Source organism: Moschus berezovskii, chromosome 10 (assembly GCF_049115385.1).
Source record: "Moschus berezovskii isolate FMDL1 chromosome 10, NW_MosBer_1.0, whole genome shotgun sequence".
In the NCBI taxonomy this organism is placed as follows: Eukaryota; Metazoa; Chordata; class Mammalia; order Artiodactyla; family Moschidae; genus Moschus; species Moschus berezovskii.
Genome location: NC_142469.1, coordinates 12,667,727 through 12,956,084, shown reverse-complemented (window position 1 = coordinate 12,956,084; position 288,358 = coordinate 12,667,727). Strand labels below are relative to the sequence as shown.

The 288,358-nt window shown below is 41.1% G+C and overlaps 1 protein-coding gene across 1 annotated transcript; it reads left to right on the top strand.

Moving 5' to 3' along the window:
- Positions 1 to 135,332: 135,332 nt before the first annotated feature.
- On the top strand, positions 135,333 to 286,785 carry LMBRD1 (LMBR1 domain containing 1). The gene is made up of 16 exons (XM_055433898.2): positions 135,333 to 135,577; positions 145,654 to 145,830; positions 166,217 to 166,277; positions 194,417 to 194,514; positions 197,228 to 197,295; positions 216,118 to 216,206; positions 219,779 to 219,852; positions 231,689 to 231,814; positions 241,075 to 241,227; positions 254,037 to 254,101; positions 254,436 to 254,538; positions 255,072 to 255,176; positions 257,266 to 257,415; positions 258,853 to 258,931; positions 286,100 to 286,191; positions 286,323 to 286,785. Exons 1-16 carry the CDS (start codon positions 135,506 to 135,508, stop codon positions 286,437 to 286,439), a joined length of 1,629 nt encoding a protein of 542 aa, XP_055289873.1. The 5' UTR covers positions 135,333 to 135,505; the 3' UTR covers positions 286,440 to 286,785.
- Positions 286,786 to 288,358: the final 1,573 nt, after the last annotated feature.

Genomic DNA, 288,358 nt, shown 5'->3' with positions numbered 1-288,358 from the left:
AAAGGTTTTTATGCATCTATTGAAATGATCATATGGTCTTTAACTTCAATCTATTAATGTGGTATATCACACTAACTGATTTACAGATATTGAAAAATTCTTGCATCCCTAGGATAAATCCTATTTGATCATGGTATATGATAAATTTAGTGTATTGTTGGATTTGGTTTTCTAATATTTCTTGAGGATTTTTATATCTATGTTCATCAGTGATACTGGCCTGTAATGTTGTCTTTTTGATATATCTTTGTCTGGGTTAGGTATCAAGCTGATGGTGGCTTTACAGGATGAGTTTGGGAGTGCTCCTTCCTCTGCAACTTTTTGCTATAAGTTCAGAAGGATAGTTGGAGAAGGAAACAGCCATGCACTCCAGTATTCTTGCCTGGAAAATCACATGGAGGGAGGAGTCTGGTAGGCTACAGTCCATGGGGTCGCGAAGAGTTGGACACGACTGAGCGACTTCACTTTCAATTTTCATTCGCATGCATTGGAGAAGGAAATGGCAACCCATTCTAGTGTTCTTGCCTGGAGAATCCCAGGGACAGAGGAGCCTGGTGGGCTGCTGTCTATGGGGTCACACAGAGTCGGACACGACTGCAGCAACTTAGCAGCAGCAGAAGGATATGTGTTAACTCTTTTCTAAATGTTCAATAGAATTCACCTGTGAAACCATCTGGTCCTGGACTTTTGTTTGTTGGAATTTTGTTAATTACAGTTTCAATTTCAGTATGTGTGATTTGTCTGTTCATATTTTCTATTTCTTCCTGGTTCTTAGAAGATAGTAGCTTTCTAAGAATTTGCCCATTTCTTCTAGGTTGTCAATCATATTGGCATATAGTTTCTTCTTTTTCATTTCTAATTTCATTGGTATGAGCTCTTTCCCCTTTACCAACTAGGGGTTTTGTTTGTTATTTCTCTAGTTGCTTTTTGTATAAGGTTAGATTTTTTATTCGATATTTCTCTTATTTTTTGAGGTAATATTGTATTGTTATAAACTTCCCTCTGAGAATAGCTTGCTGTATCCCAAAGGTTTTTGGATCATTGTGTTTTCATTTTCATTTGTCTATAGATTTTTTTTCTTTTTTCTTTCCTCAGTGATCCATTGGTTGGGTGATAGCATATTTTTTTAGCCTCCACATGTTTGTTTTTTTATAGATTTTTTCCCTGTATTTCTAATTTCATAGTGTTGTCAAAAGATGCTTGATAAGATTTTAATTTTCTTAAATTTACCGAGATTTACTTTGTGGCAAAGCTTGCAATCTATCCTGAAGAATGTTGCATTTGCACTTGAGAAGAATGTGTATTCTGCTGCTTTCAGATGGAATGTGCTATAGTAGTGTTAGTTGCTCAGTCATGTCTGACTCTTTGTGATCCCATGAACTGTAGCCCACCAGACTCCTTTGTCCATGGGATTTTCCAGCCAAGAATACTGGAGTGTGTTGCCACTTTCCTCTCCAGAGGACCTTCCTGACCCAAGGATTGAAACTTGGCCTCCTGCATTGCAGGCAGATTCTTTACCATATGAGCTACAAGTGTCAATTAAGTACATCTGCTTTAGTGTGTCATCTAGGGCCTGTCTTCCCTTATTGATTTTCTATCTGGATAGTCTGTTCATTAATGTAAGTGTGGTGTTAAAATCTCCCCCTATTGTTTTACTGTCTATTTCTTTTTTATTGCTCTTACCATTTGTCTTATATGTTGAGGTTGCCCCTATTTTGGGTATATACATATTTATAATTATCATCGTTATATCTTTCCTTGGACCTACCCCTTGATTGTTATGTAATATCCTTCTTTGTTTCTTGTAACAGTCTTTATTTTAAAGTCTATTTTGTCTGATATAAGTATTGCTCCTTCAACTTTCTTTTGATTTTCATTTTCACTGAGTACCTTTTCCCATCATCTCTCTTTCAGTCTGTATGTGTTCCTAGGTCTGATGTGAGACTCATGCAGACAGCAAATATATAGGTCTTGTTTTTGTATCCGTTCAGTCAGTCTGTGACTTTTGGTTGTAGCATTTAATGCATTTATGTTTAAAGTAATTCTAAATATGTATGTTCTTACTGACATTTTGTTGATTGTTTAGGATATGTTTTTGTAGGTCTTTTTTCTTCCCTTCCTCTCATTCTCTTGTGATTTGATAACTATCTTTAGAGTAGTGTTTGGATTGCTTTTTCATTGTGTGTGTGTATATATATCTATTTCATTAATAGATTTTTGACTTGCAGTTACCATGAAGCTTTGGCTTAGCAGTCTGTCTTTATATATAAGGTTGTTTTAAACTACTAGTCTTTTAATTTCAAATACATCTCCAGTGTCCTGCATTTGTACCCTCCTTTTCTCACTTTTACTATATGTGTGCATTTACTACTGAGCTTTCCCATTTTTAATTTTCTTGTTTCTAGTTGTGACCTTCTCTTTTCTGCCTAGAGAAGTTCCTTTAGCATTTATTACAAAGCAGGTTTGGTGATGATGAGTTCTTTTAGCATTGGCTTGTCTCTAAAGCTTTTGACTTTTCCACCAAAGCTGAATGAGAGCCATTCTGGGTAGATCATTATTCTTTTCTCTTTATTCTGTTCTGCAGCAGTTATTTCCACCAATCTCTCTTCCAGCTCACTTATTCATTCTTCTGCTTCATTTGTTCTGCTAATGATTCTAGTATATTTTTCACTTTAGTTATTGTACTGTTCATCTCTGTTCTTTAAATTTTCTAGTTCTTCAATAAACAATGTTTGCTTCATCTCAGTCTGCGTCTCCATTCTTTTTCCAAGTTCTTGGATCATGTTTATGATCATTACTCTGAAGTTTTTCAGGCAGATTGCCTATCTCCACCTCACTTAGTTGTTCTGGGTTTTATCTTATTTCTTCATTTGGAACATGTTTCTCTGTCATCTCACTTTGTCTAACTTTCTGTGTGGCCACTGTTTCTCAGGCTGCAGACTTGTAGATTCTCTTGCTTCTGGTGTCTGCCCTCTGGTAGATGAGGTTGTTCCAGGAGCTTGTGCAGGCTTCCTGCTGGAAGGGACTGGTGCTGCCCACTTGTGCGTGGGAATGGTTCTCATCCCTCTGATAGGCAGGGCCATGTCAAGGGTGTGTTTAGAGGCAGCTGCACAGGAGCCTGGTAGGCTGCGGTCCGTGGGGTCGCTAAGGGTCGGAAACGACTGAGTGACTTCACTTTCACTTTTCACTTTCACATTGGAGAAGGAAATGGCAACCCACTCCAGTGTTCTTGCCTGGAAAATCCCAGGGACGGGGGAGCCTGGTGGGCTTCCATCTATGGGGTCACACAGAGTCAGACACGACTGAAGTGACTTAGCAGCAGCAGCAGCAGCACACTCAAGATGACTTTATGCAGCATATGTGCTAATAAGTGGGGCTGTGTTCCCACCCTGTTCATGGTGGTTTAGTCTAAGGTGTTCCAGCACTAGAGCCTGCCGGCTATTAGGTGGGGCAATGTGTGAAAATTAGGTGTGAAAATGAGGACACTCAGGAGAGCTCATGCAGATATTTCCACCACCAGTGTCCTTGCTTCCACAGTAAGCCAAAACTCGCCCCCATCTTCTCAGGAGACTTTCCACGACCTACAGGTATGTATGGCCCAGACTCCTATGGACTACTGCTTTGCCCTGTGGCCCAATGCATGTGAAACCCTGTGCGTGCCATCCAAGAGTGGAGTCTTTGTTTCCCAACTATTGTGGAGCTCCTGTGATGAAACCCACTGGTCTTCAAAGCCAAATTCTCTGGGGGCTCCTCTCCCCATGCCAGCACCCCCAGATTGGGAAGCCTGATGTGGAACACAGAACTCTCACTCTTCTGGGGGAATGTTTGCAATATAATTAGTGGATTGCCCACCCAGGGGATATGAAATATGATTATATTACCAATGTATCCCTCCTACCAGCTCACTGTGACTTCTTAGTATGTATGTAGAATAACTTTTTTGGTAGGTTCATCTTTTTTGTCGATGGTTATTCAGTGTAGGTAAAGCTATGGCTTTCCTATTCAGTATAGACAAAGTACAGATGTGAGAGTTGGACCTAAAGAAGACTGAGTACTGAAGAATTCATGCCTTCAAATTGTGGTGCTAAAGAATACTCTTGAGGGTCTCTTGGACAGCAAGGAGATAAAACCAGTCAATCTCAAAGAAAATCAACCCTCAATATTCACTGGGAGGACTGATGCTAAAGCTGAAGTTCCAATACTGTGGCCACCTGATGCGAGGAGTGATTCATTGAAAAAGACCCTGATGTTGGGAAAGATTGAAGGCAGGCAGAGAAGGGGACGACAGGGAATGAGATGGTTGGATGGCATCACTGACTCAATGGACATAATTTTGAGAAAACTCCAAGACATAGTGAAGGACAGGGAAGCCTGGAGTACTGCAGTCCATGGAGTCGCAAAGAAATCAGACATGACTTAGTGACTGAACAACAGCATTCACAGTTGTGATTTTGGTGTTTTTGTGAGAAGAGGTGAGCTCAAGTCCTTCTTTTCTACCATCTTATCTCCTCTCTAGATTGTCTTAATTTCATAATTCAATATCAGCTTTCAAGTTGAACTGACTGTGCAGATGCACGATAAAGGCTAGAGACAGAACTTCCCTGTTAATGTCCAGATCCATGAGCCTCAGAGGCACCAAGTTTGGCCTTGCCAACCACCTCTGAGAAGCCTTCCACCACTTATTTATCAGTTGGCTAGTTCCACTTTCAGCTCTATCCCATCCTTTTTAGTTTATTGCACACAAACTAATTTGAGAGCAAAGATGATTTATTTACTTTGTGTTCCCAATATTTTGTATTCTCAAGTCTATTTTAATATTTGTCAAAGGAATGAATAGGTACATTGAAAGGTAAACAAAAAATGTAGAGTCCCAGTTTCCACTCTTGCCTCTGTCACTTACATGTCACCAACATTGGATAAAGCATCTCAACTCCCTGGGTCTCAGTTTCCTAAATGGGAAAGTGATAGGGAGTTGAACTAGATAATATCTGAGCTTTTCCTGACCTAAAGGTCTATGAATCTCCAAGAGAGCTACAGTGTAAACATTTTGAGGGGCAAACAATCTTAAATTCATACCCTATTCTAATATCTCATAGCTATGCTGAAGAATCGGAGAAGGCAATGGCAAGCCACTCCAGTACTCTTGCCTAGAAAATCCCATGGATGGAGGAGCCTGGTAGGCTGCAGTCCGTGGGGTCGCTAAGGGTCGGACACGACTGAGCGACTTCACTTTCACTTTTCACTTTTCACTTTCACACATTGGAGAAGGAAATGGCAACCCACTCCAGTGTTCTTGCCTGGAGAATCCCAGGGACAGGGGAGCCTGGTGGGCTTCCATCTATGGGGTCACACAGAGTCGGACACGACTGAAGTGACTTAGCAGCAGGAGCAGCAGCATGCTGAAGAATTGATGCTTTTGAACTGTGGTGCTGGAGAAGACTCTTGAGAGTCCCTTGGACTGCAAGGAGATCCAACCAGTCCATTCCAAAGGAGATCAATCCTGGGTGTTCATTGGAAGGACTGATGCTAAAGCTGAAACTCCAATACTTTGGCCACCTCATGCATCAAGTTGACTCACTGGAAAAGAGTCTGATGCTAGGAAGAATTGGGGGTGGGAGGAGACGGGGACGACAGAGAATGAGATGGCTGGATGGCATCACCGACTCGATGGACATGAGTTTGAGTGAACTCCGGGAGTTGGTGATAGACAGGGAGGCCTGGCGTGCTGTGATTCATGGGGTTGCAAGGAGTCGGACACTACTGAGCGACTGAACTGAACTGAACTGAACCGATATGTGAATAAAACTTTCTGAACTTAATATCTTTTCTATCCTGTTTATCTGTATCTGTTTTCCAAATCTGTCTGATGCCAATAATAAATAAATTTAATATGATTTTGAGCTCTGGGAATGGGCTTCCCAGGTGTCTCAGTGGTAAAGAATCTGCCTGCAAGGCAAAACACGTGGGTTCAATCCTTGAGTCAGGAAGAACACCTTGATAAGGAAATGGTAAGCCACTCCAGTATTCTTGCCTGGAAAATTCCATGGACAGAGGAGCCTGGCAGACTACAGTCTATGGGGTCACAAAGACTCAGATATGACTTAGTGACAAAACAACAAAAACGAGCTCTAGGACAGCAGATCTCATTCAGATTTTTATATCTTCCCTAGTGATTGCAGATGGGCTTCCCTGGTTGCAATGCTGCTGCTGCTGCTAAGTCGCTTCAGTCATGTTTGACTCTGTGTGACCCCATAGACAGCAGCCCTCCAGGCTTCCCAGTCTCTAGGATTCTCCAGGTAAGAATTTGGTAAAGAACTCACCTGCTAATGCAGGAGACGTAAGAGACTCGGGTTCGATCCCTGGATCAGGAAGATCCCCTGGAGGAGGAAATGGCAGCACACTCCAGTAATTCTTGCCTGAAGAATCCTATATACAGAGGAGCCTGGTAGGCTGCAGTCCATGAGGTCCCTAAGACCTAGAATGAAGTGACTTAGCATGCACGCACAGTGATTGCAGGTGATATGGATTCAACACCTGTTTCTAAGTTATTAAAGAATGATCAGTGTTAACCTTTTTTCTTATTACTCAGCAGTTAAAAAGAATATGTTTGAATCAGTTCTAATGAGGTGGATGAAACTGGAGCCTATTATACAGAGTGAAGTAAGCCAGAAAGAGAAACACCAATACAGTATACTAACTCATATATATGGAATTTAGAAAGATGGTAATGATAACCCTGTATACGAGACAGCAAAAGAGACACAGATGTATAGAGCAGTCTTTTGGACTCTGTGGGAGAGGGCGAGGGTGGGATGATTTGGGAGAATGGCTTATTTTATAATTTTTTAACCTTTTTAATTTTTCATTTTCCATTGATATTGCTAATTCCAACTATTCAAGGATCCTACACACTGAATCCATATCTCTGTCAGTAATATAAAATTTTTAAATTTAAATGCAGATAAATACTGACTCATGAGCCTTGAAAATAATCATTATCTACTTGCCTAAATCAAATATAACAACATAGGGTGACATAATTCTATTTTGGTACCTAATTCTTGCTTTAGCATAACTAAGCCTAAACACATCTGCTACTCACAGATGAAAATATAGAAAATGATTATAAATGAGTGAGGGAAGCAAGAAAAAAATGTGAGAAGAAATTCAAGTGAGAGAATTAAGACAACATTGTCAATTTTATTCTAAGATTGAAAGACACAAAAAGACACATATAGTAAAGAGAGAAACATACTACAGAAAAAAATTGACTCTGAGAAAGAATATGAAAAACATTTCTCAGGTCCAACCTTAGAAATCTAAGCAAATATTTCTATTGGAAATAATTGCCTTATCTCATATTTTTTTCATATGTTTTTTCATGTATAAAAGAAATCAGAAGATGTGAAAATATTTTGGGTTCATTAGTAGCCAGTGATTCTGAAATATCTCTGAACACTGGTTCTTAATTAAATTGGGGAAAAAAAAAACTTATGAGGATGTCCTGCTAATGGAGCTACTGACTAATTGAGAAAAGAGTGGTGAGAAGACTAAGAGAAATAGGAACTTTCAGGGTATGTGGAGAAGTTCAAAGTACATGACCTCAAAGTCAGGGATGTGCAAGGATAAGAATGCTTTCAACGTATTTAAAAACTGAGTTTGGAAATGAGGTAGTTCTGTGAATAGCAGGTTGAAATGTAAGTAATTCAGAGCTTGGCTGTTGCAAAAGGGAGAGAGAGAGAGAGAGAGAGAAAAAGGCAGATTGAATGTGGCAGTCTGCTTATATTACGGAAATAGAACAAACAAACAGAAGAAACAGGAAAGAATTCATCCTAGTAAAAAGAGGTGGAAACGCAGTAGAGTTTTAGAGCACGGTGTCACCAAAATGACCTTGTGGAAAGATCTTAGGTCTCATGCGAATTCAGAGGGCCTGGTTTTGAAGTCTCAGCCCCAGACTGAAATAGCTGAGTGACCACATGCATGCATGAGTGCTAAGTCAACAGGCAAGTCATTTGCTGTTGAGGATCATTCAGTGATATACACTTCACCTTGCATTGATTCAGTTCTGAGCCAGGCACGACCGAGACGGGGAAGGCATGGTATGAGTGAGGTCCAACTTTGCCCTCAGCTTCTAGTGGTGGTGGTTTAGTTGCTAAGTCGTGTCTGACTCTTACGACCCTGTGGATTGTAGCCCACCAGGCTTCTCTGTCCATGGAATTTCCCAGGCAAAAATACTGGAGTGGGTTCCAGGTCCTAGAGGAATAGACAAATGTGACAAAGGTTTTCTGGTTCAATACAGAAAGATATGTTGACTAACACACTGTGAGTCTTCAAAAAAGAAATGCTTAATTATCCCATTGGAGAGCATTAGGAAAAAATGTTTTAAACTGCCTTAAAATACAGCATAAGCAAAGGCTGAGAGGGAACAAAGAGCGTCATTTTTCCATGGGCTTGTGAGCAGACTGACTTCAACTGGAGTGTGGGTTGTGGTGCAGATGAGTCTGGAAAGTTGTCAGAGGTCGGGCCTTGCAAGAATTGTCATGTTTTATTCTTTTGGCAACTGATTGCAACTACAATTTTTTTGCAACATGTGTAATCTGATCTAACCTTTAATCTCAAAAATATTTTTCAAAATTCGATTTCAACACCTAAATGTGTATCGTCGCACAGAGTCGGACACGACTGAAGTGACTTAGCAGCAGCAGCAGCTATTTCAAAGGCCATTTGTTAATTGTTAGGCCATTTGAAAATTCAATGGTAATAGAGCACATTGTTTAAGGACAAACACCAGGGTTAGACACTTGGGTTCACATCTCATCTGTCACTTACTAGCTGTAGGAATTGGGTGTGTTACTGAATCCTTCTGTGCCTCAGTTTCTTCACCTATGAAACACATGTGCATGGCAGTCATTCCACATGCATAGGCTGCATGAAAGGAAAAACAGTGACCATCACAACGATTATGAAAGAGAAAAAGAATAAATAATGAGGATCACGCACATGTGAAAAAACTCACTGGGACTAACCAATGAATCCAGTAACGTTGAATGATTTAAAATCAACATAGAAGTTGTGTTTCTATACACCAACAATGAAATACAAAAAATATTTCTTAAAAAATCTCATTCACAAAAGCTTCAAAAATAATAAAATACTTAGGGACAAGTTAACTAAGGAACTGAAAGATTTGTACAATGAAAACCGGAAGACATTAGTGAAATAAAAGAAGACATACACAAATGGAAAGATATCCCGTTTATGAATTGGAAGAAGTAATATTGTTAAAATGTTCATCTACCCAAAGCCATTTCTAGATTCAGTTCAATTCCTATCAAAATCCAAATGGCATTTTTCACAGAAATAGAAAAAAGTCCTAAAATGTATATGGAACCACAGAAGACTTTGATTAACCAAAGTAATTCTGAGAAAGAAGAATAAAGTCAGAGGCGTCACATTTCCTGATTTCAAAGTACAGCCTTATATCAATTAAAGCAGTACAATACAGCATAAAAATAGACATATAGATCATGGAGCAGAATAAAAGGCCCAGAAATAAAAAATAGTAAAGAAGGAAATAAAGAATAAATAATAAATAAAGGCCCATACATATATGGTCAACAAATACTTGACAAGTAAGCCAAGGACACTCAGTGGGGAAAAGATGTTCTCTCCAACAAATGGTGTTGGGAAAACTGGTTAACCACATGCATAAAAATGAAATTGGACCTCTGTCTTATATCATTCACAAAAATTAACTTGAATTCGACTACAAACTTAAGACCTGATACTGCAAAACTTCTAGAAGAAAATCTAAAGAATTTTCTTGATATTGGTCCTTACAATAATTTTTTGAGATACGGCACCAAAAACACAAGCAACAAAAGCAGAAATCAATAAGTTAGGCTACATCAAACTGAAAAGCTATAGCAAAATAAATAACAAAATTAAAAGGTAACCAGTAGAATGGGAGGAAATATTTGCAAACCATATAGCCAATGAGTTTAGTTGTTCAGTCGTGTCCGACTCTTTGCTACCCCAAGGACTGCAGCACGCCAGGCTTCCCTGTCCATCACCAACTCCTGAAGCTTGTTCAAACTCATGTCCATCACGTTGGTGATACCATCCAGCCATCTCATCCTCTGTCATCCCCTTCTCCTCCTGCCTTCAATCTTTCCCAGCATCAAGGTCTTTTCCAAGGAGTCAGTTTTTCGTATCAGGTGGCCAAAGTACTGCAGTTTCAGCTGCAGCATCAGTCCTCCCAGTGACTATTCAGGACTGATTCCCTTTAAGATTGACTTGTTTGATCTCCTTTCAGTCCAAGGGACTCTCAAGAGTCTTCAACACCACAATTCAAAAGCATCAATTCTTTGGCACTCAGCTTTCTTTACAGCCCAATTCCCACATCCATACATGACTACTGGAAAAACCACAGCTTTGACTAGACAGACCTCTGTCGGCAAAGTAATGTCTGCTTTTTAATAGGTGATTAATATTTAATGTATATAAAGAACTCACACAACTCAATAACCAAAACAAACAAGCAAACAAACATTTTAAAAAACAGAGAGGGGAACTGTACACACATCTTTCCAAAGAAAAAGGACTGCAGGTCTAAATGGCCAACAAATACATGAAAAGATGGTCTGTATCACTAATCATTGGAAAAATGCAAATAAAAACTACAATGAGATAGCCTTATTAATTGTTTTTTATCATTTTTAACATGATTTCTCATCAAGAAAAGCAAAATATCAAGAACATATATAATATATATTTATAATTCATATATATATAACTTACATATATATGTGTATATATATATTTTGATCAAGGGCAAGCAGGTACATAAAGAGCCCCCTTTTCATGTATGAAAGCAGTGATTCTTGAAGTGTGTTCCCCAAGGCAGCAGTGATAATACCTTCTGGGCCTCATTAGAGATGCAAATTCTCCTGTCCGACCTCAGACTTACCAAGTCAGATGCCCTGGGGTATGGGTTCAATGCTAGGTGCTTTATCAAACTCTTTGGGTGACTCTGATGCACACTAGCATTTGAAAACCACTGAGAGCTACGGTTTTGTTCTAACTTGTCAGCAGTCTCTAGATGTACTCAGAGAGAGAATCCCTGCCCCCTCACTGCAAAAGTTTATGTAACCCAGCATAATTGGAGTAGGCAGAACTTAATGATTTGAGAACCATTTGAGAATACACCTTTTGTCCCAGTGAGGAGACACCTTGCAACCTGGGGGTTATGTCAAGTGTATTTACATATCACCTTCCCTGGGAGATAGGGCAATTTTTTTCAAATGTGACTATACTTTTGATCATGTGTGTTCTTTTTAAGCTCTCAGTTAAGTTCTTTCGAAGCTCTCAGCTAAGTTCTTTTTAAGTTCTCAGCTAAGTTACTTAGTGTGCCAAAGGGGGCTTGAGATTTGTGCTGGGGATGAGAAAATGTTAATGCAAAATAAATCCATAATGAAGATAAACAAAAAGAAATATTAAATGACCTTGATAGGGAAAAAAACTCTAAAAGTCAGCAAAATAAACCAACTTAAAAAAACTCTCCTGCCTTTTACATCTTAAGACACACGTGGAATTTATTAGCTAGAAGATACTGGAGCAAATAGTCTTGTGAGAGTGAAAAAATGGTAATACAGTTATATAGCTAAGAATAGAAATATCAGTTACAGTTACAAGGACTATAGATAAAGTTACAAGGACTGTAAATCTTTATCCTTAGGGTATATGCCTCAGATTAGGAAGAAAATCTACTTATGATTTATACTTTTTAATAGTCCTAGATTTCTAAGGATCTTTTCTTTTTACTCCTTGTATCTAGCTTGCCCAACCTTCCTACAGCATTTGCAGGATAAATTCTATGGTGGAAATACACCATATAAGCATGATACATGGTCAGTGTCTTGGTAACAACTCAGTTCAGTTCAGTTCAGTCACTCAGTCGTGTCCGACTCTCCGCGACCCCATGAATCACAGCACGCCAGGCCTCCCTGTCCATCACCAACTCCCGGAGTACACTCAAACTCATGTCCACAGAGTCGGTGATGCCATCCAGCCATCTCATTCTCTGTCGTCCCCTTCTCCTCCCGCCCCCAACCTTTCCCAGTATCAGAGTCTTTTCCAGTGAGTCAACTCGTCGCATGAGGTGGCCAAAGTATTGCAGTTTCAGCTTCAGCACCAGTCCTTCCAATGAACACCCAGGATTGATCTCCTTTAGAATGGACTGGTTGGATCTCCTTGCAGTATAAGGGACTCTCAAGAGTCTTCTCCAACACCACAGTTCAAAAGCATCGATTCTTCGGCGATCAGCTTTCTTCTCAGTCCAACTCTCAAATCCATACATGACCACGGGAAAAACCATAGCCTTGACTAGACGGACCTTGGTTGGCAAAGTAATGTCTCTGCTTTTTAATATACTATCTAGGCTGGTCATAACTTTCCTTCCAAGGAGTAAGCGTCTTTTCATTTCATGGCTGCAATCAGCATCTGCAGTGATTTTGGAGCCCAAAAAAACAAAGTCTGACACTGTTTCCACTGTTTTTCCATCTATTTCCCATGAAGTGATGGGACCAGATGCCATGATCTTTGTTTTCTGAATGTTGAGCTTCAAGCCAACCTTTTCACTCTCCTCTTTCATTTTCATCAAGAGGCTTTTGAGTTCCTCTTCACTTTCTACCATAAGGGTAGTGTCATCTGCATATCTGATGTTATTGATATTTCTCCCAGCAATCTTGATTCCAGCTTGTGCTTCTTCCAGCCCAGTGTTCCTCATGATGTACTCTGCATATAAGTTAAATAAGCAAAGTGACAATATATATGGTACAACTAAATCCTATTAAATTCCTATTGTCAAGATACAGCCCTAAGTATTTCAGGGCAAATAGCATCAGGAGGTTGAAGAAAATGCGGTCAGCTATGATTTTGGACTGGAGGGTTTCACCAGCCTGGTGAGACTTGGTGGGTTCTGTGAAGTGTTCCTAAACACGATAGCCAAGCAACATCTGTGTCGGCAGGTTATATGTATATATATAGGCAGCACAGCAGTACTTCAAGAATACAGTGAGGAAGAGAGACACTTTCTCTGAAGAAAGTGAAAGTCTCTCAGTCATGCCTGACTCTTTGCGACCCCATGGACTGTATAGTATTCTATAGAATAGCATAGTATTCTCCAGGCCAGAATACTGGAGTGGGTAGACTTTCCCTTCTCCAGGGGACTTTCCCAACCCAGGGATGGAACCCAGGTCTCCTGCATTGCAGGCCGATTCTTTACCAGCTGAGCCACCAGGGAAGCCCACTTTCTCTGTGGTCATTTATTAAGAGCCATGAAGCTCCATCAACAGAGAACCGCAGGGCTGAAGAGACGAGGATCTGGAAAGACTGAGCAATAAAATTTTAATTTTTAAAAATTACTTCAGCCTTTCTTATCTCCTTTGGTTGTTTCTATTGACCAGATTCACTGGGTAATCACCCAGTTACCCAGGCAGCTTTGAGTCATAAATGCACAGAAGCTGTTCACCCAGGGCAAAGAAAAGTGAGTTTTCCACTGGGGAACCCACCTGGGAACTGAGAATGGAGTTAATCAGAATGAAATATCTTAAAAAACTTGATGTAAAAGTACAGTCAAAAGTTGTCGTGACACCCAAGTGGAGATGATGCCAAAAACATTTAACACAAAGAGAAAAATGAATCTCTTGGCAAAATTTTGTGGAATCTGAATGGAAAAATTTTTTTAAGTTTCACTATAAGCCTCTTGAATTTCCAAGTAGGCCATTTATAAAGCCAGTCTTGATAAGAAGGTGATAATTCAAAACCAAAGCCAAGGGCAGAATAAACTGATAATAATATGAAGTAGACCTATGATCTACAACTAGATTATGTTTCCTGACCTTAACTTTTTGATCTTGATTTCTTAACCACTCAGAGGAAATTCCAAATATGAAGGCGGTAAAATAAGGGAAAGCTACTGACAACACATATTCTGACTCTGTCAAACACACAACCACATACACGCACCTTTACCTGGCTGGAACATACTTCACCAATGTAACAGAAGCACACTTCCTTCCTAACCCCGATTTCTTACACCCATGATATATTTTATTCTATTAAATCCTAACACCTCTGTGAGATGTCAAAGTGGTCATCAAGCCTACTGTGTCCTACACAGATAGTCAGCAGAGAAGAGTTCAGCACACATTTGCAGCCAGGTCCTGCCACTTAGTGACTGTGGGAATTTGAGAAGTCACTTACCCTCTCTGTGCCTCAGTTTATTGATCTGTGAAATGGAGAAAAAGATAGTACCTCCCTCAAAGGATTGTTGTGAGGTTCAAGTTAGTTAATACATGTAAAGTACTTAGAGTCCTGCCTGGCATAATATGTGCCAAGAAGTATGAGCTCATTGTATTCAATTTAGAGTCAGGGATAATTCTGAATACCAGTTCCATGGGACCTACTGGCCATGTGCCTGGGAAAAGTCCATTCATCCATTTGATTTTTGGTTTCCTCATGTATTATTTAGAGGCTAAAAAAATAAAATAAAATCTCACAGAAGGATAATTGTTTTACAGAATTTTGATTGAAAAATAAAAATCTCACAGAGGTGTCCTGAAGATTTTGGGGGGATAAAATGCATCATCTGTAAGAATAAAAACTGACTGGGATAGCTGAGGAGTTTTGGTGTCAGAAATCAAATGTCCACACGCGATGCTAACCGACCTAGAGAGCCTGCTCGCCCACTGTGACTCTGGGAGTACAGTCCAGATGGGCCCAGTAAGACACGAATGTAAAACCGATCCATATCCATCAGGTTAACAAAGTTGCACATCCCACAGACAATCAAAATATTAAACATTTCATTTCTCACACAATAACCATAGCTTTTCATTTCAGTATGAGCATCATTCCCACTTGTGTGATAAGACGATAATCAAATGTTGAGAAAACCTAGTGGAATACTACAAAATGTCAACCGGAAAATTAATTTTAGTGAGTCAAATTTGACAAGTAAGAAAGGGAAGTTGCTTGGAAGTAAGTTCGTCCTGATAATTAACCATTTGAAAGGTCTCATTGGGCATAACTGAGGTGACATGGAGGTTAGCTGCTAAACTTCTGAATAATCAGAAAGTGAAGAGTATTCATAAATCACTGGAGAAAGTAAAGACTTTCAACTCTGCAACATAAACCACAAAAGTCTACACTTAGATGATAAACACTTTCTTCAAGTCTCCAAATATATGCAATCATGACATGCCATGCAGACATGGCTGATAGCTTGAGGAAAGAAGGAAAACACAGCTTGACATCTAGAAAGGGGCAATTTAAAGGGACTCTTAAAATTGCCCTTTCCAAATATGGGTTTCTTCTAAGCCAGGCAGGCAGTGAAAGTCTTATCCCAAGGCCAGTGGCATTTCTCCCACCTGGAAAGTGACTTCCCCAGGACTGTGTTCAGAGAAATGCATCCATGGCTGGATGTGGTCGTACCTGGAGGGGCCTGTCCTACAGTCCTCTTGGCCAAGGGCTCTGACCACCTGCAGTACCTATCTTGGATGCAACCATCAGTAAATAAACGTGTAATTAATAAATCTTTGTATATGCTTTACCCAGTAATTTAAAGAACATATAGGAAGAATTCATGTCTTCTATTTCTTTATACCTTTTACAGTGCATAACCAGTCAGTCCTGAAGGAAATCAACCCTGAATATTCATTGGAAGGACTGATGCTGAAACTGAAGCTCCAATCTTTGGCCACCTGATGCGAAGAACTGACTCATTTGAAAAGACCCTGATGCTGGGAAAGATTGAAGGTGGGAGGAGAAGGGGATGACAAAAGATGAGGTGGTTGGATGGCATCATCAACTCAATGGACGTGAGTTTGAGCAAGGTCTGGGAGATGGTTAAGGACAAGGATGCCTGGTGTGCTACAGTCCACGGGATCTCAAAGAGTGGGACAAAACTGAGTGACTGAACAACAATAGACATAATTGTAAAAATTTGTTAAAATTTGATTGAAGATAAACAAGGGCCTACTGTATAGTACAGGGAACTATACTCATTACTAATGACATATATAGTATATTACTGATAATATATATCAGTAATATATAATGCTTTTGTAATAACTTATAAGGAAATGGAATCTGAATAAGAATATATGTATGTGTGTAACTGACTCACTGTGCTATACACTTGAAATTGATGCAACATTGTAAAGAAACTCCAATACTTTGGCCAACTGATGTGAAGAACTGACTCATTTGAAAAGACCCTGATGCTGGGAAAGATTGAAGACAGGAGGAGAAGGGGATGACAGAGGATGAGGTGGTTGAATGGCATCACTGACTCAGTGGACATGAGTTTGAGTAAACTCCAGGAGTTGGTGATGGACAGAGAGGCCTGGCGTGCTGCATTCCATGGGTTCGCAAAGAGTTAGACACGACTGAGTGACTGAACTGAAGTGAAATCAATTATACTTCAATAAAAAAGATAAAGATTAATGAAGAGTTCTATTTGTATGCCTAAGAAATTATTTTATGGCCACAAAAGATTACTGATTGCTCATTGACTGGTGAAACTGTGAAACAAGATAGTTTATGAAGCAATTATAATAAATAAGACAAACAGCAAAGACATGATTTGACCATTTTCATGTGCTTTAATTTTATCTTAAAGCAGAAATTAATTTTTAAGGGACTTGTATTCTTACCTGGCCTTACCACTGATGGACAATCTGAGCTTCGAGATTTCACTGTCTATTCATAGCCCCAATATACTTGGCTATTATGCTGAGTTATCTAATAGTTAGGATTGTACAGTGTACAGTATTGACCTGGAATTATGGCATACTGACTATAGACAAGACTCTAGGAAAGAGACAGAGGTCAGTCTTCTTGATGGCTTATTTACAGTGGTAGAAAAACCCGTTGATAATCCTTGACATGCCATTTACTGGCCTTGGGGAGTTGTTCCCCCGAGTACCAGATTTCTGAGAGCTCACTCATCCACATCTCCTTTCATTACTATAAAAAATAAGTAAGGAAACACACGTCAAGTGCTCAGCTTTTGCCTGGCACACAGAAAACGCTTCTCTGTGAGCTCTTTCTAGTCCTTTCCTCCTGCTCTTCCTCCGCTCTTTCTACAACAGGACAGGGGACCCTGACGTTATTCACAGAAAGGAGCCAAAACCACCATGATGATGCAGGAACAGCAACAGCCGGGTCTCATCTGCGTTGTCTAATTTCTTCCCATAAACGAATTCAGTACTTGTCCGGGAAGTGGCTAGTCTTGAGAGGACAACGACAAGAACATTAATTCTAGCCAAGAGTTTGGCTAGCTGTGTAAAGTGGATGTTTCCTTGAAATATTACTGCAGGGCTTAATTTCTTTATCAATACTAATACGTCTGATAATTTTACAGGTGTTAAGACTCAGAAGTGGGGCAAAGAATAACTAAGGCAGTAGCTGGGGGTAAAGTATGCCTCTTATTCCCCAAGTAAGACTGATAGAGGGACCTATACTCAATATTTTCTACAACCTATAAGGGGAAAGAATCTGAAAACAAAGATATATATGCATAACTGAATCACTTTGCTGAACACCCGAAACTAACACATCATAAATCAGCAACACTTCGATTAAAAAAATTAAAGTTTAAAAAATCCCAGAAGAAGGAAAGGAGAGAGTCAAATCTGAAACTCATCCTGAAACTCTGACAGTAAACCTCTGGAGATTGATCTGAAGCACTGATAATTGTAGAGCGCCATCTAGTATTGGCCACTAGAACTGCAACTGAGTTTTCAGATTCCTTAAGGCTGTGTGAAATAAATTCTCTGGTGGGTTGTTGTTCAGTGGCTCAATCATGCCTGACTGAGACCCCATAAACTGCAGAATGGCAGGCTTCCCTGTCCTTCACTACCCCTGGGTTTGCTCAACCTCATGTCCATCGAGCCCCCTTCTCCTCTTGCCCTCATTCTTTCCCAACATCAGGGTCTTTTCCAATGAGTAGGCTCTTCACATCAGGTGGCCAAAGTATTGGAGTTTCAGCTTCAGCATCAGTCCTTCCAATGAATATTCAGGGCTGATTTTCTTTAGGATTGACTAATTTTATCTCCTTGCTGTCCAAGGGACTCTCAACAGTCTTCTCTCTGGCGGGGCGGTGGGGGGGCGGGGGGCGGCGCACAAAGAAACTTACATTTTAGTGTTTTGAATTTTTTAATTATTAAAATTCTAAATTATAGCCTTCAATTCCCTATTGCCTCAGAAAAATAAACATGTCTTGCTGTAGCTCTTAATTGATGTACTAAAAAATAAATAATTTCTAACAAAAAACTAAATAGATCCAAAATATGAGATACAAAACAGATCATAATATCAAAGATTGACATATGTTTTAGACAATGTCAGTGCTTCCAGTATGAACTGTTTTTTTTCCAGAGCTAATGGATCAGCTGCTTTAATTTACAGTGAGTGTAGTTTATAATGAACTTAAGCATATTTTAGAAAAAAAATCAAGTTTTTAATAAAATCAAGATTTTATTAAAAGAAAAAGATTTCACTTAACAGTTTTGATTTCAAAAGTTTGTTTTAATCTTGAATGGAAAATTAAGTTGAACCTCTGAAAATATTTTGAAACAGAATGCTGTGTCTTCATTTTTCTGTGGCTTAGATATTACATTATTCATTTCAGCTGATAATATATACTACCCTTTAAGGTCAACTTAAATACTCCTCCAGTTAGGTTTATTGTGCATATTTAAATAGTTGGAAATAATTTAAAGAAATTCAATGACATTTTTATAAAGAAGGAGAACGCAGATTGATTTGGTGAAGATGAATTCCATTTATAAAAATATGCCCTTTCTGTTGACAACTCACCGTAATATCCATGTTATATTTCTACATAAGCTCTAAAACTATTCATTAGCTACAATGAGGAAAATCATTTGCAATCTGACAAAAATCTTTCAAAAACAAAGATTGACGTAAGAAAAACGTAGCAATCAGTGCTTCGAAATCATAACATTTTGAATTCATATAGCATTGTGGTATCTTGAAGCAATGTTTAATAAATCACTCATCAAAGAAAACGGATTGATTTTCTGACAAAATAATTTATTTTACATGAGAGACCACTTTAAACTTTATCTTTTCTATTCTTCAGTTATTCTACCCATAATTAATAAAACTCTGCTGCTGCTGCTGCTGCTGCTGCTAAGTCGCTTCAGTCGTGTCCGACTCTGTGTGACCCCATAGATGGAAGCCCACCAGGCTCCTCCGTCCCTGGGATTCTCCAGGCAAGAACACTGGAGTGGGTTGCCAGTTCCTTCTCCAATGTGTGAAAGTGAAAAGTGAAAGTGAAGTCGATCAGTCGTGTCCGACCCTTAGCGACCCCACGGACTGCAGCCTACCAGGCTCCTCCATCCGTGGGATTTTCTAGGCAAGAGTACTGGAGTGGCTTGCCATTGCCTTCTCCGTAATAAAATTCTAGACATCAGTTTTTGTTATTGTAGTTAAAAGCGTGTTTGTTTTGCCAGGAAAGTATATAGCTATCTGACACTAGGATTCAGTGGACATTGGGAGAAATGGAGCCCCAGTATTCAAGCTATGCAGTTTTGAAGCGTCTCAGAAGCTGAAACTGGTTCTGATGAGAGGTAAGTAGCTTCTACAGCATCAATGAATTGGTTTCACGCCTCCTGAGCCAACTGTGCTTTGTTCTAAAGAGGATACAACACTCGGTCAGTTTTTCTTAAATCAGTTCAGTTCAGTTCATTTCAGTCGCTCAGTCGTGTCCGACTCTCCGCGACCCCATGAATTACAGCACACCAGGCCTCCCTGTCCATCTCCAACTCCCGGAGTACACTCAAACTCATGTCCACAGAGTCGGTGATGCCATCCAGCCATCTTATTCTCCGTAGTCCCCTTCTCCTCCTGCCCTCAACCTTTCCCAGTATCAGAGTCTTTTCCAGTGAGTCAACTCGTCGCATGAGGTGGCCACAGTATTGGAGTTTCAGCTTTAGCATCAGTCGCTCCAATGAACATCCAGGATTGATCTCCTTTAGAATGGACAGGTTGGATCTCCTTGCAGTATAAGGGACTCTCAAGAGTCTTCTCCAACACCACAGTTCAAAAGCATTCTTCGCCGATCAGCTTTCTTCACAGTCCAACTCTCACATCCATACATGACCATGGGAAAAACCATAGCCTTGACTAGACGGACCTTGGTTGGCAAAGTAATGTCTCTGCTTTTTAATATACTATCAAGGTTGGTCATAACTTTCCTTCCAAGGAGCAAGCGTCTTTTAATTTCATGGCTGCAATCAGCATCTGCAGTGATTTTGGAGCCCCCAAAAAATAAAGCCTGACACTGTTTCCACTGTTTTTCCATCTATTTCCCATGAAGTGATGGGACCAGATGCCATGATCTTTGTTTTCTGAATGTTGAGCTTCAAGCCAACCTTTTCACTCTCCTCTTTCACTTTCATCAAGAGGCTTTTGAGTTCCTCTTCACTTTCTGCCATAAGGGTGGTGTCATCTGCATATCTGATGTTATTGATATTTCTCCCAGCAATCTTGATTCCACCCTGTGCTTCTTCCAGCCCAGCGTTCCTCATGATGTACTCTGCATATAAGTTAAATAAGCAAGGTGACAATATACAGCCTTGACATACACCTTTTCCTGGAGCGGCTGTGAAGAGATTTTCCACAACCAAGGTAAGAGAAACCCAAATAAGACGGTAGGTATTGCTAGGGGGCATCAGAGGGCAGACACACTGAAATCATAATCACAGGAAACTAGTCGATCTGATCACATGGACCACAGCTGAATGTGGTCCACTGGAGAAGGGAATGGCAAACCACTTCCGTATACTTGCCTTGAGAACCCCATGAACAGTAACAAAGGGCAAAATGATAGGATACTGAATGAGGAATTCCCCAGGTCGGTAGGTGCCCAGTATGCTACTGGAGCTCAGTGGAGAAGTAACTCTAGAAGGAATAAAGGGATCGAGCAAAAGCAAAACCAATACCCTGCTGTGGATGTGACCAGTGATAGAAGCAAGGTCCGGTGCTGTAAAGAGCAATATTGCAAAGGAACCTAGAATGTTAGGTCCATGAATCAAGGCAAATTGGAAGTGGTCAAACGGGAGATGGCAAGAGTGAACGTCGACATTCTAGGAACCAGTGAATTAAAATGGACTGGAATGGGTGAATTTAACTCGGATGACCATTATATCTACTACTGTGGGCAGGAAACCCTTAGAAGAAATGGAGTAGCCATCATGGTCAACAAAAGAGTCCGAAATGCAGTACTTGGATCCAATCTTAAAAATGACAGAATGATTTCTGTTCGTTTCCAAGGCAAACCATTCAATATTACAGTAATCCAGGCCTATGCCCCAACCAGTAATGCTGAAGAAGCTGAAGTTAATCGGTTCTATGAAGTTAATCCTTTTAGAACTAACACCCAAAAAGATGTCCTTTTCATTATAGGGGACTGGAATGCAAAAGTAGGAAGTCAAGAAACACCTGGAGTAACTGGCAAATTTGGCCTTGGAGCACGGAATGAAGCAGGGAAAAGGCTAATAGAGTTTTGTCAAGAGAATGCACTGGTCATAGCAAACACCCTCTTCCAACAACACAAGAGAAGACTCTACACATGGACATCACCAGATGGTCATCACCGAAATAAGATTGATTATATTCTTTGCAACCAAAGATGGAGAAGCTGTATACAGTTAGCAAAAACAAGACCAGGAGCTGATTGTGGCTCAGATCATGAACTCCCTATTGTGAAATTCAGACTTAAATTGAAGAAAGTAGGGAAAACCACTAGACCATTCAGATATGACCTCAATCAAATCCCTTATGATTATACAGTGGAAGTGAGAAATAGATTTAAGGGACTAGATCTGATTGATAGAGTGCCTGATGAACTCTGGATGGAGGTTTCGTGACATTGTGCAGGAGACAGGGACCAAGACCATCACCATGGAAAAGAAATGCAAAAGAGTGAAATGGCTGTCTGAGGAGGCCTTACAAATAGCTGTGAAAAGAAGAGAGGCGAAAAGCAAAGGAGAAAAGGAAAGATATAAGCATCTGAATGCAGAGTTCCAAAGAATAGCAAGGAGAGATAAGAAAGCCTTCCTCAGTGATCAATGCAAAGAAATAGAGGAAAACAACAGAATAGGAAAAACAAGAGACCTCTTCAAGAAAATTAGAGATTCCAAGGGAATATTTCATGCAAAGATGGGCTCGATAAAGGACAGAAATGGTATGGACTTAACAGAAGCCGAAGATATTAAGAAGAGGTGGCAGGAATACACAGAAGAACTGTACAAAAAAGATCTTCACGACCAAGATAGTCACGATAATGTGATCACTGACCTAGAGCCAGACATCTTGGAATGTGAAGTCAAGTGGGCCTTAGAAAGCATCACCACTAACAAAGCTAGTGGAGGTGATGGAATTCCAGTTTAGCTATTTCAAGTCTTGAAAGATGATGCTGTGAAAGTGCTGCACTCAATATGCCAGCAGATTTGGAAAACTCAGCGCTGGCCACAGGACTGGAAGAGGTCAGTCTTCATTCCAATCCCAAAGAAAGGAAATGCCAAAGAATGCTCAAACTACCGCACAATTTCACTCATCTCACACGCTAGTAAAGTCATGCTCAAAATTCTCCAAGCCAGGCTTCAGCAGTATGTAAACCGTGAACTCCCAGATGTTCAAGCAGGTTTTAGAAAAGGCAGAGTCACCAGGGATCAAATTGCCAACATCCGCTGGATCATGGAGAAAGCAAGAGAGTTCCAGAAAAACATCTATTTCTGCTTCATTGATTATGCCAAAGGCTTTGACTGTGTGGATCACAATAAACTGTGGAACATTCTGAAAGAGATGGGAATCCCAGACCACCTGACCTGCCTCTTGAGAAACCTGTATGCAGGTCAGGAAGCAACAGTTAGAACTGTACATGGAACAACAGACTGGTTCCAAATAGGAAAAGGTGTACGTCAAGGCTGTATATTTTCTTAAATAACCACCTTTAATTAAGTGTCAACCCATCAAGATCAAATCATATTTTTAGTTTTCATGGAAAAAAATATTTCCAATTTTCTCCCAAATATTGTTTGGGATTCCAAAGCAAGTATTACTGAGACAGTTTAGGGTAAAAAAAATTATACTTATCAGATGAGCAGGAAGTAAATTCAAGGGGAAAATAAGAAGAAAATGACCAAATCACTGGTTTTCTTAATAAGACAAAAACGCTAGTTTATTAAGGGACAAAATGTGGAATCATCAGGTTTGTCAAAATAAAACCAGAATGTTTTGGATCTCTGAATGAAGTTTGCAGATAGTTACATTTTTATTTTCAAATTAGCTTTTGATACTCGGCACAAATATTTGAAATGTCAAGAACTAAAAGTATTTTTAACCACTTATTAATGCTACCACAGACATATAGCTTACTTTGCAAAGAATTAACCAATTTTTGAAAATAACATTTAATTTGCAAATTTTTTTCTCCAAAATAGAATTGCTCTCATCTTATGTTTTTCTGCAGTTCAGAAACTGTCACTGAACATCAAGTTGCCTAAAATTATTAATTAAAAATTTTATTCATATAGATAGAAATTTCAAAAATAATGCATGAATTGTACTATAGTGTATCTGTGTAATGAGTGCTCCAAAAGGGTATGTTTCTCAGAATCTGCAGAAATATGATTTTTTTTTTAGTCTTATATAAGAAATTTGGGAAAAATTCTCATCTTTATGGAAGGACTACAGCAGTCGGTAATAAAACAGTAATGATCCATCAATTGAACCAAATGCACAAAGGCACAGATTTTGGTTAGTTTCCCAAGACTGTTTCTCTTGGGCCATGATGCATAAGCTTATATCATCTGACCAGAAAGAATCCTGAACCAAGGTTTATGTTTCAGGAATTTCTTCCTTTTGCTTTGTATTTTGTAAGTTGGATCATATCCCTGGTTATTGTTGTAAGGAGTCTTTCTCTAATTCAGAATTTCTCCTGGGATAGCAATAATCTGTTAGTTCAGTTCAGCTCAGTCGCTCAGTCATGTCCGACTCTTTGCGACCCCATGAGTCACAGCACGCCAGGCCTCTCTGTCCATCACCAACTCCTGGAGTTCACTCAAACTAACCTCCATTGAGTCGGTGATGCCATCTAGCCATCTCATTCTCTGTTGTCCCCTTCTCCTCCCGCCCCCAGTCCCTCCCAGCATCAGAGTCTTTTCCAGTGAGTCAACTCTTCGCATGAGGTGGCCAAAGTATTGGAGCTTCAGCTTTAGCATCAGTCCTTCCAATGAACACCCAGGATTGATCTCCTTTAGAATGGACAGGTTGGATCTCCTTGCAGTCCAAGGGACTCTCAAGAGTCTTCTCCAACACCACAGTTCAAAAGCATCAATTCTTCGGCACTCAGCTTTCTTCACAGTCCAACTCTCACATCCATACATGACCACTGGGAAAACCATAGCCTTGACTAGATGGACCTTGGTTGGCAAAGTAATGTTTCTGCTTTTTAATATGCTATCTAGGTTGGTCATAATTTTCCTTCCAAGGAGGAAGTGTCTTTTAATTTCATGGCTGCAATCAGCATCTGCAGTGATTTTGGAGCCCCCAAAAATAAAATCTGACACTGTTTCCACTGTTTCCCCATCTATTTTCCATGAAGTGATGGGAACAGATGCCATGATCTTCATTTTCTGAATGTTGAGCTTGAAGCCAAACTTTTCACTCTCCTCTTTCACTTTCATCAGGAGGCTTATTAGTTCCTCTTCACTTTCTGCCATAAGGGTGGTGTCATCTGCATATCTGAGGTTATTGATATTTCTCCCGGCAATCTGGATTCCAGCTTGTGCTTCTTCCAGCCCAGCGTTTCTCATGATGTACTCTGCATATAAGTTAAATAAGCAATTTTATTTTTTAAATAAAATTGTCAATTAATTAATAGTGACACCATGAAACGAAGGGTGTTACATAATAAAAGTATGAATTTTATAATTATATCACCAATCAAGTCTTTAATTATATGGAATCTTGTCATTTAGTGTTGATTTGATATCAAAAGGTGACCAGACATTGAGAAGAGGAAGAGGTAAAATTGGGAAGAAAGAAATAGCTAATATAGAATTGTTTGTGATACAGGGGCCAACCTGAGCAACAGGACAGAGCTGACAGAATGGATAAAGTGCTGGCTCGGCAGGCTGCAGCTCACCTCTCACATCTCTTGAGAAGTACAATAGCCCTGTAGTTGTAGTATTAGTTTCCTATTGGCTTTATTTTTTTCTCTTCACCTGGAATTGTTGTTGTTTAGTCACTCAGTTGTGTGCGACTTTTTTGCAACACTATGGACTGTAACCTGCCAGGCTCCTCTGTTCAGAGGATTTTCCAAGCAAAAATATTGCAGCAGGTTGCCATTTTCTTCTCAGGGGATCTTCCCAACCCAGGGATTGAACCTGCATTTCCTGCACTGCAGGTGGATTCTTTACCGCTGAGACACTAGGAAAGAATAGAGCTGTAGTATTTCATCAAACACTTTCCCTATGATATTTGTCATAAAAATCAGCTCAATCAAGCATAAAATTAATCCAAAAACACTGAGGTTAATGGATAAAGTCAAATCTATCAAGTGAAATATAATCCTTCATTGGTTTATATTCCTCTTGCAACTATTGGAATGCTCAGTGGTTCCAGAATTTAGGCTGACCTAACAATGACAAAGAGATCAAGCTAATCCCCACATTGTCTCTATAGTATTTTTGATCCATTCCTCTATCATTTAAAACTAGAGACCACAGTTTCTCATTTTGTTCTGTTATAAATGTATACAACAGATAGCGCTTCCCATTAATTACTGAATCAGATATGTCATTCAAAATTAATATGTGCATGAATGTATACTTTTGTTGCCCAATTACAGTTTCTTTTATCTGCCACAGTACAAACTGTAGATAGTGTCCTGGACATTTTTATTCTCTTTGGCCATCCGACACATGAATGCCTTTTCCATGTTTGGGGAATTCCCACGATAGGAGGCTAAAGCCTCTTCCCACTGTGAAAGCTGAAAATATGAGCTAGTCTCTCCCATCTAGGTGCACAATGAGGGTATTTTTACCAGACTTTTTTGTGGTGTGATTTGGTCATTGTTCCTTGTTGTAAAGCCTTGAGGAAGCTGGTTATTACTGACCCAGTATCTATATAACAAGGGAATTTTCTGCTTCCATCAAGCTAAGTTAGTTTCCTTTGCTGAATGATTGATTGAGTGAATGAGGAGGCATGTTTGAAGAACATAATCTAAGAGTTGGGAGTTGAGAGCAGTGAAAATCTATCTTAGATTAATTTATGGAATTTCAGGAACTCAGAGCGTCAAATTATTTACTAGGTTATTGTGATAAAATACCCACCAAAGACAAGGCTTTGGGAAATTAAATGGTCAACCTCCTGGAGCGGAATGAAGAGCTTAAAGAATTAAAGGGCTGTGGGAAGGGACAGTTATTTCTAATGGCACCATAAAGTTTTTACATAAAGAGAATGACAAGGTCAAAGCAGATAGCCAAGGATAACTCTGTTCCACATTTATGGAGCAAGTTTATGCATTTGTGTAACTTTGTCCCCTGGACATGTATTTCTGTCAAGGAAATTCACAGTGGGATGTGGGATAAAGCATTAATATTCACCTAAGTCAACTCCTTTCACAAAGCCTTTAACTTGAATTTTGCATTATTTTCTTCTTATATTGAAAAGTTAAATGATACCTTTAAATGATAATTCACTCAAACGTAGGTGAACTTTCAGTTCAGTTCAGTCGCTCAGTCGTGTAATGATGTTTATATATCCAGGCCGAGACAAGTGAATTAAGTTATTTGTTAGGCAGGTTTCAATCCCTGAAAATGCAGGGAGGAACAGAGCAGTTAGGAGCAGGGAGTGAGTAGGAAGCCGAATTTGAGTATTCAGAATTTGAACACTGGAGGAAGCCAACCTAACCAACATAAGCCCCGGTGAGAGGAAGAAGTGTTCAGAATTGGCACCAGCAAGACACCCGACAATTTAACTTCAGATGCAGGGTTAAGTAGCAAGGACTCTGATTATTCATATTTGTCCAATTCAGAAGTGAGCAGAATCCCCACCCCCTAACGTTCCTTAGGGTAGGAAGGCTTAACAGTAATTAGCTGTGTTCAAGCTGATGTCTCAAGAGACCGTATTATTTAAGAAAACAAAAGAACTGAAATAATTAAGGGCTAATATACAAGAAAAGAAGGCTGGGACACAGCCTGGTAATCTAGACCTGTACAAAAGCTGAGCAGGGAATATAAAGATTTAATATTACCATAGGTAACTGATGGCACAGTCACAGAATAGCACAGGAGTCATGGCGGTGCAATCAGACACGTGATAAAGAAAACAAAGCTATTTGCAGAGTCCCCAATGACAGAATTCACTGCCTCAGTGCTTGAAAAACTACCTCAGAGATAAAGCCTGGAGAGTTCGTCATCATATTTTAGAGAAGAGAAGAAACAGAGATGAGTAAATATTGTCTCAATTTCCAAAAAAAAATAGATAAGTTACTTAAATTTTTTAAATTAGATTTTTTCGTTCCAATTTTAGTATATGTGCTGCTGAAGCGAGCACTAAAGTAGATTTAAAACAAGTACCAGAGGGATGGGATGGGGAGGGAGGTGGGAGGGGCGTTCAAGATGGGGAACACATGTATACCCGGGGCAGATTCATGTCAGTGCATGGCAAAACCAATACAATAATGTAAAGTAATTAGCCTCCAATTAAAATAAATAAATTTAAAATAAATAAATAAAACAGAAGTATCAGGAGAATGGAAAGACAGGCCGCATACTGTGAGAAAAATATTTGTAAAAGACGTATCTCGTAAAGAATTGTTACTGAAAATATAGAAAGAGCTCTTAAAGTTCTACAAGAAGAAAAAAACAAACCTCAATTTAAAATGGCCAAAGTCCTCAACAGATATCTCACCAAAGAAGATATACAAAAGACAAATAAGCATATCGAAATATGCTTCACATCATATGTCATCAAGGAAATAAAAATTCAAACAACCATGCATCAGTTCAGTTCAGTTCAGTCGCTCAGTCGTGTCTGACTCTTTGCAACCCCATGAATCACAGCATGCCAGGCCTCCCTGTCCATCACCAACTCCCAGAGTTCACTCAAACTCATTACTGAACTCTAGGAAAAACCAAATTAATGGAACTCTAAGTAATTCAATATACCCTTTTCCTGCTTCTGTCAGAAGCAACAGGAGATGCTGTTACTGAGTCTAAGCTCATACTGCTCACTGCACAACACGCCAGTAATCAAGAGACAATGTGTTGGGTCGAGAAACTGGCTTTATTCAATAAAATGACTTTATTCAAAAAGCCAGCAAACCAAGAAGATGGTGGGCTTGTGCCCCAAAGACCAATCGTGCTTGAGTTAGAATTCAGGTTCCTTTTATACTAAAAGGAGAGGGAGTAAAGTCAAACACGTCCTGGTTCCCATCAGCCTCTGGAAAGTGTGAAAGTCTCTCAGTCACGTCCAGCTCTTTGCGACACCATGAACTGTAGTCCCCACTACACATAGATTAGAATAAGTTCAGTTCAGTCGCTCAGTCGTGTCTGACTCTTTGCGAGCCCATTAACTACAGCACACCAGGCCTCCCTGTCCATCACCAGCTCCCGGAGTTTACTCAAACTCATGTCCATTGAGTCGGTGATGCCATCCAGCCATCTCATTCTCTGTCGTCCCTGTCTCCTCCCACCCCCAATCCCTCCCAGCGTCAGAGTCTTTTCCAGTGAGTCAACTCTTTGCGTGAGGTGGCCAAAGGATTGGAGTTTCAGCTTTAGCATCAGTCCTTCCAATGAACACCCAGGATTGATCTCCCTTAGAATGGACTGGTTGGATCTCCTTGCAGTCCAAGGGACTCTCAAGAGTCTTCTCCAACACCACAGTTCAAAAGCATCAATTCTTCGGCATACTAAATCTCAGAATATTAATAACACCAAATGCTGACAAGGACATTTGGCAACAGAAACTTTTATTCCTTCCTGATAGGAATGCAAATGGTACAATCACTTAGGAAGACATTTTGGCAATGTCTTACAAAACTTACAAATATACTCTTACCATACACTACCCAGCAATTGTGCCCCCTTGGTATTTGCTCAAAGCAGTTGAAAATTTTGTCCACACAAAAACCTGCTTTATCAAACAAGATGTTCCTCAGAAGGTGAATGGATAAACGGTGGTACATCAAGATAATGTACCAGCTGAAAGGAAATGAGCATCAAGTCATGAACAGACATGGAGGAACCTTAAATACATATGATGAAATGACAGAAACCAATCTCAAAAAGCTAACAGCTGTATGATTCCAATTATCTGATATTTTGGAAGAGACAAAACTATAGAGATAGTAAAAAGATCATGAACTAGGGAGTTGGGGGAGAGATGAATAGGCAAACACAGAGGACTTTCAGGGCAGTGGAAATTCTCTACATGATACCATAGAAATGTGTACATGTCACTGCAGCTTTGTCCAAATATATAGGATGTAGAACACCAAACGTGAACTCGGAGGTGAACTGTGGACTTTGAGTGATAATAGTGTATCACTATAGGTTCTTCACTCTAAAATTGTAAAAATGTATCACCTGATGGTAGATGTTGATAATGGGAGAGGCTATACATGTTGGGAAGGACAGTTGATGAGAAATCTCTGTACTTTCCCCTCAATTTTGCTGTGAACTGCTCAAAAAACAAGTTGTAATAATAGAGATATTTAAAGTAAATCTTGGAAGAAAATAGAGGTAGACCTTGCTGCCAGGGGGAAAAAATGTTCATTAGATAGAAGAATTTTGAACTTTGGGTAAATTGTGTAGTAAATACTAAATGAGTTAGTGAGTCAGTTAGATAAGACATGCCAAGACAATACATTTTCTTAAAAAAAAAAATACTGTATCTAGGCTGGTGGCAGATAGATTTAAAACCAAACGTATAGTGCACGTGGAATTGAGCCGAAGTGTTTGATTCAAGCCTTTCTTGATAGGCCCTTAAAGAAAACATAATGAAATGATATTTGACATAAAAGGGTAGATATTAACAGTATAACTTGTTTGGAAAGAGGTTACACATTGAATATGAAATTGAAACTTTTTTCTGATTATAAAGTGTCCTTAACTATTAAGGATACTAATTTTAAAAATTATAATGGAAATATAACTTAGATCAGGTGGCCTAAGATGGAGTTAATGGTATGAATTTTAAAGTATATATAATCATTAAATACCTTCATATTTTTCCATTTCTTCATCTTTACTTCTTCATCACAGTTAGTTCTGTCAATAGGCTTTGATGGTGGAGAATCAAATACAGTTGAGATTTTTATCTTGCCTTGGCCTGCATTTTATGGCACCCTATGTTCTTCTTGTTAGATGTGACATAATGGATAACACTTTTTCCAACATCCTGAAATTCCTCTTCTGAAAACAGGACCACCTGGGGACATCTGCTTTCTCTTTTTACAGGTTCTGATAAGAATGAACTTTGATGGCACCTTCTCTGTTTCTGTGGATGGTTTGTGACCCAGCTGCTTCTCCTGCTTTGATGTCTGGGCATTCATCTTGAGAAGTACATCTGGGATACAGAATTTTTGGTGCATGGGGCTTTCCTAAATTTTTGTTACTCTTGCTTTCCAATCTCCTAAAAGGTGGACCTGCCCCAGGGAACTGCCCTTTGCTCTCATTTTCCCTACTGGCCAATCCTCTGCTTTGATGGTTTTGTCTAATCTCATGTCTCCCACCATCTCCTCTGTGAGAGTGAATCTCTTCTCCCTTTTCTAGCCCGACCTCTTCTAATCTCCAAATTTACAGTTTGAATTGCCTGGTCAGCTTTACAGAACATCCAACTTAACACTTCCGAAAATTATTCTTTGCTCCCATGCTCTCACTTCTCAGAAATAAAAAAGAAAGAAATTTTGCTTTCACAGTTAAAAAAAGAAATGTTAGAAGTACCATAACTAATACTCTATTCCCATTCGTTAATCATGAAAGCTCAGCTCTTTTTTCTTTACTTCCTATTCTTAAATCATAGGGGTAATCAAGTTGCTTTCCTACTGGTAACTCTGAATGTCTTCTCAGTTTACAAATTCAGAATAAAATCTTGTCTGACTTCTTGACAGCCCCTTTTGGCCTACTGTTTAAAATTTCTTTTTTAATTTTTTATACAAGTTTTACAAGTTACTTTCCCTTTATAGTTTGTATAAAATATTTGCTATATTCCCATGAACAATATATCCTTGTTCACTGACTAGTTTGTACCTCTTGCTGTCCTGACCCTATTTGACCCCTAACCCGTCCCCACTGGTAAACACTAGTTTGTTCTCTATATCTGTAAGTCCGTTTTGTTTTTATTACATTCACTTGTTTTTGTAGTTTTTTTCAATTCCACATATAAGTGAGATCATACAATATTTGTGTTTCTCTGCCTGACTTATTTCACTTAGCGTAATAACCTCCAAGTCTATCCATGTTGCTGCAAATAGCAAACTTTCATGACTTTCTATTGCTGTGGAATATTCCATTGAGTACATACCATGTTTTCTTTATCCATTCTTCTCAGTGGACTCTAAGATTGCTTCCATGTCTTGGCTGTTGTAAATAGTGCTACAGTGAACACTGGGGTGCATGTATCTTTTCAAATTAATGCTTTGTTTTTGGGGGACCCCTTCCTCTTGCCTCTTGACCTCATCCTCCACTGTTCAGTCCAAAGATTAATGGGGATGTCCCTGCAGTACTTGTGCACAACCAGATCCCTGCATGTTTTGTCAAAATTTGTATTTCCGGGGCCCAGTCTATTTACTGAACCTAAAACTCTAGGATTACAGGCTTGGAGTCTTCAGGTTTAAAAATCTTATAACTAAAATCTTAGTTCTAAACTTCAGACTAAATGGACTGTTTGTATTGACAGTGCATCTGTGCCTCTTGCCCTCTGTCCGTGCTCCTCACCCTTTCTGAATGCCCCCGTCCTTCCAAACTCTACATGCTAAATCCTACCCATTCTTTGAGAAGCACGCATACCACATGCCAGGTTCAGGATAGGGGAGTCGGTTGATGATACACTTACTGCTGCTGCTAAGCTGTTGCTGCTGCTAAGTCACTCCAGTCGTGTCCGACTCTGTGCGACCCCATAGACGGAAGCCCACAAGGCTCCCCCATCCCTGGGATTCTCCAGGCAAGAGCACTGGAGTGGGTTGCCATTTCCTTCTCCAATGTGTGAAAGTGAAGTCGTTCAGTCGTGTCCGACCCTTAGCGACCCCACGGACTGCAGCCTACCAGGCCCCTCCATCCATGGGATTTTCTAGGCAAGAGTACTGGAGTGGCTTGCCAATGTCTTCTCCGGATACACTTACTAGAGGTCAACAAATACATGATTTTCTTTCTTGGCAAGTTCCTTGACTTCTCTAAGTCACAATTTCTTCAAAGGCAAGAAGAAAATGTTGAAGAAAATGACCCCAAAAGTAACGATAACCATTTAAATGATGATTCTTATTTTTACACTTCTACTGATTCTTGTCACAATCTGTAATAATATTTGTATACTTCTCTTTTCACCTTTATACCCTAAGGGTCTTAAAGAATAAAATCTACCTCTGTTCCTATCTATGCCCTGCACTGCTTTGCAATATCCTTCCACATAGGTGACATTCAAAAAGTAACAAATTCATTGCATTGCATTTCAAGGAGGTAAACAGATATTTAAACTTTTGCTTTGCTTTTGCATTCTGGGTTTTCCTGCCTTGACTATAATAATTTAGGCGTATATGTTGATTTACATAAAAAATGAATCTGAAATTATTTACTATTTATTAAACATTACAGTGTTAAAGGCCTTCATTGTTGTATTAACATAAAAGACTGTTAAGTGTGAGACATGGAAATCAATATTCCATTAGAAGAAATGACATTTTCAAGTTCTCTTCAGAAGTGTTTTGATAGTTCAGTGTGTTTATGATTCTAGTGGTTCCTTAATATACATAATGATCAACAGCAATGCAATGTTAGAAAAGAAAAAGCTTTATTTGAAAGAAATTTACACATATTAAGTTAATTACATTGAGTTCTGAAGTGCAAAGATGCCAAAAGAAATTCTTATCTTATATTAAAGTATTTTGGGAAATGTGTCTGAAATTTAGCCTGCAGATAGAACGCTATCAAGGGATTTGACTATTTCTGGAGAGACGCAGATATATCCTCTGATAATGAGTAAAGATTTCCACTGGAGTAATTCAGGAAACAATTAAATAAACTGCAGCAGAAAGAATGATGGGCAGATGTGAGGAACTTGAGAGCATTCTGAAGGCTAATTTATAAAGTCTGAGCAACAAAATTGGAAAAAGAAAGCGTATAGGTTCTTCATAAAAGATGGAAAAATTGCTGTCTTTTCCATACGGTTTATGAAAAGGGATCACGAACATACACCAACCAAACCATGTGCGCAGACATAAAACTGGGCTTGTTAGGGGGAAATGTGGTGATAAAGACATAGTGGAGGGCCCAGACCACTGCGCTCCTTATCCCAGCACTTGTATCAGTGCAGCCTGCAGGCACCAGGCCTACCAGTCCAGAGGAGATTCTCCTCTCTGCTGGCGTTCAGAGCTGCAGGGCAGGCGGGCAGCGGACCTTTCCATGAGAATGTAAGAGTGGAGGCCCCTGTCTGAGTGGGTGTCCTTGGAAGAACAAGGTCACCTTGGAACCCAGGCCTTGGTATCAACTGTGCTAACTCTCCTTGCTGGCTGATGAGTCACTTAAGGGGGAGGTGATCAGCCTGCAGGGCCAGTCAGGGTGGCTCCTCCCTAGCCACTGCCCTGGCTCTTGGCTCTTGGGTGTCATTGTATCTGCACCCTCTCCTCCGCTCCCAAAGGTGCTGGGTGTGGTGTTTGCACAGTGGCCTTGGGAGTGTGGGTTCTTCAGCACAGTCTGTAGGACAGGTGTCATTGCAGAGTCTGTGCCAGGTGCCTGCCACCCAGATGGAGCCACCACACTCACTCTCATGGATTAGAGCCAGACGTTGGACAAAATTAATTAAAGAGGCCAACTGATTACTGAACAGCAAGCAGCTTGGAGAAGACAGGAAAAGAGAAGAGTGTCTGGAGCGGTGGGGCAAGTTTTCTGTTTTCTTTTTCCTCTCTTCCTTTCTTTCCTTCTTTTTTTCCTTCCTTCTTTCTTTCCCCCTTTCTTTCTTTCCTCTTTTATCTCCTGGTTTTTGATCTAGGAATGGGCAGAATCAAGTGGAAACCAAACCAAAAACTTTAAGAGAAACTGTCCTTCCACCCACAGGGCCGGCAAACTGGTGAGCCCAGAGGACGGGGAAATCTCTATTTATTTTCCCTCTCTTCTTTACCTCCCGCCCTCCTGAGACCACCCTTGTTGCAGAACTGAATTGCCATTACTAAGGAATCTGTGACCATGAAGACCTTCCTGTCACTGTGCAGTTCATACCTGTGGTGACAGCGGGCACCCACATCCTAAGAATCTGGATAAAGGGTCTGGGAGAAGGGCAGGAAGGGTGCCTGTTGTACAAAGAATAGAGGGTGGACATCTTGGTTAATTTTTTGCCTCTGTTCTCTTGAAACCTCACACCAAGGCTACACACAGATTGCACAACAGCATGGGGGACTAAAACTCTGAGAGAATCCAAATTTTTTGGCCAGAAAAACCAGGTATCCCTGTGAGCCAGAGAACAAGGGACAAATTCCAAAGAGTAGAGTGCTGATGTCATTTGCAGGCTCCCTCCCAAACTGAGCATGACAGAACACAGCCAGAGCAGCAAGAGCTTGGAGAGCTCAATTAGAAGCTAAGCCACCACTCACATCCCAGACTAGCCTCTGAGTGACTCAGACCTGGGGACAGAGCTTTGCAACTGGACAGACATCACATTCATGTTGGTTCACAAACTTGGGAGCTTCCTGGTGACATCTGAAACTGACCCCTGTACACAGAGGGCAAAGAGAGACCAAAGGAAACAGGTAGGACAACCCAGATGGGTAGGTAGTAGGTTTACTGAGCAAAGAAACTTACTTCCAATGCTTCTCCTGGACACTGCAAGACCAGTAGACCTCTGCACCTGCCAGCCAGCATCATAGAAGTTTATATAGAGACCTTAATTTATACCATACAGGGAGTCTCAACACCACATTTCTATCCCAAGACTGCATCCTTGAACTGACTTCTAATATGGAATGGTGAGTGGAACACACACTCTAAGGACCCGGGAGAGGTGAGGAGCCTCTGATCGCCTGGGCCCAACTCAAGAGTCAACCACGGATCACACCCTCTCAGTGTCCTCCAGAAATAACACAGACGATGAGCCAAAACTGATCACCTGTGAAAACAACAAACAAAATCAACAGTCTTCAGAGATTTGTAGCAGGATCCAGAGTTTCATACATAATGTTCAAAACGTTCAGGATAGAGTGCAAAATTACTTGACATACCAAAAATATGATGCCTTTTCAAGGGAAAGTCCTGGTGCCCCAAGTGGTATTCACTCAGTCATATCTGACTCTTTGTGACCCATGGACTGTAGCCTGTCAGGCTCTTCTGTCCATGGAATTCTCCAGGCAAGAATACTGGAGTGAGTTGCCATTTTATTCTTCAAGGAATCTTCCTGACCCGGGGATCAAACCCAGGTCTTTCACATTGCAGGCAGATTCTTTACCCTCTGAGCCACAAGGGAAAAGACAGTTGACAGACGGAAACTCCAAGATGCTCTAAATGTTGGAACTATCATGCAAAGCTTTACGGTAGCATTTATAACCCCCTTCAGTGAGGTAAAGCTGAACACATCTTGAGATGAATGGAAAGCTAGAAGTTCCAGAAGACACAATTTTGTGAATGTTTCATATGTGTTTAGAAAAAAACAATACAATAATGTAATTAGCCTCCAATTAAAATTAATAAATTTTAAAAAAGAACTAAACAAACAAACAAAAAAGACACATATTTTGTGGTTGTTGTTCATCATGTTCTGTTTGTGTCCATTTGGTTAACTGTGTTTGCTATATTCTTGAAAATTCTGTGTCCTCGTTAATTTCTTTGCTTGCATTTTAAAACAATTGCTTAGAGAGATCTGATGATTTTACAGTTTATAGCTTCTTGTGAATCTACCAGTTCTTATAAATTTTAAATTCTATTAAGTAGATACCCATTTAATTGGATCAGTTGGTAAAGAATTTGTCTGCAATGCAGGAGACACAGGTTCAATCCCTATCGGGAAGATCCCCTAGAGAAGGGAGTGGCAACCCACTCTAGTAGTCTTGCCTGGAGAATCCCATGAACAGAGGAACCTGACAAACTACAGTCCATAGGGTTGCAAAGAATTGGACATAACTGAGCAACTAAGCCCATACATACACACAGACATTTAATATTTGATATCGTGTTTATAAAGTAAACATTTATCACTATGAAATTAGTCTCCTTTCCTTAGTAAATAATTTAGAATTAGTCTTTTATATTAATATACAGTATCAATTATACTAAATAAATATAAATATATATTTTGCATATTAAATCTATAACCTAACTATCTTTCCTTAAAAAATGTGTCTGTTGATGAATTTTTTCCTTCATTTTTCACTTTAAACCTATCTGTAACTTTAGTTTTTATGTATATCTATTGTAAAGAGAATTTAACTAGAATTTTTAAAATTCAATCTGGGAATTCCCTGGTGGTTAGGATGCAGCACCTTCATTTCTGTGGTCCTAGGATCATTCCATGGTCAGAGAACTAAAAACCTGCAAATGACACAGCATGCAAAAAAAAAAAAAATCCAACCTGACAATATTTATCTTTCACTGAAGCATTTGACCAATGTACCAAAAAGAATAATTGGGCTTTAGTCTTCCATCTTATTTTCTGCTTTTTTTGCTTTCTGTTCCGTGTTTCTTTTCTCTTGCTATTTTCAATTATTTTTAGCATTCCTTTTTTTTCTTACTGCTAGTTTGAAAATTGTATACTGTTTTTGCCTTTTCAAAATTCTACTAGATATTCCAATTGTATATTACTTCTCTAAGTGTTACGAGAATATTTCTAATTTTCTTCACAAATAATACCAAGATTTATGACACTTTAATTACAGTTATCTGACAAATGACATTCCCTCTAACATAACTGGTAATGTCACTGACAGTTCAGGTTGTTGTTTGCATTACTTCAATAGACACTGTATTTTTTAAACTACCTTATAATTATGAAATATATCAGACATAGGTGAGTCTGTGTAATGCCTGAGTGCATTTGAAAGAGTGCTAACAGAATGAGCACTCAAACATCACTGAGACTATGAAACAGAGGTTTAAAAATCTGTTGAAGCTTCCTGTGTGCGATCCACTCACAACACTTGTGTTTTTCCACAGCAGAGGAAACCATTACTTTTGCATTTACCAATCCTCATCTTTCTTGGTAACTTTACTATGTTTGTAACCTTGAAAATATATATTGCATAATTTTATTCATTTTAAACTATTAAGAGAATGAACCTGTATGTATTTTCTGATAACTTGCTTTTTTGCTCAACATTAATTTCTGAGATCTTATCAAAGTAGTGTGTAACAGTAGTTTATTTTCATCACCATGTGTACTATTTCACTGTGTAAATGCTCTACTATTTATCTGTTAGAGGGAAGAAACATATGGGTTGTTTCCATCATTTTTGTTATTATTAAATATTGCTGCTACAACATTCTGATATGTGCCTTCTGGTGAACACATGCAGGGATTTCTCTTAGGTATAAACTAAAAGTTAAAATATCAGTTGTATGATATGTGTGGGTTTAACTTTACATGGAGCTTCCCAGGTGGTGCTAGTGGTAAAGAACTTGCCTGCCAATGCTGGAGACATAAGAGACGCAGGTTCAATCCCTGGGTTGGGAAGATCCCATACAAGTTTCAATGCCATTCTCCCAGATCATCTCACCCTCACCCTCTCCCACAGAGTCCCAAAGACTGTTCTATACACCTATGTCTCTTTTGCTGTCTCGTATACAGGGTTAAGGTTACCATCTTTCTAAATTCCCTATATATGCGTTAGTATACTTTAAAATGTCTTCCCATTGGCTGGTGTGAGTTGTTTCTCAATTATTGGTTAATTTGTATTTGCCTCATTACTAAAGATTCAGAGCATCCTTTCATATGTTATTGCCCATATATACTATGTGGCTTGTATATTAAGGTCAAAAATAGGCAAGATTAATCTGTGGTGACAGAGGCCAGATTAATAATTACCATAGTGATGTGGAAGTGAATGGTTGTTGATTGGCAGAGGCTGTAGGAAGCATTTTGAGGTAACATATATATTCTTCAGCCTAATCTGCGTGATGGTTACAAGGAGTATTCAAATGAAAAATCAACATAAGAACTTAAAATTTGGGCACTGTATTATAGATGATAGACGTCAAGAAAAATGAAAAACTCTCCAGTGAAAGGTGAAATGTACATATATAATTGCAGAATTTCTAAAACAACAATAAAAAACACTGTATAAAATAATTTTTAGGGTATAATCGAAACAGCAGTTTGAGGCAAAAATTATAATCTTCATATATATTATAGAAAAATAAAAATATAAAAGCTGAAATTAATGAAATGGAAAAACAAAACAAATAAATCAGAATATTGGTTCAAAACTCAACAAAATAAATATCAAGAACACAAAATAAAAATAACCAGGAGACATTAACCACTGAAAGAAAGGCTATTTCTTTTAAATTAGGCTACTTTACACAAAACTTTGGCAAACAACTTTTGTTCGCAGTAGTATAATATGCATATCAGTTTTCATAATCAATAGCCAGACAAAAAAACAAAAGATAATTACAATTGCAAGCCATAATTGGAACATGATTAATTTAGGAACATAAGTAATTAAATACTATTGAATGATGTGGTGAATAGGAGAGTATACAAACACATGTCAAAGACAGACTGTGTCTTTCAGTCGGTTCATTTAATCCATTTACATTTAAGGTAATATGTACGATCCCATTACCATTTTCTTGATTGTTTAGGGTTTATTTTTTGTAGGTCTTTTCCTTCGCTTCCATTTCCTCCCTAGAGAAATTCCTTTAGCGTTTGTTGTAAAGTTGGTTTGGTGCTGCTGAATTCTATCAACTTCTACTTGTCTGGAAAGCTTTTGATTTCTCCATCAAATCTGAAGGAGAGTCTTGCTGGGTCAAGTATTCTTGGTTGCAGATTGTTCCCTTTCATCATTTTGAATATATAGTGCCATTCCCTTCTAACTTGTAGAGTTTCTGTTGAGAAATCAGCTGAGATGGTCTGATGGGAGTTTCCTTGTATGTTATTTGTCATTATCCCCTTCTTGTTTTTAATATTTTACCTTTGTCTTTAATTTTTGTCAGTTTGATTATGTGTCAGCTTGATTTTGTGTCTCTGTGTGCTCCTCCTTGGGTTTATCCTGCCTGAACACTCTGTGCTTCCTGCACGTGGCTGACTATTTCCTTTCCCATGTTCAGGAAGTTTTCAGCTATTATCTCTCTAAACAAATTTTCAGGTCCTTTCTCTTTCTCTTCTCCTTCTGGGACCCCAATAATGCAAATGTTGGTGCATTTAATGTCGTCACAGAGGGCTCTCAGGCTGTCTTCATTTCTTTCATTCTTTTTTCTACATTCTGTTCTGTGGCAGTGATTTCCACTGTTCTGTCCTCTGGGTCATTTACCCTTTCTTCTGCTTCAGTTTTTTGCTATTGATTCCTTCCAGTGTATTAGTCATCTCTGTTTGTTCTTCAGTTCTCCTAGGTCTTTGGCAAACATGTCTTGCATCTTCTTCATTGTTTTCCCGAGATCATGGAATGTCTTCATTATCATTATTCTGAATTCTTTTTCTGAAAGGTTGCCTATGTCCTCTTCATTTAGTTGTTTTGGTTCAGTCTCCTCTGGGGTCACTACTGCTTTCCCTGGGTCTTGGTGCATGCAAGATTTTGTTTGTGCCCTCTAAGATTGGAGTCTTTGTTTCCCCCAGTCCTGTGGAAGTCCTATAATCAAATCCTGCTGGCCTTCAAGGCCAGATTCCCTGGGGATTCCTAGTCCCTTTGTCAGGTCCCCAGGCTGGGAGGCCTGATGGGGGTTCAGAACCTTTACAACAGTGGGAGAACTTCTTTGGTATTATTGTTTTCCAGTTTGTTGGTCATCCACTCGGTGGTTGTTGGATTTGATTTAATTATGATCGCACTGTTCCTACCATCTCACTTTGCCTTTTGAAGAGGGGCGTCACTTCTTGCTGTGTTCCATCATCCTCCTGTCAATAGTTGTTCAACAGCTAGTTGCAATTTTCTTGCTCTCACAGGAGATGAGCACATGTCCTTCTATTCTGCCATCTTGAACCAGAAGCCAAATAATTTTTGAAGTATGAATTACTTAATTTTATTTAATTTTCTAGGAAATGAAAATGACCAGCATTGAAAGTAGCTTATACATAAAACTTTAACATGCTATTTTCCATGGCTTAGAAAAGTTGTTTTAGGAGTCTCTACTACCTAGACATGCATGTACCTTGAAATCAAGTTTTTGTAAAAAAAAAAAAAAAATCTGCCACAAAAAAATATAGGTTTTTTTTCAACAAGGGAATTTTATAAAATCTTTGAAATTAATAATTGAGGGATACTTATTTTAGAACTTAGAAAATATAGAAAAAACTTTCAAATTATTTATATGAGACAGGTATAATATTAACAAGTAGCCTTAAAATTCACACACAGTAATCAGTTAGAATATACAAGGTAAGAGAAAACCCAAACTGCAATCAAGACAAAAGGATAAAAATAGAAGGAAACTCAACAAGAAATAGGCAAAACTCTATGTAAGAAAATTTAAACATTCCCAGAATATCAAGTAGATTTGAAACTTAAACACACAGAACCATCATACTTCTATATAATTACCAACAAGTTTTATTTTCTGAAGTCAATTTTAAGTTCTCAATTTTTAAGTTTATACAGAAAGTTAGATATTAAAGAATATCTAGAATAATCCTGCAGAAGGAGGGCAGTGGGGGCTGAATTCATTTGCTAGAACTGCTGTAACAAAGTAGCACAAAATGGGTGGCTCACAAAATAAAAATGCACTGTCTCAGTTCTGGAGGCTGAAGTCCAGACTCGGTGTCAGCAGGATGCGTGGTGTCAGCAGGATGCGTGGTGTCAGCAGGATGCGTTCTTTCTGAGGCTGCAAGAGAGGATTTGTTGCAGGCCTGTCTCCTTGTGCTATAGACGGCTGTCTTCTCCTGTGTCTCTTCTCATTGTCTTTTCTCTGTGCATGCCTCTGTGGCCAAATTTCCTGTTTCTATAAAGACACCATTATGTTGGATTGAGACTCAGCTAATGACTTCGTTTTAACTTGATGCTCTGTAAAGTCCCTATATCACTTTAAGGTCACACTCTGAGACCCTGGGGATTAGGGCTGCAAAAAACAAATTTGGGGAAGACAAAATTCAATGTGTAACAAGTGGGAACTACCACTGTTGCTACCATGGCATGTTATACACATTACATGCGTGATGATCTGACCTATATGACAGAGTAGTAAGTACAGAAATAGACCCAGGTACATAAAAAATTTGGTATGTGATAAAAGGTGACATCTCAAGTCACCAAGGAAACAATGGTTTTTTAATAATTGATATTGGATAACTGATAGCTATTTGGAAAAAGATAAAATTGAACTTATATCTCACATCACATATCGCAATAATCTACAAAGGGATCTGAGATATAAATGAAAAAGCCAAATCTATACAAATACTAGGGGAAAATATGGGGGAATATTTTTATAACTAGAGTGTGGTGATACCCTTATAATTCTGACTTTAAAAAAAAGAAGTCATTAATTCAACTACATAAAATTTTGTGAAACTTACTTGGCCAAAAAAATCACAATAAGCAAGGTCAAATAAAACAGATTGAGAAGAGAAAAGGTAAGCCTGTGGGCTTCCCTGGTGGCTCAGCTGGTAAGAGTCCGCTTGCAGTGTGGGTGGCCTGGCTTCCACCCCTGGGTTGGGAAGATCCCCTGGAGGAGGACATGGCAACCCACTCCAGTATTCTTGCCTGGAGAACCCCCATGGACAGAGGAGCTTGGGGGATGACAGTCCACAGGGTCATAAACAGTTGGACACGACTGAGCAACTAAGCACAGCACAAGGAAGATAAAAGTGTTACATCTTCTACAGTTTGGCCAGTATCTTAAATACCAAGTCATTATACTATACACCAAAAATTAATATGTTATATGTAAATTATATCTCAATTTAAAAAATCAATGGAGGGAAAAAAGACCAAAACCAATAGAAAATAGTTACCAAGCAAAACAAACCCAAATAGATCTCAGAGAAATTAAAATGGCTTTCAACATATAAAAAGAAGGCTCAATCTCAATCATAATAAGAGAAATGCTAGTGAAAATTGTATTGATATATTTCTCACTTAGATTTGTAAGTATTCAAAAAAGCTTGAACACATTCTGTTGAGAAAGCACTCATTCATTGCTAATGGGTGATACATTCCCTCTGGAGGGAAACTTGTTATTATTTAAGGAAAACTGAATATGGATTTTTTACCCCCAAATTCCTATTTGGAGAATTTACTGCAAAATTAACTCCTACAGAATTATACCAGAGTATGCACAAGGTTCAGAGAAGGCAATGGCAAGCCACTCCAGTACTCTTGCCTAGAAAATCCCATGGATGGTGGAGCCTGGTAGGCTGCAGTCTGTGGGGTCGCTAAGGGTCGGACACGACTGAGCGACTTCACTTTCACTTTTCACCTTCACACATTGGAGAAGGAAATGGCAACACACTCCAGTGTTCTTGTCTGGAGAATCCCAGGGACAGGGGAGCCTGGTGGGCTGCCGTCTATGGGGTCACACAGAATCGGACACGACTGAAGTGACTTAGCAGCAGCATGCACAAGGTTATTCACCATAGCATCTTTTGTGAATGAATGAATAGTAAGTAACTCAATAGATTAAGGGGCAGATTCTGAGAGAAAATTATGAATTCAGATTCAAATATGCAACCTTGAGATGGAGATATTCCAGACAGAATATCCACAGTATGTTTCTAGAACATCATATAAACTCTCGAGATTGGTGCCAGTTGCCACAGAGCTCGGTGCCCTACACGGAATTTTAGAGTATGACAAGTACAGTAGCTATTGCACTTCCACCCTCCAAATCTCATGTAAACTGTCTTATGTGCCTGATGCTAGCTGAAACTCTGGAAGTTATGGGATACTGCTGCTAAGTCACTTCAGTCGTGTCCAACTCTGTGTGACCCCATAGACAGCAGCCCATCAAGCTCCTCTGTCCCTGGGTTTCTCCAGGCAAGAATACTGGAGTGGGTTGAAGGATACTAGAAGATGTAATTCCTGTCTAACAAAGGCAACACTATACAAGACCACAAAAAATAAACTGAGCCTCTGAAGATTTTAGTTTTATATGCAAGGGCCAACCGCAAGTGGGCTTTATGTTATTTGATTCTAAAACTGGTGTAGTTTCTGCTGTGTTATATTCAAATTTTTACCCAGGACTGCTATACATGAGTAGGGCAAGGGGAAGCCCTGAAAATGGAGACACTTTCTATGTGTATTCATACACACACATGGAGGAATGCATACATTGCTTCTCTGTGTCGATATGCAGCAAAATAGATGAGATGTGGTTGGAAATGCTACTGGTGAAGATGCTGGAGAGCCAGTGGCTTGTTGCTCACACAGGACAAACACCTGTGCCATCTCTGCTCTTTTTTTCTGGAAAGCATTAATTGCTCAGTTAAATCTTTGGATTTTTTTCCACTTTTACAGAGAAATAGTTGCATACAACATGATGGTTCGATTTATATATATATATATTTTGAAATGATAATTGAAATAGGTTCAGCTGATATCCATTATCTCATATAGATACAGCAAGGAGAAAAGAAAAAAGAATAAAAATGTTTTCCCTGTGGTGAGAACTCCTAGGATTTAGTCTCTTAACTTACCTATGGATTATATAGCATCATTAACTACAGTCATCATATTATACATTATAATCTTAGCTCATAATTGTCTTATAACTGGAAATTTGTGCCTTTTTACAACCTCCCTTCAGCTCTCCCTCCCTCACCCTCTGCTTCTGGAAATATGTCTGATTGCTTCTTCTTTATTTCTTCAAGATTCCACATATAAGTGAAATCATACCATATTTGTCTTTTTCTGTCTTATTTCACTTTGCATGATGCCTTCAAGGTCCATCCATGTTGTTACAAATTATAGAATTTCCTCATTTTATGGCTGAATACTATTTCATTTTTCCATTTGTGTGTGTGTGTGTGTGTGTGTGTGTGTATAATCTCACAACTTCTTTGTCCAGTCATCTATCAATGGACACTCAGATTGATCCGTGTCTTGTGTGTGATAGTTGCTCAGTTGTGTCTGACTTTTGGCAACCCCATGGACTGTAGCCCACCTGTCTATGGAATTCTTCAGGCAAGAATACTAGAGTGGGTTGCCATTCCCTTGTGCAGGGAATCTTCCTGACTGAAGGACCGGACACAGGTCTCCTGCACTGGCAGGTGGATTCTTACCATCTTCAGTTCAGTTCAGTTCAGTCGCTCAGTCGTGTCCGACTCTTTGCGACCCCATGAATCACAGCACACCAGGCCTCCCTGTCCATCACCAACTGCCGGAGTTCACTCAAACTCATGTCCATCGAGTCAGTGATGCCATCCAGCCATCTCATTCTCTGTCGTCACCTTCTCCTCCCACCCCCCAATTCTTCCTAGCATCAGACTCTTTTCCAGTGAGTCAACTCGATGCATGAGGTGGCCAAAGTATTGCAGTTTCAGCTTTAGCATCAGTCCTTCCAATGAACACCCAGGATTGATCTCCTTTAGAATGGACTGGTTGGATCTCCTTGCAGTCCAAGGGACTCTCAAGAGTCTTCTCCAGCACCACAGTTCAAAAGCATCAATTCTTCGGCGCTCAGCTTTCTTCACAGTCCAACTCTCACATCCATACATGACCACGGGAAAAACCATAGCCTTGACTAGACGGACCTTTGTTGGCAAAGTAATGTCTCTGCTTTTTAATATGTAATCTAGGCTGGTCATAACTTTTCTTCCAAGGAGTAAGCATCTTTTAATTTCCTGGCTGCAATCAGCATCTGCAGTGATTTTGGAGCCCAAAAAAATAAAGTCTGACACTGTTTCCACTGTTTCCCCATCTACTTCCCATGAAGTGATGGGACCAGATGCCATGATCTTTGTCTTCTGAATGTTGAGCTTCAAGCCAACTGTTTCACTCTCCTCTTTCACTTTCATCAAGAGGCTTTTTAGTTCCTCTTCACTTTCTTCCATAAGGGTGGTGTCATCTGCGTATCTGAGGTTATTGATATTTCTCCCGGCAATCTTGATTCCAGCTTGTGCTTCTTCCAGCCCAGCGTTCCTCATGATGTACTCTGCATATAAGTTAAATAAGCAGGGTGACAATATACAACCTTGATGTACTCCTTTTCCTATTTGGAACCAGTCTGTTGTTCCATGTCCAGTTCTAACTGTTGCTTCCTGACCTGCATACAGGTTTCTCAAGAGGCAGGTCAGGTGGTCTGGTATTCCCATCTCTTTCAGAATTGTCCACAGTTTATTGTGATCCACACAGTCAAAGGCTTTGGCATAGTCAATGAAGCAGAAATAGATGTTTTTCTGGAACTCTCTTGCTTTCTCCTTAGCTACTGTGAATAAGGCTGCTATGAACATGAGGGTGCAGGTGTCTCTTTGAGTTGGTATTCTTTCCTTTTAATATATTCCCAGAAGTGGAACTGCTGGGTTATATGGTACTAAGAACCATTTTCTGAGGATCCTCTGCACTATATCCCTTAGTGGCTGCACCACTTTATAATCTCACCAATAGTGCTCAGGGGTTCTTTCTGTGGGATCACTTTCATAAGATCACGCATTCCATTCTAGAGGGCTCCATCATCAGGACTTAATCACCTCCCAAAGGCAACCTCCTCCTAACTCTATCACAGTGCGCATTAAGTTTTCAATATGTGCACGGTGCAGAGACACAGCTCTTCAGACCATAACTGGCAGAAAGTGGGATGATTCCCAAGTGCTGCTGGCACAGGGAAACCATCATGGACAAGTCCTTGAACTTCTGTTTGGATGGACAGGATCCCAGAGAACTACAATATATTTTATCTGTTAATCGTCTTTGATATAGAGAGACTTGTAATTTCTGCCAGGCAGATAAACGGACAAGCAAAATGCTACTGAAGTATATACTCAGGGTCAGCTTCATGGGAATGTAATCATATGGATGAACTCATGCTTGGTTTAAAGATCTGATGTCATTATTTTGAAATTATTCACAATACTTTCCATTTGTTTGAAGTTCAACTCAAAAACTGTATTTTTGAATTTTTAAAATAACATTCAATGGGGAAATAAAAGCATATGAATTAGGAGAGAAGTGGAAGAAACAAAAAAATTTTCACATTTTGGTATCTTTAACTGTACTTTTATCCTGCTTTTAGAACAAGGAATCCTTTAATTTTTCCCTGGGTCCTGAAAACTATGCAACCAGTCCAAAGTATAATGGTAATAAGGTACTTGCTAAGTCACTTCAGTCGTGTCCGACTCTGTGTGACCCCATAGACGGAAGCCCACCAGACTCCCCCGTCCCTGGGATTCTCCAAGCAAGAACACTGGAGTGGGTTGCCATTTCCTTCTCCAATGCATGAAAGTGAAAAGTGAAAGTGAAGTCTCTCAGTCATGTCTGACTCTTAGTGACCCCATGGACTGCAGCCCACCAGGCCCCTCGGTCCATGGGATTTTCTAGGCAAGAGTACCAGAGTGGCCCATCCCCAGGTTGGGGAACCGCAAATAGGAGGAATATCACAAATGCAGAGGGTTCTCCTCAAAGAGGGGGAGGTCCGAGCTCCATATCACTCTCCCCAGTCCAAGGTCCTGATTGGGAGATGAACTGCTTGAACATCTGGCTTTGAAAACCAGCAGAGCTTATGTTTAGGAGAGTCAGAGGGCTGTAGGAAACAGAGATTCCACTTTTAAAGGTCTCATGCAAAATCTCACAAGCTCCAAGTCCCAGTGCAGACCCAGTAGTTTGAAAGGAGCCTAGGTCAGATCCACTTGCTCAGAGAGCCTCCTGAAGAGTCACGAGACAGCTGGAACTCCCTCTGGGGACAGAGAACTGGCAGCAACCACTGTTGGGAGCTTAGTCTACCACAATAATAGCAGCTCTGGCAAGCATTAGTTTGGAATTCTCACTCTAAACTAAAAGCAGCAGGGCCTACCCTCCCCATTACTGGGGCAGCACCAGTCCATTGAGGAAGCTGCATGGAGACGAGGTCCCAACCACCTAAAGGCAGGCAAGACCTGCCCACAGCCCACGCAACCAGCCGAGCTGGGATTGAGTCCCACACTCTAGCAAGCCCAAGGTCATGGAATGTGGCACACCCTTGTAGTAACCAAGTCGGACACAACTGAGCAACTGAACTGAACTAAACTGAACCAAGCCAGAGGCCAGCCCCACCTACCACCTGCCATCTACAGTAGTCAGCACTGCCATAACATAAGGGGAGACACAGTCCATGTAGGGGCACTCCTAGAACTTATACAGCTTGTATAAGTTCTAGGAAGTGAGTGTGCTGACTGGGCCCCATGGGACCTCTCCTACATAAGGCCCATTTCTCCAAGATGGGAAAAGTAGCAGATCTTACCTAGTACATAGAAATAAACACAGAGAATTAGACAAAATGAGAAGACAGATGTATATGTTCCAAATGAAGGAACAAGAATAAAACCTCAGAAAACAAACAAACAAAGAAAGTGGAGATAAGCAATCTACCTGATACAGAGTTCAAGGTAATGACCACTAGGAGTCCCCTGGTGGTCCAGTGGTTAAGACTTGGCACTTTCATTGACAGCGTCCTGGGTTCAAATCCTGGTCAGGAAACTAAGATCCCACAAGCTGTGTGGCATAGGAAAAAAATATGTCATGACCAAGAAAATGATGAGCAAACATGTGAGAAGAATGAATTAACATAGTGAGAATTTCAACAAAGAGAAAATATTAAGAGCCAAACAGAGCTGAAAAACATAATAACTAAAATAAAAAGTGCACCATGAGGAACTGAGAGTAAATTAGATAATAACAGAGGAACTGATCAATGAAGCAGAAGACAGAGTAGTGGAAAGCACCCAACTTGAGCAGAAAAAAAGAAAAGAAGAAAAGGAAATGAGTATAATTTACAAATCACTTTCTTTTTGGGGGGCTCCAAAATCACTGCAGATGGTGACTGCAGCTGTGAAATTAAAAGATGCTTACTCCTTGGAAGAAAAGCTATGACCAACCTAGACAGCATATTAAAAAGCAGAGACATTACTTGAACAACAAAGGTGCATCTAGTCAAAGCTATGGTTTTTCCAGTATTCATGTATGGATGTGAGATTTGTGCTATAAAGAAAGCTGAGCACCGAGGAACTGCTGCTTTTGAACTGTGGTGTTGGAGAAGACTCTTGAGAGTCCCTTTGGACAGCAAGGAGTCACAGCCAGTCCATCCTAAAGGAGATCAGTCCTGAATGTTCATTGGAAAAATTGATGCTGAAGCTGAAACTCCAGTACTTTGGCCACCTGATGCGAAGAACTGACTCACTAGAAAAGACCCTGATGCTGGGAAAGATTGAAGACAGGAGGAGAAGGGGATGACAGAGGACGAGACGGTTGGATTGCATCACCAACTTGATGAACATGAGTTTGATCAAGCTCTGGGAGTTGGTAATGGACAGGGAAACCTGGCATGCTGCAGTCTATGGGATCACAAAGAGTCAGACATGACTGAGTGACTGAACTGAACTGACTGAACCCAGGAAAGGAGAAAACGATTACATCTAGGAAGCACAAAGAGTTTCAAAAAAGATGAACTCAAAGAGGTCCACACCAAGACACATCATAACTAATGGCAAAAATTAAAAACTTTAAAAGTAGGAAGAGAAAAGGAACTAGTTATGTATAAGGGAATTCCCACAAAACTAGTGGATGATTTTCAGCAGAAATCTTTCAGTACAGAAGGAAGTGATATATTCAAAGTGATAAAAGGAAAACAGCTACAACTAAGAATATTTATTTATTAAAATATTTTAAGGAAAGAGAGTTTTACAGAAAAGTAAAACTAAAAGAATTCAATACCACTAAACCAGTTTTACACAAAATGTTAAAGGGACTTCTCTAAGCAAAATGAAAAGGCCATAAAAATTATGAGAGAAAAAAAACTCACTGGTAAGGGAAAACAGTAAAGATTAATAAAATAAGTATAAAGCTATAAGTATAAGTATAAAGGTTGAAAGACAGAAATACTTAAATCATCTATAACCACAATAAAGAATTAAGGATATATAAAACAAATATATGTAAAATAGATAGCCAAAATATTAAACTTTGAAGAAGGATTAAAGTGAAGAATTTCTAGAATGCTTTCAAACTTCAGAGATCATCAACTTAAAATAATCACATGGATATATCTGTCCCTAGGTACCATGAGGGTATAGGTTCCGGGACCCACTGTATTACCAAGATCCACAAATAATCAAGTTATTTACAATTGGTCCTCAGTAACCACAGGTTCTGCATCTGCAAATACAGAAAGTCGACTGTATGTTTATTGCAAAAAAATTAAAAACTCTAGGTATATGTGGACCTGTGCAATTCAAACCAATGTTGTTCAAGGCTCAACCACTGATAGGTTGCCATATAAGAATATCATGATAGTTTCAAATCAAAAACCTATAATAGATACACACACAAAAAGAAGAACCCAAACCTACCATTAAAAATAGTCACCCAATTACAATCAAAGAAAGCAAAAGAAGAAAGAAACAAAAAATATATATAGATCAATATCACTGGTGACCTTAGATACAAATATCTTCTGCAAAATATTAGCAAATCAAATTCTATAATACATTAAAAGAACCATACTCCTTAATCAAGTGGCACTTATCCAAGGATGCAGGGGTTGTTCAATATCTGCAAATCAGTGTAATATACCAGATTAATAAATTAAAGAATGAAGATCATATGATTATCTCAACAGATACAGGAAAAAGTTTTTAAAAATTCAACATTCATATTTTAAAAACTCTCATCAAATTGCCTGTAGTGAGAAAAAAACTCAACATAATAAAGGCCATATATGACAAACCCTAGTCACGTCATACTCAATGGTGAAAGCTGAGAACATTTCCTCTAAAATCAGGAGCAAGACATGAGGCCCACTCTTATCACTTTCATTCAACATAATTTTGGAAGTTCTAGCCCCAGTGATCAGAGAAGAAAAAGAAGTAAAAGGAATCCATATCATAAAGGAAGAAGTAAAATTGTTAGTGCTTACAGATGACAGGACTCTATACATAGAAAATCTTAAATATGCCACCAAAAAACTATTAGAACTAGTAAATGAATTCAGTAAAATTGTAGGATGGTAAATTAGTATACAGAAATCTGTTGAATTTCTATACACTAATAATGAACTCTCTAAAAGAGAAATTAAGGAAATAATCCCATTTATAATTTCATCAAAAAGACTAAAATACCTCAGAATAATCTACCCAAGGAGATAAAAGACTTGTACTCTGAAAACTATAAGACATTGGTGAAAGAAACTGAATATGACCCAAATAAATGGGGGTTTCCCTGGTGGCTCAGAAAGTAAACAATATGCCTGCAATGCAGAAGACCTGGGTTTGATCCATGGGTCAGGAAGATCTGCTGGAGAAGGAAATGGCTACCACTCCAGTATTCTTGCCTGAAGAATTCCATGGACAGAGAGCCTGATGGGCTACAGTCCATGGTGTCACAAAGTGTCGGTCATGACTGAGCCACTAACTCTTTCACTTTCACTTCAAATAAATGGAAAGATACACTGTGCTCATGGATTGGAAGAACTAATACTGTTAAACTGATCATACTACCCAAGGCAATGTACATTCAATGCTATTCCTATCAAAATACCTATGACATTTTCTAAAGAGCTAGCAAAAATAATTCTACAATTCATATGGAAACACAAAAGGCCCTAAATAATGAAAGCCATCTTAATAGAGAAGAAGAAAGCTGAAGGATTCATACTCTGTGATTTCAAATTGTATTACAAAGCTACAGTAAACAAAACAGTATTGTACTGGCACAAAAACAGACAAATAGGTCAGTGGAACAAAATAGAGAGCCCAGAAGTAAACCCACCTTTACATGGTCAATTAGTCTATGACAAAAGAAGCAAGAATGTACAATGCAGAAAAGAGAGCCTCTTCAAAAAATGGGGCTGGGAAAACTGCACAGTTATTATGGAAAAGAATCAAACTGGACTACATTCATACACTATCTACAAAAATAAACTTATAAAAAGTTTAGAAACCTGAAACCTAAAACTCTTAGAAAAAAACATCAGCAATGTGATTTGACATGTGTCCTAGAAAAATTTTTTTTGGATATGTCTCCTAAGGCAAGGGAAACAAACTACAATAAAGTAAAAAATCTTTTGCACAGTGAAATAATAAACAACAAAATGAAAATGCAACCTAATGAGTGGGAGAAGATATTTGCAAATAATATATCCAAAAGGAGTTAATATCTAAAATATTACAAAAACCCCAAACAACCCAATTTAAAAAATGGTCAAAGAACCCAAATAGACATTTTCCAAAGTAGACATACAGATGGTCAGTAGACATATCAAAAAATGCTCAACATCACTAATCATCAGGGAAATGCAAAACAAAGCCACAATGATAAACTACCTCATGCCCATCAGAATGACTATTGTAAAAAAGATAAGAAAAATTAGGTGTTGGCAATCATGTGGAGAAAAGGGAACCCATGTGCACTGTTAGTCCTGCTGCCACAACTTGGTGCAGCCAGTAGGTAAAACAGTATGAAGGTCCCTCAAGAAATGAAAAATAGGAGGAGGAACAAGATGGCAGAGGAATAGGATGGCGAGACCACTCTCTCCCCCACAAATTCATCAAAAGAACATTTGAACGTGGAGTAAAGTCCACAAAACAACTACTGAATGCTGGCAGAGGACGTCAGGCACCCAGAAAAGCAGCCCATTGTCTTCGAAAGGAGGTAGGAAAAAACATAAAAGATAAAAAGCGAGACAAAAGAAGTAAGGACGGAGCTCCGTCCCGGGAAGGGAGGCTTTAAAAAGAGAGAAGTTTCCAAACACCAGGAAACACTCTCACTGGCGAATCTGTGGCGAGCCTTGGAAGATCAGAGGGCCACATAACCCTCTTTTTTTTTTAAGATTTTTTTAAAACCCACAGACTACCCGCCAAATGGTAATTCCCAGCGGAGAAGCAGCGCAGACGCCTGCATACACCATTAGCAAGCGGGGGCTGGGCAGGGAGGAGCCGGCTGAACTGCTTAGAGAGAGGACTGGGCTTGAATGCCGCGAGAACAATTTGAGAGAACTGGGGAGAGCAAAGCAGACTGTGGGATAGCTTCCCCACGAAAAGGCGGAAAGCTCTAACCTAAGACTCGGCCAGCCCCACTCACAGAATAAAGGACTGAGCAGAGTGAGCCGGCTGCGGTCGGCCCATCCCCCATCCCCCGCCGAGACAGGCAGGGAGTGCAGCCAGAGCCGGAGCGGGCAACCGCGGCCCCAGAAAGGCATCTGATACAAACTGCAGACTGGCTTGTTGCTAATCAGGACTTCTTGGGCTTGGGCCGGTCGATATCCCTCTGAGAAGGTGCGCCGGTTGTACACCCAGAAAACTGAGTGGCGGGGACTGGGGAGGCGATAAGTCGCAGAGACGGTGCTCGCCAAACAACTGGTCCCCTGAACTGCTTGGACAAGGGAAGGCACAAAACGCAGGCCCAACCAAGTCTGCGCCTTTGTGGAGTACCTGAGAACCTGAACTTGAGCCGCTCAGACCTGGGAAGTGCATACAACCCAGTGCCGGCCTCGGACAGTTCCCGGCAGAACAACCTAGAGCCTGTGCAGTATAGACTGGGACAGCATACGTGCTGTGAGCGGGGGCAAATCCAGTGTGGCCGAGACGCTGCGAGCACTCCCCACAGGCGCCAGAGATATTCGTCTGCAGCGTTCCTCCCTTCCCAGAACAGGACTGAACAACTGAGCCTTAAAAAGTGTCCACCCACCCCCTAGTATCAGGGAGGAAATTAGACACTGAAGAGACCAGCAAACAGAAGCTAAAACAGAGGGAACCACCTTGGAAATGACAGATAGAGACGTCTAGAGGCTACTCCAAGAATAAGACCAAAAACCAGAGGCAAGAGGCTTAAGCCCGAATCCTGAGAACACCAGAGAACTCCTGACTCCAGGGAACATTAATCGATAGGAGCTCATCATACGTCTCCATACCTACACTAAAACCAAGCACCACCCAAGGGTCAACAAGTTCCAGAGCAAGACATACCACGCAAATTCAGCAGTAACACAGGAAACTAGCCCTGAGATTCAATATACAGGCTGCCCAAAGTCACTCCAAACCCACTGACATCTCATAACTCATTACTGGACACTTCATTGCACTCCAGAGAGAACAAATCCAGCTCCACCCACCAGAACACCGACACAAGCTTCCGTAACCAGGGAACCTTGACAAGTCACCTGTCCAACCCCACACACAACGAGGAAACTACATAATAAAGAGAACTCCACAAACAGCCAGAAGAGGGAAAGGCCACCCCAAGCAAAGCATTATAAGCAAGATGAAGAGGCAGAGAAATACCCAGCAAGTAAAGGAACAAGATAAATGCCCATCAACACAAACAAAAGAGGAAGATATAGGGAATCTACCTGATAAAGAATTTTGAATTTTGATGTGAAAATGATTCAAAATCTTGAAAGCAAAATGGAGTTAGAGATAAATAACCTGGAGAAAAAGATTGAGAAGATGGAAGAAAGGTTTAATAAGGACTTAGAGGAAATAAAAAAGAGTCAATATACAATGAATAATGCAATAGATGAGATCAGAAACACTCTGGAAGGGACAAACAGTAGAATAACAGAGGCAGAAGACAGGATAAGCGAGTTAGAAGATAGAATTGTAGAAATAAATGAAACAGAGAGGAAAAAAGAAAAACAAATTAAAAGAAATGAGAACAATGTTAGAGACCTCTGGGACAATGTTAAACGCTCCAACATTCGAATCATAGGAGTCCCAGAAGAAGAAGACAAAAAGAAAGACCATGAAAGAATACTTGAGGAGATAATAGTTGAAAACTTCCCTAAAATAGGGAAAGAAATAATCACCCAAATCCAAGAAACCCAGAGAGTCCTCAACAGGATAAACCCAAGGCGAAATACTCCAAGACACATATTAATCAAATTAACAAAGATCAAACACAAAGAACAAATATTAAAAGCAGCAAGGAAAAAACAGCAAATAACACACAAGGGGATTCCCATAAGGATAACAGCTGATCTTTCAACAGAAACTCTTCAGGCCAGGAGGGAATGGCAAGACATACTTAAAGTGATGAAAGAAAATAACCTACAGCCCAGACTACTGTACCCAGCAAGGATCTCATTCAAATATGAAGGAGAAATCAAAAGATTTACAGACAAGCAAAAGCTGAGAGAATTCAGCATTACCAAACCAGCTCTCCAACAAATGCTAAAGGATTTTTTCTAGACAGGAAACACAGAAAGGGTGTATAAACTCGAACCCAAAGCAATAAAGAAAATGGCTACGGGATCGTACTTATCAGTAATTACCTTAAACGTAAATGGGTTGAATGCCCCAACCAAAAGACAAAGGCTGGCTGAATGGATACAAAAGCAAGACCCCCATATATGTTGTCTGCAAGAGACCCACCTCAAAACGAGGGACACACACAGACTGAAAGTGAAGGGCTGGAAAAAGATATTCCATGCAAATAGAAACCAAAAGAAAGCAGGAGTAGCAATACTCATATCAGATAAAATAGACTTTAAAACAAAGGCTGTGAAAAGAGACAAAGAAGGAAACTACATAATGATCAAAGGATCAATCCAAGATGAAGATATAACAATTATAAATATTTATGCACCCAACATAGGAGCACCGCAATATGTAAGACAATTACTAACAAGTATGAAAGGGGAAATTAACAATAATGCAATAATAGTGGGAGATTTTAATACCCCACTTACATCTATGTATAGATCAACTAAACAGAAAATTAACAAGGAAACACAAACTTTAAATGATACAATAGACCAGTTAGACCTAATAGATACCTACAGGACATTTCACCCCAAAACAATGAATTTCACCTTTTTCTCAAGCGCTCACGGAACCTTTTCCAGGATAGATCACATCCTGGGCCATAAATCTAGCCTTGGAAAATTCAAAAAAGTTGAAATCATTCCATGCATCTTTTCTGACCACAATGCAGTAAGATTAGATCTCAATTACAGTAGAAAAACTATTAAAAATGCCAACATACGGAGGCTGAACAACACGCTGCTGAATAATGAACAAATCATAGAAGAAATCAAAAGAGAAATCAAAATATGCATAGAAATGAATTAAAATGAAAACACAACAACCCAAAACCTCTGGGACACTGCAAAAGCAGTGCTAAGGGGGAAGTTCATAGCAATACAGGCACACATCAAGAAACAAGAAAAAAAGTCAACTAAATAACCTAACTCTACATCTAAAGCAACTAGAAAGGGAAGAAATGAAGAACCCCAGGGTGAGTAGAAGGAAAGAAATTGTAAAAATTAGGGCAGAGATAAATGCAAAAGATACAAAAGACACCATAGCAAAAATCAACAAAGCCAAAAGCTGGTTCTTTGAGAAGGTAAATAAAATTGACAAACCACTAGCCAGACTCATCAAGAAACAAAGGGAGAAGAACCAAATCAATAAAATTAGAAATGAAAATGGAGAGATCACAACTGACAACACAGAAATACAAAGGATTATTAGAGAATACTATCAGCAATTATATGGCAATAAAATGAATAACCTGGAAGAAATGGACAAATTCCTAGAAAAGTACAACTTTCTAAAACTGAACCAGGAAGAAATAGAAAATCTGAACAGACCCATCACAAGCACGGAACTAGAGGCTGTAATCAGGAATCTTCCAGCAAACAAAAGCCCAGGTCCAGAAGGCTTCACAGCCAAATTCTACCAAAAATTTAGAGAAGAGCTAACACCTATTCTACTCAAACTCTTCCAGAAAATTGCTGAGGAAGGGTAACTTCCAAACTCATTCTATGAGGCCACCATCACCCTAATCCCAAAACCTGGTAAAGACCCCACAAAAAAAGAAAACTACAGGCCAATATCACTGATGAACATAGATGCAAAAATCCTTAACAAAATTCTAGCAATCAGAATCCAACAACAGATTAAGAAGATCATACATCATGACCAAGTGGGCTTTATCCCAGGAATGCAAGGATTCTTCAATATCCTCAAATCAATCAACGTAATATACCACATTAACAAACTGAAAAATAAAAATCATATGATTATCTCAATAGATGCAGAGAAAGCCTTTGACAAAATTCAACATCCATTTATGATCAAAACTCTCCAGAAAGTGGGAATAGAAGGGACATACCTCAACATAATAAAAGCTATATATGACAAACCCACAGCAAACATTATCCTCAATGGTGAAAAACTGAAAGCATTTCCCTTAAAGTCAGGAACAAGACAAAGGTGCCCACTCTCACCACTACTATTCAACATAGTTCTGGAAGTTTTGGCCACAGCAATCAGAGCAGATAAAGACATAAAAGGAATCCAAATTGGAAAAGAAGAAGTAAAACTTTCACTGTTCGCTGATGACATGATCCTCTACACAGAAAACCCTAGAGATTCTACCAGAAAACTACTAGAGCTAATCAATGATTAGAGTAACGTTGCAGGATATAAAATCAACACACAGAAATACCTTGCATTCCTATACACTAATAATGAGAAAATAGAAAGAGAAATTAAGGAAACTGTTGCAACGAAAAGAATTAAATACTTAGGAATATATCTACCTAAGGAAACAAAAGACTTATACATAGAAAACTATAAAACACTACTGAAAGCAATCAAAGAGGACACTAATAGATGGAGAAATATACCATGCTCATGGATTGGAAGAATAAATATTGGAAAAATGAGTATACTACCCAAAGTAATTTATACATTCAATGCAATCCCTATCAAGATACCAACGATCTTTTTTACAGAACTAGAACAAATAATATCACAATTTGTATGGAAATACAAAAAACCTCGAATAGCCAAAGCAATCTTGAGAAAGAAAAATGGAACTGGGGGAATTAACCTGCCGGACTTCAGGCTCTACTACAAAGCCACAGTCATCAAGACAGTATGGTACTGGCATAAAGACAGAAATATAGATCAATGGAACAAAGTAGAAAGCCCAAAGATAAATCCACGCACCTATGGACACCTCATCTTTGACAAAGGAGGCAAGAATATAAAATGGAGAAAAGACAGTCTCTTTAACAAGTGGTGCTGGGAAAACTGGTCAGCCACTTGTAAAAGAATGAAACTAGAACACTTCCTAACACCATACACCAACATAAACTCAAAATGGATTAGAGAGTTAAATGTAAGACCAGAAACTATAAAACTCCTAGAGGAGAACGTAGGCAAAACACTCTCCGACATAAATCACAGAAGGATCCTCCATGACCCACCTCCCAGAATATTGGAAATAAAAGCAAAAATAAACAAATGGGACCTAATTAAAATCAAAAGCTTCTGCACAGCAAAGGAAACTATAAGCAAGGTGAAAAGACAGCCTTCAGAATGGGAGAAAATAATAGCAAATGAAGCAACTGATAAAGGATTAATCTCCAAAATATACAAGCAGCTCCTGCAGCTCAATTCCAGAAAATGACCCAATCAAAAAATGGGCCAAAGAACTAAACAGACATTTCTCCAAAGAAGACATACAGATGGCTAACAAACACATGAAAAAATGCTCAACATCCCTCATAATCAGAGAAATGCAAATCAAAACCACAATGAGATACCATTTCACACCTGTCAGAATGGCTGTTATCCAAAAGTCTACATGCAGTAAATGCTGGAGAGGATGTGGAGAGAAAGGAACCCTCTTACACTGTTGGTGGGAATCCAAACTAGTACAGCCACTATGGAGAACAGTGTGGAGATTCCTCAAAAAACTGGAAATAGAACTGCCATATGATCCATCAATCGCACTCCTGGGCATACACACCGAGGAAACCAGAATTGAAAGAGACACATGTACTCCAATGTTCATTGCAGCACTGTTTATAATAGCCAGGACATGGAAGCAACCTAGATGTCCATCTGCAGATGAATGGATAAGAAAGCTTTGGTACATATACACAATGGAGTATTATTCAGCCATTAAAAAGAATACATTTGAATCAGTTCTAATGAGGTGGATGAAACTGGAGCCTATTATACAGAGTGAAGTAAGCCAGAAAGAAAAACACCAATACAGCATACTAACGCATATATATGGAATTTAGAAAGATGCAAATGGTAACCCTGTATACGAGACAGCAAAAGAGACACAGATGTATAGGACAGTCTTTGGGACTCTGTGGGAGAGGGTGAGGGTGGGATGATTTGGGAGAATGTCATTGAAACACGTATGTTGTCATATGTGAAATGAATCACTAGTTCAGGGTCAATGCATGTTATAGGATGCTCGGGGCTGGCATGCGGGGATGACCCAGAGGGAGGGTAAAGGGAGGAGGGAGGTGGGAGGGGGGTTCAGGAGGGGGAACTTATGTAAACCCGGGGCGAATTCATGTCAATGTATGGCAAAACCAACCAATATAATATTGTAAAATAATTTGCCTCCAATAAAAAATAAATTTATTACAAAAAAAAAAGAAATGAAAAATAAAACTGGTATATGAGCCAATGATTTCACTTCTGGGTATTTTACCTGAAGTAAAGAAAAATACTAATTTGAGAAGATATAATCATAGCAGCATCATTTAGAATAGCCAAAATGTGTAACATCCTAAGTGTCCACTATAAGACGAATGGATAAAGAAATGTGGTATATATACAGATAGACAGATATAGATATGTGGAACATTACTCAGTCATAAAAAATGAAATCTTGCAATTTGCAACAACATGAATGAACCTAGAGGGTATTTTTCTAAGTGACATAGGTTTGACAGAGTAAGAAAAGTACCATATATCTCCTTATATGTGGAATCTAAAAACCAAAATGAACAAAACAAAATAAAAACAGACTCATAAACACACAAAACAAGTGGGTGCTTTCCAGAGGGTAAGGAAGTGAGCATTGTGTGAAGGCAGATTAAGAGGTACAAACTTCCAATTAAGCCATGGGGATATAACATACAGCATAAGGAATATGGTCAATTATATTGTAATTACTTTACATGGGGCAGGTGGTTACTAGACTTGTGATAATTTAATAATATATGCAAATGAAATCAAGGTCAGATTACTATGCTTTCAGACCATGCTTTTTTAGAGATATATTCCCAGGAGTGGGATTGCAGGATCATATGGCAACTCTATTTTTAATTGTTTTTTACAAGCTTTTTTTTTTATAGTAGCATTGTTTTATTTTTTATTTTTATTTTTTTTAATTTTTATTTTTATTGGAGGTTAATTGCTCAAAATTCTCCAAGCCAGGCTTCATCAATATGTGAACCGTGAACTCTCAGATGTTCAAGCAGGTTTTAGAAAAGGCAGAGGAACCAGAGATCAAATTGCCAACATCCACTGGATCATGGAGAAAGCAAGAGAGTTCCAGAAAAACATCTATTTCTGCTTCATTGACTATGCCAAAGCCTTTGACTGTGTGGATCACAATAAACGGTAGAAAATTCTGAAAGAGATGGGAATACCAGACCACCTGACCTGTCTCTTGAGAAACCTGCATGCAGGTCAGGAAGCAACAGTCAGAACTGGACATGGAACAACAGACTGGTTCCAGATAGGAAAAGGAGTATGTCAAGGCTGTATATTGTCACCTTGCTTATTTAACTTCTATGCAGAGTACATCATGAGGAATGCTGTGCTTGAAGAAGCACAAGCTGGAATCAAGATTGCCGGGAGAAATATCAATAACCTCAGATACGCAGATGACATCACCCTTATGGAAGAAAGTGAAGAGGAACTCAAAAGCCTCTTGATGAAAGTGAAAGAGGAGAGTGAAAAGGTTGGCTTGAAGCTCAACATTCAGAAAACAAAGATCATGGCATCTGGTCCCATCACTTCATGGGAAATAGATGGAAAAACAGTGGAAACAGTGTCAGACTTTATTTTGGGGGGCTCCAAAATCACTGCAGATGCTGATTGCAGCCAGGAAATTAAGAGACGCTTACTCCTTGGAAGGAAAGTTATCACCAACCTAGATAGTATATTAAAAAGCAGAGACATCACTTTGTCAACGAAGGTCCATCTAGTCAAGGCTATGGTTTTTCACGTGGTCATGTATGGATGTGAGAGTTAGACTGTGAAGAAAGCTGATTGCCAAAGAATTGATGCTTTTGAACTGTGGTGTTGGAGAAGACTCTTGAGAGTCCCTTGGACTGCAAGGAGATCCAACCAGTCCATTCTAAAGGAGATCAGTCCTGGGTGTTCATTGGAAGGACTGATGCTAAAGCTGAAGCTGCAATACTTTGGCCACCTCATGCGACGAGTTGACTCACTGGAAAAGACTCTGATTCTAGGAAAGGTTGGGGGTGGGAGGAGAAGGGGACGACAGAGAATGAGATGGCTGGATGGCATCACCGACTCTGTGGACATGAGTTTGAGTGAACTCCGGGAGTTGGTGATGGACAGGGAGGCCTCGCGTGCTGTGATTCATGGGGTCGCGGAGAGTCGGACATGACTGAGCGACTGAACTGAACTGAACTGAATTATTTTACAATATTATATTGGTTGGTTTTGCCATACATTGACATGAATCCACCCCGGGTGTACATGAGTTCCCCCTCCCGAACCCCCCTCCCACCTCCCTCCTCCCCTTATCCTCCCTCTGGGTCATCCCCGCATACCAGCTCTGAGTATCCTGTAACATGCATCAACCCTGAACTGGCGATTCATTTCACATATGATAATATACATGTTTCAATGCCATTCTCCCAAACCATCCCACCCTCACCCTCTCCCACAGAGTCCCAAAGACTGTCCTATACATCTGTGTCTCTTTTGCTGTCTCGTATACAGGGTTATCATTTCCATCTTTCTAAATTCCATATATATGCATTAGTATGCTGTATTGGTGTTTTTCTTTCTGACTTACTTCACTCTGTATAATAGGCTCCAGTTTCATCCACCTCATTAGAACTGATTCAAATGTATTCTTTTTAATGGCTGAATAATACTCCATTGTGTATATGTACCAAAGCTTTCTTATCCATTCGTCTGCAGATGGACATCTAGGTTGCTTCCATGTCCTGGCTATTATAAACAGTGCTGCAATGAACATTGGAGTACATGTGTCTCTTTCAATTCTGGTTTCCTCGGTGTGTATGCCCAGGAGTGCGATTGATGGATCATATGGCAGTTCTATTTCCAGTTTTTTGAGGAATCTCCACACTGTTCTCCATAGTGGCTATACTAGTTTGCATTCCCACCAACAGTATAACAGGGTGTGGAGAGAAGGGAACCCTCTTACACTGTTTTTTACAAGTGTTTTAAAGACCCAGTTTTATTTTTTAAACTTTTTGGCCCCATGACTTTTTGGTCAGGATGTTAGAAATCTGCATCCCTGCATTGGAAGTGAGAAGTCTTAATCACTGAGCCACCAGGGAATTCCCTATTTAGTTTTTTAAGGAAGCTTCATACCATTCTCCACAGTGGCTGTCCGATTTACATTCCCACCAACAGTCTAGGAGGGTTCCCTTCTCTCCATACCCTCTCCAACATTTACAGTTAGTGAATTTTTTGATGATAGCCATTCTGACTGGTGTGAGGTGAAAGCTCATTGTAGTTTTGATTTGCATTTTTGTAATAATTAGCGATGCTGATCATCTTTTCATGCACCCTAATGTTCATTTCAGCACTATTTAAAATAGCCAAGGCATATCTAAATGTCCATTGACAGAGAAATGGATAAAGAAGATGTTGTACATATATACAATGGAATATTACTCAGCCATTAAAAACAATGAAACAATGTCGATTGCAGCAACATGGATGGACCTTGAGATCATCATACTGAGTGAAGTAAGTTAGACAAAGAAAAATATAATTCCAGTATCGCTTACATGTTGAATCTTACATGTGACAAATTGAAAGAGTAGCATTGGCATATATACACTGTCTGTTCAGTCGTGTCCAAATCGTTTACCAGGCATAAAATAGATAGCTGGTGGGAAGCTTCTGTGTAACACAGGGAGTTCAGCTCGGTGTTCTATGATGACCTAGAGAGCTGGAATGGAAGGGTAGGGAATGGGATGGAGGTTCAAGAGGGAAAAGATGTATGATATGTACGGCTGATTCCTAGGCAGCGCTAGTGGTAAAGAACCTGCCTGACAATGCAGGAAGCATAAGAGATGAGAGTTCTATCACCGGGTCAGGAAGATCCCCTGGAGGAGGGCATGGCAACCCACTCCAGTTTTCTTGCCTGGAGAATCCCATGGACAGAGAGGCCTGGGGGGCTATAGTCCATCTGGTTGCAAAGAGTCCAACTCGACTGAAGTGACTTAGCATGCATGTTTTGGAAAAGGGAATGGTTACCCATTCCAGTATTCTCTTGTCTGGAGAACTCCATGGACAGAGGGGCCTGGCGGCCTACAGTCCATGGGGTCCAAAGAGTCGGACCCGGCAGAGCAACTAACATGACTGAGCAAATAACACTTTTCTGGGCTTCCCAGGTGGTGCTAGTGGTAAAGAATCCACCTGCCAATGCAGGAGATGTAAGAGACAAGGTTTGATCCCTGGGTTGGGTCGATCCCCTGGAGGGCATGGCAACCCACGCCAGTATTCTTGCCTGGAAGATCCCATGGACAGAGGAGCCTGGCGGGGGTGGGGGTGCTACAGTCCATAGGGTTGCACAGAGTCCAGGACAACTGAGCCACTGAGTATTCACACATGCACAGCAGAAACTAACACAAAGCTATAAAACAATTATATTCCAATAAATTTTTTTAAATGATACAGTTAATTTCAGTTCAGTCGCTCAGTCATGTCCTACTCTTTGCGACCCCATGAACCGCAGCACGCCAGGCTTCCCTGTCCATCACAACTCCCAGAGTCCACCCAAACCCATGACCATCGAGTTGGTGATGCCATCCAACCAATCTCACCCTCTGTTGTTCCCTTCTCCTTCTGCCCTCAATCTTTCCCAGCATCAGGGTCTTTTCAAATGGGTCAGCTCTTCTCATGAGGTGTACAAAATATTGGAGTTTCAGCTTCAACATCAGTCCTTCCAATGAACACTCAAGACTGATCTCCCTTAGGATGGGCTGGTTGGATCCCCTTGCAGTCCAAGGGACTCTCAAGAGTCTTCTCCAACACCACACTTCAAAAGTATCAATTCTTCAGTGATCAGCTTTCTTCACAGTCCAACTCTCACATCCATACATGACCACTGGAAAAAACATAGCCTTGACTAGACGGACCTTGGTTGGCAAAGTAATGTCTCTGCTTTTTAATATGCTGTCTAGGTTGGTCATAACTTTCCTTCCAAGGAGTAAGCGTCTTTTAATTTCATGGCTGCAATCAGCATCTGCAGTGATTTTGGAGCCCAAAAAAACAAAGTCTGACACTGTTTCCACTGTTTCCCCATCTATTTCCCATGAAGTTATGGGACCAGATGCCATGATCTTTGTTTTCTGCATGTTGAGCTTTAAGCCAGCTTTTTCACTCTCCTCTTTCACTTTCATCAAAAGGCTCTTTAGTTCTTCTTCACTTTTTGCCATAAGGGTGGTGTCGTCTGCATATCCGAGGTTATTGATATTTTTCCCGGCAATCTTGATTCCAGTTTGTGCTTCCTCCGGCCCAGCATTTCTCATGATGTACTCTACATAGAAGTTAAATAAGCAGGGTGACAATATACAGCCTTGACATACTCCTTTTCTTATTTGGAACCAGTCTGTTGTTCCATGTCCAGTTCTAACTGTTGCTTCCTGACCTGCATACAGGTTTCTCAAAAGGCAGGTCAGGTGGTCTGGTATTCCCATCTCTTTCAGAATTAATGATACAAATGAACTTATTTACAAAAAAGAAATAGACTCATAGACTTAGAGGACTAACTTCTTATTACTAGAGGGGAAGGATTAGGAGGAGGAATAGTTAGGGAGTTTTGGATTGACATGTTCACACTGCTGTATTTAAAATGGATAACCAACAGGGACCTACTGTATAGCATAGGAACTCTACTCAATATTATGTAACAACCTAAACGGGGAAAGAATTTGAAAAAAAATAGACACATGTATATGTATAACTGAATCACTTTGTTGTACACTTGAAACTAACACAAGATTGTTCATCAGCTATACTCCAATACAAAATAAAAAGTTTTTAAAAATTAAATTACTGTGTAATCCACTTGAAACTAATGTAATAGTGTATGTCAATGGTATTTCGATGAAAACAGTTGTTGAAGAGATCATGCACTTCCTGTCATGAAGCAGGAAGTGTCTTTAATTCATAAAAGAGGCTATTGAACTACAAAATAATATTTTTAATTACTATCTATTTAATCTCTGAAATGTAGTGTTAAATCCAATGTTAAGGTTACTTGGTAATAGTAAATCTCTCCTGTGGCAAAAAACACACAGCACTAGAGAGTGTCATTACATATTACTAAGGAAAACCTGAATATTTGATATGAAGCAGCTGCTTTTGGACATGTTTGGAAGCAAACATCTCTTGTGCCATGCTCTGAAGTAGAATGATTTGATAAAATATCCAAATAAAAGGCAATGATTTTAATGCCTTGGTGTTTGGAATCTGGACGCTCCCAGCCTGTTCCTTAGGGTCACTGGATAAAATCATGGAGGTCGGGCAAATGTGCCTGAAAGTTATGACTCCAAACATATGGCTCAGAGAATTAAAAAAAAAAAAAAAAAGTGGCAGCTGGGGTATTCCCAGAAAAGGCAAAACGGAGCAGATGGGCGTGTGACTGAAGAAGGATGTGCAGTGGGAACGTCAGCACTCAGCAGGTGGGCCCCGCCCAGGCTGCGTGGGCTGGATGAGCTGGCCCTGAGCCATCAAGAGAGACAGCACTCTCTTCCGCAAATAGGTTCCGAAACAAAAGAGCAGAAGCAAAAGAGACTGTGGGGGAAATAAAGGACCAATGTGTTCATAAATAGACAAAAACCGTACAAAGAAATAAATCACGCCCTTCACAAAATTGGGGTACAATATAGTCACGTTTCTTTTATTGTTAAAATGAATAACTAAATCTCTAGAGGACTAGCAGGAGGTCTAGTCTCACCCGCTGAGGCGTTCCCCATTCACCCCCACCCCACTCACTGTCATCCAGTACCCGTTGGGGAAGACTCGTTGTGAGAGGGTTCAGTAGGAACACTTGTGACCTGGCACCTCAGGCGCAGGATTGGGGTGGTCCATGACCATGTGACTTACCCCTGTTGGGCGGTGCTGACCTTGGACTCTGATTTGGTGCTGATCCTGAGTCCTGCCAGATGCCTCAAGGATGCTTTTCTGGTCCAAGTTTGTGCATAGGGCCACAGTGATGCTTGCATGGGGAACCACGGTGGCTGCTGCTTTTCATTAACTTTCCCTTGATCAGCCTTTATTCTCCAAAGGCCACCTACTGCAGCAGAATCAGGAGATACCTTTCCCATCTAGTCAACGTAAATCCTCACATATAGCTTGGGGACCTACTTAGGTTACGTTATTTCAGGGGCCAAATTTTCCCAAAATGGTTTTACTTCAAAAGTTTCTTGCTTTTCCTGGAACCCCCAGATCTAATGGAAACCACAGTTGAGTTTCCCAGCATCATGTCTCAGCAGGCAAGTGTGGGGTTGATTTGCTTGCCTTCTAGAAGGCTTTGGGTTCTTTTCCCCAATAACCAAGATTTCAGGGACGGGCAATACTGAAGAAATGATATAAGTTTCCAGGGCAGCTTTCCCATGGCCCATCACTAGTGAGTCTGTCATCCCTGTTGTATACATGAGGGAGATGCTCAGTTACTCTTTGTCCTCAGTGACTCTCATGGGACAAACATCTGCTTTCTGCCCTGACTTTCAGAAGTTGCCAGACAGCACTACTCCTCTTATTAAAATGTGTGTGTATATATGCATGTGTCATGTAGCTGCCATACCAGCCACTGTATTTTGCACAAATAAAAGGGACAATACATAGAGGTGATTAAAGACTAGTTTATGTGTTTGTCGTTGAGAGTGGCTGTTTCATTCACTCATTTGCTAAGAATTTATGGATGACTTTCTACGTGCCAACACTGAGCATGTTGATTACAAGGCTCCAGGTCTAGAGACTCAAGTGGGGGAAACTGATAAATAAATAGATCATTTTAAGTAAGTAACTGCATATGTGGTTAATGAGTACAGTGTTATGCAATTATAAAAAGGTTGCATTCATTAGGCATCTTTGTTGTTGGAAAGACAGAAGTTTCCTCAGAATGTCTTATGCCATGTGGAATTTATTAAAAGACTCCATGTGGAAAAAAGAAATAGAGAAATCTCCATCGTGTGTCCTGATCTCCTGGGAATCCAGGAAGTGCTGCAAACCAGGCCTCACAGGAAGAACTGAAATCTTCCTTGGTAGGGCTGGATTTCATGGACTTCAGGAGTATAGATAGATTCAGTATGTAGCCAGTTCCTAGCATCAGTTCCCCTGCTATGGAAGTTTTTGATCCTTTATCTTACTTGCCACTGCTGATAATGAATTTTCTCTTATCTCCTTTCTGAGATATAGGCTGTGTTTCTACCTTCTCCTGAATTTTAGTAATTCATTGCTTCTGTCTTGTAACTTATATTGCCAGGTAATGGCTCCTGCTTTCTTTCCATGTGCCTTTTTCCTCCTGCTCCCTGCTAACTGGCCAGCTCTCTGATTTCAAAACTTTCTAAGTTTACATTCACTTTATCCCTCTGTCATCGTTGGGCATTTACCCAGTCCACCTCTCTTATTTTCTTCTCTCCAGTTTACAGACAGATTCGCTGTCTCCCTCTTCTCCAGTATCATCAACTGACCACAGAACCAGCATCACACAGCACATGGCACAGACGCTAACGTATTCTGATCTTCCCTGTGGGTAGGACTTGTGGCCATAATGGGTACTTTGAGGCTAGATTTGCACAAAACAGAGATCAATTTCAATATTTATAAGAATTTATGAACTATTTATACAACATTCAAATTACCAATCACAAAATCCTGTGGAATTATAATTTTTACAAGGGTGTCAAGATACCCTTAGAAAATAATGCCTAAAAAGCTTTGAGACTTCTATGTTTCAGATTCCAAGACTTTGACTTGAAGCCACAGATTTCTTTGTGATTCCAGAGTTATAATTTTTGGTTGATCAGACACTCTCATCTGCCTTATGGTTTTATGTACAGACCACACATTCATAAATATATGAATAATTGTCTGGAGATCCTATAAGATAGTTAAGTGTAGCTGTCATAACAGACTAAAGTGAGTCATAATTTTAGTAATAAACCTTTAAAATATTTGAATAATTATTTTATTAGTAAAACAAAATACCATCCTGTCACCAGCAGATTGGTGATTTCCTCAGTTCTTGCTCTTCTCAAGGGAAAGAATTCAGCCAAGAGGCATAGAGCAGCTTACAGTAGCCAGAGTTTTATTTAGGAAAGTAAAAGTACACTCCTGACAAAGGATGGAAACCAGAAACAGCCCCACAGTGTGGTAGGATTGGGTTTTTACAGTGGTGGAAAGTGCCCCCCTGCATCCTGAATCATTTAACAAGTTGACTGACCGCTTTAGGTTACAAAATTTTTCTCTTTGTGTGCAGGTGCTTACTCACAAGCACCCAAGTGAAACCATTAGGGGCCAAAAATCCAAATGCTGATTTATTGCAAATGCAGCATAGTGAACCCCAAGTTACTCTGAGTCACCTTTTAGGTCTTCGTGTACCTGCGCCCACCTGTTTTGGCAGTTTTATCTTGTTTGGTCCTGATGTGGCTGGAAACCTAGTAGTGGTTCTTGACAACAAGAGGGAGGCTCTCTGGGCAGGTTTTGGTCACCAGTATCCAGCTAGGTATTGTTGTTGAAAGTATTAGTCACTCAGTCATGCGGGACTCTTTGTGACCCCATCGACTGCAGCCTGCCAGGCTCCTCTGTCCATGGAATTCTCCAGGCAAGAATACTGGAGTGTGTGGCCATTGTTTGCTCCAGGGGATCTTCCCAACCCAGGGATCGATCCCAGGTCTCCTGAACTGAAGTAGGAGAGGGGAAGACAAACCATTCAGAATGGGGTGGTACCCATTCATGCCAGACTAGCTACCTAACAATCCAAATCACTTGAAGCCCCTGATAACTGAATACTGTTTTGCAGTTTATGTTTACTGCCCCATGTGTACCCAGTGAAGCTCCGATGACAAATGAAACTGAATGTAGTAACGTGGTTCATTGGTTGGAATAAGAATGTGGTGATAGGAGTAGAAGATGGTAGAGAAGTAAGATGGAGAGAACAACCCTGCCCACAAACACATCAAAAACTCATCAAGATATGGAACATGGAAGATGTTTCAAGATATGAAACAACACCTACAAAGCAACCCCTGGTGACAGCAGAAGACCCCAGGCCTCCAGGGGTACAGGCTAAGCTCCCTAAAATGAGGTAGGAGAGAATATGGAAACATAAAAAGGGAAAAGACGGAGAACTTCTGGACAGGAGCTTATGCCCCAAGGGAGGGAGGGAGTCCTGAAGCAGGAGTTTCCCGTGTGCAGAGAAGCTGCCTCACAGCGGGGCCTAAAGAGGAGCTGCAGAATCTCAGAAAGCAGGGCAAAGCAGGGACTCAGAGGGCAGAAAACAAACAAAGCTGTACTTCTCAGCCATGGTCTGTGACTCTGACCAGACAGTGGGCTCGGGGAACAGAAAGAAGCCCATAGAAGCCCCACAGCTCAGAGGGCAGGCCCGGGGTGTCAAGAGAGGAGAGGCATACAAGCCTCTCCAGATCACACAACCCTGTGGCCCAGAGATCAGGCCTGGGGAGCCAATGAGGAGAGGCATAGAAGCCTCTCCAGAGGACACAAACCACGGGGCACAGAGGAGCTGGGGAGCCAGAAAAAGAACACACAAGCCCCATGACACAGAGGGTGAGCCCAGGGGGCTGAGGGAAACCCACACAAGTCTCCATGACACAGAAGGCAGGGTTGAGAAGCCAAGAAAAGATCCAAACAACCACCTACCTAGCACCCTTTGGCCTTCAATGCAGGGGGTGACTGGGGAACAGAAGCACCAGCAAAGATTCCAGGGACAGGTAGGGGTCTAGTGGCAGTGAAGATATGCTGAGAGGTGCACTTTGAAGCAACTGAGGAAATAGACGTGTCTAACATTGCCAAAGCCAGAAGGACTGACCAAAGACACACCAAACCCACAGACACCCCAAGACTTACTACTGGACACACCACTGCCCTTCAGACAGATGAGATCCAGCTTCATCAACCAGAGCACAGGCACAAGCTCCCTCAACCAGGAAAACATCACAGGATGCCAAGCCAATACCATCCATAGGGGCAGACTCCACAACCAAGAGCTATGACCTTGAGAACCTTTTTTTTCTTCTTATAAATCACACTGTCTACTCCCCCTACATATTTCTACTTTCACATTAGCCTTGTGTGGTGCTATACTGTTTTCCTCTTTGTTTTTCTTGTCCAAAAAAAAAGAAAATTCCTTAAAAAATTTTTTTTTTCATTCTTTTCACCCTTTTTTAGGATGATTTTGTTTTTGGTATATTCAACTGCTTTTCTTATAGTTCTTGACTAGCTATATCTATTCCTGAATATATATGTCTTTTCACATACATCTATTTATCTTTGCTTTTCTATTTTTTTCTTTTCTCTCTTTCACTTTTTTTACCCTCTTTTCCAGCCCGTCTTTTTCTCTTTTCCCTCCCTTCTCCTCTTTATTTTTTAGTTTTTTTCTTCCTTTTTTCCAGTTTTCCAGACTTAGCATTAGCTAGATCTGTTTTTAACTGGTCAATGTCACTTATGATATCCCTTGTTCAAAATTAATTTTTTATATTCTTTTCAATACTTTGGTTATAATTGTGGGTGTGGAAGTGTGTGCATATCTCCAATTATTTCTGTAATTATCTGCTTTAATCTCCTCCCACTAGAACACATGCACAAGTCACCCTTAGCAGGGAGTCAACACAAACCACTCAACCAACATTTCCCTCCAAGGGCAAAAACTAAAATGAAGAAAGAATACAACCTTAAAACCTGGGAAAAGGAGACCTCAAGTGGAGCAAATGAAAAGACAGAGATGTACAGCACAAATGAAAGAACAAGACTGAAACTCACAAGACTAAACCAAAAGCAAATGAGTAATCTACGTGAAAGAGAATTCAGAATAATGATAGTAAAGTTGCTCCAAAGACTTGAAAATAGAATGGAGAAAATGCAAGAAACATCTAACACAGTTAATATAATCACCAAGGACATAGAAGAAATAAAGAATAAGTAAACAGAGATTATAGAGCAGGAAATGGCAACCGACTCCAATATTCTTGCCTGGAGAATTTCATGGACAGAGGAGCCTGGCAGGGTACAGTCCATGGGGTCACAAAAAGTTGGACACGACTGAGTGATTAATACTACTACACTAAACAGACATGAATAACACAATTACTGAAATTAAAAAGCAACCAATAGCAGAATAACTGAGGCAGAAGAATGGATAGGTGAGCTTGAAGAAAGAATAGTGTAAATAACTGCTGAAGAGCAGAATAAAGGGAAATGAATGAAAAAAATTGAGGATCGCCTCAGAGACCTCTGGGACAATATGAAATGCACCAACATTTGCATTATAGGTGTCTGAGAGAAAGAAGAAAAAAAGAAAGGCACAGACAAAATTTTTGAAGAAAATATAGTTGAAAGCTTCCCCAACATGTGAAAGGAAATAGTCAATCGAGTTCAAGAAGCACAGAGTCCCTTACAGGATAAACCCAAGGAGAATCACATCAAGATGTATATTAATCAAGTTGACAGTGATTAAGCACAAAGAAAAAATATTAAAAGCAGCAAGGAAAAACAACAAGTAACATACAAGAGAAAACCCATACAATTAACAGCTGATCTTTCAGCTGAAACCCTGCAGGCCAGAAGGGAATCTACAACCAAGATTACTATACTCTGAAAAGATTATATTCAAAATTGATGGAGAAATAAAAAACTTTACAGACAAGCAAAAGTTAAGGGAATTTAGCATCACCGAACCGGCCTTACAACAAACATTAAAGGGACTTATGTAGCCAATAAACACAAGAGAAAGGAAAGACCTACAAAAATAAACCCAAAACAATTAAGAAAATGCCAATACAAACATATATCTAAATAATTACCTTAAACGTAAAAGGATTAAATGCACCAACCAAAAGATACAGACTGACACAGACTGACTGAATGGATACAAAAACAAGGCCCATATATACGCTGCCTGAAAGAGACCCACTTCGGACCCAAAGACTCATAAGGACTGAAAGTAAAAGGATAGAAAAAGATATTCCATGCAAAATAAAGCCAGAGTGCAAGACTTATTTCAGACAAGATAGACTTTAAAATAAAGAATATTAAAAGAGACAAAGAAGGACACTATATAATGATCAAGGGATCAATCCAAGAAGAAAATATAACAATTGTAAATATTTATGCACCCAGCATAGGATACATAAGGCAAACACTAACAGGCATAAGAGGGGAAATCTACAGTAACACAATAACCATAGGGGATTTTAACTTCACTTACACCAATAGACAGATCATCAATTCAGAGAATCAATAAGGAAACACAAATCGTAAATGAAACATTAGACCAAATGGACCTAATTGATATCTTCAGGACCTTCCATCCAAATACAGAAGAATGCACTATCTTCTCAGGTGCACGTGGAACACTCTTCAGGATAGACCACATCTTGGGTCACAAATCAAGACTGAATAAATTTAAGAAAACTGAAATCATATCAAGTATCTTCTCTGACTACAATGCTACAAGACCAGATATCGCCTACAGGAGAAGAACTGCAAAAGACGCAATGCATGGAGATTAAATAATACAAAATAACAGACGTTACTGAAGAAATAAGAAGGAAAATCAAAATACACCTACAAACAAATGACAATGAAAACATGACAACCAAAAACCTATGGGATTCAGCAAAAGCAGTTCTAAGAGAGAAATGTATAGCAATGCAATCCAACATCAAGAAACAAGAAAGGCATCGAATAGACAATCTAACACTACATCTAAAGCAGCTGGAAAAAGAAGAACAAAAAGCCCCAAAGTCAACAGAAGGAAAGAAATCATAAAGCTCAGAGCAGAAATAAGTGAAAAGCAAATGAAGGAAACAATAGTTAGGGTTAATGAAACTAAAAGCTGGTTCTTTAAGAAGATAAACAAAATTGACAAACCACTAGCCAGACTCATCAAGAAAAAAGGGGACAAAATCAAATCAACAAAATTAGAAATGAAAAGGGACAGCTTACAACAGACAACACAGAAATACAAAGGATCACAAGAGAATATTATGAACAACTATATGGCAATAAAATGGACAACCTAGAGGAAATGGACAGATTCTTAGAAAAGTTCAACCTCCCAAGACTGAACCAGGAAAAAATAAAAATTATGAACAAGACAATTACAAATACTGAAATCGAAACTGTGATAAAAAATCTCCCCAAAAAACAAAAGCCCAGGAATAGATGACTTCACAGGGGAATTCTATCAAACATTTAGAGAACAGCTAATGCATATTTTTCTGAAACTCTTCCAAAAAGTTGCAGAGGAAGGAACACTTCCAAACTCATTTTACAAGGCCTTAATCACCCTGATACCAAAACCGGGTAAGGACAAAAAAAGAAAAAGAAAATTATAGGCCAGTATCACTGACTAACATAGGTGCAAAAATCCTCAACAAAATTCTAGCAAACACAATTCAACAACATATTAATAAGCTTATACACCATGAGCAAGTCGGGTTTATTCCAAGGAGGCAAAGATTCTTCAATATAAGCAAATGAATCAATGTGTTACACCTTATTAACAAACTGAAAGATAAAAATCATATGGTAATCTCAATAGATGCAGAAAAAAAACTATGACAAAATTCAGCACCCATTGATTATAAAAATTCTTTAAAAAAGAAGGAACTTACCTCAACATTGTAAAAGCCATGTATGATAAGCCCACAGCAAACTTTATTCTAAATGTTGAAAAACTAAAAGCGTTCCCTCTAAGATCAGGAACAAGACAAGGAGGTCCACTCTCACTACTATTATTAAACATAGTTTTGGAAGTCCTAGCTATGGCCATTAGAGATGGATAAGAAATAAAAGGAATCCAGATAAGAAAATGTGATAGGGATCACATTGAATCTGTAGACTGCATTTGGTAGTGAAATATCAGAAACAGAAAATAAGTAATCTATCCCATTCACCACTGCAACAAAAAGAATAAAATATCTAGGAATAAATCTATCTAGGGAGAAAAAAGAACTGTATATGGAAAATTGTAAGACACTGATGAAAGAAATCAAAGATGACATAAACAGATGGAGAGATATCCCATGTTCCTGGGTAGGAAGAATCAATATTGTGAAAATGACTGTACTACCAAATGCAGTCTATAGATTCAATGTGATCCCTATCAAATTACCAATGGCATTTTTCACAGAAATAGAAAATAATTTTTCACAATTCATATAGTAACACATAAGACCCTGAATAGCCAAAACAGTCTTAAGAAAGCAGAATGGAGCTGAATGTACTACAAAGCTACAATACAATACAAGACAGTATTGTACTGGCTCAAAAACAGAAATATAGATCAATGGAAGAAGATAGAGAGCCCAGAGATAAACCCATGCACTTATGGGTACTTTATTTTTGGTAAAGGCACAAGAATATACAATGGGCCAAAGATAGGCTCTTCAATAAGTGTTGCTGGGAAAACTGGACAGCTATGTGCAACAGAATGAAATTAGAACACTTCCTAACCTCACACACAAAGATAAACTCAAAATGGGTTAAAGACATAAGTATAAGACCAGAAACGATTAAACTCTCAGAGGAAAACATAGGCAGAACACTCGGTGACATAAATCAAAGCAAGATGACCCACCTCCTAGAATAAAGGAAAGGAAAACAACAACAGAAAAGAAAATAAAATAAGTGGGACCTAAATAAACTTAAAAGCTTGGCACAGCAAAGGAAATTACAAGCAAGGCAAAAAGACAACCCTCAGAATGGGAGAAAATGATAGCAAAGGAAACAACTGACAAAGGATTAGTTTCCAAAATATACAAGCAGCTCATACAACTCAATACCAGAAAAAGAAACAATCCAATCAAAAAGTGGGGGAAAGACCTAACAGACATTTCTCCAAAGGAGACACACAGATGGCTAACAACACATGAAAAGATGCTCAACATCACTCATTATTAGAGAAATGAAAATCAAAACCACAATGAGGTACCATCTCGCACCCATCAGAGTGGTCATCATCAAAAACTCTACAGGCAATAAATGCTGGAGAGAGTGTGAAGAAAACGGAACACTCTTGCTGGTGGGAATGTCACCTGATACATGTCACTATGGAAGATAATATGGAGATTTCTGTAAAAACTAGGAATAAAACCAGCACGTGAACCGGCAGTCCCACTAGTAGGCATATACTCTGAGGAAACCAAAACTGAAGCTCCAATACTTTGGCCACCTGTTGTGAAAAGCTGACTCATTAGTAAAGACCCTGATGCTGGGAAAGATTGAAGGCAGGGGGAGAAGGGAATGATAGAGGATGAGACAGTTGATTGGCAAAACCAACTCAATGGACATGAGTTTGAGTGAGCTCTGGGAGTTTGCAATGGACAGGGAAGCCTGGCGTGCTGCAGTCCATGAGGTGGCCAAGAGTTGGATATGACTGAGAGATTGAAGTGAACTGAAAGTTTTCTATTCCCAATTTTTGTGATTGTATTACAAAACCATTTAATGTGTACTTCATTGGTCCCCAAACTCGAGTTATTTGCAAGTGAAGAAGAAAATTCATCCAATTATCAAGTGACTTAACTCTAAATTGCTCACTAGCAGGGATTTTAGCTAAGCATGAAGCCAGATTATATTCAATTAGCAAGCAAAGACTTAAATTAATACCATTAATACGATTCTGTACTAAATAGCTCTGGATATAGACATTTTCTAGATTTGAATACTGAAATCAAAATACAAAAATAGGTTAATTGCATACATCAGACTGCATTTTCTTACAATTAATCTCAGTACTAGGTGATTTTGTTTCAGGAAAACACTATCAATTCTCACATAAATACACTATTAACATGGATTTCATTTTCTTCATAAGTTTTGCTTGATTTTTATTTCTAGATTTGTTTTAAAAGCTATATACATTCTATAAGTTCAAGCATTTATATATAGTTCTATATTTTTACTTATTAAATAGCATCATGAAAATAACTTGTTGACATCACATCTCCCTAAGAAGTTTCCCATTTAAAAAGGGATCTATCCATTTATTATTCAAGTTTGGAAAACATGGCTTAATCATGTAAAAGATGGGTCATTGTATTTACATTTAATTTCTTTTTTTTCCATTTTTAATTTATTTAATTTTTTTATTGGAGGCTAATTATTTTACAATATTATGTTGGTTGGTTTTCCCATACATTGACATGAATCCGCCCAGGGTGTACATGAGTTCCCATTTCTGAACCCCCCTCCCACCTCCCTCCTCCCCTTATCCTCCTTCTGGGTCATCCCGGTGCACTAGCCCCGAGCATCCTGTATCATGCATTGAACCTGGACGGGTGATTTGTTTCACATACGATAATATACAAGTTTCAATGCCATTCTCCCGAATCATGCCACCCTCGTCCTCTCCCACAGATTCCAAAAGACTGTTCTATATACCTGTGTCTCTTTTGCTGTCTAGTATACAGGGTTATCATTATCATCTTTCTAAATTCCATATATATGAGTTAGTATACTCTATTGGTGTTTTTCTTTCTGGCTTACTTCACTCTGTATAATAGGCTCCAATTTCATCCACCTCATTAGAACTGATTCAAATGCATTCTTTTTAATGGGTGAGTAATACTCCATTGTGTATATGTACCAAAGCTTTCTTATCCATTCGTCTGCAGATGGACATCTAGGTTGCTTCCATGTCCTCGCTATTATAAACAGTGCTGTGATGAACATTGAAGTACATGTGTCTCTTCAATTCCGGTTTCCTCGGTGTGTATGCACAGGAGTGCAATTGCTGGATCATATGGCAGTTCTATTTCCAGTTTTTTGAGGAATCTCCACACTGTTCTCCATAGTGGCTGTACTAGTTTGCATTCCCACCAACAGTGTAAGAGGATTCCCTTCTCTCCACACCCTCTCCAGCATTTATTGCATGTAGGCTTTTGGATAGCAGCCATTCTGACTGTGTGAAATGGTATCTCATTGTGGTTTTGATTTGCATTTCTCTGATTATGAGGGATGTTGAGCATTTTTTCATGTGTTTGTGAGCCATCTTTATGTCTTCTTTGGAGAAATGTCTGTTTAGTTCTTTGGCCCATTTTTTGACTGGGTCGATTATTTTTCTGGAATTGAGCTGCAGGAGCTGCTTGTATATTTTGGAGATTAATTATTTGTCAGTTGTTTCATTTGCTATTATTTTCTCCCATTCTGAATGCTGTCTTTTCACTTTGCTTATAGTTTCCCTTGCTGTGCAGAAGCTTTTAATCTTAATTAGGTCCCATTTGTTTATTTTTGCTTTTATTTCCAATATTATGGGAGGAGGGTCATAGAGGATCGTGCTGTGATTTATGTCGGAGAGTGTTTTGCCTACCTTCTCCTCTAAGAGTTTTATAGTTTCTGGTCTTACATTTAGATCATTAATCCATTTTGAGTTTATTTTGGTGTATGATGTTAGGAAGTGTTCTAGTTTCATTCTTTTACAAGTGGCTGACCAGTTTTCCCAGCACCACTTGTTAAAGAGACTGTCTTTTCTCCATTTTATATTCTTGCCTCCTTTGTCAAAGATAAGGTGTCCATAAGTGCATGGATTTATCTCTGGGCTTTCTATTTTGTTCCATTGATCTATATTTCTGTCTTTATGCCAGAACCATACTGTCTTGATGACTATGGCTTTGTAGTAGAACCTGAAGTCTGGCAGGGTGATTCCCCCAGTTCCATTCTTCTTCCTCAAGATTGCTTTGGCTATTCGAGGTTTTTTGTATTTCCATACAAATTGTGAGATTATTTGTTCTAGCTCTGTGAAAAATATCGTTAGTAGCTTGATAGGGATTGCATTGAATGTATAAATTACTTTGGGTAGTATACTCATTTTCACAATATTTATTCTTCCAATCCACGAACACGGTATATTTCTCCATCTATTAGTGTTCTCTTTGATTAATTTCACTAGAGTTTTATAGTTTTCTATGTACAGGTCTTTTGTTTCTTTAGGTAGATATATTCCTAAGTATTTAATTCTTTTCATTGCAACAGTGAATGGAATAGTTTCCTTAATTTTTCTTTCTATTTTCTCATTATTAGTGTATAGGAATGCAAGGGATTTCTGTGTGTTGATTTTATATCCTGTAACTTTACTGTATTCATTGATTAGCTCTAGTAGTTTTCTGGTAGAGTCTTTAGGGTTTCTGTGTAGAGGATCATGTCATCAGCGAACAGTGAAAGTTTTATTTCTTCTTTTCCAAATTGGATTCCTTTTATGTCTTTTTCTGCTCTGATTGCTGAAGCCAAAACTTCCAGAACTATGTTGAATAGTAGTGGTGAGAGTGGGCACGCTTGTCTTGTTCCAGACTTTAGGGGAAATGCTTTCAGTTTTTCACTATTGAGGATAATGTTTGCTGTGGGTTTGTCATATATAGCTTTTATTATGTTGAGGTATGTTCCTTCTATTCCCACTTTCTGGAGGGTTTTGATCATAAATGGATGTTGAATTTTGTCAAAGGCTTTCTCTGCATCTATTGAGATAATCATACGATTTTTATTTTTCAGTTTGTTAATGTGGTGTATTACGTTGATTGATTCACGGATATTGAAGACTACTTGCATTCCTGGGATAAAACCCACTTGGTCATGATGTATGATCTTCTTAATGTGTTGTTGGATTCTGATTGCTAGAATTTTGTTAAGGATTTTTGCATCTATATTCATCAGTGATATTGGCCTGTAGTTTTCTTTTTTTGTAGGATCTTTACCAGGTTTTGGGATTAGGGTGATGGTGGCCTCATAGAATGAGTTTGGAAGTTACCCTTCCTCAGCAATTTTCTGGAAGAGTTTGAGTAGAATAGGTGTTAGCTCTTCTCTAAATTTTTGGTAGAATTCAGCTATGAAGCCGTCTGGACCTGGGCTTTTGTTTGCTCGAAGATTTTGGATTACAGCTTCTATTTACTTGCTTGTGATGGGTCTGTTCTGATTTTCTATTTCTTCCTGGTTCAGTTTCGGAAAGTTGTACTTTTCTAAGAATTTGTCCATTTCTTCCAAGTTGTCCATTTTATTGCCATATAATTGCTGATGGTATTCTCTAATGATTCTTTGTATTTCTGTGTTTTTGGTTGCTATCTCTCCATTTTCATTTCTAATTTTATTGATTTGGTTCATCTCCCTTTGTTTCTTGATGAGTCTGGCTAGTGTTTTGTCAATTTTATTTACCCTTTCAAAGAACCAGCTTTTGGCTTTGTTGATTTTTGCTATGGTTTCTTTTGTTTCTTTTGCATTTATTTCTGCCCTAATTTTTAAGATTTCTTTCCTTCTACTAACCATGGGGTTCTTCATTTCTTCCTTTTCTAGTTTCTTTAGGTGTAGAGTTAGGTTATTTAGTTTACCTTTTTCTTGTTTCTTGAGGTGTGCCTGTATTACTATGAACCTTCCCCTTAGCACTGCTTTTACAGTGTCCCAGAGGTTTTGGGTTGTCGTGTTTTCATTTTCATTCATTTCTATGGATATTTTAATTTCTCTTTTTATTTCTTCTATGATTTATTTGTTATTCAGCAGCGTGTTGTTCAGCCTCCATATATTGGCATTTTTAATAGTTTTTCTACTGTAATTGAGATCTAATCTTACTGCATTGTGGTCAGAAAAGATGCTTGGAATGATTTCAATTTTTTTGAATTTACTAAGGCTAGATTTATGGCCCAAGATGTGATCTATCCTGGAAAATGTTCCTTGTGTGCTTGAGAAAAAGGTGAAATTCATTGTCAGATGTCCTATAGACATCTATTAGGTCTAACTGGTCTATTGTATCATTTAAAGTTTGTGCTTCCTTGTTAATTTTCTGTTTAGTTGATCTGTCCATAGGTGTGAGTGGGGTATTAAAGTCTCCCACTATTATTGCGTTGTTGTTAATTTCCCCTTTCATACTTGCTAGTAATTGTCTTACATATTGTGGTGCTCCTATGTTGAGTGCATAAATATTTATAATTGTTATATCTTCTTCTTGGATTGAGCCTTTGATCACTATGTAGTTTCCTTCTTTGTCTCTTTCCACAACCTTTGTTTTAAAGTCTATTTTATCTGATATGAGTATTGCCACTCCTGCTTTCTTTTGGTCTCTATTTGCATGAAATATCTTTTTCCAGCCCTTCACTTTCAGTCTGTATGTGTCCCTCGTTTTGAAGTGGGTCTCTTGCAGACAACATATATGGGGGTCTTGTTTTTGTATCCATTCAGCCAGCCTTTGTCTTTTGGTTGGGACATTCAACCCATTTACGTTTAAGGTGATTATTGATAAGTATGATCCCGTAGCCATTATCTTTATTGCTTTGGGTTCGAGTTTATACACCCTTTCTGTGTTTCCTGTCTAGAGAAGATCCTTTAGCATTTGTTGGAGAGCTGGTTTGGTGATGCTGAATTCTCTCAGTTTTTCTTGTCTGTAAAGCTTTTGATTTCTCCTTCATATTTGAGTGAGATCCTTGCTGGGTATGGTAATCTGTGCTGTAGGTTATTTTCTTTCATCACTTTAAGTATGTCTTGCCATTCCCTCCTGGCCTGAAGAGTTTCTGTTGAAAGATCAGCTGTTATCCTTATGGGAATCCCCTTATGTGTTATTTGCTGCTTTTCCCTTGTTGTTTTTAATATTTGTTCTTTGTGTTTGATCTTTGTTAATTTGATTAATATGTGTCTTGGAGTAATTCGCCTTGGGTTTATCCTATTGGGGACTCTCTGGTTTTCTTGGACTTGTAGGTGACTATTTCTTTCCCTATTTTAGGGAAAATTTCAACTATTATCTCCTCAAGTATTCTCTCAAGGTCTCTTTTTGTCTTCTTCTTCTGGGACTCCTATGATTTGAATGTTGGGGCATTTAACATTGTCCCAGAGGTCTCTGATATTGTCCTCATTTCTTTTAATTCGTTTTCCTTTTTTCCTGTCTGTTTCATTTATTTCTACAATTCTATCTTCTAGCTCGCTTATCCTCTCTTCTGCCTCTGTTATTCTACTGTTTGTTCCCTCCAGAGTGTTTCTGATCTCATCTATTGCATTATTCATTGTATATTGACTCTTTTTTTATTTCCTTTAAATCCTTATTAAACCTTTCTTGCATCTTCTCAATACTTTTCTCCAGTTTATTTATCTGTAACTCCATTTGCTTTCAAGATTTTGAATCATTTTCACCATCAAAATTCAAAATTCTTTATCAGGTAGATTCCCTATAGCTTCCTCTTTTGTTTGTGTTGGTGGGCATTTATCTTGTTCCTTTACTTGCTGGGTATTTCTCTGCTCTTCATCTTGCTTATATTGCTGTGCTTGGGGTGGCTTTTCTGTCTTCTGGCAGTTTGTGGAGTTCTCTTTATTATGTAGTTTCCTCACTGTGTGTGGGGCTGGATGGGTGGCTTGTCCAGGTTCCCTGTTTAGGGAAGTTTGTGTCGGTGTTCTGGTGGGTGGAGCTGGATTTCTTTTCTTTGGAGTGCAATGAAGTGTCCAGTAATGAGTTATGAGATGTCAGTGGGTTTGGAGTGACTTTGGGCAGCCTGTATATTGAAGTTCAGGTCTATTTTCCTGTGTTGCTGGAGAATTTGCATGGTATGTCTTGCTCTGGAACTTGTTGACCCTTGGGTGGTGCTTGGTTTCAGTGTAGGTATGGAGGCGTTTGATGAGCTCCTATCGATTAATGTTCCCTGGAGTCAGGAGTTCTTTGGTGTTCTCAGGATTTGGGCTTAAGCCTCTTGCCTCTGGTTTTTGGTCTTATTCTTGGAGTAGCCTCTAGACGTCTCTATCTGTCATTTCCAAGGTGGTTCCCTCTGTTTTAGCTTCTGTTTGCTGGTCTCTTCAGTGTCTAATTTCTACCCTGACACTGAGTGGGTGGGTGGTGGACACTTTTTAAGGCTCACTTGTTCAGTCCTGTTCTGGGAAGGGAGGAACACTGCAGACAAATATCTCTGGCGTCTGTGGAGAGTGCTCACAATGTCTCGGCCACACTGGGTTTGCCCCCGCTCACAGCGCATGTGCTGTCCCAGTCTACACTGCACAGGCTCTAGGTTGCTCTGCCAGGAGCTGTCCCCAGCCAGCGCTGGGTTGCATGCTCTTCCCAGGTCTGAGCAGCTCAGGTTCAGGTTCTCAGGTGCTCCACAAAGGCGCAGACTCGGTTGGGCCTGCGTTTTGTGCCTTCCCCGGTCCGTGCAGTTCAGGTGACCAGGCGTTTGGAGAGCACGGTCACTGCGACTTATAGCCTCCCCGGTCCCTCCCACTCAGTTTTCTGGGTGTACAGCCAGTGCACCTTCTCAGGTGGATGTTGACCGGCCAGAAACCCAAGAAGTCTTGGTTAGAAACGAAGCCTGCCTGCAGCTCGTATTGGAAGCCTCTCCAGGGCCACGGTTGCCCCCTTCCGGCTCTGGCTGCCCTCCCCTGCCTGTCTTGGTGAGGGATGGGCCGTCCACAGCCGGCTAGCTCTGCTCAGTCCTTTGTTCTGTGAGCGGGACTGGCAGAGTCTTAGGTTAGGGCTTTTCACCTTTTCGGGGGGTAGCGATCCTGCAGTCTACTTTGCTATCTCCAGTCAGCTCTCCCAGACTGCCCTCGCGGCATTCAGGCCCAGTCCTCTCTCTAAGCAGTTCAGCCGGCTCCTCTCTGCCCAGCCCCTGCTTGCTAATGGCGGATGCGGGTGTCTGCGCTGCTTCTCCGCTGGGAGTTACCCTTTGGCGGGTAATCTGTGGGTTTTAATTATTTCTTTCTTTTTCCTGCTGGTTATATGGCTCTCTGAGCTTCCAAGGCTCACCACAGACTCGCCAGTGAGAGTGTTTCCTGGTGTTTGGAAACTTTTCTTTTTTTTAAGCCTCCCTTCCTGGGACGGAGCTCCATCCCTACCTCTTTTGTCTCTCTTTTTATCTTTTATGTTTTTTTCTACCTCCTTTCGAAGACAATGGGCTGTTTTTCTGGATGCCTGAACACAACTGCTGGCATTCAGAAGTTGTTTTGTGGAACTTACTCAGCGTTCAAATGTTCTTTTGATGAATTTGTGGGGGAGAAAATGGTCTTGCCATCCTATTCCTCCACCATCTTGCTCCCTCCTACATTTAATTTCAAAGCAGACATCTACTTCTCAAGAAAAGAGCATGCAGAAGAGGGGAGCGGAGAACAAACCCAGACATTTAGCAGTTTAGTGAAGTGGAACCAGTGCACATAGAAATACAGTCTGGAGAAGGGAGATGTGGGGGCGAGGCACCATGAAAGAGGGGGTGGAACTTAGCACAGAAAGCCAGCCAGTATGGGAGTCAGGTAAGTTTTCTGGGGAGGAGACAGAGAGAGAGGCAGAGAGTGAAACTGAGAGTGACCCTGTGGGGCTCCTGGGCATGGAAGCCTTTCTGTGTCCCCTGTTCCTTGTTTGTAGGGAACAGATTTCAGCCTTCTCTTTCCTGAGCCCCAAAAGGCAGGTTCAAACAGTTGCTAATCAGGGAAGGGAGGGATGCAGAGACACGGGAGACACAGCCAAGAAACAATAATGCAGCCTTGGGGCAGGGTCCAGGTCTGCCTCAAGAGATGCACAGGACAATAGAGTTAAAACCCAGAAAATGGAAGATGTCAGCATTCTTCATACCAGAGAAGACCACCTGAAGTCAGACTAAAGGAACCAGAGAAACACATCAGGATAAACTGAGGTGAGATTAAAGGCTGTGGGGTGGTGCGTGTGTGTATGTGTGTAAGTCGCATAGTTGTGTCCAACTGTTTGCAACCCTATGGACTCCCACCAGGCTCCTCTATCCATGGGGCTCTCCAAGCAAGAATACTAGAATAGGTCCTCCAGGGGAATCTTCCTGACCCAGGGACCAAATGTGTATCTCGTATATCTCCTGCATTGGCAGGTGGGTTCTTTACCACTAGCACCACCTGGGAAGCCCATTAAAGTCTCTGCACATAATCTAATCTTATAAGCAACTCCACCCTTAAACCATTGCTATAAAACACCTCATGAAATCCTGCTGGGTTGGGAACACAATTTTGAGAGGCACAAGCCCACTATGTCTCTCTTTGCCTGGCAAAGCAATAAAGCTATTTTCTTCTACTTCACTCAAAATTCTGTCTCCAAGATTTGATTTGACCCCAGTGTACAGAGACTGACCTTTTGGAATCCAGAGGAAAAATCTTTTCTTACCTGCAAGGCAGATCCAGGAAGTTGAAACTTTGAACTCTGGAGGAGAGGGTCCTTTTAAAGAATACAAAAATTTGATTACAAACTTAGACTTGCCAAGGAGGAAGGAATTTTTCTCTACCGTTCTAGGTTCTTCTGACTGGTCTAAAAATTAAATTGACATTAGACAGATTATCAGTAGAAAATCAAACAATAGACTAATACCATGGGAGTTCCCTGGTGGTCTTCAGTTCAGTTGTGTTCAGTCACACAGTTGTGCCTGACTCTGCGACCCCATGGACTGCAGCACGCCAGTCCTCCCTGGCCATCATCAGCTCCTGGAGTTTACTCAAACTCATGTCCATTGAGTCGGTGATGCCATCCAACCATCTCATCCTCTGTCATCCCCTTCTCCTCCCATCTTCAATCTTTCCCAGCATCAGGGTCTTTTCTAATGAGTCAGTTCTTCCAATCAGGTTGCCAAAGTATTGGAGTTTCAGCTTCAGCATCAGTCCTTTCAATGAATATTCAGGACTAATTTCCTTTAGGATGGGCTGGTTGAATCTGTTTGATGTCCAAGTGACTCTCAAGAGTGTTCTCCAACACCACAGTTCAAAAGCATCAATTCTTCAACACTCAGCTTTATTTATAGTCCAGGTCACATCCATACATGGTTACTGGAAAAACCATAGTTTTGATTAGATGGACCTTTGTTGGCAAAGTAATGTCTTTGCTTTTTAATGTGTTGTCTATGTTGGTCAAAGCTTTTCTTCCAGGGAGCAAGGGTCTTCTAATTTCATGGCTGCAGTCACCATCTGCAGTGATTTTGGAGTCCAAAAAAATAAAGTCTGTCACTGTTTCCATTGTTTCTCCATCTATTTGCCATAAAGTGATGAAACCGGTATTCTTGCCTGGAGAATCCCAGGGATGGGGGAGCCTGGTGGGCTTCTGTCTATGGGGTCACCCAGAGTCGGTCACAACTGAAGTGACTTAGCAGCTTAGCAGATGAAACCAGATGCCATGATCTTAGTTTTCTGAATATTGTTTTAAGCCAACATTTTCACTCTCCTTTTTCACTTTCATCAAGAGGCTCTTTAGTTCTTCTTTGCTTTCTGCAATAAGGGTGATTTCATTTGCATATCTGAGGTTATTGATATTTCTCCTGGCAATCTTGATTCCAGCTTGTACTTTATCCAGCCCAGCATTTCTCATGATGTACTCTGCATATGAGTTAAATAAGCAGGGTGACAATATTCAGCCTTGAAATACTCCTTTGCCGATTTGGAACTAGTCTGTTGTTCCATGATCAGTTCTAACTGTTGCTTCCTGACCTGCATACAGGTTTCTCAAGAGGCAGGTCAGGTGGTCTGGTATTCCCATCTTTTTCAGAATTTTCCACAGTATTGTGATCCACACAGTCAAAGGCTTTGGCATAGTCAATAAAGCAGAAGTCGATGTTTTTCTGGAACTCACTTGCTTCTTCCATGATCCAATGGATATTGGCAATTTGCTCTTTGGTTCCTCTGCCTTTCCTCCATTCATCTTGAACATCTAGAATTTCACAGATCACATACTGTTGAAGCCTGGCTTGGAGAATTTTGAGCATTACTTTGCTAGCATGTGAGATGAGTGCAACTGTGTGGTAGTTTAAACATTCTTTGGCATTGTCTTTCTTAGGGATTGGAATGAAAACTGACCTTTTCCAGTCCTGTGGCCACTGCTGAGTTTTCCAAATTTGTTGGCATATTGAGTGCAGCACTTTCACAACATCATCTTTTAGGCTTTGAAATAGCTCAACTGGATTTCCGTCACCTCCACTAGCTTTGTTTCAAGTGATGCTTCCTAAGGCCCACTTGACTTTGCATTCCAGGATGTCTGACACTAGGTGAGTGATCACACCATTGTGGTTATCTGAGTCATGAAGATCTTTTTTGTATAGTTCTGTGGATTCTTGCCACATCTTAATGTCTTCTGCTTCTGTTAGGTCCATATCATTTCTGTCCTTTATTGTTCCCATCTTTGTATGAAATGTTCCCTTGGTATTTCTAATTTTCTTGAAAATATCTCTAGTCTTTCCCATTCTGTTATTTTCCTCTATTTCTTTGCATTGATCACTGAAGAAGGCTTTCTGATCTCTCCTTCCTATTCTTTGGAACTCTGCATTCAAGTGGGTATATGTTTCCTTTTCTCCTTTGACTTTTGCTTCTCTTCTTCCCTCAGCTATTTGTAAGGCCTCCTCAGACAACCATTTTGCCTTTTTGCATTTCTTTTTCTTGGGGATGTTGTTGATCACTGCCTCCTGTACAATGTCACAAACCTCCATCCACAGTTCTTCAGGCACTCTGTCTATCAGACCTAATCCCTTGAATCTATTTGTTGCTTCCACTGTATAATTGCAAGGAATTTGATTTAGGTCATCCCTCTGTGGTCTAGTGGTTTTCCCTACTTTCTTCAATTTAAGTCTGAATTTGGCAATAAGGAGTTCATGATCTGAGCCACAATCAGCTCCCAGTCTTCTTTTTGCTCACTGTATAGAGCTTCTCCATCTTTGCTGAAAAAATATAATCTATTTGATTTCAGTATTGAGAATCTTGTCATGTCCATGTGTAGAGTCTTCTCTTGTGTTGTTGGAAGAGAGTGTTTGGTATGACCAATGCATTCTCTTGGGAAAACTCTGTTAGCCTTTGCCCTGCTTAATTCTGTATGCCCAGGCCAAATTTGCCTGTTACTCCAGGTGTTTCTTGGGCTTCCCTGGTGGCTCAAAGGTTAAAGCATCTGCCCGCAATGCAGGAGATCTGGGTTCAACCCCTGGGTCGGGAAGATCCCCTGGAGAAGGAAATGGCAACCCACCCAGTATTCTTGCCTGGAAAATCCTATGGACAGAGGAGCCTGGTAGGCTACAGTCCACGGGGTCGCAAAGAGTTCGAGATGACTGAGCAACTTCACTTTCACTTTCCAGGTGTTTCTTGACTTCTTTCTTTTACATTCCAGTCCTTTATGAGGAAAAGGACATCTTTTTTGAGTGTTCATTCTAGAAGGTCATGTAGGTCTTCATAGAACTGTTCAACTTCAGCTTCTTCACCATTAGTGGTTGGGGCATAGACTTGGATTACTATGATATTGAATGGTTTGTCTTGGAAACGAACAGAGATGATTCCTTCATTTTGAGATTGCTTCTAAGTACTGCATTTCAGACTCTTTTGTTGATTATGATGGCTATTCCATTTCTTCTAAGGGATTCTTGCCCACAGTAGTATATATAATGGTCATCTAAATTAAATTGGCTCAGTTCAGTTCAGTTCAGTCGCTCAGTCATGTCCGACTCTTTGCGACCCCATGAATCACAGCACACCAGGCCTCCCTGTCCATCACCAGCTCCCGGAGTTCACTCAAACTGATGTCCATGGAGTTGGTGATGCCATCCAGCCATCTCATTCTCTGTTGTCCCCTTCTCCTCCCGCCCCCAATCCCTCCCAGCATCAGACTCTTTTCCAGTGAGTCAACTCATCACATGAGGTGGCCAAAGTATTGGAGTTTCAGCTTTAGCATCAGTCCTTCCAATGAACACCCAGGATTGATCTCCTCTAGAATGGACTGGTTGGATCTCCTTGCAGTCCAAGGGACTCTCAAGAGTCTTCTCCAACACCACAGTTCAAAAGCATCAATTCTTTGGCGATCAGCTTTCTTCACAGTCCAACTCTCGCATCCATACATGACCACGGGAAAAACCATAGCCTTGACTAGATGGACCTTGGTTGGCAAAGTAATGTCTCTGCTTTTTAATATGCTATCTAGGTTGGTCATAACTTTCATTCCCATCCATTTTAGTTCACTGATTCCTAAAATGTTGATGTTCACTCTTGCCATCTCCTGTTTGACCACTTGCAATTTGCCTTGATTCATGGACCTAACATTCCTGGTTACTATGCTTTACAGCATCAGACTTTACTTGGCTGCTTTCATTCCCATGGTCCTGGTTCAGTCCCTGGTTGAGGAAGTGAGATCTAGCAAGCTGCATGGAACAACCAAAAAAAGGAAAAGCTTAGTAACACAAAAATATAGGAGAGACCCAGGGAAACTAAGTTTATGAAATGGCTTTAGATTTTTTTATATTATTTTATTAAGTAATCTATTTATTTATTTTTGGCTGTGCTAAGTCTTTGTGTGTGGGCTTTCTCTAGTTGCAGTAAGTGGGGACCACTTTCCAATTGTAAACTGACTTCTCATTGCAGTGGCTTATCTTGTTGCAGAGTATGGGCTTTAGGGCTCTTGGGCTTCAGTCGTTGCAATACAGAGGCTCAGCAACTGTGGATCTCAGGCTTCAGAGCACAGGCTCAGTGGTTGTGGCACACGGGCTTAGTTGCTCCCCAGAATGTGGGATCCTCCTGGACCAGGGGTTGAACCTGAGTCTCCTGCATTAGCAGGTGGGGTTTTTACTGAGCCACCAGTGAGGCCCTTGAGACCCTTTTCTTAAACACCATATTCAGTTAAATATAAAAGAGGATGTTGCAGGGCATGGGAGTTCACTTTGGGACTTCAAAGGAGAAGAATGCGATTCTCACATGCAGATAGGAAAGCACATGTTTAGTAAATAAGTGCTTTTTCTGAGCCACCATGGACAATGGGTAACAGAGTGGACTCTGGTCTTGGAGTCCAGCCCATAGTTTTTGCAGAGATCTCTGGTGACAGCTCTACTTAAGAACAGGCCTTCTGTCCAAATTCTTTTAGGCCATTAGGGGGAAGGTCACAGATTCCTCCTGAATATTTTGAGCCTGGATTGTTTTCAACTCTGCTTGCCAAAGAGATAGATTTTGGGGTGGCAAATTTTGCTCCCTAAAAACTCAAATATTAATTTTCATTAAAATGAGGGGGAAAATGAAAAGAAAATTTAATAGCTGACAAATGTCACAGTTCAGTAAATCCCAAAACAAAGAAACAAACACATCCCAGACTTAATTCTGGCTTCATACTTTCGAAACTGTCTCCCCTACCACTCACAAACTTCTGATGCTAGGCAGAAGCTTTTTCCTATTGCAACACAGAGCTCTGGTCTTTGCCTTTGTGTGTTTGTGTCATTAAGTTGTGTGGTACTTACTAACACCTGCAATCAGCTCTCCAATCCTCCTGACTCCAATGGGGTGTCCAACAATTCAGTTCAACTTTGACACCATCTACCTGGAATTGGCATCAGATCTCATCAATTAAGGGACTCAGTCAATGCCAATGGGCCACCTGTACTTCTAAGTGACTGACTCTAAGTCTGGGTTTCTGACAACTCCTTTGATAATTTGCTAGGCTCCATAATTTGCTAGAATGGCTCATGGAACTCAGACTAGCACTTGACTTATGTTTGCCAGTTGATAATAATGAACACTACTCAGCAACAGCTGAATGAAAGAGATGCATGGGGTAGGTGAGTTCATGGTGCTTCCACACCCTCTTTGGGCACAGCACCCTCCCAGCACCTGGATGTGTTCACCAACCAGGAAGCTCACAAATATGGTTTAAGAACTTTTTTCAGAATTTAATTTCCAATCCCGTCTGACCTTCCAGAAATCTATAAGTGGGGCTGAAAGTTCTAACCCTCCAGTCTCAGGGTCTTTCTGTGACCAATCCCATTCTGGGGCTATCTAGGAACTCTACCCAAAGTTACTTCATAAGTATCAACTTAGGAGTGAAGAAAAGGAACTCATTATGAAAAACAAAAGACAGTCCTATTACTCAGAAAATTCCAACGGTTTTTAAAAGGAGCACTGTACCAGAAATCAGGTACAAAAAAAAATGTATTTCTTATCATATCACAATTGGAATAGTGTGCAATGAGAAGGTTCCTGGAAGCCATTGCTACAGTTGTATGCCCAGCTATAATTTGATGATGTGCAAGGATAACTATGAACCACACAAATACATTCTGTTAAACCCAAACTAAATAGAACCCTAACCCCACTCATCCAGAACTGGATCCACAGAAAGTCTTTGGCCAGCACTCATGTAAGGTGAGTGTGACGGAGAGAAAGACTAGATGGAAAGAGACAGTGGTATTAAAAGATGACAATGAAAACACATTATTTTTAAAAAATTTTACTGAAAAACCAAAATCATATGAACCATTACCAAGGCTTCTTTCAGGGACTGTGGGACATGCCTATGCAAGTGGGTCATTGAAGTTTAAGCTTCATTAGCACTGCTGTAACTCTCTCCCTGCTGACATGTGATTGAAAATGAGAGTAAAATCTAAAGAGAACATTAAAGAATTAGCATTATTCTAATTATCCTTTGGTGATTTGCCAAGGGACTGAGTAAAGATTTCACTTGCTTCTAATTAGACTTTTATGCCCAACTGGTAATTCTTTAAAGGTGAGTCCATAAGACTGGATTATGAATATCCCTGGAATCACAGATGTTATAATGCCAAAAACTCGGCCTCTGTCCACTGGTGCTGAATTGAAAGAATAACTTTATTGTTTTGCCAGGCAAAGGGGGACATAGTGGGCTCATGCCCCTCAAAACTGTGTGTCCCAACCAGGGAGAATTTGGTGAGGAGTTTTACAGCAATGGTTCAAGGGTGGGGTTGCTGTAAGGATCTGGATGTCTGTAGGGCCTGCAATCATATAACCTGTCCTCAGGTGGTCTCCTGATAAGCTTCTTGAAGTTATCAAACTGTGATCTTCTCTGGAATGAAGAATGCTGACACCTTCTGTTTGTTGGGGGGTATAGCTCTGCAAAAGAGCTCAAAGATTTTATTATGTATATCCTCTGAGGACCCTGCCCCAAACATGCACTATTGTTTCTTGGTCTTCTTCCCTTGTCTCCACATCCACTCTCTTTCCTGATTAGTAACGATTCAAATCTGCCCTTCAGAACTCAGGGAAATTCATGGAGGATGGAATCTGTTCTCTACAAAAAAGAAATAAGGGAGGGAATACAGAAAGACTTTCATGCCTAGGAGTCCCACAGGGTCCTGTTCAGTTTCAGTTACAAGATAATTAGATAAGAATAAACAGACTTGGGTAGATAAAAAAAAAAAAAAAGGTAAAGACTCAATGATTCTCAAAAAAAGTTGTGAAAATTTGAATTTGCAATCTTACTTGAGGAAAAAATTAGCTGTAAATGGGAAATGTGACAATTCCTTTTATTCTACAAGCCTCCATATTCCCTTCAAAACTAAGCATATTCTTGAATTGGCCAGATGTTAGTTGGTTTTTAAGGCTTAGCAAAGAAAAAGTAGTGGGATTTTTGTTTTTTTAAGTTTTGTTAGGTAGTTAGAACAGGAAAAAGGAGTCCAAAATGGTGGTGGCTAAAAGACAAAGAAAGGGGAAAGCCTACAAAAATGGAAAAAAAGAAAATCCTTGGACCAGAGGGAGAACTTCGGGTGAAACAAACATTCCCCTTCTTGGCTAGCCCAATTTGCATAGGGCAGGCTCAGGGGAGAGGAGACAAAATGAATAAAAAGAGGAAGCCAAGATGGACTGAGGCCTTTCCTTTGGGGTCAGCCTGCCCTCACGCCTCAAGGGTTTACTTTCCTTTGCTTGGCCAAATAAAACTCTGAGCTGTAACTGAGCTGTAACTCTGGTACGCCATTTCAAATCTTTGCTATGGCGAGACAGAACCAAGGAAATTACACACTTCACCAACATATCTGGTGCCATGATCCAGATGTAACCTGGATGAAGCAACATCAGCTCAGCCCCAGAGAGGCGGAAACCAAGCACAACAGAAGCCAAACTTGGTGAAAGCTCACACTGTGGAAGCTGAACACAAAGGAAACCCAGCACAGTGGAAGTGACAAGAAGACTAGCATGCTGGAAACTGGGATAGCAAAAACAAACTCAGCAGAAAGCTCACACGGCTCAGTCACAGATTCCATAAGACCTCTGGTTAAGGCAGGAGGCCCTCACCCCAATGGCTGGAAGGACATATGACTAACAAAATCTTAATTCCTTTACAATCTCTCATTTCTTGTTTCCTTGAAGCCCCCATGAACAGGCAAGTGGCAGTGGGTGCAACTAGGGGACTCTGGCAGGGGCCACTCCCCAGTGTATCTCAAAGGCTCCAATACCCTCTGGGCCTTAGTAACTGTTGACCAAGTGGTTGAGGGTTCTGTCCTTAGCCTCCTTTGTGCCAAGGATTAGGCCAATGAAAATTGTGGACACAGGTCAGGTATTTAGCAGATTTTCTGGCAAGTTACGAAAGGGGTTCCTTGACACACACTTCCCACTGCTTTTTCCTCCCATCCTTCGGCTCCTCTCTCCATCTATGCCACTGTTTACAAAGTATGGGGCAGGTCATCATTCCATTTCTAAAAGTTGTGTTTGAAACTGTTTACCTAAGATTGGGACTCACACCCATGTGACTTAGTTACTCAGTCATGTCTGGCAGGGAACCAAACCCAGCCAAAATCCATGGTGCCTGGTTTCAAGACTTCATTAAGCTCAGGTTCTTGATGTTTCATTGAAGAAAGAATTCAGTGAGAGACACAGTGATAGGTAAGAGGTAGATTTGTTTAGATTCAGGGAAAAGCACACTCCAAGAGTGTGGGCCATAGCGCATAAAATGGGCAGCCATGAAATGTGTGGGTAGTATTTTTGGGCTGGGCAATTTCATATGCTAATGAGTGGGAGGATCATTCCAACAATTGGGGAATCACCGACTCCTTGGTCTTTTGATAGTGCCTTGAAACTGTCATGGCGCCTCTAGGTGTGCCATTTAGCTTGCAGATTGAGGATCAAGGTTTAGTTGAATCTGATTGTCTGCCATCTTGGATCCATTTGATTTTAATTGGCTTATGTTATGCCCTCGGGCTACGTCATTCTTTCAAAAGTTGTGCCCTGCTCCCTTCCCTCCTATTTCATGCTCTTTTCCTGATCCCCTTTCAGACCCACAATGTTGCATCTACAATGTTCTGGAGGGACAAAGAGAAAATAGCGACCTTCGGGAGGTAAATACTGTATAATATCCAATCCCTCTAGAAATTCAGGCCTACATCTTCCATGTTTCCACAACATGTGTGACAACAGAACCTCTCATTGGACCTGCTAGAGTGGGTGACAGGCACACAATGATTTCTAGAAGTCCATCTGTTGGTGGCATCCCTTCAAGGGCACCTGGGCTTCCAGGGACAATGTTTGACAATGTTTGGAAATTAGCCCTGCAGGCCATTTGGACCAAAGCCTTTACCACCCTTATCCTAAAGCTACAAACATATCCTTGGATCAAACCTCCACTCCAATTTTATGGAACATCTGGTCTGTTGCCTCTTATCATTTTTCCCTTAAGCCACTTACTAACTCCTACAACCTACAACCCTACCCCTCTGTAGGCAACAATGCTCCACCCAGCTTATTATTAAAAGACACTTAACAGGACCAGATAACCCACTCTTTTGTCATTACTTCTGTTATTACCTAGAGTCTTTGACAATGAAATGTTTACCATTGGAAATACCCTAAACTGCTCTTATGGAGGACTAGGGGAGGAACTCAGTGACTTATATTACCTCAAGAGGATAAGCCTTAAGGGTTTTTGCCAGGTTCCCAGTCTCAGGGCAATGGTTTGGATTGCTTTACAACATAGTATCTATTCCCATATGTGGTGGACAAACCAGCAATGAGTTAAGATTAAAACCCCTTAATCCTACCCAGAACTAGTCATGCTGGAGACCTTGGGTATACCCAACTCCAGCCTGGGGATCCCAGAAGGTCGACCTGCCTAGGGATCTGTTTCTCAGGAGGTTGTCACTCCTCAACCTGCTCAGGGATCCGCCAGTCCAGGGGTCCCAGGAGGTCGACATGACTCAACCTGCCCAGGGATTCGATCTCTAGGAGGCTGTCACGCCTCAACCTGCCTGGAGATTTGCACCCTGACCCAGGGACACCGAGCTGTCAGGTTGCAACAGTACTTGGTAGGATAAGCTTCAGAAAGACTCACCCCTAAGGAAGACCACCCATGGAAATAGAAGGAAATCTATTATTGTGGGACTGTGCCCGGTCTCAGCAATAACCCGGGAGCCCAATGAGAACCACATTGCCTTTCTGGAAAGGCTAAAAGAGGCCCTCCAAAAGTAAACCAATCTGGATTTAGACTCTTATGAGGGACAGGTGACTTTAAAGGACAAATTCCTGTCCCAATGTGCATCAGACATCAGGATAAAATTACAACAGCTACAGTAGCAGGACCCTGTTGCCTCTTTAGATGAGATGGTCCAGACAGCCACCAATATCTTTTATAAAAGAGAATAGGAGATGGAGGCCAAGGTACAGAAAAGGGTGAGAAAGAAAGAGACAAGGCATACCCAGATGAAGGCCACCCTCCAGGAAGCCCTGTGGCAAACGCTGAGTCCTTGGACAAGGCACGAGGCAAATGCCTAACCTGTAGACAGGTGGGATATTGGGCCAGAGAGTTTCCAAACTGGCAAGTCTCCTAAAACAGCTTGCTGCAAATGCCATCATTTGGGACACTGGTCAGCACTCTGCCCTGGGGACCCAAGAGCCTCAAGGTCAAGCGCCAAGCCTTCCCTTATTTTGGTTCAACAGGACTGAAGAGGCCCACTTCATCCAGCCCACCTGTCACAGATAACCATCATGGGGCTGGAGCCAAGGATGCAACTGGATGTGGCAGGTAGGTCCGAGAATTTCTTGGTTGACACAGGGGCTATATACTCTGTCCTGACCTCCTACTCTGACCTACCAAACCTGCACCATTTTGGGTGCTACAGGAAAAACAATTACAAAAATATTCACCCAAGCACTTCTTTGTTGCTGGGATGGACAAATATTTTTCCACAAGTTTCTGGTGGTCCCTGAGTTCCCTATTCCTTTATTGGGAAGAGATCTTTCACTGCCTTCGAAATCTTGCAGCTATTGTAGTCCTGATAGAAGATGATTTAAAATTCTATCTTGGGGGCAAACTAACTATTTTTACAAGCCACCAAGTGAAAAAACTCCTGAATGTGAGATGCTGTTTATGGATATCTGATCAAAGAATACTCAGATATCAAGCAGTGCTGATGGAAAACCCAGACGTGACTATATTCCCTTGTGACTTTCTTAACCCAGCTACCCTCCTGCCTACCCCTGAGGGCTCTCTCCCCTTTCACTCTTGCCTAGAAACTTTGGATCATTGGATAAAATCCCGAGAGGGTAGTCAGAAGATCTTCTGACCAATCCTGAGGAAATTTGGTACACTGATGGAAACAGCTTTGGCTTAGATGGAAAAAGAAGAGCTGGATATACCATAGTCTCCAATTTCGAGACCATTGAGGCTAGGTGTTTGCCACCAGGTACTTCAGCCCAATTGGCTGAGCTCATAGCCCTGACTTGAGCTTTAGAGCTGGGAAAAGGAAAAAGAGTATCCATTTACACTGACTCCCAGTTTGCCTTTCTGGTGCTACATGCGCATGCTGCTATTTGGAATGAAAGAGGCCACTTGACCACCCGAGGGTCCCCAATAAAGTACGGTGATCAAATCCTTAGGCTTTTGGAGGCTGTTCATCTGCCCCCTGAGGTTTCAGTCTCCCACTGTAAAGGACACCAAAAAGGGAGCACAGAAGTGGCACGAAGGAACCAAGCAGCTGATCAGGCAGCTAAGAGAGCAGCATTACAGAACAATGACTTAATGGGGGTGGCCACCTTAGTTCCACAGACTAATTTGCCAGAAACTTCTTCATATACTGAAGGTGAGACTCTTAAAGCTAAGAGTGAGGGCTTTCAAGAAGATCATATGGGGTGGTTCCAAAAGAAGGGACTCCTTTTTCTGCCTGGGAACCTCCAGTGGAAGTTGGTTAACTCCTTATATGCCACCACTCATTTAGGGGAGAAGGCCCTCCAAAGATGACTAGAAAGGTCCTTCGGAGGAATGGGCCTCCAGACAACTATAAGGAAAGTGGTCTACTCTTGTCCCTCTTGGCAATTAAACAGCCCCCAAGGCTCTCGAAGACCCCAGCTCACCCAGTCTATCCAACGGTATGGGACCTACCCAGGAGAGGACTGGCAGATGAACTTCACCCAGATGCCAGTTTCTCAAGTCATGATAGATACATTCACAGGATGGATTGAAGGTTTTCCCACCCAGACTGAGATAGGAGGTGGTTAAAAAAAAAAAAAAAATGCTCCATGAAATCATTCTGAGATTTGGCCTGCCCAGGTCATTACAAAGTGATAATGGGATATCATTTATTTCTAAGGTCACCCAAAGGGTCTCTAAAGCATTGAAAGAAAGTGAAAGTGAAGTTTGCTCAGTTGTGTCTGACTCTTTCCAACCCCATGGACTATACAGTCCATGGAATTTGCCAGAATACAGGAGTGGGTAGCCTTTCCCTTCTCCAGGGGACTTTCCCAAGCTAGGGATCAAACCTAGGTATCTCGCACTGCAGGCGTTGGGCATTACTTATTACCTCCATTGAGCCTGGAGGCCTCAGTCTTTAGGAAAAGTAGGAAGAGTCAACCAATTCTTAAAATCAGCAATAAAAAAGATAAGCCAGGAGACCTCCCTGGGATGAAAGGAGGCTTTACCAATAGCTGTCCTCCACACCCATATTGCCCCTAAGGAACAGGTTGGTCTTAGTCTTTATAAGATGCTATATGTGACACCTTTTGCTTATGTCAACGACCTCTTCCTAGATCCAGAGGCCCAGACCCTTCGGTCTTATACATGGCTGTTGGGCAGTTCCAACAAGAAATATGCTTGTGGGGTGTCAACCAGACCCAAAAGTTTCTAAAGAGACACCACTATATGCCTCAGGGACTCAAGTCCACATTAAAGTCTGGAAAGATGGGTCCCCAAAAGCTCAACTCCAGCCGACATGGAAGGGACCCTACCCTGTAATACTTTCTACCTGCACAGCAGTCAAGGTACCAGGGCATGATTCCTGGATTCACTACTCATGAGTCAAGACCTGGAAGAAAACAGAAGAGGACACTCAATACACCTGTGAGCCCTGGGAGATCTCAGATACCTAGCCAGGACTTCAAATGAGTGCCATTCTAATGAACACCCCCAAAATTAAGTTTTTGGGGATAAGATGTCTCAGGACAGCTCTAAAGAGCCAACACAGCTTGGCAGAGGTTATACTCCAAAATAGACAGGAGATAGATCTCCTGATCCCTGAAAAAGGAGGGACTTGAGCCATCTTGAATGAGATGTGTTGTTTCTGGGTAAATACCTCCAGCTAAGTTCCAGATGTTCAAGCTGGTTTTAGAAAAGGCAGAGGAACCAGAGATCAAATTGCCAACATCCGCTGGATCATGGAAAAATCAAGAGAGTTCGAGAAAAACATCTATTTCTGCTTCATTGACTATGCCAAAGCCTTTGACTGTGTGGATCACAAGAAACCATGGAACATTCTGAAAGAGATGGGAATACCAGATCACCTGACCTGCCTCTTGAGAAACCTATATGCAGGTCAGGAAGCAACAGTTAGAACTGGACATGGAACAACAGACTGGTTCCAAATAGGAAAAGAAGTACATCAAAACTGTATACTGTCACCCTGCTTGTTTAACTTCTATGCAGAGTACATCACGAGGAACGCTGGGCTGGAAGAAGCACAAGCTGGAATCAAGATTGCCAGGAGAAATATCAATAACCTCAGATATGCAGATGACACCACACTTACGGCAGAAAGTGAAGAGGAAGTGAAAAATCTCTTGATGAAACTGAAAGAGGACAGTGAAAAAGTTGGCTTGAAGCTCAACATTCAGAAAACAAAGATCATGGCATCTGGTCCCATCACTTCATGGGAAATAGATGGAAAAACAGTGGAAACAGTGTCAGACTTTATGGTTTTGGGCTCCAAAATCACTGCAGATGCTGACTGCAGCCATGAAATTAAAAGATGCTTACTCCTTGGAAGGAAAGTTGTGACCATCCTAGATAGCATATTAAAAAGCAGAGACATCACTTTGCCAACAAAGGTCCATCTAGTCAAGGCTATGGTTTTTCCAGTGGTCATGTATGGATGTGAGAGCTGGACTGTGAAGAAAGCTGAGCGCTGAAGAACTGATGCTTTTGAACTGTGGTGTTGGAGAAGACTCTTGAGAGTCCCTTGGACTGAAAGGAGATGCAACCAGCCCATTCTAAAGGAGATCAGTCCTGGGTGTTCATTGGAAGGACTGATGTTGAAGCTGAAACTCCAATATTTTGGACACCTGATGCGAAGAGCTGACTCATTTGAAAAGACCGTGATGTTGAGAAAGATTGAAGGCAGGAGGAGAAGGGGACGACAGAGGATGAGATGGTTAGATGGCATCACCTACTCAATGGACATGAGTTTGTGTAAACTCTGGGATTTGGTGATAGACAGGGAGGCCTGGCATGCTGTGGTTCATGGGGTTGCAAAGAAATCAGACATGACTGAGCAGCTGAACTGAACTGATCTGATAAAATCCTTAAATTGTCTGCTAGCCAAAGTTGTCTATAATGATACTAAAAATGAAATAGATATGGAATCAACATTATTGAAGTCACTTGGTCTGCAAGACCTCAGTCAGTTCAGTTCAGTCGCTCAGTCGTGTCCGACTCTCCGGGACCCCATGAATCACAGCACACCAGGCCTCCCTGTCCATCACCAACTCCCGGAGTACACTCAAACTCATGTCCACAGAGTCGGTGATGCCATCCAGCCATCTCATTCTCCGTCGTCCCCTTCTCCTCCCGCCCCCAACCTTTCCCAGCATCAGAGTCTTTTCCAGTGAGTCAACTCGTCGCATGAGGTGGCCAAAGTATTGGAGTTTCAGCTTTAGCATCAGTCCCTCCAATGAACATCCAGGATTGATCTCCTTTAGAATGGACTGGTTGGATCTCCTTGCAGTATAAGGGACTCTCAAGAGTCTTCTCCAACACCACAGTTCAAAAGCATCGATTCTTCGGCGATCAGCCTTCTTCACAGTCCAACTCTCACATCCATACATGACCACGGGAAAAACCATTGCCTTGACTAGACGGACCTTGGTTGGCAAAGTAATGTCTGCTTTTTAATATACTATCAAGGTTGGTCATAACTTTCCTTCCAAGGAGCAAGCATCTTTTAATTTCATGGCTGCAATCAGCATCTGCAGTGATTTTGGAGCCCAAAAAAACAAAGTCTGACACTGTTTCCACTGTTTTTCCATCTATTTCCCATGAAGTGATGGGACTAGATGCCATGATCTTTGTTTTCTGAATGTTGAGCTTCAAACCAACCTTTTCACTCTCCTCTTTCACTTTCATCAAGAGGCTTTTGAGTTCCTCTTCACTTTCTGCCATAAGGGTAGTGTCATCTGCTATCTGAGGTTATTGATATTTCTCCCAGCAATCTTGATTCCAGCTTGTGCTTCTTCCAGCCCAGCGTTCCTCATGATGTACTCTGCATATAAGTTAAATAAGCAAGGTGACAATATACAACCTTGACGTACACCTTTTCCTATTTGGAACCAGTCTGCAAGACCTACAGGAAGTTTTAACACTGAATATTTTTTCAGGGCTAAATCTAACTAGTTTCAGTAATTTTTTAAAACATAAATTTGTTCAGATTTTTGAAAGGGGAAGCATCCTCTTAATGGAAAGTTGTATTTTAATATAAAGATAAAACATTATGTCAGTAATTTACTTCTGCAGCAAAGAATTAGAATCTTTTTAAAACCATATGTTATTCGTTTTCATTAGATACAATACCACATGAGCAACAGAATTGAATTAAGACAAGAATATTGGGCCTGATACAAACTGATACAAATATCAGTTTCTCATTAACTAGGCAAAAATTAGAATAGCACTTTTTTGTCACTTCTGCTGGAATACATCACAGAATCTCTTTGTCTTCATGGGGAGTAACATTGTCCCAGGTTGTCTCCCATTCAGAAACAGCTCTCTTCTGCTGAGTACCTTCCATTTGCTCCATGAAATCCACTCATCACCCTTCTCCACTCTTCTCTGTGCTCCAGGAGGCTGATTACTATGCTTTTCATCAAATAGACCATCCCCTGTCATCCTGCTAAATTCATTCAAAAGGAGGCCCGGTGAGAGGTAAGAGGGCAGAAGGAGGGAAGGTCAGAGAATTCACACGCACAGCTCTCTCCCTAGGGAACGGTGGCATCTGTCTGTCTCTCTCTCCCCAAAGCTTACTGTTCTTTCCAGATTCCAGTAACTTCTTGTCCTTGTTCTTTGAGGAGTCACTGATTCTGCCAACCTTAGATTTAGTTTCCCTGTATCCTGCTCACATCTTTGTAACTAGTCTAGTCATTAAACTGTTGAATCACCTCGCCTGGGTGAGCTCTGCCTAATTAACTGGTTTCTTCCCTTTCACCTGGAGAGCACACTTTGTTAGAGTTCAAGCTGTTGATCAAATGATCTGATAACCAACCTTAGCTTGATGTGCTAGCCAAGGCCCACATCCACAGGTTAAAGTCTGAGTCACTTCCAAGGAAACCACCTTTGACCTTGTCCCCTCCACTTAGTTTCTTTATCAGTCCATTCCTCCTTAGCTAAGTTTCCTTAAAGAATGCTGAGTTTCTCGGCATTATCAAACTGACCTAATTTGAAATGAAGAATGCTAACACCTTCCATTTGTTTGGAATTTTATTTCCATAAAACAGCTCAAAGATATTGCTGTGCCTATCCCTTGAGGCACTATTGTATCCCCAGTGCTTGTACTACTGTTTCCAGTCTGCTCCTTCCTTGTCTCTGAAACCTCTCCATTTCCTGATTAGCAACTGTTGCTACAGCATCCTGATCAGCTGCAGCATCTGTGACCCCTGCCATCCTACTTCTTTCTGATTCCTCAATCCAGTGCACCTGACTTCCTTCCCCCCACCCCACTGAAGTCATACTGGAAGTCATTAGTTACATGCTCAGTGGGTACTTACTGGTCCTCTCATTACATTTGACACTGATCATCTTTGCCCTATGTTTCATGTTGTCTGTTCCCTCTGCTTCTTTGATTTTCCCTTCCTTTTCCTCTAATTTCCTTCCCTTTGTTCCTCCCTTAAGGTTGGGTGTTCTTTAGGATTGACTGTTCCACTAACTATTCTCACTCTACCTGCTTTCCCTAAGGATTTTATCCATTTCCATTGCTTCAACATTCAGTTGAATATAGTGAAGTGAAGTCGCTCAGTCGTGTCCGACTCTTTGTGACCCTGTGGACTGGAACCCACCAGGCTCCTCCGTCTATGGGATTCTCACCATTTCCTTCTCCAGAGGATCTTCCCAACCCAGGGATCGAACCCAGGTCACCCGCATTGCGGGCAGACTCGTTAACCTCTGAGCCACCAGGGAAGTTGAATATAGGTGACTTTAAAAACTTTATCGCCAAGGCAAGACTCCTACCTGAGTTACAGTGAGTTTTCAACCTATATGATCCATGAACTAGCACTATCCATGTGCCTCAGGCATCTCAAATAAAAGAAACCAAACCAAACCAATGTGGTGTTTCCTTTAATATAAGGCGAGAGAGTCTATATAAGGTGTGAGAGAGTCTATTCTTAGGCAGGTTGATAGGAAACCTGAGTTCCCTGAGAAGGGAAAAGGAGCCTGTGACTCTCAAGGAGGAGATCAGTTCAGTCAGTCAGTTCAGTCGCTCAGTCGTATCGGACTCTTTGTGACCCCATGAATCGCAGCACGCCAGGCCTCCCTGTCCATCATCAACTCCCGGAGTTCACTCAGACTCACGTCCATCGAGTCAGTGATGCCATCCAGCCATCTCATTCTCTGTCTTGCCCTTCTCCTCCCGCCCCCAATCCCTCCCAGCATCAGACTCTTTTGCAGTGACTCAACTCTTCGCATGAGGTGGCCAAAGTATTGGAGTTTCAGCTTTAGCATCAGTCCTTCCAATGAACACCCAGGGCTGATCTCCTTTAGGATGAACTGGTTGGATCTCCTTGCAGTCCAAAGGACTCTCAAGAGTCTTCTCCAACACCACAGTTCAAAAGCATCAATTCTTCAGCAATCAGCTTTCTTCACAGTCCAACTCTCACATCCATACATGACCACTGGAAAAACAATAGCCTTGACTAGACGGACCTTGGTTGGCAAATGTCTCTGCTTTTTAATATGCTATCTAGGTTGGTCATAACTTTCCTTCCAAGGAGTAACCGTCTTTTAATTTCATGGCTGCAATTAGCATCTGCAGTGATTTTGGAGCCTAAAAATATAAAGTCTGACACTGTTTCCACTGTTTTCCCATCTATTTCCCATGAAGTGATGGGACCAGATGCCATGATCTTTGTTTTCTGAATGTTGAGCTTCAAGCCAACTTTTTCACTCTCCTCTTTCACTTTCATCAAGAGGCTCTTTAGTTCCTCTTCACTTTCTGCCATAAGGGTGGTGTCATCTGCATATCTGAGGTTATTGATATTTCTCCCGGCAATCTTGATTCCAGCTTGTGCTTCTTCCAGCCCAGCGTTCCTCATGATGTACTCTGCATAGAAGTTAAATAAGCAGGGTAACAATATACAGCCTTGACGTACTCCTTTTCCTATTTGGAATCAGTCTGTTATTCCATGTCCAGTTCTAACTGTTGCTTGCTGACCTGCATACAGGTTTCTCAAGAGGCAGGTCAGGTGGTCTGGTATTCCCATATCTTTCAGCATGTTCCACAGTTTATTGTGATCCACACAGTCAAAGGCTTTGGCATAGTCAATGAAACAGAAATAGATGTTTTTCTGGAACTCTCTTGCTTTTTCCATGATCCGGTGGATGTTGGCAATTTGATCTCTGGTTCCTCTGCCTTTTCTGAAACCAACTTGAACATCTGGAAGTTCACGGTTCATATATTGCTAAAGCCTGGCTTGGAGAATTTTGAGCATGAGTTTACTAGCCTGTGAAATGAGTGCAATTGTGCGGTAGTTTGAGCATTATTTGGCATTGGAATGAAAACTAACTTTTCCAGTCCTGTGGCCACTGCTGAGTTTTCCAAATTTGCTGGCATACTGAGTGTAGCACTTTCACAGCATCGTCTTTCAGGATTTGAAATAGCTCTACTGGAATTCCATCGTCTCCACTAGCTTTGTTCATAGTGATGTTTTCTAAGGCCCACTTGACTTCACGTTCCAAGATGTCAGGCTGTAGGTGAGTGATCACACCATCATGATTATCTTGGTCATGAAGATCTTTTCTGTACAGTTCTTCTGTGTAGTCTTGCCACCTCTTCTTAATATCTTCTGCTTCTGTTAAGTCCATACAATTTCTGTCCTTTATCGAGACCATCTTCACATGAAATATTCCCTTGATAGCCCAAACTTTCTTGAAGAGATCTCTCGTTTTTGCTATTCTGTTGTTTTCCTCTATTTCTTTGCATTGGTCACTGAGGAAGGCTTTCTTATCTCTCCTTGCTATTCTTTGGAACTCTGCATTCAGATGCTTATCTCTTTCCTTTTCTGCTTTACTTTTCGCTTTTCTTCTTTTCACAGCTATTTGTAAGGCCTCCCCAGAGAGCCATTTTGCTTTTCTGCATTTCTTTTCCATGGGGATGTTCTTGGTCCCTGTCTCCTGTACAATGTCATGAACCTCCGTCCAGAGTTCATCAGGCACTCTATCTATCAGATCTACTCCCTTAAATCTATTTCTCACTTCCACTGCATAATCATAAAGAATTTAATTTAGGTCATACCTGAATGGTCTAATGGTTTTCCCTACTTTCTTCAATTTAAGTCTGAATTTGGCAATAAGGAGTTCATGATCTGAGCCACAGTCAGCTCCTGGTCTTGTTTTTCCTGACTGTATAGAGCTTCTCCATCTTTGGCTGCAAAGAATATAATCAATCTGATTTCGGTGTTGACCATATGGTGATGTCTATGTGTAGAGTGTTGTTGGAAGAGGGTGTTTGCTATGACCAGTGCATTCTCTTGGCAGAACTCTATTAGCCTTTGCCCTGCTTCATTCCGTGCTCCAAGGCAAAATTTACCTGTTACTCCAGGTGTTTCTTGACTTCCTACTTTTGCATTCCAGTCCGTTATAATGAAAAGGACATCTTTTTTGGGTGTTAGTTCTAAAAGGACTTGTCGGTTTTTATAGAACTGTTCAACTTCGGTTTCTTCAGCGTTACTGGTTGGGACATAGGGTTGGATTACTGTAATATTGAATGGTTTGCCTTGGAAATGAACAGAGAACATTTTGTTGTTTTTGAGATTGCATCCAAATAGTGCTTTTCAGACTCTCTTGTTGACCATGATGGCTACTCCATTTCTTCTAAGGGATTCCTGCCCACAGTAGTAGATATAATGGTCATCTGAGTTAAATTCACTCATCCAGTCCATTTCAGTCCACTGATTCCTAAAATGTTAATGTTCACTCTTGCCATCTCCTGTTTGACCACTTCCAATTTGCCTTGATTCATGAACCTAACATTCCAGGTTCCTATGCAATATTGCTCTTTACAGCATCAGACCTTGCTTCTATCACCGGTCACATCCACAGCTGGGTATTGTTTTTGCTTTAGCTCCATCCCTTCATTCTTTCTGTAGTTATTTCTTCACTGATCTCCAGTAGCATACTGGGCACCTACCGACCTGGGGAGTTCCTCATTCAGTATCCTATCATTTTGCCTTTTCATACTTTTCATGGGGTTCTCAAGGCAAGAATACTGAAGTGGTTTGCCATTCCCTTCTCCAGTTGACCACATTCTGTCAGACATCTCCACCATGATCCGCCCGTCTTGGGTCGCCCCACACAGCATGGCTTAGTTTCATTGATTTAGACAGGGCTGTGGTCCGCGTGATCAGATTAACTAGTTTTCTGTGATTATGATTTCAGTGTGTCTGCCCTCTGATGCCCTCTCAAAATACCTACCGTCTTACTTAGGTTTCTCTTACCTTGGTTGTGGGGTATCTCTTCACGGCTGCTCCAGCAAAGCACAGCTGTTGCTCCTTACCTTGGATGAGGGGTATCTTGTCACTGACGCCTCTCCTGACCTTGAACGTGCAGTAGCTCCTCTCGGCCCTCCTGCGCCCACGTAGCCGCTGCTACTTGGACATGGGGTTGCTCCTCCACTGCCGCCCTGACTTCGGGTGTGGAGATAGGGGTCTGTAATTCTCAAAGAGGAGGAAAGGACAAACCTTTTTTCTACATTCCTTAGTCTTAGCCACATAAAAGGCTTTTCTCTTTAAGCCTGGAGCTGATGATTACACAACAAAACAACTCAGTTTAAACTCCATACTAAGGATTATAGAACAATAATGCATCCTGCTTGAGAACAGTTTCTCCTTCTGGAAAACCTTCTGACTAATCCAGCTATCTTAAAATGTATATTATGGGAGTGGGCCTGGTAAGAGTTTTCTATTGTTAGTTCTAATCCTGTTATCTTAAAATGTAAATTGTGGGAGTGGGTCTAGTAATAATCTTTACAACCTTGAGACATTCTTTTTAAAAATTAATTTATTTTTTATTGAAGAATTGCTGCTTTACAGAATTTTGCTGTTTTCTGTCACACCTCGACTTTCTTTTGATTTACTGTGACAACCAATTAAAAAAGTGTATAACTCACTTGCTAAAACTAGCTATCAACCATAAGCTATCAACTGTAGAACACAACATCATATTATAAATTATAAGAAAAAAGACAATTATAGCGGTAAAAGTTCATCAGTTATGAAACGTATCCTAATTTCAGAAACATTAAAATGTAAAGAAGAAAAAGTGCATCTTAGAATCTATGAAACACTGTCAATTTTCCTATCATTGTTATTTACAGTGGGTTCTTCCTCATGTGTTCTGTATCTCAATTATTGTCACAGCCACCCTCCACATCTTTTAACTCAGAATTCTAAAAAAAAAAAAAGGATATATAATGCTCAGTTTTATAAGTCAACTTATTTAGGCTAGAGTCCTTAATTATTCAATCAAATACTAACTAGATGTTGCTGGGGAGGCATTCTGTATTTGTGATTAATATCTACAATCAGTTGACTAAGTAGAGGAGATTATTTTCTATAATCTGGATAGGTCTGGTCCAGTCAGCTAAAAGGCCCTAATGTAAGCAGATAAATTGGGGGACCCCTGGAGAAGAAGAATCAGGAATGATTTTCTTGACAAAGAGAAGTCATTTTGGCCTAAACCGTTTTGTGATCTAAGCCAGGCCACAGTGCTTACCTTTGAACAGGTCTCAGTCATTTAATGACCTTAGGGAATATAGGAATAACAAAGGAATACAGGAACAGAGAAAAGGAAGAGTACAGTCATAAAGCAGAGTCCTAGTTCCTCCTCAAGGAATATAGTACATAATAATATATCTTTGACTTCTGCAGGAGCTAAGACTCCCATCCAGGTGGAGGATGGGAGGATGATATTGAGCTTGCTGACTTCAGTCAAGTCAAGCTTGGACTCTGTCAGTCTTTGCCACAATCCTATGCTGAATTCTCTTTTTGCTCAAGCCCCTTTATTAATATGCATGTATCCTTCACTTAAAACACCCCCAATTTTGCAGTTCCAGGAGACACTGCTTTGGGAAAGATCTTCAGTGTTCTCCTTACTTGGTGCAAGTAATAAACCTTTCCTTCTCCCGATCATTGGGTTGATTGTGTCTGTTAGCTCAGAACCCAACAAGAGGTGAAACCAGTTTTTGGGTTACACTAGGAACAGAATTGAGGTTTCCCTGAGAAAGAAGAAATTCTCCCTGTAGATTGTCAATGTCAGTTCCTGCCTGAGAGTTTCCAGTCTGCCTTTTGAAGGCCTGCTCTATGGCATTTCAGACTTGCCTGGCCAGCTCTCACAATTGCATAAACCAATGCCTTGCAATAAATCCCCTTTCCTGCTCACTCTACACCCTCTACACTTAGACACCACATTTGAAAATGAATCTTTACTCATAATTTAACTCCTCCTTTCAAGTTGACAGCCTTAGTTAGCTTTCATCATCTCTTGCTTTGACTGTAGCAACAGCATCTTAACAGAAATAAGTCCCTGCTTCAAGGTTTCCCCCTCCAACCCAAGCATTCAGTTTGTCCTAAAGGGAACTTTTTAAAATGCAAGATTTATTCTATTTCTCTTCTTGTGATACTTCACTGTTCTCACCAGGAACAGGATGAAGCCCAAGCTTCCCAGTAGGAAACATATATCCACTCAAGACTGAGTCTCTAAATAAGGTAATTCCTCTCACTCCCAACCCCATTGCTTAAGCAACCCGAGCAGGGTACCTCATGCTCACGCCTTTATGCGTTCCGTTCCCTTGATGGAAAGTTTGCTCACTCTTCTTGTAAGCTGTTTGAAAAATTCTATTTCATTCTTTAAATCCTAGCCTAGAGGACAAGATGGCAGAGGAGTAGGTGGATGTGGAGTGCACCTCTCTCCATGGATACATAGGAATACACCTTCTGACACAGAAGTCCAGACAGAATGTTGTAGCCACATGTTCTGGGAAACAAACTCACTCAGAAGGACGATGCAGATAGTGGAGTGCAGTTTATTACACCCGCGGGCCAAAGGCAGAGTCTCCTCTTAGCCAAGGACCCTGACCAGTTTTTCTGAAAACCTTATATACCCTAAGTGTACGTGCCCAAACCCACCTCCTCAAATGCCCTGAAACTAGTCTGAACAAAGGAAGAGAAAGATACAATCAAAGTTAACCCGTGATTCATATGCCTTAAGCCTAGGGAGTTAACAGTGGACAATTATCAATAGGCCTGTGGTCATACCCCAATAAGCATAATAGAATTTATGATTCTATTCGGTTTCACAGATAATTAGGGTATTCTTTTAGGCAACAGAGAGTCTAGGTACGAGCCCTGGGGCTCTTCCATTCAGGAGGCCTGGTTTTCCAGTTGGTATGTTGTTTCCATAGATACTGGGCATATAACTCAAAGTCTACAGTCCAGCCCAAGATGAAGTCCTGCTTTCAAGATGGAGTCTGTTCTGTCTGTTTCCTCCTTCATTCCCCTCTCCTGATGCTCTTAACTCATAGTATGAGCATCATTCATAGGGATATATTGCACCCTGACTCTCTGACCTCCAATTCGGGAGAATGACATCAACCTTTGGGTTACAAAGTTCATAATACATTCTAAAATAAAGGGTCCACAAAGCAGAACTATCAAGGCAACTATAACAATGGTAAAAATAGTTTTCCACCAATCACCCTTCACCCAAGATAGGACTGAAGTCCAAAAAGGAAGATTATCATCAGACATAACTTTTACCTGACCTTTCATGTCATCTAGGGTGGCTGATATATAGCCAGATAAATCAGAAATATATACACAGCATTCAACTTTAATTACAGCACAGGTCCCTCTTTGTACTGAAACTATGGTTAGTCTCAAGATGATACCAGCAAGTCCTTGTAGCAGCAGTTGCTTGTAGAGCTTCATCTCTTTTTCTTCTTTAAGATGATCTTGGTTCCACAGGGATCAGAGGGGTCCTTTTGTGTAGTCCACTCAGCGTCCTCCAGTCTGTGTGGTATGCTCTCTTCAGCCTCATGTGGAGGATCCAGGGAGTGACACCTGCAACTTTAGCTGCAGCAGGAGTGGTTAGAACAGCAGTATACAGACCCTTCCAATATGGGGCCAAGGAGTCTTGTTTCCATGCCTTGACCACACCTGATCCCCGGGCACAAATTCGTGAATCTGTTCCCCAAGGGGGAATTACACCCTTTCTTGTACAAACTTAGTTACCTGATTTATTACCTTACCCAGTTGTTCTATCTGCTGTGAAATCTCATCTCCTCTTACCTGAGGCAAACTTGTTGACACCTGCTTTATTATGGGAGGGGGCCTCCCGTACACAATTTTGTACAGAGAAGACCCATGGGACTGTGAGGTCATCCTGAGTCTGAGCAGAGCCATCAGAAACAAGTCCACCCAGGAGCAGTCATTCACTAAGATCCACTTGGAGAGTGTCTCTTTAAGTGTCCGGTTGTTTCCTTCCACCATCCCAGAACTCTGGGGCCTATAATGCTGTATGTAATTTCCACTTGATGTTTAAAGTTTTGCTTACTTGTTATACTAAATCAGCTACGAAAGCCGGGCCATTGTCCGATCCAATGCTGGTAGGAAATCCAAATCTGGGAACTATCTCCCTAAGGAGACCAGGGACCAGGCTGCTTTTGATGCTCTTTCAGTCTGGGCAGGAAAAGCTTCTACCCATCCAGAGAACATATATACAATGACCAGCAGGTGATGGTAGTGTAGGTAAGGTTTCACTTCAGTGAAGTCCACTTCCAGGTGTTCAAAGGACAGCGTGCCTTTTACCTGAATCCCTGGAGGTTTCTGTCTGTGCCGAGAGGCATCATTGACCTGTAAGCAGGCAGTGCAGTTCTGAGATTTTGTCCTGCATAAGGAAGAGAGGTGGGGAACCAAGAAATATTTTCAAATTAGCTCTTCCAGTTTATCATGGTCTAGATGGGTCACTTGGTGTGCTTGGCTTACCAGAGTGGGTGCCAACTCCTCCAGTACCAATGATTTGCCACTTGGCAATTCCCTCCATCCTTTTTCAGTCTTGATGGGCCCTTCTGCTTTGGCTGGTTGGTTTTGGGCTTCAGTGTATTTTGGAGAGTCTAGCGTTAGCTCAGTAGCTCCGACAATATGAGAGCTTTAATAGGGGCTTCACTTGTCACCCCCAAGCCCTCAGCTGCTTGTTTAGCAGTCTTATTTGCCAGTCTGTTCCCTGAGCCCAGGGGGTATCCTCTTTTTGACGTCCTCAGCAGTGTATGACTGCAACCCTTTCTGATTCCCAGGCAGCATCTAATAGGGTCTTAATTTCTTCCTTATTTTTAATATCTTTTTCACTAGCTGTCAAAGGCCTCTCTCCTTATTCAGAGCCCTGTAGGGTGGCAAAAGCTTATCTGGAGTCTGTGTAAATGTTTGTCTTCTTACCTTTTGACAGCTGGAAGGCCTGGATAAGAGCATATAGTTTGGCCTGTTGAGCGGACCTGTGTGATGGCAGAAAGCCTCAACGATGGTTTCTCCCATGACTACTGCATATCCCGACAGTCATGGTCCTTGTTTCACCAGGCTGGTGCCTTTGGTGTACAGGACCAAATCTGGATCCGGGATTGGGTGGTCTCTCAAGTCAGGTCTGCTGGCATATTTCCTTGCAATTATGTGAGGGCCCACCTTCTCCCACAAGAAAGAGAGTGGCTAGATTCAGGGCCTGACAAGGCTCAGTAGTAACATGGGGGTTCTCACATCACTGTCCCTGGTATTGAGTAATCTGGGATGTTGACAGCCATTTATGGGGGTCCCCTCGCAGGACAGTGTTGACCTCCTGTGGGACTTTTATGAACAAATCTTGGCCCAAAGTCAGCTTGGTTGCCTCCTGGACCAGTAAGGCAACTGCAGCAACTGCCCATAAGCATCCCAGCCACCCAGTGGCAACGTTGTCCAGCTGATTAGAGATAAGTCACCGGTCTGTCCCGTATCCCCATAGCCTGGGACAACACTCCCATAGCCATCTTGTCCTTTCCAGTCATGAAAAGAGTAAATGACTTAGCAAGGTCTGGCAGGCCCAAGGCGGGTGCTGATATCATTGTACCAGGTTTGAGTTCTATTACCAGTGGGACTTGTTTTGCAAGTCTTGGGTAGGGCGCAGGGGGGTTGTCTTCTGCCCAGACCTCAGGGAATTGTTGAGTTATCTCTGTCTCTTAACTGTTTAGCCCATCCGGTTTCCTTGCTGGGAGATTGTGCAACCTCCATTCATCTTGAGGGCTTACTGAGAGGAAGAGTAAATAGGTGGTTGAGCCCACTCGAACAGTGGGTCTTTCATGGGGGGAATGGTCACTTGTGCCCCCAATTTAGACACCAAGTCTCTTCCCAACAAAGGTACTGGGCATTCAGGGATGTATAAAAATTCATGAGTCACTAGGTGTCCCCCCATCTGACATTTTCAGGGTAGACTAGAGACACAAAGGCTGCATTTATCACCATCTGAGACCCAGCAGCCTCTGGCTGGGTCTATTGGCGTATAAAGTCTATAGGCCTCGCACAGTCTTTTGCAGAACTCAGAGGGTGATTTCCTTTCCCTTTGAATCACTTCAGAGGGGTTTTGCGATACTCAGAGATTTTCGGGCCCCTCTCTTGAGGCCTTGTAAAATAGCTGCCCGATATCTCACCAGGTGGCCCCTCCCTTCCTCTGTGTTACAGTCCCAACTGGGCCTCTTATCAGGGGTGACTAGTTTTGCCCACCACTGCAGGTTTGCAGTACCCTCAGGTGCCATTTCTCTTAACCATTTTCTGGCCTCAGTTAGGCTCATGTGTCTTTCCTCAGTGCTGAAAAGGGAGACTAGTAATTGGATTATGTCATCCTATGCAGGGCGGTGGGTTCAAAAAATAGTCTCCATTAGCCTAATCATGGCTTGTGGCTCCCCCGAGTATGGTGGAGCGTGTCTCTGCCAGTTTAATATATCCGTAGAGGAAAATGACTGGTAATAATAGGCTACAGGGGGCGGATGGTAGTGCCCCATGTGTCCTGAACTAGAGGCTGTTGTAGCTCTCAGAGGGGCATCTGTAGTGGTGTTCTTCCCCCCTGTTCCTTGGCGGAGAGCAGCCTCTGTCTAACTCGTGTGTTTTCTTCCCCCTTCCCATCAGTACTCACCGGGAGAGGAGGATACAATCTAGGAGGTCCAGTTAAGGTGGAATTCTGGGACATTGACCAGATGTCTCCATTGCTGGGATTGGAGTCTGCCGAAACAGTGGCTCTACGATCTCTGGAAGAACTGGTGGAAGAGCAGTGGCCTCTTCACCTGGCCCCAGATTGCGCATTAAGGCAGCCTCTGGTCCTGGTGGAGCACTGGGAGGCAGAGGCGACCTTATCCAGTATGGGGGAGGGGTCAAGTCATTCCAGTCCAAATCCTGTAGAATTTCCTTTTCTATCATCAGTGAATTTTTATGCCATTAATATTCTTCCCTATCCCTTCTGGATACAGAACCTTGTCCAAGTAGGAGGGTCTTGAGCTAACCCTAGCCATGAGTCAATATATGTATATTGATCCAGGTGTCCTGGCTCTCCTGTGACTACTGTATAGACTGCTTCCACTATTTTTAAGTTCATGATCTTCTCTGGTGGCCATCCTACTCCCATAGGGGGCCATTCGTCCTCACAGAGTATGTGGAGGTGGTTAGACTTCATCTTCACCCCATCAGTTCAGTTCAGTCGCTCAGTCGTGTCTGACTCTTTGTGACCCCATGAATCACAGCACGCCAGGCCTCCCTCTCCATCACCATCTCCCGGAGTTCACTCAAACTTATGTCCATCGAGTTGGTGATGCCATCCAGCCATCTCATTCTCTGCCGTCCCCGTCTCCTCCCGCCCCCAATCCCTCCCAGCATCAGAGTCTTTTCCAGTGAGTCAGCTCTTCGCATGAGGTGGCCAAAGTATTGCAGTTTCAGCTTTTGCATCAGTCCTTCCAGTGAACACCCAAGACTGATCTCCTTTAGAATGGACTGGTTGGATCTCCTTGCAGTTCAAGGGACTCTCAAGAGTCTTTCCAACACCACAGTTCAAAAGCATCAATTCTTCGGCGATCAGCTTTCTTCACAGTCCAACTCTCACATCCATACATGACCACGGGAAAAACTATAGCCTTGACTAGATGGACCTTTGTTGGCAAAGTAATGTCTCTGCTTTTCAATATATTATCAAGGTTGGTCATAACTTTCCTTCCATGGAGTAAGTGTCTTTTAATTTCACGGCTGCAATCAGCATCCACAGTGATTTTGGAGCCCCCCAAAAATAAAGTCTGACACTGTTTCCACTGTTTCCTCATCTATTTCCCATGAAGTGATGGGACCTGATGCCATGATCTTGGTTTTCTGAATGTTGAGCTTCAAGCCAACTTTTTCACTCTCCTCTTTCACTTTCATCAAGAGGCTCTTTAGTTTCTCTTCACTTTCTGCCATAAGGGTAGTGTCATCTGCATATCTGAGGTTACTGATATTTCTCCCAGCAATCTTGATTCCAGCTTGTGCTTCTTCCAGCCCAGCTTTCCTCATGGTGTACTCTGCATACAAGTTAAATAAGCAAGGTGACAATATACAACCTTGATGTACTCCTTTTCCTATTTGGAACCAGTCTGTTGTTCCATGTCCAGTTCTAACTCTTGCTTCCTGACCTGCATTCAGGTTTCTCAAGAGGCAGGTCAGGTGGTCTGGCACTCCCATCTCTTTCAGAATTGTCCACAGTTTATTGTGATCCACACAGTCAAAGGCTTTGGCATAGTCAATGAAGTAGAAATAGATGTTTTTCTGGAACTCTCTTGCTTTTTCCATGATCCAGCGGATGTTGGCAATTTGATCTCTGGTTCCTCTGCCTTTTCTAAAACCAGCTTGAACATCTGGAAGTTCATGGTTCATGTATTGCTGAAGCCTGGCTTGGAGAATTTTGAGCATGACTTTACTAGCGTGTGAGATGAGTGTAATTGTGTGGTAGTTTGAGCATTCTTTGGCATTGCCTTTCTTTGGGATTGGGATGAAGACTGACCTTTTCCACTCCTGTGGCCACTGCTGAGTTTTCCAAATATTCTGGCATATTGAGTGCAGCACTTTCACAGCAGCATCTTTCAGGATTTGTAATAGCTCAAGTGGAATTCCATCACCTCCACTAGCTTTGTTCGTAGTGGTGCTTTCTAAGGCCCACTTGACTTCACATTCCAAGATGTCTGGCTCTAGGTCAGTGATCACATCATTGTGATTATCTGGGTCGTGAAGGTCTTTTTTGTACAGTTCTGTGTATTCTTGCAGTACCTGATGAACTATGTACAGGAGACAAGAGATCTCTTCAAGAAAATTAGAGATACCAAGGGAACTTTTCATCTTCACCCCATAGTCTCCTTCATATCTCTTCTTTAAAATTTTAATCATGCACTCCAATACAGTTGCCTTAGATTCAGTTTCCCCCATCTTGCTTACCTTCTCGGACCTTCTACTTTTCCTTTTTGTTCTGTCTACGAAGTTCTCAGTACCCTATGTATTTCTGATATTTCCACTCAATGACACTTAAATTGCCATTCTGCCTCCTTCCTAATTGGGGTGAAAAGAGCCTTACCTGCCAGATCCCAGAAGGAGAAGGGGGATTGGCGTGTCTTCACCTGCCGATTAGCACAGCCAAACCAGAACACTACGTGATCCAAGGCTGTTTCTCCCTTAAGTTTTTAAAGTCTGTTCTGCCTTGGTGGGCTTGATCTGGTGCAGATGAAAATACAGATGGGTTAAATATCCCATGTCCCAGGCCATCTCCAGAAAAGCCAATTCGTACTCACTTATGTATCCCCCTCCTTCTAGCCTGACAATTCCAAGGGGGTCAAGAATTTCATAGCAGATGGGACACCTCCTTGGGGAGGGCAGAATAGGAGCACACAAAAACCAAAATCCTAAAAATTTCTCCTAAAAATCCCCTGGCAATTGCTTGGTAATAATTTTCCTCAAGACGGCATGGACACAACCACCTAAATGACCTTCACAGTTTTCCTTCCTAAGCCCTAACACGCTCGTCAACCTGTGTACCAAGCAATTGTTGCCACGTGCCTATTCCAGGCTCCTGTGGGTCTGTGCCCCTTCTAATCCCTCCCAGGGGGTTGATCAGGCCCCCTCTTCCACCCTACTGGGTGGGTTCCTCCTCACCTGAGTGCTCAGTTCCCCTGCTGCCTACCTGCTAACAAGAAAGGTCCGGGCATTGAGAAGCAGAATCCTTCCAGAAGGGTGAGGCGCCTTCTCCCCTCTAGAAGATTAGAGCCACAAGGCCTCAGAGTAGTCCCAAATTGGACTTGTCTCTTCAAAGTGAGGAGTTTCCTGGCCAATGCACCAAATGTTGTAGCCACGCATTCTGGGAAACAAACTCACTCAGAAGGACGATGCAGATAGTGGAGTACAGTTTATTACACCGGTAGGCCCAAGGCAGAGTCTCCTCTTAGCCAAGGACCCTGACCAGTTTTTCTGAAAACCTTATATACCCTAAGTGTATGTGCCCAAACCCACCTCCCCAAATTCCCTGAAACTATTCTGAACAAAGGGAAAGAAAGATACAATCAAAGTTAACCCGTGATTCATATGCCTTAAGCCTAGGTAGTTAACAGTGGACAATTATCAGTAGGCTTGTGGTCATACCCCAATAAGCATAATAGAATTTATGATTCTATTAGGTTTCACAGATAATTAGGGTATTCTTATAGGCATCAGAGAGTCTAGGCATGAGCCCTGGGGCTCTTCCATTCAGGAGGCCTGGTTTTCCAGTTGGTATGTTGTTTCCATAGATACTGGGCATATAGTTCAAAGTCCACAGTCCGGCCCAAGATGGAGTCCTGCTTTCAAGATGGAGCCTGTTCTGTCTGTTTCCTCCTTGAAGAACACCAGCTGAGAGCAGACAGGAGTACCTGACCAACAAAAAAGAATACATAGAACCACACAAAACTTGAGACCAAACCCTGAGTCTTTGGAGTGGGGGCACTGACTCCATGACCCTAGACCACCAGAGAACTAAACCTAGGGAGTTTCAAATAGTGAGAACTCCCACATAAGAAGCCATTTGAATACAAGACCTGGCATCACCCAACCACCAGTAGCACCCTGTGCAGGAAGCCTCATCAAAACATCAAAGAAAACAAAAATACAAACCCAATCATTAGCAGACAGGATTACCAGCTCACTCAGACTTGCCCATCAGAGAAAAAACAAACAAAAAGCTCAGCATAAATCTCACCCTATACAAAGCTCACACAAACTATTGCACCAAGCTTAGGAGGGCAGAAACCAAAAAGAAGAAAGAATACAACCCTGAGGCCTGGGAAAAGGAGATCTCAAAACACAATAAGTTAAAAAATAATAATGAAAAGCAGAGAAATACTGCACAAATGAAGGAACAAACTAGAAACACAGAAGTCAGAATAAACGAAGAGAAAATAGGCAAACTACCTGAAAAAGAATTGAGAAAAATAATAGTAAAGATGACCAAAAATCTTGATAACAGAATGGAAAAAATGCAAGAATCAATTAACAAAGACCTAGGAAAATTAAAGAATAAACATACAGAAATAAACAACACAATTACTGAAATTTAAAATACTCTAGAAGGAATCAATAGCAGAATATCTGAAGCAGAAGAATCAATCAGTGAGCTGGAAGGTAAAATGGTGGAAATAACTGCTGAAGAGCAGAATGAAGTAAAAAGAATGAAAAGGACTGAGGATAATCTCAGAGGCATCTGGGACAAGACTCAATGCAACAACATTCAAATTATAGGGATCCTGGAAGAAGAGAAAAAGAAAGGGTATGAGAAAATTTTTGAAGAGATTATTGTCAAAAATTTCCTCAATATGGAAAAGGAAATGGTCAATCAAGTCCAAGAGGCAGAAAGAGTTCCATACAGTATAAAGCCAAGGAGAAACACACCAAGACACAGACTAATCAAACTAACAAAGATTAAACACAGAGAAAAAATATTAAAAGCATCAAGGGAAAAGAAACAAGTAACATACAAGGGAAACCCCATACATTTAATAGCTGATCTTTCAGCAGAAACTCTGCAGGCCAGAAAGGAATGGCAGGATGTATTTAAAGTATTAAAAGGGAAAAATCTACAACCAAGATACTCTACCCAGCAAGGATCTCATTCAAAACCGATGGAGAGATCAAAAGCTTTACAGACAAGCAAAAGTTAAGAGAATTCAGTACCACCAAACCAGCTTTACAACAAATGTGAAGGGACTTATAAAGGTAGAAAGAATCAATATTGTGAAAATGACTATGCTACCAAATGCAATCTACAGATTCAATGTGATCCCTATTAAATTACCAATGGCAATTTTCACAAAACTAGAACAACAAATTTCACAATTGATATGGAAACACAAAAGACTCCGAATAGCCAAAGCAGTCTTGAGAAAGAAGAATGAAGCTGGAGGAATCAACTTTCTTGACTTCAGATTATACTACAAAGCTACAGTCCTCAGGACAGTATGGTACTGGCACACAAACAGAAATGTAGATTAATGGAACAAGATAGAAAGCCCAGAAATAAACCCCCGCACCTATGGGTACCTTATTTTTGACAAAGGAGGCAAGAATATACAATGGGGCAAAATTATCCTTCAATTAAAAATTTAATTAATTAAAAAATGCTAACCCAACATCACCACCTTCTGGAATACTTTTCTTTAAAAAAAAACTATTTATTTTTTAATTGAAGGACAATTGCTTTATAGAATTCTGTTGTTTTCAGTGAAACCTAAATGTGAATCAGCCATAGACATACATATGTCCCCTGTGTCTTGAAACTCCCTCTCATCTCTGTCCCCATCCACCCCTCTAGGTTGATACAGAGCCCCTCTTTGAGTTCCATGAGACATAGCAAATTCCCATTGGCTATCTATTTTACATACAGTACTATAAGTTTCCTTGTTACTCACTCCATACAGTTCACCCTCTCCTCCCCTCTCCCCATGTCCATAAGTAATTTCTCTATGTCTATTTCTCCATTGCTGCCCTGCAAATAAATTCTTCAGTACCATTTTTCTAGATTCTGTATATGTGTGTAGGAATATGATATTTATCTTTCTCTTTCTGACTCACTTCACTCTGTATAATAGGCTCTAGGTTCACCCACCTCATTAGAACTGACTCAAATGCATTCCTTTTTATGGCTGAGTAGTACTCCATTGTATACATGTACCACGGTTTCTTTATCCATTCATTTGTCAGTGGACATCGGGTTGCTTCCATGTTCTAGCTATTGTAAATAATGCTGCAATGAACAATGGAGTACATGTGTCTTTTTCAATTTTGCTTTGCTCAGGGCATACGCTTAGGAATGGGATTGCTGGGTCATACAGTGGTTTTATTCTTAGTTTTATATGGAATCTCTGTACCATCTTCCATAGTGGCTGTATCAATTTACATTCCCACAACAGCGCAAGAGCATTCCCTTTTCTCCACACCCTCTGCACCATTTATTGTTTGTAGACATTTTGATGATGGCCATTCTGACCGGTACATACTTCCTTGTAGCTCAAATGGTAAAGAATCTGCCTGCAATGCAGGAGATCAGGGTTCAATCCCTGGGTTGGGAAGTTCCTCTGGAGAAGGGAATGGCAATTCACTCCAGTATTCTTGCCTGGAGAATTCCATGGACAGAGAAGTCTGGTGGCCTACAATCTGTGGGGTCGGAAAGAGCTGGATACGACTGAGCGACTAACACACACATAACACATTCTGACCCATGTGAGGTGATATCTCATGTAGTTTTAATTTGCGTTTCTCTAACAATGAGTCGGAGAAGGGAATGCCAACCCACTCCAATACTCTTGCCTGGAAAATCCCATGGACGAAGGAGCCTGGAGGGCTGCAGTCCATGGGGTCTCGAAGAGTTGGACACGACTGAGCGACTTCACTTTCACTTTTCACTCTCATGCATTGGAGAAGGAAATGGCAACCCACTCCAGTGTTCTTGCCTAGAGAATCCCAGGGACGGAGGAGCCTGGTGGGCTGCCGTCTATGGGGTCGCACAGAGTCGGACACGACTGAAGCAACTTAGCAGCAGCAGCAGCATCAATGAGTAATGTTCAGCATATTTTCACGTGTTTGTTAGCCATCTGTGTCTTCTTTGGAGAAATGTCTGCTTAGGTGTTCTTCCTACTTTTTGATTTGGTTTATTGTTTTTGTGGTTGAGTTGTATGAACTGCTTGTATATTTTGGAAATTAATCTTTTGTCAGTTGTTTCCTTTGCTATTATTTCCTCCCATTCTGAGGGTTGTCTTTTCACCTTGCTTATAGTTTCCATTGCTGTGCAAAAGATTTTAAGTTTAATCAAGTCCCACTTGTTTATTTTTGCTTTTATTTTCATTACTCTAGGAGATGGGCCATAGAGGATCTTGCTTTCATTAATGTCACCAAGTGTTCTGTCTAAGTTTTCCTCTATGAGTTTTATAGTTTCCAGACTTATATTTAGGTCGTTAATCCATTTGGAGTTTATATTTGTGAGTAATGTTAGGAAGTGTTCTAATGTCATTCTTTTACATGTAACCGTCCAGTTTTCCCAGCACCACTTATCGAAGAGGATGTCTTTGCCCCATTGTATGTTGTTGCCTCCTTTGTCAAAAATAAGGTACCCATAGGTGCGGGGGTTTATCTCTAGGCTGTCTATCTTGTTCCATTAGTCTATATTTCTGTTTATGTGCCACCTCCATACTGTCTTGAGGACTGTAGCTTTGTAGTATAATCTGAAGTCAAGAAGGTTGATTCCTCCAGCTCCATTCTTCTTTCTCAAGACTGCTTTGGCTATTTGGGGTCTTTTTGTTTCCATAATATTGTGAAATTTGTTGTTCTAATTCTGTGAAAAATGCCATTGGTAATTTGGAAGGGATCACATTGAATCTGTAGATTTCATTTGGTAGTACATTCATTTTCACAATATTGATTTTTTCCTACCCAGGAACATGGAATATCTCTCCATCTGTTTAAGTCGCCTTTGATTTCTTTCATCAGTGTCTTATAATTTTCTGTATACAGTTCTTTTGTCTCCTTAGGTAGGTTTATTCCTAGATATTTTATTCTTTTTATTACAATGGCGAATTGAATTGATTCCTTAATTTCTCTTTCTGATTTTTCATTGTTATTATAAAGGAATTCAAGTGATTTCTGTGTATTGATTTTATATCCTGTGACTTTGCTAAATTCACTTATTAGCTCTAGTAGTCTTCTCAGAATATCTTTAGGGTTTTCTATGTATAGTAATATGTCATCTGCAGACATTGAGATCTTTACATCTTCTTTTCCAATCTGAATTCCTTTTATAACTTTTTCTTCTCTAATTGCCATAGCTGCTGCTGCTGCTGCTAAGTTGCTTCAGTCATGTCCGACTCTGTGTGACCCCATAGATGGCAGCCCACCAGGCTCCCCTGTCCCTGGAATTCTTCAGGCAAGAACACTGGAGTGCGTTGCCATTTCCTTTTCCAATGCATGAAAGTGAAAAGTGAAAGTGAAGTCGCTCAGTTGTGTCTGACTCTTCGCGACCCCATGGACTGCAGCCCACCAGGCTCCTCTGCCCATGGGATCTTCCAGGCAGGAGTACTGGAGTGGGTTGCCATTGTCTTCTCCAATTGCCATAGCTAGGATTTCCAAAACTATGTTGAATAATAGAAGTGAGAGTGGACACCCTTGTCTTGTTCCTGATCTTACGGGGAATGCTTTCAGTTTTTCACCATTGAGAATAATGTTTGTTTTGTTCTTATTATATATGGCCTTTTTAATGTTTAATTAGGCTCTTTCTATGCCATTTTTTTGAAGAGTTTTGATCATCAATGAGTGCTGAATTTTGTCAAAGCCTTTTTCTTCATCTATTGAGATTATCATATGGTTTTATCATTCAATTTGTTAATCTGGTGTATCACATTGATTGATTTGCATATATTGAAGAATCCTTGCATCCTTGGAATAAACCCACGTTGATCACAGTGTATGAGCTTTCTAATGTGTTGTTGAATTCTGTTACTAGAATTTTGTTGAGGATTTTTTTTCATTTCTAATTTTGTTGATTTGATTCTCTCCCCGCCATCTTTTTTTTTTATTTGATGAGTCTGGCTAAAGGCTTGTCAATTTTGTTTATCTTCTCAAAGAACCAGCTTTTAGTTTTATTTATCTTTACTATTATTTCTTTCATTTCTTTTTCATTTATTTCTGCTCTGATGTATATGATTTATTTCCTTCTGCCAATTTTAGGGGTTTTTTTGTTCTTCTTTTTCCAGGTGTTTTAGGTGTAAATTTACATTGTCTATTTTGTGTTCTTCTTGTTTCTTGAGGTAGGATTGTACTGCTATAAACTACCCGCTTATATTTCTGTTTCTCTTAGACCTGCTTTTGTGGCAATCCATAGGTTTTGAGTTGTTGTGTTTTCATTGTCATTTGTTTCTAGGAATTTTTTTATTTCTTCAGTAACCTGTTGGTTATTTAGAAATGTATTGTTTAATCTCCCTGTGTGTTTGTATTCTTCACAGTTTTTTTTCTTGTAATTTATAGAAAAGATGCTTGATATGATTTTGATTTTCTTAAATTTACTTAGGTTTGATTTGTGACCCAACCTGTGGCCTATCCCGGAGAATGTTGCATGTGCGCTTGAGAAGAAGCCGTATTCTTCTGCATTTCATGGAATGTCTTGAAGATATCAATGAGATCCATCTCATCTAATGTGTCATTTAAGATTCGTGCTTCCTTATGAATTTTCTGTTTTGATGATGTGTCCATTGGTGTGAGTGGGGTGTTAAAGTCTCCTACTATTATTGTGTTACTGTCAGTCTCTCCTTTTATGTCTGTTAGTGTCTGTCTTATGTATTGAAGTGCTCCCATGTTGGGTGCATAGATATTTACAATTGTTCTGTCTTCCTCTTGGATTGACCCCTTGATCATTATGTAATGTCCTTCTTTATCTCTTGTAATGTTCTTTAAGGTCTATTTTGTCTGATATGAGGATTGATACTCCAGCTTTCTTTTGCTTTTCATTTGCATGTGATATATATTTCCACCCTCTCACTTTCAGTCGATGTGTGTCTTTATGTCTGAAGTGGGTTTCTTGTAGACAGCATACATATGGGTCTTGCTTTTGTATCCCTTCAGCCAGTCTGTGTCTTTTGGTTGGAGCAATTAATCCATTTACATTTAAAGTAATTATTGAGATATATATATATATATATTCCTATTTCCATTTTCGTAATTGTTTGGGTTTATTTTTGTAGATCTTTTTCTTCTGTTGTATTTCCTGACTGTATAATTCACTTTAACATTTGTTGTAAAGCTGGTTTGGTGGTACTGAATTCTCTTAACTTTTGCTTGTCTGTAAAACTTTTGATATTTCCATCAATTTTGAATGAGATCCTTGCTGTGTAATATAATCTTGGTTGCAGATTTTTCCTTTTCAGTACTTTAAATATATCCTGCCATTCCCTTCTGGCCTACAGAGTTTCTGCTGAAAGATCAGCTAGTAAACCTATGAGGTTTCCCTTGTATGTTACTTGTTTCTTTTCCCTTGCTACTTTTAATAGTCTTTGTGTTTAATCTTTGTTAGCTTGATTAGTCTGTGTCTTGGTGTGTTTCTCCTTGGGTTTATCCTGTATGGAACTCTTTGTGTCTTTTGGACTTGATTGACCAATTCCTTTTCCATATTGGGGAAATTTTCAACTATAATCTCTTCAAAAATTTTCTCATACCCTTTATTTTTCTCATCTTCTTCTGGGACCCCTGTTCCTTTTGGTTTCTGCCCTTGTAATATTGGTCTAGTGCTTTGTGTAATCTTCGTGTAGGGTGAGATTTGTGCTTGTGCTCTAATGGGAGGAGTTGAGGTTGTTGTTGTTTTCTTTTCTTCTGATGGGCAAGGCTGAGTGAGGTGGTAATCCTGTCTGCTGATGACTGAGTTTGTACTTTGTCTTTTTGTTGTTTGGATGAGGCATCCTGCACAGGGTGCTACTGGTGGTTGGGTGATGCTGTATCTTGAGTACTAGTGGTTGCCTTTGTGGGAGTTCTCACTATTTGGCTACTCCCAGGGGTTAGGAGTTCTCTGATAGTCTAGGGTCTTGGAGTCAGCACTCCTACTTCCTAGGCTCAGGGCTTGATCTCTGGCCAGGAAAGAGATACCACAGGTGGTTTGTTATGGGATTAAAACAAATACCCCAAAATGGGAAACCAAAGACAAAGCCAAGACAAATGGCAGACAAAATCAGGCAAATAATAATTAAAATAATGGAATATACACATGTACACCCATAAGCATAATCAAAATAGTCCAACAAAAATAAAGTACAATAGACTGACCCAGCAAACAAAGGAAACCAAAAATGATATCCACCAGTTAAGAACAAAACTAACAAAAGCACAAAGTGGAAAGCAAAACTAAAGCAAGGTGCCAAGTGGGGAATAAAGCAAGAAAAACAAAACTAACAAATATTGTGAGAAAAAGGAAGGAAAGAAAAAAAAGAAAGAATGGAATTGCAAAGTTAAATAGAGGTAGATGAAGATTTATATATAATAGAGATATAACTGCAAGGGGGAAAGAAAAGTAGGAAAGGAAACAAAGGAATAAATGTAGTAAAAGTAATAGTAAGTTAGAAAAAATTTTAAACTAAAATTAAAAAAGAGGGGGGAAACAAAGGAAAACTCTACAGACATGCAAAAGGCATGAGGCTTATAATCGCCATAAAATGTGTGTTTGAGAAAAAAATCTCAAAATTTTAAATAGATTTCATAATAAAATAGATTACTGATAAAATAAAATAAATAATAAAAAATAGATTACTGCTAATAAAATAATTACTGCAACAGAGGGTAGAGGGTAGAAAAAAAGGAGAAAAAGAAAAAAGAAAAATATCCAAAAGAAACTGCAGAAGAAGTCAAAACATAAGAGTAATAAATGTTTTTTCTTGAGACTCTGCTGTCAGTGTCTTTCCCTCACTAGAAATCACAGTCCACCTTGCCTCCCTAGAATGCCCTTCAACCCTGTGCAGGTCTCTGGATCTGCTGTGGGGGCAGCTCAGATTCTAATCTGGTCCTACTCCTGTGTGTTCCTGCCTTCATTGTCCACAGCTGTCAGAACTAGTGCGTTTTCTTTTGTGGGAGCTCTCAATGATGTTTTATATATTTCATAGACACAGAGTCTGACTAGCTGATCATGTGGCTTTAAGCTGCAGCTTGTATGGCTGGTGGGAAGGTTTTGGATCTTCTTCCTTAGCCACACTGTCCCTGGGTTTCAACTGTGGTTTTATCTCCACCTCTGCATGTGTGTCATCCACTGGGGTTTGCTCCTGAGGCTGCCCTGGAGGACTTGGGTCTGCCCCAGTGAAGGCCACGTGTAGAGGTGGTGCAGTTGCTTGGGTTGCAGGGGCCCTGTCAGCACCAGGTACTCAGGGGGGTTGGCAGCTAGGGCAGCAGGAAGTATAGTGCTCTAGAAGAGTATGGAAATCTATTCCAGTATTCTTGCCTGGAAAACCCCACTGACAGGCCACAGTCCACAGGGTTGCAAACAAGCAATCCCACGTGCATAGATACAAGACCTTTTTATTGCCTTGGCAGCTCTGCCCCAGTGAGGGTTGAGAGTGAAGGTGGTGCAGCTGCTTGGGTCATGGGGACATGAACTGCCTCTGCCACAGGAGTTAGGCCCTATCAGATTCTTTTTTTGAGCCTCTGGCAGCTGGTGATCAGAAGGCCTCTTTGGCTTGTCTTTCTCTGTTATTCCACCTGGTCAGGCATTCAGAGGGTTCCCTTGGCTAGGGTCCTTCTCTGTTTTTCAGGAATATCAGGCACATAAAGGTGCTCCCCTGTCTGGGGTCCTACTCTGTTTTTCAGTGTGTCAGGTACTTATGGGGCACCCTGGGTGGGGTCCTACTCTGCTGTTCTGAGCATCAGGTGCTTGTTGGACCAGACTATTGTTCAGCTGCCGATGCTGGCTTGTGGGGAAAGAGAGGCTATGGTGATGGCTTCACCCCCTACACAAGACTCAGCAGTATGGCCTTGCTTCCATGGCTGCCTGGCATTTTCCGCAGGCATTTCCCACCACAGTCTCCTCCCTCCCGTTCCCTTGGTCCATCTCTCTGCCATCAACAGCAGCCCTCGTCCTGGGATTGCTCCACAAACCCTACACTCCAGCTCCCAGATGCTGTGTCTTCTACAGGACCTGCATCCCTGTCAGGAGTATGTATGGCTGCAGCAAGGACTGTCTGATTTTCATTCCATTTAGGCTGTCAAAGGTCAGTTGCTTCACTTTCAGCCTCAGATGTTTCTCCTCTGACCCAGACAATTGTCCCAACGTGGCAATCGGACCCCTGCTTCAGTTCCCCCACCCAGCGAGTTCAGGACCAGTCCTACTAACTTTCCTGCTTTCCCCCTAGTTCCTTTGTCCTACCGAGTTTTGCCTGGTTCTATATATTCTGTTTCTGGTGGTCAGGTACTCCTGTCCACTTTGTGTCTCCAGCTACCCCTACTTCTGTGTCTGAAGGTGTATTCCTGATGTATCTGTGGAGAGAGATGTCCTCCATGTCCACCTAATCCTCCACCATCTTGTCCCCCTTTCTTAATTTTAATCACAATATTTTTAAAAGGAGAATTTTGTTATAATAGTTGAAACTCTCTATATCATTAAAAAGACAATAGAAAAGATATAATATATATCTGGAAACAAATGAAAATATAAAGATAAATCTCTTTAGTCTATTAATTGTTTAAAAACTTAAAGATCAATTTTAAATTGTTTCACATTATATTTCAGGTGACCTTCCCAGATGGCTCAGCCGTAAAGAATTTGCCTGAAATGCAGGAGACGTGGGTTCAATCCCTATCAAGAAGATCCCCTGGAGAAGGGAACTGCAACCCACTCCAGTATTCTTGCCTGGAGAATCCCATGAATAGAAGAGTCAAGTGGGCTACAGTCCATAAAGTCGTAAAGAGTTGGACACAACTTAAGCAACTGAGCACACATGCAGACTTCAGGTACCGTTAGATCTAGATCTGCTTTATGATCTAGATCTATGGTAGATCTGGGCTATGTTAGCCCCATAAACACTACGAGGACCAATTGGCCTTACAAAATCTTATAACCAATAAATCATTGATATGTTGGAATTAAACACTAACAGTTATACTTTGGTTTCAAATATAATCTGAGACCCTCTGCTCAGAAATGAAGCAAATGGACTCCAATGATGAAAAAAAATAGCTACTGGAGTCAGGAAAGGAGTCCTATTGTTAGCAAAACGAGAAATACATATGTTACAAATGAAAAAAAATGCTTCCTTTGTTAAAGTTATTGAGAGTGTTCTGGATCATTTTTAAATATCATACATTTAAAATCAGTTTTTATTGTAATTTCTACTCATAAAGTGACTTTATGTTTAAGTTGTATAATCACATTTATTTTTTATACCTTGAAGTACATAAACACCAGATTTAGTAACTGACACAATGAAAAACACTTGAAGGTTTTAAATGATAATTTAACATGTCTAGACTATGAATACATCATTTCTTGCATAGCCAGAAGAAAAAGCTTAAGAAGAAAACTAACGTGTCACCAGCTCATGTGGGAAATTTGTTCCATTAGGAGAATTATATAAACAGTATCCATTAAGAGTTTATAATTGCAAGAATATGGAAATGCAAATTTTACAATTCACATGATGATACTGTGTACAGTTTAATTTTAGGATGAGAAATTGGAAAGTTCCTTCTGTGTCTGCAAGTCAAAAACACTCAGATATTAACATTTCAGTGTCATTTTATTGTCAAGTTTTCTACACAACAAAATAGGTGAACTACATTTTTTAATATAACTTATATTTTGGGACTCAGATAAAAGCTATTTTGATTTTAAATGAAAAAACGGAGTGCTCAGACATTTAGTTTCTCATGGATTGGCTCTTGTGCAAAATCTTCTGGCCTCTCCACTGAGTTACATACAAATGAGCAAACATGCTAGCAGAACCAAATGGGCTCTCAACCATACATGCCAATTACCTTATAAACACATTGTAAGCTCTTCCACAAAGAGAAGAACTTCTTTGGGTTGTTCAGTTCAGTTCAGTTCAGTTGCTTGTGGAGACCCATTAAGTTGGTTGACAGTGGAAGGATTGGTGCGTGTGTGGGGGCGGAAGTGGGAGTGAGGTGTGGGGTGATGATGTAGATTTCAGAAGAAAAGGCTTGCTCAAACTTCCTCAGGCACAAGGTATTGTTCACCACGGATCATTGTTAAATCCTCTGGACAGAAGATTAAGTGTAAGCAGAACGCACAGCACCACACACAGAGAAATTCTAAACCAACACAGAAAGGAGCAGGACAGACCCTAGGATCTGAGGCCAACAAGGCTTAACTGTAACCTGACTGAAGGTATTAAAATGGCTAAAGAAGAATTTGTAAACCTGAAGGAGGATTATCAGTTGGCGAGGGAAGCACAAACAAAATGACAGAAAGACAAATTTTGAGGCTTTTCAAGTGTCTTATTTTGGGGCTTCCCAGTGGCCCAGTGGTAATGAATCTGCCTGCCAATACAGGAGATGCAAGAGACACAGGTTCGATCCCTGGGTTGGGAAGAGCCCCTGTTGTAGGAAATGATTAATCCACTCTGGTTTTCTTGCCTGGAAAACTCCATGGACAAAACAGCCTGGCAGGCTACAGTCCAAAGGGTCGCACAGAGTCGGACACAACTGAGCACATAGAAAGGACCTTATTTGGAAGGCAATCTGATATTTTAAATTTCTGTCAAGGTAAAAAAAAAATAAGTGATGTATAAAAGTCAGCTATTTCTGAAACATAATATGCTAAAATCCAGTGGTATAATACATTCAGTTAATCTGGATCAATAATTAGATTTTGCTATTATCTAAATGTAATTTCAGGGTGCAAGCCATAGCAACCTGTGCAATTACCATTTTACAGGTCGATTGACTGTTTTCTGGGCCTCATTTCTGAAGTTATTGCTATGGGGTTCTTTTAGATGGCTGACCCCTCCATGGCCCTGACCCTCACCTGTTTCTGACTCATCCACCTTCTGCTCTCCAGCTCTAGGCCCACTTAACCCTCTATATCCTACTTCTTTTGTTATGTATCATTGACATAAATTTTTCTTCTAGCTTGTTCTTTCCTTTTAATCAAAACTTTCAATTTTCTTTTTCCTTTCTATCAGTTCCTGTGTAAGACTATTTTTGTAAATTTTACATCACAGTACTTGTTTCTGTTTGTTTTTACCATTAATTTTTTTTAAATTGAAATATGGGTTTCCTAGGTGACTCTACTGGTAAAGAATCTGCCTGCCAATGCAGAAGACACAGAGATGTAGGTTCGATCCCTGGGGGGATTCCCTGGGGAAGAAAATGGCAACCCACTCCAGTAGTCTTGTCTGGGAAATTCCATGGACAGAGCAACCTGGTGGGCTATAGTCCAAAGGGTCACAAACAGTCGGATACGACTGAGCAACTGAGCATGCACAAAGTGCCTTATTTGGAAGGGCTTGTTTTTGTTTTGTTCTTACCATTAAAATTTTTATAAATTTAAATATAGTAGATTTACAATGCAGTGTTAGTTTCTGGTGTACATCAAAGTGATTCATTTTTACGTACATATATATATTTATATGCAGATTCTTTTATTATGGTTTATTATACAACATTTTGCCTTTTTATACTGTTCATGGGGTTCTCAAGGCAAGTATACTGAAGTGGTTTGCCATTCCCTTCTCCAGTGGACCACATCCTTGGAAGGAAAGTTATGACCAACCTAGATAGTATATTAAAAAGCGGAGACATTACTTTGCCAACAAAGGTCTGTCTAGTCAAGGCTATGGTTTTTCCAGTGGTCACGTATGGATGTGAGAGTTGGACTGTGAAGAAAGCTGAGCGCCAAAGAATTGATGCTTTTGAACTGTGGTGCTGGAGAAGACTCTTGAGAGTCCCTTGGACTGTAAGGAGATCCAACCAGTCCATTCTAAAGGAGATCAGTCTTGGGTGTTCACTGGAAGGACTGATGCTAAAGCTGAAACTCCAACACTTTGGCCACCTCATACGACGAGTTGACTTACTGGAAAAGACTCATGCTGGGAAGGATTGGGGGCGGGAGGAGAAGGGGACGACAGAGAATGAGATGGCTGGATGGTATCACTGACTCGATGGACGTGAGTCTGAGTGAACTCCAGGAGTTGGTGATGGACAGGGAGGCCTGGTGTGCTATAGTTAATAGGCTCGCAAAGAGTCAGACATGACTGAGCGACTGAACTGAACTGATTATACAACATTGACTATCATTTCCTGTGCTGTACAGTAGGACCTTGTTGTTCACAGTACTTGTCACTTGACCCTAATCCCACCTTTGGTTTTCTGAAAGGACTTCATAAGGGGAATGAATGAGAAACCATTCTTATGTCCCCCGTTTCACAAACCTCCCCTCCCCTCCCTCACCATCACCAGCTCCTGGAGGGGTGCCTCTTGAGTGCTGTTGGGATTTGCAGAGAGGATTGATAGTCTTTGCTTCATGAACTCTTTTGCTGGGAGTTTTGGTATCTGTAGTCACTGTACTTTTCTTCTTTCGTTCTTTTTCTGGTTTTGCTGTCAAGATTACCTTTCTATAGGTCATCACTGCCACTCTGGTTTCTCACTTGGACCACAGCCCAAATTCTCACTGTTCACATGTTCCTGGTCCAGCCAAGAGAATTCCATGGAAGGCCTCCTCCAAGGGAGGTTATTGCATCTCTCTTCAGCCTTTCACAGATATAAGCACATGGAAAGGGTAGATCTCAAGCGCATCCACTAGAACCTTCAGGGTGAGTTTAATGAACTAGTGTGTGGGAGTGGGGGTGGGAAGGGAGGAGCTAAATCATGCTCTTTCTGCACTGAGATAGTCCTTCAGTTCAGCTCAGTTCAGTCGCTCAGTCGTGTCCGACTCTCCGCGACCCCATGAATCACAGAACGCCAGGCCTCCCAGTCCATCACCAACTTCCGGAGTTCACTCAAACTCATGTCCACAGAGTCGGTGATGCCATCCAGCCATCTCATCCTCTGTCGTCCCCGTCTCCTCCCGCCCCCAACCTTTGCCAGCATCAGAGTCTTTTCCAGTGAGTCAACTCGTCGCATGAGGTGGCCAAAGTATTACAGTTTCAGCTTTAGCATCAGTCCTTCCAATGAACACCCAGGATTGATCTCCCTTAGAATGGACTGGTTGGATCTCCTTGCAGTCCAAGGGACTCTCAAGAGTCTTCTCCAACACCACAGTTCAAAAGCATCAATTTTTCGGCGATCAGCTTTCTTCACAGTCCAACTCTCACATCCATACATGACCACGGGAAAAACCATAGCCTTGACTAGACGGACCTTGGTTGGCAAAGTAATGTCTCTGCTTTTTAATATACTATCAAGGTTGGTCATAACTTTCCTTCCAAGGAGTAAGCGTCTTTTAATTTCATGGCTGCAATCAGCATCTGCAGTGATTTTGGAGCCCCCAAAAATAAAGTCTGACACTGTTTCCACTGTTTTTCCATCTATTTCCCATGAAGTGATGGGACCAGATGCCATGATCTTTGTTTTCTGAATGTTGAGCCAGCCTTTTCACTCTCCTCTTTCACTTTCATCAAGAGGCTTTTTTTAGTGAGCCTTTTTGCCAGCTCAGCACCAGACATTCTGTGAATCAGCCACCCTCCACACCTGCAGCCGTGCTGGGCGTTTCCCCAAATTTAGGTCACACCCTCCAACCTGATGGGTGACTCTCTTGTGTAACCTCCTCCCATTGGCTCCCCCATCCCTGAGATTCTCCAGGCAAGAACACTGGAGTGGGTTGCCATTTCCTTCTCCAATGCATGAAAGTGAAAGGTGAAAGTGAAGTTGCTCAGTTGTGTCTGACTCTTAGCGACCCCATTGACTGCAGCCCACCAGGCTCCTCCATCCATGGGATTTTCCAGGTAAGAGTACCGGAGTGGGTTGCCATTGCTTCTCCACCCATTGGCTTTAGGGTAAGACTACTCAAAAGCTGAGAGACAGAGGAATGAGGGGAAGAGAGTTGCTCCCTTACACACACTCCCTTCCTCCAAAGGCCTCTGCCCCTCTTCATTTAGTCAAAAGGAACCGGGTTTGGATAGGCCTACAGTTTTCTGCAACAACTGAGTGGTCTGTACATGGCCATTTTGTTGACCTCAAAATGAAAGAGTCCACTGAAATCCTGGTTCCTTCTCATGACTTGCAGGATGTCATGTAAGGCAAGGGCTTCTATGGTAACTCCAGGTGTCTTAGTCCGTTTGGCCTGCTTTAACAAAAATACCGTATAACAGGTGGTTCAGAGACAGCAGAATTTTTTCTCACAGTACCGGAGGCTGGATAGTCCAAGATCAAAGAGCTGACAGACCCAATGTCTGACTAGACACTCATGAATATGTTCTCATTGAACTTCATGAAGCAGACGGGGATTAAGAGCTCTCTGGCATCGGGCATTAACCATCTTGAGGTCTCAGCCCTTATCACCGGAGCACCTCTCAGAAGCCCTACTTCCAAATGCCATCACCTTGGGCTTTAGAATTTAATATATGGAATTGGGAACACACATCAAATATTCAATCTATAGCCTCAGTAAAGGACTATCTACTGGGTTTTTACATCCTCATGGAATATATTAGAATGAGCACACAAAAGCCTTTAAACTCTTAAAGACAAGAATCTTGGGTTGATGAAGATTGTGTTCATTTATGAGGAGATTTTCAGTTTCTAAGTCATTCATGTGTGGAAATTTATTAATGAGCATGTATTCCTTCTGTGTGCCTGCATGCTAAGTCGCTTCAGTCGTGTCCAGCTCTTTGCAACCCTGTGGACTGTAGCCTGCCAGGAAGGGCTGATATTTTTAGTAGTAGAACTAGGACAATGCAGCTACACTGGGAATGGCTTGAGTTCTCAAAGGTTATTGGTGCAAGTCATGTGTAGAGGGGATGTGCGTTGTGTGGTGAAACCATTTGGTGTTGTTTCAAGGGCTCCAAAGAGCTCTGGTACCACAGTCCTTTATGTCTCAGTGCAGAAAAGAATTCAGTAAGGGGCAAACTGATAGACAAGAAATGATTCAATAGGACGGTTGTGAGGCTTACACACAGGTGGGTGAGAAATGCCACGCCCCCAAAACTTACTGGGCTACAGTGTTACAATCAAAGGAAAAGTAGGGAGGGGAGAAGAATATTTTGGTCTCTTCAGTAGATGTCATGCTTCCATCATCAGCTCCTCCTCCAAGTTGGGCAGGGGAATTTTCTTGCCCTTACATGGTCAAGGTAGGTCCACAAACCACATTTTTTTAATGTGTGCAGACAGCATGTCCTAAGGACCATTAACTTACTGATCATTAACCCACTGAGCAAAATACAGGTCTCATGTTACCACTGTTTTTTTGTTTTGTTTTGTTTTGGGGCATGTCTTAGGCTTTTGTTGCATAATTTTGTTGCTAAGCAAACCTGCTTTCTTGAGCAACCATTAACTTACAGTGTTCAGAGCTCAGATGCTTCAGTCATGCCAACTCTTTGTGACCCCATGGACTAGAGTCCACCAGGCTCCTCTGTCCATGGGATTCTCCAGGCAAGAAAACTGGCATGAGTTGCCATGCCCTCCTCCAGGGGATCTTCCTGACCCAGTGATAGAACTCTCATCTCTTATGCTTCCTGCATTGTCAAAAAGGTTCTTTACCACTAGCGCTGCCTAGGAATCAGCTGTACATATCATACATCTTCTCCCTCTTGAACCTGAATCCCATGCACACCCTCCCATTCCAGCTCACTAGGTCATCATAGAGTACTGAGTTGAACTCCCTGTGCTACACAGCAGCTCCCCACCAGCTGTCTATTTTATGCCTGGTAAAAGAGTTGGACACCACTGAACACACAGTGTGTATATGCCAATGCTACTCTCTCAATTTGTCACATGTAAGATTCCACATGTAAGTGATACCAGAATGATACTTTTCTTTCTCTGCCTTACTTCATTTAGTATGACAAGGTCCATCCATATTGCTGCAACTGGCATTGTTTCATTGTTTTTAATGGCTGTGTAATATTTCATTGTATATATGTACTACATCTTCTTTATCCATTTCTCTGTCAATGGACATTTAGGTATGCCTTGGCTAGTCGGATACAACTGAGCGACTGAACTGAACTGGCTATTTTAAATAATACTGAAATGAACACATGAAAAGATGATCAACATCACTAACTATTAGAAAAATAATTGTAGCAAATCAAAACTACAATGAGCTATCACCTCACACCAGTCAGAATAGCCATCATCAAAAAATTCACAAACTTTAAATGTTGGAGAGGGTATGGAGAGAAAGGAACCCTCCTAGACTGTTGGTGGGAACGTAAATTGGACAGCCACTGTGGAGAACAGTATGGAGCTTCCTTAAAAAACTCATTTTTAAATGCATTTCTCATGATGTATTCTGCACATAAGTTAAATAGCAGGGTAACAATATACAGCCTTGATGTACTCCTTTTCTGATTTGGAACCAGTCTGTTGTTCCATGTCCAGTTCTACCTGTTGCTTACTGACCTGCATACAGATTTCTCAAGAGGCAGGTCAGGTGGTCTGGTATTCCCATCTCCTTCAGAATTTTCCAGTTTACTGTGATCCACACAGTCAAACAAAGGCTTTGGCATAGTCAATAAAGCAGAAGTAGATGTTTTTCTGAAACTCTTTTGCTTTTTTGATGATCCAACGGATGTTGGCAATTTGATCTCTGATATCTCTGCCTTTTCTAAATCCAATCTGAACATCTGGAAGTTCACAGTTCACATACTGTTGATACCTGGCTTGGAGAATTTTAAGCATTATGTTGGTAGTGTGTGAAATGGGTGCAATTGTGTGGTAGTTTGAACAGTCTTTGGTCTTTCTTTGGGATTGGAATGAAAACTGACCTTTTCCAGTCCTGTGGCCACTGCTTAGTGTTCCAAATTTGCTGGCATATTGAGTGCAGCACTTTCACAGCATCATCTTTTATGATTTAAAAGAGCTCAACTGGAATTCCATCACTTCCAATAGCTTTGTTCGTAATGATGCTTCCTAAGGCCCACTTGACCTCACATTCCAGGATGTCTGGCTCTAGGTGAGTGATCACGCCATCGTGGTTATCTGGGTCATGAAGATCTTTTTGTATAGTTCTTCTGTGTATTCTTGCCACCTCTTCTTAATATCTTCGGCTTCTGTTAGGTCCATACCATTTCTGTCCTTTATTGTGCCCATCTTTGCATGAAATATTCCCTTGGTATCTCTAATTTTCTTGATGAGATCTGGCCTGGCATTGTCTTAAATCTCTCCTCCAAGCTAGTGGGCCTTTAGTAGAGTAATAGGAGAGCTTAGCAGGGAGTGGCAGTATTTAAGTGACCATAGTGTTTCCTGCAGCTGGTGGGGGGATTTCCAAGTGGCCTCCTAGAGTAGAGATGTCTCTACAGTTCACTTTTAGGAAACCATGAGGGCGGTCTCTGGAAAAGTGAATGGCCCGCAGGGGAGTCACATTCAAACATGGGCAAGTTCACAGAGCAGGAAGCCACCTTTGATGTTACTTGTCACAGTAAAACTATCTTCTCTGTTTTCTTCTTCCCTCATATCTTCCGTGAAGGGAGACACTGCACTCCTTCCATTCAGCAGAATTTCAGCCCAAAACAGATCTTGGGTAGGGGATAACATCACCACATAATGCATTGTAAAGAGATGTGAGATTCATACATAAAGTTGTGGTTAATTACAAGTACGTTTTTCTCATTTCACTCGTTAACAATGTACCCACACTCCAGTGGACCCAGGCAGGCCATCTCAGGACCATTCCCTGTGCTTCACTTTGGGTCTGTGTGGATTACCTTGTTCACTTACAAACATCACTAGAAGCTGTGATTTCATATAATATGCTCAGAAAGTCAAGTACCATCATTGTATAAAGTTATCACGGAAATTCACAGGCATGTAGAGATTTAAGTGTGCTTAGTCACTCAGTCCGGAGAAGGCAATGGCAAGCCACTCCAGTACTCTTGCCTAGAAAATGCCATGGATGGAGGAGCCTGGTAGGCTTAAGTCCCTGGGGTCGCTAAGGGTCGGACAGGACTGAGCGACTTCACTTTCCCTTTTCACTTTCACACATTGGAGAAGGAAATGGCAACCCACTCCAGTGTTCTTGCCTGGAGAATCCCAGGGACGGGGGAGCCTGGTGGGCTTCCGTCTATGGGGTCACACAGAGTCGGACACGACTGAAGTGACTTAGCAGCAGCAGCAGCAGTCACTCAGTCATCTGACTCTTTGCGGACCCCATGGACTGTATAGCCTGCCAGGTTTCTCTGTGAATTGGATTATCCAGGTAAGAACACTGGAGTGGGTTGCCATGATTTCCTCCAGGGGATCTTCCCAACCCAGGGATGGAACCCAGATCTTCCAAATTGCAGACAGATTCTTCACCGTTTGAGCCACCATACAAAGGCCATAACATCCCATGATAAGGCAGCGTCCACCTCAGCAGCCACTTAGGCTGGGCCCAGGTGCCAGCAAGTCAGAAAGTCATTTGGGCAGCTGGGAAAGTCTGCCATTCCTACAACCTGGCGAGGCCTTCTGCTAATTGAGCGGCTCTTCTGCCAAGGAGACTAGGGAGCTTCTTCCCTTACAATACCAGCATAAGCCCCTGAGGCTGCTGCTGCTGCTGCTGCTAAGTCACTTCAGTCGTGTCCGACTCTATGTGACCCCACAGACGGCAGCCAACCAGGCTCCCCCGTCCCCGGGATTCTCCAGGCAAGAACACTGGAGTGGGTTGCCATTTCCTTCTCCAATGTGTGAAAGTGAAGTCGCTCAGTCGTGTCAGACTAGTAGCGACCCCATGGACTGCAGCCCACCAGGCTCCCCTGTCCATGCGATTTTCTAGGCAAGAGTACTGGAGTGGCTTGCCATTGCCTTCTCCACCCCTGAGGCTACTTGCCTCTATTGACACACAGGCTGCTTAGCGCAAGGGCGCATGGGGGTTTCCGGTCAGCAGCCAGTTACGTGACGTCGCCGGGAGACTACGCCCTTCAGAGCCCAGCACCGCCCCGCTGCCGGCCGTGCGTGACGTCACGGCGCCCGGACGCGCCCCGCCCCCGGCCGCTGTCGCCAGGGCCCGCTCCCAGCGGGTCTCCTAGGCAACCAGCGCTCCGCCCCTCCGCCCCTTTAACCTTTAGGGTGCGCGAGCGCCGCGTCCTGCGCCGGTTCCTCCGTCCCGTCTCCTGTCCCCCGTTCACCGGGGCTGTCCCGGCCGGAAGCGAAGATGGCGGCGGCGGCGGGCGCGGCATCCGCCGAGCTGGTGATCGGCTGGTGCATCTTCGGCCTCCTCCTCCTGGTAGGGGAGGCGCTTGGCGTGACCCGGGGCCTGGCCGGGGGACGGGGGCGGCCCTGCCGCTGGCCGCCGGGGCCCCGACTTCCCCGTCCCGCCCCTCCGGCTTCGGCGGCCGCCGCGGAGGCGCCGGGTGGGGGCGGGCCGCGGGAGGGGCGCGCCGGCCGCCGGCTGCGGGCGCGGGGTGGTCCCCGGGGCGCAGCCAGTGTCCCGGGCCCGGACGGCGGCCCCTGCGCACTGGGGAGCGGGGCGCCGAGAGCACGGGCCCCGGGCGCAGGCAGCTCCCCACTGCGGGCGTCCCGCGGGCGCCGCGTCGTCGGCCGGCGGCTCTGCGCTCGGAGTGGCTCCACCGTGTCCCGCCTGTGGGGTCCGCAGCCTTCTCTCCCCCATTGTACGGTGCAGCCTTGGTGACGTGCGTTCTGACGCCGGCTTTCGCCTTCCTTCCTGGTCTTTGATGGCTGAGACACCTGTGCCGCGGAGCGGGGACCCGGGTTACTTCCAGGGTCAGGGTCTCTGTGCCCACCTGTCTGACCTCAGGGTGCCTCCATCCCAGCCGCCTGACTCCTGCTTATCCAGGCTGCAAAACGTGGGCCAGGTGGCCTAGCTTTTATTTCCCTAACCCATGTTAAAACCCTTTTAATTGGGACTTCAGTTTATTTGTCTTCGTTCCCCTCCCCAGTCTCACTCTTCCCGGTAGTCTTCAACCCAACCTGTTGTTTCTTCAGTGTCCCGAAGTATGAATGCCACTTGACAGTAGGAAAACAACAAAATCAAACCAAAAAGAAAGAAAAAAAAAAATCCAGTTTACTTGTTGAAATCAAAATTTGCCTCATTTTACTTCACTTTCTAGATTCTGTATAGTATAGACACGGTAGTGTCTGCAATCTGTGTAGTATGTTTTTTCTTGTAGATGTTGAAACAGAATCTACCTCCTTCCTGTAGTGTGTGGAAACTTGAAAAGGCTTCTTTTGTAACCTTTACCACCTGTCCAGAAAGTAATAATGCCTTTACCTTGGAACATGCTTTTTGCTGCTTGGAGAAAGGGAAAGACCTGAAGGTTAGCTTTGGTTTCCACAACCTGTACTTGGGCTTTTCCAGACTATTGTATTCACTTGACTTTGTAAGGGGACAACATTTGGCACCCCAAAATGTCTCTCTGGCATGGGGATTAGTTTAGACTGGTTATTTGTAAGAAATGGAAGACTCAGGAAATGTTTCATTTTACATCTGCCTTAGCTGCTGGAAAAATTTAGATCAGGGGCCTGTCTCCAAAATAAGTTGTATCACCGGAGATACCTGCAAAGAATGTGGGCTAAGTGTGGTGGTCCTAGAGCTCAGAGAGTCCCTCTGTGTCCTTTTGTCCCTGCCTGGTCCAGCAAAATTTGTTTACCAAACTTTAGCTTTCTACTTGCATGTGAAGTGTCTTCCTCTCAGTTCAGGTCCCAAGCCATCACTTCCAGCATCCTCTGTCTATAGCTGAAGGTGGTATTTAAGTGAGGGCTTTGGCCATTCTGTTTTTTCTTGGGTATCTCTCCCGTACAGTCTTAGTTCAGTTCAGTGGCTCAGTCGTGTCTGACTCTTTGCGACCCCATGAATCACAGCACGCCAGGCCTCCCTGTCCATCACCAACTCCTGGAGTTCACCCAAACTCATGTGCATTGAGTTGGTGATGCCATCCAGCCATCTCATCCTCTGTCATCCCCTTCTCATCCTGCCTCCAATCCCTCGCAGCATCAGGCTCTTTTCCAATGAGTCAACTCTTTGCATCAGGTAGCCAAAGTATTGGGAGTTTTAGCCTCAGCATCAGTCCTTCCAATGAACACCCAGGATCGATCTCCTTTAGAATGTTGGATCTCCTTGCAGTCCAAGGGACTCTCAAGAGTCTTCTCCAACACCACAGTTCAAAAGCATCAATTCCTCGGCGCTCAGCTTTCTTCACAGTCCAACTCTCACATCCATACATCACCACTGGAAAAACCATAGCTTTGACTGGACGGACCTTGGTTGGCAAAATAATGTCTCTGCTTTTTAATATGCTATATAGGTTGATCATAACTTTCCTTCTAAGGAGTAAGTGTGTTTTAATTTCATGGCTGCAATCACCATCTGCAGTGATTTTGGACCCCCCAAAAATAAAGTCAGCCACTGTTTCCATTGTTTCCCTATCTATTTCCCATGAAGTGATGGGACCAGATGCCAGGATCTTAGTTTTCTGAATGTTGAACATTAAGCCAGCTTTTTCACTCTCCTCTTTCACTTTCATCAAGAGGCTTTTGAGTTCCTTTTCACTTTCTGCCATAAGGGTGGTGTCATCTGCATAGGCAATCTTGATTCCAGCTGGTGCTTCTTCCAGCCCAGAGTTTCTCATGATGTACTCTGCATAGAAGTTAAATAAGCAGGGTGACAATATACAGCCTTGACGTACTCCTTTTCCTATTTGGAATCAGTCTGTTGTTCCATGTCCAGTTTGAACTGTTGCTTCCTGACCTGCATATAGGTTTCTCAAGAGGCAGGTCAGGTGGTCTGGTATTCCCATCTCTTTCAGAATTTTCCACAGTTTGTTGTGATCCACAGTCAAAGGCTTTGACATAGTCAATACAGCAGAAGTAGGTGTTTTTTGGAACTCGCTTGCTTTTTTGATGATCCAGCGGATGTTGGCAATTTGATCTCTGGTTCCTATGCCTTTCCTAAAACCAGCTTGAACATCTGGAATTTCATGGTTCACGTATTGTTGAAGCCTGTCCTGTACAGTATCAGTTCAGTTCAGTCACTCAGTTGTGTCCAGCTCTCCGCGACCCCATGAATCACAGCACGCCAGGCCTCCCTGTCCATCACCAACTCCCGGAGTTCACTCAAACTCATGTCCACAGAGTTGGTGATGCCATCCAGCCATCTCATTCTCGGTCGTCCCCTTTTCCTCCTGCCCCCAACCTTTCCCAGTATCAGAGTCTTTTCCAGTGAGTCAACTCGTCGCATGAGGTAGCCAAAGTATTGCAGTTTCAGCTTTAGCATCAGTCCTTCCAATGAACACCCAGGATCGATCTCCCTTAGAATGGACTGGTTGGATCTCCTTGCGGTACAAGGGACTCTCAAGAGTCTTCTCCAACACCACAGTTCAAAAACATCAATTCTTCGGCGCTCAGCTTTCTTCACAGTCCAACTCTCACATCCATACATGACCACGGGAAAAACCATAGCCTTGACTAGACGGACCTTTGTTGGCAAAGTAATGTCTCTGCTTTTTAATATATTATCAAGGTTGGTCATAACTTTCCTTCCAAGGAGCAAGCGTCTTTTAATTTCATGGCTGCAATCAGCATCTGCAGTGATTTTGGAGCCCCCCAAAATAAAGTCTGACACTGTTTCCACTGTTTTTCCATCTATTTCCCATGAAGTGATGGGACCAGATGCCATGATCTTTGTTTTCTGAATGTTGAGCTTCAAGCCAACCTTTTCACTCTCCTCTTTCACTTTCATCAAGAGGCTTTTGAGTTCCTCTTCACTTTCTGCCATAAGGGTAGTGTCATCTGCATATCTGAGGTTATTGATATTTCTCCCAGCAATCTTGATTCCAGCTGGTGCTTCTTCCAGCCCAGCGTTCCTCATGATGTACTCTGCATAGAAGTTAAATAAGCAAGGTGACAATATACAGCCTTGATGCACTCCTTTTCCTATTTGGAACCAGTCTGTTGTTCCATGTCCAGTTCTAACTGTTGCTTCCTGACCTGCATACAGGTTTCTCAAGAGGCAGGTCAGGTGGTCTGGTATTCCCATTCTTTCAGAATGTTCCACAGTTTATTGTGATCCACACAGTCAAAGGCTTTGGCATAGTCAATGAAGCAGAAATAGATGCTCTTCTGGAACTCTCTTGCTTTCTCCATGATCCTGAACAGTATACATGTTATTAAATACTTTTTTCCTGTTGATCTAACTCATGTGAACTTAATTGTTAGACCAGGCAAAAGAACTTAAAGAAGGAAAAGTAAATTTCTTTCTTCCTGACAGTTTAGAGGAAAACAAAGGAGCACATAACCTGTATCAAAGTCCGGGGAGAATAACTTGGCAATTATCAACGAATAAACATTTCAGATACAGCAGTTATGCTATAAATTGCAGGAGGATGCAAATAAAGCAAAATGTGGCCTTTAAGAGGGTCTGAAGGTAGGTGGGAAAATTAGAATTCTTGAAACAGGTCTATAAGTACTGAAAACCAAAGTATGATTTTATAAATTAAAGAGGACTTGAGAGAATAAAGAACAATTAAGAGTCTGACAGGACTGAGTGACTTTTCCCACCATAGCTTATGCATCACAAGTGCAAATATCAATGTGGAAAGGGCAAATGGCACTTTAGTAGTATTGTGAGAACAGTTTTCAATTTGCAGATCCCCAGAAAGAGTGTGGGACTGCTGGGGGTCTGGGGACTTAACACTTTGAGAACTGCTGCTAATCACCTGTTAAAGATTCAGAACACTGAAATGGACAGCTTTTGTAATCTTGGGCAAACAGGATGGGCTTCATTTTCTTCTAGCACATAAGGAAAGGTTAGACTTGGCTTCTCCAAGCCTATAATTTAACCGTCCACATTTACTATATCAAATCTGAGCCCTTCATCCTAGTCCCCACCCCCACAGAATTGTCAATAGTTTGGCTTACACCATCTCTCAAATTGCATTTCCCGTTACTGTATAAGGTTGAGTCTCTGTTTCTGTAAAGCAAGTTTACTTTTGTTCCTCCAAGTGAGGGGATCATCTGGGAACTTGTTAGAAATACAAATATGGGACCCCAGCCCTGCAAAATCAGAATCTGCAGTTTGACAAGATCTCAGACGGTATGTGTTCCTTGATTCTCACTCCTGCCTCTGACCAGGTACTTCTCCACCGTGACTGCTCATTACAGAAACCTGGGGAGTATTAAAAGCCCTAATACCCAATGGCAAGCCACTCCAGTACTATTGCCTAGAAAATCCCATGGATGGAGGAGCCTGGTGGGCTGCAGTCCATGGGGTCGCTGAGGGTTGGACACGACTGAGCGACTTCACTTTCACTTTTCACTTTCCACTTTCACACGTTGGAGAAGGAAATGGCAACCCACTCCAGTGTTCTTGCCTGGAGAATCCCAGGGACGGGGGAGCCTGGTGGGCTTCCGTCTGTGGGGTCACACAGAGTCGGACACGACTGAAGTGACTTAGCAGCAGCAGCAATGCCCAAACCAGTTAAGTCAGAATCACCTGGGAAGGGTTGGGGACTGCTCTAAGTCTTTCCTTATGACTGTTAGTGAATTACGTACTAGTTTCTTTTATGAAATCCTCTAAAATGTTATTTCATATGGTATTTAATAATAATTTCTGCTCTTTGTTGAGCAATTACTAGCCCAGGCACTGTGCTAAACTCTTTACATTCAATTCTTATAACCTGTTATGAAAGAAATATTCTTATCTTACAGATGAGGACAGTTGGTTTATTTTATAATGTAGTAACTATTGATAGATTTAACCTGAAAACAAAAAGCTCTGGTGTCTCTTTTAGTAAAGTTTCCCCAAACCCCTAAAAGTTGGGAACTTCTGGCTGAACTGTTTGCCCAGGTTGCCCTTTTCCTACTTGTGTGCCTATTATTGGCAAGCTCCTTCCTCTGCAGTAATACCTGCTGCTTCAAACTTTGTATAAGTGCAGATCTTCTTCAGGTCCAACAAAAAGTTTATTTAGTTTTTTGTCTTCGCTGCAGCTAAGGATAGAAAGGCTCATCTTCCAGTGACTTCCAAAATAATTTTGGGAAAGCTGTATTTGTCAATTTGGAAACAAACCCATTAAACATTAATATAAGTAACATTTTATAAAAGAATATTTTTCAAAACAAAATGAAATTAGTAAATTGTTAAGCCAATTGTTAAGAATTTGAATAAAGGTCTTTTTCCTTCCTTTTTTCCTCCTTCCCTCCCTGAATTTCCTTTTATTTCTTTCTCTCCAACATCCATGTTCCGAAGTGCACATTTTTCTTTTCACTTTATTTTTTCTTGCTGTTCTGACACCAACTGAAACGTTAGTAATGTAAAGAAATTACATGCAGTAACTTGGATGATTTCAAATTCATTATGTTAAGTAAAAGAAGGCAGACTCAGAAGACATACTGTACATGTACACTGACTTCCTAGCAGAAGCAGCAGCTGTGGGCGCAGATAGTTGACAGTGGTCGTCACGTGCTGGGGAGTGGTGCACTTCATCACTCATTCACGTCTGACTCTTTGTCACTCCATGGACTGTAGCCACCAGGCTCCTCTGCCCCAGGGGCTTCCCCAAGCAGGAATACTGGAATGGGTCACCATGGCCTCCTTCAGGGAATCTTCCCAACCCAGGGATCGAACCCACATCTTCTGCATTGCAGGCAGATTCTTTACCAACTCAGCCACCAGGGAAGTGGAGAGAGGGGTTAATTATGGAGGGGCAAAGGAGGTTTTTCTGCAGTAATGAAACTGTTCTTTTCTCTTGATTGTGGTAGGAGAATTTGGAATCTGTAACTTGTTAGGTGGTGTTCTTAGTTCATTTCTGGCTCTTGAAGTATGATACCCAAAAGGGAAATAATGTTACATGGAACACTAGGTTTGCCTATTGATGAGTGTTGAGCCAGCAGACACAACCAAGCCAGAGATCAGGAGAAGGGAGAACACTGGGGGTCTTTCCTAAGCTAGTCCTCATCCGCAGCATTGGGGAAATTTAAAGCTAAGGGTCATACATATTCAGGAAGGGGCTTGGGTGATAGAATCCAAGGAGGGTCAGAAAAGATCAGCATTATCCCTCAGGTTCTAGTTGATCTCGTAGTTGAACACTTCAGGACAATCTTTAAAACAGACCTGGGAGTGTTTACAACTGATGTACTACCTTTGCTATAGTTACTTCTCTTGCCTGATAGAGTCATTTGTTTCTGCATCATTTTATTCCCTCTAGATCTTTATTTACTGAGATCTGTCCAAGGGCAAGCATTGTGGCCAGGCTTAGATCACAAAGTAGCTTACCCCAAAAATGGCTTCTCATATGTCAAGAAAGCTATGCCTGATTCTGTTTCTCTAGGGAACCCGTACCTTGTCTACACCAAAAGTAAAATCTTTGAAAAGCATGAAAAGACAGAACAAAGCTTGTGTCCCAGAGCTTTTATAGAGCTTACTTAAAACCTTGGTTCTCAAGTTTGCCTCAGATCCTCAGTGCTGATGCCTGGAGAAGCCTCAGTCTCTCATGAAAGTGATTTGGGGGAGGCCGTAAAGGAATTTTAAGTTTTTACCCAGGGGATTCTAACACAGCCAAGGTTGAGTAAAGCAGAGATTCTCAAAGTGTAGTCTCTGGACCAGCATCAGCCTTCCTGGGAACTTGTTACAAATACAGGTTTTCTGGACCCTCTCCAGACCTATTGACTTTGAAACTGTAGGGCTAAAAAAATAAAAAAAATAAATAAATAAATAAAAAATAAAAGAAACTGTCGGGCTGTAGTGGCCCTCGAGAGAATTCTGATGCTAGAATTACAAGAGTGACCCTGTGTTAATTTCTAGAAAGACGTTGGTGACTGTTAAGAAGACCTGATGGATTACAGATATCAACCTCAGTACCTCTGAGTGTACTTTTTCCCTGGAAATTTCCTTGTAATGCACATGCATCCATTTTCAGTGTTCATTCTTTGTGTGTGTTAGTTGCTTAGTCGTGTCCCACTCTTTGCAACTCCATAGATGGCAGCGCACCAGGCCTGTCCGTCCATGGGATTCTCCAGGCAAGAACACTGGAGTGGCTTGCCATTTCCTTCTCCAACAGGAACTATAGAAAGAAAGAAAGTGAAATCGCTCAGTCATGTCTGACTCTTTGTGACCCCATGGATGGCAGCCCGCCAAGCTTCTCCATCCATGGGATTTTCCAGGCGAGAGTACTGGAGTGGGGTGCCATTGCCTTCTCTGTCTTCTTTGTTTAATACACTTTAAAATGTGAATTACAGTATAATATGTTGATTGCATGGTGATTGTTGACAGTTAATCTTCAGCTGAATGATACTCTTGAACTGTCTCAAAGGGACAGAAGTTAATTTCAGTTTGGGTGGTGTTTTGTGATGCTTCTGTAGTAAGAACAGGATCAGTTCAGTTCAGTCGCTCAGTCGTGTCCGACTCTTTGCGACCCCATGAATCACAGCACGCCAGGCCTCCCTGTCCATCACCAACTCCCGGAGTTCACTCAAACTCATGTCCACAGAGTCGGTGATGCCATCTCATTCTCTGTCGTCCCCATCTCCTCCCGCCCCCAATCCCTCCCAGCATCAGAGTCTTTTTCCAGTGAGTCAACTTGTCACATGAGGTGGCCAAAGTATTGGAGTTTCAGCTTTAGCATCAGTCCTTCCAATGAACACCCAGGATTGATCTCCTCTAGAATTTACTGGTTGGATCTCTTTGCAGTCCAAGGGACTCTCAAGAGTCTTCTCCAGCACCACAGTTCAAAAGCATCAATTCTTTGGCGATCAGCTTTCTTCACAGTCCAACTCTCACATCCATACATGACCACAGGAAAAACCATAGCCTTGACTAGACAGTCCTTGGTTGGCGAAGTAATGGCTCTGCTTTTTAATATGCTATCTAGGTTGTTCATAACTTTCCTTCCAAGGAGTAAGCGTCTTTTAATTTCCTGGCTGCAATCAGCATCTGCAGTGATTTTGGAGCCCCCCAAAATAACTGACACTGCTTCCACTGTTTCCTCATCTGTTTCCCATGAAGTGATGGGACCAGATGCCATGATCTTTGTTTTCTGAATGTTGAGCTTCAAGCCAACCTTTTCACTCTCCTCTTTCACTTTCATTAAGAGGCTTTTGAGTTCCTCTTCACTTTCTGCCTTAAGGGTGATGTCATCTGCATATCTGAGGTTATTGATATTTCTCCCGGCAATCTTGATTCCAGCTTGTGCTTCTTCCAGCCCAGCGTTCCTCATGATGTACTCTGCATAGAAGTTAAAGAAGCAGGGTGACAATATACAACCTTGATGTACTCCTTTTCCTATTTGGAACCAGTCTGTTGTTCCATGTCCAGTTCTAACTGTTGCTTCCTGTCCTACATACAGGTTTCTCAAGAGGCAAGTCAGGTGGTCTGCCTTTTTTTAAAATTAATTAATTATTTTTATTGAAGGATAATTGCTTTACAGATTTTGTTGTTTTCTGTCAAACCTCAACATGATTCAGCCATAGGTGTATATATATCTCCTCTCTTTTGGACCTCCCCCCACCTCCCTCCTCATTCCACCCCACTAGGTTGATACAGAGCCCCTGTTTAAGTTTCTTAGCCATATAGCAAGTTCCCATTGACAATCTATATGGTAATGTAAGTTTCCATGTTACTCTTTCCATACGTCTCACCCTCTCCTCCCCTCTCCTTATGTCCACAATCTGTTCTCTATGGCTGTTTCTCCATTGCTGCCCTGTAAGTAAATTCTTCAGTACCATTTTTCTAGATTCCGTGTATATGTGTTAGAATATGATCTTTATCTTTCTCTTTCTGACTTACTTCACTCTGTATAATAGGTTCTAGGTTCATCCACTTCATTAGAACTGACTCAAAAGCATTCCTTTTATGGCTGAGTAATATTCCATTGTGTATATGGACAACAGCTTCTTTATCCATTCATCATTTGATGGACATCTATGTTACTTCCATGTTCTGGCTATTGTAAATAGTGCTGCAGGGAAAAATGGGAAACAACTTTTAGTTACATCTTCTTTAGCTTGGAAAATATATAGGGAAAAGTATTCAGAGCTAGTTATAACTTTAATGTGTCAGCCACTAATGGTCATACTGTGTTTGCGAGGAAATATGTAACTGAGCACTCTTATCAACAACCTTTGCTTTTTTTATGGTGTCTTGGCACCCCAGTGATGATGTACTGCTTTAATGAACTTGGCTATGAAAATGGTAAATCCTGACTAAGTTTATAAGGGGTAGGGGACTTCTCCACGCACATCCAAAAGCATCTTGACATAAAGTTTCCCACTGGGAACTTTAAAACACATTCTAAGATCAGTATTAGAGCACAGATAGGGCAGTAACAAAACATTTCTTTTTGTCTGTTTCAGGCTATTTTGGCGTTCTGCTGGATATATGTTCGCAAATATCAGAGTCAGCGGGAAAGTGAAGTTGTCTCCACCATAACCGCCATTTTTTCTCTGGCCATTGCACTGATCACATCAGCACTTCTTCCAGTGGATATATTTTTGGTTTCTTACATGAAAAATCAAAATGGTACATTTAAGGTAATTATTTTGTTCTTTCATATTCTTGTCAATTAAGTATTTAATTAAATGTGTAGCAGTGCAGTGTGTGTTGTGTTTTTTTGTTGTCTCTGGGAGTAAGTGAGAATGTAAATGCACACAGAGGCTGAAGATGTGACAACTGATGTGGAACAGACTTTTCACTGATTTACAACCACCCAAGAAGTCCTTTTGTTAATCAAAAAATTTGCCAAGTGATCACAATAGGTTTTATTTTTGTGCCTTTAGTAGCTCCCTTGAAGTCTGACTTGATTTCTGTTATCTAATTAAGATAATTTAGAAGGATCTTTGTTAGTAGCAGATTATGGTCTTCATCTCTATGTCATATTGAAGACCCTGAGTCACTGCGATGCAGGCTGCAGACAATCAGACCTGAGTTCTAGTCTTGGCTTCTCACTACCTAGTTTGTGTCTTTGGCCAAACTGAACTTTTCTGGACTTCATGTTCCTTATGTTTAAAATGCATGGTGTTAGTTTGGAAGGCTTCTGAGTTCATTTTCAATTATGCAGATTACTTTTACATTTCTTATTAGTGTAAGCTCTATGAGATAGGAAGTGTGTCTTGTTTGTTTCTAGGTGTCCAGTGTCTGACACATAGTAGGTACTTAAATATTTGAATGAAATGTTATTTTAATTATCTCAGTAATGCATAGTTCCAAAATAACCTGAATTAGACCAATTGGACTTAAATAATTTGGTAATTTTTTTGAGTTTGGCTAGATTAACTAGGTTTGGCTAGATTCCAATTGCTGTGAAAACTGCATTTCTTTTCTATAGGTTAGTCATTCATTTAGCAAGTATTAATTGAGCTCTTAGTATGTTCTGAATGCTGTAGAGAGATTGTAACTAGTGTCCATAGAGTACTTAGTGTGTGTCAGACCCTCTCCTAAATGGTTTATATATCTTAAGTCCCAACAACCCAGTGAGGTAGATAGTGTTATCTCTGTTTTCATAGAGATGGGCAGGAAGCAAGGTTCAGAGAGGTGACATAACCCATCTCAGGTCTGGGGTTTGAATATGCTGTTACTGGGATTTCCAATGTGCAGTGTATAATTATTGTTTGAGCAAGAGAGTTTTTTTAATTTTTAAATTTGGAATATTTGGTTTGTTTAGATTTTGTGGAATTACATTTTCACCTGGAAATTTCTAAAGTATTTTAAAGAAATTATGAGCTTTCCCTTAGATCACGTAGTTTTTCTGGGACCATATTTAGTTTAGTAATCACTTTTTGGATACTAGTTTTTTGTTTTATTTATTTACTTTTAATTTGTGAGATTACATTATATTTGTTTAAATAAGACTTTAGGAATTCACCCGCCTAAAGAAACAAAAGTATTTCCCATTAAGACTTATGACATTTATTCTATTAAATGATCCGTTAGAGAAGAAAATGTATAGCTGTAGTTAGTGTGCTTATGTTTGTTAAATCTACTTGTCTCCTGAGAAACCTGCATGCAGGTCAAGAAACAACAGTTAAGAACAGATGGGAACAACGGACTGGTTCAGAATTGGGAAAGGAGTATGACAAGGTCGTACATATATTGTCACCCTGCTTATTTAACTTCTGTGCAGAACACATCGTGTGAAATGCTGGGCTGGATGAACCACAAGCTGGAATAAAGATTGCCAGGAGAAATATCAATAGCCTTAGGTAGTGCAGATGATACCACTCTAATGGCAGAAAGTGAAGAGGAACTAAAGAGCCTCTTATGAGGGTGAAAGAATAAAGTGAACAAAATGGCTTAAAACTCAACATTCAAAAAACAAAGATCATGGCATCCAGTCCCATCACTTCTTGGCAAATAGATGGGGAAAAAGTGAAAATAGTGACAGATTTTATTTTCTTGGGCTCCAAAATCAATTTGGATGATGACTGCAGCCATGAAATTAAAACACGCTTGCTCCTTGGAAGGACAAAGCTAGACAGTATATTAAAAAGCGAGATATCACTGTTGACAAAGATCTATAGTCAGAGCTATGGTTTTTCCAGTAGTCATGTACAGATGTGAGAGTTGGACCATGAAGAAATCTGAGCACTAAATAAGTGATAGTTTCGAATTGTGGTGCAGGAGAAGACTGTTTGAGAGTCCCTTGGACAACAGGGAGATCAAACTAGTCCATCCTAAAGGAATTAACCCTGAATATTCATTGGAAGGACTGATGATGCTGATACTGAAGCTCCACTACTTTGGCCACTTGATATGAAGAGTCACCTCATTGGAAGAGACCCTGATAATGGAAAAGACTGAAGGCAAAAGAAGAGGGTAATAGAAGATGAGATGGTTAGACAGCATCATTGACCTCAATGGACATGAGTTTGAGCAAACTCTGGGAGAGAGTAAAGGACAGGGAAGCCAGTGCTGCAGTTCATGGAGTTGCAAAGAGTCAGACATGACTTAGTGACCAAACAACAACAAAAATTTAAATGTGGCACCAATAATTAGAAGAAAGAAATTCCATGTTAAGGTTTTCCTCTCCTTTTTAAAAACTTTTTCATTATTGAGGGATTCATTCATCAATTGTATGGCCTTTGTGATAGCTTACGGTGAACAGTGTTGGATTCGTGACCTCCAAAGAAGATTTAACTTCGGGACCAGGAACCAGGCTTGATCACTCAAGAGCTGTGTGTAGCAGAGTTTTATTAAAGTATAAAAAGGGACAGAGAAAGCTTCTGACACAGACCTCAGAAGGGTGATGAGAGTGCCCCCCTCACTACTTTAGTAAGGGAGTTATATACTTTTTTAAATCAGTTCAGTTCAGTCGCTCAGTCGTGTCCGACTCTTTGCAACCCCATGAATCACAGCATGCCAGGCCTCCCTGTCCATCACCAGCTCCCGGAGTTCACTCAATCTCATGTCCATCAAGTCAGTGATGCCATCCAGCCATCTCATTCTCTGTCGTCCCTGTCTCCTGCCTCCAATCCCTCCCAGCATCAGACTCTTTTCCAGTGAGTCAACTCTTCGCATGAGGTGGCCAAAGTATTGGAGTTTCAGCTTTAGCATCAGTCCTTCCAGTGAACCCCCAGGACTGATCTCCTTTAGAATGGACTGGCTGGATCTCCTTGCAGTCCAAGAGACTCTCAAGAGTCTTCTCCAGCATCACAGTTCAAAATCATCAATTCTTCGGCGCTCAGCTTTCTTCACAGTCCAACTCTCACATCCATACATGACCACGGGAAAAACAATAGCCTTGACAAGACGGACCTTGGTTGGCAAAGTAATGTCTCTGCTTTTTAATATGCTGTCTAACCAGTCCATTCTAAAGGAGATCAATTCTGGGTGTTCACTGGAAGGTCTGATGCTAAAGCTGAAACTCCAATACTTTGGCCACCTTATGCGAAGAGTTGACTCACTGCAAAAGACTCTGATGCTGGGAGGGACTGGGGGCAGGAGGAGATGGGGACGACAGAGAATGAGATGGCTGGATGGCATCACCGACTCGATGGACATGAGTTTGAGTGAACGCCGGGAGTTGGTGATGGACAGGGAGGCCTGGCGTGCTGTGATTCATGGAGTCGCAATAGTTGGACACGACTGAGCAACTGAACTGAACTGAGGTTGGTCATAACTTTCCTTCCAAGGAGTAAGCGTCTTTTAATTTCATGGCTGCAGTCAATACCTGTAGTGATTTTGGAGCCCAAAAAAAGTAAAGTCTGACACAGTTCCCACTGTTTCCCCATCTATTTCCCATGAAGTGATGGGACCAGATGCCATGATCTTAGTTTCTGAACGTTGAGCTTCAAGCCAACTTTTTCACTCTCCTCTTTCATCAAAAGGCTTTTTAGTTCCTCTTCACTTTCTACCATAAGGGTGGTGTTATCTGCATATCTGAGGTTATTGATATTTCTCCCAGCCATCTTGATTCCAGTTTGTGCTTCTTCCAGCCCAGCGTTCCTCATGATGTACTCTGCGTAGAAGTTAAATAAGCAAGGTGACAATATACAGCCTTGACGTACTCCTTTTCCTATTTGGAACCAGTCTGTTATTCCATGTCCAGTTCTAACCGTTGCTTCCTGACCTGCATACAGGTTTCTCAAGAGGCAGATCAGGTGGTCTGGTATTCCCATCTCTTTCAGAATGTTCCACAGTTTATTGTGATCCACACAGTCAAAGGCTTTGGCATAGTCAATGAAGCAGAAATAGATGTTTTTCTTGAACTCTCTTGCTTTCTCCATGATCCAGCGGATGTTGGCAATTTGATCTCTGGTACCTTTCCCTTTTCTGGAATGCAAAAGTAGGAAGTCAAGAAACACCTGGAGTAACAGGCAAATTGGGCCTTGGAGCGCGGAATGAAGCAGGGCAAAGGCTAATAAAGTTTTGCCAAGAGAACGCCCTGGTCATAACAAACACCCTCTTTCAGCAACACAAGAGATGACTCTACACATGGATATCACAAGATGGTCAACACCGAAATCAGATTGATTATATTCTTTGCAGCCAAAGATGGAGAAGCTCTATACAGTTAGCAGAAACAAGGCTAGGAGCTGATTGTGGCTTGGAGCATGAACTGCTTATTGCCAAATTCAGACTTAAATTGAAGAAACTAGGGAAAACCACTAGGCCGTTCAGATATGACCTAAATCAGATCCCTTATGATTATACAGTGGAAGTGAGAAATAGATTTAAGGGACTAGATCTGATACATAGAGTGCCTGATGAACTATGAACAGAGACTCATGACTTTGTACAGGAGTTGGGGATCAAGACCATCCCCATGGAAAAGAAATGCAAAAAAGCAAAATGGCTGTCTGAGGAGGCCTTACAAATAGCTGTGAAAAGAGAAGTAAAAAGCAAAGGAGAAAAGGAAAGATATAAGCATCCGAATGCAGAGTTCCAAAGAATAGCAAGGAGAGATAATAAAGCCTTCCTCAGCGATCAATGCAAAGAAATAGAAGAAAACAACAGAATAGGAAAGATAAGAGATCTCTTCAAGAAAATTAGAGATTCCAAGGGAACATTTCATGCAAAGATGGGCTCGATAAAGGACAGAAATGGTATGGACCTAACAGAAGCTGAAGATATTAAGAAGAGGTGGCAAGACTACACAGAAGAACTGTCCAAGAAAGATCTTCACGACAAAGATAATCACGATGGTGTGATCACTCACCTGGAGCCAGACATCTTGGAATGTAAAGTCAAGTGGGCCTTAGAAAGCATCACTATGAACAAAGCTAGTGGAGATGATGGAATTCCAGTAGAGCTATTTCAAATCCTGAAAGATGATGCTGTGAAAGTGCTGCACTCAATATGCAAGGAAATTTGGAAAACTCAGCAGTGGCCACCGGAGTGGAAAAGGTCAGTCTTCATTCCAATCCTAAAGAAAGGCAATGCCAAAGAATGCTCAAACTACCGCACAATTGCACTCATCTCACACGCTAGTAAAGTCATGCTTAAAATTCTCCAAGCTAGGCTTCAGCAATATGTGAATCTTGAACATCCAGATGTTCAAGCAGGTTTTAGAAAAGGCAGAGACACCAGGGATCAAATTGCCAACATCCGCTGGATCATGGAGAAAGCAAGAGAGTTCCAGAAAAACATCTATTTCTGCTTCATTGACTATGCCAAAGCCTTTGACTGTGTGGATCACAATAAACTGTGGAACATTCTGAAAGAGATGGAAATATCAGACTACCTGACCTGCCTCTTGAGAAACCTATATGCTGGTTAGGAAGCAACAGTTCAAACTGGACATGGAACAACAGACTGGTTTCAAATAGGAAAAGGAGTATGTCAAGGCTGTATATTGTCACCTTAGCAATAACCTCAGATATGCAGATGACACCACCCTTAATGCAGAAAGTGAAGAGGAACTCAAAGGCCTCTTGATGAAAGTGAAAGAGGAGAGTGAAATGGTTGGCTTGAAAGTCAACATTCAGAAAACGAAGATCATGGCATCTGGTCCCATCACTTCATGGGAAATAGATGGGGAAACAGTGACAGACTTTATTTTTTTGGGCTCCAAAATCACTGCAGATGCTGATTGCAGCCAGGAAATTAAAAGACACTTACTCCTTGGAAGGAAAGTTATGACCAGCCTAGATAGCATATTAAAAAGTGGAGCCATTACTTTGCCAACCAAGGTCTGTCTAGTCAAGGCTATGGTTTTTCCCGTAGTCATGTATGGATGTGAGAGTTGGACTTTGAAGAAAGGTGATCGCCGAAGAATTGTTGCTTTTGAACTGTGGTGTTGGAGAAGACTCTTGAGAGTTCCTTGGACTGCAAGGAGATCGAACCAGTCCATTCTAAAAGAGATCAATCCTGGGTGTTCATTGGATGGACCTATGCTAAAGCTGAAACTGCAATACTTTGGCCACCTCATGCGAAGAGCTGACTCACTGGAAAAGAGTCTGATGCTAGGAGGGATTGTGGTTATGAGGAGAAGGGCACGACAGAGAATGAGATGGCTGGATGGCATCACCGACTCGATGGACATGAGTTTGAGTGAACTCCGGGAGTTGGTGATGGACAGGGAGGCCTGGCGTGCTGTGGTTCATGGGGTCGCAAAGAGTCGGACACAGCTGAGCGACTGAACTGAACTGAAAGTTCTTAGTAGATACACTCTTATAACATTCATTTTAAGATAACAGGATTAGCGAGAAGGTTTTCAGGAAGGAGAAACTGTCCTCAAGCTGGATACATTGTTGTTTTATAATCCTTGGTAGAGTGTTTAAAGTGAGTTGTTGTGTAAACATCAGTTCTAGGCTTAATGATAAAAACGTTCTATGTGACTAAGGAATGTAGACAAAAATATGATGTTTGTCATTTCCTCCTCCTTGAGGATTCCAGACCCCTAATTCCACTTTGAGACCCCTAGACTCCTTTCTCCTCATTGGGGACCCCAGACTTCTTATCAGCCTGCCTAGGAATTCTCTTCTTTCTTTCCCTCCTTTTCTTCTAGGAGAATTATTTTGCCAAGGGAAAGGGGCATTGTTTTCATTGCTTTTCTAGTTCCTGCTGTTGAGGGGCGTAGTCCCTGAATTGTTGAAGCAACATAGTCTGTTAAACCCTCATATGGAGGGTCTCTGATCCAGGGGCCTCAAGTAATAGTTGGAGGAGTCTGTGGCACTCATAGGAGCCTTTACAACCATTTGTAATGCAAAAGCTTTCAGATGGTTAGAAACAAATCCTGTATTACAGTTACAGATGTAAGGCAAAATAGTCATTAAACCAACTTAAAACCTAATCAACATTAAAAGTTACATTATGTCCATAGTTAAGGTACAGTGTGTTATACCAGTCCGTCTTAGGATTGCTGGATATCGTCACAGAGTTGTAGAAAGTCTTTTCCTTGAAGTGGAGAAACATGAGGAGGGGGAGTGCTCTGCATACCCAGCAGTTATGATTCCTGTATTATGGAATGCAGTGCAGGAATGAGCCCAGGACAGTAAGGCGTTGTCTTGAGGGTCAGATGGCAGACTCAGGACTTTTGGAGTCAGCAGAAGCAAGCCCACATAGATTCTCAGACCCATATCCGTTCCTGGCTCAAACACCGGCTTGTTTGACTCAAAGGCTGGGTCAGGAGTTAACCTTCCAGTAATGTCTGTTGAAAAGGCTGAAAGCTGAGTCACATAGTTAGTTCTAAGGCTTTAGGATCTATGACAATATCTGTGTGCAAAATCAGTCTGTCATTGAGGTAATCCCACTTTTGGGGGGCAGTTCGTACCCTCATTATTAAAGGTATGGGTAAAACTCAACTAACTGTCTTGTGTTTCCTGAGTTAGCTTACCAAGATGCCTCTTAATAATGTCATTAGTCTTTTCAACCTTTCCTGAAGATTGGGTTCTCAATGAACAGTGTAAGTGATGCTCTATTTCTAGAGCTTTCGACACTTCTTGAGTTATAGCAGCTTTAAAGATGGAGCCATTGTTGCTCTGAACTTTAGAGTTTAAGATCCCACTTACATCATGAAAAGTTAGTACATTAAGATTTCGCCCATTAGGAAACTTATGAGCTTTAGGTATTAGCAAAACAGTAGTAGCAATTACCCTTAAGCAGTGTGGCCATAGCCTTTTTAAGTAACAAACTAAACTTAGATTCTGTGGGCAAACTCAAAGCGGGAGCCTGCAAGAGAGCAGCTTGAAGAACCTTAAAAGTCTCTTCAAAGCCTTTGAGTCTCTGGGGACCAAACCAGCTTGTCAGTTTGGGCTTGCTGAGTCTCACTTATAAGTGTATATAAAGGCCGGGCAGGTTCCCCATAACCCAGAATCCAAATGAGGCAATAGCCTATAATGCCCAAGAATCCTCTCAATCATCTTAAAGTCATAGGTAGAGGATGATTTAGTATAGATTCAATTCTAGAAAGCAAACTTCAAATCAATGACTGAAAAATATTTGGTTCAGTCAGAAATTTCAGACAATGAAGTATCAGGATTAGGCACTTACTATTTGTGTATCTTCAGTTCAGTTCAGTCACTCGTCGTGTCCGACTCTCCGCGACCCCATGAATCACAGCACGCCAGGCCTCCCTGTCCATCACCAACTCCCGGAGTTCACTCAAACTCATGTCCACAGAGTCGGTGATGCCATCCAGCCATCTCATTCTCTGTCGTCCCCTTCTCCTCCCGACCTCAACCTTTCCCAGCATCAGAGTCTTTTCCAGTGAGCCAATTCGTCGCATGTGGTGGCCAAACTATTGCAGTTTCAGCTTCAGCATCAGTCCTTCCAGTGAACACCCAGAATTGATCTCCTTTAGAATGGACTGGTTGGATCTCCTTGCAGTCCAAGGGACTCTCAAGAGTCTTTTCCAACACCACAGTTCAAAAGCATCAATTCTTTGGCGATCAGCTTTCTTCACAGACCAACTCTCACATCCATACATGACCATGGGAAAAACCATAGCCTTGACTAGACGGACCTTTGTTGGCAAAGTAATGTCTCTGCTTTTTAATATGCTATCTAGGCTGGTCATAACTTTCCTTCCAAGGTGTAAGCGTCTTTTAATTTCATGGCATGAAATTTGTGTATCTTAAGTCTCCATTTATCATTTGACTTTTTTTACACCCAAAATAGGAGTGCTGCATGGACTGTTACAGGGGATTAATAGTCCTTGTTCCTCTAAATTTTCAATGATGCATTTTAACCCTTCCTTAACCTCAGGTTTTAATGGATACTGCTTTTGATGTGGAAATAGGTGAGGGTCTTTGAGTTTGATAACGACAGGAATAGCATTTTGTGCTTGACCCACAGTTTTTCCATCAGTCAACACTTTAGGATTTACATTTTCTTTGGTTATTAGAGCAGGTTCCATATTCATGAAAACAGAGGCCTGGACCTTGTTCAGTATATCCCTCCCCAGAAGGGGTGGGGGAAGCTCTGGCACGATCAGAAAAATGTGAGAAAATAGCACAGAGTCCCAGTTGCAGCTTAAAGGATGACTGAAATAATAGCATTTGGCTCATCCAGACACCCCCTTACAGTAGTGGATCGGGAGGAAAGTGGACCAGGGCTTCAGTGAGCAGAAAGTTGCCCCAGTGTCCAAAAGAGATTGATGGGTTGGCCCCCACAGTTATTAATACCTGGAGTTCCTCCAGTGTAATTAGGATGGGAGCTTGTGTGGGGACCCCTGGGCACCTTCAGTCCTGATTGTCTTGAGAGTTCGACCCCTGAAACCTGTGCCTCTGGGGCAGTCTCTCCTCCAGTGTGGTCCCTTGCAGACCGGACATGGAGCTGGGGTGGCTTAGAGGCCTGAGGGCAATCCTGCTTGAGGTGTCCCTCCTTTCCACAGTAATAGCAAGCCCATCCTTTTTCATCTGGGTCCCCCTGGGCATTCTTCTCAGGCTGTTTCAGAGCAGGTCTAACAGTCATGCTGGGGCTTCAGTCTTTCCCTGGTCTTTTTTCTTGCCTCGTATTTTCCTCATATATTCTCTGCCATGGTATAGCATCTGAGCCAGCTGCAATAGTTTAAAATTTTTAAAGACTGATTTGGTCCAAACGCCTGTTTTTGTAACTTATGGTGGATATCTGGAGCTGAATGAGTGATAAATCTTTTAAGATCATTCCTCCCTCTGCTTGATCTGTAGGATCAACGTCAGTAAACTTGTGGAGAGCCTCCCGTACTCTGTCTAGGAATTTACTAGAAGTTTCCTTCTCTCCCTGTTCTATGTCAGCCAACTTAGCATAGTTTAAAGTCTTAGTGTGCAGTTGCTTGAGTCCTTGAAGGTTACTTCTTGCAAAGACTCTGATCCTAACTTCCTTTAGCCATGTTATAGCCTCAGTCTGGCACAGTTATGGGAACTGCTTGATTCCCAGTAGGGAGGATGGCTATTTCATGTTTGCTTTTTACCCTTGTCTCATGTTCAAGCCATTTATCTCCAAAAGCAGTAGCTTACCCCGGAACTCGAGCTCTCAAGTCTGGAGTCAGCATCTGTCCTAAGATATACCCTCTAAATAGTGTCAACTGCATTGGGACTGTTTGAAATTCTACCCAGACTGAGGCAGCCCCTCCTGGAAGGGCGTCCTGATCCTCAGCCTTGAGGCCTGAGAGTAGTTCAGTTGGGAGCCCCAGATACAGGGGCAGAATAAGAGGACAGGAGGGAGCTGAAGGTTTCACACCCAAGTCTGCACCCTTAGGACCTAAGTCTGGCCTGTCTCGCAGAGAGAAAAAGAGCAACACATATGGCCTTTCTGCCCATTTCCCTTGTTTTCTGTGGAACTGGTTTAGTTGTAAAACAGTATCGTAGTTAAGAGACCTCTTAACAGGCCAGCGTTTCCCCATTTTCTAAAGGATACTGTGGCCATTCAGTATCACAGAAGAAGATCAGGTGTGTCTCTTTAAACTTTGGGTATCAAACTTGTCCCAGTTTTTAAAAATACATTGTAAAGGAGTGGTTCTGGAACTGTTAGCTCCCATCTGTAAGAGAGAAAGCATCCCTTCCTGTTCTATATGGGGGTGTAGACAGACTCTCTACCAAAGCTTTCCTTCCCTGGTTGGACTTAGTCTGTCCCTTACCAACGCAGGCATCTTACTCGTCCCTCCCGGTTCTACCACTGAGGCAGGGTGGAGGTACCCCAGCGGTAGGCCTGATAGCATCCCAGACTGATTTCCAGTTTCTTACCACCAAGACATTTGTTGGACTTGCCAGAGTAGTCTTCCGGAATGTTTCCCAAGCTGGGACTACCAGGGGAAGCCTCTGTCTTATGTGTGCCTGTGCACTTTCCTGAGTACAGGGCTGACCGCAGTAGAAGCAGTGAGTCATAAAGGGATGAGCAACAACCAGGGTGTCCCTTCTGAGTGTCACCACGCCAGCACATGTGATAGCAAAAGGGTCAGCCAGTCCTCGAGCTACTGGGGCGAATCCTTCCAGTTCATGTCCACAGATTCCATAAAAGGAGTGTCTAGGGAGTTGAGACAAAAGCCATCAGAGGGCCTTCTCTGGTCTGCTAAGAGCTGACCCTACCAGAAGAAGCCCATTGTAATTCCAGTCTAACCACATCTTGCAATTCCCGATCTCTGTCCTCGAAAGCCTCACGGTCACCAGCAGTGCTTCTCTCCACGTGGATGGGAAGCACAGCCATGACCGAGACTCACTTTCAGGTTGCTCGCCCCTGAGCCCGGCAGCCAGAAGCCTGCCCTCTAGACTGAGAGATGTTCCTGGAGCTAGAGTTCCATCTCGCTCCCAAACGTGCTCTTGGAACTTTCGGTTCCTAGCAAGGCTTGGCGATTCCATAAAGTACACAGTAACAGCATGGATCACAAGTCCCTTGAAAGTCGACGATCCTACAGACTATGTTAGTAGCTCTAATTCCCCACATATTTATGAAATGGTCAAAGAGACCAGGAAAAGGTGACCGAGAAGGGAAAGTTCCGTCCACATGCTTCACCCATTTCTGGCTGCTACCCTTGCAGGGATGTTGGGTGTCTCTTGGCATTGGCAGGTCAGTATAAATATAAACCTCCAATAAGATTCCCCTTTTTGGGGGCTGCCTTCAGTCATGAGACACCGTGAAACTGCAGAGCAGGGCTCAATGCTCGCTTCATGCAGGGTGTATCATCCACCCACACAAGCACACCGTAGAGTTAGTAAAGCAGAAAACCTGTTTACCGAGAAAGCAGAGAGACAGCTCTGAGTGTTCTTACCTTGGCCTGAAGATCCCGGACCAGCCCCCAAGGTGATAGCTTATGGTGAACGGTGTTGGAATCATGATCTCCAAAGAAGATTTAGCTCTGGGACAAGGGACCAGGCTTCATCACTCAGCTTTTGTGTAGCAGAGTTTTATTAAGGTATAAAAAGGGACAGAGAAAGGTTCTGACACAGACCTCAGAAGGGGGATGAGAGTGCCCCCCTCACTAGTGTTAGTAAGGGAGCTATATTTAATTGGTTATTACAATTGGTTTTTAATTGGTTATTACAATAAATCAAAAGAATGTCCAAGGTTGTAAAGATCTTACTAGACCCACTCCCACAATTAACATTTTAAGATGACAGGATTAGCCAGAAGGTTTTCAGGAAGGAGAAACTCCTCAAGCAGGATACACTGTTGTTCTATAATCCTTAGTACAGAGTTTAAACTGAGTTGTTTGTTGCGTAATCATCAGTTCTGGGCTTAAAGAAAAAAAAAAAATGTTTTATGTAACTAAGACTAAGGAATGTAGAGGAAAAAAAAGATGTTTGTCCTTTCTTCCTCCTTGAGAATTCCAGACCCCTATTTCCACTTTGAGAGCCCTAGACCCCTTTCTCCCCCTCAGGCACCCCAGACTTCTTATCAACCTGCCTAGGAATTGACTCATTTGTTTCTACTTTTCATTTACTTATTAATAGTTGTCTCTGTCTAGTGGTGTTTATTTTTAGCCAGCCGAAAACTTAGATAATGTACCAGTTTTCCCCCAATACTTTGATGTATATGTATTGATGTTTTAAAATATTGTTTCCCTTTTTGTCTTTTCTCTTTTTTGGAGTACTGGCTGGGGGACTAGTGAATTTCCTAAGAGTTGTCCTTTGAAGCTGGCCTGTGCAAATAGTTAAATGAGAACTGAAGAGACTTTCAAAGAACTATGTCTGGTAAACTGTAAAGAGTATTTTATCAAAAAAATTATTAATGAATTCTCTTGAGATGCTTAGTAAAAGATAAGAGTATTTAAATATTTGTATTTAAGAACTAGTTTGAGACTCATGCCGTAGCTGTGAATTTAGGTGTCTCAGGGTAAAAGAGTGCCACAGCATCTTTAATCTCTTTCGTCCTTATTAAAATGTGCAGGTTGTTGTTTTCCGTGATGAATTATGTTGTGGCCTAAGTTTTACAAAGTGCATTTCTTATTCCTAAATGAATATGTCTGTCATCTGAGTTTCTCAGTTTCCACCTCGATGTTGAAGCCTCTAAACCGATTAGGAACATGCTTATCAGGTACAGTTTGGAAACTTGAGGTGTCAAGGACTGCTGTCATTGGGCTTAGGGGCCGAGGACACCAGGCAGGCAGTCAACTATACTTTCTCTGTTTTGTCTACTTTACTTTCCTAGTTATTTCTGTCTTCCTTTGGTCAAGGGTATATTGTGAAAATGTCTGAAGTGTTTCCATTGACCTCTTTTTCAGCTCCTGGCACTATGAATGTTTTTTGCCAGATAATTTCATTGTTTCTACTTTTTCTGTGTAATAATTAACTTCACAGATTAAAAAAAAAAAAGCAACACAAAACTCTAAAGAATAGCTGAAAGTGTTCTATTACAGTGCCTTGTGTAGTTGGCCAATAACTTTGACTCATGAAACATACAAAGTGTGCTTGCTTAGTCGCATCCGACTCTTTGTGACTCCATGGACTTAGCCCTCCAGGTTCCTCTGTGCATGGACTTCTCCAGGCAAGAATACTGGAGTGGGTTGCCATTTCCTCCTCTTCCTTCCCGACCCAGGGATCAAACCCACATCTCCTGTGTCTCCTGCATTGCAGGCAGATTCTTTACCACTGAGCTAAAGTGTACTACTAAAAAAAAAAATCAGAAATAGCCGTTAACATGAACAAATGTTCTTTATTTTATATAGTGTTTTATCCAGTGTATAAAATTAGTTAAGATGTGGCATAAAAATATTTATTTTTGTAGCTAAAATATTCATTTCTTCCTTCCGTCCATCAGTGATTAATCTCTTTCTGGCCTGAGATTATCAGGTGTTTGGGTTGAACGCTCTCCTATTGCCTCATTCCTGCTCTCAGATGCAGATAATTGTACCTTAGAACTTTGTGTTCTTACTACACCTTAAATGTATTCATGTACTTAGTATTTACTAAGTATTTAATACAGACCTAAGTATTTAATACAGACCTGACAGTTGTGGGCGCTGGAGACTGATGCTGAAAACCAGAGAGGCGCTAACGTTCTCTGAGGCCAGACCAGTCTAAACAGACAGACCAGACCAGCTCACTTCCTAGTGCTCAGTTCTGTGAGGATGCAGAGCAGATGGATGTGAGCATCCACTCAGCGGTGGGTGTTGAGGTGGGAGGAGGGGAAGGCCAGATTGCTGCGGAGGGTCCTTAAGGTGAGACCCGAGCGAGGAGCCTTCACGGAGCCGCAGCAGCAGGTCAGCAGCCCTCGGGGAGGTGTGCGTCTGGTCTGCTGGGCTGAGGGGTGGTGTTGGGGATGTGCTCTGGCACCTGCTGAGGCCAGGAGGAAGGTGGGCACCCAGTGCTTTTGCCTTTCAGGTCGTGTCGATGGGTTTGGATTTTCTTCTCAGTGCAGTGGGAAGTTAAGGTTTTAAAAAATAAAGTTGACTTGGGATTAGAGTGGTGCTGGTGGAGAAGTGATTAAAGTCAGCATGTATTGTGGAGGTAGACTGCGGTGGCTTTGCTGATGGATTAGAAATGGAGGTGGAAGGAAAAGGAAACTGAAGCAGCGATGCCTCGGATACTTTAGAGAAACAGGGATGCCTGGGGAATGGGAAGTCTTGTGTGTGCACGCGGGCAGGTGAGTTCAGTTCCGTTCAGTCACTCAGTCGTGACCGACTCCTCGCGCGCGACACCAAGAACCGCAACACACCAGGCCTCCCTGCCCATCAGAAAAGCCTGGAGCTTGCTCAAACCCATGGCCATCAAGTCAGTGATGCTATCCAACCATCTCATCCTCTGTCGTCCCCTTCTCCTCCTGCCTTCAATCGTTCCCAGGATCAGGGTCTTTTCTAATGAGTCAGTTCTTTGCATTAGGTGGCCAAAGTATTGGAGTTTCAGCTTCAACATCAGTCCTTCCAATGAATATTCAGGACTGATCTCCTGTAGGATGGACTGGCTGAATCTTCTTGCAGTCCAGGGGACTCTTATTATACAGAGTGAAGTAAGCCAGAAAGAAAAACACCAATACAGTATACTAACGCATATATATGGAATTTAGAAAGATGATAACGATAACCCTGTATACGAGACAGCAAAAGAGACACAGGTGTATAGAACAGTCTTTTGGACTCTGTGGGAGAGGACGAGGGTGGGATGATTTGGGAGAATGGCATTGAAACATGTATATTATCATATGTGAAATGAATCGCCAGTCCTGGTTCAATGCATGATACAGGATGCTCGTGGCTGGTGCACGGGGATGACCCAGAGGGATGGGATGGGGAGGAAGGTGGGAGGGGGGTTCAAGATGGGGAACACATGTACACCCAGGGCAAATTCATGTCAATGTATGGCAAAACCAATACAATAATGTAAAGTAATTAGCCTCCAATTAAAATAAATAAATTAAAAAAAAAGAGTCTTCTCCAGCACCACAGTTCAAAAGCATCAATTCTTCGGTGCTCAGCTTTCTTCACAGTCCAACTCTCACATCATACATAACCACTGGAAAAACCATAGCCTTGACTAGATGGACCTTGGTTGGCAAAGTAATGTCTCTGCTGAGGGGATGTAAGAAAATGAGCTGCATTCTGGACAGTTTACCTTCCAAGTGCCTGTCATATATATTTAGGTGGTGCAGTCAAGTGGGGAGTTAAGCTCCAGGGAAACCTTAGTGGTATCTGGAAGTCATCAGCCTGTGGATGGTATTTAGAGCTGTGGACAGACCCGTAGCTGGGGAGAGTGAGTGGTCAGAGAAGGCCTGACACCAGAGCTAGGCCAGGGATGGCAGAGCTGTATTATTATGTGGAGGCCACCCACGGGGCGGGGCTGCAGCCTGGGAGGGGGGAAGGGAAATGGAAGAGGGGCGCTTCTCAGAGGATGTGCTTCAAGAGCAATGCTGAGAAGTGGAGGGAGGGCGGTAGAGGAGCGACCCCTCGCCTTTGGTGAAGAGTAATCTCTGCGGAGCAGTGGGTGGTCTGGTGGGAGTGAGCTAAGTGTGGGCAGGAAGGTGAGGGAGCAGTGACAGGGGATGCTGGCAGCTTTTCAGGAAGCTCTGTCCTCCAGGGGAGTAGGACGTGGGTTGAGGGAGGGGTGTTTTTATTTGTGGTGACTGTGGTGTTTGATGGAAACTACTGGAGTGCGTACACTGTAGGATTCAGTAGAGTGGGAGAGATGTTTGTCAGGGGAGGGTATCATTGCAGGCCCGGTGTTGTGTCCTTGCAGAAGCAGAGGGTTGCGGGCCTCAGCATGAAAGGCTTGGCTGTAAATAGCGCGGGCACTCGGCAGAAGGAAGGGCTGGCATCTGAGTACAGGTGGAATGGAGTCTCGATTTGGGACTGAACTGAGTAGATCTTGTTTTTGGTCCTCAGATTATTTTAGAGAACTTCAAGTCTGTGTTTCTTAAGCATTGGCTTCTGTGCTGAGTGCTTCTTTCCTGGGAGGGGTGGTCTTGTGTGTTGCAGATGTTTAGCAGGCCCTAGCCTCTACCTTCAGATGCCAGAAGCATGCTGTCCCTCCTCCAGCCCCCTCCCCAGCCCCATTGTCTCCAAGACGTTGCCAGAAGTCCTCTCGGAGACAGAGTCATCCATGAGTGAGAGCCATAGGTCTAAAGGGAGGTTATCTGGTAAAGTTAAGGGGACTTAAGTGTAGCTTTGGTTGGACTGAGCATTTCAAAAGGTCTCCTGGAAGGATGGAAAAGGGAGCTTTATGTATACAAATCACTACCTTTTCGTTTCATGGACTTTATCTCCTTTTCCTTTTTTCTAAAATGTTCTTGCATATTCTCTACTTAGTATCCTTGTTTCTCTCACATTCTTTTGGGTCTTCTGAAGTTTTTTTTTTTGGTATCTACTTTGGGAGGCAGAAGTTTGTAAAATGTATCAAGGGCATAACTAGCCATTTTCAAAATGTAGAAGGAAGTTTCATAAACTGAGCTCTTTTGACAGTGAATCAGATACTTTGGAGGCAAGATTGTATATAAAAGCCAAATATACAAATAGTACTTGAGTGATGTTGTATATTTTACACATATTTTTGCTTTAAAATAGTAACAGTAATATTCTCTAACTGCTGCATGATTTGGTTAAACAAAAGAACCCTTGAGGGTAAAAGACACTAAATGTCAATGAACCTTTGAGTTTAAACCGTTGTTGTTTAGTGCTAAGTTGTCTGACTCCTACGACCCCATGGACTGTAGCCCACCAGGCCCCTCCATCCATGGGATTTCCCAGGTAAGAATACTGGAGTGGTTGCCATTTCCTTCTCCAGGGGATCTTCCCCACCCAGGGATACAACCTGCGTCTCCTGCATTAGCAGGCGGATTCTTTACCAGGGAAGCCCATTGATTTTAAATTACCTTCAGTCTTTCTACTTGTGTCTTTTTCTGAGGTTATTGTCTTCTTCAGTTTTTAAGTTTAACTTTTATGTGACTGTCAGTGGGTACAATAATACCTCGTTGGTTGGAATCTTGCAGAGGAATAGCTGTACTTATCCTCTGTTTAAAAAAATCTTCAAGTTTCAGAAATCTTTAACAATTTGTTTTGATATATAAACGATCACTTAAGCACAGCTTTTGGGAGCTGAAGCTTTGGTTGTGTTCATTCCTTTAGGTACCTGAAGAAAAAATTTCTCGTCATTGGTTAGAATTTACTGCAGTGCTTTTTCCAGTCTTGTGCGGTGAGCACTGCTTAGCTTTATTTTTATTTTTCTGTAGTATATATTTGGTGTTTCTTTGATTACATTTTTTAGTCAAAGATTGTGAGTGTTAAAGTTATTGATTGCAGCTTGTTCTGTTTACCCCCATTCAGAAGTACTTCATGGATATCCATATATTCCAGTTTATATACATTTTAGAGATTTTAATGTCCATATGGTATTCCACATTATAAATGTACAATAATACATTTTATTGTTTTTCCCCAGGTGATTAGATTATCTCATTTTTTGTTGTTTCTTATTGTTTTTTGGCATTTTAAACAACATTATCCTGTTGTTTATTGATCTTTTTGTTGGGGTGCACAGACTTTCTAGTTGTGGCGCATGGCCTTACTTGCCTGGAGGCATGTCGGATCTTAGTTCCCTGGTCAGGGATTGAACCCATGTTCCTTGCATAGCAAAGCAGATTCTTAACCGCTGGACCACCCTGAATATTGTCGGGTGAAGAAAGATCAATCAGCATTGATTGGTGGAGGCTGTGATTTATGGGAATAAGGTCCACACGTTCAGGTCAGCAGGTCCACACGTTCTTACACGCTTCCCATTCTGTGACGTGGTGAGCTTTCCTGAAGTGCGGGGCAGGCAGAAGAGTGGCCTCAGGTAGATCTACACTGTGGTCGTTTGTGCCCCCCCATGCGAGCTGGAATACCCGCTGTGTGTGGGCCTGGGACGCTGCAGGGGCTGGGCGCCCCGTGCCTCTGGGCCCCTTGGTCCCATGAGTGACTGAGGGGAGGATCACCCTCCTGCTGTTGGGGGGCGTTCTGGGCTTGCGAGCTGCCAGGCATCCCTCCAGAGGTCTTGAGATTGTTCAGTGGGCAGGACAACTTGTTTCGAAACATTCCTGTGCATGATATCTGTCCTGATTGTGTGAATCTTTTTAGGACAGATTCCAGCAAAAATGGTCTACATCATGGACTGTCTTTCTTACTAATTACTGTGTGTAGATGGCTTTTCCTCCACATTTGCCATTGCTGGATATTTTTAATGATTTCAGTCTTGCCATTTAGGTAAGTGGAAGGTCACTATGATGTTAATAATAGATTTTCATGCTTTATTAAAGGTTTGGTAATTGGTTAAATCCCTGCTTGTTGGTCTTTTACAAAAAATTTCTTAGCTCTTTGCTTGTATGTTTTCCAGATGACTTTTAGAATCACCATGTCAGAGCATTGTCCTTGCTGTTGGGATTTTGATTGGCAATGTATAGTTTCATGGATTTGGTATTTACAGCCTTTTCATGTGGAAATGCTGACTTTTCACTTAGATCTTCTTCATATTCTGTAGTTACTTGTTTCTTTATACAGCTAACATAATTTGAGAATTTATCCTATTTTAAGTTTTTCACAGTCTTCATTGCTATTAGAGAAATAGTATTTTTATTGTGCACTGTGTGTTTGCATCTGTAATGCTAAATTTGAGTTTTCCACACTTTTGTTCTTTTAGGCATTTTTCAATTAGAAATTCATAGATCCTTGTTGCAGGTGTTTATAAGTGAAAAAGGGAAAAAAAAGAAAAACCTAAATTATTTTAGGATAATTAAATGTTACTATTCTGCCTTAAAAGACTTGTGAGTGGGATTCTTAAAGTGCTGATGGAACAGAATTGACCTGAATACTAAAATGAGCCTTGTTACTTAATAGCAAGTCACATAGACTCTCCAGGTTTAATTTTTTATATGCGTAAAATTAGGGTATTCAAAAAGACTTGCTATTATACCTCAGTTCTAATTAATTAATGTAGTTCTTTAAAAATTTTAGATTAATTTGAATTTTCTAAATTAAATTACTAATTTAAAAAATTGGGTTGAATGCAAAGGAGTTTAATTTACTCTTCTTTTCGGTATTTAAAAAAAAATGTATATTATGCTGAATATCTTGTTTCTGAGTTACAAATCCTACCTGTTACTCTGTATAGCAGTGTGCCACTGCTCTCCTTTGCCTTCCCGACAGAGGCCAGAGTACTTAAGGTGGCTCGTAAGTCCTCACACCTGCCCCCTTCCCTCTCTCACTCACCTGTTTTCTCTTCCTTTTCCAGAAGCTCTAGTGAGTCTGTATTTTGCTTCTTTGCAGGTTTTTCAGACTCTCCACGTATGTGCCTTCACCATCTTCCCTCCTTCCTGCTGTGTTTTTCAGATCCTGTTTAGTTGCCCTGAGAAGCCACCTCTGACAGTCAGTCAACTTCCATCTCATGACCTTCCTCAGAACCACCTGCTCACGCTTGCTCACATTTACCTGCTAATGCAGTTGTCTTTTTACTCATCTGTCCCTCACTTCTCGAAGGCACAGACCATACCTGTCAGTGTCACTGATACATTTTAAAGTGATACTCGATCATATTAAGACTTGAGTATAACTATTAAGCAATTAGATGTTTCATTAATATTTCTGTTGTTTCCTTTTTGTCCTAGGACTGGGCCAATGCGAACGTCAGCAGACAGATCGAGGACACTGTACTGTATGGTTACTATAGTGAGTAAATTTCCACTTCATTTCCTGTCTTGGCTGCTCTCCAACCTGTAGACTAAAGCTACATATAAACTTTAAATTTTGATATTGCATTTGAAATGACTGTTTCAGCACCAGAAGTAAGTAGTATAGAATTCACCTAGTCATCCTGAAGCTTCTGTAAGATACTTTGCTTCATTAAGGTTCACCTGCCGCCCATTTCTGTAGAGGTTTAGTCATGTTAAGTCTCAGCTCTCTGCCTCTAATACCATTGTTTGCTAACCTTCCTTACCACTTTCCCACTTGAAGTGTTGATTTTGAGTATCTGTGTTCCAGAAATTTCTTCTGAGTATTGGCAGTAGTAGAGTGTACTGTCTGGGAGTTTGCAGTATCACCTTTTTGCTCCCCCGTCCCTGGGATTCTCCAGGCAAGAACACTGGAGTGGGTTGCCATTTCCTTCTCCAATGTGTGAAAGTGAAAAGTGAAAGTTGCTCAGTCGTGTCCGACTCTTAGCGATCCCACGGACTGCAGCCTACCAGGCTCCTCCATCCATGGGATTTTCTAGGCAAGAGTACTGGAGTGGCTTGCCATTGCCTTCTCCATTTTTATACTCCACAGAGCCTATTAATCTGGGAGTCATGGGGGACTGGGGGCTTCCCTGGTTGCTTAGCTGGTTAAGAATCCACCTGCGATGAAGGGGACCCTGGTCCGATTTCTTGGTCAGGAAGATCCCTTGGAGAAGGGATTTTAGCTCCCCACTCTAGTATTCTTGCCTGGAGGATCCCCATGGACAGAGGAGCCTGGTGGGCTGCAGTCCATGGGGTCGCAAAGAGTCCCACGCGACTGAGTGACGAAGCACAGCACAGCATGGTGATCTGGGCCCTTGTTTGTTTCCTCTCTTCCTTCCATAGTGTTGGATTAGAGAAGCTATTTATAATAACCACTTAAATGCTTCCCAAGATTTTTCTTTGAAAACATGTAAATGTGCTTTTTAAAAACGTTTAAGTGCTGAATTAGAAAAGGGATATCCTTTTTTTTTTTGGTCAGCAGTGAATCAAGAGGTTGAAAAAAATTTTTGTAGGACACTGAAAAAACATCTGCAGAAGTTTCTGTTGATAGGATGAGTTTTTCAAGGTTGTCATTGTATTTTAATTTAGCTGCTTTGGTTCTAACTTTGTCTCGTACCTATCTAAAATCTGCAGGACCTGTGAAATTCTATTTCTTTGGTATAGATTTTAGAAATATTTTTATGGTGTTTTAATAAAGAATTCATTATTTCTAATGAATACATTAAATACATATCAGAAAATTTATATTTGACTGATTAAGTGAAACCTTTTGAAATGCTGAAGCAGACTCTTGCTTTTCGTTACAAATTTACTGCGTGCATGTTCAGTCATTCAGTTGTGTCCGACTCTTTGCGACCCCACGGATTGCAGCATGCCAGGTTTCCCTGTCCTTCATCATCTCCCAGAGTTTGCTCAAACTCATGTCCATTGAGTTGGTGATGCCATCTAACCATCTCATCCTCTGTCGTCCCCTTCTCCTCCTACCTTCAATCTTTCCCAGCATCAGGGTCTTTTCCAGTGACTCAGTTTTTTGCATCAGGTGGCGATTTTCAGCTTCACCATCAGTCCTTCTAGTGAATATTCAGGGTTGATTTCCTTTAGGATGGACTGGTTTGATCTCCTTGCAGTCCACGGGACTCTCAAGAGTCTTCTCTAGCACAATTCTAAAGCATCAATTTTTCGGTGCTCAGCGTTCTTTATGGTCCAACTGTCACATCTATACATGACTACTGGAAAAACTTTGACTATATGGACCTTTGTCAGCAAAGTGATATCTCTGTTTTTGAATACATAGTCTAGGTTTGTCATGGTTTTTCTTTCAAGGAGCAAGCATCTTTTAATTTCATGGCTGCAGTCACCATCTGCAGTGATTCTGGAGCCCAAGAAAATAAAGTCAGCCACTGTTTCTACTGTTTCCCCATCTATTTGCCATGAAGTAATGGGACCAGATGACATGATCTTAGTTTTCTGAATGTTGAGTTTTAAACCAGCTTTTTTCACTCTCCTCTTTCACCTTCATCAAGAGGCTTTTTAGTTCCTAAAGAGGAACTAAAGAAAAAACAAAGGCTTTCTGTCATAAGGGTGCTGCTGCTCCTAAGTTGCTTCAGTTGTGTCCGACTAGGTATCTCCATACCATCTTCCATAGTGGTTGTATCAATTTACATTCCCACCAACAGTGCAAGAGCGTCCCCTTTTCTCCACACTCTCTCCAGCATTTATTGTTTGTAGACTTTTTGACGGAGAAGGCAATGGCAAGCCACTCCAGTACTCTTGCCTAGAAAATCCCATGGACAGAGGAGCCTGGTAGGCTGCAGTCCATGGGGTTGCTACAAGTCAGACATGACTGAGCACCTTTACTTTCACACATTGGAGAAGGAAATGGCAACCCACTCCAGTGTTCTTGCCTGGAGAATCCCAGGGATGGGGGAGCCTGGCGGGCTGGCGGCTGTGGGGTCACACAGAGTCGGACACGACTGAAGTGACTTAGCAGCAGCAGCAGGCAGCCCACCAGACTCCTCTATCCCTGGGATTCTCTAGGCAAGAATACTGGAGTGGGTTGCCATTTTGGTGTCATCTGAATATCTGAAGTTGTGAGATTTCTCCTGGCAATCTTGATTCTAGTTTGTCAGGATATAAATCCCCTCATCAAAACAGTTCTGTGGGTGGGGCCTGTCTCTTTGTGACACTAACCTGCATTTGTCTTGCAAAATGTGACAAGATAAGCCGGATTTTATCTAGGTGCAGTTCAGGAGTATGAACCCTATCTTTTCATTGAACCTAGAGGCTACTGGGTTGATCCATCATAGTCAAGGGTACAAAGACTTTTACACTGGAGTGTTAATTCAGCAATCTTTCCAGTTTGTTTTATAGAGAGAATTAAGTCTACAGAAAATGATTTGTGATAATTTTTCTTAATCCTCCTAAGGATAGTGTGTCTCTATTGTCATTTTAAATGCATAGGGAAAAATTAATCTTTATAAACAAGATGACTTAGGGATTTAGGGTATGATTCTCTGTATAAATTGGATTGTAGTGAGAGACTACTTTGGGATAGGGGAGTCACTGATCTAGGAAAGGATTTTGCATGAGAAGCCAAATTATGAAAAAAAGATTTCCTGATTGTGGAATCGAAGCAAGAGGATTTAATTTAATAATATTAATGGTTGTTGTCATAAACTTACTTAATTCCATTTTCACTATGATTGATAGATCTTTGACTCGGATGATGACCTACAACTAAGAATCATAGCTTCTGAGATGGTAACTGTCCTCAAGCCCAGTTGTTTCCTAGAAATGCTCGATAGTACCTAACTGCTCATTACTTCTCTTCTCCTGCACCCTGAGTGCCACACAGACTCCAGAGAATCCAAAGTGCTATTTTATCCATTCCCTTCTGTGAGAATCTGTCGTTCATCTAATCTCTCATAACATACCAACACATTTTCGTTGCCTGACTTTGCCAGGTATTGTACAAGGCTTTCACATTCAACGTTTGCTTTGATCTTCAGGAATGTCATTTTGTGGAAGTATTTTCTACATTTTACTGGTGAAGAATTGATATCTCAGGATGTTACAGATCACCTTGTTAGTGAATGATTAGTCCAGAATGGACATTAATATAATGTTATTATAATGTTTCCTAAGCTGGAGCTGCTTACCATTAAGTGAGCTGTCTTTTAATAAGCTCTTCTGGGGATGTTTGTTACCTATGGGAATGCTTAGCCTGGAACCTCTGGGGCAGCTTCAAACATCACCTGGCAGCCTTTTAAATAATACGGAATACTAGATTACATCCAGAGAGACTCTGATTTACGTTGGCATTCTGTTAACATCACCACTCTTCTTATCAGAGAAGCACTTTATGTATGGGAAGGATGGAAGGCTCAAGGTGCTGGATTCAGGTTTCCCCAAAATTTCTGATTCTCTCTTGAGACCTCAAGTTTTATCACTAGTAACAAATACTGTCACTTACTTTCTTTGAAATGACAGGTTCACTTTGTTCATTTCTGAGAGAGTCTGCCTAGTACTCCAATCTGGATTACTGTTGCTTTTCTGTCCTTTGTTCTTTCAAGCAAAAATGATACTATTTGAGAAAAAGTGCCTAGTGTAGCTCACTACTGAAATAGCATGAGTGGTTCTCACAAGAATGCTGTATGTGTACTTCCTTAAACAGAACTTTAAACAGATGAGCACTCATGGGTGGGCACCTCAGAATTATTTCTGCTTAAGGGTACTTTCCTGATTACAAGTGCCCCGCGCTGGTGAGTGCTAGGGGGTAAAGAATGTAGTAACTGCTAGTGGAAAGGGAAATAACATCTTAACATTGTCATGAAGATGATTCCATGTGTGGATACCCTGCTGATATGTCCTGATCCTGAGGTCCTGAAACTACATTGTTAAAGAAACTTCTGTTTTATTAATAGAACATTGGGTGTTTTTTTCTGGAAACTTTGTGGAAGTGAATCCTGCTGCGGATACTGCAGCTGCTGATTCGTTATTACCAGGCTCTGTTAACTGAAGCTGCCTACAAAGACACAGCTTCCTGGAGGTCACAGAAGGCTGAGAGGGTAGAATAGCGCGCGCGCGCGTGTGTGTGTGTGTGTGTGGAATAGCGTGTGTGTGTGTGTGTGTGTGTAGAATAGCGTGTGTGTGTGTGTGTACACGCGAGCATGCTTAGTCACTTCAGTCATATCCGACTCTTTGCAACCCTATGGACTGTAGCCCGCCAGGCTCCTCTTCCCATGGGATTCTCCAGGCAAGAATACTGGAGTGGGTTGCCATGCCCTCCTCCAGGGGATCTTCCTGACCCAGGGCTTGAACCTGCGTCTCATGTCTCCTGATTGTCAGGCAGGTTATTTACCACTAGTGCCACCTGGGAAGCTGGTGAATTGCCTACTTCTGCCCTTTAGCCTGTACTCGTGGTGACCCTGTACTCAGAAGAAGACTGTCTCATCAGAGGATGTTGTGCCCACACCAGAAACTTTGACTCATTTTTCTTTTCTTTTTGAATATTTTTGTTTATTCATCTTTGCTTCAGATTTCTTTGATATCTTCTTTTAAAGCTCTCCTTGCCTGGGTCTTTGGCCCTTGATTCTGTTTTAGTGTCACATTTGAGCCTCTTATTATCTTTTAACTCCTCTGTATATGTTTAGCCTTTTATCTGAGTTCTGTTTGGCCTCAAATTAATTTTTATCTTTAAATTCTATTTATTGTAATTTATTATAAATTTTTTCTCTCTTCTCCGTTCTTGAAATTTTTAGTTTTAATTCTTTCACCATCTACTTTCCTTAGCTTCAAGTGAATTTTCCTTTTACTTAATCATTTTTCTTTATGCATGTTTTGATTTTGCTATGAGTGCAGGGTGGTTTAGACACAGGGAAAGCCCAAACCAAGAGCCGGGGTATTCAAGACTGTTGTGCTGGCTTGTCTGTAGTTGTCCTATCACTTCCTTCTAGTGGCCCTGTCTCCTCTTACGCTGATTTTCTGGCTGTCTTTTTTGTGTACATAAAAATGGAATCATATCCTGTGTGTCCTTTCCTATTTGGCCTCTTTAGTGCTCAGTGTTACATTGTTGCAAGTAACAGTACTTTGTTGATTCCCATTGCTGTGTAATACTTCACTGTAACTCTTGAGAGTCCCTTGGACTGCAAGGAGATCCAACCAGTCCATTCTAAAGGAGATCAATCCTGGGTGTTCATTGGAAGGACTGATGCTAAAGCTGAAACTCCAATACTTTGGCCACCTCATGCGAAGAGTTGACTCATTGGAAAAGACTCTGATGCTGGGAAAGGTTGGGGGCGGGAGGAGAAGGGGACGACGGAGAATGAGATGGCTGGATGGCATCACCGACTCTGTGGACATGAGTTTGAGTGAACTCTGGGAGTTGGTGATGGACAGGGAGGCCTGGCGTGCTGTGATTCATGGGGTCGCGGAGAGTCGGACACGACTGAGCGACTGAACTGAACTGAACCCTGTATCATGGTTTATCCACGCTCCTATTGGTGATCAGCTGGCTTGTTTAGCATTTGGCTGTTCCCAGTACTGCTGCTAGGAGACTCTTGTATATATGTGTGTGGGGTGTGGGTGTATGTATACTGCATTGTTTTCGATTTTATGGATGCTCTTTTTCAAACAACCCCACGTAGAGTATTTAATAAATTCTCACTCTTTGCTATTAAGGAATTCTGTAGTGGAAATAGAGTTTGCCAAGTGTGTGCATATTTAGGTGAGTTAGAACTGGGACAAATAAGATTGACCAAGAAGGTTTCAAACTGAAACCGTGCACCTCAGATTTGAACTTGAACCCACACATCCAGGCTTGAACCCAGCCGAGACCCAGACTGGGGCTTGTACCCATGATCTTCTAGTTGAGATCATGATATACCTGGTCTCAGGACTTAACGAAACTCAGGGTCTTGATGTCTCATCATGGAAAGAACTCAGTGAGAGCCACAGTGACAGCTAAGAAGTGGATGTATTTCAAGAGAAACACACTGCACAGACAATGTGTGTCTTCTCAGCAGGTAAGAGTAGCCCCAGGGCATGGGATGGTGTTTTATAGGGGCGGGTAACTTCCTAGGATAATGAGTAGTGGGAGGGGTAGGCTCGCTATTTGAGGAAGGGCCAGAGATTTCCAGGATTGAGCCAGCACCCAATTTTTTAATACTATGGTCAGCCTTAGAATATTGGAAATAAAAGCAAAAAGAAACAAATGGGACCTAATTAAAATCAAAAGCTTCTGCACAGCAAAGGAAACTATAAGCAAGGTGAAAAGACAGCATTCAGAATGAGAGAAAATAATAGCAAATGAAACAACTGATATATACAAGCAGCTCCTGCAGCTCAATTCCAGAAAAATAAAGGACCCAATCAAAAAATGGGCCAAAGAACTAAACAGACATTTCTCCAAAGAAGACATAAAGATGGCTAACAAACACATGAAAAAATGCTCAACATCCCTCATAATCAGAGAAATGCAAATCAAAACCACAATGAGATACCATTTCACACCAGTCAGAATGGCTGCTATCCAAAAGTCTACATGCAATAAATGCTGGAGAGGGTGTGGAGAAAAGGGAACCCTCTTACACTGTTGGTGGGAATGCAAACTAGTACAGCCACTATGGAGAACAGTGTGGAGATTCCTCAAAAAACTGGAAATAGAACTGCCATATGATCCAGCAATCGCACTCCTGGGCATACACACCGAGGAAACCGGAATTGAAGAGACACATAAACTCCAATGTTCATTGCAGCACTGGTTATATTAGCCAGGACATGGAAGCAACCTAGATGTCCATCTGCAGACGAATGGATAAGAAAGCTTTGGTACATATACACAATGGAGTATTACTCAGCCATTAAAAAGAATGCATTTGAATCAGTTCTAATGAGGTGGATGAAATTGGAGCCTATTATACAGAGTGAAGTAAGCCAGAAAGAAAAACACCAATACAGTATACTAACGCATATATATGGAATTTAGAAAGATGGTAACCTTAACCCTGTATACGAGACTGCAAAAGAGACACAGGTGTATAGAACAGTCTTTGGGACTCTGTGGGAGAGGGTGAGGGTGGGATGATTTGGGAGAATGGCATTGTAGCATGTATATTATCATATGTGAATGTATATTATCATATCACCAGTCCAGGTTCGACGCATGATACAGAATGCTTGGGGCTGGTGTACGGGGATGACCTGGAGGGAGGATATGGGGAAGAGGGAGGTGGGAGGGGGGTTCAAGAAAGGGAACACATGTACACCTGGGGCGGATTCGTGTCAATGTATGGCAAAACCAACCAATATATTCAGTTCAGTTCAGTCGCTCAGTCATGTCCGACTCTTTGCGACCCTATGAATCACAGCATGCCAGGCCTCCCTGTCCATCACCAACTCCCGGAGTTCACTCAAACTCATGTCCATTGAGTTGGTGATGCCATCCAGCCATCTCATTCTCTGTCGTCCCTGTCTCCTCCCACCCCCAATCCCTCCCAGCATCAGACTCTTTTTCCAGTGAGTTAACTCGTCGCATGAGGTGGCCAAAGTATTGGGAGTTTCAGCTTTAGCATCAGTCCTTCCAATGAACACCCAGGATTGATCTCCTTTAGAATGGACTGGTTGGATCTCCTTGCAGTCCAAGGGACTCTCAAGAGTCTTCTCCAGCACCACAGTTCAAAAGCATCAATTCTTTGGCGATCAGCTTTCTTCACAGTCTAACTCTCACATCCATACATGACCACTGGAAAAACCAGAGCCTTGACTAGACGGACCTTGGTTGGCAAAGTAATGTCTCTGCTTTTTAATATGCTATCTAGGTTGATCATAACTTTCCTTCCAAGGAGTAAGCGTCTTTTAATTTCCTGGCTGCAATCAGCATCTGCAGTGATTTTGGAGCCCCAAAAAATAAAGTCTGACACTGTTTCCACTGTTTCCCCATCCATTTCCCATGATGTAAGGTAATTTGCCTCCAATAAAAAAAAAAGAACCAACACGGTGTTTGTGGGTTTGTGACTTAGTCTGCTTATAGGTTTCAGTGAGCATGTGCTGAGACTCAAGGTCTAGTGGAAGTGGACTGACTCATCGGTCATCTTGGACCTGTTTAGTTCTAATCATTTTATGTGTTATTTTCAGGCCGTGTCATTCGTTTAAAGGTTGTGCCCTGCCTGCTTCCCCATCCTATTTTAAAACTGTTCCTGTGGCAGGCATTCTGGAGTACCTAAGAGAGTTTCCCACGTGGCACTAGTGGTAAAGACCCCGCCTGCCAGTGCAGCAGACGTAAGGGACACAGTTTCGATCCCTGGGTCAGGAAGATGCCCTGCAGGAGGGCATGGCAACCCACTCCAATTTTCTTGCCTGGAGAATCCCATGGTCAGTGGAGCCTGGAGGGCTATAGTCCATAAGATTGCAAAGAGTCGGACATGACCCAAGTGACTTAGCACACACACAAGAGAGTTTTTAGGACATTTCTCCTCTCTCCTGGTTGGTTAGTTGCTGAACACTTGTAGCTGGACTTTATACAGTTATTCTGAACTTGCTGTGTAGTTTGTGAATCGTTCCATGGTACCTTGAGGGCCCTTCACTTCTCTCTGACTTCTCCGCGTGTGTGGTGGTGCTGGAGCAGGGCCTCTGCGCCATGGTAGGAGTGTGAGACGTATGAGTGCTGAGCAGGTGTCACTGCCCTGCAGACCTCTCTTGAACTTCATATCCGTCTCCAGTGATCCACTTGACGATTTCTACCAAAAAGTTCACATCTCAAACTTTGATCCTCAAGCTTTTAATATTCGATACATTTCCTGGTGGTCAGTGAATAGCAACTGAGTTCAGTTAATTCAGTTGCTCAGTCATGTCTGACTCTTTGCAACCCCATGGACTGCAGCACGCCAGGCCTTCTTGTCCATCACCAACTCCCAGAGTTTACTCACTCATGTCGATTGAGTTGGTGATACCATCCAACCATCTCATCCTCTGTCGTCCCCTTCTCCTCCTGCCCTTAATCTTTCCCAGCCTCAGTGTCTTTTCAAATGAGTCAGCTCTTTGCATCAGAGGCCAGAGTATTGGCGTTTCAGCTTCAACATCAGTCCTTCCAATGAACAGCCAGGACTGATCTCCTTTAGAATGGACTGATTGGATCTCCTTGCAGTCCAAGGGACTCTCAAGTGTCTTCTCCAGCACCACACTTCCCAAAGCATCAGTTCTTCGGCACTCAGCCTTCTTTATAGTCCAACTCTCATATCCATACATGACTACTGGAAAAACCATAGCCTTGACTACTGAGTTACTTCAGTCCAGAAACCATCTTTGACTTTATTTTTTCACAAGTTGTATCAAATATGTGTAATGTTCTCTTGTGCTTGGCTTTCAAAATTTATCCAGAATCTGGGAGTTCCCTGGTGGCCTAGTGGTTAAGATTCCAGGCTTTCACTACCATGTCCACGGGTTTGATCCTATCAGGGATCTGAGATCCTACTAGTTGCAGGTGTGGCAAAAAAATAAAAAACATTTATCCAGAATGTGACCACTTTTTAATACTGTCTACTGTCTTATAGCAGCAGTTGAGGCTGCTATTTAAAAAGCATTGCAGCCTAGGTAGCTTAGCGACAGACTTTTATTTCTGTCTGTTCTGGAAGCTGGGAAAGCTAAGATCAAGGTGCTGACAGTGTGGAGTCTGGTGAGGACTTGCTTCCTGGTTTACAGATGCTGGTCTGCCTGTTGTGTCCTGACACAGGAGAGAGAGAGCAGGCGCTCTCATGTGCCTTCTGTCGTGCACCGATCCTGTTCACAAGGGCACCACTCTGATGACCTAATTACCTCCCGCCTTCAAATGCCAACACACTGGGGTTAGGTTCAGTGCATGAATTTTGGGGAGACAGAAACAGTCCATAGCACTGTGTATATGAGAAGGGATAATTCGTACTTCCATGTTGTTAAGAGTGAATGATCTGGTGGGATTGTGACTTCACACATGGCTGAGTAAGATGGTTGACAGAGCCTCTCCCCAAAAAGCAATACAGAATTGACAAAAGAACAACTTCAGTGCTTTGGAAATCAACCAGAGGACTATCTGTACTTTCAGACTGGTAAGGACAATGGTTAGTGTGTAATATTTTAGACTAGGTCTGTTGCCTTCCTTCTAACCACTTCTTCCCTCCTCAGCTTGAACTGAATGAGTATAAAAATACTGCATATCAAAATTTATGAGGTGCAAGTAAGAGAAAACTTGATAAATTCTACTTTATCAAAATTAAAAATGAGGCCTTTCAAAAGGCAGTTTAAAAAATGAAGCCACAGACACAATGTTTGCACATCCTGTGTCATATAAGGCTTGTATACAGAATATATAACAATCCTTTCCAGTCACCAATTAGACAAACAGTTAAAAGTGAGCAAAGCATTTGAGCATACTTTCATCAATAATGATTCCTAAATTGCTTGTAAGCACACAAAAAGATGTTCAACATTGTTAATCATTATGGAAATGCAAATTAAATCCCTAGTGAGATACTGCTGCATACCCACTAGAATGATTATCTCAACTCAGGTTCTGTAACAAAATACCACAGACTGGGTGACTTGTATTTCTCACTGTTGTAGAGGCTGGGAAGCATAAGATCATGGTGCCAACAGATTCAGTTCCTCTCTCAACTTGCAGAGGGCTACCTTCTTGCTGTGTCATCACATGGGGACTGGGGGAAGGAGAGGGAGTCAGAGACCTGACCCTGTCTTCCTTTTACCCTAAACACTCAGATCATGCCATGGAGTCCTGCTTGTGACTTGATCTAATCCTGATTGCTTGCCAAAAGTCCCACCTCCAGCTACCATCACATTGGAGGTTAGGGCTTCAACCTGTGCATTTTGGGGCAAACCTACATTCAGTTCATAATGGCTGTAATAAAAACCAGATACTATCCAAGTATTGACAGATCCAGAGAAACTAGAAAGTTCAAACACTGCTCTTGGAAATGTCAGATGGTGTGCTGGGTTGAAAAGCCGTTTTCAACTTTCCTAAAAGGTTGAGCTGGAATCAAGGTTGCAGGGGGAAACATCAGTAACCTCAGATATACAGATGGCACCACCCTTATGGCAGAAAATAAACTAAAGAGACTCTTGAAAAAAGTGAAAGAGGAGAGTGAAAAAGCTGGCCTAAAACTCAACCTTGAAAGAAGTAAGATCATGGCATCAGGTCCCATCACTTCAAGGAAAATAGATGGGGAAACAGTCACAGACTTTATTTTTTTGGGCTCCAAAATCACTTCTGATGGTGACTGCAGCCATGAAATTAAAAGACGGTCCTTGGAAGAAAAGCTATGACCAACCTAGACAGCATGTTAAAAAGCAGACATTACTTTGCTGACAAAGGTCTATATAGTGAAAACTGTGATTTTTCTAGTGGTCACGTTTGGATGTGAGAGCTGGATCATAAGAAAACTGAGTGCTGAAGAATTGATACTTTTGAACTGTATTGTTGGAGAAGACTCTTCAGAGTCCCTTGAACTGCGGGGAGATCAAACTAGTCCATCCCTAAGGAAATCATCCCTGAATATTCATTGGAAGGACTGATGTTGAAGCTGAAACTCCAGTACTTTGGTCACCAGATGAGAAGAGCTGACTCATTTGAAAAGACCCTGATGCTGGTAAAGATTGAAGGCAGGAGAAGGGGACGACAGAGGATGAGATGGTTGGATGGCATCACCAACTCGATGGACATGAGTTTGAGCGAGCTCTGGGAGTTGGTGATGGACAGGGAAGCCTGGCGTCTTGCAGGCTTTATGACCGTGTGGTCGCAAATAGTCGGACAGGTCTGAATTGAACTGAAATGAAAATGTTAAATTTGTTAAACTATGTGATCCAGCAGTTACGCTTCAAGGAATATGCTCAAGAGAAATGGATATAATGTCCACACGAAGATATATATGAAAATTCCACAGCAGCTTTTTTCATAATAGCACAGAACTGGAAAGAATCCACATGTCCAGCAACCAGTGAGTGTTTAAGTGAAATGTTTTCTTTGTGTGCAGTCTATGTCAGGCATCGGCAAACTGGCATTCCTATATTCTGTGGCCACTTTCCTGCTGTAACATCAGAGTTGAGTGGGTGTGACAGAGATGTATAGGCTGGAGAGCTGAGATAAGATCTGACTCTTCACAGAAAAAAAGAAGAAAACTCTCTTAGCCCCATGCTTAGTAAAAGAAGCCAGATGCAAAAGACTACATCTTGTTTAATTACCTCAGTATGAAATGTCCAGAAAAGCCAAATCTCTGGAGAGAGAAAGCAGATCAGTCCTTACCTCAAACTAGGAATTGGAGTGGGGTTAATTGCAAATGGCACAAAGCAGCTTGTTTGAGGTAATGGAAATGCTCTAAAAATGGATCATGGTTCTAGTTACTCAAGTGTATACATTTGCTAAAAGCCATTGAATTGTGAACTTAAAATTTGTGCATTTTGTGATATGTCAGTTTTATTACAGAGTTGTTGGGCAACTATTTAATGAGCAGATGTAAGTGAAGAGTATAGCCCAGTGCTGGGTATATGACAGGCTGTTAGTACAGGACAGCTGCTGTTATTATGACCTAAACCTTGAGGGGACTTGCATTTTCATGATTTCTGTTTTCTGAAGTTAGAATCTTATATGAAAAACGAGGCTGAGAAGTTATGAATTACCAAGGTTCATAAACTGGAATGTGGTTCTTTGTGTATTGCACAACATGGCTTCCAAGAATTGTCAGTTAGTAACACTAATCTGCATTGTGTCTATTTATGTACCGTTTATGTGTATTTTATGTGCCGGTATTTCAGCTAATGTTTCTAAGAAGCTTTGGCGACAACAGTCTAGTCATCATTAGTTTCTCCACAATTGTGCGTCACATTGTAAATTGCTTAGCCTTTTCCCTGACTGTGTAATTTAACATTTTAACAGTTTCTTGTTATAAAAATAGCATTGCGGCATAAACCTTGGAATTAATTTGAAAGAGAGAGGAAACAACCAACCAAAGTAGTCCTTAAGAGAAACGATTGTCCTTCAGACTAGGTCAGATGATGTATTCTAAGTCAGAACCTATATAAACGATTTTATTCTGGAAGTTCTATACTGTCAGATCATGCATCGGAATGTTTTAATCACTTTGCTGTGTTACCAGCAGTGGTGCAAATGATCTGGTTATGTAACAAATTGCCCCCAAACTTCTCAGTTTAACACCACAGACGGACGTCATCTCACGTCCCTGAGGGTCAGGGGTCCAGATGTGGCCCTCAGCAGGGACAGCTGTGTCCTGGGGCATGGGCAGAGGTGGGCTCAGGCCTGGGCTGTCTGTGTTTAGGAAAGGCAGCATTTGCACATACAGTTTCCATAGGGCAGCTCATAACATGGGAGCAAGCAAGATGGAAGCCAGAGTTTTTTAGTCACTCCACCCCCTCTTTGTTCATACTCTTTTATCAGCAGTGAGTCTAGTCCAGTCCACACCCAAAAGAAGGGCATGAGTATCAGAGATGTTGAACACTTTACAGGCTGCCCGCCACAGCTGTTTTGCAAATGTTGACAGCTTTGGTATTTACTCAACACGTTGAAGCCAGCGTTTTGCAGTCCCCTATGTTCCTTTCCCCAATGCCATCTCCTCCCCAACCCCTTAGAAATAAAAACTGTATAAATTCAGTCTGTGCTAATTCCTTACTTGCCTTATAGTATTACCATGCTATATCCTTAGTTATATATTTTTTGAACTGTATATGAAATTATTTGCTTGTTTTGATTCAAGTCACGTGTTCCTAGGATTCATGCATGTTATTGCATAAGGTGTACTTCATTATCATTGTGTATGACTACATACTGCATGGTGATCATTCTGGACATTTGCTTGCATGTGTGCAAAAATGCATACATATAGTAGAACCAATGGGTCATAAGTCATGTGCAACTTCAACACCGTAAATAGTGCACTATCATTTTTCCAAATGTACCAGTTTAAGTCCTGTTAGGAGAAAAAAAGATGTCCTTTTCATTATAGGGGACTGAAATGCAAAAGTAGGAAGTCAAGAAACACCTGGAGTAACAGGCATATTTGTCCTTGGAGCACGGAATGAAGCAGGGCAAAGGCTAATAGAGTTTTGCCAAGAGAATGCACTGGTCATAGCACACACCCTCTTCCAACAACACAAGAGAAGACTCTACACATGGACATCACCAGATAGTCAACACCGAAATCAGATTAATTATATTCTTTGCAGCCAGAGATGGAGAAGCTCTATACAGTCAGCAAAAAAAAAAAGACCAGGGGCTGACTGTGGCTCAGATCATGAACTCCGTATTGCCAAATTCAGGCTTAAATTGAAGAAAGTAGGGAAATCAACCAGACCATTCAGATATGACCTAAATCAAATCCCTTATGATTATACACTAGAAGTGAGAAATAGATTTAAGGGACTAGATCTGATAGATAGAGTGCTTGATGAACTATGGACGGACGATCGTGACATTGTACAGGAGACAGGGATCAAGCCCATCCCCATGGAAAAGAAATGCAAAAAAGCAAAATGGCTGTCTGAGGAGGCCTTACAAATAGCTGTGAAAAGAAGAGAAGTGAAAAGCAAAGGAGAAAAGGAAAGATATAAGCATCTGAATGCAGAGTTCCAAAGAATAGCAAGGAGGGATAAGAAAGCCGTCCTCAGCGATCAATGCAAAGAAATAGAGGAAAACAACAGAATAGGAAAGACAAGAGATCTCTTCAAGAAAATTGGAGCATTTCATGCAAAGATGGGCTCAATAAAGGACAGAAATGGTATGGACCTAAGAGAAGCAGAAGATATTAAGAAGAGGTGGCAAGAATACACAGAAGAACTGTACAAAAAAGATCTTCACGACCCAGATAATCACGATGGTGTGATCACTGACCTAGAGCAAGACATCTTGGAATGTGAAGTCAAGTGGGCCTTAGACAGCATCACTATGAACAAAGCTAGTGGAGGTGATGGAATTCCAGTTGAGCTATTTCAAATCCAGAAAGATGATGCTGTGAAAGTGCTGCACTCAATATGCCAGCAGATTTGGAAAACTCAGCAGTAGCTACAGGACTGGAAAAGGTCAGTCTTCACCCCAATCCCAAAGAAAGGCAATGCCAAAGAATGCTCAAACTACCGCACAGTTGCACTCATCTCACACGCTAATAAAGTCATGCTCAAAATTCTCCAAGCCAGGCTTCAGCAATACGTGAACCGTGAACTTCCAGATGTTCAAGCTGGTTTTAGAAAAGGCAGAGGAACCAGAGATCAAATTGCCAACATCCGCTGGATCATCAAAAAAAAGCAAGAGAGTTCCAGAAAAACATCTATTTCTGTTTTACTGACAGTGCCAAACCTTTGACTTTGTGGGTCACAATAAACTGGAAAATTCTGAAAGAGATGGGAATCCCAGATCACCTGAGCTGCCTCTTGAGAAACCTATATGCATGTCAGGAAGCAACAGTTAGAACTGGACATGGAACAACAGACTGGTTCCAAATAGGAAAAGGAGTACGTCAATGCTGTATATTGTCACCCTGCTTATTTAACTTCTATGCAGAGTACATCGTGAGAAATGCTGGCTGGAAGAAGCACAAGCTGGAATCAAGATAGCCGGGAGAAATATCAGTAACCTCAGATATGCAGGTGACACCACCTTATGGCAGAAAGTGAAGAGGAACTCAAAAGCCTCTTGATGAAAGTGAAGGAGGAAAGTCAAAAAGTTGGCTTAAAGCTCAACATTCAGAACACAAAGATCATGGCATCTGGTCCCATCACTTCAAGGGAAATAGATGGGGAAACAGTGGAAACCGTGTCAGACTTTATTTTTTTGGCTCCAGAATCACTGATGATGGTGACTGCAGCCATGAAATTAAAAGACACTTACTCCTTGGAAGGAAAGTTATGACCAACCTAGATAGCATATTAAAAAGCAGAAATACTACTTTGCCAGCCAAGGTCCATCTAGTCAATGCTATGGTTTTTCCAGTGGTCTTGTATGGATGTGAGAATTGGACTGTGAAGAAAGCTGAGCGCCAGAGAATTGGTGCTTTTGAACTGTGGTGTTGGAGAAGACTCTTGAGAGTCCTTGGACTGCAAGGAGATCCAACCAGTCCATCCTAAAGGAAATCAGTCTTGGGTGTTCATTGGAAGGACTGATTTTGAAGCTGAAGCTCCAATACTTTGGCCACCTCGTGGGAAGAGTTGACTCATTGGAAAAGACCCTGATGCTGGGAGAGATTGAGGGCAGGAGGAGAAGGGGACGACAGAGGATGAGATGGCTGGTTGGCATCACTGACTTGATGCATGAGAGTTTGTTTGAACTCCGGGTTTGGTGATGGACAGGGAGGCCTGGCGTGCTGCGATTCATGGGGTCGCAAAGAGTCAGACATGACTGAGCAACTAAACTGAACTGAACTGAGGAGTCTCTTTATGCTTTCTAGTTGTACTGTACTGAGAACTTTGATATCACCATGTTTTTAGTTTTTGCCAGTTTGGCAAATGTGAGATAATCATTCACTAATCTGCATTTCTCTTATTTGGAAATGAAGTTGCATATCTTTTAAGATTTATTGGCTTTTTTAGCTTTCTGCTTCAAGTGCCTTTTGGCAGTTGGGATGTGTTTTTGTTACCGATTTAAGATTTTTTTAAAATGTACTGTGAATAGTTTAATTTAGTGATTCTAAATATTTTCTTTTTCCCCACTAGAAGTATGCCGTGTGAGAGGAGGGAAGATGTGAACTCTGGTCCATGACCCTAGAATGATGCCTAGAGCATACTCATAGATGTTTGTTGAACTGAATGCATTTGTCAGGGGAGATAATCATATGAAGTTTGTTTAATATTTTTATCTTTCTAAGTGATGTGTTACATTAATAGGTTGTTCTTAAACCATCTTTGCATTCCTTGGATAATCCTAGATTAGTCATGGTGGTTGCTTTTTGGGTTTGTTTTTAGTTTTTTTTTTGCTAGATTTCATTTGCTGCCATCTTGTTTAGGATTCTTTTAAAGCTTGATTTAGGGGTGAAACTGGCCTGTGATTTTCCTTTATCGTTTTCTCATCAGGTTTGGATATGAAGACTCTGCTAGTATGCTAAAAGGAATCAAGAGGTGCCCTTTCTGTGTTTAGAGAGTGCCGTGAACCACATAGCACTACCATGTGGTTCTTTCGTCCCGTGATCTGTTTACATGTTACTGGTAACCAGGGAATGGATGTGAGCATGGCAGTTTGTACTAGTATTCCTTGTGACCCTTTCACAAAACTGTTACTCTTCACACCCTGCAGCAGAGCTCTGCTGTTTTTAGAATTCTTTATAGCCATATGGGAATACTTCCCGCAAGGATGGAAACAGTGGTTTCATCGAATTGTTGTTAATCGATATTGTTAATCACTTTGCCGGTAAGTTGTGTCCAACTCTTTTGAGACCTTATGGACCATAGCCTGCCAAACTCTTTCTGTCCATGGGATTTCCCAGGCAGGAATACTCCAGCGGGTTGCCATTTTCTTCTCCAGAGGATCTTCCTGACCTTTGGATAGAAGCTGCTGCTTCTGCATTGGCACACAGGTTGTTTACCACTGAGCTACCATAGAAGCCCTTTCATCAAATTAGGAGGCATGATTTATATCTGACCGTTAACAGACAAGTTTGGCCTTGGAGTACAGAATGAAGCAGGGCTAAGGCCAACAGTTTTCCATGAGAATGCAGTGGCACACACCCTCATGGCAAACACCCTCTTCCAACAACAAAAGACATGACTCTACACGTGGACATCACCAGATGGTCGACACCGAAATCAGATTGATTATATTCTTTGCAGCTGAAGACTGAGAAGCCCTATACAGGCAGCAAAAACAAGACCAGGAGCTGACTGTGGCTCAGATCATGAATTCCTTATTGCCAAATTCAGACTTAAATTGAGGAAAATCACTAGATCATTCAGATGTGACCTAAATCAAGTCATTGACAGTTACACAGTGGAAATGACAAATAGATTCAAGGGATTAGAACTGATAGACTGCCTGAAGGACCATGGACAGAGGTTCGCGACATTGTACAGGAGACAGGGATCAAGACCATCCCCAAGAAAAAGAGATGCAAAAAGGCAAAATGGTTGTCTGAGGAGGCCTTACAAATAGCTTAGAAAAGAGAAGTGAAAGGTAAAGGAGAAAAGGAAAGATGTACCCATTTGAATGCAGAGTTCCAAAGAATGAGAGATCAGAAAGCCTTCCTCAGTGAAAATGCAAAGAAATAGAGGAAAACAATAGAATGGGCAAGGCTACTAAGGGAACGTTTCATTCACAGATGGGCTCAATAAAGGACAGAAATGGTATGGACCTAATTGAAGCAGAAGATATTAAGAAGAGGTGGCAAGAATACACAGAAGAACTGTACAAAAGAGATCTTCATGACCCAGATAACCACGATGGTGTGATCCTTCACCTAGGGCCAAACATCCTACAATGCAAAGTCAAGTGGGTCTTAGGAAGCGTCACTACAAACAAAGCTAGTGGAAGTGATGGAATTCCCGGTGAGCTGTTTCAGATCCTGTAAGATGATGTTAAAGTGCTTCACTCAGTATGTCAGCAAATTTAGAAACTCAGCAGTGACCTTAGGACTGGAAAAGGTCAGTTTCATTCCAATCCCAAAGAAAGGCAGTGCCAAAGAATGACCAAACTACTGCACATTTGCACTCATGTCATATTCTAACAAAATTATGCTTAAACTTCTCCAAGCGAGGCTTCAACAGTATGTGAACTGAGAACTTCCAGATGTCCAAGCTGGATTTAGAAAAGGCAGAGAAACCAGAGTTAAATTGCTTGGATCATAGAAAAAAACAACAGAATTCCAGAAAAACTAATTCTGCTACATTGACTATACCAAAGCCTTTGACTGTGTGTATCACAATAAACTGTGGAAAATTCTGAAAGACATGGGAATACCAGACCACCTGACCTGCCTCCTGAGACTTCATGCAGATCAAGAAGGAACAATTAGAACCGGACACGGAACAATGGACTGGTTCAAAATTGGGAAAGGAGTACATCAAGGCTGTGTATTGTCACCTTGCTTATTTAACTTCTATGCAGAGTACATAATGTGAAATGTCAGGCTTAATGAAGCTCAAGCTGGAGTTAAGATTGCTGGGAGAAATATCAACAGCCTTAGATATGCAGATGACCCCACCCTTATGGCAGAAAGCAAAGAGGAACTAAAGAGCCTCTTGATGAAGGTGAAAGAGGAGAGTGAAAAAGCTGGCTTAAAACTCAGTGTTCGGAAAACTACAATCTTGGCATCCGGTCCCATCACTTCATGGGAAACAGATGGGGAAACAATGGAAACAGTGAGAGACTTTATTTTCTTGGGCTCCCAAATCAATGTAGATAGTGACTGCAGTCATGAAATTAAAAAACACTTGCTCCTTGGAAGAAAAGCTATGACCAACCTAGACAACATATTAAAAAGCAGAGACATTACTTTGCCAGCAAAGGTCTATTTAGTCAAAGCTGTGGTTGTTCCAATAGTCATGTATGAATGTGAGAACTGGACCATAAAGAAGGCTGAGCACTGAAGAATTGACACTTTTGACCTGTAGTATTGAAGAAAACTCCTATGAATTGTGGTGTTCAGAGTCCCTTGGACTGCAAGGGGATCAAACCAGTCAATCCTAAAGGAGATTATTCCTGAATATTCATTGGAAGGACTGATGCTGAAGCTGGAGCTCCAATACTTTGGTCACCTGATGTGAAGGACTGACTCATTTGAAAAGACCCTGATGCTGGGAAAGACAGAAGGCAGGAGGAGAAGTGGACAGTAGAAGTCGAGATGTTTGGATGGCATCACTGACTCAATGGACATGAGTTTGAGTAGGCTCTGGGAGATGGTGAAGGACAGGGCGGCCTGGCATGCTGCAGCCCATGGGGTTTCAAACATTTGCACACCACTGTGTTACTGAACAACAATAACAGATTTGGGTCTCTTTATTCCATTGAGTGATCAGGCAACAATACCTCCTATTTCAGCTGGAGTGCCTGGTGATTTTCAGGGGACGTATGTTTTGAACCTGTACTAGGTCGCCCATCACGACGCTGCCATGTTCAGGGGAACAGGGTCCTTGGGCTTCATCTACTGACCACTCCCAGACAGGACCACCAAGGACGTGACGGCTCAGGGGTGAATGTTTGGGTTACCCCATTTCTCCTGCAACATTCTGTGCTGCTGTATACAGATTGGAAATAAATGGCTTGAATGGTTGTTCAGTCTCACTTAAAGTAAGACTGGAGAGAGGTACCTGGGCTGGTGTAGCAACATTATGCAGGCCCTCTGCTTGCTTCCCTCTGCTTTCCGTCCTTAGTACCTGATTCCCGCCTTGAGACCACCACAGAGTCTAGAGACGTGGCTGCAGTCTAAGCTGTCATGTGTGCAATTCAGGCAGAAAGTCGAAGGAAGAACGACAAAAAGGAGAGTGAGCTGAAAGGAAAATGGGTGTTGTGCGTGCAGCTGGCAGTCTTGACCTCAGATTGCTTCAACTGGGCCAGAGGGATAATTTTAGAAGGCTTTTAGAGTTCCCAGAATATGTTAATACTTTGACCCTCTAAAACAAAAAGCTCTGTAATGATTTGTAATATTGACTGAGCTATTCTATGTTTCAGATTTCTCATTGGTAGTCAGGAGGAATAAAAAATGTCTAGAAACTCCGAAGCCTGATTTGTCGAAGTTAATTCTTATGTGAGTTATAGTTTAAAAATGCACCTTTCAAAAGATACATTGTTTGCTTTGTGTGTATTTAAAAAATCATAAGAATTATCATGTATTCTTTGCCACAGTATTTGTCTAGCTTTTTAAGAGATGATGGCTTTCTGTTCACTTGTTTTTGCTAGTTTTGTTTTAAAAAAATAACTTGTTTTATGAGTTTAATTTCTGCCAATTTCTGTAGACGTGAGGTTTAAAATTTCTTTTAGTGTGTTTTCTTTGATATTAGTGGAGCTATTAAACCAAAAGCTCTGTTCATCTTTTACTTGTGGGTAGGGACGGGGGAGCCTGGTGGGCTTCCGTCTGTGGGGTCACACAGAGTCAGACACGACTGAAGTGACTTAGCAGCAGCAGCAGCAGCAATCTTTTAACAAAATGGAGAAAGCAAGAGAATTCCAGAAAAACATCTATTTCTGCTTCATTGACTATGCCAAAGCCTTTGACTGTGTGGATCACAATAAACTGAGGAAAAAATCTGAAAGAGATGGGAATACCAGACCACCTGACCTGCCTCTTGAGAAACCTGTATGCAGGTCAGGAAGCAACACTTAGAACTGGACATGGAACAACAGACTGGTTCCAATAGGAAAAGGAGTATGTCAAGGTTGTATATTGTCACCCTGCTTATTTAACTTCTATGCAACGTACATCATGAGGAATGCTGGGCTGGAAGAAGCACAAGCTGGAATCAAGATTGCCGGGAAAAATATCAATAACCTCAGATATGCAGATGACACCACCCTCATGGCAGAAAGTGAAGAGGAACTCAAAAGCCTCTTTGTGGGTCCTTCCAGCGCCAGGTGTGGGATCCCCTCTCTCCCTTTTCCTTCTCCCGCCCCGTAGTGCTCCAAGAGGGAAGCCAGAGATTGAGGGGAGCCTCGGTCTCAGCAAGGGAGCCGCCCGGGATTAGCCTCTCCGGGGGTCTAGGTCCGAAGGAGCAAGCCCCAAAGAAGAGGTGAGCAGACCGCCCGCCCCACAGGCTCCCTCGTCCAGAGAGAGACACTCAGACGCAGCGGGGGTTCTGTCAAGGCAGTTCCCTTTTATTGGGGCAAGCGTGGGGTTTTTGAAAAAGGCTTTCCAATCACATTAAAGCATGTAAGGGGAGGTGTTCAGGAGCCAATCAGAATTTTTGTGGTTATCTGGGGCCGTGCCCTTCTGACATCCATCAGGCGCCATGTTGTTGTGAGCACATGTAAGGCACCCTATATATCCCCCTTTTTTATTTGTATTTTCATGGGGAGGAGCCATTGGGGGGCCACCCGCATGGCCTCGCCGGAGACTCAGTGACTGTGCCTGTCTTAGGTTGTCCCTCTCTGGGGATCTTACCCGTCATTGGCTACCCAGTCAAGCATAGGCTCTGGTGGCTTGAGACCTGGCTGAAGGTCATTTGGAGGGCTGGCTGGACTTAGGCTCTGTGGCGAAGGGCTTGGCCCTAGACCCACTGGGTATTGAGGTTCTTGGGCCCTTTGTGTCCTGGGCGAGTAGATTGCCTCGTTGGGGCAGCTGGAGTGTCCCCCACCTTAGACTTGTAGCCTAAAGGAGGCAGACGGTCGCCAGGGGTCTTTTGGGATTTTGGGTCTGTCCCCCGTATTTGAGCGAGGAGGATGGTCTTCACTTGTTCCCGGGAAATGGTCTGAATCCGCTCTTGTAGGAACTTTTGGAAAAGGTTGACAAGACAGGGTCCAACCGAAAGAAGTATAACAGTGATCATTATTGGTCCCAGGATGGAGAGCAGCCAGGGGGACTTATTAAACCAAGCCTCAAATCAGTTTTCCTGTGCCCCTCTTTCCTTCTTTCTCTTGGCCAATCCTTCTCTAACCTTAGCCATCAGTTCAGTTCAGTTCAGTTGCTCAGTCGTGTCCGACTCTCCGTGACCCCATGAATCACAGCACACCAGGCCTCCCTGTCCCTCACCAACTCTCGGAGTTCACTCAAACTCATGTCCACAGAGTCGGTGATGCCATCCAGCCATCTCATTCTCCGTCGTCCCCTTCTCCTCCCGCCCCCAACCTTTCGCAGCATCAGAGTCTTTTCCAGTGAGTCAACTCGTCGCATGAGGTGGCCAAAGTATTGGAGTTTCAGCTTTAGCATCAGTCCTTCCAATGAACATCCAGGATTGATCTCCTTGCAGTACAAGGGACTCTCGAGAGTCTTCTCCAACACCACAGTTCAAAACCATCAATTCTTCGGCGATAGCTTTCTTCACAGTCCAACTCTCACATCCATACATAACCACGGCAAAAACCATTGCCTAGACTAGACGGACCTTTGTTGGCAAAGTAATGTCTCTGCTTTTTAATATACTATCAAGGTTGGTCATGACTTTCCTTCCAAGGAGCAAGCGTCTTTTAATTTCATGGCTGCAATGAGCATCTGCAGTGTTTTTGGAGCCCAAAAAAATAAAGTCTGACACTGTTTCCACTGTTTTTCCATCTATTTCTCATGAAGTGATGGGACCAGATGCCTTGATCTTTGTTTTCTGAATGATACCTTAGCCATAGATTATTTTATTACTCCCGTGTGGTCAGCATAAAAGCAGCATTCTTCTCTTAGCGCAGCACATAGCCCCCGCTGTTGGAGGAACATCAAATCAAGCCCTCTTCTATTTTGGAGTACTGCCTCGGATAGGGATGTGAGGGATCTTTCTAGATGATTAATAGAGGTCTCTATTCTTTCTAGATCTTCATCGACGGCTGCCCTTAGGGAGGTCATGCCTGTTTGTTGATTGACCAGGGAGGCTATGCCGGTCCCGGCCCCAGTTACTCCCAAGCTGAACAGAGTGGCAATAGTTAGTGCAGTGATGGCCTCTCTGTTACTTCTCCCGCCTGTACCTCTACTCCAATGAGAATACATGGTTTCTTCGGAGTGGTAGAGGATGCGGGGAATCACAGTCACTAGGATGCACAACTCTTTAGAGACGTTGAAGACTGTGGTTGAGAGGCACGGGGCGAGGCCCGTCTCGGTGCACACCCACCACCCGCCGTCTTTCGGGACAAGCCATTTTGAGCCATCATTCCAACTAGGGGAGCTACTTACAGAGGCGCATAAACCTTGTCTATCCCATGGCACCCTTCCTAGGCCGGTCCAGCAGCTGCACACATGCTGCAGGGTCAGGCCGACTTTGCGGTCCCCCTACGAACACTGAGAGGGGCTTGTATCAGATGATATATCATAGATGATGTTTAGTCCTATAGCTTCATAAAATGGTGGATTTATATCATAACATAACCAGCATGAGTCTGTGAGGTTAGGGTTGGTAGCATTAAGGGTCTCATACATAGTGCGCACCAGCTTCCACAAGGGGTCCTCGGAGGCCTGTGACCTTTGGGGTTGGGAAGGACTCCTAGCAGGTGTTTCCACCCTGGGCGGTCAGGTGGATCTGGTGACCTCCCCGAGGCTTTGGGGTCTTGTAGTCTTATTGGAGGTGCCCTTGTCACCTGGGCTCTTGGTAGGGGCGGGAGTCGCTAATACCTTATTTGGACCTATAGGAGCTGTATTGTTCTGTGCTTCCTTGATAACATGTTTAATGGTTAAGAATCTACCTGGGTAAGGGCCGGGCCAATTCATGTGAAGCTGAAAACCCCAAGTTAACCCAGATTTCCAGTGCTTTTCTGCTTTAGCCTGTTCCTGGTTAAACTGTACTCGCACCTGGGGTACCCTGTATCCGGGGTCAGAGATGGTGAATTTAACTAAATCTCTGTTTCTGACATTCCGTTTTCAGGGCCCATCACAAGAGGTCACACAACTCCAGTCCTTGCAATAAAAACTTTCCATGCCACCGCAGGTTTCCCAGTTACTTCGTATGTTGCCAGGACAAGCCCAGAACCCTACCGTCCATTTCCCTTTGACCCTAACTGATGCGTCCCGGCTACGGTTGTTACCTCCTATCCCCTGTCTGGATGCGAAGAGTTCCCTGATGTCAAAATACAAATCTGGCCACCATGTGAAGAGTGGGGCTGTGTGGGTAGTCTCGTTAAGTGTTTTACCTGTCTGCCCATCAGTCAGGATCCATTTCTCTTCCCAAGGTTTATGAGGATTGGCTCTTGCGTGGTCTCCTCTCCAGTCATTGAGCAGGGTCAGGACCAGTAGCCATCTCACCATCATTATTCAGATTTAGCAATGGGTGGTAATAGGGTTTGGGGGATAATGAGTTTAGTAGGAGTAAAATTGCTTTTAAGTATATGAGTATGTTGGAGTAGAAGGCTGGGAATGTCTGTCTCGGGCGAAGGGGATATAGGCAAGAATCAAAGTGAAGAAGCCTATTTGGGTATCAATGTAGGGGAGGAAGGTGCCTTGTAACCAGAAATTGGTAATTGCTTGAGTAGAGGAGATAAAGTCTGTGATAGGAGTTGCCAACTGGAGCAAGTCTGTCAGGAGACATTACTTTGCCGACCAAGGTCCGTCTAGTCAAGGCAATGGTTTTTCCCGTGGTCATGTATGGATGTGAGAGTTGGACTGTGAAGAAAGCTGATCGCCGAAGAATCGATGCTTTTGAACTGTGGTGTTGGAGAAGACTCTTGAGAGTCCCTTATACTGCAAGGAGATCCAACCAGTCCATTCTAAAGGAGATCAATCCTGGATGTTCATTGGAGGGACTGATGCTAAAGCTGAAACTCCAATACTTTGGCCACCTCATGAGACGAGTTGACTCACTGGAAAAGACTCTGATGCTGGGAAAGGTTGGGGGCGGGAGGAGAAGGGGACGACGGAGAATGAGATGGCTGGATGGCATCACCGACTCTGTGGACATGAGTTTGAGTGTACTCCGGGAGTTGGTGATGGACAGGGAGGCCTGGCGTGCTGTGATTCATGGGGTCGCGGAGAGTCGGACACGACTGAGCGACTGAACTGAACTGAACTGAACTGAACTGATAGTACTTTCCCTTTTATGTTTAATTTTTTGAAGCTTTTTGTTGTTCAGTTGCTCAGTTCTGTCTGACTCTTTGCCACCCTGTGGACTGCAGCACGCCAGGCCTCCCTGTCCTTCATCATCTCCTGGAGCTTCCTCAGACTCACGTCCATTGAGTCACTGATGCCATTCAACCATCTCATCCTCTGTCATCCCCTTCTCCTGCAGTCTTTCCCAGCATCAGGGTCTTTTCCAGTGAGTTGGCTCTTTGCATCAGGTGATCAAATATTGGAGCTTCAACATCAGTCCTTCCAGTGAATATTCAGGACTGATTTCCTTTAGGATTGACTGGTTTGATCTCCTTGCAGTCCACAGGACTCTCAAGAGTCCTCTCTGACACCACAGTTCAAAAGTATCAGCTCAGCCTTCTTTATGGTCCAACCAGTATTTGGTACTTTTTTGGATACTTGTTTATTTCCACTGGCTCTTACATTCGTAATAAAAATGTTAATTTTGGCTACTCTCTGGTTTATAGTAGAAACATCAGTATTCATTTACTGTTCTTTTTAATTTATTACAATATTAAGAGGCTGCATAGATTTCACAAAGTATCTGTAGTGCCAAAATTCAGTATGCTGACAGTCATGTTGTGATTGGGCAGTATAAATTAACTCTGACCTTTTTATCAGTTATTTAGAGTCTGGTTTGTTCTGAGTTTTTTTTAAACTATGTTGCATTTAGTGGGGGCTGTTTCATAAGTGACTTTCAGAGAAATGAAACAGTGCTAGCTAGTATTTAGATCATGTTTAAAAATTCTGTAATTTATACAGTCATTCTTCCCAAGAGAATGAGTAATTTAGCTTTATTATACATTACTAACAATACTTTTAATTTGTTAGTAATTAATAGTAACTACTTTTAATTTGTTAGTAATTAAAAGTAACTACTTCTAATTTGTTAGTAATTTAAGTATTATATATTATTAACCTTTAGTAACGCTTTTTTGGATAAAGGATTATAATGATTCTCATCCTGTGGTTCCTTTATATAATTGCATAGTCACTATTTCCCATGAAATAGTGTCTGAAAATAAATAAATACACAGATTTCTTAGGTTTCTTGAGTCTGAAAAATCTTTTATGTTGTTTTTATTTTAAATACTGTATCTATAGCTGTTGAAATTTCAAGTTCTATGTTTAATTAAAAACGATACTTTGATTGACTACTGGTTGAAAGTATCTTGAATCTAATGTTATTTTAAAGCAGATAAATAGAAGTTCATATCAGTTAACTTTGATTTTACCGTTTCTTACATTTTCTCTATCCTGACTTTTTTTATGAGATCAGTTTCATAGCATTGTATATTTTAAACTTTGTTGCTCAGCCTCTGGGTCGTGTCCAACTCATCATGATGCCATGGACTGCAGCATGCCAGGCTTCCCTGTCCTTCGTCATCTGGAGTTTGCTCAGATTCCTGCTCATTGAGTGGATGATAATGGCTAACCATCTCTTCCTCTGCCCCTCTATTCTCCTTTTAGACATAGATTGGGGAAATTATTTGTAACAAGGATCATATCAGTTACAGCTGTTTCTTTACTTGAGTGACTGGCAAATGTGTCAGCTGTACTTAGTATTAAGTTGTAAAGATTATAGAAGTTAAAGTTTATTTACATAAGATCGTTCACAGAAAGTTCTTAGTACTGTGATATGTACATCGTAAGACCTGAGATGTTAGAGGCCTCAATTTATTGACACATTTAGTAACATGATTGTTGCTAAAACTTGCCCCAAAGTTAACTTCAATTATGATTTGCGATGTGATAATAATGGTGTTGGTTTCTTGAAACAGGGGTCAGAAAAGGTCGACTTGGATATTACACATACATATCAAGTTGCAGGTCTAGGAGTCAGATAGGGGAGTGAATTTGGGGTGTGTACCTATATGTTTGAAACATTTGTTAAGTTCATGTGTTTTTATTATATCTCATCTCATTCTTTCTGCAGCCTTATATTCTGTTATATTATTCTGTGTTTTCTTCTGGATCCCTTTTGTCTACTTCTACTATGAAGAAAAGGATGATGATGATACTGGTAAATGCACTGTAAGTACCTTTATTTTAGAGGTCTCAATTTAGGTGGGATGGGATTATTTCCTCCTGTTTTCAAATAATGTGACTTTGAATTTATTCTTGAGCAGTGTTGTCTAGTAGAAATATAATGTAATCCTCATGTGAATTTAAAATTTCCTAGTAGCCACAATAAAATAAGTAGAAAGAAAATTTAAAATTATTTTTCATGACCCATTGTATTTAATATATGTTTGAAGTATTATATCAGATAGTCAAAAACATTATTAATGAGACGTTACTTTTTTTCACATTGTGTGAAATTCACAGTGCATTTTACATCTGCAGCACTTGCCAGTTCTAACTAACTGTATTCCAGCGTCCAGGAGTCACAGGGTACTTGTGACTGTTGCTCTTGAGCAGTTCTGCACCTGGGCCAGCAGACGTATTTCTGTATGAGGCCTTTATACAGTGAGCGTGATGTGAGGTAGGAGGGGCCATGTGCGGTTTGCTGACCCGTGTTCTAGGACAGAAAGAGGGACGCGCAGACTGTCCTTACCAATCCCACAGTAATACAGAAACCTGGTCAGTAGAGCACACGTGCATGTCTAAACCTGCAGACCAAGGTCACAAGTCTTGGTGTGAAAATCTTCACTGAAACCTTAGCAGGTAGAATTCAGGAGTATCTTAGAAGCACATTAATATAGTATATAACTGAGTTGGGCCTGTCTCTGGAGTGCATTGGTGGTTTAGAACCAGCACTTCTATTAATACGCAGTAATTTAATAGGTCCTAGAAGAAATTGTCGGAGAAGGCAATGGCAAGCCACTCCAGTACTCTTGCCTAGAAAATCCCATGGATGGAGGAGCCTGGTAGGCTGCAGTCCATGGAGTCGCTAAGGGTCGGACATGACTGAGCGACTTCGCTTTCACTTTTCACTTTCCACTTTCACACATTGGAGAAGGAAATGGCAACCCACTCCAGTGTTCTTGCCTGGAGAATCCCAGGGAGGGGAGCCTGGTGGGCTTCCGTCTATGGAGTCACACAGAGTCAGACACGACTGAAGTGACTTAGCAGCAGCAGCAGCAGAAGAAGAAATTGTATGTTGAAAGGTATTTGCCAAAATTGAACACTTTATTTCTAATTTAAGGGAAAAACAGCATAAAAAGAATAAATTTATTTTGTCTTTTTACTGAGTTACAGGAATTTGTTTTATAACTTGTTTTTGGTTTGTAACATTTAAATACATAAGCAGATATACTCACTCAAAAGCCAGCATTAGGTATAGCTGTGCTTATTAAAACTTTACAGCATTTGCATTAAGATCATTAGCAAAGAACATCAGCAGTATTTTAAATGATTCCCAGAGTGGTAGTCAGTGCAATTTGTTAGAGGAAAAATGTTTAAATATTTATAAAGAAAGTTGAATTATTATCTGCAGATACTGTGTGATTCTGTATTTGAAACCCAGGGTGTGTAAGGTAGAGTGGCTAGTCACGGATTTGCTGTTGAGAACGGGGTGAGCAGGTGCTTCCTCTCTCCACTGCTTCTCAAGTGCATCTTCCCCATCCCCTGTGGTTGACCCTCCTTAACTTTACCTCAGGTATTTTCCTAAAGACTGTCTCAACTCCTTTGTGAATAAGAATTTATCATATGAAGTGTAAAGTTAAATCTTAAAAGGTGATTATTTTAGAGATTTCATTAGGCTGAGAGACAAGTCATGTTTTCTTTTCTCACTGATGTAGCTTTTCCTTTGAGATTAACTTTTCTTTCCATATATTTAGAGTGTCTAGTTCGTGTTTTTGTTAAACTTTGGCTTACATAATGGGTACCAAGCAAAGCACAGACTTTAAAGAGCTGAGTTCTTGGTTTCAAGTCCTTGTTTAATCCCTTGGCACCTATGTGACATATGGTAAATTATTTAACCTCTGGGCGACAGTTTCCTTATCTCTGAAGCAGGGATGGGAATGCCTATCTGAGGGGTGTTGTAAGTATGAAGTGAGTTTAACGTATGTACAGTTCTTAGAAACAGTCCTGGCATGGCATGTGCTTTATGTATGTGTATGCATATTTATAAAACAAATTTTTATAAGTATATTTTTTATATATTATATATATATCCAAACATATATAAATTAAGTATTATAATTGTTGTTTAATTATTACTTAACCCATTTTGATGAATTGGGGTATGGGCATTGTAGATTCTGATTGTTCCCTAATTTGAGGAATATTTTATTAAATATTCTGGTACTTATTAAAGTAAATTAACTACTGTTAAGTCTCCCAAAAAGAATTAATTATATTTTAGATGTACTGCCTTTTCATGAGATCTAATCATTGAAAAGATTTTTAAAATATAGTATGGGCTTCCCTGGTGGCTCAGAGGTTAAAGCGTCTGCCTCCAATGCGGGAGACCCGGGTTCGATCCCTGGGTTGGGAAGATCCCCTGGAGAAGGAAATGGTAACCCACTCCAGTATTCTTGCCTGGAGAATCCCATGGACAGAGAAGCCTGGTAGGCTACAGTCCATGGGGTCGCAAAGAGTCGGACACGACTGAGCAACTGAACGGAACGGAACGGAAAGATACTAAGATGTGTTGTATACATTGTTTTTCAATAAAGAGGAACTTTGCACAGTTGAATATAAATGTACATTGGACATGAAAGTACTGTTACACTGTAGCAAGAATACTTTATATTTTAAAAGTTTTACTAAATGGAATGTTTTTTTCTCCTTTGACATCTAGCAAGTTAAAATGGCACTCAAGTATACTTTGGGATTTGTTGTGATTTGTGCACTTCTTCTTTTAGTTGGGTAAGTTTTGATTTTTCTTTTCCTGAAAATGGAAACAGCATTCTTTTAATGATAATAGTAATAAGGGCTCATTAATAAAGGTCCAAGAAAGAAAATCAAGAACAGACTACCTTTTATATCACCAACAGTCAATAACCACTATATTGTTCTATCTAGATATTTTTTAATGTGTTCAAATATATGCGGAAAGCCCCTTCTCCCATATACACTCCGTGTTGTAATTTTACACAGATGTGATTCCTTTTTATGTGATTTTTGGTAATCAGTGGTTGGCATATTGCAGGCATCTCTTCAGGATAGACGCATAATTTTTGTGTGTATTGCATTCACTTCTTCAGTTCAGTTCAGTCGCTCAGTCGTGTCCCTCCTTAGGATGTAACAATTTATTGGCTGGTCTTCTAGTGATGGCTACTTGGACATTTATGATGTTTGCAGTTTTTCCATTTTTGTAAACAACACTGATGAAAAATCCTTGTCTGTACCTCTTTTCAGATTTGATGCATCATTCTTTAAAACTTTGAATTAGTCTTTGTCAACAAGTTCTTTCTTTTTTCCTTTCTGTGTGTCTCTTCTTTTTTCTCCCTGCTTCCCTCCTTCAGTCTCTTTCCCTCTCTTTCTTCGCCATGCTGGGCAGCTTGTGGCCTTTTAGTACCCCGATCAGGGATCAAACCCAGGTCCTCAGCATGACAGTGTGGAATCCTAATCATTGGACCACCAGGGAATTTCTAATGAGTTCTTTCTTAATTATTTTTCCATACATTTTTATAAACTTATATCAGTAAGTTTTTGTATATTTTTTAATACATTAAAAATTTTCATTTTAGAAAACATTTGTCCCTCTTAATGGAATACATTTATTGTTGTTAAAATAGATCTTGATTTTTTTTTTTCCAGCAGCATTCTTAAGCTTCTTCATTTATTCAACTTTAAACACTTAATAGTCTTTCCTGGTGACTCAGACAGTGAAGAATCTGCCTGTAATGTGGGAGACCTCGGTTCGATCACTGGGTTGGGAAGATCTGTGGAGAATGGCAACCCACTCCAGTATCCTTGCCTGGAGAGTCCCACAGACAGAGGAGCCTGGTGGGCTACAGTCTATGGGGTTGCAAAAAGTCAGACACGACTGAGCGACTAACACACACACACAAACACCTAAGTGTGCCAAAGAGCCTGTGCGTGTGCATGTGTCACTGCTGGGCTAAAAAAGAAGGCCTGCCTCTCCTTAGTCCAGTGTGGGCGTGATCACAATAATCAGTATGACTCCAAGTACAGCCAGAACCAAGCAAACAGAAAGGATTCAGAGATGATAAATGGGCTTTAAAAATTAAAGTGAGACAGCATAAAACCTCAGTTCCTGAAGACCAATGAAATATAAAAAGCATGCATTTGCTGTAGAAGCAGTAATGAAATAATTTCTGTGAGGGAAATTTATTTTAAGATCCCCAGGATAAACAGTGAGATGGGAATCAACTAAAAACCTTAGAACCGAAGATTTCAAACTTCTGTCTGTTTGTGCCTGTATGCTGCCCAGCTCATTCCCCAAAAGTAACCAGAATCAGATTGCTACCGACGTAAGACTCCTAAGATGTGTCATTTGTCATGTTGGTTTCTGCAGAAGCTGCATCTTGTGAAGTAGTCTTTAAAAATAAAAATGAAAAAAAAACCAAAGAGTACCATAAGAAGCCACTTTCTCCTTCCCACTGTAATTTTGCTTTGATTTGCTCTCTAAAGATTTAAGAAAAAGCAGAATCATTAGTCTCAGATTCCTGAATTAATGTGACCTCACTCCATGGCTGATGTGGCCAAGGTAGATGCTTTTGTACAGTTAGAACAGAAGGATTTTATATCAGCAGGACTTTAGGGCTCTGGCTCCACTGTGCTTACTGTAAGGTACATTGATGACAGGGTGGAGGTTGGAGAAAGAGGTGGAAATGTCCATCACAGGGTAGCAGGACACGTAGCAGGACCCTAGGTAGACTTGAAGGAACCAATTCCATTCTGGCAGGGGAAACCGACATAATTAACTTTCACACTTGCAAAATTAGCACTCTGAATTCAGGAATAAGAGGCACTGGGTTATAGATACAATTCCATCTGTAGATACTAACTTTAAATTTAGAGAAGAAAAACACTTAGTGAATTAGTATTATGGATTGGGGTTTCTAAAGTGATTCCTAAATCCACCTGTGATATAATTAACTGTGTATCTTGTGTGATCACGCCATCGTGATTATCTTCATCGAGAAGATCTTTTTTGTACAGTTCTGTGTATTCTTGCCACCTCTTCTTAATATCTTCTGCTTCTGTTAGGTCCATACCATTTCTGTCCTTTATCGAGCCCACCTTTCATGAAATGTTCCCTTGGTATCTCTAATTTTCTTTAAGAGCTCTCTTGTCTTTCCTATTCTGTTGTTTTCCTCTATTTCTTTGCATTGATCGCTGAGGAAGGCTTTCTTATCTCTCCTTGCTATTCTTTGGAACTCTGCATTCAGATGCTTATATCTTTCCTTTTCTCCTTTGCTTTTCGCTTCTCTTCTTTTCACAGCTATTTGCAAGGCCTCCTCAGACAGCCATTTTGCTTTTTTGCATTTCTTTTCCATGGGGATGGTCTTGGTCCCTGTCTCCTGTACAATGTCACGAACCTCCGTCCAGAGTTCATCAGGCACTCTATCTATCAGATCTAGTCCCTTAAATCTATTTCTTACTTCCACTGTATAATCATAAGGGATTTGATTTAGGTCATATCTGAAAGGTCTAGTGGTTTTCCCTACTTTCTTCAATTTAAGTCTGAATTTGGCAATAAGGAGTTCATGATCTGAGCCACAGTCAGCTCCTGGTCTTGTTTTTGCTGACTGTATAGAGCTTCTCCATCTTTGGCTGCAAAGAATGTAATCAATCTGATTTTGGTGTTGACCACCTGGTGATGTCCATGTGTACAGTCTTCTCTTGTGTTGTTGGAAGAGGGTGTTTGCTATGACCAGTGCATTCTCTTGGCAAAACTCTATTAGCCTTTGCCCTGCTTCATTCCGTGCTCCAAGGCCAAATTTACCTGTTACTCCAGGTGTTTCTTGACTTCCCACTTTTGCATTTCAGTCCCCTATAATGAAAAGGACATCTTTTTTGGGTGTTAGTTCTAAAAGGTCTTGTAGGTCTTCATAGAACCGTTCAACTTCGGCTTCTTCAGCATTACTGGTTGGGGCATAGACTTGGATTACCGTAATACTGAATGGTTTGCCTTGGAAACGAACAGAGAGCATTCTGTCGTTTTTGAGATTGCATCCAAGTACTGCATTTCGGACTCTTTTGTTGACCATGATGGCTACTCCATTTCTTCTAAGGGATCCCTGCCCAGAGTAGTAGATATAATGGTCATCTGCGTTAAATTCACCCATTCCAGTCCATTTTAGTTCACTGATTCCTAGAATGTCCACGTTCACTCTTGTCATCTCCTGTTTGACCACTTCCAATTTGCCTTGATTCATGGACCTAACATTCCGCGTGATCACTCACCTGGAGCCAGACATCTTGGAATGTGAAGTCAAGTGGGCCTTAGAAAGCATCACTACAAACAAAGCTAGTGGGGGTGATGGAATTCCAGTTGAGCTATTTCAAATCCTGAAAGATGATGCTGTGAAAGTGCTGCACTCAATATGCCAGCAAATTTGGAAAACTCAGCAGTGGCCACAGGACTGGAAAAGGTCAGTCTTCATTCCAATCCCAAAGAGAGGGAATGCCAAAGAATGCTCAAACTACCGCACAATTGCACTCATCTCACACGCTAGTAAAGTCATGCTCAAAATTCTCCAAGCCAGGCTTCAGCAATATGTGAACCGTGAACTTCCAAATGTTCAAGCAGGTTTTAGAAAAGGCAGAGGCACCAGAGATCTAATAGCCAACATCCGCTGGATCATGGAGAAAGCAAGAAAGTTCAAGAAAAACATCTATTTCTGCTTCATTGACTATGCCAAGGCCTTTGACTGTGTGGATCACAATAAAAGGTGGAAAATTCTGAAAGAGATGGGAATACCAGACCACCTGACCTGCCTCTTAAACCTGTATGCAGGTCAGGAAGCAACAGTTAGAACTGGTCATGGAACAACAGACTGGTTCCAAATAGGAAAAGGAGTATGTCAAGGTTGTATATTGTCACCCTGCTTCTTTAACTTCTATGCAGAGTACATCATGAGGAACGCTGGGCTGCAAGAAGCACAAGCTGGAATCAAGATTGCTGGGAGAAATATCAATAACCTCAGATATGCATATGACACCACCCTTATGGCAGAAAGTGAAGAGGAACTCAAAAGCCTCTTGATGAAAGTGAAAGAGGAGAGTGAAAAGTTTGGCTTGAAGCTCAACATTCAGAAAACGAAGTCATGGCATCTGGTCCCATCACTTCATGGAAAATAGATGGGGAAACAGTGTCAGACTTTATTTTTTTGGGCTCCAAAATCACTGCAGATGCTAATTCCAGCCATGAAATTAAAAGATGCTTACTCCTTGGAAGGAAAGTTATGACCAACCTAGATGGCATATTAAAAAGCAGAGACATTACTTTGCCAACCACGGTCCGTCTAGTCAAGGATATGGTTTTTCCCGTTGTCATGTATGGATGTGAGAGTTGGACTGTGAAGAAAGCTGATCGTCGAAGAATTGATGCTTTTGAACTGTGGTGCTGGAGATGACTCTTGAGAGTCCCTTGGACTGCAAGGAGGTCCAACCAGTCCATTCTAGAGGAGATCAATCGTGGGTGTTTATTGGAAGGACTGATGCTAAAGCTGAAACTCCAATACTTTGGCCACCTCATGCGACGAGTTGACTCACTGGAAAAGGGTCTGATGCTAGGAGGGATTGGGGGCGGGAGGAGACGGGGACGACAGAGAATGAGATGGCTGGATGGCATCACCAACTCGATGGACATGAGTTTGAGTGAACTCTGGGAGCTGGTGATGGACAGGGAGGCCTGGCGTGCTGTGATTCGTGGGGTCGCAAGGAGTCAGACACGACTGAGGGACTGAACTGAACTGATCTTGTGTGATAAGTTTATCATTAGCTGTGATAAGATGTCTACCATAGCCCTGGCTCAGAGGTGGTCTTTAGTTTCACAGAGTCCGTCTACCCAAAGTCATGTCACTGACTGTCACTGTTAAATCTGTTGCTTGCAGAAGCCCCAGAGTTCTGTGTTTGCCGAGTAGAGTCCTCACCATTTAAGCTCTTCCTACATACAGGACATGCATCATGCAGTTCTAACCACAAAACAATGCAGCTGTTGTCAAAGTAGTGGTTTCAGGGTAACTGTCACACTTCCTTCTCATCTGTGTAATCCTCTTTGCATACTGGACACTGTGAGCCCTTACCAACTTGTTGCTGTGTTATTGTCACTGTTGGAAGAGATGTGACCTTTTCCTTGTCAGCTGGGAGAGGCCCTGTGTTTTCCAGTTGTTGAAATGATGTGTTCTAGTGGTTTTGTTATTTATTTTAGCTCTTAAATATATTTGAAAAGTCATTTTTGGCTTTTTAAATCAAGCCAGATCTAGTTATGTGAATTTGCTTTGTCAGTGTGGGGGTCCCTTATCTGTAAATCTAAAACAGCTAGAATAGAGATCAGCAAACTTTTCCTAAAGAGTAGATAGTATTTCGGGTTAGGGGCCAAGTAGCCCATGTAACTCTGCTTGGCTCTGCTCCTGTAACTCTACAGTAAGTCACAGACAGTGCATAAACCAAGGGGTATGAATGAGCGCCAGCGAGACTTTTATTTACACACACGAGCCCTCAGTAGTTTGCTAGCTCCTTATCTTGAACGTGGCTGAGAACCATCAGTGAAATCACAAATCTTCATAGTAGCCAGGGTATCTTTCCCAGACAAAACAGGTTCTGAAGTTTCTTCTGCAATTTATTGGTTCTTTGCAGGGGGTTAGGAGAGCAGAGAAAGAAAGGAAAGACTAGGCCTTGTTGGGGGTGTGACCCTGTGAGAAGGCAGGGTGAGGAGACGCTTGGAGGAGGTAGGGAGCCCAGCTGTGCGTGCCTGTGAGGGGAGGGCAGTGCAGTGTTCTCTACCCAGAGGAAAGGTTGGTGAGCCCGGGGCGGGAGTGCTTCTGGTTCCTTCAGGACCAAGCGAGGGCAGTGGGGGGCTGGAATGGAGGGGCTGGGCCCAGCCACAGTGCAGAGGATGGGTTGGAGCTGCCTGAGTAGGGCCTGGAGGCATTGGCAGGACTCTGCTGTTCATCCTCAGGGAGTGGGGAGTTGCTGAGGGCATTTGCTCAGGGAGTGACATTTTGCAGAGATCCGTGGATGGTGTGTTGAGAGTTGACTTTGTGGTGGTCAGGCTAGAAATTTGAGGTCTGTTAGGAGCTCTTGCTCACCCAGACCAGACAGGATGGTTGCAGGAGTGAGGAGATCCTGCCTGTGGTTTGGAGAGAGAGCTGGCAGGGGTTTCTGACAGGGCAGGCATGGAGGGTATGAGAGGAGGAGGAAAGGAAGATAGATGCTCCTGGAGTTAGCCCAACCGCAGACTTCAAGGGGCACTCCTCTCACCTTTGAAACCAAATGCAAGCTGTTTAGTGAGGGTTCCTAAAACCACTCTCAGTTTTGGTAATTCTCTAGAAGGATTCACAGAACTCACTGAAAAAAATTATAGCCATGGCTACCAAGGGCTTCGCTAGTGGCTCAGAAGGTGAAGCGTCTGGCTACAATGTAGGAGACCCAGGTTTGATCCCTGGGTCGGGAAGATCCCCTGGAGGAGGGCATGGCAACCCACTCCAGTATTCTTGCCTGGGAAATCCCATGGATAGAGGAACCTGCTAGGCTACAGTCCTTGGGGTCACAAAGTCGGACATGACTGAGTGACTTCACTTCACTTACCATTTATTACAGGTAAAGAAGACAGATTAAAATCAGTCTTTTAAGAGATACATAGGACAGAGTCTTGGAGGATTCCAGATATGAGGTGACTGTTGTCCTCTGGATACACTCCCCTCTGGCTTCCATGTGTGACAACACGTGTGGAGTACAGATGGTTTAGTGGTTTGCTCAGAAACCTTTCCTAAACTGAAATGGCATAAAGGGAAGGAACAGTTCCCTGAGGACCCACCTTGCTCAGGGAGGCACAGAATGAACCAGGTAGAGCACAGGTGCCCACAGGCCCGGGTCAGGGTTGTGGCGGCTGAATGCTGAGAGGCTGAGCGTGGCGCGTGGGGAAGAGCTTGGTGGTGTCACTCTCTGCTCAGGGTGTGCATTGCCTCCGTAACAACTGACTCCAAAGCCAGCTCTGACATTCTCTTTGCCTTTTGCCTTTCTTCATAAAAGTGACAGTTTTATTCAGATTTCTTTCACCTAGTGAAAATAGATACTACTGTAGGTCTTTCAGAAAAGTGAAATGGAATAAAGTGAACTTTGAAAATGTTGGGGGGCACTTGCATTTTTCTTGCAGCACACCTGAGTGACGGACAGCCTGCAATTGCCCGCACGGTCACCCCACTGCTGCGCTGAATTGCATGCTGGTCTTTGTGGCCCAGCACGTGAGGTTGGGTATGGCCAGGCCCTGTCCTGAACACAGATCCCCATCAGGTATGACCTGGATGACATGCCGAAAACATTGGCAAAATTCAAACCTCGCTTTGGGCAAGGCCGTGTTCTTTACTCCATGGGAAGGATGACTCTGTCATCCATAGGCAGATCTGGAGGAGGAGCAGGGTTGCTGAGGGATCCTCACGAGGTTGGTGTGGTTCTTAGCCTTCAGGAAGTCTTAGCCTTTAGGAAGGATGTGGAGTAGGCCACCAGGTCAGGCCGTAGGAAACTCAGAGTTTAGTCTGTGTTCTTGCAGTAGCAACATGCAGTGAGAAATAGATCTTTGTCCTTTGTAACGTGGGAAAGGAGTTAGATGATGCTGTACACTACTCCCCGTGCCGCCTTCTTCCTTTCTCAGTCCTGGAACCCTTTTGTGCTTATACTGAGAGCCTTGATGGGCAGGTGAGTAGCAGGTGAGAAGGAAGGGCGTGCAGAGCTCTCAGACAGTGGGCGGCTGTGATGGGGGCACAGGCAAGGCCGTTTCCTCCTTTTGTCTAAGAGGGATGCGAGTGGAAGGAGTTCCTGGTCGGTGCACAGGTTTTGGGGCAAATGAAAGTGTTCCTCTCTGACGGGCTGTTGTTTTCTCCTGCATGTTTGTGGTGGGACATCTGCTGAGGGCCCTGGTGTGCGGGGAGGGCGTGGGCTCCTCTAGTTCACCAGCCAGAAGCTTGTGACTGGAGGACACACAGAGCTGTTTGGTTCTCTCTGTACCCTGTGTGAGTGTCTGCGTCAGGTGCATGTAGGAAAAGTGATGGGCTGCATTTCCTGAAACTCTTGAAGGTGACACACTTATAGTCTTTGTTGTGATGAACTGTTTTTTGATTAGACAGTAGATAATTTTATGGCCAAAAATGTGGTCTAGGTTTAAGCAGATCATGCAGCTAACACTTTTGGAGCCCCTGTGGGTTGTGTAGTCTTAGGAATAAAGATGGAGGCTTGTGAATTCTCCTCACAGTTCATGTGGAGAGAGATCCAGGTAGATACTTGAGTTACCATCTTTAGGGACTCTGATAAGAGACTGATGCCAAAGGTTGATGGTGGGGTAGCAAATTCTGCTTTATAGAATCAGGTAAGACATAAAAGGAATTAATCTTTGAATCAGAATTTGGTGAAGTGGAAATTGGTCAGCAGACTACATAAAGAAAAATGATGGATAGCAGCTGTACTGTACGGTTTGCCCTTGAATGGATTTGAGCTGTGTGGTCCACTTACATGTGGGTTTCTGCGGTCACAAGCCCTGCGGTGCTGTGAGGTTGGTTGATATGTGGATGTGGAACTGGGGTTCTGAGGATCGTGAGTGTGGAGGGAACACGTATCTGAGGACGAGTATAAGTCAGACTCGAGTTCTGATCGCCTGGAAGGTTCACACCACCAATCCCCCACACTGCTTCAGGGTCACTTGTACTAGTCTGCTCACATGGCTGTGAACAGCAGGCATTTATTTTCTCGCAGTTCTAGACCCTGAGGTCATGATCAGGATTCAGGCAAGTTTGGTTTCTGAGGAGGCCTCTCAGAGATGATGAGAGGCCTCCATTGTGCCCTCACGTGGTCTTTCCTGTGCTTCACGGGGGAACGTGTCTCCAGGGGCTCTTCCTCTTCTCAAGGGACATCATGCCTATTGGCTAGGGTCCCAACATTATGACCTCATTTAACTTTAGTTACCTCCCTACAGACTGGTCATAGCAAACACCCTCTTCCAACGACACAAGAGGCAACTCCACACAGGAACATCACCAGATGGTCAACAGCAAAATCAGACTGATTATATTCTTTGCAGCCAAAGATTGAGAAACTCTATACAGTCCGCTAAAACAAGACTGGGAGCTGACTGAGGCTTAGATCATGAATCCTTATTGCCTGCCAAATTCAGACTTAAATTGAAGAAAGTAGGGAAAACTACTAGACCATTTAGGTATGACCTAAATCAAATCCCTTATGACTATATAGTGGAAGTGACAAATAGATTCAAGGGATTAGACCTGATAGACAGAGTGCCTGAAGAACTATGGATAGAGGTTTGTGACATTGTACACGAGACAGTGATCAAGACCATCCCCAAGAAAAAGAAATGCAAACAGGCAAAATAGTTGTCTGAGGACGCCTTACAAATAGCTGTGAAAAGAAGAGAAGCTAAAAGCAAAGGAGAAAAGGAAAGGTATACACATCTCAATGCAGAGTTCCAAAGGATAGCAAGCAGAGATAAGAAAACCTTCCTCAGTGATCAATGTAAAGAAATAGAGGAAAACAATAGAATGGGGAAGACCAGAGATTTCTTCAAGAAAGACATAGAGATACCAAGGCAACATTTCATGCAAAGATGGGCTCAATAAAGGACAGAAACAGTATGGAACTATTAGAAGCAGAAGATATTAAGAAGAGGTGGCAAGAATATACAGAACTGTACAAAAAAGATCTACATGACCCAGATAACCACGATGGTGTGATCACTCACCTAGAGCCAGACATCCTGGAGTCAGAAGTCAAGGGGGCCTTAGGAAGCATCACTAGGAACAAAACTAGTGGAGGTGATGGAATTCCAGCTGAGGTATTTCAAGTCCTAAAAGATGACACTGTTAAAGTGCTGCACTCAACCTGCCAACAAATTTGGAAAACTCCTGAAAAAGGTCAGTTTTCATTCCTGTCCCAAAGAAAGGCAGTGCCAAAGAGTATTCAAACTATCGCACAATTGCACTCATCTCACATGCTAGTAAAGTAATGCTCAAAATTCTGCAAGCAAGGTTTCAACAGTATGTGAACCGAGAACTTCCAAATGTTCAAGCTGGTTTTAGAAAAGGCAGAGGAACCAGAGATCAAATTGCCAACATCTGTTGGATCATTGAAAAAGCAAGAGAGTTCCAGGAAAACATGTACTTCTGCTTTATTGACTATGCCAAAGCCTTTAACTGTGCGAATCACAACAAACTGTGGAAACTTCTTCAAGAAATGGAAATACCAGACCACCTTACCTGCCACCTGAGAAATCTGTATTCAGGTCAAGAAGCAACAGTTAGAACCGGACGTGGAACAACAGACTGATTCCAAATAGGAAAAGTAGTACGTCAAGGCTGTATATTGTCACCCTGCTTATTTAATTTATATGTAGAGTACATCATGTGAAATGCCAGACTGGATGAAGCACAAGCTGGAATCAAGATTGCCGGGAGAAGTATCAGTAACCTCAGAAATGCAGATGACACCATCCTTATGGCAGAAAGTGAAGAGGAACTAAAAAGCCTCTTGATGAAAGTGAAAGAGGAGAGTGAAAAGGTTGGCTTGAAGCTCAACATTCAGAAAACTAAGATCATGGCATCCTGTCCCATCACTTCATAGCAAATAGATGGGGAAACAGTGGCTGACTTTATTTTTTTGGGCTCCACAATCACTGCAGATGGTGACTGCAGCCATGACATTAAAAGACTCTTGCTTCTTAGAAGAAAAGCTGTGACCAACCTAGACAGCATATTAAAAACCAGAGACATTGCTTTGCTGACAAAGGTCCATCTAGTCAAAGCTGTGTTTTTTCCAGTAGTCATGTATGAATGTGAGTGTTGGACCATAAAGAAAACTGATAGTCAAAGAACTGATGCTTTTGAACTGGACTGCAAGGAGATTTAACCAGTCAATCCTAAGGGAAATCAACCCTGAATATTCACTGGAAGGACCGATGCTGAAGCTGAATCTCCAATACTTTGGCCACCTGATGCAAAGAACTGTCTTCATTGGAAAAGACCCTGATGCTGGGAGGGATTGGGGGCAGGAGGAGAAGGGGACGACAGAGGATGAGATGGTTGGATGGCATCACCGACTCAATGGACATGAGTTTGAATGAACTCCGGGAGTTGATGATGGACAGGGAGGCCTGGTGTGCTGTGATTCATGGGGTCGCAAAGAGTTGGACACGACTGAGGGACTGAACTGAACTTACTGAACCTCCCTACGGGCCCTGTATCCACATACCATCCTGTTGCGATTGAGGCTTCAACATCGATTTTGTGGGGACAAATTTAGTCTACAGCAGTCTGTTCTTTGCCTTCCTGCAAATCAATGTTCTTCTCACGTGCAAAATGTACTTACCTCATCCCAGCAAGGCCCCAAAGTGTTAACCCAGCATGGAATCTGAGTCTTGAGTCTCATCTGAATGTCATCTAGATCAGGTGTGGGTGAGACCTGAAGACTCATCCTGGTCGGAATCCTTCCCCAGCAGTGAACCTGTGCAACAGGACAGTTTCTGTGCTTCCAGATGCAGTGGTGGAACAGGCACAGGATAGGCCTTTCTATCCTAAAGGGAGACATCAGAAAGGAAATTTGAATGTGCCAAACCAGTTCAGAACCTAGCAAGGCAGATTCCCTCAGAGCTTAAGGCTCAGGGATCATCATCATCTTTGATGGGTGCTTCCCCTCCAGGCCCATCGAGGGGTGGGTCACTGCCCTGGCCCTCCGCAGCCCTGCCCCGCCCCGCCCCCTGACTGGGTGTTGGTCCTGCCCCCTTGACTCTGCATCAGCTCCTTAGCAGCTAAACTGAGCAGAGGACCCTGTCTTCTGAAACTGAGGAGGAAGCAGCTTTGCCCCTAGTCTAGTAGGAGCGGCAGCCCTGATGATAACTGAAGTGCCTTTGGGGTCTTTCTGGAAGGACGAAAGCACATTCTGTGCTAAATAACTCTGTGATCCCATCCTGACGAATCGAGCCTCAGAGCCTTCCTTATTGTGTCTCATCTGTGCTCCTTTACCTCGGTTCAGGTTGACTGTGTCTCTGCTGGTGTCGCCCTGTCTGTTCTGTCTTCTGTGAGACAGCTGATTAAATCATTGGTTCCCACCCGTACTAGTCTCCTTGACAAGTGATTGTTCAGCCAAGCTCTTAGAACGTGCCTTCTCACTGTTTTCCAAAGGCTGGTTCCTTTTTGCTTATCTCTCTCTCTTGCATTTTACTATAAATGGTATGGAGAAACCAACTTGCTTCTTCCAGCACTTTGCTTAGAATTTTCCTCAGCTAAATATCCAGTCTTATCTCTTATGAGTAATTATGCCTTCCATAAAGCACTATAAAACTATTCAGCCAAGCTCTTCGTCACTTTCTAGTAATGATCTCCTTTCTTTCAGTTTCCATTAACATATTCTTCATTTCTAGCTGAGATTTCCTCAGAATGACCTTTTGTGTCCATATTTCTAACAACATTCTAACAGCTTGTACGTCTTCTCTAAGATGACAGAGGCTTTCTCTAGAACACTCTTTTCTTCCTGAGTTCTCACCTGAATTGCCTTTAACATCTACATTTTTATCAGGAGTCCGTTCAGGGCAATATAGACTTTCTGGCATGCCACCTTTGATGTCTTTAGGCATTTCCCTATCACTGAGCTCCAAAGTCACATGCACATGTTTAGGTATTTGTTACAGAGTAGAAACCTGCTTCATAGTGCCAAAATCTGTATTAGTCTACCTGGGCTGGGAATAATGTACATGCGTGCTTAGTTGTGTCCAACTCTTTTCAACCCCATGGACTATAGCCCACCAGGCTCCTCTGTCCATGGAATTTTCCAGCCAAGAATACTGAACTGGGCTGCCATGTCCTTCTCCAGGGGATTTTCCTGACCCAGAGTCTGAACCCATCCATGTCTTCTACGTCTCCTGCTTTAGCAGGTGGGTTGTTTACCACTTAGCCACCTACTTGAGCTGTCTTAACAGAATACCAAAGGCTCGCTAGCTTCAACAGTGGACACTTCTTACACTTCTGGAGGCTGAGAGTCTATAATTAAAGTGTCAGCAGGTTTGGTGTCTGGTGGGAGCTCTCTCCTTGGCTTGCAGATGGCCACCTTCTCACTGTGTCTTCCTACGGTTTTTCCTCTCTGCTGGCCACCAGCGATCTCTGGTGTCTGTTCCTCTCCCTACAAGGACATCAGTCCCATCAGGTCAGAGAGTCACCCTTGGGACCCTGTATCCAGGTACCATTCACATGGGGACTTAGCACTTCTACATAGTAATTTGAGGGTGAGGGGACACAATTGAGTCTATTCCATATGGTAACTGAGAAACTGAAGTTAGCATGGAATAGTTAAAGAATGATATAAAAAGTGAAATGTGAATTTAAATCCTCCCTCCCCCAGTTGTTGTCCAGGCTCCAGTTGTGTCTGACTCTTTGCGACCCCATAGCATGCCAGGTCTCCCTGTCCCTCACCACTTACTGAAGTTTGCCCAAGTTCATGTCCATTGCATGATGCCATCCAGCCATCTCATCCTCTGATGCCCTCTTCTCCTTCTGCCCTCAAATCTTTCTCAGCACCAGGGACTTTTCCAATGAGTTGACTGTTGCCATCAGTTGACCAAAATACTGGAGCTTCAGCTTCAGCATCAGTCCTTCCAATGAGTGTTCAGGGTTAGTTTCCCTTTAGGTTGACTGGTTTGATCTCCGTGCAGTCCATGGTACCCTCAGGAGTCTTCTCCAGCACCACAGTTCAAAGGCATCAATTCTTTGGTGTTCTGCCTTCTTTATGGTCCAACTCTCACATCTGTACATGACCACTGGGAAGACCATAGCCTTGACTATACAGACCTTTGTCGGCAAAACAGTGTCTCTGCTTTTCAACACACTGTCTAGGTTTATCATAGCTTTCCTGCCAAGAAGCAATCCTTTTCTGATTTCATGGCTGCAGTCGCCATCCACAGTGATTTTTGAGCCCAAGAAGAGGAAATCTGTCACTACTTCAACCTTTTCCCCTTCTATTTGTCATGAAGTAATGGGGCCAGATACCAAGATCTTAGTTTTTTTAATATTTAGTTTTAAGCTGGCTCTTTCGCTCTCCTCCTTCGCGCTCATCAAGATGTTCTTTAGTTCCTCTTCGCTTTCTGCCATTAGAGTGGTATCATCCACATGTCTGAGGTTGTTGATGTTTCTCCTGCCTACCTTGATTCCAGCTTGTAACTCATCCAGCCTGGTATCTCTCACGATGTGCTCAGCGTGTAGGTTAAATAAACAGGGTGACAGCAGACAGCAATGTGGTACTCCTCTCTCAGTCCTGAGCCAATCAGTTGTTGCATACAGGGTTCAAACTGTTGCTTCTTGACCTGCATACAGATTTCTCAGGAGACAGGTAAGATGGTCTGGTATTCCCATCTATAAGAGCTTTCCACATTTTGTTATGATCCAGAGTCAAAGACTTCAGCGTAGTCAATGAAACAGAGGTAGACATTTTTCTGGAATTCCCTTGCTTTCTTTATGATCCAGAAAATGTTGGCAGTTTTATCTCTGGTTCCTCTGCCTTTTCTAAACCCAGCTTGGATGTCAGGGAGTTCTTGGTTCATGTAATGCTGAACCCTGGTATGCAAGATTTTAAGCACGACTTTACTAGCATGGGAGATGAGTGCAATTGTCCGATGGTTAGAACATTCTTTGGTACTACCCTTCTTGGGAATTGGGATGAGGATTGACCGTTTTCAGTTCTGTGACCACCGCTGGGTCTTCCAGATTTGCTGACATATTGAGTGCAGCACTTTTTAAAAGCAATTTCATCCTTTAGGGTTTTGAATACCTCTGCTGAAATGCCATTGCATCCACTAGCTTTATTAACAGCAGAGTTTTCTAAGGTCTGCTTGACTTCATGCTCCAGAATGTCTGGCTCTGGCTGACTGAACACACCATCCTTGTTATCCAGTTCATTAAGATCTTTTTTGTACAGTTCTTCCATGTATTCCTTCCATCTCTTTTTGATCCTTCAGTACAAAAGAAAAAAGAATTGTAAGATGGCATTTCAAGTGTTTGTGTTGGCAAGGGACAGCTTAGCCATGAGCTTAGCCACGTAGGTGGGCTCTGGATCTTACATACAGTGTTTAAGACATTGAGTTTTATCCTGCTGAGCAACTGAAAGGCAGGGCAGGTGTGGATATACTGGTGTTTGCACCCATGAAAGCAAATATGTGTGAATTTTTTGCAACACTGAAGGATGCATGAAAAGGGGCATTTGGGAGTTGGTCAGTGAGACACAAACAGTGGGTAGGAAGATCAGTCAGTTAGCTACCGCTGTCGTCGTTCAGGTGGGAGGTAAGAGTCTGAACTGGAGTAGTTACAGAGAGCAGAGAGGAACAAACAGGTAGGCAGTTTGGAAGACAAATGTGACTTGGTTGAGTGTAGGAGATAAAAATCTTATTTTCAATTTTGCTAAATTCCTGATTTCAAGTTCATATCTACTGAAATTCATTAGCCTTTCCTTTGTCTCTTCTTGAAGAGATAATCTGTATTAAGCTAATTCACTCAGATTGGGTGTTGAAGATTTTTTCTAAGCAGTTTTACTGTTGTTAAGAGCAGAAAGGAAATTTATAATCTTAGGAGGATTTCAGTTCTTAGCTTGATCTTGTATTGTGTGTCTTTGAAAGTTGAGGTTCTCAGTATTCATTTCTTTATGTTGGGGTATAGTTGATTAACAATGCCGTGTTAGTTACAGGTTTACAGCAAAGTGATTCAATTAGTGCGTACACTACTCTATTTAAAATAGATAACCAGCAAGGACCTACTGTACAGCACAATGAACTTGGCTCAACATTCCATAATAACCTAAATGGGAAAAGAGTTTGATTGAAGAATAGACACTTGTATGGGTATAACTGTATAAAGGTATAAAGTTTGCTGGATCTTTTTTTTTTTTTTGAGAGAGACTGAGGTGTAGGAAAATATCTGTAGCTTTCAACCACACAGATCTCATTACACTTTTGGTTTCTTTAGTGTCATCACCGTTCAGTAAATGCCTGACAGTCATATAACTGTGTCAGTACGTGCCTCCCCGTCAGAGTGAATGTGTCTGTACTCGGGCTCTCCCTCCTGAAGTGGCCTCTGCGTCTGTCAGGAGGGGCTTGCGCAGCTGGTCTCTGTCTAGGTCCTTGTCTGCAGGGCTGATACTTGACTGGTGAACGTTGCTTGACATCTGGTTGTTAAAAGGTTGAAATGGCTTCCACGTGAGTCAGCAGCTACTCCTGAGTTACCCCACCCTTGGCCCCGTCAGAGGGTAAATCCCGGTTCAGCAAGGTCTTCAGAACCAAGGGCAGCGTATGTTGCATGTGAATGCTTTTGCCATGGGAAGTGAGTGAAAGTCCCTCAGTCATGTCTGACTCTTTGCCATCCCACAGACTGTAGCCCACCAGGCTTCTGTGTCCATGGAATTCTCCTGTCAAGAATACTGGAGTGGGTAGCCATACCCTTCTCCAGGGGATCTTCCAACCCAGGGATCAAACCTGGGTCTCCTGCATTGCAGGCAGATTCTTTACCATCTGAGCCACCAGCGAAGCTCGAGATTGATTGTTAAATGTTTTGAATATTATCGCCCATGACATATAGACATATTTAGTTATAATTCTTGGATTCTGCTTATGGATGTTGCTCTTAGTTTATGAGAAGATATTTTATATCATTTTGGATTACATGGTCCTGGTGGCAAGGTGGCTGATGAACCTGTTTAGGGTTTATGCTTTAGCTGCTCGCTCTAATTCTGCCTAAGATAATAGCGCTGGAATGTTGGTGCTCTGCTGATTGCTTCAGAGTAAGTGTCTTCCTGAAGTCATTCTGACAGTAGTTTGGGCGATTTAAGATTTTTGTTTTTTGGGCACGTCAAGTTTCTCTAAATATTTGAATTGTTTAAGAGCCCTATTCAGCAGCTTGAAGATGAAAGTGTCAAGAGCAAGAGTTAATTACTTTCTTCTCCCACTGGACAGAACCTTTGGTTACATAAAACTGATATAGATACTCAATATTCTAAGTAGGAATGCTGTTTTTAGATAATTGTAATACATATTTCTGTCTTAATGGTACTGGAGATGATATTTTGTGCAACTTAGAATTTTCCCCATATTCCAGCTAACAAGTTCAAAGTATACTTTTCAAAAATATACATATACAATTTTTTCCATATATATATATATATATATATCTGAAAAAACTGCATCCAAATAGAAGAATGTTATATAGATTTTCTGGCTTAATATATATTTTTATTCAAGTGCTAATATATAAGTTAATGTCACTATAGAAGTATATTATGCACGAGCTGTTCTTTATTTTTTGATTCCATCTAAATGGTTTTATTTAATTGTTTTTGATTTTATAACCAGGGAAACAAACAATGAATTTTTTACGTGTATTGCTCTTTCTTTGTGGATAATCAATTTTCTCTGTAAAAGCAGTGAGAAATAAGTCTCAAAGATTGAGATGAGTGTAGTATATTGATGTCAGTGCAAATCGAAATTTAAATAGCCTTGTGATGTGTCTGCTGATTCATCTTTTTATAAGGATAAAAATTATCGGTTTAACCAAGTAAGGGCTTCCCTGATAGTTCAGTTGGTAAGGAATACACCAGCAATGCAGGAGACCCCAGTGTGATTCCTGGGTCGGGAAGATCCACTGGAGAAAGGGATAGGCTACCCACTCCAGTATGCTTGGCCTTCCCTTGTGGCTCAGCTGGTAAATAATCTGCCTGGAAGCAAAGGTTTAAAAAACATTTTTAATTCGAGTAATTACTTTGTTTTACTTGCATACATTATTAGAATGACTATCTTAATATATTGTTGAACTCATTCAGTATTACCCCTTTACAAAAAAATAGATCTTACCACTCTGCTTACAATTAAGATTATGTTGGATAGGAGGGTAGTATTGGGTGGTGGAGTTCACATGCACAGTCTAAAGGGGTGCTGAGCTTTTTTAGTCTCTTGTTTTGTTTCTTCAGAGCTAGATAATGAAGTGCTTTTCTTTTTTTGTCTCTTTTTTTCAGTTGTAGATTGAAAAATAAATGAAACTACTTCATTATATATATTAGATAGAATCTTGAAATACCCAGAAAAATACTAAGAAAGTAAAAATCACCCCTAGTTCTACAATGAGATATTTACTGTTAATTCTAGTGTATTTTCCTTCTAGTTTATGCATTTAAATATACTGAAAGCATGATTTCTATTCTGATTTAACAAGAGATTCTTAACCTTTTTGTGCTGTGGACAAAATAGCTTTAAATGCAAAAAAATAAAATATATAGGATTACAAAGGAAACTAATTATACTGAATATAGAAACTAAATCATGAAAACAAATGTGTGATATGTTAAACACGTGGATGAGAAACTTCTCACACCCCTCTGTACATGGTGCAGATTGGATTTGCTAATTCTTTGAGGGGGAAAGTTGACCTCACCTTAAAAAAATTACTAGAAATCGAGTTTAAGGTCATTTCCTTTTATTCAACCTTTTGTCTTTAAAACCATTAAGCTGAGTTACTTTCTCCTTTGTAGTGCTTTCGTTCCATTGAATCTTCCTGATAACAAAAATTCTACAGAGTGGGAAAAGGTAAAGTTCCTGTTTGAAGAACTTGGAAGTAGTCGTAAGTATTCTTTAAAAAAAAGTCCATAGTAATTCATATTTCATGATACTTGTGACTTTCTTTGGAAGTTGTCTGTTTTTACACTGCTAAGAATTTAACTTTATAATTCTTTTAAGTCATGGTTTAAAGGATGCTAGGCAGATTAGGAATCCATCTAGCTGTTATATAGCCAATCTCTTGACTTGTTTATAAAAGTACCATGTTGAAAAGAAAAGGTGATCTTCAAAGTATTTTAGCAGTAAAGGTTTTATAATTTCTGTGTGGTCTTTAATTCACTTAGGATAATATAGAGTAATATGTTAAATATGCTAGCTACTGATTTTTATTTTTAAACGAAAGAACCTTACTTATATTGCTCTTTGATCCTGATTAGGTAATTTTTTGTGGAATATAAATTGGAGAGGTTTTTTTTTTTTGCTGTTTTTGCCATTTGCAGCTTGAGGATCTTAGTTTCTCAACTAAGGATCAAACCTGTGTCCCCTGCAGTAGAAGCACTAGCTGCTGGACCACCAGAGAATTCCCCAATTACAGAGGTTTTATGTGGATGACATGATACTTTATTATAAATTTACCTCACCAAAACATTTTGAAGTTCCTTTTCCAAAAGTTTTCCTTACCTTAATCAGCATAGCCTACATTTTTAGAGGGGCAAAGAAAGCAGGTTTAGGAAGTCAGTTTAAGAAAGTTTTTTATCATTAAAAAATATAGTTAGTATTCACTTCAGTTCAGTTCAGTCATTCAGTCGTGTCCGACTCTCTGCGACCCCATGAATCACAGCACGCCAGGCCTCCCTGTCCATCACCAACTCCCGGAGTTCACTCAAACTCATGTACACAGAGTCGGTGCTGCCATCCAGCCATCTCATTCTTTGTCGTTTCCGTCTCCTCCCGCCCCTAACATTTCCCAGCATCAGAGTCTTTTCCAGTGAGTCAACTCGTCGCATGAAGTGGCCAAAGTATTGCAGTTTCAGCTTTAGCATCAGTAAAACTATCAAATAAGAATGGGTATTTTGTTATTCAAAATTTCATGTACATTTGAACATAGTAACTTTATTTTCAAAGAAACCTAGAAAATTTATAAACGTGGAAAATTCTTACTGCTTTTATATTTATTCTTTTTAATAGGTACTATACTTTCTTTGATCAGCACTTCTTACTCTTTACCTAGATACAGTAAAGTTTTTGCTGTACAGCTTCTTAATTTTCTTGCTTTCCACTTAAGATTTCATCTTGTAAATTGTGGTCCATTAACATCTTGCTGATACCAGCAAGAAGACGGTAGCAGGCCTGGCATCTAATGATACTGCATGTCAGGATTTATGCATCTGAGCCTGTTGCTGAGAGATAAATTGCTTCTTTTCCTGCAGTTAACTCCTTCAGGTCTCTTGAGTAACTACCCTTTTGCCCTGAAGGTCTTTAAGTTTTGCTGGTCTTTGAGTGCTAGTGTAACTTGAATCCCTGGTGGCTCAGACAGTAAAGAATCTGCCTGCGATGCAGGGGACCCAGGTTCAATCCCTGGTTGGGAAGATCCCCTCGAGAAGGAAATGGCTACCCACCCCAATATTCTTACCTAGAGAATTCCATGGACAGAGGAGCCCGGCAGGCTACAGTCAGTGGGGTCGCAAAGAGTCGGACACGAGTGAATGACTAACATGTAACACACACATAACTTGAATCAGTAATTATTTAGGCAGCATTATTGTTCTACTACCTATATAATTACTTGCTGTAATCTCTTTAGTCTTAATTAACATTTTAAAAACCTCAAATCTTAAACACTATATTTTAGAGTACATTTTGGTTATCACTGTTAGTAATATTAATTTTTTTGATTGGCCAGATATCTTAGCAGAACACTCCTCTTTATCAATTCTAAGATGCATATTTTTACATGCTTTCATATCTCTGATTTTATGCTGCATTTTATAAGTGAAAATACATTAAAATTGCTATTAGCCAAATGCCAGGCCTCTCCTAGTTGTACGAGTACTTTTTGTTGATACTTCTAGTAAGACCAAAAAAGCAACAGCATCAGTGTCTTTGATTTGGTAAAATATAGTGTCACAGTTTAGAAAACTGAGGCTTTAAATCTGCCTCGCACAGTTTCTGAGCTCATCAGTAATACATTCTCCCAAGGTGTTGTATTTAAACTGGGATGTTAGTTTTAGTGAGGTAGGTCATTCTAATTTTATTATTATTTGATATTGATAAAATGAATTAATTTAATAATTATATTTGGTTCCACAGGATCTGCATTTGAACTAGGTCAATACTGGTCTAGTAGAACCTGTATTAAAACTAGAACAGTATTATTCTAATTTGAATATTAGAATAATATTAGAATATTTAAGAATATATACATATTGATATTCTTAATATTTGAGCATATTCAGATCTGCATACTGCATTGCATTATCTGGCATGTTTATTGGAAAGTGTCACTCTCACAACCCTCTCTGGTCTTCCGTTAAAGCGAAAGTGTCAGTGTCTCAGTTGTCTCTGACTCTGTATGACTCCATGGACCGTAGCCCACCAGGCTTCTCCACCCATGGGATTTTACAGGCAAGAAGACTGGAGTGGGGTGCCATTTCCTTCTCCAGGTGCTCTTCCTGACCCAGGGATCGAACTGGGGTCTCCTGCATTGTGGGCAGACTCTTCACTGTCTGAGCCACCAGGGAAGCCCCTTCCTTTAAGAGGTGTCTTAAATATAACTTGGTAGCATAGTATTTCTGGAGAAGGCAATGGCACCCCACTCCAGTACTCTTGCCTGGAAAATCCCATGGACAGAGAAGCCTGGTGGGCTAAGAGTCGCACACGACTGAGTGACTTCACTTTGACTTTTCACTTTCACACATTGGAGAAGGAAATGGCAACCCACTCCAGTGTTCTTGCCTGGAGAATCCCAGGGATGGAGGAGCCTGGTGGGCTTCCGTCTATGGGGTCACACAGAGTCGGACACGACTGAAGTAACTTAGCAGCAGCATAGTATTTCTGTTTTCATATTATCTTTGAAACAATTTTCTATTTTTTGCATTTTTTTTTTCCTAAGGGAGAATGCTATCTCCTTTCAAGTTAAAGAGGGAAATAAACTCTTTACAATTTTAGTTATAAGCTATGTTTTTCAAACTTACTAGAAAGTTAAGAACAAAGAAACTAGGAGTTTGAGATTGAGCAGAAAGGGAAGAAAGGGTCAAGGACAGTGACATTCCTATCATGTTATTTCTCAAGGTCTGCCATTGAGAAAGGCCAGGGAATTTTTTGGCCAACTTTTGAGCATCTAATATTCTGCTGATTTCTTTTTAGGCTTAATAATTAGGCAGTGATTTCCTTTAATTTTAAGAGGTGTGAGGGGAAAAAAAGGTCTTACTCTGAAAGATCTTTAAGAATTCCATTTATGAAGAGCTATTTTAAAACTTTTCCTTTTGAAGTTAGCACTTCAAGAATGGGATAATGCATATGGGGTTTATTCCTTTGGAATGTGTGAGAAACCCAATTTTTATATTTATATTGATTTGTTGAATATAAACATTTGAATAGCTATACATTTTTAACATTGTTTTTCTTCATTTGCAGATGGTTTAGCTGCCTTGTCATTTTCCATTAGTTCTCTGACCTTGATTGGAATGTTGGCAGCTATAATCTACACAGTAAGTGTAATGGTGATGATTGAGTTAAAATTAAAGAATCACTTTATGAAGCAATTTTTCCCATATTAATATATTCAGTTTAGCTCTGTTTTCCTCTTTAATATTTAGTACTTTCTTCATTTTTTCTTGAGAAGAGGGTACATTTTGAATTACTTATCTGTATTTGTGAAATTTAGTATTCAGAAATAAATTTTATAAGTTGTGAACCTTGAAGTGGTTATATACTATGCAATAATAGATTCAGTGCTTTATAAGCATATTAGAACTCTGAACCATAGGTCAGTGTCTGTTATGAATCGAGTGGACTTATCCTATTTGGGGATGGTGCTAGCAGTAAAGAACCCACCTGCCAATGCAGGAGACGTAAGAGATGGGGGTTCAGTCCCTGAGTAGGGAAGATCCCCCGGAGGAGGGCACGGCAACCCACTCTGGCACAACCCACATGGCAGTATTCTTGCCTGGAGAAGCCCATGGACAGAGGAGTGTGACAGGCTGCAGTCCATGGGGTCGCACAGTCGGACTCAACTGAAGTGACTTAGCAAGGATGCACGTGTGTGTGCTCAGTTGCTCAGTGGTGTCCGACTCTTTGCAGCCCTACAGACGGATTGTAGACCACCAGGCTCCTTTGTCCATCGGTTTTTGCTGGAAAGAATACTGGAGTGGGTTGTCATTTCCTCCTCCAGGGGATCTTCCAGACTTAGGGATCTAACCCAAGTCTCTTGCGTTGCAGGCAGGTTTCTTTCACTGCTGAACCACTGGGAAAGCCCATTTGGGGATATAGAGCTTTTAAAGTCAGGTATATTTCATAACTTGATATTTCTGTAGTATAAAGAGTCTAATCTTATACTATGAAAAACTTGTATTTTGTTTTTTTTTTGTTCAATCTCTCTGGGAATGGTATGACATGAATTATAATAGCCTGACTAACTGGTGTACAGGCGGCTTTTTCAGTTTTTTGCTCAAATTATAGAGGAAAAGCTGGTAAAAATGCTTCTTGCCTGCCTCCCAAAAGAAAGCTATGCAGGCAGCTTTAAACTATATAGAACCTTTTTCAGATTAATGAAGTTGCAAAGATGGAAAATGCTGGTTATAAAGAAAACATTTGGGGGATTGTTCCAATGTCTTCCTTGAAACATGAAAGAGATGGCTATTAGATAGCAGAATCTAGTTTTGCTAGATAATCATGCAAGTGTCATAATGTGTAATAAAAGAAGTCTGAACTAAGTGCATTTTAGTCTCTTTCAGGTGCTTGTTTGAGTACTCAGTTTTCTTATTCATTGCCATTTTTGCTTTTCTCCTGTTCACTGCACAGGGTATCAGTGGGTAATTAACCTCCCATCAGCAGGAGAAATGTCTTTTAGAAAACATTCACAAGTTAGTAACATAATAAATAGGGTTAGACCTGGACTCTATTTGCTAATCATGGGTTTGCCTTTTACCCTTTGTGGGTTAATGTCTTCCCCATTAGATGAGAATAAAAAATAACCTCTTAAGGATATTCGAAGATTCACGTCAAATGATAATTTTTGTAAAATGCTTTGAAAATCGTAGGGAAATGGGGATACAGCAGTCAGTGAAAGATTAGTCAAGAAAAATGATCAGAAAAACAGGAAACCAACAAGCGGGATCTTCATCAGGAACGACGAAGACTCTGTTACTTTCCCTGACTGCTACAGTTCCATGGGTGTTGGTCAGAGAGGCAGGACTGCTTGTCGGGGATGAAGAACTTTGTTTCCCATCATGGGCAGCGGCCACGGGACCACGTTTTCCTGCGCCAGTTTCCTGAGTCCCGTCCCTCACAGGGACACGTGAAGAGCACCCAGCAGGACTGTCACACAGCTGGGACCTCAGGGTGCAGGGGAGCTGAATCTTTCCGATGGGCCGGAGATGTGCCTGCCCTTGCTTCAGAGGAAGATACTGTCCTTGTCTCCCAGGCTCTTTGCTACACAAACATTCATGAAAAGATTGTGCAGAAAAAAAAGGGCAATGAGTGCCTGGTTTGCAAGATGTGCAGAAGTGAGAGACCCACGGAGAATTTTCTTCCGACAGTCAAGAGGCGGATGCTGTGAAGATACAGCGCGCAGACTGTAGTGAGAACCGGAAGTAGCTTCTCTGATCTGAGCAGAGATTGGATTGAGGTGGGACGCACAGAGACGTGCGGGGCGGGCAGTGCAGGCTCCTGGGCAGGGCACCGCGCTGTGCTCAGATGGGAGCAGGGGGTGCAGCCAGCTGGGCAAGCGCAGCCGGGGGGAGGCGGTGACTGCCTCTAGAGACGGCCAGAGGGCAGCTCTGCATGCCCTGTGGGCCGTGCCTGGGATATTGGATTTTATTCCGACAGAGATGAGAAGCCACTGGAAGTTTCTAAATGGAAAACTAATAGGTTCTGACTAACGTTGTAACAGTGTTGCTTTGGTACGTCTGAATTAAGCTGTGGGGCTGATGAATGGGAGTGGGGAAAAGATGGGAAATGATTAAAACTCTTTGAAAGAGAGAGCTTCCCTACAAAAACAATATTATTGTTAAGGTAAATATTTCAAACTCATATATTTTATATTGAAATGGATATTGAAAATTATGTGTGCCATCAAATCAAGTATAATGATCATACTGACTTGGTTAAGATATCCTTGTGCGTGTGTGCTGAGTCATTTCAGTCATATCCGACTCCTTGCAACCCCGTGGACTATAGCGTGCCAGGCTCCTCTGTCCATGGGATTTTCCAACACTGGAAGTGGGTTACCGTTTCCTTCTCCGGGGGATCTTCTTGACCCATAGATTGATTGTGTCCCCTGCTTTGTAGGGGATTTCTTGACTGCTGAGCCACTAGGGAAGCCCTTGACCCTGAGTACAAGAGACTAATTATTAAAGGTAAAATCATGTCTGTTCTAGAATCTGTAGCTATTAGTATTGAAACTACAGAAGCTTTTGTAGTATATATCTCAGTTGAGTGTGAATTTCTTAGGTACACATTGTTATTTAGTTCAGAAACTAGTTGATTATTTAAATTTTACCAAGATAATATCCACTGTACCACATCTAAAGAAATAGCCAAATAATTGGGCACTCAATTTTAGAACAATGTCAAACAACATGTTATCTTACATAGTGTTTTCAGCTTAAATTGAAAGAGAATCTGCTACTTTTTAAATTAAAAAAAAAACCGAACCTCTAGGCACAATTATTTACGCAGACATTTTAATTTTTTGGTGCCACCAAGTGGGGAAATGTTGAATAATGCTGTTTTCATATAAAATTTATCATACGGACCACTAAAATGCCTATAAATGCAGAGACTACTGAACTTTTTATTATATACATGCATGCTAAGTCGTTTAAGTTGTGTCTGACTCTTTGTGACCCTATAGTATATAGCCCACCATAGGCTCCTGTGTCCATGGAATTCTTCAGGAAAGAATACTGGAGTGATTTGCCATGCCCTCCACCCCCAGGGGATCTTCCTGACCCAGGGATCGAACCTGCGTTTCTTCCATCTCCTGCATTGGCAGGCAGGCTCTTTACCATTGTGCCACCTAGAAAGCCCTTTTAATTATGTACACTTATTCATGAGGTCGCAAAGAGTCGGACACGACTGAACAACTGAACTGAACTGAACCAGTTAAAAAAAAAAAAATCATGTCTTCCAGAAGTTTATGAATTATGTATATACATATGTATATATATATTTATGCTAAATGTGCTGTGCTTAGTTGCTCAGTCTTGTCCGACTCTTTTGCGACCCTATGGACTGTTGCCCACCAGGCTTCCTTGTCCATGGGATTCTCCAGGCAAGAATAATGGAGTGAGTTGCCATTTCCTCCTCCAGGGGATCTTCCTGACTCAGGGATCGAACTTGAGTCTCTTGTATCTCCTGCTTTGGCAGGTGGGTTCTTCACCACTAGTGCCACCTGTATAAATTTACTATAAATGAAACAAATGGATTAAAGAAAATTGTATTGTTGTTTAGTCGCTAAGTCATGTCTTTTTGTGACACCGTGGACTATTAGCCCTTCAGGCTCCTCTGTCCATGGGCTTTTCCAGGCAAGAATACTGGAGAAAATTAGAGTGATAAGGGTGGTTCTCAATAACCTTTGAAGGCAGAACTCTGCTTTAAATGTGAAGTTGTCCAGCCTTCCCTGTGACAGCTTCCTTCCTGAGACTCTGACCTGATTGTAAGATGCTCCTCTCTTTTGTGTGCCTCCCCGATGACTCAGTTGGTCCCACTGTAAGGGAAAGGTCCCTGCCATGCTGTCTTACCATTTATAATTTTTGTTTTGTATCAGTGACAGAAGTGTTTTAGTCTTACATACTTAAAAAATCAGATCAATCTTCATGCAAAATAAGGCAAATATACGTGAAATAAGTTGTAAAGGTATTCCTAAAACTTCACATTTGGAACATGTCTTCTCAATCACTTTTTTGGATTGACTGTTCATGTCCATGTTTCACTATAGAGTGTCTTTTATACTGTCAAGAGAATTGATGAGACAGCTTTTCTTGAGTGCTCAACTTGTCTCTTGGAATGTCTTTGACGCTGCTGACACACCCACTGTGTAAATTAAAGCTGTTTTTGTTTCGCTATTGTTTCTTCCCTTGTAACGTGAGTAGCAAAATACAAAAATGTCTTCTACTTTGGGTACCTCCCTTTCTTAAGCTTATAAAGCCTCTGACTATTGCATTGTGAGAAAATGTGGAATCATAATTGTTGCAGTAAATTTTTGCTTCACTGCTTGCTCTTTTGTTCTGTGTTTCCTTACACATGAACTTTTTGCTTTAATGTCAAATCAGAGTACTATCTTATAAGACATTGTAAGTGGCAGTTTAACTCAGTAGTTGTACCACAAATGCATGTAACTCTACTAGAGAAGTAATTGTAATATAACCAGCTATGACCAAATTTGTGAATATCTGGATAATGACCGCTGTGCCATGACTTCTGCCTTGCCTGTGTTCATAAGATGCATTCAAATTTCGCTGGTCTTAAATGTGAGAAAAAAATACACACACACACAGAGCTTCCCTGGTGGCTCAGTTGGTAAAGAATTTGCCTGTAATGCAAGAGACCACCTGCAGTGCAGGAGACCCTGGTTTAATCCCTGGGTTGGTACGATCTCCTGGAGAAGGCGGTGGCAACCCACTCCAGTATGCTTACCTGGGAAATCCCATGAACAGAGGAGCCTGGCGGACTACAGTCCATGGGGTCACAGGAGTTGGACACAACTTAGCAACTAAACTACCAACTGCACACACACACACACATACATACATGTATTTTAGAATCAGTGAACCTTTACACTGGAAGTCATCACTGAATAAATGTTGAGTCGTTTTAGTAGTTTCAGCATCCGTGTCCTTGAATAATATGTTTTATCAATATATGCAGGACATGTGTTCAGTTTATAGGCAATGCTTGGTAGAGAGAGATGGCAGGGAACGTGTTTTCATGGGGCAAGAGCATGTTAGAAATGTTTTAGTTTGTATATGTTCTTTAAAAACATTTGAGTTTTAAAATACAGATGGTGGTTTATTTTTGGAAATTGAAACAAATGATATTAGAGGCAAGTATGGCTGACCTGGAAGCATTTTAAGTGATACAATCTCTTTAGCCTTGTTGATTTTCTGGTATTTCACTAGAGGGCAGTAGTAAGCAGTGAAACTTTTGTGCTTCTGAAAAATGATAGTCTTCATACAAGTTTTTCAAAGAAATCTGAGGTTAAAATCAAGATTGTTGTTTAAGGATCTTAAAGTTGTAATGAATAAATACTTTGTATAATGTGTTATGTCATCTATCATAATCTAAATGTTATAGTTAAATTTCCTGATAGCCACTGAAACTTAAGCATGTAGTCCAGAAACAAGCTAGGTAACCGAAACAGTAATTGCTCTCTTTTACTTGTTCTTTTCAGACAGTAATTCCCCAAAAGATGTTGTATTCTGGCCTTATGTTACCACAGGGTGTTTTGAAGGACATATATTTTTTCCCAAAATTTTTGCATTACTCTATTTATGTAAGCTACAAGAATTCAATTTAACTCTTCTAAAATATGTATAAGTTCCATGTAAGGAAGAGAGTTCATGTGAATAAAGAACTCTTTAAAACAGTTTTTTGGTTAAGTATTATTTTCTTCGAGAAGTTGTTTTATGTTCGCTCTTGGAATAAAGGTAGGAAACAGAAAAACAGACCTAGTCCTGACATATCAAACAGTCTACTGCAGTTGTTACTCGTTTGGCTGAGAAATCTGTCTTGTCACGAACTTGCTGCGTGATTCTGATAAGTTACAAGTTTGGCAGACATAGAGGTAAAACATGTGCAGAGCAATAACGTTCATGTCCAGTGTTCTGCACTATAATTGAATTATAAGCAAGGCACACTTACAAATCAAGGGATGTGTCTCAGATGTGGTGTGATTGAGCTGAGACCTGAAGGGCATTGAACTTGGCTAGTGAAGTAAGGTGAGCAGGGAGGCGTTTTAGATAAGGCACTGCAGGTTCTGAGTGTGGCCCTGGGGCAGAGCTGAAGGTGAAGTTGCAGTGATGAGGAGCTGTGAGCATTTAGAGGCATGAGAACAGGGTGGTAGGGCTGGGTCATGAAGAGCCTTTGTAGGCCAGGATTAGATATTGATAATTCTCTCACTGCGGAAAAAAAAAAATGCAAAACTGCTTTTTCAAACAGTCATTCGTGAAATTTTGATACATATAAAATTAGGTGAATGGAGTAGCATCGCTCTGGCCAGAGTGGCAGCTAACCCCTCGTCTCCCTGCCCTCTTATTTGCTCTGTTGGTTCTGATGGCCCCAACCCAGAATCCCAGGGACTGCCACCGGTGCAAACACCCTTATTGGTCCGGGGGAGTCTCAGTGGATGTTAGCTAGGGGAATGCCACAATCTAACTTGAGTGTGAGAGATTGCTTCAGAAACAGTCTGGAAGATAGATTTGTAGTGAGGGAGACCAGCAAACTGGTTAGGAAAATTTAGATTACTTTGTGTTTGACAGTAAACTCTTAAGTAGAGGCCATGTTTTTAATACTGAGTAGGGTACAGATTCCTTAGGAAATAGTAGTGAGTTCTGAGGTAGATCCAGGTCCATCAAACAGAATAGCAAGCATTGGGATAAAATAAGCCTCGTTTGAAACTGATTGGCAAGACAGAGAAATATACCTGGGCATAAACTGGGTTCAGCAGAATATTTTTTGCCTTGGCAGTAGGTTATAAATAGCAATATGGACTTGTGATAAAATGGTATGTGAGACTGGAGAATGAGTGTATGATCATCATGTAATACTCATCAAAGTCTTAAAGTATTTGCTTTTTTCAATAATGTTTCAAAGATGTGGAGCTAATAGAAGAACAGGAATAGGACAGTCCTGTAAGGGAATGGTAACAATCTCTGTGGATGGCGCTCAAGTAGATCAAACCAGTCAATCCTAAAGGAAATCAATCCTGAATATTCACTGGAAGGACTGATGCTGAAGCTCCAATACTTTGGCCAGCTGATGACTCATTGGAAAAGGCTCTGATGCTGGGAAAGAGTGAAGGCAGGAGGGGAAGGGGACGACAGAGGATGAGATGGTGGGATGGCATCACTGACTCGATGGACATGAATTTGAGCAAGCTCTGGGAGGTGGTGAAGGACAGGGAGGTCTGGCGTGCTGCAGCCCATGGGGTCAGAGAATCGGACACGACTGGGTGACTGTACAACAGCAACAGCAACCTCTGAGCACCTGGTTTTCCATAGACTTTTTTTCTTTACACTTTCAGTGTTTTGAGGAGATAAAATTTACTGTTAAAAATAATTTAAGCCTTATTATGTATTTCCTTTTTATATTTTACCAAGGTCATTAGGAGTATAAACTTGACAAGAATTTAATTAGAAGAAAATTATTCTACTCTGTCCAAATTATATATTTTTTTCAAATACAAACAAAACCTCTCCCTAACCTCTCCTTTTTGTTTTTCTTGTTTTTGGCTGATATGGAAATCATGAGCACATTAACTTATGTTTTAACAATATTTAAAATGCAAGGTTTTAAGTATTTCTCCTTTAGAAAATGCAAGGATTTGCATATTGGGTAATAATTTCAGCTAGTTAATTATCTAAATATAACAAGCTATAGAGTTGCTCTTACTTGATAAAACTGGTGATTTCTGAATTCCTTTCAATCATATTCTTTGTTTTCATTCTCCCTTAATTAAAAAAGAACCCTGATATGTCAGAATTTATGGTTTCATATATGAATTGTGATTTAATCAGTATTTAATCAATGTCTAAAGGAGACCCAGTGAGAATATCAAAATGATTCAAAATGACACTAAACATATTTGAGATCATCCTGGGAGTTGAAAACCAGGTAGCAGAGCATGGGAGAAAATCTGTAGGGTCACTCAGGACATTTTAGAGTTTGGGGTTAAGCCTAACAAGTAGTAGCATTGATCACTTCTGCCCACATTCATTTTTTAAACTCTAGTCTCATGACCCTGACTAATATGACCCTGCTAGCTAAAGTAGTTTGGCAGTATCTCAGGTAGAAAATGTAAAAGATTTAAATACATAATTTTGTATCAACTTTAGAGCCTGTTGCTGCAAAGAGTGAATGATCATCATTGCAACAAGGAGATGATGGTTGTCAGTTGTGCTTCTAAGGATTTAAGGTCGATTAGGATTTTGAATAATGGTCATGTGGCAATTGCTATTAAGTGTTTCTAATAGTTACAATAAAACTTCACATTTGGGACTGGCTAGTATAGAATTGGGTACTATAAAAGAATGATTATTCTTAATGCCGATTAAAATTTTAAAATTTATTATAGGAATTAAAATACTTAGCAAAAAGATTATAAATATTTAGAACTTACAAATAAAGTACATACAGATGATTTGTATGCTAATCAAATAAAATGTGTATTAAAATATACTTTACTAAGAGTTTACTACATTTACTTGGATAAAATTGTTTTTTTCCACAGAAAATAATTTTTTAAATTGTTTTTACTGATTTAGACTATCTTAACCCCTGATTGAATGGTTTGCCTTGGAAACTAACGAATTGAACGGTTCTATGAAGACCTACAAGACCTTTTAGAACTAACACCCAAAAAAGATGTCCTTTTCATTATAGGGGACTGGAATGCAAAAGTGGGAAGTCAAGAAACACCTGGAGTAACAGGCAAATTTGGCCTTGGAGCACGGAATGAAGCAGGGCAAAGGCTAATAGAGTTTTGTCAAGAGAACGCACTGGTCATAGTAAACACCCTCTTCCAACAACACAAGAGAAGACTCTACACATGGACATCATCAGATGGTCAACACCGAAATCAGATTGATTATATTCTTTGCAGCCAAAGATGGAGAAGCTCTATACAGTTAGCAAAAACAAGACCAGGAGCTTACTGTGGCTCAGATCATGAACTCCTTATTGCCAAATTCAGACTTAAATTGAAGAAAGTAGGGAAAACCACTAGACCGTTCAGATATGACCTAAATCAAATCCCTTATGATTATACAGTGACAGTGAGAAATAGATTTAAGGGACTAGATCTGATAGATAGAGTGCCTGATGAACTCTGGATGGAGGTTCGTGACATTGTACAGGAGACAGGGACCAAGACCATCCCCATGGAAAAGAAATGCAAAAAAGCCAAATGGCTGTCTGAGGAGGGCTTACAAATAGCCGTGAAAAGAAGAGAGGCAAAAAGCAAAGGAGAAAAGGAAAGATATAAGCATCTGAATGCAGAGTTCCAAAGAATAGCAAGGAGAGATAAGAAAGCCTTCCTCAGTGATCAATGCAAAGAAATAGAGGAAAACAACAGAACAGGAAAAACGAGAGATCTCTTCAAGAAAATTAGAGATTCCAAGGGAACATTTCATGCAAAGATGGGCTCGATAAAGGACAGAAATGGTATGGACCTAACAGAAGCAGAAGATATTAAGAAGAGGTGGCAAGAATAAACAGAAGAACTGTACAAAAAAGATCTTCACGACGAAGATAGTCACGATAACGTGATCACTGACCTAGAGCCAGACATCTTGGAATGTGAAGTCAAGTGGGCCTTAGAAAGCATCATTACGAACAAAGCTAGTGAAGGTGATGGAATTCCAGTTGAGCTATTTCAAATCTTGAAAGATGATGCTGTGAAAGTGCTGCACTCAGTATGCCAGCAAATTTGGAAACTCAGCAGTGGCCACAGGACTGGAAAAGGTCAGTCTTCATTCCAATCCCAAAGAAAGGCAATGCCAAAGAATGCTCAAACTACTGCACAATTGCACTCATCTCAATTCTCCAAGCTAGGCTTCAGCAATATGTGAACCGTGAACTCCCAGATGTTCAAGCAGGTTTTAGAAAAGGCAGAGGCACCAGAGATCAAATTGCCAACATCCGCTGGGTCATGGAGAAAGCAAAAGAGTTCCAGAAAAACATCTATTTCTGCTTCATTGACTATACCAAAGCCTTTGACTGTGTGGATCACATTAAACTGTGGAACATTCTGAAAGACATGGGAATCCCAGACCACCTGACCTGCCTCTTGAGAAACCTGCATGCAGGTCAGGAAGCAACAGTCAGAACTGTACATGGAACAACAGACTGGTTCCAAATAGGAAAAGGAGTACATCAAGGCTGTATATTGTCACCTTGCTTATTTAACTTCTATGCAGAGTACATCATGAGGAACGCTGGGCTGGAAGAAGCACAAGCTGGAATCCAGATTGCCGGGAGAAATATCAATAACCTCAGATATGCAGATGACACCACCCTTATGGCAGAAAGTGAAGAGGAACTCAAAAGCCTCTTGATGAAAGTGAAAGAGGAGAGTGAAAAGGTTGGCTTGAAGCTCAACATTCAGAAAACGAAGATCATGGCATCTGGTCCCATCACTTCATGGGAAATAGATGGAAAAACAGTGGAAACAGTGTCAGACTTTATTTTTTGGGGCTCCAAAATCACTGCAGATGCTGATTGCAGCCATGAAATTAAAAGACGCTTACTCAACCGTGATAGTATGTTGAAAAGCAGAGACAGTACTTTGCCAACAAAGGTCCGTCTAGTCAAGGCTATGGTTTTTCCCATGGTCATGTATGGATGTGAGAGTTGGACTCTGAAGAAAGCTGATCCCGAAGAATTGATGCTTTTGAACTGTGGTGCTGGAGAAGACTCTTGAGAGTCCCTTGTACTGCAAGGAGATCCAACCAGTCCATTCTAAAGGAGATCAATCCTGGGTGTTCATTGGAAGGAGTGATGCTAAAGCTGAAACTGCAATACTTTGGCCACCTCATGCGACGAGTTGACTCACTGGAAAAGACTCTGATGCTGGGAAAGGTTGGGGGCGGGAGGAGAAGGGGACGACAGAGAATGAGATGGCTGGATGGCATCACCGACTCTGTGGACATGAGTTTGAGTGAACTCTGGGAGTTGGTGATGGACAGGGAGGCCTGGCGTGCTGTGATTCATGGGGTCACGGAGAGTCGGACACAACTGAGCGACTGAACTGAACTGAACTGAACCCTTGGTTAGCCTGCAATCATGATTTATTAGTTTGATAAACAATTATATTTACATTAATTTTGTAACGTGTCCTTGGAGAAATAGATACTATCTCTTCTAGGAGCAGTTAGTACTACAGTGGGATATGCACAGTGTAATCTGTGTAACTGAATGTGTGATAAACAGGAGAGTCCTAGGCCACACGCTCGCGGTTCACCCCGTTTCCTCTGTTCCTCAGTGACTGTGCCCCTCACAGCTGCTCGCTCTGTTATTACTCCAAAGGACAGTTATTTTGCCTGGAAATTTGTATCAGTATATTTAAAATAGTATTGCTAAGATTAGTCTTGCTTTTGCTTCTTTCAGGCCTATGGCATGTCGGCGTTGCCTTTAAATCTGATCAAAGGCACACGAAGTGCTGCTTACGAGCGTCTGGAAAACACTGAGGACATTGAAGAAGTAGAGCAGCACATCCAAACAATTAAATCAAAGGTGACTTGGTATATTATTGCTGCTGAGGGTCATAAAAGTACTTTGTCTTTGAGCTGCTTTCTGTTGTGACTTAGACATCGGTGAGCCTATATTTTGATACTGTTTGAATTTTTGTGCAACATATCCTTAAAGAAGCATATCTTTAAAAAACTACCTTCTGTAAAATGTCGGAGGCTGACAGTTTGAGAATTTTTATCTGTGTGTAACAACTGAAACACAGTTCTACTTACGTATGGCTGTTACTTTGCTAGTCCCCAGGTATGCTGATGCCATATGCAATATCATAGTGCACTGTATCATTTACATTCAGGTTTTATGTACTAGTTTTTCTTCCTCTATCACCTTCAAGTAAGACGTAAATCTTATTTATAGAACATAGGAAAAAATGGAAAGTTTTCTAAATTACTCTGTTCGGTTCAGTTGCTTAGCCATGTCTGACTCTTCACGACCCCGTGAATAGCAGCACACCAGGCCTCCCTGTCCATCACCAACTCCCAGAGATTACCCATTGAGTCAGTGAAGCCATCCAGCCATCTCATTCTCTGTTGTCCCCTTCTCCTCCTGCCCCCAATACCTCCCAGCATCAGAGTCTTTTCCAATGAGTCAACTCTTCACATGAGGTGGCTAAAGTATTGGAGTTTCAGCTTCACCATCAGTCCTTCCAATGTACACCCAGGATTGATCTCCTTTAGAATGGACTGGTTGGATCTCCTTGCAGTCCAAGGGGTTCTCAAGAGTCTTCTTCAACACCACAGTTCAAAAGCATCAATTCTTCAGCGATCAGCTTTCTTCACAGTCAACTCTCACATCCATTCATGACCACGGGAAAAACCATAGCCTTGACTAGATGGACCTTTGTTGGCAAAGTAATGTCTCTGCTTTTTAATATGCTATCTAGGTTGGTCATAACTTTTTCTTCCAAGGAGTAAGCGTCTTTTATTTTCATGGCTGCAGTCACCATCTGTAGTGATTTTGGAGCCCAAAAAAATAAAGTCTGACAGGGTTTCCACTGTTTCCCCATCTATTTTCCATGAAATGATGGGACCGGATGCCATGATCTTAGTTTTCTGAATGTTGAGCTTTCAGCCAACTTTTTCACTCTCCTCTTTCACTTTCATCAAGAGGCTCTTTAGTTCCTCTTTATTTTCTGCCATAAATTATTCTGTTAAACTCTGATAATCCTGATACAGAAACCGGATGGTAATATGACACAAAAAAAGATAACTGTTTATATGACTGGTCTCTCTTATGAAAGTAGAGGCAAATAATTCAATATAAGTAAAAATATTAGCAATTCAAAAATGATGCTGTAGTAAGGAAATATTTCATAATTGTCAGATTAGGTTTATCCTAGGAATGTAAAGATGATATGGTAGAAAATAAAGTAGTTTAATATATTGAGAATAAATGAGAAATATAAAAATCTTAATAGATGCCAATGAGTCTTTATTTAGAGTCAATCTGCAGTTACCATGTTTAGAGAAGAATCTTACCAAATTGGCAGAGAAGAAACTATTTAGCAACAGAAGCCTCTGTGAGCTTGGTGCCTAATGAGGAAAGGAATAGTTCTGTTAAAGGCACATATAGGACAGTGGTGTCTGTCCTGTTCCTGGAGGTCTTGGTCAGATAAGAAATGTTGGAGGAGAGGAGAGAAAAGGGAATTAACTTGTGTTATTTGAAGATCTTATCTACCAAAAAAATCTAAAAGAATCAACTGACAAACTAATAGAGCTAATAAAAGTTCATCAAGGTGCCTGTTCATATGTGCAAAATCATTAACCAGGTGGAGGATGTAATAGAAAATGATCTCATTCACAGTAACTGTGAACTATAAAGTAATAAGAAATGTCAGAATTTTCCTAGTGAAAATTATAAAATTTATTGAAATAATGTGATAGAAGACTGAAAGAAATGAAGAACCTCATCAGTTCCTAATTGGGAAGATTCAATAATGTAGAGATGAGAGTTTTTCATAAGTTTAGGTGGAAATTCAGTATCATGTATAAAAGATAAAAAAATGAAATTTTCATAAACCTCCTACCACGTAACAAAACAGATTCAGAATTTAAATCAAATGGAAATACATTTAGAAAACATTAGGAGAAAATAAAAGTAAAATTGTAATTTATTGTGTGGAGGAATTTTCTAGACAAGACTCAGAACTCAAGTGCAAATTAAGAAATTTTTGAGTTTTAAATTTTTATGTTTTTAAATTTATGTACCCAAAAAAGTGGCACCAAAAGGAATTTAAAGAACTAACAGTATTTTGAGAGGACATAATCTGCAATATAGGTGATATATACTGAGCCTCTGTAAGTCAAGAAGAAGGGACAAGCAATACATAGAAATAATGAACAGAAGACCTAAATAGACAGTATACTGAAGGAGAAATTAACCGGCTCAGTGAAAATATGAAATGATCTTTCAGCTCATTAGTGATGTAGTTCACTAAGATCCCGCTTTGCATGGGTTGTGAGGAGTTTTCCAGAACATGGAACTTTCAGTGCTAAAATGAAAGTCCAGGATGGCTGGAAATTAAAGTAACTCAGTATTTTTTTTTAATCCTTTGAAAGTGTCAAAAAGTTTATCTTTGTCATGTGAGAATATGGAGATAGGCATACTGTTTTTGGGAATATAAAATACACAGATTTCTAAAGAAAATTGATTGGTTACATGTGCCCAAACACATAACATGTACCTTTTAATAACTAAAGTTTAATATAATAGTTCTCACCAGTTCGTGGATCACAGCATTGTTGTAGTGAAGGGACTGGCACGTGTAGGGCCACCCAAGATAGACATGTCTCAGTGTAGAGTTCTGACAAAGTGTGGTCCACTGGAGGAAGAAATGGCAAACCATTACTGTATTCTTTCCTGGAGAACCCCATGGACAGTATGAAAAGGTGAAAAGATGTGACACTAGAAGATGAGCCCCCCAGATTGGAAGATGTCCAGTATGCTATTGGGGAAGAGTGGAGAGCAACTATGAATAGCTCCAGAAAGAATGAAGCGGCTTGGCCAAAGAGGAAACGATGCTTGGTTGTGGATGTGTCTGGTGTTGAAAGTAGAGTCCGATGCAGTAAAGCACAATACTGCATAGAAACCTGGAATGTTAGGTCCGTGAATCAAGGTAAATTGGATGTGCTGAAGCAGAAGATGGCAAGATTGAACATGGACATCTTAGGAATCAGCGAACTAAAATGGACTGGAATGGGTGAGTTTAACTCAGATGACCATCCTGTCTACTACTGTGGGCAAGAATCCCTTAGAAGAAATGGAGTAGCCTTCATAGTCAACAAAACAGTCCAAAATGTGGTACTTGGGTGAAATCTCGGAAGCTTCAGAATGATCTCAGTTCTTTTTCAAGGTGAACCATTAGATATCACAGTAATCCAAGTCTATATCCCACCCCCTTGAAGCTAAAGAAGCTGAAGTTGACTGATTTCTATGAAGACCTACAACACTTGCTAGAACTAACACCTAAAGAAGATACCGTTTTCATCTTTGGGAACTGGAATGCAAAAGTAGAAAGTCAAGAGATACCTGGAATAACAGGCAAGTTTGGCCTTGGAATACAATATGAAGCAGGTCAAAGGCCAACAGACTTTCGTCAAGAGATCATGCGGGTCATAGCAAACATGGTTTTCCAACAACTGAAGAGATGACTCTACACATGAACCTGACCAGAAGGTCAATACTAAAAATCAGACTGATTATGTTCTTTGAAGCCAAAGATGGCTGGAACCTCTATACAGTCAGCAGAAACAAGACATGGAGCTGACTGTGGCTCAGATCATAAGCTCCTTATGCAAAATTCAGGCTTAAATTGAAGAAATTAGGGAAGACCACTAGGCCATTCAAATATAACCTCAGTCAAATCCCTTATGATTAAGCAATGGAGGAAATGATTGGATTCAAGGGATTAGATCTGGTAGACAGAGTACCTGAAGAACTATGGACAGAGATCCATAACATTGCACAGGAGTAAGGGACCAAAACTATCCCAAAGAAAAAGAAATTCGAGAAGACAAAGTGGTTGTCTAAGGAAGCCTTACAAATAGCTGAGAAGAGAAGCAAAAGGAGAACGGGAAAGGTAAACCCAGCTGAATGCAGAGTTCCAGAGAATAGCACAGAGAGATAAGGAGGTCTTCTTAAATGAACAATGAAAACAATAGAGGAAAACAATAGAATGGGAAAGACTATTGAAAGAAAATTGAAGATAATCAGGGAGCATTTCATGCAAGGATGGGCCCAATAAAGGACATAAACAGTAAGGGCCTAACAGAAGCAGAAGAGATTAAGAAGTGGTGGCAAGAATACACTGAATGGTCTTAAATGGTCTTAATGACCCAGATAACCACAGTGGTATGGTCACTCACCTAACATCAGACATCCTGGAGTGTGAAGTCAAGTGGGTCTTAGGGAGCATTACTATGAAAAAAGCTAGTGGAGGTCCAACTAGTGGAGTCCCAACTGAGCTATTTCAAATCCTAAAAGATGATGCTGTTAAAGTGCTGCACTCAATATGCCAGCAAATTTGGAAAACTCAGCAGTGGCCACAGAACTGAAAAAGGTCAATTTTCATTCCAGTCCCAAAGAAGGGCAATGCCAAAGCATGTTCAAACTATCACACAATTGGTCTCATTTCACATGCTAGCAAAGTAATGCTCAAAACCCTTTAAGCTAGGTTTCCACAGTACGTGAAGTCCATAACTTCCAGATATACAAACTGGTTTGAGAAAAGGCAGAGGAACCAGAGATCTAATTGCCAACATTGATTGGATCACAGAGAAAGGAAGGGAATTCCAGAAAAACATGTACTTCTGCTTCATTGACTACACTAAAGCCTTTGACTGTGTGGATCACAACAAACCTGGAAAATTCTTAAAGAGATGGGAATACCAGACCATGTTACAGACTGCTCTCTGAGAAGCCAGTATGTAGCTCAAAAAAAAAAAAAAAAAAACTGGACATGGAACAACTGACTGGTTCAACATTGGAAAAGGGATCCATCAAGGCTGTATATTGTCACCCTGCTTATTTAGCTTATATGCGGAGTACATTCGGAGAAGGCAATGGCACCCCACTCCAGTACTCTTGCCTGGAAAATCCCATGGACAGAGGAGCCTGGTGGGCTACAGTCCATGGAGTCGTGAAGAGTCAGACACGACTGAGCGACTTCACTTTCACTTTTCACTTTCATGCATTGGAGAAGGAAATGGCAACCCACTCCAGTGTTCTTGCCTGGAGAATCCCAGGGACGGTGGAGCCGGGTGGGTGGCCGTCTATGGGGCCGCACAGTATCTGACATGACTTAGCGGCAGCAGCAGTGTACATTATGCAAGATACCAGGCTGGATGAATCACAAGCCGGAATCAAGATTGCTGGAAAGAAATATGAACCTCAGATATTATATAATACCACTCAGGGCAGAAAGTGAAGAGGAACTAAAGAGCCTATTGATGAAGGTGAAAGAGGAAAGTGAAAAAGTTGGCTTGAAACTCAAAACACTAAGATCCTGGCACCTGGTCCCATCCATCACTTTATGGGAAATAGAAGGGAATATGTGGAAACGGTGATAGATTTTATTTTCTCAGGCTCCAAAATCACTGCAGATGGTGACTGCAGCCATTAAATTAAGAGGCTTGCTCCTTGGAAGGAAAGCTATGACAAACCTAGAAAGCATATTTAAGAAGCAGAGACATCACTTTGCCAACAGAGGTCCATATAGTCAGAACTATGATTTACCAGTAGTTGTGTATGCATTTGAGAGTTGGACCATAAGAAGGCTGAATGCTTTAGAATTGATGCTTTCAATCTGTGGTGCTGGAGAAGACTCTTGAGAGTCCCTTGGACTGCAAGGAGATGAACCCAGTCAGTCCTAAAGGAGATCAGTCCTAAATATTCATTGGAAGGACTGATGCTGAAGCTGAAGCTCCAATACTTTGGCCACCTGATGCAAAGGTCTGACTCATTGGGAAAACAATCTGATGCTGGGAAAGGTTGAAGGCAGCAGGAGAAGGGGGCAGCAGAGAATAAGATGGTTGGATGGCATGACAGGAATGTGAGCGAACTCTGGGGGATGGTGGAGCACAGAGGAACAGCAGTTTGTGCCCTGGATCCTATCTTACTGGATTGTATGTCTGCATTTATACCCAGTGAATAAGTATATTCAGGTCTCTGCCCCTTCATAAAAGAAAATAATGTAAATATTCAAAAATAAGCTGTTTGTCAGATCTAAACATGTGTTTAAATCTATCTAAATAAGGTGTTTGTCAGATCTAAATATTTAAAAATGTGATGTGCTATGTAATGATGAAAAGGAATCAGGCAGCTATATATAGCTTAGAGAACATATCAAATTTAAATCTTGAGTCTAAATTCTGGCTCTTCTGACCATGCATTTAATATCTGTGGGCCTTATTTTCCTCATCTAAATCTATGACCAACCTAGACAGCATATTAAAAAGCAGAGACATTACTTTGCAGACTAAGGTCCGTCTTGTCAAGGCTATGGTTTTTCCAGTGGTCATGTATGGATGTGAGAGTTGGACTATAAAGAAAGCTGAGTGCTGAAGAATTGATGGTTTTGAACTGTGGTGTTGGAGAAGACTCTTGAGAGTCCCTTGGACTGCAAGAAGATCCAACCAGTCCATCCTAAAGGAAATTAGTCCTGAATATTCATTGGAAGGACTGATGCTAAAGCTGAAACTCCAATACTTTGGACACCTGATGCGAAGAACTGACTCCTCAGAAAAGACCTTGATCCTGGGAAAGATTAAAGGCAGAGGTAGAAGGGGACGACAGAGGATGAGATAGCTAGATGGCATCACCGACTGGATGGACATGAGTTTGAGCAAGCTCTGAGAGTTGGTGATGGACAGGAAAGCCTGGCGTGCTGCAGCCCATGGAGTCATAAAGAGTTGGTCAGATACAACTGAGCGACTGAACTGACTGAATAAATGAGTACTATTACCAGCCTCAAAGTTTTATTCTGAAGACTTGAGGAGAGTAAGCATAAAAGAACAGATCACCTTAGGCACAGGAAATGTTAGATAGAGGGACACTTGTATATACAAAGAATTTTGTGTCAGATGTTGTTGATCTCTGTTAGTTTCTATGACAGTGGTAACCTCAAAAGAGGGAGTGGTCACTGGTGGATCCTGCAAAGGGAAGCCTTTTTGCCTATATACAATGTAACTACATTTTCTTCCCCAAAGGAAACAATTGGTGACTGCAGGGTGCCTTTCCTGGTGTGTGTTTGAGCACAGTTCTTCCGACAGTGATTTACATTGTTGGCACAACAGAACGGGCTCCATCCCTCACTCAAATAGGCAGATAAGTTGAGCTTGTTTTTCAGTGGATCCTTAAATCAGTTTACTAAAAAATATCTTTTCCCTCAAACAGCGAAAGCCAGCAGTGAAGTAAATCTACCTTGTTGGTGTCCTTTTGATATTAGAATGGCAGTTGTGAGAAAAATTGTGAAGTACCACATGATTGAAGTGTGGTGGCCTGGATCTGTCTTGTGGAGGGAAGTGTTTCATTCCTCTAGTCTTCAGAAAATACCTTTTTGTAAGGTCCCTTTGAGGACACACTTTGACAGTAAGCGGTGTACTCGACTTAAAGCAGATAGTTAAATATAGTCCCATGTAATTCCCTGTAATTCCATGTAATTCCCTGGTGGCTTAGCCAGTAAAGAATCTGCCTGTAATGCAGGAAACCTGGATGTGATCCCTGGGTCAGGAAGCTCCCCTAGAGGAGGGAATGACAACCCCCTCCAGTATTCTTGCCTGGAGAATCCCATGGACAGAGGAGCCTGATGGGCTACAGTCCATGGGTTGCAAAGAGTCTGACACGACTGAGCAAATAACACTTTGCACTTGCCATGCAGAGTATGGTCTCTGGACCAGGCACATCAGGACCTCCTGGGAATTTGGTAGAAAAGCAAAGTATAGGCCTCACCCAAGACCTAACTGAGTCATATTCTCTTGGGGTGCGGTCTAGCAACCTGTGCTTAATGAAATGTCCTGTTGATTGTTAGGTGTGTTGAAGTTTGGGAAACAGCATAGTGAGGAAGAGATGGCTGGCTCCAGAAGAGCTTGGCAGCGCCTCTGTGTGGAGATCATTGTGACCGTGTGCACCTCCTGATGCGGGGGCGTCCGGGCACTGTCCGCGTGTGTCTGTTATTTCACGTGGCGGTCCTCCATGCTGTGTTACAGAGCGCCGTGTGCTGTCTCTCCCGGCATCCTGTTTGAACCTTGAAAGGCATTTAACATTCTAATTACCTAATGTTTTTACATTTTAAAATGGTGCTGGGAATTTCCTGGCAGTCCAGTTAGGACTCTGCGCTTTCACTGCTGAGGACAAGGATCCCATCCCTGGTCAGGAAACTAAGACCCCACACGCCGTATGGTGCTGCCCCAAAATTAAAAGTAATAAAACTGTCCTGTGTAAACATTTTCTTGGTCCTTCCAATAAAAGCCAATGTACATTTCACCTTCTTAGTATTTAGCAGTTGTCTGATTATTGTGGTTTATTACTGTACCTAGTTGAAGGCATTTCGGGGCAGGGCAATTTCGTGAGGGAAAGTGTCCCTGAGACACCACAGAAAGGTACTGCTCACAGTTACAGTAAATATCCTGTGAAGGTACAGGGGAATTATCTTTTGGGGAGGCCAGCCAGAGGAAACCAGATGTACTTAGAGAATGAGAAAGTGCCAGCTCTTAGCAACTGTCATAAAATTTTATGCTCAGCACATCCTAATCCTGCATCCCCCTGCTGGTGTTTGAGTCAGGGACTGAGGAGCATCAGCCCAGGTAAACTCTGGAACACAATCTCCTGACCAAGGGGAGGAGGAGTGTAGGGCTGGGGATGTGAAGGGATGGCATGAGGAATCTGGAGGTGAAGGAGAGGAATCGAGCAGAGAACATAAAGTGCCTCATAAAAGGAGTGTTTAAAAAATACTGTCTGTCTGCATATAACTTTACCATATTGAGTATTTGGAAAATAGGGATCAAGAAAAGTTCAGCATTAAATGTGCACACATTCACATCACAGTTTGACACTGACCTTGGTTCAGAGATGTGTGTTCTCACATAGAAGTTACTGGGTTTTGCTTTTTTCCTTCAGTTTGTAAATTTGCCTCAGGATTCAAGTCCAACCTAAAAAAGTTTTTGTTGTCTGAATCTGCTAAATCTGATGGGTACTCTGTTAAGACCTTAATGGTAAAAAACTGTTTTATTTTGATCTGTTATTTGCAGAGCAAAGATGGTCGACCTTTGCCAGCAAGGGATAGACGTGCCTTAAAACAATTTGAAGAAAGGTTACGAACACTTCGGAAAAGAGAGAGGCACTTAGAATTCATTGAAAATAGCTGGTGGACAAAATTCTGTGGTGCTCTGCGTCCCCTGAAGGTAAATGGAGTTTTCCAGAATTACGCTGTCACTCTTCCAAGTTTATGTAGCACCTCTCAGAGAGATTGAGTTCTTGTGGAAGCATTGCAGTGTGGTGCCTAGAGCATGGGTTTTAGAGTTAAAATCATCTGGTTTTAAATCGCAGCTCCGATGCCTGGCAGTTTGGGTGAGGTGCATAACCTCTCTGAGCTTTATTTACTCATGTGTAATGTAAGTGCTAGAGGCTTGAAGAAACTTAAAATATAGGTAAGTAATATAGTATGCTTCTAGTTTTACAACTTTGTACTTTTCTATAGGAGATCTGGGACCCACATTAGAACTTTTTCAATCAGATAGATTTCAGTATTCAAATTGAAAATTTCAACAGAATTTGCTTCATTGTGTGGTGGCATGTTTCTGAAAATATGTACAAGGTATTAAGATGAAAAACCATTAATTTCCCTTTTTTTGAAACCATCATTTGCTAGCCTTAAATTCTTCAGGCTGTGGTCTTCTCATAATTCAAAAGGAAATGGGGAAATTACCTGACTGCTTACCCTAAAAAGCTCCTTTTCTAAAAGAGTTCTTCAAAAACATAATCAGTTAAATCTACTGTATATCACTTTAAAACTGTCAGTTAGAATCAGTTTCTTTTTAAAGACTTAGCCTCTCTGTTTTCCCAAGGTGATTGTTTTCCTACCACCAAAGGTATAAAGAAATTGCTCACCCTTAACTTAATTTTAAATTGTTTATTTATTAGCTTCTTTATAGATATTTATAGCCTGGTCACTAACATTAGCTGCCTTGTTTTAAATGCTCTGTGTCATTTCACTGTACCTGTGTTTAGAGGGACTTTCACAACTTTATAAAGTGTGCAGAATGATTTCACCAAGTGTAGGCTGTGGATGGAGAAGATCCGCATCGCTGCATAAAGCTGGGTGTCCTCGCAGCCCCATCGCAGCAGGCCCCAAACAGTCGCTAGCGTCCTTCTGTCACTGAGGCTAACTTTCACATGTTCTGTGGAATCATGGAAGGTACAGACTTTTGTCTGGCCTTGGCTCAGCTCAGTGCTTTTGAGGTTCACCCGTGTCACCGCATTTCTTTTCAGCGGTTCATTCTGTTTTCTTGCTGAGTACCATTCTGCTGTGTCTGTATCACAGCTTGTTTATCCATTCACCTGCTAATGGGGATTCAAGCTGTTTCCAGTTTGAGGCTGTTATGATTATATGCTGATGTGAACATTTGTGTACAAATCTTTATGTAGACATTTACACATTCTTCATTTATCATTTTTTTCTTTTGAATCTTTTATATTGGGGTTTAGCAGATTAACAGTGTTGTGATAGTTTCAGGTCAACAGCGAAGGGACTTATTTTTCCTTTTGTTTGTGCCTCATTTTTTCCAGTTTTTTTTAAATCTGTTTTTACCTGGGGGAAATTGCTTTACAATGTTGTGTTTGCTCCTGCCATACAAAGACACAGATTAGCCATGGAATTCAAGGAAGAAAATTAGTTTTGAGTTGAAGAGTCTTACAGAAATAAGCGTTTAATTAGAATAAGTTAATGGGCCCTTAAAATAGTGTTTATATACAATACTGAGCACATTTCTAAGCGCGCAGCCTACATTACTCACTTGATTAAACTTGCCCTCTGACAGGTGCACATTCTTCTAGTGTGTACAGCTAATTGGCCTGGATAACGTAAAGCTCCTGATGCACCTCTTGTTGTATTTATACCTCTTATATTCATATAGAAAGCTATAAATTCATATCCATAGTTACATCACTTATCTTTTCAGGCTATTTTGTGGTAAAAGATACATAACATATAATACACCGTTTAAACTATTTGTCGATGTGGCATCACATGCATTCACAGTGTTGTGCAACGCTCACCACTGCCTGTTTCCAGAACCTTCATCGTCTCTAACAGAACACTCAACAGTAGCTCTCCATTCCTCACCTCCACCCCTCCCCCACCCCCGAAACCATTCAGCTCAGACCGGGGCTTGGACCCACTGTCTTTTAACTGAGGTCACACACCTGGTCTCAGGATTTAATGAAACTCAGGTTCTTGATGTCTCATAGCAGAAAGAAAGAAGTGATAGGTAAGAAGTGGATTTATTTAGAGACGTACACATTCCATAGAAAGAATCCGGTCTGTCTGAAAAGCTGAGAGCGGTGTTGGGAGAAATATACTCCTCAGACTGTGTGGGGCGTCTCAGAAGGTGAGAGGCCCTGAAATATGGAGTGGGCAGTTTTTATGGGCTGAGTAGTTTCATAGGTTAATGGGTGGGAGGATTATTCTAACTATCTTGGAAGGTGCGGGGATTTCCAGGAGTTGAGCCACCACCCTCTTGCTGACCTTTTATGGAATTGTCATGGCACTTGTGGGGTGTCGTTTAGCCGATGTGTTACAAGGAGCATATGATGAGGCTTAAGGTCCTCTTAGACCTAGTTGGTTCTGACCAGATTATGTCATATTCAATGCTCTGACTTCCTTTAAAGGCTGTACTCTTTTCTCCTGATTCACCTGCCCAGCTCACATCCCCTAGTGACCTCTGTCCTGCTTTCTGTCTCTCTGAATTTCCTATTGTAGGTACCTTATGTAAGTGAATTATATATCCTTTTATTTCTGCTTTATTTGACCTCACATAATTTCTTCAAAGTTCATTCATGTTTTTGATGTATTGAAATTTCATTCCTTTTTAAGGTTGAATAATATTAATTTTGTTTTTCCATCCATCATTTTCTTTATCCATCCATCAGTTGGTGGACATTGAGTTTTTTCCAACTTTTGGTTATTGTGAATAGTGCTTTCAAGGTAATTGGTGTACAAATACCTGTTTGAGTCCCTGCTTTCAGTTCTTTTGAATATATATCTCAAAATGGAATTCCTAGATCTTGATCAGTTCTGGTATAACTTTTTGAAGAACCTACTATTTTCCACAATGACTGCATCATTTTACATGCCCACAAGCAATGCACAAGGGTTCTAATTTATCCATATCATTGTCAACACTTATTTTCCTTTGTTTTGATAATAACCAACCTTATGCTTGTGAAGTGATAATCTCATTATGATTTTCATTTGCATTTCATTTGATTAGTGACATTGAGCATCTTTTCATTAGACTGTTGGCTTTGTATGTTTACTTTGGAGAAATGCTTATTCAAGTTTCATTTTTAATATTCTGAATCTTATTTCTTATCAGATACATGATTTGTAAATATTCTCCTATTGTTGGCTTGTGTTTTCACTCTGTTGATAGTGTCTTTTGATACACAGATTTTTAATTTTGATGATGTCCGATGCATTTTTTTCTTTTGTTACCTGTGTTTTGTGTCATATCCAAAAAATAATTACCAGATCCAATGCCATGAAGATTTTTTTCCTTAAGAGTTTAATAGTTTTAGCTCTTACATTTAGATCTTTGATCTATTTTGAAGTATTTGTATATGGTGAAGGGTAACAGTCTAATTTCATTTTTTTGCATGAGGATGTCTTCTTCCCAGCATCATGCTTTGAAAAGACTGTTCTTTCCCCTTTCAATGACCTTGGCCCCCTTGTCAAAGATCATTTGAACGTATGTGTGAGCATTCACTTCTGGAGTCTCTTCCATTGGCTATACGTCTGTCTTTATGCCAGTACCATACTGTTTTGGTTGCTATGGCTTTGTAGTAATTTTTGAAATAGAGAAGCATGAGTCCTGTAACTTTGTTGTTCTTTTTCAAGATTGTTTTGACTGTTTGGGGTTCCTTGAAATTCATATGAATTTTAGGATGGCTTTTTCTGTTTCTGGGGGGAAAAAAAAGGTCATTATGATTTTGGTAGAGATTTCACTGTATCTGTAGAACACTTTCATTAGTATTGTCATTTTTAATGTATTAAGTCATATTACACCATAAATATGGGCTGACTTTACATTTGTTTGTATCTCATTAAATTTCTCTCAACAATGTTTTGTTGTGGGGGAGAAAGAAATTTTTTCTACCTTTCTCAATTCTTCTCTCTGGTCTAAGAATTAAATTGACATGAGACAGGTTAAAGGAAAATTTCAAACAAAAATTTGGTACTATGTATACACTGAAGAGACCCAGGAGAACTGAATAACTTCTTAGTCTTAGGAACTAGACAGCACTTCAGCAGTATGCTTGGGGGCTATTTTAAACAACAAAATTGCTGACAGAAAGTACAAAAATGCAAAGAATGTAGCAGTAAATAGTCCACTTATAGGATCCTTGTTTATAGTAAGAGAGCTGAAACAAGAAAGCAGAGTATTGCCTGGTTCAGCCTCAGCTGGGAATGTGAGCATCAGGACTTAGAATTTTTACCTCTTCGCCTGTATCTGCGAGGACTTCCCAGGCGGTGCAGTAGTAAAGGCAGCATCTGCCTGCCTATGCAGGAGATGCAGGTTCTTTCCCTCTGTCAGGAAGATCCCCTGGAGTAAGAAATGGCAAATCACTCCAACATTCTCGCCTGAAAAATTCAAAGGACAGGAGTAGTCTGGTGGGCTACAGTCCGTGGGGTCACAAAGAGTCGGACATAACTGAGAGACTGAGCATGCATGCACGGTGTATCTTCAAAAGACCGCTAAGAGCCGTGTGTATTGATTTTAAGGCCATAAATAAATTTTAGTGAGCAGTAGGTTTGTAAATGCAGAATCTGCAAATGAGAATCAACTACTTAAAAGTGAAAACAACAACCAAAGGCCTCCCAAATCCAGCAAGTTTTCTCTCCAGCTCTTACTACAAAACTTTGTGTTTAACAAAGACAATCTGGGAAAATTTTGGTAGAGAGAAGAGGAAATTTGGAGATGAGCCTATGATTGATTTTAAACACCCAATCTTAGGTGAAATAAGCCAATCACCAAAAGACAAATGCTGTATAATTCAACTTTTAAGAGGTATCTGGAGAACCCTGGTGATTCTCCAAGGCTCGGGGGGCAGGAAGTCTAGGACTTCTTTAATGGGTACGGAGTTCCAGTTTTGCAAAATGAAAAGAGTTCTGGAGATTGGTTTGCAGAACAGTGTGAGTGAATTATTTGCAGAACAATTCCAGAGTTCTGGAATTGGTTTGCAGAACAGACACAACTAAACTGTACACTTAAAAATGTTTGAGATGGTAAATTTTATATTATTTGTATTTTACCACTATTTAAGAAGCAAGAAAACAGAAATGGCAAAAAATCAGATATAGAGTTGAACTCAGGGGAAAATGGGAGGAAATAAACTTAATTTTAGAAATGAAAACAAATGTACAGTGTGTCCAAAAGAGAAAAGGATCAAATAAAATTTAGTAAGAGGGAGCATTTGAAGAAAGGCAGAAGGATAACCAAGAGAAGGAAAATAAGGTGAAGTAAAAAGAATCAGAAAACGAGTGTTGAAATGGAAGAGAAAGAAAAACTACATTTGTGTAGTGGTTTCCATGCAGTGGCAAAACAAATTAGCGGAATATTTAAAGGTATAAACCCCCCCAAAAAAACCCTAAATAGACATGAATCCACATGTCATGAATATTCTATATCATGAATAGACAGGAAATAGCCACTTTGTACCTGGGAAAATTTGTGTGCAATTTCCTGGCAAAACCGACTTCAAATTTAAAGAAAATCCTCAAGATTTCCAAGCAAAAGGATCAGCTCACAAGGGAAACATTATTAGACTTAGACTTCTCAAGAAACATACAAAGCTAGGCAGGAATGGAAGAACATTAAAATAGTAAAATCTCAATGAAAATGTATGAACTAACTGAAAAAAAAACCAACGCACAATGTTAGAGTTGTGAGTTAAGTTTTACTGGGGGTGAAATGAAGACTAGCCTGGGGACAGCTCCTCAGGTAGGTGAGGGAAAGTCAGTATTGCATATGATTTTAGTGAAGGGGTGCACGCAGTCAGGCACACGTGTTGGCAGAAGGTTATTGCCAGTCATGAGGAACAGAAGTCAGCTTTAATGATTTTAGTGCTAGATATGAAGAGATGCGAGAATCAGGCTCATAGAATTGTCTCCTGAAAATCCCTGACTCCCTGAGGACCTGTTCTGCCCATTTTCCTGGGTCACAAAGTGCCTCACTCCTGGTCTCCACCCTGAAACCTTTTCAGGGGGTGTCGAAGATAGGCAGCTGCAGCGTTTTGTGACTTAGTCCCTGCAGAGACTGATGGCAAGTGCCCAGATTTAGTTGGCAGAACCAAGGAATTTGTATTTAGCCAAAATATCCTTTAGAAAAACAGTTTTTAAACATTTAAGTACTCAGGGGATTCTGTACCGATGAGCTCTTGTTGAGAAATCCCCGGTTGCCAAGTTCTGGCCTATTAAGAGGTGCAAAGGTAAACATCAGCAAAAGGACTATGGTGAACATTTAATATTGTATGAAAAGAAGGTGTGGGCTGGGGCAGAGGGTGAAGCACAAACATATGCGCTGAGGAATAGAAATAATTAAGAAGGAAGAGAAAAAAAATAGAATTTTTCATAGATTACTGTGTAGGCAGTAAGTAGGAGTTGAACGCGTAAGGACCAATACATTGTTTAGTGAAGGAGTAAGAACATGGGGGCTAGGAGCACTGGAAAATTCAAGTACATGAACAAAAACATAAACTTTCTTAACACAAAAGGACTAAAAATCCAGGAGCAAGGAATTTATATTAGCTGGAGAAAGAAACACAGGAAATACATACATAGTTATCAAACAAGATATTTCCTGAACTAAATGTGTTAGTCATATCAATAAATGTGAATGGGACTTCCCTCTGGTCGAGTGGTTAAGACTCTGTTGCTCCCAGTGCAGGCGGCACAGGTTTGATAACTCGTCAGGGAACTAGCTCCCACATGCCACAGCTGCAAATTTCACGTGCCCCACCCAAGATCAAACATCTGAGTTCTGCAATGAAGACCCAGCACAGCTGTATAAATACAGAGAACCTCCATGGCTAGAGTCGGAAAGACACTCAGAACTGAGCTGCCGTTACTGATTTGAGAATGGAGGGAATGTGAAGAGGGATGCACACAGCCTCGGGGACTGAGAGGCTCCCAGCTGATAGCCAGCAAAGAGGTGTAGGTCTCAGCCCTTACCCTCGAGGAGCTTTATTCTGTTCCTCAGACTTGATCATCTCAATCGATTCAACTTCAAGTTTAATGATTCTTTTTTCCTGACCGGTCAAATATGCTGAACTTTTCATTTTGTTTCTAGTGAGCTATTTGTTTCAATTACTGCATTTTTCATCTTGAGAAATTCTGTCTCTTTGTTGATATTCTGTATTCAGTGAGACATTGTTTTGGATTTGTTTTAGTTCTCAAGAAATGTTTTTTTTTAGTTTTTTCAGTTCAGTTCAGTCACTCAGTTGTGTCCGACTCTTGGCGACCCCATGGACTGCAGCACGCCAGGCCTCCCGGAGCTTGCTCAGACTCACGTCCATTAACTTGGTGATGCCATCCAACCATCTCATTCTCTGTCATCCCCTTCTTCTCCTCCTGCCTTCACTCTTTCCCAGCATCAGGGTCTTTTCAAATGAGTCAGTTCTTCGCATCAGGTGGCCAAAGTTTGGAGTTTCAGCTCCATCATCAGTCTTTCCAATGAATATTCAGGACCGATCTCCTTTAGGATGGACTGGTTGGATCTCCTTGCAGTCCAAGAGACTCTCAAAAGTCTTCTCCAACACTGCAGCTCAAAATCATCAATTCTCCGGCGCTCAGCTTTCTTTATAGTCCAACTCTCACGTCCATACATGACTACTGGAGAAAACAGCTTTGACTTGATGGACCTTTTTTGGCAAAGTAATATCTCTGCTTTTTAATATGCTGTCTAGGTTGCTCATAACTTTTCTTCCAAGGAGTAAGCATCTTTTAATTTCATGTCTGCAGTCACCATCTGCAGTGATTTTGGAGCCCCCCAAAATAAAGTCTGCCACTGTTTCCATTGTTTCCCCACCTATTTCCCATGAAGTGATGGGACCAGATGCCATGATATTAGTTTTCTGAATGTTGAGCTTTAAGCCAACTTTTTCACTCTCTTCTTTCACTTTCATCAAGGGGCTCTTTAGTTCTTCATTTTCTGCCATAAGGGTGGTGTCATCTGCATTTCGGAGGTTATTGATATTTCTCTCAGCAATTTTGATTCCAGCTTGTGTTTCTTCCAGCCCAGCATTTCTCATGATGTACTCTACATATAATTTAAATAAAAAGGTTGATAATATACAGCCTTGACATACTCCTTTTCCTATTTGGAACCAGTCTGTTGTTCCATATCCAGTTTTAACTGTTGCTTCCTGACCTGCATATAGGTTTCTCAAGAGGCAGGTCAGATGGTCTGGTATTCCCATCTCTTTCAGAATTTTCCACAGTTTATTGTGATCCACACAGTCAAAGGCTTTGGCATAGTCAATGAAGCAGAAATAGATGTTTTTCTGGAACTCTCTTGCTTTTTCAATAATCCAGCGGGTGTTGGCAATTTGATTTCTCGTTCCTCTGCCTTTTCTAAAACCAGCTGGAACATCTGGAAGTTCACGGTTCACCTATTGTTGAAGCCTAGCTTGGAGAATTTTGAGCATTGCTTTACTAGCGTGTAAGATGAGTGCAGTTGTGGGTTAGTTAGATCATTCTTTGGCTTTGCCTTTCTTTGGGATTGGAATGAAGACTGACCTTTTCCATTCCTGTGGCCACTGCTGAGTTTTCCAAATTTGCTGGCATTTTGAGTGCAGCACTTTCACAGCATCATCTTTCAGGATTTGAAAAAGCTCAACTGGAATTCCATCACCTCCACTAGCTTTGTTCGTAGTGATGCTTTCTAAGGCCCACTTGACTTCACATTCCAGGACATCTGATTCTAGGTGAGTGATCACACCATTGTGGTTATCTGAGTTGTGAAGATCTTTTTTGTATAGTTCTCCTGTGTATTCTTGCCACCTCTTCTGAATATCTTCTGCTCCTGTTAGATCCATATCATTTCTGTCCTTTATCGAGCCCATCTATGCATGAAATGTTCCCTTGGTATCTCTAATTTTAATGAAGAGATCTCTAGTCTTTCCTATTCTGTTGTTTTCCTCTATTTCTTTGCATTGATCGCTGAGGAAGGCTTTCTTATCTCTCCTTGCTATTCTTTGGAACTCTGCATTCCTTTTCTCCTTTGCTTTTCACTTCCCTTCTTTTCACAGCGATTTATAAGGCCTCCTCAGACAGCCATTTTGCTTTTTTGCATTTCTTTTCCATGGGGATGGTCTTGATCCCTGTCTCCCGTACAGTGTCAGGAACCTTCATCCATAGTTCATCAGACACTATCTATCAGATCTAGTCCCTTAAATCTGTCACTTTCACTATATAATCATTAGGGATTTTATTTAGGTTATACCTGAATGGTCTAGTGGTTTGCCCTACTTTCTTCAATTTAAGTCTGAATTTGGCAATAAGGAATTCATGTTCTGAGCCACACATATTTAAAATAGTGGCTTTAAAGTTTTTGTCTTACAAGTTCAGTGTCCTCAAGGACTTCCTCAAGTACAGTGCCTATAGATGTATTTTTTTCTCTGTATTAGCCATACTTTCTTGCTGCTTTGCATGTCTCTTTTTTTTTTTTTAGTTAAAATCTGAGAAATTTTAAATAGCATAATGCAGTAGCTGGGGAGATGAGATTCTCCCCTGGATTTGCTGTTATTACTTTTTGTTGTTTGTTTAGTGACTTTTGTGCATGCTATGAAGTCTGTTTTCTTTGTTGTTGCAGTCACTGAAGTTTCTGCTTGGTTGCTGTAGTTAATTATTGGACACAGATTTTCTTAAACACCTGGAATCTGTAAGTCTCCAGTCTTGTTGTATGTGAGTGGAGATGTGACTTCAGCACTCAGAATGCACTTACACCACTACCTTGGCCCACACTTCCTGCTCGTGCAGACAGAACCTCAGAGTCGACCAGAGTAGTTAGGCCTCTATCTTCCTGAGCACGCACAGGGCCTTCTTCATTCCTGGGAATATATAGAAAGTTTTCAGACCTCCTGTGGACATCTCATTCCTTACGTTTCCATTTTAATCTTTTTGGTTAGTTTATTTTTTGCCTGATATTGACTAGCTCTTATGGCCATGAAGTCCACTGGTTCCTGGGAAAAAGGAATTTTCGCACTGTATGAGCTCCGTTTCAGGCCAGACACAGTCTTGCAAGCGGGATCTTCCATGTACCTACCAGGCAGGTCAGGTCATAGCAGTTCTCTGGGAAGGAGACTGAAAGAACCCCAGCCCCTTCTGCTTTCTCAGGTGGCTGCCCAGCTTACAGAGAGAAAGGGTTGGTACTGGAGCAAATCAGAATGCCGCAGTGTTCTGTGCTATTACTGAGTCAGCTGTTTTCCTTCAGTAAATGCTCCTGGATTGTTGCATGTTTCTGGTTCATTTTCAGTGTTGAAAAAGTTGATTCTGACAATTTATGCTGGGTTTTAAATTGCTTTTGAGGGGAAAGGACTTTCAGAGATTCCTACTCTGTTACTTTTACTTATGTCATCTTCTTTGGCTTAATTATTTTTTCAAAATTGATATCATAGCTAGTGTAGAATATGTAGCATTTAGGTCAACCCAAGGTGGTCACCACTGACTTGATTTTGTAAGTACTACTAACTTAAGTTCTCATATTTAAATATATATAATTTCCTTGGTCTTTATAAAACATTTATCTTTTTAATATTTTTCTTTGTTTTGTTAAGTAGCTGTGGTTAAACAGTCGTAACTCTGGCTGATTCATCTCAGCAGGTTGGGAGTGTAGTTAAAGATTTTCTTTCCTTCTCCTTCTGCAATGGGCGTCCAAGCAGGGGAATGCTGATTTCTCCTGCTCTGTGTGTTGTGTTCCTTTACTGTTCGCTGGCAGTTGGTACTAGCACTACCTCCTGCTACAAGCTATTTGCTGTCAACAGGCTGCTGAGAAATAATATGTTTCCTCAGTCTATGGTTATTGGCTTCAGTTCTCCTAGATATCAAGTACAGTGCTCAAACCTGGTAGAAAAAGATTGTGTGTGCTCATTTATACCTGCTACTAATAATCTTCTGTTACTATAAAGGTGTCACTTCAAACTTACTTAGCAATGAAACATTTTAGAATAAATGCTCATGTGAAATCCCAGTATGTAAAATAGATATATGCAGTATATTTTGAGTGATGGCTATAGCCTTTTTGGTCCTGTAGCTAAGCTGCTTCTTCCAGTGAGCTCTAGAGGTATTCTTTCAGAACCAAAGAATTCCCTAGAACACAACCCTAAGATTTATTTCCAGATTTATCTTTCTATGCTGGGTAGGATAATGTGTTGTTATTCTATTTTCCTTTTATCATATCAGAATTCTAAAATATTCTTCAATGATCATGTGAAATAAGATGAAAAATCTCCCTAATATTCATAATGTTTTCCATCTATTTCTACCAATTCCAGACAAAGGAGAAACCAAAACAGTTCAGTTCAGTCGCTCAGTGGTGTCCGACTCTTTGCGACTCCATGGACTGCAGCACGCCAGGCTTCCCTGTCCATCACCAACTCCCGGAATTACTCAAACTCATGTCCATTGAGTCAGTGATGCCACCCAACCATCTCATCCTCTGTCGTCCCCTTTTCCTCCTGCCTTCAATCTTTCCCAGCATCAGGGTCTTTTCCAATGAACTGTCAGTTCTTCCCATCACATGGCAAAAGTATTGGAGTTTCAGCTTCAGCATCAGTCCTTCCAATGAACATTCAGGACTGATTTCCTTTAGGATGGACTGGTTGGATCTGCTTGCAGTCCAAGGGACCCTTGAGAGTCCCAAACATAGATTTCATCATTTTTATTCTGAAATTTTATTTCTTAGGGACACAGTTCCAATCATTGTTTTCCTGTATGCAGCTCATACATATCCTTCATGTCTCATGCATATCCTTTCACACTGTCAAGTTCATACTTAGAGTATAAAGAAGTATATTCCATCGATTACTTAGCACATTTTTCCACAGGGGTAGTTTTATGTGACATTTTCTTCAGTGCTGTTAGTACTCTATTTCAAAAATAATGCCAGCAATATAGACCTTTCTAAAGCTGTAATATAATTTATTTATAAGATATAAGCTGTTGACCCATGAACAACGTGGTTTGAACTGCTCAGGTCCACTTATACAGGGATACTTTTCTGTAGCCCATAATTCAGCACTCTGCCGCCCACAGCTGGGGGACTGTGTGGATATGGAGGAACTGCGTGTGCAGAGGGCTGACAATGAGCTCTACATAGATTTTTGACTATGTAGAGGGTTGTCCAAGAGTCAACTGTATATCTCATTACTTCTGTGAGAAAATGTTACAAGTTCTCTATTTTAACAGCAGGTCAACATAACCTGATGAGTTTCCTGGTTTTGGTTTTCTGTGTATGTGTGTTAGTCTTAATATAGTTTTCAGTTAACTTCTTGTATTTGAATATAAGTCAGTATGAACTTTTATTTGACTTAGCAAAGAGTCTCATTTGTTTACTTACCAATGAAGACTTTAAATGCTTTTTCTCTTCTGTGTATTTGTTTTCAGATAGTCTCATAATGAAAATTTAGTGACATATGCCTCGGATTATAGGCTAAGTTAAAATGTATTTTTAGGTCGTTTTTAAGATCATTTTAACATGGTACCGACTCATATTGAGCATAATGGTTTTGTACTTTTAATATCAACTTTTTTTTTTGCAGTATTTCTTAAATAGCTTTATTGAAGCTTTATTGAAGCTACACATATTACAAATGTACATACACCCGTGAAACCGTCACCACAATCAAGATAATAAAAATATCCACCACCCTTTAAAATTTCCTCATGTACCTTTTAAAGTATATTTTAATGATTTTTTTTATTTTTTGCTTTTAGATCATTTGGGGAATATTTTTCATCTTTGTTGCATTGCTGTTTGTAGTTTCTCTCTTCCTGTCAAAGTAAGTACAGTAGACACATTTTCTAAAGCTTTTACACATCTCCTGTGATATTATACATTTCCATGCTGAATTCCATTAATGTAGCCTATTCATCCTAAGTAGCTATTTTACTTGAAGTGTTCTATAGCATTAACTCAAAGAATGACTAAAAAGGCCCAGTAATAGTATTTCTTTGGTCTATATCAATTGAACAATATCTGTAAGATATTTAAATGATGTTTGATTTATTACTTGTGGTTTTCTTGGACTCAGTTGAATGTATGTGCTCAAGTTATGATGTTATTCTTTCTAAACTAACTGAAAATGTGTAAATTCACTATATACTTGGTTATAGCTTGGATAAAGCTCTTCATTCAGCTGGAATAGATTCTGGTTTCATAATTTTTGGAGCTAACCTGAGTAACCCACTGAATATGCTTTTGCCTTTACTACAAACTGTAAGTAAAAACAAAATCAATCATTTTATACTTTAGGAAACACACTGTCACATCATTACGCTGACAGACCTGTAAATGCTTGGCAGTATATGCTTGTGCTCTCTGTTGATTTGGCTGTTTGTTTACATGTGACTTCTACATTGATATGTTGTTCTAAAAATTATTATATTGATGTGTTACTGAACTCTAAGTTATATATTATTTGAATTGGAGATATATTTAAACTTAGGGTGAACTTTTCCAAGCATTTCTTGATTTTGCCTTTTAATGAAGTCTTTTATTCCGTATATAAATGTAATTTTTAGTTTATTATAGGATTTTTGTTAGGATGATAATACTGAACAATTTGGTAATAGTTTGGTAGTTTGCTTCTTGGAGGTTTGTTGTTTTTTTTTTATATTAGTAGCCTGATCAGGGTTGATATTTTAAACATTGCCAAATACGAATAATGAAGTTTCATTTAATTATATTCAATGCATGACTCCTGGAGCCCTTACTGTTTGTGTATTAAGTTTAATTTTATCTTTTTTCAGGTGTTCCCTCTTGATTATATTCTTATAACAATTATTATTATGTACTTTATTTTTACTTCAATGGCGGGGATTCGAAATATTGGCATATGGTTCTTTTGGATTAGAGTGAGTACATGTTATAAAATTTTTTTATTTTTTCCATCATTTTGTATTTAGCCTCCGTTATTGCAAATTATCTTAGATTTATAATACAGAAGTTATAAATATCTTGATACCAAAATGGTGGAAGCGCTAGCCTTTCACTTCATGTGAGCATAAGAATGCTCCTTGTCCAGAGTGTGTGTGCCCAGTTGTGTTGAGCGCTCTGTAACCTCATGTGCTGTAACCTGCAGTCTCCTCGGTCTGTGGAATTATCCCACCACAGATACTGGAGTGGGTTGCCATTTCCTCTTTCAGGGGATCTTCCTGACCCAAGGATTCAACCTGCGCATCTCCTGCGTTGGCAGGTGGATTCTTTACTGCTGAGTCACTTGGGAAGCCCCTTTTTCTAAAGCAGCAGTTCTTAAACGGGGGCAGTTTTGCCCTCCTGGTGTATTTGGCAAAGTCTGGAGATGTTTTCAGTTGTTATAACTAGGAAGCTCTACTGGCATCTAGTGGGTGGAGAGCCGGGAATCGGGGTCAGTGTCTTGTATTCCACAGGCAGCCTCCGCAACAAAGACTGACTTATCCAGCCCAAAATGTCAGTAGTGCTGAGAAGCCGTGGTTTAGAACTTCTGTTATTTTTCTTAGTGCTTGGCTGTAGTACAACCGCATTGCAGCACAACTGGATACACTGTAGTTGGAAAGATGGCCCTGGGACTGGGAGTGAAAGATTCCTGTGCTGTTGGAGACAGGGTTATTTTCTTCTTATTCTCATTTTAATATTAAAATGAGATATATCACTTCATACTTCCAGCTATGTGTAAAATGCAATTAACTAGTGGCTTGAACTAATGAAAGACTTCCTGCTGTGGAAAATTTTTTAAATCTAGCATTGCTTCAGTAATTCGAAAACATCAAGTCTAATATCTCTGTATTTATTCCTCTTGGCTTCTCCCTCGTGGTTGAGATATGGCTCCTTTAGCCCTCTTTATCCCGTCTGTGTTCTGTGAGGAAGGGGCACCTAGGAGCAGGGATGACAGAAGGTGTGGCTTTCCCAGAAGTCTCCCACAGACTGCTTTCTTTCTGATGCATAATGTTTTATCACCACCAGCCGCTGCTGGGCATAGGGAAGCCGGGAAACGTGCATGTTTAGGTGATCATGTCCCATCCACAATTAGAGTCCTGTTATTCTATATTGTACTATTATATTCAGTTGAGTAATAAAACAGGGAGGTGCTGTCTCACAGTCTCTAAAGTGTGCTCTGCCTTTGAAATGAGAGGCCCGTCACCAGGCTTCTCGTATCTGCTCCCACATGTTTCAATTTCCATCCATCCATACAGGATGCACATGGAAATAGCTATAGTCAGACGATCATAAATTACCATGAACTAGATGATAGTTTTATAGTTGAGTATAGCATGAGGATGGGTTTCCCAGATGGCGCAGTTGATAAAGAATCCACCTACCAATGCAGGAGACACAAGAGACACAGGTTCGATCCCTGGGTCAAGAAGATACCCTGGAGGAGGAAATGGCAGTCCACTGGAGTATTCTTGCCTGGGAAATCCCATGGACAGAGGAGCCTGGCAGACACAACTAAGCATGCGTGTGGGTGCACGCACATGCACACACACCACACCCACACACACAATATGAGGATATCGTGAAATGCGTATTTAAAACATGACATGTCTGTCCTTGTGCAATAATATATAGAAAACTCCAAATACATTACTACTACTTACAGTTTAAACTCACTCAACCTGTAGATAGACATAGTTCACCTTTCTTAGCTCTATGAATTTCTAACAGATGCTGTTAAATAATAAGTTTAGAAGATTCTTTGAAACATACCATGAAAATACTAATTTATTTCTCTCGGTCTTGAGTTTTTAAAATAAACATGAATCTGAATCTAAAAGCTTTACAGGGAAAGAATTGTCTTTGTTATTCTTACAGTTATCTGGGAAGATTAAGAAATCTTAGTGTTTATTTTGGAAAAAAGAATTGGTGGATTGAACTGCATTCATTACCCCCTAACAAATGAGCAAGACTCGGCGCCTTCACGTAAAATGTATTGCTGAAATATTGTCACTGTGTTTTTCCTTCCAGTTGTATAAAATCAGAAGAGGTAGAACCAGGCCCCAGGCGCTCTTATTTCTCTGCATGATACTTCTGCTTATTGTCCTTCACACCAGCTACATGATTTATAGTCTCGCTCCCCAGTATGTTATGTATGGAAGCCAAAACTACTTAATAGAGGTAAGTACAAACTTAAAAAAAAAAAAAGTCATTATTTTGACATTTTAAACATAGTAATATCTAAAACCAAATTCTAATTTATGAAAGCTAGCATAAAATATTAGCTCATCAAATTAAATTTAATACTGCTAAAACTAGTTTTACATTCCATTGTTGGGCATATTTACATTTGTTTCATATAAATTCTTGTTAAAAATAACACTGAATTTCATAATAGTTGTTCCTTAAATGGATCCCATGCTGCCAAACTGCTGAGCTTTATCTCAGCACTTTACTAGAACTCATAATATTTACTTTAAAATAATATTTTAACTAAGTTTATTAATATGGCTCCCCAAAACGTTTTGGTGAGCAAAGAACAAAAAATGTCTCCTCATTGGTACCATGAATCCCATAGAAGAGACTTTATAAATGTTTTATTTGTGGGTAAGTATGTGTTCTCTTATCCTGATGGGGATCCTCTTACCTGTTACACTGATTCCTTGGTGTTATCTTTCAAAAGCCACCTGTGATTCCTAGTTGTAACTGGAGAGCTAGTTTGAATATTTTGACAGTTTAAAATATTTTGACGATATCTAATTTGGTCTTTATTTAGTTTCCTTTTCCTAAAATGGTCTCTTGCTCTGCTTTCTAATAGTTCAAATCAAATCTGTGTTTTAGGGCCCAGTTCAAGACTTACTTTAATGGAATCTTTCATTATTAATCCATTCTGCCCAGATCATCCCTTTTTTATCCTTCATTCTTTCTTTAACATGTAATTAGTAGTAAGTTCATTGAGAAATATCAATAGTGTAAGTGGATCAGAGACAGGACACACTTCGTGGTAGAGGTACACAGATGACCCAAGTTTGGGAAATAAACTGCTAAAGGATCACCTTAGTCATTCTTCTCATTTCTTATACCTTTTATTATCTTCTTGGCATATCCCCTGCACCTAGTTCTCTAGCTCATGTTATATGAAACATTCTTCTATGAATGGATGAAATAAGATCATGCTTTTGCATGGATAAATGGTATTCTCTTCTTGTTCCACAGTGGAAAACCAAGGGCTGTTTTCTTTGGGCAGAAGCTCCATTGATTAACACAGGGCCTAAACATTGTTGCTGGAGAAGGCAATGGCACCCCACTCCAGTACTTTTGCCTGGAAAATCCCATGGGCAGAGGAGCCTGGTGGGCTGCCGTCTATGGGGTCGCACAGAGTCGAACATGACTGAAGCGACTTAGCAGCAGCAAACATTGTTGCAGGAAAGCCTTAATGTCAAATTTACCATGAATCTTTTTATTCTAATTACAATTTTACATAAAATTTACATTTCAGAATATTAGCCAAATGTGGTTTAATAGAAAACAGGGTATAAAGTTCATAATGTGTCACTTTTAATCAAAATATATATGTTAATATAGTATTTACATTTTCACTATATCTTCATTTTTTAGAGCAATATGACTTTCAATGACCATAGAGGCAATTCAACCCTTTCTGTGCCAAAGAGATGTGATGCAGATGCCCCTGAAGGTAAAGCAGCTGTGTCACCTGTCTTAGAATTTATAACTGTGTGAGAGAAAATTTGTTTTGAATTTTGGTATCTTAAGCATTTGATGCATTTGTTTTCATATGTGGTGACAAAGGAACTTTGTTAATAAGAAATTGGTCTCTTCAATAGAATTTCTTGGTGATATAATGATTTCCATTAGGGAGAGGATCATTATAAATTAGTTACCCTTGAAGAACAAAAGGTGGTTATTATTTACCATACTTACTGGTATAATAAATCATTCTTAAATGCCTTTTTTGTTGTTGTTTTAAAAAATTCAAGAGACTTTTGGTAGAATCTGTAATTTTTAGGGCTGAGAACAAAAGTACCTATGACCTAGAACAGTTTTTAACCCATTCAACTCTGATCACTTTAGGTAATAAAATAATAATAAAGTTAATCAGTTAACGTTTAAGAATGTGTAAATGTGAGCCAGACATTGTAAGTATTTCCTGTGTATTCTGACAAAAGCTCTGAGATCCTGTGCTCTTCATCTCTCTGAATTTTGAGAGTCTCATTTTTTTCTGTCTTCTGTTTGCTAAGATGATTTTTTTTCCTGTTACTATTATAGCATTCTTTCTTGATTAAGGATTCCAGATTTATTCTTTCAAGATATGCAAAAACTTTTTTCTCCCTTTGCCTTCAAAATGCTTTTTTTCCAGAGTAAAGTAATATGTCAGATATATTTCTTGATAAGTCATTCAGGGGTTCCATTATGAAAAAGATAAATTTGGAGTGTTTTAGCAGAGTCAGCTCTAGAATGTTGTGGAGTAACAGGAATCGGTACAGAACACTTGACGGCCCGGTGAGGAAGCAATGAGCTCTACCTGGAGGTCGCGGTGGGCTGGTCAGAAAGAAAGGCTTCAGACGGGGTGGCAGGGCTGCCTTGCCTCTCCAGGTGAGAGGAGAATCCAGGGATGGCTGCTCCAGGCAGAGGGACACAGCGCGCACATCAGGTTAACCTTCGACCATACAGTTTTGTGTTCAGACAGTTTAAAAGCATTATTATTGTTTTGTTTTTAATTGTGGAGGTGCAGGGAGTTGGAGGAAAGAAGAAATGGGTTGCCAAGTTAGAACTCAAATCAGAAAGGTCTGGAAAAAAACCAATGGATGGTTTTACACAGGAAAGTGGAAACTGTGGTCTGGCTTGTTTTCAATAACTTAAATTACAGAAGAGAGAGAATGGATTTGAGAAATTGAGACCAGATCATAGAAGCCAGTTGGGAGAGGGTGCCAGGAGGAGCAGTTTGCAGTAATCCAGGAGAGATCGTGAAAGCCTGAAGCAAACGGTGGTCTTAAGACTGAAATGAACACAGAATTAAGAGAAGTTTTCCTTACTTGGATCTGAAGAGTGTCAGGGGAGGCAGAATATTCTGGAATGGCCACCAGTTTCTGAGTAATATGGTAAAATTTGGTATCACCAAGCTGAGGTAAAAACAGATACTAAGATTAAAGAAAAAAATATAGATATCACTTAGCTGACTTGAGATGGAGATTTCAGGGGCAGTTGGATGTTTACAGAGGGCAGAGTCTGAGGAGCCTGGAGCAGGCGGGTGACAGAACTGTGGGGGAGTGAGCGGAAAGAGGAGGGAGAGATGTGGATGCTGGAGGTGAAAAGTAGTGCAGTGAATAGAAGGGAATATAAAGCAGTGACTGAGTTTATAGTCTTCCCAGAAATTCTTCATAGAACTTGAGAGGGATTGGATGGAAACTGGAGAAGGTCTGAAGCATCAGGGGAGAATCTTTTTTTTTTTTTTTACTTTTTAAATGAGGAGAGACTAGGGATGATGGGATGAATTCATGGAGCAGGAAAAGTTGAAGAAAAATATGAGAAAGGATGAATGATGAGCCAATGTCATCCTGTTCTGGAGGAGATAGTAGTTAGAACATCAGAGAATGCTTTAGGTAGAAGAAAGGAACCTTCTTTCTCTAGATTGCAAGAAAGGAGGCAACAATATGAACAGATAGTAATTTCTTATGAGGGTGAGCAGAAAGTTCTCTGTGATTGTCTCATCTTGCTCTGAGGTGTAATTTCAGTCATTTGCTGAGAATCGTGTGGGCCGCTGGGCACAAAACTAAAGAAAGTGGCAACAGTTTTGCTCGGTGAACAGAGAAGGATCTGACTGGAGATAAGTTAGTGATAAATGAACATAAGCCAAGAGGCAGAGATGAAATTATGTCTCTGTATTTTTGCTGGATATGTCTGCACAGCCGGTGCTGTTCTCTATCAGAGCCTAGGCTGTCTGGGGAGATGATTCGAAGGACTGGAGGAGGATGAGAGTTAGAGAAGGAGGAGACCAAGTGCAGAGCCCAGGGTGCAAGGGAAGACGGCAAGAGAGCAAAACTGGGAGCAAAGAACAAGATCAGGAGACGAGTCAAGACCGAAATCGAGGGAGAGCAATGTGGAGAAGTAATAGTAAAATGTTTCTGTTATAAACTAATTGACTTAATTTTCCAGGCCTGCTTTGGTAGCAACAAAGACACTTTAGTCCCAGATTTTTAACTTTGAAATGTACACAGCCCCACCCCCACCCCAGACACACATCACAAGTAGGGTTGATACATGAAATGCTTTGGGTTGTCATTTTTTGCTAAGTGAGAATAGAGTGAAAAACTACTGTTGGGTTGATTTGTAATTGTTTGAGAGGGCTCTGATCTTGAAGATCTAAAATAAGTTCTGTTTCTTAGATTCTTACATTATTGAAACCTTAGCAGAAAAACAGGTCAAACTTTCAAAATCAAGTTGCACTGGTAAAAGGGGCTTTAAAATGTCTCTGTATTGCCAAACTGAATGAATTTGTGTGTTACAGATCAGTAAGCTTTAGTTAAATGATACACTTGGCCATAACTTTTATATGAATCCCATTTGGTATTTTTCTTTTTCAGTCTAATTTATAGTGGTTTAAGTTACGTCCTTTGAATTGTTAAATATTTTTTCTAAAACATTTTAGTTGATTTATGCTTTGAAATGTTACTTTGCAGTACAAAACATACCCTTTAGACTTATGGATTTATCTCTCCCAATATTTTGTCTTTGTTCTCTACCGAATCTCTAAATGTCAGATTGCCTGTGCATGCTTGGAAGAGGATGGTAGAAATACGATCATTAAATTTGGGGTGTCAGGGTAGGTTTCTTAAGAGAGGATATAAAAACAATGATGGGCTCCTGCCAGATTCAAAATTAAACATGCTCTGGGTACTGCCACTCATAAAGGAGATGTTAATCCTACTAATTCATATGTAAGTAAATGAAAATCATTGTTTTATACATTAAAAATGTTAGTAGTGGAGAAAGATGAATGAGCAGTTCACATGAGATTTGACACGTGGAGTGGGGCTGGGGGAGAATGTGTGGTGAAAGGCTGGTCGCGCAGTGTTCATTTGCTGTGGACTAGGAAACCTCAGCCTGCAAGAAGAAAACCAGCCCTGTTCGTTACTTCTGACGTTTTGGTGGGCACTTTGACTGAGGTAGATGATACTGTAATAGAAATACCCCGCGAGGCACTTGGTGTCACCTGTTACGCACCTGTTGCAAGTAATAGTTGTGGAGAACAGCTTTTCTATTTAGAAACAAAAAAGTTATAATTTATTGTGTTGTACTTAAAATTATTTCTAAGTAAAGATAATCTTCCTAGAAATATGTTAAAACAGTGATTTTTTTCTAAAGCACACATATATTGATCTCTTACCAATACTGGGTACATTTTAGAGACTTTTTTTTTTCTTAAGTAATATTGCATTCATATATGAGGGGGTCTGGCATTTTTTAAATGTTATAATATTTGAGAATTAAGAGAATCATCTAAAAATAGTTAAGGTTTTTTGTGTTTAAAATGATCTCTTAATAATTTAGCAGAGTTATAAACAATGCCTATTATACCATGTTTACAAAGTTCTCTTTAAGCAACAATTTTTTAAATTTATCCTTTCACATAATGCACTGTTTATAAGTTCTAAGTGAGCCACCTGAGCAAATTAGAAATCCATTTTTAGATTTTATATGCAATTATGACAAAAGGACTTTACATTTTTAGTTTTCTGTTCATTAATTTCTACTTTAATAGACATTAATACATGGACAGTTTATATACTAGTGTGAGTAAAATAGTTAAAACAAACACAAAATTATGAAAAGTCATATAAACATGCAGAAATATTTGAGTCTGGATAGGAGGATGAATGATCAGTGTCCCTTTATGGTCTGGCAGAATAGAGCACTGGGTAGGTTCTCGGAAAGAGAGACAGCATCAGAGACATAAACACAGCCCCTGCCTTTGGAAAACAAACAGCCTGATGGATTTGGATATGAAAATAAAGAATATTAATAGAAAAGTAAATGGCATGCTGTAATGAAATTACAGGCAGAATGCTGTGCGAAGGCAGTGGGGGTAATGGTTTTCCCTACAGTGTAACATTTTAACTGGGTCCCAGAGGGCAAGTGAATCTAAATGAACAAACAACCTTGGAGGCTATACCAAGCAGAGAATGAACCTGTGTTAATAAGGCATAAAGACAAATTTATTTGGCACATTATGGAAAAAGTATGTTATGGCAGGAGCATTGAATGTTTTGGGAAATGCAGAGAGGGATGAAACAAGATTATATCTTTCCAAATGACCATTTTAAAAAATCTGTGAACCACAAGTTTAATTTCTGCCATCCTGTTTAATTATTTTACCTTTCCTTGACATAAACTTGTCTTATTTGGATAGTAAAGCACCTAGAAATGTGGTGATCTGTATAAATCAAGCTTGATTTTTGTGGGATATTCTGGTTAAGTATATTTGTTAATGTATATAGCCAGCCTTAAAAATGATCAATCTATGGCTTTAGATTTTAGCATTGGGATATAATTTCATTAGAACAAATGGTTAAGATGACTTGATTAACTGATGATGCTCAGATAAAAACTGATGTGTTAAACTAACAAAAAGCTGAACAGATTTAAAATTAAAGAGCTAAAGCAAAGTTATAATTGCATGTACTAACTACAAAGGGAAAAGTAAGAATGATATTGAATAACTAAAGATAATGTTAGAGGAAATTAATAAGTAAAGTGTGCATACTTTCACTCTAAATTCTTACTTCAGAGAGTAGTTGAATACTAAGTTTTGGAGTAAACAAGCCCATTAGCAGGGAGGACCTTAAAATACATTCTATATAAATAAAATATATTTACCATGCAGTTTTCCTTTTGTCATTAATAAAAGCAAGTTGACCTGTTTTCTCAGAACTTCAAGTATCAATCCTTCTGCAGACTTTTCTCTAAGATACTGCATCATCTAAGATACTATGTCAGTTCGTAGGAGGAAACAACCAGCTGTGAGAGCGGGATGATCATGGCATGTTTTCCCTGAGGTTAGCCAGGAGGACTCGATCAGGAAGGGCTCTCTGCTGGCCTGCTGAGAAGAGGGCAGACTTCGGGGGCCTGGTGAAAGAGGGAAATCTAGCTAAAAAGTTACTTAAGTCAGGTCAGCAAGTCTCTTGTTCTGATTGATCGGTGTGGACAAATAGCTCAGCTAATCTTTCATGACGCGAAGGCTGAGAATGTTGGGGGCTTGTGTCTGGCTTTTTTGCAGGTAAACGAGGGGGTATATGTTGTATCCTTCTTTATACTAAGCCTTCGATACCTGGTGTGTATTTTATACTTAAGGAACATTTTAATTCAAACACTAAATTTTCATTAAGTTAATGTGACCATTTAAGTAAGTTAAAGGTGAAATACAGTTCTACTAAAGGACTGCTTCAGTTTTTAGTTTAAAGTAGGCAATGTTAGAAATTTCGTTCCCTAGTCTCAGCAGTCATATGTCAGGTGCTGAAAAATCGCATGTTCCCAGTGGGTGTTACGTTGGACAGCACAGTCTAGAGCCTGCGTGGGTGGTTGGCATCTCATAGGAAACAGAGCCTCTTACAAAGCGGAGCCCCTCCCTCTCCTGAAGATGGCACCGTCATGTGAGGGTGAACCACAAGTAAAGTTAAATATATTACTTGCAAAAAATGGAAAGCAAAGTTGACCTTAGTGTCAAGAACAAGGAGAAAGAACCAGATTCCTAAGAAATTGTAGCTTCAGACTAGCACTTTGCAGCTGTGCAGGCCAAATGCACGTCAGCGGAGTGAATTTGTTTCACTGCAGTTTCAGACTGGCAGTGCAGTAAATGGTGCAAGTAAGGATAATCCTCACTAGAGGAACATACCTTAATTCTCGGCTTCACAGAATTCCCACAAAGGAGCACAAGTGAAGATGTCAGAGTCAAATAAAAAGCACACAAGGGAACAAAGCACCGCATACAAGAGAGCTAACAGAAGTAGCAGACAGCAGAGACAGACCTGCCAAGTTCTGATACTGGAACTATCAACACAGATTATGGAACTGCTAACATGAAAGAAGGAAAACCAGATTAGCATACCGCAGAGGACAGCAGAGAATTAAAAGTCCTAAACTTAACAGCTTTTCTCTGGTTATGTCAGAGAAGGCCCATCCTGTAAAAAATGCGGTGTTAAGTGGCTAAACCGCATAATGTATGGTTCAGAAAACAGAAATAAATATTCATGTTGAGAAAAAGATAAAGGGAGGGAAAAAACCACATGAGGCCCACTATACACCACCAGATGGCTGTTATTATTGTTCAGTCGCTATGCCATATCCTACTCTTTGCAACCCCAAGGACTGCCTCATGCCAGGCTTCCCAGTCCTTCACCATCTCTGGGAGCTTGTTCAAACTCATGTCCATTGAATTGGTCCAGTTCGTCCCCTTCTCCTCCTGCCTTCAATCTTTCCCAGCATCAGGGTCTTTTCAAATTGCCCCTCAGGTGACCAAAGTAATGGAGCATCATCTTCAACATCAGTCCTTCGAATGAATATTCAGGGTTGATTTCCTTTAGAATTAACTAGTTTGATCTCCTTGCAGTCCAAGGGACTCTCAAGAATCTTCTCAAACACCACAGTTCAAAAGCATCAATTCTTTGGCATTCAGCCTTCTTTATGGTCCAGCTCTCACATCCACACATGACTACTGGAAAAACCACAGCTTTGACTAGGCGGACCTTTGCTGGCAAAGTAATGTCTGCTTTTTAATATGCTGCCTAGGTTTGTCATAGCTTTTCTTCCAAGGAGTAAGCATCTTTTAATTTCATGGCTGCAGTCACCATCTGCAATGATTTTGAAACTGAAGAAAATAAAGTCTGCCACTGTTTCCATTGTTTCCCCATCTGTTTGCCATGAAGTGATGGGACCGGATGCCATGATCTTAGTTTTCTGAAGTTGAGTTTTAAGCCAGCTTTTTCATTCTCCTCTTTCACTTTCATCAAGAGGCTCTTTAGTTCCTCGTTGCTTTCTGCCATACGGGTGGTGTCATCTGCATATCTGAGGTTATTGATATTTTCTCCTGTCAGTCTTGATTCCAGCTTGTGCTTCATCCAGCCCGGCATTTTGCATAATGTACTCTGCATGTAAGTTAAATAAGCATGGTGACAATATATAGCCTTGACGTACTCCTTTCCCAATTTGGAACTAGTATGTTGTTCCATGTCCGGTTCTAATGGTTGCTTCTTGACCTGCATACAGGTGTCTCAGGAGGCAGGTAAAGTGCTCTGGTATTCCTATCTCTTTAAGAATTTTCCACAGTTTGTTGTGACCCACACAGTCAAAGACTTTGGTGTAGTCAATCAATGAAGCAGGAGTAGATGTTTTTCTGGAACTCTCTTGCTTTTTCTGTGATCCAGCATATGTTGGCGGTTTAATCTCTGGTTCCTCTGCCTTTCCTAAATCCAGCTTCAACATCTGGAAGTTCACGGTTCATGTACTGTTGAAGCCTAGCTTGGAGAATATTGAGAATTACTTTGCTAGCGCGTGAGAAGAGCGCAATCCTGCAGTAGTTTGAGCATTCTTTGGCATTGCCTTTCTTGGAGATTGGGATGAAAACTGACTTGTTTTAAGTCCCGTGGCCACTGCTGCATTTTCCAAATTTGCTGGCATATTGAGTGCAACACTTTAACAGTGTCATATTTTACGAGTTGAAATAGGTCAGGTGGAATTCCATCACCACCAGTAGTTTTGTTCATAATGATGCTTCCTTAGGCCCATTTGACTTTGCACTCCAGGGTGTCTGGTCATTGGTGAGTGATCACATCATCATGGTTATCTGGGTCATTAAGGTTTTCTTTGTATAGTTCTGTGTATTCTTGCCACCTCTTCTTAACATCTTCTGCTTCTGTTAAGTCCATATGGTTTCTGTCTTTCATTGTGCCCATATTCACATAAAATCCCGTTGGTATCTCTAATTTTCTTGAAGAGATCTCTAGTCTTTCCCATTCTTTTGTTTTCCTCTGTGTCTTTGCAGTGTTCAATTAGGAAGGCTTTCTTATCTCTCCTTGCTATTCTTTGGAATTCTGCCTTCAGAGAGGTATAAGTTTCGTTTTCTCCTTTGCCTTTCAGTATTCTAAAAGCCGACAGTACCAAATGCAGGCCAGGGTATGGAATTACTGAAGACTACCACTTCTAATTACCTTTTTAGTAGAATTGCAATTACATAATTTATATAATTATACATTACTTACATCCATTTATGGAAAAGGAAATGGCAACCCACTACAGTATTCTTGTTTGGAAAATCCAGTGGACAGATGAGCCTGTCTGGCTACAGTCCATAGGGTCGCATAGAGTCAGACAGGACTGAAGTGACTTCATGCATGCATCCTTTTAAAAATTTACACTTCTATTAAGATATGTTATTTTTCTTAAATTCCAAAAATTTAAATTTATATGCAAAGTGTTTCAGCATGATATATTTTGCCCCACAAAATGACAGGAACATATTTTGAACATAAGAATTAGTGAATATAATGTTTGCTATGTGGTAACTTCCTAGCAATTTAGATTAAAAGGTATATCTTCTTTTGAAAGTGAGTTGATCTTTTGTGTGTAATTTCAATTTTGAATCTGCTAAAATTAATTCATCTCTCACATTTTCTTGTCATTTCTGGTATAAATTGTTAGCATCAAATAAACCTTGATTTAATTATAGGCATATTCAGTTGTGGAAAATGAGTCATTCTTTGACTTGGTTTATAGAATGTATTCTGTTTGAGGTTCTGTAAAAGGACGGTTTAAATCCACAAAGAACATATTAAAAACTCTTCAGAAATTAAACCTCTAACAGCACATAGTACTTTAAAACTTGTTGAATTTTTTTAAAATTTTAAATAACCCACCAATTTAAGTGCAAAGATGATATTCTGTACTTGGTGATACAATTCAACTTAAACAATTCAAGATATTCTTATAAAGTTCTTGCCTATTTTTAAAGATAGAGCAATTTCTACACTTTCTTATGCGAAGCATTTGCTTTGAAAACTATGAGCTAAAACAGGATATTCTAATAAAAATTGTTTCTTATGATAGTGTCAGAAACCTAGCACCTTCTCTCTGGGCATTTTCCATATTTAACTCCAACATTTTATCTCTTCCAGGGAATTCTATTGTAACAGTTCATAGTAGACCATCTAAAGTCTTCAGTTCAGTTCAGTTGCTCAGTTGTGTCTGACTCTTTGCAACCCCATGAATCATAGCACGCCAGGCCTCCCTGTCCATCAACAACTCCCGGAGTTCACTCAAACTCACCTCCATCGAAGCGGTGATGCTATCCAGCCATCTCATTCTCTGTCGTCCCCTTCTCCTCCTGCCCCCAATCCCTCCCAGCATCAGTCTTTTCCAGTGAGTCAACTCTTCGAATGAGGTGGCCAAAGTATTGGAGCTTCAGCTTTGGCATCAGTCCTTCTGATCTTTCCCAAATGTTGCTCAATAAGTTTTAAAAGCTTTTGAATACCATAAAATGTGAAGAACTGACACCAATATCGTGTTAATGCTCAACAGACACACAGATGGATGCCTTTGCCCTCGGGTTAAATCCCACTGAGGACAAACACAAATGTCTGACAACTCCTGACTGTGAAACAGCTCCAGTAGCCTCCTTATCAAGATAAGTGGCCTCAGAAGGCTTGCTTTGGGACTTGTCATTTCACTGCATCCACCAATGTAAAACTTGTGCATAAACGTAGCCCAAATGTGAGTTTTCCACCTCTTACGACCTCAATTAAAGTGGCCCAACCCAGGCCCTTAAACCTTATAAATACTCTTCGCCTTTCCCCTTCTTATTCTCCCTCACAGTATTTAGTCGAATAAATATAGTTTTACCAAATGGATGAGGTTTTCTAAGTCGTGTTTTGGAGTGTTGACAGTTGACAATAAATAAGCCTGGTGATGCTGGATAATTTAAGGGGGATTTAATAATTTGATCAATAAATTAAGAATCTTAGATTTCTGTTTCTGTTTTCTAACCACCATCTGGTTTACATATAATGAAATGCATGTCCTGCCAACCTCTCAACCTCAGTTCTAAGGCTGAACTCCTCTTCTCTCTTCCGTTTAGCTTTTCCACGTTACCCTCATGTCATAGGGTAGGAAAAGTTGTCCTGTGCCTTTTGTATGCCCTCAACTATTTATTTACTCAGAAATCTTGATATCTGTTTTGCATTTTCTTACTCTTCCAATACTAACCATTTTCTGCATCCCACCAAGGTTAGATGAGAAATAACAAAAAGAATTGGGTACATACCCATCAGTGAGGATACTTGAAACTCATTACATACATTATAGTAATACAGCTTTGTATGTTTTCACAGAAAAATATTCACCACATGATGATAGTGGAAGAGTGTATATATTATCTCATTTTTTATGTTTTGTGCATAAATAGTGTAAAAGTCAAGCTGCAAGTTTACAAGGAAGGTCCAATATATGCAGATCAATCAATATGATACAACACATTAAGGGAAGACCAAAATCACGTGAGCATCTCAGTAGACACAGAAAAAGCCTTTGACAAAATTCACCGTCCATTCATGATAAAAATTCTTAGCATAGTGGATATAGAGGGAATATACCTCAGCATAATGAAAGCTGTTTACAACCAACACAATACTCAGTGGTAAAGCGGAAAGCCTTTGTGCTAAAATCTGGTGCAAGACAAGGATACTCACGCTCACCTTGTCTATTCCACATAGTAATGGAAATCCTAACAGCAGTCAGACAAGAGAAAGAAAGAAAAAAGGAATCCAGAATGGAAGGAAAGAGGCAAAATTGTCATTATATGCATATGGCATGAAACTATATATAAAAAACCCTCAAGTCTCCACACAAAAACTACTCGAACTGATAAATGAATTCAGCAAGGTAGCAGGATACAAGATTAATATAAAGAAGTCAATTGCATTTCTTTACACTAATAATGAAATAACAGAAAAGGAATGTAGAAGAAATACTACCTTTTAATATCGCATCCTCAGAGTTAAACCTGACCAAGAAGGTGAAAGACATATGCCGAGAACGATAAAAATGTTAATAAAGGGAATTGAAGATGACTCAAAGAAGTTTGGAAAGATATCCCATGATTTTGGCTTGGAGGAATTAATATTGTTAAAATGACCAGACTACCCAGAGCAATCTACAGATTTAATGCAATCCCTATCATATTACCCTGCATGTGTTTCACAGAACTACAACAAATAATCCTAAAATTCATATGGAACCATAAAAGACCCAGAATTGCCAAAGCAATCCTGAAGAAAAAGAAGAAAGCAGGAGGCATAACCCGTCCAGACTTCAGATACTACAAAGCTACAGTATTCCAAATAGCTTGGTACTGGCACAAAAGCAGACATGTGGATCAATGAATCAGAGCGGAGAGCCCAGAAATAAGCCCACACACCTACAGTCAGTAAGTCTTTGACAGAATAGACAAGGGTCTACAGTGGAGAAAAGGTGGTCTCTTTAGCAAGCGGTGCTGGGAAAGTTGGATGTGCGTGTGTGCTCAGTCACTAAGTTTAGCTGCATATAAATCAATAAAGTTAGACACAGCCTCACACCATACACAAAAGTAAACCCAAAATCAATCAAAGACTTAAGCGTAAGACATAACAGCAAAAAACTCCTAAAAGAAAACATCGGCAAAACATTGTCTGACATAAATCATACCAGTGTCATCTTAGGTCAGTCTCCCAAGCAGTTGAAGTAAGAACAAAAATAAACAAAGGGGACCTCGTCAGACTTCCAAGCTTTTGCCCAGCAAAGGAAACCATAAACAAAATGAAAAGACAATCTACAGAATAGGAGAAAATATTTGCAAATAATGTGACCACTAAGGGATTAATTTCCAGTTTACACAAACAGCTTATACAGTTCAATAACAGCAAAACAAACCAATTAAAAATTGAGCAGAAGACCTGAGTACACATCTCTCCAAAGGAGACATGCAGATGGCCAACGCACATGAAAAGTTGTTTCAGTTCAGTTCAGTCGCTCAGTCGTGTCCGACTCTTAGCGACCCCATGAACCACAACACGAAAGGCCTCCCTGTCCATCACCAACTCCCGGAGTTCACTCAGACTCATGTCCATTGAGTCGGTGATGCCATCCAGCCACCTCATTCTGTGTCGTCCCCGTCTCCTCCCACCCCCAATCGCTCCCAGCATCAGAGTCTTTTCCAGTGAGTCAACTCGTCACATGAGGTGGCCAAAGTATTGGAGTTTCAGCTTTAGCATAAGTCCTTCCAATGAACACCCAGGATTGATCTCCTCCAGAATGGACTGGTTGGATCTCCTTGCAGTCCAAGGGACTCTCAAGAGTCTTTTCTCCAGCACCACAGTTCAAAAGCATCAATTCTTCGACGTCACCTTTCTTCACAGTCCAACTCTCACATCCATACACGACCACGGGAAAAACCATAGCCTTGACTAGATGGACCTTTGTTGGCAAAGTAATATCTGTGCTTTTTAATATGCTATCTAGTCTGGTCATAACTTTCCTTGAAGGAGTAAGCGTCTTTTAATTTCATGGCTGCAATCAGCATCTTCAGTGATTTTGGAGCCCAAAAAAATAAAGTCTGACACGGTTTCCACTGTTTCCCCATCTATTTCCCAAGAGGTGATGGGACCAGATGCCATGATCTTCGTTTTCTGAATGTTGAGCTTCAAGCAGACCTTTTCACTCTCCTCTTTCACTTTCATCAAGAGGCTTTTGAGTTCCTCTTCACTTTCTGCCATAAGGGTGGTGTCATCTGCATATCTGAGGTTATTGATATTTCTCCCGGCAATCTTGATTCCAGCTTGTGCTTCTTCCAGCCCAGCGTTCCTCATGATGTACTCTGCATAGAAGTTAAAGAAGCAGGGTGACAATATACAACCTTGATGTACTCCTTTTCCTATTTGGAACCAGTCTGTTGTTCCATGTCCATTTCTAACTGTTGCTTCCTGACCTTCATACAGGTTTCTCAAGAGGCAGGTCAGGTGGTCTGGTATTCCCATCTCTTTAAGAATTTTCCACAGTTTATTGTGATCCACACAGTCAAAGGCCTTGGCATAGTCAATGAAGCAAAAATAGATGTTTTTCTGGAACTCTCTTGCTTTCTCCATAATCCAGCGGATGTTGGCAATTTGATCTCTGGTGCCTCTGCCTTTTCTAAAACCTGCTTGAACATCTGGAAGTTCACAATTCACATATTGCTGAAGCCTCGCTTGGAGAATTTTGAGCATGACTTTACTAGCGTGTGAGATGAGTGCAATTGTGCGGTAGTTTGAGCATTCTTTGGCATTCCCTTTCTTTGGGATTGGAATGAAGACTGACCTTTTCCAGTCCTGTGGCCATTGCTGAGTTTTCCAAATTTGCTGGCATATTGAGTGCAGTACTTTCAGAGCATCATCTTTCAGGATTTGAAATAGCTCAATTGGAATTCCATCACCTCCACTAGCTTTGTTCGTAGTGATGCTCTCTAAGGCCCATTTGACTTCACATAAAAGATGTTTAGCATCGCTAATTATTAGAGAACTGCAAATCAGAACTACAGTAATGTATCATCTCACAACTATCAGAATGTCCATCATTGAAAATTTTACGAATAGCAAATGCTGGAGAGAGCGTGGATAAAAGGGAACCCTCTTGCACTGTTGGTAAAAACGCTATGGAGGAGAGTAAGTAAGTTCCTCAGAAAACTAAAATTAGAGTTGGCATATGATCCAGCAATCCTACTTGTGGGGATATATCCAGATAAATCTATAATTCAAAAAGATACATGCACTTCTATGTTCATAGCAACGCTATTCACAACAGCCAAGATATGGAAACAACCTAAACGTCCATCAGCAGAGAAATGGATAAAGAAAATGTGGTACTTATATACAGTGGAATACTACTAGCCATAAAAATAATGAAATAATGCCATTTGCAGCAGCACTGATGCAGACTGGAGATTATCATACTAAGTGAAGTAAGAAAGAAGATGGCAAACACTGCATGAGACCATTTAGGTTTGGAGTATAAAGTATAACACAGGTGAACCTGTCTATAAAACAGAAACAGACTCATGGACATAGAGAACAGACTTGGTTACCACAGGCTGGGGAAGTTTGGGGAGGAATGAATTGAGAGGTTGGGATTAGCAGATGTAAGAATAATATAATATATAATAATATATACAGAATAATAAACAGCAAGGTTCTACTGTATTTTGTTGTCGTTCAGTTGCTAAATCGTGTCCGACTCTTTGCAGCTCCATGGACTGCAGCATACCAGGCTTCCCTGTCCTTCTCTATCTCCTGGAGTTTGTTCAGATTCATGTTCATTGAGTCGATGATGCCATCCAACCATCTCATCCTCTGTTGCCCTCTTCTCTTCCTGCCCTCAATCTTTCCCAGCATCAGGGTCTTTTCCACTGAGTTGGCTCTTCACATCAGGTGGCCAAAGTATTGTAACTTCAGCTTCTGTATAGCACAGGGAATTCTATTCAATACCTTATGATAAAATGGAAAAGAATGTAAAAAGAATGTATATATATGTATAACTGAGTCACTTCACTGTACAGCAGAAATTAGCAGTGTAAATCAGCTCTGCATCATAAATATATACATACGTATATATACATATACACAAACAGCATATAAAAGTCAAGCTGTACCTCAGAGAACAAAATGTGGAATAGAAATAAGTATTCATTGTTTTTTGTTGTTGTTAATAAATGGCTTTTATTCTATAATTAAAGAAAAAAACATTAATAAGCCTTTTTAAGGATGAAAAAAAGAGTCCAGATAGTGGCATGCATCTGTCTGCCCAGGAGCTATTGGTTGTAGAGAAGACCTTTTTCCTTCCAGTTTGTTGATAAGTGGCAGTGGAGAGGGTAGTTTCTGAGACTTTGAAAAAAATGTAATTCTCAAAATCCTGGTAGCACTTTTTTTCCTGGAATATGAAATGTTTCTTTCTACTTTTACTTGGTTCCAGGAAATTTTATTTAGAAGTCAAGGTGACTAAGCAATATTGCTCAAGTACTTACATTATCACTAACAATGGATTCAGGTGATTTTTTTTTTCCATCTATACTTCACCTCTAAGCAAAAAAAGAGAAAAATGTGTTTTTCAGGAAAGACTTATTTCTGTTTAAAACCAGTTTCATTAGAGGAGTTACTATACTAGTTTATAATTGATTTTTGATGTATAGCTTTAAATGAAAAGTTCATTTTAAGGAAAGCTAGTTTTGACAGGCTGAAATGAAGCTGGTCAAGGAGTTTCATTAGAACCTTAGCCTTATGGCTTGATTTAAGCATGGTCACTGATGCTCTGTGATGACAGTATTTGTTAATGTCTCTTATGGTGCTGAGTGCCCAAGTGGTGATCTATAAACATAGTTTGAAATGAAAATGGTACCAAACTCTTCCTTTGTGGATTTAATAGACAGGTTTGAATATGAACTTCAGATTTAATACCTCCTACCTACTTCATATTAAGTGAAGCTAATTAATTTTAGCTTTCTGGAGTTTTGTAACAAGAAGATCCAATTTGAGAGAATATAAGTCATTCTTTCCCTCTGACTCAAGTCCATGTAGCGGTGGCCTTTAAAAATACTACATGGTCTTTTTGTTTTATACTCTGCACATTTGGAGGGAGGGGACGAGATAGGTTAGGACAAAGATGAGGATAAATGAGGTCACCTAGAATTATAATAGTTTTGATAGGCTTATTTAGAATGCTATCCTACTTATTTAAGGAATACAAAATTAATAATAGCCATTGCAATTTAAACACATTTGGAAGATATTGACATATCAGTTTTCGTAATACTGAGAATCACAGTCCTATGTGTCTTGAAATTCTAAAATCTATAAATGTTTAAATTTCCAAAATTCTATTTGCTGTTATTGTACAGCCGCTCAGTTGTGTCCAGTTCTTTGCGACCCCATGGACTGCAGCATACCAGGCTTCCCTGTCCTTCACTATCTCCCGGAGTTTGTTCAGACTCAAGTCCATTGAGTCAGTGATTCCATCCAACCATCTCATCCTCTTTTGACCCCTTCTCCTCCTGCCCTCCATCTTTCCCAGCATCAGGGTCTTTTCCAATGAATCACCTCTTTGCATCAAGCAGCCAAAGTATTGGAGCTTCAGCATCAGTGTTTCCAGTGAATATTCAAGGTTGATTTCCTTTAGAATTGACTGGTTTGATCTCCGTGCTGGCCAAGGGACTCTAGAGAGTCTTCTCCAGCACCACAGTTCCAAAACATCATTCCTTCAGCACTCAGCTTTCTTTGTGGTCCAGCTCTCACATCTGTACATGACTACTGGAAAAACCGTGACTTTGACTATACAGACCTTTGTCAGCAAAGTGATGTCTCTTCTTTTTAATATGCTAAGTTTGCCATAGCTTTTCTTCCAAGGAGCAAGTGTCCTTTAATTTCATGGCTGCAGTCACCATCTGCAGTGATGTTGGAGCCCAAGAAAATAAAAGTCTATCACTGTTTCCATTTTTTCCCCATCTGTTTGCCATGAAGTGATGTAGCTGGATGCCATAATCTTAGTGGTTTTGAATGTTCAGTTTTAAGTCAGCTTTTTCACTTTCTTCCTTCACCTTCATTAAGAGGCTCTTTATTTCCTCTTCTCTTTCTGCCATTAGGGTGGTGTCATCTGCATATCTAAAGTTATTGATATTTCTCCCTGTAATCTTGATTCCAGCTTGAGCTTCATCCAGCCCAGCATTTTGCGTGGTGTACTCTGCATAGAAGTTAAATAAGCAGGCTGACAATAGACAGCCTTGATGTACTCCTTTTCCTATTTTGAACCAGTGCATTGTTCCGTATTCTAACTATTGCTTCTTGACTTGCATGCAGGTTTCACAGGAGGCAGGTAATGTGGCCTGGTATTCCAATATCTTTAAGAATTTTCCAGTTTGTTTTGATCCACATAGTCAAAGGCTTTGGTGTAGTCGTTGAAGGAAAAGTAAATGACTATTTAATTTTTCTCACCTATTTTTCTCATCTGTTATTCTCATCTCATTTCCTTGCTTTTTCAGTTAACATTTTAAATTGGTATCTATTATGTGGTAGGCACTATTCTAAATACTCCTGATACAGAGCCAGTAGACTAGTGAACAAAGCTCAGATGTGCTGTCCCCATGGAGCTCATTTAGAAGGAGACAAATAAGTATATCAGGCAGTAATCATTATGGAGAAAAAGTACCAGAGAAGAGTAAGTGGTGCCCGGAAGGAGGGATGGTTTGAAATGCTGAGTAAGGCAGAAAGGAAATCCTTACTGAGAAGCTGACATCTGGGCAAAATGGCCTGAGGGAAGTGAGGTCAGATACCTGGAAGGAAGGCAGATACCTGCAGAGAAGCCCTGCATGCCACGGTGATAGCAGGTGCAGAGGTTTGGGGGCCGGGGGGAACAGGAGGGGAGGAGGAAGGGCCAGTCATCAAGGAGAAGGACTTCATTCAGCTTTTAAGCTCAGACAGGAAGTCTCAAAGACTGAGCAGATGACCTGATGGGCCTTACACCCTCAGGGGGTCACTCTGACTGCTGTGTTGAGTGTAGACCAGGGTGTGGGAGCCGTTTTTCTGTATGAGACCAGTTAGTAAACATTTCAGGCTCTGTGGGGCCTGGAGTAGTGTCCACACTGCTCAGCTGTGCCCCTGAAACACAGAGGTTGCTGTGGACAGCGTGTCATGTTTCAGCATAACTTAGAAAAATAAGTGATGGACCGAGTGAATCCTTCTGGGATATAGTGTACTAGCCACTGAGATAGACTATAATAAACCAAGGGCAAAGGCGAATTGATAGGACTTTTGCAGGAATCCAAGGCAGAGCTTGTGGTGGTAGAATTGTAGAAAGTGGTCAGATTCTGGGTAGATTTTGAAGGTAGAGCCAGTGTGATTTGCCAATGCCATTCCTCCGGTAGGAACCTTAACTGTTCCCCATACCACCTATACCACTCTTCCACCAGGGATTGAAGGATTCAGCTTTTTAACCCATCCTGCATGTTTCCAGTCTTTTTTCTGAACTTGCTCGTCTTTTCCATCGTTGGTTTGCAACTGTTTGTTCTTGAGACGTCACAGCCAGATTCTGCCCGACTCTTCCCATCTTCATCAGATCCCTGGTCATCTTTCAAGGTTTCTTTCCAACCTGACCTTCTTTTTTGAATCTCCAAACATGTGTACAGTTTTTCTTTTTTTTTTTTTTCACTTGAATTCCCATCGCAGTTTTACTTCTTATGGTGTGACCTTTACTCTGTCTTAATCTATAGCCATTTATGTATCTTATGTCTGTCCTACTCTCTTGTAGGAATGTCAGCTCCTTGAATTCAGAAAACATATCAATATATATATGAAGTATATTTTTCTGTCTTGTTCAACCAACGTTTGTAGAATTGAATCAGTTTTTAAAATTTGTTCCTTTTTTCTTTATCTTGTTAAAGCATGTTCTTGAAGTAACATAAGATTAACATCACCTAATATCTTGTCTCTTCTTGCTCACTTTATCTATTGAATGAAATCCATTGTATTAACTTCCTGCTCAGTACCTACTGACCCCTTTTCTTACTTGGATCAATTGCTTTCTAATTGTGCTGTTTAGCTCTAATGTTACAATTTCTGTTCATTGGACTTCTGATGCATTAGAAACCATATCTTCTTTCTGGATTTCCTTCCCAAAACTTAGTTTTCCAAGAGTTTAAAAAGAGAAAGAAAAGAAATGCTTTGTACAAAATCAGTTCAGTTCAGTTCAGTCGCTCAGTCGTGTCCGACTCTCCGCGACCCCATGAATCACAGCACGCCAGGCCTCCCTGTCCACCACCAACTCCCGGAGTACACTCAAACTCATGTCCACAGAGTCGGTGATGCCATCCAGCCATCTCATTCTCCATTGTCCCCTTCTCCTCCCGCCCCCAACCTTTCCCAGCATCAGAGTCTTTTCCAGTGAGTCAACTCGTCGCATGAGGTGGCCAAAGTATTGCAGTTTCAGCTTTAGCATCAGTCCGTCCAATGAACACCCAGGATTGATCTCCTTTAGAATGGACTGGTTGGATCTCCTTGCAGTATAAGGGACTCTCAAGAGTCTTCTCCAACACCACAGTTCAAAAGCATCGATTCTTCGGCGATCAGCCTTCTTCACAGTCCAACTCTCATACGTACCTGAAAAGTCCTTGGATATCAACATCCTCACAGTTGATGGTATGATGGGCAGTTTGTGCTGTGTAAAAAATCATTTTTGCTTTTTAGAACTTTGAAAGTATTGTACGATCTATGTTTCATTTCTGACGGGTGAGAAATCCAGTGCATCTGTTTCTTCTTTTGAAGTTAACTCGATAGTTTCTCTTTTCTCCATTTTCCCTTTGGGGAGCTTTTGTTCACTAGTTCCTGGATGTCTTCAATTGATCATCTGTCTCCTCTCATATTTCATATTTTCTGCCTACCATTTTGCTCTGGATTCTTGGGTATGTACTCAGTTTTATCTTCAAACTATACCCTGAATTTTTTTTTTAATTTTTAAAATTTTATTGGAGTATAGTTGATTTACAATGTTGTGTTAGTTCAGGTGTATAGCAAAGTGATTAATTCATACATATGCGTATATTCATTCTTTTTTAGATATTTTTCTTTTTTAAAACAATTTTAGGAATCTTTACTTAAAAACAACCTTATAACCTTATCTTAAAATGGAGTAACTTTGGTTTTACCAGCAGCAAGCAAAATACAGAAGCAAAAATGCATTACAGGAGCATTAAGTTCTACATTAGGTCACAGTGTCTGATCTGAAATCACACCCATAATATCATTTTTCAGGATATCTGGGAAATAGTTATTTCCCAGGATGTCTGAACCATTTCTACTCTATTTTGACTTTTAATTGTAAAAAAAAAAATTTTTTTTTTTAATAGCCAAAGCAGATTTCACCGTTAATGACGACAGTGTTTTTCTAGGTATGAGAAAGATGACCCAGGGATTGAACCTGTGTCTCTCGTGTCTCCTGCATTGGCAGACGAGTCCTTTACCACTAAGCCACTGGGGAAGCCATGTAGACCAGAAAATTAAGTTTAGATCAGAACGTATTTCTCTTGGATTTTGCTTGAGATACAGAAAGTCTCTTTATTGTCGAAGTTCTTTTTCTAGGTGACGTTTTGATTGTGTTGATGAAAGTTCAGCAGGGACAGTACAGTGAAGTTAACTAGGTATAAGGTTTCTCAGTTTTCTGGAGTCCATGCTAAAGCAGCCCAGGTGATTTTGTGAAACTTCTCAGCTACTTTCTACAGATCCTTGCTTAAAGATTCTAACTCATAAAACATCAACCTTTTTTAAAAATCATATTTAGAATTCTCTCTAAATTTAATTCTCGGAAGGTCAGTTTATCTTATCACAATCCATCACGAGCAGGTATTATATCAATGACACTCAGAAAGAAGCTGATTTAGACGTTAAATCTCCAGAATCTCACAGTAAATACAAACAGCGGACTCAAGAACCAAATCTCAATTTTCTGTCTCTAATGTTTTCTACTATACCTCTTAAATTTCTGTCATTTTATGAAAAAGTTAAGGTAATAGAAAGCAGTTGCTTTATATTTTACCATCTTGGACAATTAAGCATAATAGAAAATCTCATTAGAGTTCACTAATACAGTTTGAGATTGTTCCTACATTTATATGCTAATGCTTACCTTTGGAACTATCTATTATAAGCTGTGTATGGCCAATTATGTTTTATATGGTCGGGACAAATGAAATTAGGTACATTCTTAAAGGAGCAATACATATTTTAGCACTTTTGAAGTACATTAAACTTACTTAAATGTAATCAAAGCTCAACACAAATTATACTGGTTCTTAACATAGTCACTATGAGACTTTATTTTTCAGTGCAAAGCATGTGGCCAAGTACTAGCTTTGTTAGCCTGGTACAGTTTATATATTCATAAAATGTAGTCTATTCCCTTTAGAATTTCTATGACTTTTGATGTTCACCAACTCTTTCTTTCCCTTTTACCCAGTTCCTGCAGTGAGATTTAACAGAGCATGATTTAACTATATGCCATTTGTTGAATTTCAAGATAAACCTCCAGTTTTGGGTTTTACGCAAATATTTAAATTAAAAACATTTTCTTCTGCCCTCTCTTTTCTTACTGGATATTTGTTGCTGGTCTCTCAAGTCTTTCTCTGTGTGTACATTTCATGTGCTGTAAGCCCATTTGACAGTGATGATTAGCTGGGGCTTTACCTCCTCAGACCCCAGGTCTGGCCTGCCTTCTACCCCAGCAGCATGCTTCCCCTTTCTCAGAACTATTTGATAAATGACTCCTGATCATATCACAGTAGAGCCCGAGATGCTTAGCCTGTTTGCATTTAAGATTTGTATGTCTATTATAAATATCCAATAGTAGCAGGACCTAAAGTTAGCATAATCACACGCAACCACGAGAAAGGAAGCATTGTTCTAAGGAATCTAGTCTTCTCCCAGTTCTTTAGTCACTAGTCAAAGAAATTGCTTTAAAATTCTCTGTGGCACATAAATTTCCTCAAATACCCTCCCTCTATTACATACGTATCATTAGGATTCATTTTATAAATAAAGCACAAATATATACTTAATTCTAAGCTGATTTCAAGTGAAGGTGTAACATGATGATGATTTAATATTGACTTAAATCAGCATTAAATGTTGTTTTTCAAAATATATTTAAAGTAGAAGGTGCTGTTTATTATAGTTAATAACCAAAGTTACCTTCGTGGCAGTCAGCATACACTATCAGTGACATAACCAGCAGTCTAGAAGGAAATAAGTATATAAAACTTACTGGGTACCTTTGTAAAAGCTGTTGTTATATGGCAGACAGAGGCTTAATTGTACTTTCTGTTGGTTATTCATCTAGTTTGATAAGTGAGAATAGATGGGGGAAGGTGGTAGAAGCAGGAGTCAAGTCTTGACTTTTTTTTTTTTTTTCCAGTTAACTTCCGTGCCCTTTCTTGGCTCTTTTAATTTTGGTCTTTTCATATGGCCACCTTGTCTGAAAAAAAAAGCTTTTGTCTGAACCCCTATTTTTAGTTCTTAATTGTTAACATGCACTCTTTGGTTTAACTGGAAGTTTATGTGTCCCTTTGAGGAATAACAGCCAGAGTCTCTCGAACACCTGTGATTTTAGAATGCAGTTCCTAAATTGAGCAATTCACATTTACTTTGAAGGTTAAACCAAGTTCAAAATACTTACTCTAGTGTTTCAGATAACAGCAGAAAGACCTCTCTAGATCTCCTAGATACCTGTAATGCAGACGATCAGCTAGGAGAGGGCAGATAGGGGAGAGGAGAGAAGCCCCTCCATGTATTACTCAGTGTGGAGTTGTAGCTTGAACATAAAATATTTGCATGAGGACTATTAACCAGAATTCCTCTGTGGACACCTGCAGCTTTATGTGCATATAAATATGCTGATAAATACATACAAAGATAAGTATAAAAGCTGTTACATACTAAGAGACATAGGTGTATAGAACAGTCTTTGGGACTCTGTGGGAGAGGGTGAAGGTGGGATGATTTGGGAGAATGGCATTGTAGCATGTATATTATCATATGTGAAATGAATCACCAGTCCAGGTTTGATGCATGATACAGGATGCTTGGGGCTGGTGCACGGGGATGACCTGGAGGGAGGATATGGGGAAGAGGGAGGTGGGAGGGGGGTTCAAGACGGGGAACACGTGTACACCCGGGGCGGATTCATGTCAATGTATGGCAAAACCAACCAATATATTAATGTAAAGTAATTTGCCTCCAATTAAAAAAATAAATAAATAAAAATTAAAAATGTTAAGAAAAAAAGCAAAACACAATGATCATACTTTTTTTTTTTTCTCTTATTTTCAGAAGGCTTGTGTCAAATCTTTAAACAGTGGAAGTGGTAAACGTGAAATAATGTGATAGGAAAAATAAGATACACTCTTTGTGGAGGAGAAAGTATCAGTGGGGGTAGCCAATTTAGAGTGTCACTGAGTGGGTTATAGAGCCCTGGGGAAAGTCATTTGATTTCACTGCTTCTGCCAGTTCAGCTACCGTCTTGTTCCTGTTCTGGCCCTGAAGCTTCCAGTTCACTCTAATTCTGACCCCCCAGATACCTTAAGCTGTGGAAATGAGTAACAGAACTTTTTTATTTTTTAAGTTTAGAGCATTAGCAGTGTTGAGAGGGTTGAATAACTTTTTTAAAAACAGGTTTGTGCTTGAACAGCAGAGCTTATGTAGTACTTAACCCATATACTGTTGATGTTTTTAAATTAATTGTGAACAGGCTTTTTTTTTTTTAAACAGCCTGCTCCTCTCTTCATTACAAGTTAGTTATTTTTATTTAAAGGTATGTTACTGTTTAGCAAGTATCCTTCTACTGAATTATACACATTTAAATTAAACCTAGACAGCATATTAAAAAACAGAGACATTACTTTGTCAACAAAGGTCTGTCTAGTCAAGGCTATGGTTTTTCCAGTGGTCATATATGAATGTGAGAGTTAGACTCAGTGCTGAGCTCAAAAAGCTGAACGCCAAAGAATTGATGCTTTTGAACTGTGGTGCTGGAGAAGACTCTTGAGAGTCCCTTGGACTGCAAGGAGATGCAACCAGTCCATCCTAAAGGAGATCAGTCCTGGGTGTTCATTGGTAGGACTGATTTTGCAGCTGAAACCCCAATCCTTTGGCCACCTGATGCAAAGAGCTGACTCATTTGAAAAGACCCTGATGCTGGGAAAGATTGAAGGCAGGAGGAGAAGGGGACAACAGAGGATGAGATGGTTGGATGGCATCACTGACTCAGTGGGTGTGGGTTTGGTGGATTGCAGGAGTTGGTGATGCACAGGGAGGCCTGGTGTGCTGTGATTCATGGGGTCGCGAAGAGTCAGACACAACTGAGCGATTGAACTGAACTGAAATTAGACCAAATCCATTTGTATCTGTTTTGACTGTAGAGACAGAAAAATAATGAACATGTCCAGAGTAGTCATGATGCTAATAGCTAAGCAAGTATTTTCCTTAGTGCTAAGGAGCACTAGTCACCTTCTGAAATCTTAAGATGAGTTTTTATTGGCACCGTTTGAACAGCTCTTGAAAACTAAAAAGCCTCTTGATGAAAGTGAAAGAGGACAGGGAAAAGGCTGGCTTGAAGCTCAACATTCAGAAAACAAAGATCATGGCATCTGGTCCCATCACTTCATGAGAAATAGATGGGGAAACAGTGGAAACAGTGTCAGACTTGATTATTTTGGGGCTCCAAAATCACTGCGGATGCTGATTGCAGCCATGAAATTAAAAGATGCTTACTCCTTGGAAGGAAAGTTATAACCAACCTAGATAGTATATTAAAAAGCAGAGACATTACTTTGCCAACCAAGGTCCGTCTAGTCAAGGCTCTGGTTTTTCCCGTGGTCATGTATGGATGTGAGAGTTGGACTGTGAAGAAAGCTGATCGCCAAAGAATTGATGCTTTTGAACTGTGGTGCTGGAGAAGACTCTTCAGATTCCCTTGGACTGTAAGGAGATCCAACCAGTCCATTCTAAAGGAGATCGATCCTGGGTGTTCATTGGAAGGACTGATGCTAAAGCTGAAACTCCAATCCTTTGGCCACCTCATGCGACGAGTTGACTCACTGGAAAAAACTCTGATGCTGGGAGGGATTAGGGGCGGGAGGAGAAGGGGACAACAGAGAATGAGATGGCTGGATGGCATCACCGACTCTGTGGACATGAGTTTGCGTGAACTCCGGGAATTGGTGATGGACAGGGAGGCCTGGCGTGCTGTGATTCATGGGGTCGCAAAGAGTCGGTCATGACTGAGCGAGTGAACTGAAGGAGCACTAGTCACCTTCTGAAATCTTAAGATGAGCTTTTATTGGCACCATTTGAACAGCTCTTGTAAACTATATTATCATGGGCTTGGTTATATCTTAAGAAAATTCATATGAACTGCCACTCTGCAGACTTCATCTGGTGTTTAGAATGAGCCCGTAAGGAGAAGTAGTGACGGGCACGGAGTGTCGTGGTCAGACGTGCCTGTTCACGTGGCAGAGAAGTGGCCAAGTGAGCGCCGCCACCAAATCTGTGAAACAGGGTCTGCACCTCTTTTCCCACTCTGGACATTTGAGTTATGCTTTCATTTTCAACATGGATTCAAGTATCTTGTTTTGACATCCTTGGAATCTTCTCAGATTTTAGTCAAAAGAAAAGAGAAAATGCATTATTTATCAGCATGATTTTTAAGTAAAATACCTCCCTTTTGAATAATGTAGTTTATTTCATCAGTCATATTAAATATGAGTGCCCGGTACTCTGAGGGGTACTCTGGAATACTCTGGCCAATTTAGCAGGGAAAGTGACAAATTTCGTAAGTTACCTTCTTGTGAAGCACATTCTGTCATCACTGGGGGGGCAGAGTGACTCACCAGCGGCTTTCCCACCCAGGAGGCTCTGCTGCTGCCTGAGCTGCAGGGCCTGATGTGAAGGAGTCACCTTAGGGCCAGAAACTGCGGAACTGAGGGGAGAGAAACATTGGTTCCATACTGCTGCTCAAGTGCTTCTTGGTTTTCCTTAGGAAGCTTCGACTATTCCTTCTAGACTTTTCTGTTGAGAATGAGGAATATGCAGGGAGGCCCTCAGGTTTAGTGGTTGGCGTTAGACTGGCCGCCTTACCCATGAAGAGAAGGCGTGTCCCTGCCATACTGCATGTTTTCCTGCAGGAAGCAGAGGCTGTCTGTCCATTTGGGCCTTGAGCCATTCAGAAGGACATGCTGAGCTTCATGGGAAGGGAGGAGGAGACTGGGATAAAGCAGGACCAAATGCTGCTTTTCAGAAATCCATGCCACAGACGGTTTTAATAAACAAGTATTTCCGTAGATGTCATGTATTAAGATACCTAAAGGACTTTGTAAGCTAATGGAAACAGTTAAAATTTAGATAATATGGAGTCTCACAAAGATATCAAATACCCAGTCTGCTGCTTTCTCCTTAAGAGTTACGTTGTGTTTTTCTTTTTTTTTTGAAGGAAAAAAGTAAATGATTGTTTTTAGATTCAAGTTATAATACTGTCTAAAGTTCAGGGAGTAAGCAAGTCAGCCATCTTCTTAATAGCGTTCTTAAGCTCAAAAAGATCTCCTTTTAAAGGTATCATCACTTTATTGTTTTAATTATTCAGTTAAAGCTTATCTATATATCGTGGTTGTGCTGGACCTTCATTGCAGTGCGTGGGCTTGTCTGGTGGAGCCTGGGCTCTGGAGCCCGTGGACTTCGGTCGTGTGGCTTGTGGGTTTAGTTGCCCTGCGGTGTGTGGGATCTTAATTCCCCGACCAGAGATCAAACCCGTGTCTCTTGCATTGTCAGGCAAATTCTTAACCACTGGACCACCAGGGAAGTTCCCCCAAAAATCTCTCAGTTGGATTCTTAGAAAAGTGCAGCCTAATACTAACCACATCTGCTTACTTTCTTCATTTCTTTTTCTTATTCTTCATCAGGAAAACTGTTTTGTTTTAGGACATGTCTGTCATTCCAGGTTAAAATGCTTTTTCTAGTTTAGATACATTGAACTAGCCAATACAACTTTTTTATACCTAACAGCAGGAATTACATTGGTGGTGCTAGCTTTTAAAAATGTCACGTTATATTAAGGTGATTGAAAGAGTGGGCTTTGAAGATAGATCTAGATTTCCATCCTGTCTCTAAAGCTGATTTAGTTTTGGTTAATATAACCTTTTAGGTAAAGTATTAATAGTCTATTTCAAGAGAGAAACTGCTTCACCTTGGTCCTTTATTTGCTTTGATAGATCAGTGTACTGTCACCCGGACCTACCTGTTCCTTCACAAGTTCTGGTTCTTCAGTGCCGCCTACTACTTTGGGAACTGGGCCTTTCTTGGGGTAAGTGCAGGCGTCCCAGGGATGCCGTGACCATTAGTGGCCCATTTGTGGTTGGGTTTGGATTTTAAAGTCAGTACTTTCTGGGAGATTTCAAGTTTGAGAAATAACATATAGCTTGTTTACCTCTGCAGGTGTTTGTCGTTGGGTTCATCGTGTCCTGCTGTAAAGGGAAGAAGTCAGTCTTTGAAGGGGTAGACGAGGATGACTCAGACCTGAGTGATGACGAGCCCTCTGTCTACTCCATTTGAGGGCCTGTGTCCTGCAGTGTTTACAGAGTGGACTGCATCTCACGTGCGTTTCAAAGTGTCAAACTTAACAGGATGAACTGACTAGCTTTCATAAAAAATGGGAGCATGGCTATTAAAAAACTATATTTTTTATGTTTTCTGAAGTAACATTATTGTATCATAGATTAACATTTAAAATTGCTATAATAATAACTATGTAAATATAAAACTACCAGCTTTGTGAGGGAATGTTCATGGAGATTTTTTTTCCTTTGGTGTATAATAGTGTTGAATTGATTAAAAACCCTCCAGAATTAATATTCCCTTCATCACTTTTTAAAAACATAATAAATCACTTGTACCTGTGCCTTTTGGTCTCTAGAGTATTGTAGAATTTTCAAGTATCTATATCTGATTGTCAAAAAATAATATTCACAGTGTAGCTGATAACTATTACTCCTTTATGCAGCTTGTTTTCTAGTTTCTAGGTTAAATTACTAGTGCCATTGAAATAGATTTCATGAGCAAATTTCAGGCTGCTTGGTGTCTCAGATATATTATTCATATAATAATCCATTAGATATATTGTCACCTCTCAATATTTAAGGCACATACATTGCTGTAAATAAGTAACCTCAAAATTTGTATTCCAGAATAAATGGGAGTATTGTCAAGAATAAGTAATCCTGAAAAAATGAGTGAACTGATCAGTTTAAAACATATGACATCATATTTTGGCATTAAAGATAGTATTTCATCTAAAGATTTAGAATTTGCAAAAGATATAGGGAAAGCTGTATAGTATTGATAGGGCATTTTGAACACATTCTGGATAGTGAGAATTCATCACAAGCTATATTCTAGTTTACTAGTTTACTAACATAGGCAAATTAGAACTCATAAAAGGCACATAATATGATTCTTGAAATAAAACACCATTAAGTTTCTGAAAAAGACGTAAAAATTAGCAACCATCTCCCACTCGGTTCTTCTCTCCCTTAATTTTTGTGCCACTCTGCTCTGATTCTTTGTCTTTCTGGATAGAACTTCACACCCTTCCTTTGGTGACCCTTAATGTTCTTCACCAAGATTCTATTCCCCACTGTCCTTATTTCACATTTTCTTTCTGGACGATCTCATATACCCTTGGTTTCCATCTACAGCGTTGTTGCATTGGAGGGGTGGGGGGGGCTGGGTGCTGAAACTAAGGTTTCAGGGGACAGACGGGAGAGGGCTGTTGTTGGCCGCACAGAGACAGCTTGAAGGGGATGGAGTGTACTATGGCTACAACCAGGGGTATGCTCGGAGGAAGCCCAGGTCTGCCGTAGAAGTGAGCACAGGTGTGAAGCGGAGCACAGCGGGAGGGTGGGGCCAGTGGCAGCCTCACTCTGTGGGCTCACAGCTGCTGTGACCCTGCCCCTGAGTCCCCACTGTCTGAACGCATGAGGGAGGGGAGGGGCGGGGCCTCCGTGGCACCCCGTTTCTCCCCCAGATCTCACCTGACCTAGCAGCACCTCTGCAGGCTCTGCCTGTGCGTGAGCACCAGCAGGTTGCCCACATGCTGAGGTGGAGCTGAAATCAGAGCTGACCCCCAGGGGTCATGTGGCTTAGGAGGTAGAGGTGAATCTGAGCGCTCCCACACACACAGCTGGGCAGTCTGTCACCAGTTTTGTAAACTCAGTGCCTACAGGACATCCAAGGGGACTGCAGGTGCCCCCGCAGCTGGGACAGGTCTGGCCCTAAAAGCTTGGGCACGTGCTCATGAAAGCAGGCTGGGGTCTGGTCTGTCTCCATGATTCCCTTGGTGGGTCCACATATACGACTGCTGTGGTCCTGGTACCTGACTTCAGCGGTTCTGCACTGGTGGCCCTGTGAACCAAGCGCCTGAGGGACACAGATGATTGCTGGCATTCCGACGATTAAAGCAGGGCTGATGGCAG

Coding starts and splice junctions, on each gene's coding strand:
- LMBRD1 (XM_055433898.2), top strand. CDS start 135,506: ATGGCGGCGGCGGCGGGCGCGGCATCCGCCGAGCTGGTGATCGGCTGG. Junction 231,815..241,074: donor TCCAAACAATTAAATCAAAG/GTGACTTGGTAT, acceptor TGTTATTTGCAG/AGCAAAGATGGTCGACCTTT. Junction 254,102..254,435: donor GTTTCTCTCTTCCTGTCAAA/GTAAGTACAGTA, acceptor ACTTGGTTATAG/CTTGGATAAAGCTCTTCATT.